This window comes from Schistocerca serialis, chromosome 8 (genome assembly GCF_023864345.2).
Source record: "Schistocerca serialis cubense isolate TAMUIC-IGC-003099 chromosome 8, iqSchSeri2.2, whole genome shotgun sequence".
Classification (NCBI taxonomy): Eukaryota; Metazoa; Arthropoda; class Insecta; order Orthoptera; family Acrididae; genus Schistocerca; species Schistocerca serialis.
In genome coordinates this window covers 293,591,766-293,880,123 of record NC_064645.1, presented here as the reverse complement: position 1 = coordinate 293,880,123, position 288,358 = coordinate 293,591,766, and the positions used below count along the sequence as shown (strand labels likewise).

The window sequence follows — 288,358 nt, the reverse complement described above, 5'->3', positions numbered from 1 at the left end:
GGGGGAAGGGGGGAAGGGGGGGAGGGTTCGAGGTCCTGTACCAACTACTTTTTGCGATTTTCATAAAAGCGGTCAGGAGAATGCCGGAATAGCGGAATAGTTCCTTCGAAATGGTCATGGCCGATTCCCTTTCAAGTCATTCTCCAACTGAGGTCGCCACAGCCACCACCTTCGTTTCCAATAAGCAGTTGAGTACTGTATAAATGGATCAATAATTAGGCTTCTTGTCCTAATAACAATAATATGTGTTTAAACTTTGTGTTTACCTACAAAGGGTCCTTTTCCCAACGCAGCAAAGTTACCGAGTATCCTATTTCGTTGAACTGAACAGTAATTGGTTTATTAATAACTTGAATACACAGTATTGATATTCCACAATAATATTATTGTGCAGCATTAATTTAGTACATTAAAGTTATTACTATGTTCCTCCAAGAGCCGACGGAATACGAAGGTTATCCAGAAAGTAAGTTCCGATCGGTCGCGCAATAGAAACCATAGTGAAAAACCAGAAACGTTTTATTTGCAACAATAAGGTACACCTTCCACATATTCTCTACATAGTTCCTGATCCAACTTTCCAATATCCTCGTCATAGAAAGAAGCTGCCTGTGCTTTCGGCCAGTTATCTACACTGGTCTGCAGCTCGTTGTTTGTGGAAATATTTTGTCTTCATAGCCAGCGGCTCTTGTGAGCAGAGATGAGACTCAGGGGGACCCAGTTACGGACTGTATTATGGGTGATCAAACACGTCTCATCGGAAACGCTGCAGGAGCGTCTTCATTGTCCCTGCAGTGTGCGGCCGAGAATTGGCGCGAAGAAGGAACTGCTCGACAGTTGTGTTATGTGGGCTACATGGCACAGGCGAAATCTCTAACGAGGCCCTCATACTTGGCTGGGGACGCTATTCCCTACGCATCTTTACGTGCTCACTGTTCACTCAAAACTGAAAAGAGCGAAGCGACACGATCGACGAGCATACTAGAGACACTGCCCAACACATCTGTGCAAAGCTTTACCGGATTTTCCCAGTGGTCTCCATTTAGCGACCAATCGGAACTTACTTTCTGGACAACCCGCGTGTTTCTTAATATTAAAAAGTAATTGCTTTCTTGAAGGGTCTCTGTATGAGCCTCTTCGTGATTTTGCGGTACCACGCAGCTTCATTTATTTGCCTCTGGCTCCTCAATTGTTGGTGCAAATGGTCCATTACCCTAAATGAAAAGAAGAAAAGGGAAAAGACTGAGCAGCTGAGTGTGTTTCTGGTGGCCACAGTATACTATCCATATTTCGTTTTAACATTTCACTAGGTTATTGGTACTTGTCGGAGCCCCCAAACGCATGTTTGACACATTTGAGTGCCATATTTCAAAGTATCTATTATTTCCTCTTGTTGTCTCATCAGTTGAGTGTATGAATGAGAGTGTGCAGGGATTTCAGAGTGTAGATCCATGGGAGTGTAGTAGTCTGCCACTGTGTTAGAACAGCCAACTGTAGGGATTACGTACCGGGTAGCAAAGAGGTTTCTGTTTGCCTTGGACAAACCTTTTGGATAGATTGGCACCACAACAGGGGTTCCTCTGGCCACTTCCGCAGATACGGGAGCGGCTTTGGTTGGAGAGCGATTGCTCGCGGAGTGTTCCGTAGGACGCGAGACGTGTGAGATCTGCTGGGGTTAAGTGGGCCTTTTCGATGAGAAGTTAATATTTTGTTTCGTGTAAGTTTTTCAAAGCTAGTCGCAGGAAATGATTCCTTTCATCGTTCATAGTTTATTATCATGTGTGACAAATTTTACTTGGTAATTCGCGAATGTTAAATGCGATAAAATACAGGGAAGGTGTAGAATATTGTTCAGTTGAACTGTTAATCAAACACGTGGAGCCGTGTTGAGTTTATTGAGATTCAACTCATTTTGTTTAGTATCACTTTCGCGAGAGCACGTATATTGCGTATGATTTCCGTGATTTTATGACTGAATTTTGTGTATTTCATCTCACTTGATAACTTTCTTTGTGCGCGCTTTTGTTTGTGAGGACCACGTGGTCGCGATCTAATGAGAAAGTCTGTAGTGCCAAGGCCACTGTCATCTTCCGCTGTAGAATATCTGAATTAATTGTGATGCTTATTTACGCTTCATTTTTATAGCAATTCACTTTAATAGAAATTTTACTCATTTATCCCGCATGTTAAAATCAAGAGAATAGTCCCTCTTGCTATCCACGTGCGCTGTTTTGAAGGTTTTTAGTTCTTTTCCTTCCTGTTTTCTCTCAAGTGCGTGTGAATGTAAGTGTTCGTGACTAAACCATCCTTTGATCATTCCTTTTCCATAGATCATAGACCCTGCAGGTTACTCTGAAGTAAGGTCCTAGGTTTAATTAATATGCGACATATAGTTTGCAGGCAACAGCAACCATCATATTACTAATTATACATATTCATGTGTGCAATTAAATTTAACGATCCAATAAATGTTCTTTTGCCAGAATTTTTCTTTACGCTCTCACTGTGAAAATTCCACTCCATGCTTCATCAAACTTTGATGTACGTCACATCCTACTGTGTTTCCGTCTGCACGTATTGCTGTAACAATACTTATGAAGTACTACTATCAATTTTATAACATTTGTGTGCTACAGCATGAAATTAGCTACAACTGTTCAGTCTGTAGCATAACCTAGGACCTCATGTTTCATTTGTGCCCTAGCTAGTACAAGAAAATGAATGATCCCTGATACAACAAGCAGTAATCAGTACCGATAATATGTCTATATGAAATCCGTTTCAGTGACTATGTTGTTCAATAACTTAACTGATAAAAAGTTTTGAAGTCCCAGTTAGTAGTGCTTCACCATCAGCAATTAATTGCCTGTGATGATCATTAACTTTTCTGCTTTAATATACAGATAGTAAGTGTTACTGAGAGCCAGTTGTTGCCAAAATGGTTTCATATTTCTTCTCTGTTTTACATGCCATACCACTGGTACATCGTATCATTTTTGCCGTAACAGAATTTCAGTATCGAGTAAAATCATTCCCAGTTGTTAACGTTCTTTATGAACAATGCTAGTACTTCGTAAAACTTTGGCTAATTAGGCTGGGGACCGTTTCCTTTTACGTAATTCCAGTTTACTTTGTAACCAATAGAACCTTGGTTGAAGTCCCATTTCTGCTGTCTTTCACTGCAGTTTTTTCGAGAAATGAAATTTTGTCCGATATGTATCCACTTCACACGATCACCGTCATTCCAAATACCTATCCCAGGAGTAACATTATCGGCGTATTGCTAATTTAGTAAGAGCCAGTAGTAGTATACCGTGGAAAGATTTGAATTTTGTGTCGCCAAGACTTATTTCTTGTAACAGGAACAGCACAATAACTTTGAAAGTGTAATTTGTATATACATTCAAGAACCCGCCGAATAATCGAAGACACTTGGCACATACATGAACAACGCCTCCCGACGTATCCGTCGACGTTACGATGTGACTGGAATGCGTTAAGTCTGCTTTGCGCCGAGCCTTGATTGCATACGTAAGGGAGCAGACGATGTGGAGACACCAGGCGATGGAATTTTATTACATGACACTCCGCGCGCTTTCTGTACGTCTTTTCAAGATCGGAATGCTGCCATATAAGGAGCGCAGGCCCAAATAATTTCGATAACGCGACGCCATCTGGAGGGGGTCGCAGCCCGTGCAAGGGGTTTGAACGAGTCCGTGGAGAATCGCCGTCAATATACCACGTTATCAGAGAAAAATGACGTAGCCGCAGAACCGCAATGCACGAAGTCGTACTGTCTGATAGTCTCTGAATGACATCGCAAAATCAAATTGCCAACGCTTTTGTGGGATAATACAGTCATGTTTACGACGAAGTGTAACACAGCGAGGGACCCTTCCGTGATGTTCCACGGACGCTATCCCTCTGCCTCGACGCGACGGCAGAGCGAGTGTTAACGGGGAAGTCACAGAGGACGACGTACTGAAGATACTCGATAAGAGAGCATTTATCAAGCTGCCAGTACCCGACGGAGAATTAAAGATAACATGACTCCTCGGGACTGCCACGTACCGCGAACTGATGTATCCCAATGTGCTACTTCCACCCGCCTTTATGGAGGGAATGATCGCACCTGTCCACAAACCATCCAGTGAAACCACGATGGCAGACCAAGAGACGAGTGACTCGAGTGCGCCTTCGAGGGTTACTACGCTAACTGCTGATGCCTCAGAAGAGGGCCTGGGACAGACCGAAGAAACTGTCTTAGAGAAATACGCCAGAATCAGTCAGATTCTCGATTCGAGAGTGAAAAATCGTAAGATCAGCCAAGCGGCAATCTTGGTAATCAAAAATGAACTCGCCACTTGGGCCATCGCAAGTGCGAAGCTCGAGGGGCGAGTTGAGGAATTAGAAAAAGAAAATGAACGACTGCGCATGCAGCCGGTGAAAACGTGAGCTGGAGCGGCCTCCCAAGCAACCCTCAAGTCCCAAACAACCAACGAAATTATTGCAAAAGTGTCGCAAACACCGGACGCGGTCCTTTTAAGGCCCCTGCCCTGCCAGGGCATAAAGAAAGTGCACGAAATCTTCACGACTACAGTGATTCCTGCGAAAGACAAAATTAGGATTAACAAAATAAAGGCAACAAAAAACGTGGTCATTGTGGGTGTCGCCATGGAAAAAGACAAAAACAAAATGCTCAGTAATTAAAAATTAAATAATGCAGTAAAGTGTAAGCTGCCTAAGAAGTGGAACCCGCTGGTGGTACTATATGATGTACCAGTTACATTAAGAGAAAATGAAATATACGAAACAATATGTCAACAAAATTTTGACCATATGAATACAGAAACCTTCAAAATTGAGTTCAAGCTGCGCTTCAAGACTGGACCTCGGAAACGGGATGATGTACATCCCGTTGCCGAGGTTCCTGGGAAAATGTGGCGCAAACTTACCACTATGGGCAAAATGTACACTACTGGATATTAAAATTGCTACGCCACGAAGATGACGTGCTACATAAGCGAAATTTAACTGACAGGAAGAAGATGCTGTGATATGCAAATGATTAGCTTATCAGAGCATTCGCACAACGTTGGCGCCGGTGGCGACACCTACAACGTGCTGACATGAGGAAAGTTTCCAACTGATTTCTCATACACAAACAGCAGTTGACTGGCGTTGCCTGGTGAAACATTGTTGTCATGCCTCGTGTAAGGAGGAGAAATGCGTACCAGGAGAAATGCGTACCATCACGTTTCCGACTTTGATAAAGGTTGGATTGTAGCCTACCGCGATTGCGGTTTATGGTATCGCGACATTACTGCTTGCGTTGGTCGAGATGCAATGACTGTTAGCAGAATATGGAATCGGTGGGTTCAGGAGGGTAATACGGAACGCCGTGCTGGATCCCAACGGCCTCCTATCACTAGCAGTCGAGATGACAGGCATCTTATCCGCATGGCTGTAATGGATCGTGCAGCCCTGAGTCAACAGATGGGGACGTTTGCAAGACAACAACCATCTGCACGAACAGTGCGACGAATTTGCAGCAGCATGGACTATCAGCTCGGAGACCATGGCTGCGGTTACCCTTGACGCTGCATCACAGACAGGAGCGCCCGCGATGGTGTACTCAACGACGAACCTGGGTGCACGATTGGCAAAACGTCATTTTTTCGGATGAATCGAGGTTCTGTTTACAGCATCATGATGGTCGCATCCGTGTTTGGCGACATCGCGGTGAACGCACATTGGAAGCGTGTATTCGTCATCGCCAAACTGGCGTATCACCCGGCGTGATGGTATGGGCTGCCATTGGTTACACGTCTCGGTCACCTCTTGCTCACATTGACGGCACTTTGAACAGTGGACGTTACATTTCAGATGTGTTACGACCCGTGGCTCTACCCTTCATTCGATCCCTGCGAAACCCTGCATTTCAGCAGGATAATGCATGACCGCATGTTGCAGGTCCTGTACGAGCCTTTCTGGATACAGAAAATGTTCGACTGCTGCCCTGGCCAGCACATTCTCCAGATCTCTCACCAATTGAAAACGTCTGGTCAATGGTGGCCGAGCAAGTGGCCCGTCACAATACGCCAGTCACTACTCTTGATGAACTGTGGTATCGTGTTGAAGCTGCATGGGCAGGTGTACCTGTACACGCCATCCAAGCTCTGTTTGACTCAATGCCCAGGCGTATCAAGGCCGTTATTACGGCCAGAGGTGGTTGTTCTGGGTACTGATTTCTCAGGATCTATGCACCCAAACTGCGTGAAAATGTAATCACATGTCAGTTCTAGTATAACGTAATTGTCCAATGAATACCCGTTTATCATCTGTATTTCTTCTTGGTGTAGCAATTTTAATGGGCAGTAGTGTATTTGGGCTTTCATGCCATAAATGTGAGAGATTATCCGGTAGTTCCACGATGCCACAATTTTGACGATCTGGATCATATACACAAGCACTGCGAAGGAAAGCCGGCTTGCTCCAGGTGTGGGGCCGAAGATGATGTAAGAAAAACTTTGGTAGAACTGGCGTGTGTGTCCCCTGCACGTGAAGAGGAAAGAAAACCTGCAACACCACTGGAAGGAACTGCCCTACCTACAAGATGTTAGAGCACAGACTTACCGCTAGAATCGACTATGGCTGAGGCTATATCTGAACACAGCAAGCCTAAGAGGAAGTCCCCGAGCAAAAGGAGCAGGGGCGCAATAAGGGCCAGTAGATTCAGAGAATTTTTACAAAATTTCACCGAGTTTCGAATTTGGAAAGTGCAGATCAAGGACGTATGTATTCGAACTGTCCCCTGTGGTCAGGAAGATGCTCCCTGTCCTCTAAGTTGGGGACAGGGGTCGTCAGATCAGGAACGACCGAGAGGGCATTCTGTGGTAGGGAGTCGACCAGTGATGAGGCAGAATGATATCATTTTAAGAGAGCGAGTGGAGGTTAATATCATGAGCAGTACAAGTGGGTCAAAAGACTCACCTTCTCAGAGAAGTTTGGGGATGGACCCTGTAGGGTGTACCCCTAACTTGAAACATGCGATGCAGCTATCGCAGCTGGAGGAGCCGGCCATCCTAGCTACAGCTCTGGGGTATGTGGTGCGTGTCGGCCACGAATATGGCAGAGACGTCACTTTTTCGGTAATGGTGGCTGTGGACAGGATACAGCTCAAGACAATGAATCTCCCCACTGACTTTGGGACCCTGCGAGACTTAGTTAAGAAAGTATTCGAAAGAAGAAACGAAAAGTTCGACCTGGATGTGCTATACAATCAATCTGTCCTAACAAATGGAAGGATAGCATATGACTGGAGAAAAAATCACATATTCCCACATACTTTCCATGACCACTAATCTTAGTATACGACAGATAAACGTGCACAATAGTAAATTGGTAAAGCAAGAACTTCGAAGAATACTTTCTTAACTAAGTCACGCAGGGACCTGAAGTCAGTGGGGAGATCCATTGTCTACATTGGCCGTACTCCCTCTCTGGGCGCATCCCTTTCACAGCGGCAAATTGGCAAGTGATTTGCAGTGAAGCGGAGCCAGAAGCAGCAATTTTATTCATAAATAAGTAGCTGAAAGTCACGGTCCTCTCACAGCTTTCCAATGACCACTGCAACGTCCTGGAACTTCAGTCGCCTGTTGGACTATTATACCTCATCAACATGTATTTTCATTACGGGAGAGAAACTGATGAGTTTTTACATAAAGTAGTTCAAGTGGCCACGGCGTTGCGGGGGCACAGATTCGTTGTGATGGCGAACATAAATGCCAAGTGCCCCCTATGGTTCAGTGGCACTCGGGATGAAAGAGGTGAAAATGCGGAGGAGACAATCATAGCACTGCAACTTATGGTTGCCAACAGACAAGGGGACCCCCTGGTGGAGGGGGCGAGGCTACAAATATTGACGATACAATGGTAACGTCAAACCTTGTGAACAAAGTAAAGGACTGGATTGTCTGGAATAAAATTACCACCAGTGACCATAATTTAATAACGTTTTCATTGTGTGCCACGGCGACATGGGGTGGGAGAAACAGCTGAACTACAACAGGACTAACTGGGACCGGCTTGCGAAGTAGCGTCACATACCGATATTGCCAGAGGGAGATGAAAACGTAGAGGAGTACGCCGAGGAACTGGTGAGAGCCGTTACCAGGGCAGTGAAGGCAGCCGTACTAACCAGGAGGAGAGCCATTGCGGCTTCTCCATCACCATGGTTAGCTGAACTAGAGCAGATGCGTTAGTCTGTCAAAATGTTTTCTGGGAGGAAAAGCAACGTTGGTTGCATTTATATCGAGAAGCGAAAGAACAGTTTCAAAAGGAGCTACAGGCAGACAGGATAAGGAGCTGGGAGAGGTATGTACAAAGCCAACTGGCTACCGATCCTGTGAAAGCTGGTATGGGAGAAAATAAGATCACCATCAGGGATGGGGGCCAGATGACGGAAACTTGGCGGGAGACCGCCAAGGTCCTCCTACAGGTCCTATCCTCTGATGACAACGAAGAGGATGACTCTAGTGAGCAACGCCAAATTAGGATGAAGGTTCAGCAAGAATACGAGAACAACACCTTGGTCTGTACCTTCTCGGGAGAGGAAGTTGCTGCCCAAATTAATACCCTAAAGAGGGACAAAGCTCCTGGTCCAGATGGTATTACGGCGGAAGCGGTGCAATTCCTCGATCCCCAGTTGGTGGCGCCTCTCACTAAGTTGTATAATGAGTGTTTAAGGTTCAAGAAATTCCCCTCGATATGGAAAAAGGCGAATGTGGTGATAATCAAGAAAGGTCCAGACAAAGACCTGAAAGAAGTAAAATCGTATAAGCCCATATGCGTGCTGGACCTGCTGGGGAAACGTTTTGAGAGGATGCTGGCAGACCGACTGACACCACACCATGTGCTGTGCGGGATGAATGACAGACATTTCGGGTCTCAGTCGGGGCGATCGGCGTCTGACGCAATCGCGCGGGTGGCGGAGGTCTGTGTCTCAACCCTGCACAAGTACACACTTGGCATCATGGTGGATGTCAGTGGCACCTTTGACAACCTGTGGTGGCCTTCGCTCTTCTCCTGCCTGTGGGAGAAGGAGTGTCGAAGGCCGCTATATAGCTGTCCTAGGAGCTATTGTGAAGAAAGAGAGGTTTGGCTATCGTCCCCTAGTAGGAAAATCAGTAAAGGGATACCAAAGAGGTGTTCACAGGGCTCAGTCATGGAGCCACTCTTCTGGGATGTTGATGTGGAATCTCTTCTGGACAGCTTGAAGAATAGTAATGACGTGCTAGAGGTCATAGCCTCCTCCTGCTGGTTGGCGGTCGCAGACGCGAAGATTTGGAACCAAAAGTGGAAAGGGCCATGTCAATTTTCACAGCATGGTGCCACAGAGCAAAGATGACAATAGCACCCAAGTCCAATTATCTACTACTAAATGGACAACTCATTAGAAATCTCACAGCCAGAATAGATGGCTCACCAGTTCTTTGGCTCTGCGAGGCCTGGTACTTGAGAGTAGTCATCAATGGGAGGTGGAGGTACGTGACACACATTGATACTGTGACACAGAGGTAGCTTGAAACACTTAACAATCTTATTGAAATCGGCCATAAACATTTCCACCTACCACCAGACCTAATAAAGCTGTACCATAACAGCTTCCTAACTTCCATTGTAGGATATGGTTCAGGAATCTGGGCACACAGGCTCACGATTGTCATTCCTGCAATGGCCACAAGAAGGGTGCAGCGGAATAGGCTTCTGCACTCGGTAGGGGCATATAGAACAACTCCTGGAGGGGGGGGGCACTATTAGCGTTAATGGGGCTCTGTAGATCATAGAACAGACAGCTTGGTATTGGGTAAAGAAAGGAAAAAAAGAGAGAAAATAGTTCAAATAAAGGGAGTCCACATAGAGGATGCAGCCGAAATCAAAAGAAGTGGTGAGGAATTATGGCAGGAGCAGTGGGATGGTGATGAAAGTGGGCTCAGAACGTATGAGTTGCTGCCTAATATCAAGGAGCCCGTGCAGCTCAGGTATTTTAAACCAACCAGAGGACTGCTGCACTTTCTTACTGGACATGGACCATATCCAGCATATCTATGCTGTTTGGGAAGTGGACTACACCATTGTGCGACTGTGGCGCCATACAGGGCACTCTACACCATATGGTGTATGAGTGCGCCCTTTTCGATGATGTTGCATCACAACTAGGGCAACAATTACCAAATCGTCATACGCTCCATCCGCTCAGGCAACAGGATACATTCCATATTCTAAATGAACTATCAAGTGAAATCTCAAGTAAAGTCCTAACGGAATTCCAAAGGAACAACACAAAATTAGAATAGCTAACCAATCTAGACTCCATGCACCCATCCTTTTCCATCAGGGTGTGGACTTGGCTAGCCTCATCATGGCTGCGATCTGCCACGTCTCAGATTAGGGGGAGGTTGCATAACCCACCGATCTTGACAAAGCACCAAACATGACAGTACTAATAAGAATTAGGTTAGATGTAGGTTAAGATAGGATAACTTGTTAGTATAGGGCTGCAGCGAATTCAAGATCTTGGGCCAGCCTGGAACCAGGAGCATGTCCACCAGGATTAGCTCGGTGTGCACAGCCAATAATGTAGGTTTGTACATCATGCTGACAACCTGGAATGCTGCAGGTGGTGTAGTATACAAATAGAAATAGACATCAATGAATTAACTTTGTAGATAATTTACCAAGTCCAAGAAACATGCAGAATCAATAACAATAGCGTAACCTAGAGACTCCCATAGTGGAATAATAACAGCAATATAAACACATCCTGTAGTAAATAATATAGCTGCAGTAATTGTAATTTAAATGTAGAACTAGGATCCACTAGTATAGTTAGGTAGAGGGTTGGTCATTTGTCAGTTGTTAAAAAAAAAAATCTGGGGACACATGGATACAGGCCTTCCAGACACTGACCCTTATTACCTATGACAACAAGACCACACCTACATACTTGCAGCACGTTTCAGACGTATACTGCGCCAAGTGATATCACTCAGCCAAACTCCGCTAGGAGGAGATGATGATGGTGATGATGTTTGGTTTCTGGGGCGCTCAAATGTGTGGTTATCAGCGCCCGTATAGATTCCCATCGTTTGCTCAGTCCAAACTCGCCACTTTCATGAATGATGATGAAATGATGAGGACAACACTAACATCCAGTCATCTCGAGGCAGGTGAATATCCCTGACCCCAGTGGGAATCGAACCCAGGACCCCATGCTCAAGAAGTGAGAACGCAACCGAAAGACCATGAGCTGCAGACGCCTTGGAGGAGATAGCTATATATAAGGTGGGGTGAGGCCGTCGCATTGAACGGAGATTATGTTACAGTATTGGGTTTTCTAACAAAAAGGATAGTGAATCATATGGTGTATTGGAATCGTGATGAAAACCAACCTACTTCCAGAAAAAAAAATTGCATTACTTACTGAACGCCCTCCATATTGTTGAAGGGCTTGCTTTTGATGTGAACTCTAAATATACAACATACTTCAATTTTATCGCATTCAGATTAAACCGATGTCTCAAAAAGCAATAAATAACGAAACAGCATTAGTTCGTTTTTTCCGTATCCTACGTAACGAATTTTACTGTATAAATCACAATATTCTCCTGCATAAGCTGAGGTTTTATGGAGCTGAAGGTATAGCAAACCAATGGCTAGTGTCATATCTAACTAAAAGATTTCAAGAAGTTGTAGTTAATAACTCGACCAGTGAAAGCAGGAGAGATCCTTCTGAGTAGTGAGAAATCACTTATGGGAGTTCCTCAAGGGTCAATCTTAGGTCCACTGTTGTGTCTCATATATGTAACGACCTTCCATCTAACACACAACAAGCAAAATTAGTTCTTTTTGTGCATGACACTAGTATTGTAATCAATCAAACTGAACATAAAGTAACAGAAAAATCATAAATAACGTTCATGAAAGTATTATTGGGTAGTTTTCTGCTAACAGTCTCACTCTCAATTTCCAAAAGACACAATGCATTCAGTTCTGCTTGTCTAGAGCTACTGTACCAGTGATAAATATCATACATCGTGAGGAGTAATAACTAGGGTGGCAACGTCAAGAATTTTAGATGTTCATAGTGATGAGAATATAAACTAGAAAATTTTGCGACTTCTAAAACAACTTAGTTCTAAAGCGATTGCTTCCAAGATGGAGAAGTATGCCACCCTGAATAGAATCCGCCAGGTGGATTAACAATGAGGAATGCGCTGGTCAGCCTGGGTGACTTAGGATAGTGGAGGTGAGCTTTCTTTCCCATCATTTTCTTAGATTAGTACAGATACCCCAGTTGACCTAGCTTTACTGCCAAAATTCAGACTTGACGCCAGTTCCTAGGAAGAGATGGCGGTCAGGTGACTTAGGTTAGTAGAGAGACTCGAAGTGACCTATCTTTTCGCAATGTTTCTTAGGTTAGTAGAGGTGTGATGCTTTATCGTGTTGGAATTTTAGCTTTTCCTCATTTTTGTGGGGGTGGGGAGGGGAGGGGGGTTAGGTTAGTGGAGATAGCCCAATTGACCTTCTTCCTGCCAAAATTGAAACTTCCTGCCAAAATCCGCCATCTTGGATGACGTCACAGCTGCCATCTTGGTTGACGTCTTGTGCTGTTGTCGAGTCTACACGCTGACATCTTGGATGACGTCACCGCCGCTATCTTGGATACATCTGGCAACAATGTGGAATGGGGTAGAACCCCTTTGCTCCAATACTGTTATGGCGATTACTTTTGAAATAATAAAGTCTTTACTTACTTTTTTCATGTGTTTCGTTTTCATTTGGCCACTCCTTATATACAGTGTGTGCAGATGGATTTCGTCACTAATTCCTGGCTATGTAGAGTGGCAGTGTGGTTTGAGGTGCCATGTCACAGATTGGGTGGCCCCTCCCGCCGGAGGTTCGAGTCCTCCCTTGGGCATGGGTGTGTGTGTTGTTCTTAGCATAGGTTCGCTTAAGTAGTGTGTAAGTCTAGGGACCGATGACCTCAGCAGTTTGGTCCCTTAGGAATTCACACACACATAATTACTGGTTGCAGGATTTGGTGTTGGTGATCATAATGCTAAAGCTAAGATGTATTCCAGTGTGTGTCCTACATATTTCTAAGACAGACTGATATGTGGTCTCAACCAGCATCTTCTGGAGAATTACAGTAAATACTGTTGACTTGTGTGAGTGTAAATATGTTCCACGTAATCAGGACTGATAAGTTCTTATAAAGATATGCTCTATACATTTTTAATTTTATTATTTAATCTGAAATTCGATTACATGAACAGTCTCTTTCTCTCTCACTCTCTCTCTCTCTCTCTCTCTCTCTCTCTCTCTCTCTCTCTCTCCCTCTCTCTCCTGCTATTGTTAAGAACACGGAAAATTCTGGTGACAATAAACATACGAATCCAAAGAAGAAAAGTACTACTCTGTATCTCTAGAGGGCCTGACTCTGTTGTTTGGAGATATACAGAAGGAATTATACCTTCCTGATACGTGATACAGCCCACTCTGTGTATCGAGGAGACTTAGGCCATAACATATCGACGTTTTCATATATGTGGTCCTAAGGCTGATGTAGAATTTTGTCTACTGCGATGTAATACTAGCTTATATGTTGTTGATCACGTGAGCATGACGTCTTTTCTGGTTATGATTTTGATTTCTAAAGCTAGAATACGTAAGTGTTATTCATTGAAGAGCCAAAGAAACTGTTACACCTGCCTAATACCGTGTATGGCCCCCGTAAGCACGCAGAAGTGACGCGACACCACACGGCATGGACTCGACTAATGTCTGAAGTATTACTGGAGAGAACTGACACCTTGCAGGCCTGTCCATAAATCCCTAACAATCTGAGGGGGTGGAGATTTCTTCTCAACAGCACGTTGCAAGGCATAACAGATGTACTCAATAATGTTCATGTCTGGGGAGTTTCGTGGCCAGCGGAAGTGTTTAAACACTGAAGAGCGTTCCTGGAGCAATTCTGGTCGTGTGGGGTGTCGCATTGTCCCCCTGGAGTTGCTCAAGTCCGTCGGACTGCACAATGGACATGAATAGATGCCTATGTACATGTCACCTACCAGAATCGTATCTAGACGTATCACAGATCCTATATCACTCCAACTGCACACGCCCTACACTATTAAAGAGCCTCCATCAGCTTAAACAGTCCCCTGCTGTCATGCTGGGTCCATGGATTCATGAGGTTGTCTCCATACCCGTACACGTCCACCCACTCAATACAATTTGAAACGAGACTCGTAGGACCATGCAACATCTGTCCAGTCATCAACAGTCCAGCGTCTGTGTTGACGGGTCCAGGTGAGGCGTAAAGCTTTGTGTTGTGGAGTCATCCAGGGTACACGAGTGGGCCTTCGTCTCCAAAAGGCCATATCGATGATGTTTCGTTGAATGCTTCGCATGCTGACACTTGTTGATGGCCCAGCACTGAAATATGCAACAATTTGCGGAAGAGTTGCACTTCTGTCACGTTGAACGATTCTCTTCTGTCGCCGTTGGTTCCGTTCTTGCAGGATCTTTTTCCGGCGGCAGCGACGTCAGAGATTTGATGTTTTACCGAATTCCTGATATTCACGGTACATTCGTGAAATGTTCATACCTGAAAATTCCCACTCCATCGCTACCTCGGAGATGCTGTGTCCCATTGCTCGTCGCCGACTACAACACCACATTCAAACTCACTTAAATCTTGATAACCTGCCATTGTAGCAGCAGTAACCGATCTAACAACCCCGCCACATGTCTTGTATAGGCGTTGCCGATCGCAGCGCCGTATTCTGCCTGTTTACATTCTTCGTATTTGAATACGCATGCCTATACCAGTTCCTTTGACGCTTCAGTGTATTTTTAGCTGGTTGTGTGCGTGTTGTGGAAGAGTATAGTCTTAGTGGATTATTCGGTAATGGCAGAATGCAATATCATACCTCGATACTCTACTTAAGAAAAGAAAGACAATCATGACCTACAATAATTTATACAACTTTGCAATGTAAGCCAATAGATTCAACATGGAAATCGATTACACAAAATAGTAATACTGACAGCTTTTTGTTACATTATCTAAAAGTGAAATTCTAAGTTACTCTTTCGGATGACTGACATCATTTCCTCTGCTCTGTTACTTCCTATAGAACCAAGACTGAGAAACTTTTTTTATTATGTACTCGCAGCTATGGCTGACATATATATATATATATATATATATATATATATATATATATATATATATATATATATCTCACGTCCCCAGATGTGTTACGGTTCCGCCATGCAGTACTAATTTAGTATGGCGTTGTACGTAAATACGTAGCATTACTTCTCGACCTATAGCTATTCATCACACATTTAACATGTTTAGGATTATTATGGCCGCGTGGCTACAGGCGTCATGTCCACGGATTGCGCGGCCCCCCGCCCTTCCCCCCCCCTTCCCCCCCTTCCCCCCCCCCCTCCCGGGAGTTTGGGTCCTCCCTCGGGCATGAGTGCACGAGTGTGTGTGTTGTTCTTAGCGTGAGTTAGTTTAAGTAGTGTATAAGTTTAGGGACAGATGACCTCAGCCGTTTGGTCCCTTAGCATTTCACATTCACACACATTTGAACATTATTATGATCTTTTACGGAAAAATACTGGAGTTGCTCCTCAGAATGAGGCACTTAACAGGGTGGATTAATAGATACAGACTATAATTATCACGAGAACTAAATTATAGCCATATTAATATCAGTCCAGTGTTTTCATACGTATATTACCAAAACATATTAGTCATGCGTTTGTGCACAAATACATAGTGTTCTTTAATGCTTGTATGAATTCTAGGTCAGTTATATGAGGATCACGTAATCAGGACATCTCTTCCTAAAATTTTTTAGAACATACACTTACACATTCCGTGTGGTACGTTGTATCATTCACAGTAACGGATCCAAAGAGAAAAACGTTTACCTGTATTAATTCTAAATTCTCTTATCTTTCGTTGGGTGCAAATGTCAGTTCCCAATAGTGATTCAAAAAGGTGTGTTGGCCAGTTTGAGTTCACGTAAAACTGCATGTTTATTGTACCTACTGGTAATTAGTCCAGAATCACTTTTTGTTCTTTGGGAAAAATCTTCTACGTAGTAAAGGGTGTGTTACATCCACAAGCAACACAATATTCTCTGCTATCAAGTGTGGCCAGCAATCTTATAAAACCACATTATGAGGTTTGCTTACCGGTCTGAGACCCATACACAAAGTTGGATTATTGTCTTAAACGTACGGTCCCTAAACAAATAACGCAGCAGACTGCTACAAGAGAAAATCATCAGGATTACAGACAACTTCTAAATGGATTGTTGTGTTTATCACGTTGCAAGAGAGTGAAAAAAATGAAATGGCTGGAGAGACAGTATCACAGTTATAGGTAGTCTGCGTAAACCAGATGTGTTAGCCACTGATAAATTGTATACACGGATGGTGTTAACCCATTTAGCATCAGCTAAAGCCTGAATATGATGCACTGAAGCACCGAAAGTGGTAGCCACACAATAAATAACAGTATAAGGATGGCTGTAGGTGTTTCATTTTCTTGCATAAAAAACAAAGATTTAGGAGTATCCTATCTACAGCCTTCTCCTCTCAGCAGCATCAGGCTCTGAACTTGGCAAAGATATTAGCTGATTTATGCTTTCTTATCAGTGACAGTGTCATAGACAGGACACCATCAGAGTTCCAATGATATATGAGAACCAGGAGAGACGTGAATTAGTGGTAAAATCGTAATGTCCAACACTTTACACCTGAAGACATTACTGTGTTGAGTACATGCAGATGTGAAACTTCCTGGCAGATTAAAACTATTTGCTAGACCGAGACATGAAGCCAGGATCTTTGCCTTTCGCGGGAAAGTGCTCTACCGACTAAGCTACCTTAGCATGAAACACGGCCGTTCCTCACAATTTTACTTGTGCCATTACCTCGTTCCCTACATTCCAAATTGTGAGGACGGGCCGTGAGTCGTGCTTAGGTAGCTCAATCGCCCGCAGTCGGGCTTCAGGTGCGATACGGCTCGGACAGTAGCGCGTCGAGCGGAGCTCGGCACGTGTGTTTGTTTACTCGATTGCGCGAGGTACTGCGATCATTGTGATTTAGAGCTCTGTCTAGAAAAATGGTTCAAATGGCTCTGAGCACTATGGGACTTAACATCTATGGTCATCAGTCCCCTAGAACTTAGAACTATTTAAACCTAACTAACCTAAGGACAGCACACAACACCCAGCCATCGCGAGGCAGAGAAAATCTCTGACCCCGCCGGGAATCGAACCCGGGAACCCGGGCGTGGGAAGCGAGAACGCTACCGCACGACCACGAGATGCGGGCTGCTCTGTCTAGATATGGCCTTCTCTTACCACCAAGCGTCGGTGAAACTCAATTTCGACGCATCCTACTCATTTTCAGAGGCTTATGAAATCGAACGGCTTTTAGAAGTTGACATGCAAGTCCATCCCTACGAGCTGATAGGCATCCACCCGTCTATCATATCCGGTACAGTTTACCTCAAGATGAAGAATTAAGAATTAAGAGGCATGTGTCCCACTAGTCCGACATTACACCAACGGCTATTGTTTTCGCCACGCTGACGGTAACGTCAGCACGGTAACCTTGGACCACGTGCGTGTAGGGGTGTGTACGGTACGCATTTTCGAAGTGCCGTTCGAATTCCAGGGAGCGCACATCACTGACACGTTATGGCCATATGGAATGGTCTTAAGCTACACTGAAGAGATGTAGAACACCTTGGAAACGTATCACGTTCTCAATGGCGTCTGACAGGTACGCATCGAACTATGCAAACGCTTGTCGTCGTATTTGTTCATCGGCGGAGGGCGAGCCATCATTATGTATGACAGACAACCGAGGACATGTTCCGGCTGTGGATAGGAGGGTCACGTCCGATCAGACTGCCTACAGCACCACCTCGTCCAGGTGCCACGTCCGGAACCAGTACAGAAGGTGGTGATGACAGTGTTACCACCTACGAATGTGGAAGTAGTCGACCAGCATGCTTAGACCCCGCGCCCAAGCTGAGCCTCACGCAGGAATGAGCTTAACTGCCACACGAAGAAACGCCCTTGAGGGAAGCGACGCCCTCCACCACCACAACCATCGTCGAACCAGGGCATCGCTCCCTGGACGTCGGCCTCACGGCCGAAGGTGCTGACCCCACCCCTTCGACAGAGATGGGCACACGGTCCTGAAAACAATGGTCACTGAAACACTATCAGAAACGCCGCCTCTCGGCGGATGAAAACCAGTGGTGTGGAGACAGGGAGCAAGCTGCTGACACCGCCTCTGTCTCGTCTTTGCCAACAGACTTTACGAGTACCACCCTAAGGCAGGTATCTGATGCTGCAGACAGGACGGCAGCCTCACCTGCCCCAGACGAACCCATGACCAACGCTCCTCCTTCTAGAAGTCTACCCAGAGCTGCGATTCGACGTTTACAGATACACAGTCTACAAGCAATGGAGCACTTTGCCCACGACGACGTGCCATCACCGACCCCTTCCCCATTCAGTGATTGGGCTGCTGAAATGTGAAGGTGCAAAATGCACCAGATGCTCTTGATGCTCCTCCACCCCATGGGGGTTGCATCCCACATGAGGGGAGTCTGACACCCGCAGAAGGTCTGCGTTAAATGCCCGGCACATAGCTGGGTAGCCCCGTTACCCCCGAGTGGCCGTCACTTGCACCTACCTACTCCATACTTTAAGATGTTCCAATAATACTGTGTGGGTAGTCAATGTCAACGGCATACACACTTTCATCGAAATACGCGTGTTCCGTGACATGCTCCAGGTGGTGAATCTGGATACCACCCTCCTTCTAGGAGTCCACCCAGTGCTTTCATTCGAAATTTGCGGGCACATGGCCTACAGCATTCCATCTAGCGATAGTGCCTGTGGAACCTCCATTCTCTTATGCAGTGGCATCGAGGCGTTTATGTCATGTATCTGCTATCTGCATGAGACATGGCCATTATGTGAGGGCAATCAGTATAGCCAATGTCGACGCACCCTCCCACTGCAGTTAATGGACCACCTTTTATTCCGACAAAATTGCTCTGCTCCTGCGAGGGAATATGGATCACTACTTCATAGGCGGCGATTTTAATAGCATCCTGGATCACGTGGACTAAACGCTACGCTACTCTACCTGCATGGCACTACAGGCTCTCATGCGGCTTCTTGCACTCGAAGACACGTGGGTCTCCTTCAGGTGACCGCCGTGGCTGTACATACTTCACCGACCACTCCGCCAGCCGCCTTGACCGGATATTCGTCTCCTGAGACATGAGAAGGGACGCGGAACTGTAGTCGACAGTCACACACCCGCGACAACTCACACGCAAACTGTGGTCTATGGACGCTGAACATTTCCTGTCTGTACGAGGACGCATGTCAGCGGGAGATCGCTGCTACGTGGAACCACTGCCTCCAGAGTCTGCATGTATATCCTTCCACGTTACATCTGTGGCTCGACCGTGCCAAGCCGGCCCTCCAGTGGACACTAGGTGCGATACAGCGTGCTGGTGCCAGACGACGTCGGATTTTAGGTACACAGCGCTGAGGGACAGAGCTGCCGTCAAGAGACCGTCAGATCACGGTTAATCGTCTCAAAGCTCGCCTAATCAGTCTCACAGCGGAACAGCTTGATGGAGCCTGAATCTGGGCGAAGGCACAGGTTACCATCCCCGCCGATATGGCGTCCATATATCACGTCATCCGAGAGAGACCCCACTGCAAGCGCCACCTTATAACATCAGTAGAGACGGCAGCAGATGGATGCATCGACAGGCAGTGTGGCAACACTGCAGCATTCATCCAGCGTTACAGGACATTTTCTGCACTGTACGCCCGCGAGTATGAAGGCATCCTGTGCGATTTGCCTTTCCTCAGGCTAGCGGCTCAGGACGACGCCCTGTTAGCTCTCATAACCGAAGAATTGACAGCAGCCTTGGTACTGGGTGCCGCAAACAAATCACCAGGATCGGACAGCTTACCTAACGAGTTCTACTGCGCCTTCTACCAACTGATGGGCGCTCAGTGGATTCAAATGTTTCAAGACCTCCTCCGCGATGATTTTACTATCCCCACTGATTTCCTCGAAGGCATCATGAGTCCAGTTCAAAAACAAAGCGGTTCACACTGTTGTCACGACTATGTCCTCTTACACTCCTAAACGTGGATTACAAACTTTTCGCCCTTATCTTTTGCACAGGTCTTCAATCAGACACATGACCCATCTGGACCAAACATGTTTAGGCGGTGACAACAACATCCACATGGCACTTGGCTCCTACTGCGATGTCACGTTGCCGGCGATTTTGATCACACCTTTGATAGTATCGATCACGGTTCCCTTCCCACCGTCCTTGAACGATGGGCCGCTATCTGGCGTCAGCAGGGACAATCTTACGTTTAACCCATGGGGCGTGCCCCCAGATTATGGTCAACGGCCGCCGACCTGACCACATCACTCTTGGACGGTCGGTGCGACAGGGATGCCCTTTATCTGGATTCTTATTCACGGAGGCCCTCGGGCCCGCGCTGCAGGGCCTTGACAACGACTGGGAGGCATCTGCATTGGAGTTGTGACCTCCCAATGTGGTGCCTTCGCTGATGTTGTGGTGCTCTTGGCGCGATCGGGTGACGGAATCCAAGTGACGCTGCAGTGATTTCATAGCTGTGGTGCAGTTCAAAAAAATGGTTAAAATGGCTCTGAGCACTATGGGACTTAACATCTGAGGTCATCAGTCCGCTAGAACTTAGAACTACTTAAACCTAACTAACCTAAGAACATCACACACATCCACGCGCGAGGCAGGATTCGAACCTGCGACCGTAGAGGTCGCGCGGTTCCAGACTGAAGCGCCTAGAACCGCTCGACCACTCCGGCCGGCTGTGGTGCAGTGTCAGGCAGCATTGTCAACATACGCAAGACGACTTACAAGGATGTCGGAAGAGGCATTCTGTGCCCGCTGGCGATCCCCTTCCAGAAGTTTCCCACACTCATCGCACTGGGACTGGAGTTCTCCAGTACAATTCTATGAACTACGACGGCCACATATCGCCGGCTACTGTAACGGACCCATGCGCTGCTCCGTAACAGCAAATTCCGCACATGAGTATGATTCTCTGCACACGTTACGTCAATACTTAATGTAGCGTCCTAACGTAATTATTTTGCCCACGTTCTTCCCTTATAGGTAACCATGGCCCGTAGTTTCCAGGTGTCGTACGGACACTTCGCGGCGAGCGCAGTTCGGATATTCAAAGTCCGCTACACTACTTTAACGAGGCCACCGCTGGAGGGAGGACTGGGGTTGACGCATGTCCACAACCACGCACGGGCGCTATATCCATTTGGTGCCGTCAATGGTAACTTGCTTTAAATGTGATTAACTGTTTTGTTAATGCAGATGGGAAGCAGAACCATTCCTGTAATATTTCATTACAGTATTAACTGTACAGGATATCCAACGGAATCTCCTTGATTTCCAAATCCAGTTAAAAAAAATCTATGAGACATGAACCCTTATGGAGCCCAGTGCATGGTGTCATATGCGGGATCTAAATTACCCTTTGTGTTCAAATAAATTTCCTATGGGAATTTCAAAGGGAACCTGCATGTTCATTACTTCCAGCAACAAACATGTCCATAGCCGTAGCCGGCCGCGGTGGTCTAGCGGTTCTAGGCACTCAGTCCGGAACCGCGCGACTGCTACGGTCGCAGGTTCGAATCCTGCCTCGGGCATGGATGTGTGTGATGTTCTTAGGTTAGTTAGGTTTAAGTAGTTCTAAGTTCTAGGGGACTGATGACCACAGATGTTAAGTCCCATAGTGCTCAGAGCCGTTTGAACCATTTAGAACCATAGCCGTAAACATGGCCCAAAGGATCAACCAAATGATCATCACGATCTGTGGACATAGCCCTCTGGATTTCTTATGTTAGTGGTATGTGAAAGACACTGTGTACACCTTGACTATAAATAAGCTTATCTATCTTTGCTGAAGAATAGCCTCCATCACTCCAGACAAGTTTGTGCATATGTATGGGATGGGTTAGCAGACCAGTGGTTGTCAAACTTTGTTGATCAAGATCCTATACTGACAATGTGGGGTGGTACCTCGGGCCACTTATTTACCGTTCTTCTTACTAACTGTAAACCTACATAAATGAGCAGGTTGTGAGTCCTCAAAAGAGTAACCATAGTAAAGGCGCAAGAAGGTGACCATCGGACCCCCACGTACAAATCATTAAAAGTGGGTACCATTCGGAACACTTCATATCGACAGTTCTCTGTTTCACACGCAGACAACCTGACAATCGTATTTTCGTGATTTTTTAAATATTTACGCTATCTGAAGTTCAGCACTCAAATATCAGTCACCAAAAGCAGTTCAATGCGACTTCCAAAAATTCTGGAGGAGATGGACATTGAAGGTTTCCGAGCAACTTTAATTCACTGAAGTTAGATCAGTGTTACATGATGAACCATACTGGACACTCAGCAGCGTTAGAAAATGATAATTGAGTAGTTAATGTATCGGTAGTTCGAAGCTTGCTAAGGACTTCTTTTTCATTTTATTTCTTTTCGTTCAGTTCGAATACCTACAACATTTAAACATAAAATTCCTCAAATATATTCCCATTAAGAAATATATAATCATAGTTTTTTACGAAAAATTCATGTTTTCTTGGTTCTAATCACACTCAAAATTCTAGTTTTCGTTGCAAATGTAAGTTCTTAATTCTGGATTTTTATAAAAGACTGAAAATAAAGATTATTTACACTAATAAATAACATTACAAATTTATGAACAATATTTTATAAAATATCGACAGTTAAAAATTTATATTTGCAATGAAAACTGAAATTTTGCCTGCCGTGTGTATTTAGAAACAAGAAGAAACGTATTTCTCACAAAAATCATGATTAGATTGTGTCAATGAGAATATTTTGATTAATTTCATATTTAGATGTAGGTATTCGAAATGAATGAAAAAGAGAAACGAAAAAATACCTCAGGACGGTTCGAAGCAGTGATTAACTGATTACTCAGTTATCAGTCTCCAACGCTACCGAGTAAGCTATACAGCCCAGTACGAAACATCGACTTAACTGTAATTCACTAAAAATCTTTAAAATGTCGGTTTTCTAGAGAGTTTTTAAAGTTGCATTGACTTGTTTAGCTGGACTGATATTTGAACTCTGAATTTCACATACCATAATTATAAAGCATTTCAAAAATCTGATTCCCAAAATAATAAAGTGAAAAAAGATATTATGAAGGTTCGAACCAGCGATCCATTGATTACTCATTTACGTGCAGCAAAGCTTTCTGCACCTTCAGCGATACCAGAGTTGTGACACTATAGCTGCCTGATGAAGTGTTTTTGTTTTGTCTGTGTGAGCGGGTGATTAATTGATTAGTAAGTAGCTGTAATACAATTAAATGTATTATGCAATTCGAGACACGATCAGAAATATTTACTAACGTTTTCAATGTTTTTCTTCTTCTACTAACTGCGTTGTATTAATTTAATTTCATATTCCTTGTTACGAATATATACCGAAATTAAAGATGACCATCTCTACAGCGCGCATTGACGAATCCATGTCACTTTCACCTGAAATTTATACCACAGCAGCTGATCAGTAGGAGGTACACACGCCCGCGAGTTGTCACCACTGGAAGACAAAGGACGAAACATTCCCGCCACCCTTGTCACATCCTCTAACCATACGATGAACACACTTCTGTTCCTCTGCCTCTGAGGCGAACGGCCACTTTACGCAGCTCGGGGCCGAAATCACCAGCATCAGCTAAAATGAAGCCCATCTCAAAATATTGCTGTCTATGAGTATTTTTGTGTGTCACTGTGCAGCAAAACTACACTCTTAAGAAGCTCTTAATGACAGTTGACGTTTTTGGTTCAAATGGTTCAAATGCTTCTGAGCACTATGGGACTTAACATCTGAGGTCATCAGTCCCCCAGAACTTAGAACTACTTAAACCTAACTAACCTACGGACATCACAAACATCCATGCCCGAGGCAGGATTCGAACCTGCGGACGTTTTTGGATTCGATTATTTGTTGCTAGATGTACATTATTATAACATACGGTTCAGATCCGCGGGCCGCACGAATGTTGGTTCGCGCCTCACGCAGCCCACAATCCGCAATTTGACGAATGCTGGCATAGACATTTTAAGGATTACGGGAGGAGTCTATGTAGAAGTGCAAAATGTTTTTGTAAAACTTTGAGTTACATGATGCTATAAATCATAGTTTTTTTTCAGTTGCAGTGAAAAATCAGGGAGGTTTCATGTTGACAACCTGTATGCGCTTGTCTCAATTCACGTCGATTAGAATCTAGACGTAACGTTGCGAAGCGACATAAAATGGAACGAGCACCTAATGCCAGTTGAAGAGAAGGAAAATGGCCGACTTCGGCTTGTTGGGAGAAATCTAATAAAGTGTAAGCTCGTACAAAACACTTGTGCGAGCCATCATTCAGCACTGCTAGAGTAGTTTGGACCCCAGTCAGGTCGGATTAAAGGAAGGCATTAAAGCAAATCAGATGCGGCAAGCTAGATTTGTTAGCGGTAGGTTCTATCAGTAGGGATGTGTTACGGAGGTGTCCTGCGAGTTTGTACGGGAATGGTTTGTGAAAAGTAGACGACGTTTTCGCGAAACGCTGTTGAGGAAGCTTAGAGGATGAGCACTTGCGACATACTACGGGAAGTGTCTACGATCTCTAACGTTCATTTCGTGTAAGGACGAGGAGTGATGGGGACTGAAACCAGAGGTGCTCAAGGGCATCGGAAGCTAAATACAGACCACGAAGACGCAAGCCTGAACACAGGCGCGTGGCTTGCAGCCAGGTTCCAATGGCATCAGGCTCGCCTAGTTACCCACGCTTCTACGGCTGGCTCGCCGCCAACCCGTGTCGTTCGCTGCGCCCTCGGCTATGAAAACAGAAGTGCTGGCGAGCATGTTATTAGCAGGCTGTAACTGTCTCGCTAGTGGCGCGCCACGAAAGAAATTACGCACACGCTAATTAATTTTAATAGCGTGTTGAGGCTGTTCTACAGTGACAGCTTACTACAAAGTACTCGCAGAGACAGAGTATGAAGGAACATCTGACATGGACATTAAGCGTTTCCGGACACATGTCCACATAACATCTTTTCTTTATTTGCGTGTGAGGAATGTTTCCTGAAAGTTTGGCCGTACCTTTTTGTAACACCCTGTATATGCAGGGCGATCATTAATAGTCTGAGAAATTCGTAATGGTGTTGCAGGGTAGGTTATGCTGTGAAATAACTGTTAAGAAAAAAATTCGACACATTACGCCGTTTCCTATTTAATTAGCACTGATGTTAGCTTATCAGGTTGTTGCGTGAACAAATCCAAGCGGCCTACCAGCGGTGTTGTTGCCAAGAGTGTCCTTTGTTTGGATAACTGGAAAAAGGCACGAGAAACTATTTGGCTGTAGCAAGGATTGAACCCAAAACAAACTGGTCAGCAGAGTGTTACGCTATCACCCAAGTTACAACAACCCACAAGAACTGTATTAGCTAATGTAGTGGACATTGGGAACAGGAGTGAATCCAAAAACGAGCGCATTCTTTAGTTTGTGCATTCTAGCAGCTCCTGACATTTGGTTCCAGGGTACCAAAATCCGGCAACGCCAGTTTTTAAACGATTACATCTAATGTACATTCCCAGGAACATGTGCAATCTCCAAACCTTTCCTATCAAAACAACGTACAGTATTAATTTTTAAAATCGGTTATTGTAAACCGCACTTGCACGCGGTAAAATTTGGTAATCCACAGACATTGTGAATCTGTAAGTTTCCACGTGTTCAAAAGCTCATTACCAGTTAAAATGTGCCTGTTTGAAAAGTGATAAATTTAAGCTATCTGCGAAAAGCTAGGGGAGTAAAATTTACGTTTGGGGGATAGGCCACCTTAAGACAGGTATTTTGAGAATGTTTCCAAATTTAGTATAAATTCTAGATGAACGTACTTAATTTTGAAAATTTAGGACAAAGATTGTTTCGTTATTTTATCTGCAGTTCCAGAATAATAATATTTTCTAATTTTTTCCATGTACGGATATTTCAGTTGCATAAATCATTTTTATGATATTTCATAAAAAGAAGGAAGTTCATATTTAAATGTGGCTTCCACGAGAACAGGACATCTTACTTCAAAGGCTTAAGCAGAAAATGAGACTGTTACGACTCATTAATATTTAAACCTTTCTTGTGAAATACTTTTTGTTTATTTTGTTTTCTTGAAGGGTGGAGAAAAGTTGAGCACAAATACATATACACTATGAGATCAACACCGGACACCTGGCAGAAAGTGACTTACAAGTTCGTGGCGCACTCCATCGCTAATGCTGGATTTCAATATGATGTTGGCCCACCCGTAGCCTTGATGACAGCTTCCACTCTCGCAGGCATACGTTTAATCCGGTGCTGGAAAATTTCTTGGGGCATGGCAGCCCATTCTTCACGGAGTGCTGTACTGAGGAGAGGTATCGATGTCGGTCGGTGAGGCCCGCCACAAAGTCGGCGTTCCAAGACATCCCAAAGGTGTTCTGTAGGATTCAGGTCAGGACTCTGTGCAGGCCAGTCCATTACAGGGATGTTATTGTCGTGTAACCACTCCGCCACAGGCCGTGCATTATGAACAGGTGCTCGATCGTGTTGAAATATACAGTCGCCATACCCGAATTGTTCTTCAACAGTGGGAAGCAAGAAGGTGCTTAAAACATCAATGTAGGCCTGTGCTTTGATAGTGGCATGCAAAACAACAAGGGGTGCAGCCCCGCTCCATGAAAAACACGACCAAACCATAACACCACCGCCTCCGAATTTTATTGTTGGCACTACACATGCTGGCAGATGACGTTCACCGGGAATTCGCCACATCCACACTCGTCTCGCCACACAAAGTTTTTCCACTCTTCAATAGTCCGATGTTTTCCCTCCTTACACCAAGCGAGTGATCGTTTGGCATTTACCGGCGTGATGTGCGGCTTATGAGCAGCCGCTCGACCATGAAATCCAAGTTTTCTCACCTTCCGCCTAACTGTCATAGTACATGCAGTGGATCCTGATGCAGTTTGGAATTCCTGTGTGATGGTCTGGGTAGATGTCTGCCTATTAGACACGTTAGTGACACGTCGGGTTCTGCACGCAGCTGGGACCTCTTTAGTCGTGACGCTTTACGCGCAGACTCCGGCCAGGAAACGTCTGGTTCAGACCTCATCCGAGGACTAGGCAGCAGCGGTGTGCGCACAGGCGTACATAGCGAGCCATCGGCGCCTCACGCGGCCAACACACTTACGCTCCAACGATGGTGAAGTTTGAGGGCAACAGTGACGGTATAGTTCGCGAGGAGTTTAATAACCCTCGTAATTTCATGGTTAAGTCCTACGCGCCCACTGGCGCCGTACAATTGTACAACTTCACTAATATTCCAAGCATGAACCCAATCACTGTTGAAGAGTCACGGACTTGAGCCGGTTCTAATTTATTATGTTAGAGAGCATATTATTTGTTGCTAGATGTACATTATTATAACATACGGTTCAGATCCGCGGGCCGTACGAATGTTGGTTCGCGCCTCACGCAGCCCACAATCCGCAATTTGACGAATGCTGGCATAGACATTTTAAGGATTACGGGAGGAGCCTATGTAGAAGCGCAAAATTTTTTTGTAAGACTTTGAGTTACATGATGCTACAAACCGCAGATATCTACACTCCTGGAAATGGAAAAAAGAACACATTGACACCGGTGTGTCAGACCCACCATACTTGCTCCGGACACTACGAGAGGGCTGTACAAGCAATGATCACACGCACGGCACAGCGGACACACCAGGAACCGCGGTGTTGGCCGTCGAATGGCGCTAGCTGCGCAGCATTTGTGCACCGCCGCCGACAGTGTCAGCCAGTTTTCCGTGGCATACGGAGCTCCATCGCAGTCTTTAACACTGGTAGCATGCCGCGACAGCGTGGACGTGAACCGTATGTGCAGTTGAAGGACTTTGAGCGAGGGCGTATAGTGGGCATGCGGGAGGCCGGGTGGACGTACCGCCGAATTGCTCAACACGTGGGGCGTCAGGTCTCCACAGTACATCGATGTTGTCGCCAGTGGTCGGCGGAAGGTGCACGTGCCCGTCGACCTGGGACCGGACCGCAGCGACGCACGGATGCACGCCAAGACCGTAGGATCCTACGCAGTGCCGTAGGGGACCGCACCGCCACTTCCCAGCAAATTAGGGACACTGTTGCTCCTGGGGTATCGGCGAGGACCATTCGCAACCGTCTCCATGACGCACACCGTTAGGCCGTCTTCCGCTCACGCCCCAACATCGTGCAGCCCGCCTCCAGTGGTGTCGCGACAGGCGTGAATGGAGGGACGAATGGAGACGTGTCGTCTTCAGCGATGAGAGTCGCTTCTGCCTTGGTGCCAATGATGGTCGTATGCGTGTTTGGCGCCGTGCAGGTGAGCGCCACAATCAGGACTACATACGACCGAGGCACACAGGGCCAACACCCGGCATCATGGTGTGGGGAGCGATCTCCTACACTGGCCGTACACCACTGGTGATCGTCGAGGGGACACTGATTAGTGCACGGTACATCCAAACCGTCATCGAACCCATCGTTCTACCATTCCTAGACCGGCAAGGGAACTTGCTGTTCCAACAGGACAATGCACGCCCGCATGTATCCCGTGCCACCCAACGTGCTCTAGAAGGTGTAAGTCAACTACCCTGGCCAGCAAGATCTCCGGATCTGTCCCCCATTGAGCATGTTTGGGACTGGATGAAGCGTCGTCTCACGCGGTCTGCACGTCCAGCACGAACGCTGGTCCAACTGAGGCGCCAGGTGGAAATGGCATGGCATGCCGTTCCACAGGACTACATCCAGCATCTCTACGATCGTCTCCATGGGAGAATAGCAGCCTGCATTGCTGCGAAAGGTGGATATACACTGTACTAGTGCCGACATTGTGCATGCTCTGTTGCCTGTGTCTATGTGCCTGTGGTTCTGTCAGTGTGATCATGTGATGTATCTGACCCCAGGAATGTGTCAATAAAGTTTCCCCTTCCTGGGACAATGAATTCACGGTGTTCTTATTTCAATTTCCAGGAGTGTATATATCATAGTTTTTTTTTCAGTTGCAGTGAAAAATCAGTGAGGTTTCATGTTGACAACCTGTATGCGCTTGTCTCAATTCACGTCGATTAGAATCTAGACGTAACGTTGCGAAGCGACATGAAATGGAACGAGCACCTAATGCCAGTTGAAGAGAAGGAAAATGGGAGAGCTTCCTTTCCTAAACTTTGCGCAAAGTGAGTCGCTTCGATTTTATCTTTTAGTGTTTATTATTATTGTCGTTACATCTGGAGTAACTTTCGCTCAAATAGTTGGCAATGTTTTTAACGAAACCACCTTGTGCTAATAAATTCAGGCATATGTCGTACCTCTGAATTCCATTTCATAGCTAGTCATCCCCGTGCGTGGTTAATGCAGCTGTCTGATTACAACCACCAAGTGGTCCGTTGCTGGGCCGAAAATTAGTGGTTGAACACAGTTTAATTCGCGTGGTTCCTTGGGGGAGAGCGCTATACGGATAACTGACTAGGATTACTTTCTCTCTCTTTTATGGCGAGAGCGAATTTCGTATAAATTGGCTGGAATTTTGGGTATTTATGTAATCGTTTGGGATTCAGCTCAGCTAGTAACGTTCAATTGAAAAAATTGACTTAATGGTAATCATTAAAACTGCTTTTCATTTCAGAATATTTGAGACATACTTGAGACGCGGTTATATAATTTTAGATTAAATTGCTGGCACAAATACTTAACAGCTGAATCTTTCGTACAGTTTTCCTCTTGTTCTGTGTGTTCTGTTCCACATCATGTAAATACAGACGTTGTGTGGGTCTACGAGAAGCAAACGAAATTGGGAAAGTGGCAGACGAAACAAGAGGAGAGGCTAGGGAGGCGAGAAAGGACGAGAAGAGAAATGAATCTAACACTAGAAGAAATGTGGAAAGAAGGGAGGTTGGAAGCTAGAGCAGTCAGTAAAGAAACTAGGTAAAAATCTATAATAATTACCACAGAAACGAAAGAGGCCGGAAAAGTAGCGAAGAAAACAAAAGATGAAGCTACACAGGCTAGAAAATAAGTACAAGTGGCTAAAAGGATGGCTACAGAGATAAAATAAAAGATGCAGAAAGAGACGAATGTTCGCATAGAACAATTTCCAGTATTAGAGCGGGACCTTGTCAAGGTTAACAACAAGCAGGAAGAGCAGGAAATGGCGCTGAACACTATGCGACTTAACATCTGAGGTCATCAGTCCCATAGAACTTAGAACTACTTAAACTTAACTAACCTAAGGACATCACACTCATCTATACCTGAGGCAGGATTCGAACCTGCGACCGTAGCGGTCGCCCGGTTCCAGACTGAAGCGCCTAGAACCGCTCGGTCACACCGGCCGGCAGGAAGTGCAGGAGGAACGTATAGGCAAGACAGAAGAGCGAATAGACACTAGATGAAGCTGCGGAACAGCTAGAGTCGCGTAATCAGGAAAATCAGACAGTTCAAACACAGCTTCGGCTGCAGTAGCAGGAGAACAATGACTTAAGGATGGGTGCACCTGTTCCCAAGCACACAAGATGCTGTTTTGTTTTATACCCCAAACTTGTTTCAACATAGTTGTGGCATCCTCAGTGTTTCTTTTCTTTATTTTCCTGAAATATATACATACAGGTTGTTTTTAGTTAAGGAATATGATATCAGATTTTTTTGTCTTTTAAAATGTATGTGCATTTTACCTCTTTTTCTATTGTGTTGTCCTGCAGCTGCCAACCAAAATCAGCCAGCAGTCTAAATTAGTACTCTATGTCATCTGAAAACATGTCAACCGAAAATACGTTAAAGAATCGTCTGCACTGAGTTTTTTTTATTATCATATCTTTAAGATGGATGTTCTGGTAAAATTCGTGTCATATGTCCGTTTTCGCCCTTACCATTGTAGTATTTTGCTAGTCCTTAACTGTGACATATTTGTTTTGTGTATGAAACGTGTTTCTGTCTAGTTGACCTGTACTTATGGACTTCGATAAAAGTTTTGTTAAACTTAGGTATGGCGATTATTTCGTGTAGCTTGTTATTAGTAGATTATGTTTTGTAATTTGACGCTGTTTACGCAGGTTTCTCCTGCTTGTTTGTAAATACTGCGTCCTTTTAGGTTACTGTGACTTGGAGACAGGTTTCTCTGCACAAATTTACGTCTCCGATGCGATTCCGACAAAATACTACGATGATAACCCCAAATACAGAAATATATGTAAAATTTTATCACAACATACATTTTGAAGATAGGGTAGTAAAAAAATTCGATGCAGACGATTTTGTAACGTCCTCATGTTTGCATATAACATGGTAGGCCTATACCAATTTAGACTTGTGGCTGAGTCTTGTTGGCAGCCATAGGACACACACAACGTAAAACAATAGGTAATGTTCTCATACAATTTTAATGACAAAAAATCTGGTACATCACATTTCTTAACCTAAAAATAACCTGTATGTATGTGTTTCAGGAAAACAATAAAAAAACCAACTATGATGAAACATGTTTGGGTGATAAAACAAAACAGTAATTCATGAATTTGCAAAAAAGTGGACCCATCGTTAAGTCATTGGTATTCTTCTGCAAGCACGGGTCCTGAGTTCAAAACTTCAATATGATAGTAGCAGAAGCCTTAGCTAAAGAGCGCATCCGTTTTACTCGTCGACGATTGGATATTACACCCAAAGATTTATTTTACCTTCATTTAAAGATTTCGTCACGGCTGTCTACAATATCATGGGAGTTGGTCAATTTTTCGTCCTGGGCATTCTCAGACTGGGTGCATCGGAGTGCTGCTGGTAGGCAGTTCTCTAAATTTAAACGTCTTTGACGTCAACCCTTGATATCGGGAAACGAGACTTGTCGACGGACTACGATAAATCTTTCAAGTAAAGAACTGGATGACGTCACGGTTTCGGTATTGGAAAAAGGTTTAAACTTTGCTCCCACCCCTGGAAGTGTTCCCACCACGAAATTAATTTCTTCTGTTGAGCAAGCAGTGTCACATCTTCCGGAAAAACGGGTGAATGAGATCAGACGAGAGATTTCTGACATTTTGCGTCGTGGTGGGTCCCCACAGAATAATATTTCCTCGGCTGAACGGGCAGCTATTCGGTCTATTAGAGAGGACCCTGAATTCTTAATTTTACCAGTAGACAATGGAAACCCTACTATTTTAAGAATGATATTTTCACTCTGCAGCGGAGTGTGCGCTGATATGAAACTTCCTGGCAGATTAAAACTGTGTGCCCGACCGAGACTCGAACTCGGGACCTTTGCCTTTCGCGGGCAAGTGCTCTACCATCTGAGCTACCGAAGCACGACTCGCGACTGCTCCTCACAGCTATACTTCTGCCAGTATCTCGTCTCCTACCTTCCCAACTTTACAGAAGCTCTCCTGCACTTGCCCGCGAAAGGCAAAGGTCGCTAGTTCGAGTCTCGGTCGGGCGCACAGTTTTAATCTGCCAGGAAGTTTCCTACTGTTTTAGTCTCCAAGGATGATTATGTAAATAAGACGTTTGATTTACTTAAGAATCTGTCGTATCGTGCACTACAGAAAGATCCCAGGGATTGCATAAAACGGACGACTTCACTTCTGAAAAAGAGCTCATTACCTGAGGATACTTTTAAAAAACTTTGTCATGGTGGGGCCGTTCCACCTAAATTATACGGATTGCCGAAGGTCCATAAAGATGGTGCCCCGTTACACCCGACTGTTAGTAATTTGGGTGTGTCGACTTACAACTTGGCAAAAATTTAGCATGTGCCCTCAGCCCTGACGTGGGTAAACGCGAATAACATTTCCAATCCCATGGATTTTGTTCAACGTTTAAAGTCGCTTCGTCTTGATGCCTCTGATTTACTTGTCAAAAAAATGGTTGAAATTGCTCGAGCACCATGGGATTTAACATTTGAGGTCATCAGTCCCCTAGAACTTAGAACTACTTAAACCTAAGGAACCTAAGGACATCACACACATCCATGCCCGAGGCAGGATTCGAACCTGCGACCGTAGCGGTCGCGCGGTTCCAGACTTAAGCGCCTAGAACCGCTCGGCCACCCCGACCGGCTTACTTGTCAGTTTCGATGTGGTGTCTCTTTTTACTCGGGTCCCTCATGAAGAGTCATTGATTTTAATTAATGAAAAAAATAGCAACCAAAATGATGCTCTGCCGTCATTTAGTTAACTCCACCAATTTTTTATTCAACGAAAAATATTTTGAACAGACTGACGGTGTGGCTGTGGGGACTCCTTTATCCCTCATAGACGCCAATCTGTTTATGGACGACTTTGAGGATATGGCCCTGAACACATCTTTTTTGAAGCCTACTTGTTTATTTTTATGTATGTTGACGATATGTTTCTTGTTTCGCCACACGTAACAGTTTCTTTGCACTGGTTATTGGACCATTTTTATTGCCTTCATCCGAACATCAAATTCACGATGGAAATTGAAAAGCAGGGAGAATTACCCTTTTTGCATGTAGTGGTTTATAAAAGAGATGAGCCGGCCGCGGTGGCCGAGCGGTTCTAGGCGCTTCAGTCCGGAACCGCGCTGCTGCTACGGTCGCAGGTTCGAATCCTGTCTCGGGCATGGATGCGTGCGATGTCCTTAGGTTAGTCACGTTTAAGTAGTTCTAAGTCTAGGGGACTGATGTCCTAAGATGTTAAGTCTCATAGTGCTCAGAGCCATTTGAACCATTTGAAAAGAGAGGACGGAACTCCAGGACACAGAGTTTATATGATGATGATGATGATGCAGAGAGTTGTAAGGGCACACGACGGCAAGGTCTTCAGCGCCCGGTCAGTAACAGATTGAGACGGGTGTCAAGAAAATACTCAGAACAGTAAGTTAGGAAACTGACACATACTGATAGGTATTTACATACTATCAGGTATCATCCACCGTTTCAACGTACAGGAGACCTGTGGACCTTGGTTAAAAGCGAATATGCCATCTGGGATGCTGAGAATTAGCAAAAAGTCGCAGGTTCATCTTAAGGACGTGTTTAATCATAACGACTGTATGGGCAGAGGGATTCGACGTGCTTTTGAACTTGGACCACTGCCTAAACCAGGTGCAGATAATTTTTGTTCTGCGGCTTTGCTTCCATATGCTGGAAACGTGTCTGCCAAGGTAGGTGGGATTCTGAAAAAAATATAAAATTGGATATGCACTTCTTGGCTCTGTTTAGGACGTATTAGGTTTAAGGAAGCGCGACGTTTACAAAATACCATGTGAGTGAGGTAAAATATACATTGGTCAAACTACTCGTTCCGTCAATAACAAATGTGTTGAACATCATCGCCATACTCGATTACTGCAACCTGACAAATCTACGGTGGCTTACAGAGGGACGTAAGACGCTATACAATCAGACACAAGTGGTTGCCAACACCTCGCGTTACTGGGATTGTGTTTTAGAAGAATCTGTCGAAATCCGACCAACAGATAATATCATTAACCGCGATAATGGATAACCGCTAAGTAAAACAGATACGAAGAAACAACGGCATCTGCATCGTCGGGCTATGAGTAATAATATTTAACGATATATCGTTTTTCGACAGTATTCACCACTGGAGGCGCTGCAACTCTTCTTGGCTAGGGGGCAGCAGCAACGATTAAGCGCTTGCGCGTTACGTTAGCGCATGCACTTTCGTATATTCGCTGCGTATAAAGGTTTCGTCGTTTGAATCAGTTATCGGCGAGAGCGGCGTAGCTCTCCTCACCTGATGATGGTGGCCAGGTGGACCGCGGAAATATTGTGTGGCGATGTCAGTTCGATTTGGTTGAAGGCCCGACAAGAATTTCAAAATGACGGGAAGCTTGAACACTTTTATCGTGTGTCACCAGAAGACTTCGAACACTTACAGTAATAAAGAAACAATATGCTAATGATAGAACTGGAGTATGATCTACTTAGAGAATAGCAACAACTCTGTCTTTTTTGGATTCGTTTACAAGTTTGTTGTAGCTTTTCCAAGTATTCAAGCAAAGCATCTCAGTGATAGTTCCAGCAGCGTACAGGGCTCATAATGACGCACAGAAAAATATAAATTCTTTATTCCATATTTCCAGTATTACTTAGGTGGCCGAGTTATTAACAAATTCCATCAAAAAGGCACATTACTGATGGGGAACACGTGTTGTTCTCCTTGAAGGGACGGCTGAGTTACCTAACGTGGAGGATAGAGAGGTGAACAGTGTCAGAAGTGACTGGTTAGCCAGTGGTTCAGAGTTGTATTGAACAGGAATGTGCTAAAGAATGCCATCAGCATTTTTTATGTATTAATCACTTTATGACGATTCCACAATTCCGGTGGTTCTTGGTAAAGATTTATTAAGTTTTCTTTTCTCTGATGATTCTACCCGAAATTCATTTAGGGACAGAACATCGGTCGGTACAGTCGGTACAGTCGGTACAGTATCGTCTCGTTCTGGCGTGGTATCAAGGAACGCAGAGCGTGCGCGAACCTACGCCTTTTTCTACCTTTTGGTGTACCAACACCACGCGAAATTTGTTCGTTGTTACTGGACAACGCGCAGAGCGGCATGGTTTTCTGTCAACGCCGAATATGCTGTACCGCACCGAGCCTAATTTCTCGGTTTTTCGCGGCGCAGCGCGGTCGACGGAGATTTCATACCTCGTGCTTACAACGGGTTCCGCTCAGACTTAAAACAATTAAGCAACAGTGGGTTATAATTTGTTCCTCTAACTCCGCGATCAGGCCCACAGAAACGCGTCGTGCCATGTGGGCTCCGTTCCATCATGAACCATATGGCGTGATTTGGATGCGGTGCGGTGCAGTATGAGGTCGGCACCCTGCTCTTCCGGATGCTGATGGCTTTCCAGACCTCGGAGACGCTCCTTCTCGTTCCAGTAGCTTGTCAACCGGAATCTCGAGGCTAAGTATACCGCGTTCTACTTCTCCCACCAGGGAAAGGCATCCATCAGTATCGGGAATAGAACCTGGTTTTCCATTTGGCAGTCAGACCGATGACCGTTGTGATGCAGAGGCAGAATTCTAACATATCGATCACTAGTATAGTTCCAAAATAGGAGAATGATATAGTTTAATATTTACATTTGTTGTGTGCGTATTTCACTCTGTGTCACAGGTGTGCACAAGGGGGCATTGAGACTACTGCCACACCGGACGCGTCACGCTAGGCGGCTAGGTACATGAAGAGCCGCATTATGCCAAGCGCTTGGGTGCTTGCTGGCTACACCGGAGCATTTCTTGCAGGTCAATTTCGGTCTCAGAATCATTGATAGGTTGATTATTTTTATTCGTCACTTTCAAAGCAGTGTGAAATACGTTGTTTTTGAGTCACCTTCAGTTCTGGCCGCCCCCGGTAGCTGAGTGGTCAGCGCGATAGCATGTTAATCCTAAGGTCCCGTATTCGATTCCCCGCTGGGTCGGAGATTTTCCCTGCTCAGGGACTGGGTGTTGTGTCCTAATCATCATCGTCATTTCATCCCCATCGACGTGCAAGTCGCCGAAGTGGCGTCAAATCGAAAGACTTGCAGCCGGCGAACGGTCTCCCCGACGGGAGGCCCTAGTCACACGACATTTACATCCTGTTCTCTTTGAAACGCCCTAATGCAAATATTTTCCAAAGTCTTCCTTTTAGCACAGAGTAGTACTTGAGCAGCAGCTTCATTACCAGAACTTTCATTATGTCTACGTATTTTTTCCCCCAAAGAAATCATCTCTTATTTTCAGAATCAACTGAAGATGACGCAGATACGGTAGCCCAAAGTTGCTTATTTCTTTCTGCCCATACATTTTCTATTTCTTTGGAAATTTTGCGACCAAGTTTTTTTTTTGAAACTATTAACTTATAATTTTTCTCACAAAATGCGATTTCTTGATCCTAAGTCCAACATTCTGGACGATCATTTGACTTGCCGTCGTACACAATTTCGTTCACTGTATTTTCACAAGTGGGTTCAGTTCAGTGTCCAGGTCTACATTTTCACTTTTATCATCCACGGCAACATCGAAATTACTGAATTTTCACTCGCACAAGGATTATTGGCAGGTTTTAGCTTTTTAGATGCAGGAGAATAAGTAAATAGTTTATTCAACCAATAAGAAAGGAACAGTAAGTGATTAAGCAAGTATGGCGTGTCCCGTTTGTCGGGTCACTCACAGAACAGGAAATTAGACTCACTGGCTGGCGGCCAGAGATTCAATTGTCGAAAACGGTTGCCAGCTGCTTCTAAATGTTAAATGCCTCGCTTCGGGTACCACAGACTGCACTGGCATCGTTCAAATTGCGATTACCAACATGTAATAATGAAATAAATCCGAGTTACACCCTTGAAATGACTCGTAGGCAAACTTTTAAGTTGTTCAGTGTCGTAAAGAGCTTACTTTGGGCACATAAAAGTTTAGCGGCAACCGTCAACTGTCATCGTCACCCCCCCACCCCTCCCTGCCCCCCCCCAGAAAAATGGCACTGAACATGACAGTTACGCATAGTATAAAAAAAAAAGGGTTCAAATGGCTCTGAGCGCTATGCGACTTAACTTCTGAAGTCATCAGTCGCCTAGAACTTAAAACTGATTAAACCTAACTAACTTAAGGACATCACACACATCCATGCCCGAGGCAGGATTCGAACCTGCGACCGAAGCGGTCGCTCGGTTTCAGACTGTAGCGCCTAGAACCGCACGGCCACTCCGGCCGGCCATAGTATACACTTTTCCACTGAGACTATCAGGCAGTACACTTTAAGAGTACACATAAATCACTAAATTCTTTTCTGTGAACTGTTCGTTTGAGTTAAAAGAACGGAGAGCTACTTCACATTATTAAAATACGTAGCTCCACACATCAACTTGAAGGCGTTACGTTAATGCAAGGAATAAAAAAGGTTCTGTAATTGCCTACCACACTCCATATTTCAAAACTGACACTTTTCTTCATTTAGCTGCTCATTTCTAAACTACCCTTGACAGTCCTATTGAAACAATAATGCGTTTAAATGAGAACTTACCTCTAAAGATTAAAGGTTAAGTACAGAAAGGGCTGACTCGTAGTGGAAATAAAGAATATCTGGAATCGCGTGAGGAATTATGATGGGCGGCACCGGTACCAAGAAGTTTCAATCGATACTAAGTTCCTGCTAACGCTCCAGAAAAGAAATAAGTCAGCTATCTAAGTGAATACACAGGTCGTAAGCATCTCTCTTCTTACTTCTGCCGTTAGACAGGTACTCAGCATAAGAAGTACCATTCACTTAGTAAATTAATTACATTTTATAAATAATGTTCAAACAAATATCACAACAGTTAGGAACGAGATTCTTCACTGATCTTCTTTTTGCCATGAATACATGCTGCTCATTTCAAAAAAATAGTTCAAATGGCTCTGAGCACTGTGGGACTTAACTCCTGAGGTCATCAGTCCCCTAGAACTTATAACTACATAAACCTAACTAACCTAAAGACATCACACACATCCATGCCCGAGGCAGGATTCGAACCTGCGACCGTAGCAGTGGCGCGGTTCCAGACTGTAGCGCCTAGACCCGCTCAGCCACAACGGCCGGCTGATGCTCATTTACCAGCAAATATCCACGACCGTGAAAAATATTTTAGCTTAGCAATAAGTACATAGGTAATACATTAATGTAATACGTTTAATGAGATCGGACCTCGTCTCAAACCTTTCAGTCGGCGATTCTCTTTTAATGAAGCTCTGAAACTGGTGCCGTTCACATAAAACACTTTCACTAACAGCGCGTGATTTCTCTTCTCAACAGCTATGTTGTTCATTCATGTTATGGCTTGTCAAATGGCAGATTGGATCTTATAGCGTCATACAAACAGTGTACACTGCCAGATTAGCACCTGGTGCCCAGAATTATAACGAATTTCTTTCCAGGTAACTTGGTTCTGCGTTAACGCATTAACATATCTACTAAATTTGGCTGCTTTACAATAATTATAGCCCACAATGGACCTCCGTCAGTAGCTACAGTTTAGTTATGACCACCCATTATAAATCATCACCCTTGAAGACAAATGATTGTGTCTATTGTAGCAGTGCTTTACCTTTCTGTAAACCTTAGCTTCTCCCAAAACGAAGGCCAGCCGCAGTGGTCTAGCGGTTCTAGGCGCTTCAGTCTGGAGCCGCGCGACCGCTAGTGTCGCAGGTTCCAATCCTGCCTCGGACATGGATGTGTGTGATGTCCTTACGTTACTTAGGTTTAAGTATTTCTAAGTTCTAAGGGACTGATGACCACAGATGTTAAGTCCCACAGTGCTTACAGCCATTTGAACCATTTTGTTTTCACAATGATCACCGATTTCTATCAGTTGCTGTAGGTAATGATGGTGATGAGGTCCCATACTCCAAGAAGCATAGGTGACAATGCGGGAGATCCGCACCGCCGACTAGCCAAGGTCCTAGCGGAGGTGGTTTGCCATTGGCTTCCTCCGACCGTAATGGGGATGAATGATGATGATGAAGACGACACCACAACACCCAGTCATCTCGAGGCAGGAAAATCCATGACCCTGCCGGGAATCGAATCCGGGACCCCGTGCGCGGTAAGCGAGAACGCTACCGCGAGACCACGAGCTCCGGACTGCAGAAGGTAGTGTAATGTTTAATTTCAGTGTTCATATATTAACTAACGAAAAAATGGAACATTCTGTCCTTCTTATTATCACTTGGTCACGCACTGTGTAATCAAATTTGCAACAATAAAGTAAATGTCGAATATAAATATCAACCGTTAGAATACAAAGATTTACATTCACATCGAACATGGAGTGTAGAATCAAATGCATCGGTTCTCAATTATAAAAACAGGCCCACTTGATATTTGTGGGTTACACCGCCGTCTACCACGAATGGGGTGCAATTTGTTGAGCAAATCGTACGTATTTTTGACGCAGAACCTGAACATGCAATAAAATCGAGGGATGCCCATTTGAAAATTCAAAGGTGACCCCGTCCACGCAGGAACGGTGGTTGACAAGCGACCAGCTGCAGCGCAGACAGATGTCTCCTTTACTAATATTAACTTTTCACATAGATATTTTTTCGTACGATGTGTGGTTTTTCAGATAGTTAAACAATAAACATCTTGCATAAGAGCACTAGAGACGAATAGGTAACTATGCTAGTGGCGATACGAGTCACAAGTGGGGAACCCATTGACATACACGACTCTGACAAACAGCAAATTGTTATGGCCAGGTGCCTGGGAACGATCATCTGGGAGACAACGACAGTGCTCGGCTACTTGCGTGTTACTGTCGTGAGCATCCACACGAAGTTGTTCAAGAACGTGAGACCAGGAGTTTTTGACAGGTTTCAGGACGTCCACGCCTCCTCACAAAACGCGGAGATTGCAGGCTTGCCCACCCCGTAAAGCAGGATAGGCAGGCATTGTTGTTTCGGCGACACCGTTAATTATGATTATAGTGAGCACGTAATCATCAAGACTGGACTGTGTACCATGGAAACGTGTCATCTGGTCGGATGAATCACATTTCTTTTTACGCTAGGTCGATGGTCGTATGTGGACACGCCATTATCCCTGTTCGAAACATGCATCATCACACAGAACACACCATGGGAGACTGTATTGTGCTAAGAGCAGTGGCGTAGCGTGGTTGAAAAGGTTGGGGAGACTCTGCAGTGATTATAGGGAGACAAAATGGTGCAATAAACAATAATTTAAACAAATGAAACAATATGCATCAAATAAAACAACAACAACTACTACTACCACTACCACCGCCACTAATAATAATAATAATAACTTGTTCAAGAAACGATGACAAATTTGTAGAGCTCCAGCAGCAAGAGAAGAAGCACTTATACGAGGGCAGTTCAATAAGTAATGCAACACATTTCTTTTCTCGGCCAATTTTGGTTGAAAAAACCGGAAATTTCTTGTGGAATATTTTCAAACATTCCCGCTTCGTCTCGTATAGTTTCATTGACTTCCGACTGGTGGCAGCGCTGTACGGAGCTGTTAAAATGGCGTCTGTAACGGATGTGCGTTGCAAACAACGGGCAGTGATCGAGTTTCTTTTGGCGGAAAACCAGGGCATCTCAGATATTCATAGGCGCTTGCAGAATGTCTACGGTGATCTGGCAGTGGACAAAAGCACGGTGAGTCGTTGGGCAAAGCGTGTGTCATCATCGCCGCAAGGTCAAGCAAGACTGTCTGATCTCCCGCGTGCGGGCCGGCCATGCACAGCTGTGACTCCTGCAATGGCGGAGCGTGCGAACACACTCGTTCGAGATGATCGACGGATCACCATCAAACAACTCAGTGCTCAACTTGACATCTCTGTTGGTAGTGCTGTCACAATTGTTCACCAGTTGGGATATTCAAAGGTTTGTTCCCGCTGGGTCCCTCGTTGTCTAACCGAACACCATAAAGAGCAAAGGAGAACCATCTGTGCGGAATTGCTTGCTCGTCATGTGGCTGAGGGTGACAATTTCTTGTCAAAGATTGTTACAGGCGATGAAACATGGGTTCATCCCTTCGAACCCGAAACAAAACGGCAATCAATGGAGTGGCGCCACACCCACTCCCCTACCAAGAAAAAGTTTAAAGCCATACTCTCAGCCGGTAAAGTCATGGTTACAGTCTTCTGGGACGCTGAAGGGGTTATTCTGTTCGATGTCCTTCCCCATGGTCAAACGATCAACTCTAAAGTGTATTGTGCTACTCTTCAGAAATTGAAGAAACGACTTCAGCGTGTTCGTAGGCACAAAAATCTGAACGAACTTCTCCTTCTTCATGACAACGCAAGACCTCACATAAGTCATCGCACCCGAGAGGAGCTCACAAAACTTCAGTGGACTGTTCTTCCTCATGCACCCTACAGCCCCGATCTCGCACCGTCGGATTTCCATATGTTTGGCCCAATGAAGGACGCAATCCGTGGGAGGCACTACGCGGATGATGAAGAAGTTATTGATGCAGTACGACATTGGCTCCGACATCGACCAGTGGAATGGTACCGTGCAGGCATACAGGCCCTCATTTCAAGGTGGCGGAAGGGCGTAGCATTGAATGGAGATTACGTTGAAAAATAGTGTTGTGTAGCTAAAAGATTGGGGAATAACCTGGTGTATTTCAATGCTGAATAAAACAACCCCTGTTTCAGAAAAAAAATGTGTTGCATTACTTATTGAACTGCCCTCGTATTTTCTTGTGCACAAGTGCAATGCGCCTGTCTTTTCTTTCCACGAATGAGTCTATAACTCGGTCTACAAAGATCTGATCACTGGATAGCTCTCCAAATAGTGTCTTTTCTATTGCTAACGTGCTCAAACACGACAGCCGGATGTTGGACATTGAATTCCTTAAATAATTCTTCACTCGTTTAAGAGTACTCATGCTTCGTTCACTGCTTGCTGTAGTTGCGGGTAGGGTCAAAACCAAACGCAGGAACTTCGTTGTTACTTATAAACGGAGTCTAAATCATTGTTGACGATGTACTTTAAGACGATTCTTGGAGATAGTGTTTTTTCTCGTCAGCGTATATGTTCCACAGTTCATTTTCAAGTTGTTCTTGTTTGAAAAAATGGTGCTGTTCTAATAATTGAAGCAGTTTCAACTTTGGGAATTCTTTTTGATAGTTCGGGAAACACTTTTCGTTCAATAGATCAACAAACTGAGTTTGGGGAAAGTCTTGAAACCTTCTTTCCATATGAACAATTTGCAAATCCAGTATCTCGTAAGTTAGTGTCCTGAGAGATGTCTTTTGACTGTCACAGAATGATAAGTAGCCATTCAAACACAAGCTGCATTTAATGCATTCATCGACGAATGTTTCTGTTCTTAATTGTCGTAAGTTTCTCAAAACAATTCTTATTTCGTCTTGGCAAGCAGTTATACTGACAGATTTTGACTGAAGAACGTTAAAGAGATGATCTACATAAACAAAGCACCCTCGGTTGAAGCAAAGCAAGTAGACAAACGTAGGGTCATCCATCTGTCGTTTCATTCCCACAGCACAGCTCAAAGATTTTGGGTCCCACTGAGAGTCTGTATCATCAAATATATAATTAAAAACACTATATAGCCCTGAGAAATGACTAGATGTTGTTGAAACTGCCCTGGAACGAAAGTTCCACCGAGTGTTCCCCGCATGTGGCAGTTTAAATCCTTTCTCAGTGAACAATACAGTTAGGATGATTTGCTAGAAACCGAATGGAATGCAGTAAGATCACTTACAAACATGTGTACTTGTATGATTTTGAAGGAATGGGCCGGCCGGAGTGGCCGAGCGGTTAAAGGCGCTATAGTCTGGAACCGCACGACCGCTACGGTCGCAGGTTCGAATCCTGCCTCGGGCATGGATGTGTGTGATGTCCTTAGGTTAGTTAGGTTTAAGTAGTTCTAAGTTCTAGGGGACTTATGACCACAGCAGTTGAGTCCCATAGTGCTCAGGGCCATTTGAACCATTTGAAGGAATGTAACAGTACCAAATTCAGTTGGTGTGCGTAACAATGAATAAACAGCGCATAGGGATAGAACTGCTTCACCAGTTGTTGTAGTCCTCTTTCTCTGCCCGCCGTTACTGAAGCGCCATTATATGTTTGACTAACCACTTCTCCTTCCACATTCCATTCTTTGAATACTGCATGAATAAGGTTTGACAAACCTTCAGCAGTTTTATCTCCAGAAACATCGTAATATCCAACGAATCTTTCCTCAATTTTGTCTGCAATACAGTACCTGAATATTATACTCATTTGACTCTTGCATGACACGTCTAATGTTTCATCAGCCTGAATCGAAATGAAATTGCAGTTCTGAATTTGAGATTTTATTTTCTCATTAACTGCCAGAGTTATCATTTCTGTTACATCATTCTGTATATCTGGAGAAGTTCCTTTAAAGGTTGAAGATGATGACAGATGGTCTCGGATTAACTGCTCTCCTTGAGCTAGTAAATCCAACAATTCCAGATAGTTACCTTTGTTGCTGGAGGATTCGTCTTCTCGATGTCCGTGAAAGGCTAGTTCTTGTTTACAAAGAAATACGATTGCCTGAATAAGACGAGCCAATACTCTCCTGCTGGATGCAACTTGTTTGTTGTATTTTATTGCTGTCAGACGAGCGGCTCCAGAAAGGACGTGCTCAATTCTACTTTGCCCAATAACTGAAATGATTTTTTGTTCTGCAGGTGACGTTTTGATATCTGATGAATTTGTGCTTTCCTGTCAAAGTTCTTTATTGTACAAATGCCCTCATTGCATCATTCCTTTTCACCACCAAACAGAAGACATATATAACAATATAATATGTTATTGACTGCATTCGCGGTCAGCCAAGCATACTTTTCGTACCCGGCTGTCTGAAAAGTGCGTTTTTGTTTGGCTTCACTTAAAACTACACTGAGTAAAGGAGTAGGTCGTTTGTCCTTCAATTCTCACTTTTTTTCGTACGTTAATGTAGAAAAAGGCGTTTTTAATAAAAATTATACAAGGCGTTCAGTTGCTGGCTCACTCATGTTGGCGACACAACGAAAATATGCACTAAAATCACACAATAGTGATTATGAACACAAACCGCGCGACTTCACTTCCGCGTTAAAAGCCAGCATAGAAGCGGCAGAGACTAGTCTCGATACCTGCTAGCAAGTGCAGCGCACCGACCTTCGTGGGAGAGGGGAAGTGGAGGGGGCGCAAGTAAGGGAAGGGAGGCAGAGACTGTAGAGCATTCCAGTCTCAGGCAGGCAGATACACCAATACTCAGGGTGCGGCGGCGCGGGCTACAAAGCTGGTGGTCTCAGTAGAAAGTTGTTTATATTTTTGTTATGAAATACTATTGTATCTTTTTTAAGCACGAATACAGGAGAGACTAAGTCTCAAAGTCTCCCCTCACGCTACGCCACTGGCTAAGAGGGAGATTCACCTAGGCTTCCATGGGATTGTATTAATAATCGAATGTGCTACGATAACGCCGCACTACGTGAACATTACTGCGACCCATCTGCATCCCTTCATGCTTGTTGTCATCCCCGGCGCCGTTGGCATTTTCCGTCTTGACATCTCTCTTTGTCGCAAAGGCATAACCGTGGTACAGTGGTTTGAGGAGCGTGATAGTGAACTCCTGTTGACGCCCTGGCTAACAAATTCGCCACAGCTGAACACTACTGAATACATCTGTGGCGCTATCGAATGCCAGCTCCAAGCCGGCAAAGCACCGGGTTTTAATTTAAGGGGCTCCGGAAAGGCTCAAAATCATGAAAAGTTCAATTTTTACTTTTTTGCGTTTTCTGAATCTGCAGACTATTACCTTTTAATAGATATATAATTTATTCAATTCCGAAGACTACAACTATTTTTAAATTTTTTTTGAAATGTGTTCTACATGGGCGTGACCCACTGTGGCGCTGTTAAAGTGCTGTCAAATGGTGTTATTATTAACGTCCGTGTTCATCAGGTACATTTTAGTGATGTGAGATAAAGTATGTGTTGTGGCTAACCTGTGATGGTTCAATACATATCGCTGGTGTGATTGTCGATTGTTTCATGTTTATTTACTCTGTCGTTATCTCGAAAATATTCCTAATTAATTCTGTTTCTTGAGTCTCTGTTTTGTTGAAGTATAATAATGAGTAAAAGTAAAGTTATTAGAAATCCTCTGAAGGCTTTTAAGAAAAGGAGAAATGTTGGAAAGCCAAAGGTATGTGTTATTACTGTAAACAATAAAGACGATAACCAAGTGAGTGAACCTAACCTCTCAAGTACACCTGCCCATAGCAGTCAAAGTGGGAAAGAAAATACTTCACAGAAGAAGCTTGGTTCAATGAGTGAAAACTATGAATGTTTTATGGGCGAATCGGATGTGAATGAAATATTTGATATGTCGGTTCTCAAAGGAATTTTTTCAAACTGTGTAAGATGTATTCATTGTAGTGAAGTTGGTGTGGAACTCTCCATAATAAAGGACTTGCTAGTGAAATACAACTGAAATGTGATAAGTGTTCATACATGACCACCTTTGGAACAGTGTTGCAGTAACTGCAACTGAAGGAAATAGTAGCAAAATCTACGAACACAACAACGAGCGATGCTTGTTTTAGACAAGGAACGCCTTCGGGCTGCTGACAGGGCTGTAAAGAGTCTAGAAATACAAGCAAGAGTAAACAGGAGGAGGAACAAGAGGAAGCTGGAGGAGGAGTCTGCAGAGGATGAAGATAATCCATTCTATGGACCTGGAATGCACTAAAAAGTTAATCCAATCTTTGTCGCTCGATTCCCAAAACTTTTATTTTCTCGTACTAATTACATGTTTTCTAAGGATCTTCCAAACATATTTGTTTCAAACTTTCAGTAAATGTTACACAGTACCTTCTGCATAATTTAACACAGCCTTTTTCCAAAAAACTGTATATTTTTGAATATATAAATAAAAAATTGCAAAAAAATGTTGTGAATTTTCATTACAATTGAAAAAAAAAATCATCTTTAATAACTGAACTAAAATTTTGCAAAATCCCTGTGTTAAGTTGTAGCCCATATTCCAATAAATAATCTGTAAAAAGTTCAACTTCCTACCTCAAATACTTTGTGAGGAAAGATGTAATTTATAAGCGTTATTTTAACATTGCAAGTATAGGGCGTTCCGGAGCCCCTTAAGGGAATTGCGTGACATGTGCACAGACATCTTGTGCCACATACCTCCGGAAGCCTATAAGATCTCTCGAATCCGTGTCACGGAGAATCACTGCTATACTGCGTTCCAAAGGTGGATTAACACGCTATTAAGTAGACGGTCACAAAGCTTTGGCTCATCAGTGTTTATAAATGGCTAGTGAGTGTATGTATTACTGTTGACGGGCGTTACAAATACGTTAATAACTTGCTTGGTATATATTAAAGTGCATCTCCCTTGATGCGATAATTCGGCCACTGCATCATCTAGTACTGAAAGCAGTATGTACTGGTGACATAACTCCACACAAACAGGCCTTGAAAGCCCAATTGTACCGACGAACCACCGTGTCATCCTCAGCCCACAGGCGTCACTGGATGCGGATGTGGAGGGGCATGTAGTCAGCACACCTCTCTCCCGCCAGTTGTAAGTTTTCGAGCCCGGAGCCGCTACTTCTGAACCAAGTAGCTCCTCAATTGGCTTCACGAGGGCTTAGCGAGCCCCGCTTGCCAACAGCGCTTGGCGGATACCGACGGGCGCACACCCAAGTGCTTGTCAAGCCCGACAACGCTTTAACTTCGGTCATCTGACGGGAAGCGGCGTTACCATTGCGGTACGACCGTTGGCTCTGTTACATAGGCTCCTTTGAAATTAAACTGAATATATTCAGAGTCACTACTGTTGTAATCGTTGCCTGACTTTGTTCTGTTAAGCGCACTGTACGGTACTGAAGTAGCTGTATTTATCCTTGCGCAGTCAACTGGTAAATCCATGTTACAGCGTTCGTTGTTTAGCTAACAGCTTGGAGCGTAGCAGAAGTCGATAATCTGTTCCCTCTTTCGGTTGTTGTTGCTGCATCTGGAGGGCGCTCAACATCACGGTCATCAGAGCACGTCCCCTACCTCTTTCGGGAATTCTACTAGCGCTACGACCTGTAGTCTTTGAAATTATGTTCAGCCAGCTTCTCTGGTTACAAATAGCGACTTCCAGAATTTTAAGCCTCCTTAAATCAAGTTCAAATTATATCCAGAGCCATCCTTTCTGATTACAAATGGCGACTTTCAGAATTTTAAGCGTCCTTTAATTACTTTCAAATTTTATTTTGTACTCCCTTCTGTTCGTGAATGTTGCAGAAATTACTAATCTGAAATATAAATTTACTAGAGCAATAACCGGGGATTAGACTTAAATTGGGATTCCAAAAATTTCAAAAATGATGAAATCCTGCGATTTTAACATTCGCAGATATCGCTCTCTTATGGATGTCGTATCGGTTTACGCCTATGACATAAAATGAGACAGCGGTTACATTGTTGTTCTGACTTGGGAAAACTTCACCGTTATAAACATCTCATTTCTTTCCTTTTCATTGTAATCGGTAATGATAACTCACAATGTCCCGTAGTTTTCAGTCACATTTGCACTTTAAAACTCATTTTAACGGTTGCTAGCAGGGGCAGATGTGGACTCTGACCACAATCTATTGGTTATGAACTGTAGATTAAAACTGAAGAAACTGCAAAAAGGTGGGAATTTAAGGAGATGGGACCTGGATAAATTGAAAGAACCAGAGGTTGTACAGAGTTTCAGGGAGAGCATAAGGGAACAACTGACAGGAATGGGGGAAAGAAATACAGTAGAAGAAGAATGGGTGGCTTTGAGGGATGAAATAGTGAAGGCAGCAGTGGATCAAATAGGTAAAAACACGAGGGCTATTAGAAATCCTTGGGTAACAGAAGAAATATTGAATTTAATTGATGAAAGGAGAAAATATAAAAACGCACTAAATGAAGCAGGCAAAAAGGAGAAAGGTGGAAGGAGTATATAGAGGGTCTATACAAGGGCGATGTACCTGAGGACAATATTATGGAAATGGAAGAGGATGTAGATGAAGATGAAATAGGAGATATGATACTGCGTGAAGAGTTTGACAGAGCACTGAAAGACCTGAGTCGATACAAGGCCCCGGGAGTAGACAACATTCCATTAGAACTACTGACGGCCTTGGGAGGGTCAGTCCTGACAAAACTCTACCATCTGGTGAGCAAAATGTATGAGACAGGCGAAATAACCTCAGACTTCAAGAAGAATATAATAATTCCAATCCCAAAGAAAGCAGGTGTTGACAGATGTGAAAATTACCGAACTATCAGTTTATTAAGTAACGGCTGCAGAATACTAACGCGACTTCTTTACAGACGAATGGAAAAACTAGTAGAGGCCGACGTCGGGGAAGATCAGTTTGGATGCTGTAGATATACTGGAACACGTGAGGCAATACTGACCCTACAACTTATCTTAGAAAATAGATTAAGGAAAGGCAACCCTACGTTTCTGGCATTTCTAGACTTAGAGAAAGCTTTTGTCAATGTTGACTGGAATGCTCTCTTTCAAATTCTGAAGGTGGCAGGGTTAAAATACAGGGACCGAAAGACTGCTTACAATTTGTACAGAAACCAGATGGCAGTTATAAGAGTCGAGGGGCATGAAAGGGAAGCAGTGGTTGGGAAGGGAGTGAGACAGGGTTGTAGCCTCTCCCCGATGTTATTCAATTTGTACATTGAGCAAGCAGCAAAGAAAACAAAAGAAAAATTCGGAGTAGGTATTAAAATCCATGGACAAGAAATAAAAACTTTGAGGTTCACCGATGACATTGTAATTCTGTCAGAAACAGCAAAGGACTTGGAAGATCAGTTGAACGGAATGGTTAGTATCTTGAAAGCTGGATGTAGCATGAACATCAACAAAAGCAAAACGAGGATAACGGAATGTAGTCGAATTCAGTCGGATGATGCTGAGGGTATTAGATTAGGAAATGAGGAACTTAAAGTAGTAAAGGAGTTTTGCTATTTGGGGAGCAAAATAACTGATGATGGTCGAAGTAGAGAGGATATAAAATGTAGACTGGCAATGGCAGGGAAAGCGTTTCTGAAGAAGAGAAATTTGTTAACATCGAGTATAGATTTAAGTGTCAGGAAGTCGTTTCTGAAAGTATTTGTATGGAGTGTAGCCATGTATGGAAGTGAAACATGGACGATAAATAGTTTATACAAGAAGAGAATAGAAGCTTTCGAAATGTGGTGGTACAGAAGAATGCTGAAGATTAGATGGGTAGATCACATAACTAATGAGGAGGTGTTAAATAGGATTGGGGAAAAGAGAAGTTTGTGGCACATCTTGACTAGAAGACGGGATCAGTTGGTAGGACATGTTCTGAGGCATCAAGGGATCACCAATTTAGTATTGGAGGGCAGTGTGGAGGGTAAAAATCGTAGAGGGAGACCAAGAGATGAATACACCAAGCAGATTCAGAAGGCTGTAGGTTGCAGTAGGTACTGGGAGATGAAGAAGCTTGCACAGGATAGAGTGGCATGGAGAGCTGCATCAAACCAGTCTCAGGACTGAAGACCACAACAACAACAACAACAACAGCATCGCATGGACCAGCGCAACAAGGTTAAAATTCGGACTATTTCGAACTCCACAGTCGGAGTACTGGTTTGGAAAATGAATAGGCTACAGTTTCAGCTGGTGTGACACAATATTAGCTAAATTCACAACGTTCCAGCACACTGTTTATATTGTTATTTCATTTCCTGACCATAATCTTATCCAATACGTAATTATCTTCGGACGATAATCGCAATCTTCAATACATGAATACGACGCTTTTCTAACACATCCAGCCGACATTTGTAAGTATGGTATAATCAGAAATGGCTCAATCAAAACTCTACAGACATGCTCTTGCAAACTACACTCCTGGAAATTGAAATAAGAACACCGTGAATTCATTGTCCCAGGAAGGGGAAACTTTATTGACACATTCCTGGGGTCAGATACATCACATGATCACACTGACAGAACCACAGGCACATAGACACAGGCAACAGAGCATGCACAATGTCGGCACTAGTTCAGTGTATATCCACCTTTCGCAGCAATGCAGGCTGCTATTCTCCCATGGAGACGATCGTAGAGATGCTGGATGTAGTCCTGTGGAACGGCTTGCCATGCCATTTCCACCTGGCACCTCAGTTGGACCAGCGGTCGTGCTGGACGTGCAGACCGCGTGAGACGACGCTTCATCCAGTCCCAAACATGCTCAATGGGGGACAGATCCGGAGATCTTGCTGGCCAGGGTAGTTGACTTACACCTTCTAGAGCACGTTGGGTGGCACGGGATACATGCGGACGTGCATTGTCCTGTTGGAACAGCAAGTTCCCTTGCCGATCTAGGAATGGTAGAACGATGGGTTCGATGACGGTTTGGATGTACCATGCACTATTCAGTGTCCCCTCGACGATCACCAGTGGTGTACGGCCAGTGTAGGAGATCGCTCCCCACACCATGATGCCGGGTGTTGGCCCTGTGTGCCTCGGTCGTATGCAGTCCTGATTGTGGCGCTCACCTGCACGGCGCCAAACACGCATACGACCATCATTGGCACCAAGGCAGAAGCGACTCTCATCGCTGAAGACGACACGTCTCCATTCGTCCCTCCATTCACGCCTGTCGCGACACCACTGGAGGCGGGCTGCACGATGTTGGGGCGTGAGCGGAAGACGGCCTAACGGTGTGCGGGACCGTAGCCCAGCTTCATGGAGACGGTTGCGAATGGTCCTCGCCGATACCCCAGGAGCAACAGTGTCCCTAATTTGCTGGGAAGTGGCGGTGCGGTCCCCTACGGCACTGCGTAGGATCCTACGGTCTTGGCGTGCATCCGTGCGTCGCTGCGGTCCGGTCCCAGGTCGACGGGCACGTGCACCTTCCGCCGACCACTGGCGACAACATCGATGTACTGTGGAGACCTCACGCCCCACGTGTTGAGCAATTCGGCGGTACGTCCACCCGGCCTCCCGCATGCCCACTATACGCCCTCGCTCAAAGTCCGTCAACTGCACATACGGTTCACGTCCACGCTGTCGCGGCATGCTACCAGTGTTAAAGACTGCGATGGAGCTCCGTACGCCACGGCAAACTGGCTGACACTGACGGCGGCGGTGCACAAATGCTGCGCAGCTAGCGCCATTCGACGGCCAACACCGCGGTTCCTGGTGTGTCCGCTGTGCCGTGCGTGTGATCATTGCTTGTACAGCCCTCTCCCAGTGTCCGGAGCAAGTATGGTGGGTCTGACACACCGGTGTCAATGTGTTCTTTTTTCCATTTCCAGGAGTGTATTTCACGTCTTTTTGTAATGGTAGTACAACTACGAGGACTATTCGGACAGTGAGGAACGATAGGTTGCGAAATGGAAACGACAGTGAAAATCAAAAGTGTTTAATTTGCGCCGCTGAAGGGCTGCTTGGTTTGAGGCGCCATGCACGGATTGCGCGGCCACTCCCGCCGGAGGTTCGAGTCCTCCCTCGGGCATGGGTATGTGTGTTATTCTTAGCATAAGTTAGTTTAAGTAGTATGTAAGTCTAGGAACCGATGACCTCAGCAGTTTGGACCCATAGGATTTCGCACACATTTGAACATTTGTTATATTTTCAATGGTTAGCTACACCTTCCAGTTAGTTCTCTAGACAGTCGCCGCTCAGACATAGACATCTGTCGTAGCGTTGTACCAATTTTTCAATTCCGTCGTTATAGAGCACAGCCGCCAGTGTTTTTCAACAATTTTCTACTCTGGACTACTGCTCGTTGTCTGTGTCAGAATATTGTCTTCATAGCCAGCAGTTCATTTGAGATGAACCTCAGGGATAGCCAATTACGAGCCGTATTGTGGGTGATCAAACACTTTACCAACCAAAATGCTGCAGGAGCATCTTCATTGCCCCCACAGAGTGCGGCCAAGAACTGTCGTGTAGAACGAACTGCATGACAGTTGCGTTATGTGGATTGCATAGCTTCAGGCGAAATCTTTCGCCACGCCGTCATACTTAGCGGGAGACGCTAATTTCTAGCCATCTTTTTGTTCTCACTGTGAGCTCAGAACTGAAAAGAGCGAGATGATGTGATCGACGGGCATACCAGACACAGTGCCCAATGCATCTGTGCAAAGCTTAATCAGATTTTCACTGTATTCTCCATTTCGCGACAGAGCGTTCCTTACTTTCCGAATAACTCTCGTATATTGCTCACTCAATCACAATTTCATATACTTGACATATATCTTCTCTCTATTCTATACCAATGTACTGTACTGTCACATTAATGTGACCACCGCCTATATTCGGCATGAACGTACAATAACCACTCACAGACAGCAGGTGGCATCACTAGCAGAGGAGAGTATATAACGCGTGTCGGGGGGACGCAGGAAACAGTGGAAGCATTTCAGAAACTGGCAAGTTTGTAAACCATTCCTATGCCGCCATAGTTAAAGTACACCGTGCATGGCAAACTGTTTTAGTAGCATGTACACGATCAACTGCTAGCAGTGGTCTGAGGGCGTCCAAAACATAAACAACATGAGCTACAGCTGATCGAAGGTGCTAGTGCTGAAGAACATAATAGGCTAGCATTAGAGATTCAATAGTTTAATGTACACTGCCCTGCGGAACTTAAGGACGAGATAAATAAAGTATCATAACGGAGACCTATTAATTGCTCGCTGGAAATGAATAAACGTGCGGGAGCATTGTCGTGTACAAATAGCTGGACGTCACTCGGCTTTAGGTCAGCGTGACTACTGTGCCAAATGCGAGTGGCCCCTCAGCACGAGACAGTTGAAGCGACGGTTAAAGACAGTGTGTGTGTCAATCGGCGAGCAGTCACGGTGCACTGTGATGGTGTTTTCCATTAAAACATGGCCTGGATGCAACATCTGGATGACGTCACATGAGCAAGAGTCATCAGGAGACTAGAAGAAGGACGAAGTGTGAGGAGTGTAGCTCAGGAATTTGGTGTTACTCACAGCATTGCTTCACGTACATGGGGAGCATTCCGAACCACAGACATTCGTGCCCGAAGGATAGTAGGTAGTCGACCACGATAAACTTCACCGGCAGCTGACTGCTACACTATGCACCATGGAAGAAGAGATCCACGTTAGAAAGCGGATGCAATTGCAACGGCAAGTAACAGGACGCTCCACAGTGGCACGGCGACCTTATCGGGGTGGTCTCTTTGCACGAAGAACAGTACGTTGTGTTCCGTTGACACCCGTACAGAGGCGGCACCGTTTGTCATGGTGGGGAGATCAGGGGCTGAAGCAGAGAGGAGTGTGGTCGCTCGCTCTTCCCCAATGAGAGCAGATACACTCTCAGTAGTGATTCTGGACCTACTCTCGTTATGGCAAGAGGCGGGAACGCATAATGTACCTAGGAACGTTGTCGAAAACGGTCGTTTTGATGGTCCATCGTATGGGAATGCACAATATCGCATGAGCGTACTCTCCTGCAAATCTTTGAACACAGTACACTCAATAGTTGGCATTAGTGTGACAGTATACTTCTTCCCCACGCGCATCTGTTCAGCAGTCCTCTCGGAAATGACTTTACTTTTATGGGAGACCGCGTGGAACAGCGCTGGTCAACGAGCTTTTGGAACGAGAAGATACTCGTATCAGGCGAAGGGACGTAAATCGCATCGAGCTAGTGTGGGACTCGTTGGGAAGATGCATTGCACACATGTAAGTCCACATACACCAATGATCATTCAGCAGTTATTAACCGGCCTGGTAGGTGAATGAAACGCCCTATCACAAGAAGTTCTTAAAAACCTTGTGGCTAGCATTTGAGCATATTGCAAAGGATGTGGCCATCACACACAATACTAACAACCTTGTGCCATCTTTTTTAATATCCAGGGGATCATCATAAATTACGATGACTTCATTGTAATTACCGTCTTTGAATGAAAGTGTCGTTTGTATTAGTCTCATTGCGTATTCCTTTCAATTACTTTCTGTACTATACAGTAGCTGTTCTTTCTACGTATGTATGGTTCACTTTTCATCGAACTATGGTTCTTTGCAATGTTGTCAAAGATGAATTTATTTGTAGTGCTACGAATAAATTCATCTTTGACAACACCCTGTACAAAAACACCTGTGAAGTGTTTATAAAAATGTGTGACCCAATGTACATCCTGAATGAAGCGACATGTACTAAAAAGACGGAGAAAAGAATGTTTGCCGGTACTAAAACGTCGTAAGTTTACACTGTTCATTTTCCACTATTTTGCACATATTTTCCGCATTCGACTTACGAAATTCATAACCTAACATTAAACCTTTTCGTGACAGGAATATGCATTTCACCTCATTCAGGAGAAGAAATAAAACATGTATTAAGACAAATTACACCTGACAATGGATCCACAGGGTGTAGTTAATAAAACACGAAAAAGTTGTGACTGAAGGCGTTGTTTAATTCATACCTCCAAACGTAAATTAGTTACAAATTAGTTCCACTTTATTCTACATGTAAACGTTACTTCAGATATTCATATTTAGGTTATGACATGTTCGATATGCCTGCCATCGTTGGCGATGATGTGGCGCAGACGAATAGCGAAAATATGTATGGCCCACTGAAGTGTCCCAACATCAGTGCTGTCGATAACCTCCTGAATGGCTGTTTTCAGCTAAGCAATGGTTTTGGTGTCATTGTTGTCGCGTTGTCTTTAATATAGCCCCACAAAAAGGAGGCAAATGTGTTCATATCCAGAGAATATGAAGCCCTATAGGGACACTTGCCAGTGCCCTCTAGGTACCCAAGAGCCAGAATACGGTCCCCAAAATGCTCCTCCAGGACATCAAACACTCTCCTGCTTCGATGAGGTCGAACTCCGTCTTGCATGAACCACATCTTGTCGAAATCAGGGTCACTTTGGTTAATAAGGATGAAATCATCCTCCAAAAACTTCACGTACCGTTCGGAAATCACCGAGCCATCAAGGAATGTCGCACCGACTATTCCGTGACTGGGCATTGCATACCACACAGTCACCCGTTGATGATGAAGAGACTTATCGAGCGCGAAATGCGGATTCTCAGTTCCCCAAACTCTCCAGTTTTGCTTATTGACGAACCCATCCACATGAAAGTGGGCTTCGTCGTTAAACCATGCATGCATGTTGCATGGGGGCTTAATTAAATATGATTGAAAATACTTTTTAGTTTTTAGTAGCTGTATGTCCGATTACGCTTTGTCTCGTAATCGGTTGGCCCTGACTAGTATTATTACGCTATCTGACTGCAAAGAACAACAACAAGAATGAAATGAAATTTTTCGTTAACACAATTAATTAATTAAGTCCCCAGCAACTATAAAACCTGCAAAACCCAAGCACAAATGTAATTGTTCTGTGTGTGGGAGTGTGACTCAACGTACACATCTGGCACGGTTCTTCTTCAACAAGTCAAGCATTTTTAAATACCAATTATACTGACGTGATAAAAGAAAATTAGAAATACGATAATTGCGTAAGGAAAGCAGAATTACACTCTAATACAAGAACACACGCCAGATGCTTTGTTGACTGAACCTGTAATGATACATTATTTAGGATACTGAAATTAAAAACAAACGGAGTTAGTTACCTCATTTATATTGATGAAAATCACTCTAATCCTTACATTATATCTCAACCAGAACTCTCCAATATCACATCTCAGCAAGCACTGCCTAATAGCACATCTCAACAAAGACTCTCTGCTACAACATCTCAGCACAGACTACTCCGAGTCCTCCACAGGCACTCACTACTACGAGCTCTCGACAAGCACTGACTTCTACGAGTCCTTAACAGGCACTGACTTCTACGAGTTCGTAACAGGCACTGACTTCTACGAGTTCTTAACAGGCACTGACTTCTACGAGTTCTTAACAGGCACTGACTACTACGAGCTCTCTCCAAGCACTGACTACGAGCTCTCGACAAGCACTGACTACGAGCTCTCGATAAGCACTGACTACTACGAGTTCTTAACAGGCACTGTGGAGGCGGCTTAATAATACTCTTTGGCGCAATCTCTGGCGCAGTGGCTCAGTGTAGCCACCTTTCAATGTGCATACTAATTCCCATCATGCCCCGCGGCCAGCCGTACAGTTTGAACGTCCTAAGGCAAACCGTTCAGACGTTATAACGATTTTATTTCATATACTTCAATAACTGCCACCCTGTAGGTTATGGAAACGGAACCCTATATTTATAGCGTTTGCAAACTCAGAGAAATGTTAACGAGAGTGCTCCGAAATTTTGAAGGTAGCAGGGCTAAAGAAGAAGGAGTGAAACGCTCTTTTGAACTTCAACAGAAAGAGTCGAGGGCCATGAGAGGGAACCCGTGGTTGAGAAGGAAGTTAGACAGGTTTGCAGCCTATACTCGATGTTATTCAATCTTTGCATTGAGGAAGAACTAAAGGAAACCAAAGAAAATTTTGGAGTAGAAATTGAAAGTCCAGGGAGAAGAAATACAAACTTTGAGGTTTGACAGTGACATTGTACTACTATCAGAGACAGCAAAGGACTTGAAAGAGCAGTTGAATGGAATGAAAAGTGTCTTGAAAGGAGGGTATAAGACGAACATCAACAAAACCAAAACAAGGATAATGGAATGTAATCAAATTAAATAAGGTGATGGTGAAGGAATTACATTAGGGAACGAGACACTTGAAGTAGTAAATGAGTTTCGCTATTTGGGCAGGAAAACAACGAATTAGAAAGGATATAAAATGTAGACCGGCAGTTGCAAGAAAAGTGTTCCTGAAGACGAGGAATTTGCTAACGTCGAATACAGATTTAAGTCGCAGAGAATCTTTCCTGACAGTATTTATATGGAGTGTAGCCACGTATGGAAGGGAAACATGAACGATGAACGGTTTAGACAATAACGGAATAGAGGCTTTTGAAATGTGGTGTTATAGAAGAATGCTAAAGATAAGACGGATATATCACGTGGTACAGAACAGAATTGGGGAGAAAAGAAATTTGTAGCACAACCTGAGTAGAAAAAGGGGTAGGTTTATAGGACTGATCAAGGGGTCACCAATTTAGTGCTGGAGAATATTATGGGGGATAAAAATCGTGTAGGGAGACTAAGAGACGAATGCAGTAAGAGCTGAAGAGACTTGAGTAGTTTGGAGAGGTGCAGCAAACCAGTCTTAGGACTGATGGCCACAACAACAATGACGAATTTGAAGTGCATGGATAGACACATGGAAACGAAAATGTAACTCATGAAGTCGGAGACAGAAACGCTGGGAAAATTATCATATTCGATATAGAGACGCCAAAAAGATAACAAGACTCAAAAAATCTTCGTTTGTTTGTCCCTGAAGCTTTACACATGGATTCATGCTTACGAACGCAATATTACAGCAATTCGGGTATTATTTATCATGAATACTAATGTCGGGTTATATCTAAGAGAGATAATGTAACTGTAACCTAAGTCTGTGACTTTTGAGTCGAAACTACAGCGGCACACGATTCTGTGTGTGTCAATATCGTTCTCCTTATTGTACCAACTAAACAAATACTGTTTGAGAAACAAGTATTAGTCGCATAAAAATTAGCGACATGTTGGAGGTAAGTAACAGAGTGAAATCTCTGGTACCGCAGTGAAGTAGGAACGTTGGTGGCAGATTAAAAGGTCCTGGCAAAAACACGGTTTTAACCTCTCACGCAGATTCATTTCAGTGGATGCCTCGAGGAGAGGCGGAGCCTCGCACTCAGGATAATTTACCACGATGCGAAGCGATGTTGCACGTAATACCCTGCTGATTGCTGCTATTAGAGTTCGTTTCTAGCTGTAGCGTATTTTATATAGAGGGCATAACACCGCACTAATACTCGTATAAGAGTCTGCTGGCTAACATGAAATAAAATATAAGTACCTCTTGCAAAAAGACACGAATTTACAAAGACAACACTTTGTATTTGAGTTGTAAACTCTTCGTTCTGCAGCGTTTTACGACAGCTGAATCTTCAGTTGCGGCAATGAAAGCCTTGCATGAAATTGATGCTGTACAGTAACAGTTAAGTTTTAGTAGAAGGTATCTTCTAACATTTTGTTACATTAGCATTTAAACAAAAAATCAAGTAAACAAAGATAAGAAAGAAAGTGAATGAAAACAAAAGGTAAGTTGAGGCCAGTAGGTGGAGAAACTCACTCAACGCACTTATTTCCTCTTTGGAAATAGATGAATGTTTATCTCTCACTTACACAGCATCCATTTTATGATTATTTCCTGGACGGTTCAAGATATCCAAACGAGGTGTTTGGTAAATGACAGTAAGCCGCAGAGATTGTAATTTTCTTTTATGGGTAATCGAACTATCTCCCGAAGCAACTTCAACTGCGCCTAAGTGACCAAAATTGCCCGCCTTCCAGAACCGAATCAGTTCTTTCCTGTTAATGCTGATGACGAGGGACGCACTCAGCCGTCTGCTGAAGCCTCCTAGCAAAATCACGTCATCGGTTTAGCCAGTAGAGTATGGGGGAGGCAGGTCGCGTGTGCGGACCCTGGAGGGTTCTACAGTGCAGAAAGCAATTACTTCTCGCCCTTGTGATCCAGATCTCGACTACAACAGAAGTCTTTGTTGGGAAGCAGAGCCTGTGGCTCTGCACCCCATGATCGACCACCAACAGAACATAACAGCAACCGCCTCCCCTTCCGTTTCCCTTCTTTTCGTTGTTCGTCCTCCTAGATTGACATACTTCTGGTAACTTCCTAACCCAGGTGCACCCCGTGTATCCCATTTATTGAAAGACATTCTCTTTATTTGACCTCCTTTCCTGTTCTGTCATTTAATACCGTAGTTTCCTGTTCTGTCGATTAATATCAAACGTGGGTGCCTGCTCACAGGTTCTGAGGGCTCGACCAAATGCACATTGTCACCAGTAGAGAGATGCAATAACCTTACTATCCCTGAACCTCTAATTTCCATTGAAGAAGGTTACTGATGTCCTGAAATTAGAGATGGGCAAAGTGGTTCATCCTTGGGAACTAGTTCACTGGTGATCGCTCTTTTTTGGGAACCGTTCATTTTTATTTGTTCACCGTTCATTTGTGCTTGGTATATGGTTCTTATGAAGAATTGAAAATTAGTAGCATAGGTGACTGAAGATGGTTCGCGCCAAGCGGGAGCACTAGCCTCCCTCCTGGAGTACAGACTTTTTATTCATTGTACAATTCTCACACACTTCTAATTTTCGTGATTCTGCAAAACATCTCGTTTAGCCAACTGTAACGTTATGTGGCCGATCGCAGTGGAATAATATAAGGTGGCGCACGAAAAACCGGGCCCGAGTACAGACTGTTCGCCAATTAAGAACGATTTCAAAATGTTCAAATGTGTGTGAATTCCTAAGGGACCAAACTGCTGAGATCCTCGGTCCCTAGACTTACACACTACTTAAACTAGCTTAAAGTAACTTATGCTAAGACCAACACACACAGCCATGCCCGAGGGAGGACTCGAACCTACGACGGAGGGGCCGACGCACGATTTGTTGACCGCAACGAGTAGAATATATAAACATGTAATAATTAGCAGTGAAGAAATAACAAATAAGCTTATGCAAACAACTTCGAAACAACAGATGATGAGTGGTAAGCGACAATGAGCAGTCTAGTATTTGGGGCCGATTTTTGGTGCGCCACCCTGTGCCACTGAAATTATATTATAGGAGTTATCATATTCTCTTTACAAAATATGACACCAGACACTCGATTACGAAGCGCGAGCTGCATTCGGTTGTAGGTCGGTCTGCCTTCCATAACAATGAACATGCTCTTTTACCTTGGATCAAAAAAAGACGGAAAATGGCCACTCGTGTGTGCTGTGCCGACGTTCTTTGCTTGTGTAATAACAAAAAATCTTGCCTTTCTTTAAGTATTTCTTCTGCTGTATATCGAAATAGTGAAGTAAGCTGATACGTCGTTTTGTTACCTGAAAAGACTTACGTATTATATACTACGTAATTTTTATGTTGTTTTTGTAATTATAAAGTACACATTAATTATCGGTCGTGGACGCTGAAGAATACGAAAACAACACGAAGTTCAGAAACGAAACTTCCTGGCAGATTAAAACTGTGTGCCCGACCGAGACTCGAACTCGGGACCAGTGAAAATCTCATTCTGGAAACATCCCCCAGGCTGTGGCTAAGCCATGTCTCCGCAATATCCTTTCTTTCAGGAGTGCTAGTTCTGCAAGGTTCGCAGGAGTGCTTCTGTAAAGTTTGGAAGGTAGGAGACGAGGTACTGGCAGAAGTAAAGCTGTGAGTACCGGACGTGAGTCGTGCTTGGGTAGCTCAGTTGGTAGAGCACTTGCCCGCGAAAGGCAAAGGTCCCGAGTTCGAGTCTCGGTCGGGCACACAGTTTTAATCTGCCAGGAAGTTTCATATCAGCGCACACTCCGCTGCAGAGTGAAAATCTCATTCTGGAAACACGAAGTTCAGAGTTCAGAAAATGATTGAAAAAGATCTAGAATGGGCGTGCGAAGCGAACGAAATGAACAACAACAACTAGATACTGAACTAACTATGAGCAGTTGGCAGTGGAACTGCGACGAGTGGCCGCGCGAAGGAGGACGATTCCCTGCGAACGAGACCGAGACCGAGACAGACGGGAACGGGACCGAGGCTGGAACGAGACCGGCCGACGTGCCGTTGTGGGAACCAGACCGACCGTTTCTCTTTCCGGGGACCTATAAGTAGAAAGCTGCGACGGAAGTGAACTACGGAAGACCGTTCCTTAGAATTCGTTCCTCGCTCGTTCCGTTCATCTCGGTGAAGCGTTCCTTTGGACCCCTTAGTTCGCGAACGACCCATCTCTACCTGAAATACGCCTTAGTCGGCCCTGAGGCCACACTATTGAGATTCGGGCATTTGATACTGTCAACTTTGACATACTGCTTGGAGAAATGTGATCGCTGAAATGTTTAGATAATACGCCGGTGTGGGTTGAAAGATGCTTGAAGAACGGAAAGCTATGTTTTGTCTCTAAGACTGAAGACGGTCCTGGAAGCGTGTTCTTTCCGGAGTGGCACAAGCGCCGGCTCTGGACCCAGTATTAGTTTCCTAGTGCGCCAATGACGTCTCGTCGGCTCACTTCTCCTGCAAGGTATCATTTCCATGCCGGTGTAAGTGCCACCACCAAAGACATTGTAACCTCCCCACCGAAATTTTTAAAATGTTATTATTTTAAATGTTAATGCTCATTGAGCTAAGTGTAACCTCCCAGAGAAATTTTTGAAACACAATAATTGAATGTTAACTAGAATACAACCTAATGTAAGCTCCCACCAAATAAATTTAATGACAATAAAAATGAGAATCGCAATCTGACTCAAGGTGTAAGCTGTCACGAAAATAATGAAAAACAATTCAATGCTAATGAGACTTCAGTGACAATGTAAACTCAATTAAACCAAAATATCGGTCTTTGGCCCTGTGCAAAAAAATCATAATTAATTTCTTGCCTCATTGAAACTGCATGTCAAATTTCTGCTCTTATTGTTGGCCACGGCTTGGAGGAACTGCATCGCAAGTAATATATATATATATATATATATATATTTTAATTTAACTGAAACTTTTCTTTAAAGGAAATGGAAGGGAATCGTTCGTTCAATTAAATAGTTCGTTTGATAAAAATATTGCTTTGAAATCAAAATTATTATTGAGGCGATTATTGCACAAATTAGTTACAGTTAATTTACATTATTAGCTGAGCGCATTTAAAAATAATATACCTCATCCTGAATCTTGACCAGAGTGCCATGTCGACGCCCGCCGACTCCTCACACACAACTGCACTGGGCTGCTACTACCGACAGACTGCACTGCTCACAGACTGCCCACTGACTACTGCTCGCAACTGTACTGCACGACTACTACTGACAGAGTACCGCTCGCAACTCTCGCGCGGTCAAGCGCAGACTAGCCACGATAAATGGCTCTCTGGTCAGAGACTCTGCAATGCCTCGCCATCGCCGCCACACAACATACGTGTTTCAACATCAATACTGGCACCGTCCAAACGAATGATATTCTGTCTTCGGTGACGCTTAAACTAAGTGCTAAAAATTACCCAGTAATTTTAGAATTCCAGTAGAAATTGATGAGCTGTGAACAACTGCCTCCTAGTCTTCTCGATAATATTCCAATTTCTTATCGGAAAACAGTAAAGAACCTGGCTGTAGCTTTGGACGGACATCTCAACTGAGAAAAATATTTTGTCGCTACATGCAAGAAGACTTACGCTTCCCTTATGCCCTCAGAAAGCTTCCGAACATTTTCCACGGGATGTATATCGCAAACCTGTTTAATAGTGAGAACACTAGATGGACAGAACTAGCCATGATCGCTTATGTGTTTTACACATGCAACAACCCTCTGTACTACCACCTCAGCGCTTCATACGCCCGTTTAGGTCGCTCGCGGCGACACACGCTACGTGACTGCCATACAATGTGTCAACTTCAGTTATGAAACGTCCCCTTTTGAAAAATTATATACGTGACTAGGCTTAAACTGACACACAATATTTTAAGCGCAACGCAATCTGTCTTTCAAAAATCCCTACAAAAGAATGGCCCTGACTAACATTAACCTATACCTTTCACAAATCACTTACCCCACAAAAATCTTGGTTACTCGAACTACTGCTATACAGCGAGCGCCACTACTGCCAGCTAAATAAAAGATTCAAACTACGGAAGGCACTATCTACTGATAGGCATAGTTAGCAAATGAAAGATTTTAATAGAGAACAAACAATGTATTTACCTTAATAGTCATCAAAAGTCATAATATATATAGCAGTTCATGACATCCAGTCTTACAAATTTCAAAATTCCACCATTTCTCTCCCCACATCCACCACTGCTGGCGGCTCACCTCCAACTGCGCAACGCTATGCGCTGTTAACATCCAGCTGCCCAACACTACAATGGCAGACAACAATGCAAACTAGCCACAGACTGCACACAGCACAGCCAGTGATTTTCATACAGAGCGCTACGTGGCGTTACCAATAAGAAAACCTAAACAGCCTACTTACACAGTGTTTCCCCAAGTCACACGCACCCCAGTACATCGCAACAGAGATTAAGTGCCTGTCATCTTATCGTAATCGAAACACAAGGTTCCATTCATCTAGTATCCAAACTGTGCCTACCCATTCAACAAAAATACAGGATGTGGTAAATAAAAGTGGCCGGACGAGTGGATACGACTAGTCGTGAATTTATGGCAGCATCAACGGGGGAGGAAAAGACCTACAGTTACTTTCAACAGGATAGCATCTGCCCGTGCGGTCGCCCGAACCTTGGAGCGCATTTACACCATCTTCACTCATGACAGTGAAACTTAATAGTTTTTCACTTCAACTGCTGAGTGTCTCTTTGCTTGTCTTTATCCTTTCAACAGTGACCTACAGAACTTGCCCTGACAAAACGGAACTCAAACTTTTCCTGTTCATTAATTACTCACAATATTCAAGGATAACGCGATGTGACTGCTTTAAAATTATAACCTGACTTCAAATAATTCATACAAAAGAATGGCCCTGAATAAGAAGATATCCTAACAGTAACGTATACATTTCATATGTCACTTACCTCACAAAAATGTTCATTACACGAACTACGGTAACGCCGCAAGCACCAATACTGCCAGCTAAATAAAAGATTCAGACTACTGAAGGCTCTATCTACTAATAGGCATGTGGTTAGCAAAGGAAAGATTTTGTTGCAGAGCAAACAATGTATTTACCTTAAGACTGTGACAACCAGTTCAAAAACTATATAATCGACCATGACATCCAGTTCCAAAAATTATATAATCACGAATAATATTCAGTCTCCATGTCGGACAGTTCCAGATCGTCCGCTCGCGCTAATACTGCAAACCTCCAACATTGCTAATTATTAACCTCTAACCTCCATTACTGCTGGCTGTTCACCTGCAACTTCCATCACTGCTGACTATTAACTTCCAACTGCGAGTCCGACCAGCCACAGAGTCTCTTACAGAGTGCGCACAGCGCTGTCAGAGTTATTAATGAAGAGCGCTGCATAGCGCTACCAACATACAAACAAATAAACAGCCTACTTACAATAGTTGTTTGCAGAGGTCAGTAGGGTCGCGGCCCTAGCTGACCTCCCAGGTCACCTGACCTGTCAGTGTGCGATTACTTTGTGTGGGGAACCCTCAAGACTAAGGTATATCGCAACGACTCTCATAGTCTTCAAGAACTGCAGCAGAACATTTCGGATGAGACTGCAGCAATTCCAATTCCAATTTACGCTCCTTCCATGAGACGGGCCAATTTCTTTTCCCCTGTCTTCATTAACTGTGTTTTATCACATCCTTCTTTCTCTTTCTCTCTTAAAGTTCTTCTCTCATTTCTACAGGGTTACGAACGTTATTGAAGACACTGGAGCAATAACCACTTCTATATACACGGGTTGGACAAAAATATGCCAGCATGGCGTCTAATGCATGCTTGAACATAAATGCAGATGCTGGTCAAGACAGCAGGTGGCGCTCTTGTATTTAACCACGAACGGCACAGGCTAAACGTACCTCCTGGCAACAACAAACCCGACACGATTCTTGAGGCAACAGCCAGAACCGACAGACTTACACGTAAGACAGAAAGGAAAAGACTGGACCAAAGAAAAAAAAAAAAAAAAAACAGAAACACTGGCATTCCTGACAGTAGACGGAAAAGATGGAAGGAAAGACCATTCCTCACATTTACAAGCTCGCATACCCACTGAATGCGGACCTGAGCCAACAGAAACAATACTAAGTGGAATAGTGATAATGGTGAGTAAACTCTTCAATTTTACATCGTGCAAATTATGATCCGTATAAGCTACTTTAAAACGAAGTACTAAGCATTAATATACACAAGTTCTAATTATTTTTTACATCGTTATGCTCAGCCATGGAGTGCGACTGAAGCTATTTCGCTGGTGTGTTCGCTGTCTTCTTCTCCTAAAATCTCTTCATCTTCTCACTGTGTTTTTTTTTTTTACGTTCTTCTGCCCACGTTGTCTTGCATGCAACACTTGGTTTAACTTTAAACTGATGCTTGCCAACTAAAAGTTTTGAATGCTGCTCTGTCCTCTATAATTCTGTTTGTAATACCTATGTTCTCTTTCAGTTTCAAGTATCCAGTTGTGCCTAACTTTCAGTCAGAGAGCAAGGTAGAAACTCATTTTGGTCAGCATTTAATCGCTCATTCTGAGGATGTCGTCATAAAATTTCAATCTTCTGTTCCTGAAAGTGACCGAGATTTTCTCCAAATTTGGACATAACTTGTTAGAACTCCGTCTCATCCTAATTACCTCTACACAAACCGAACTAAAAATTTTCCTTACTATTTTCCTTTCTTGTTTTTCTATGCATTTAGTCAACAACCTACCTCCAGTGATTAGTCTCTGAAGCACACAACGTGTCAGGTTTGCCTCTCATGACATAATATTTTAATTTTAATCCACACAGTTCTACAGAGTAAGTCACTAACTGTTGCCACCTAGAATAACTCCGAAAGTATGATAGCAGCTGAAAAGTTTGCGGGACAAATGTAACATGGGACAACGGGGGCCATAATATGACGTTGGTTTTTTTATGCTGGGTGGGGTCGCGTCAGAGATATGAAGGTCATTTTTGTTTTTTTTTAATGGGATGCTGTAGTTTGGTACTTATTTTCTGATAGCGGCTATCGAGACAAATCCAACGATGTGTAACAGTAAGATCTTTCAAGGTCAACGAAGGTAAAAAAAGTGGCATTGAATTCTGCCGATGGGCTCAACTCCAGCATCAGAGGGTTGACACATTTACTAATTTTATTTTATTTACTGACGGCGCTACATTCACGAACCATGGAACTGTTAATTTGCATAACATGCATTATTGGAGAACTGAAGATCCATGTTGTCTGCGGCAGGTTGCACCCAAAAACCGTGGTCGGTGAATGTATGGTGTGGGATTCTGGAGGACAGAACTATAAGCCCCTATTTCATGGAAAGAAATCTTAAGGGTAGGAAGTACACCACGTTCGTGCAAGAAACATTAGATCTGTTATTTGAAGAAATACCTTTAGGAACAAGGAACAGAGTGTGGTATCTACACGATGGGTGTCCGGCACATTTTTCGCTGATGGCTAGAAATGAGTTGCAGAGGCAATTCCCAAATCTTTGGATTGGACACTGAGGAAATGTGTCGTGGCCGGCTCGTTCGCTACGCTTGACGCCTCTGGAATTTTTCTTGTGGGGATTCGTAAAAGACATTGTTTATAAAGATACGCGAGAGAGCCGTGTCAGAGGATGTGCTTCGATAAGTGCCGATATGCCACTCAATCCATGATAACAAGATTGCAACACTGAATTGATACCAATGGTCATCACTTCGAACACCTTCTGTAAATGGACGTTAATGCCACCTTTGTGACCTTCGTTGACCTGCAAAGACCATACTGTTACACATCGTTGGATTCGTCTCAATAGCGGCTACCAGAAAATAAGTACCAAACTATAGCACCCCATTAAAAAAAAACAAAAGTTGACCTTCATATCTCTGAAACGACCCCACCTAGCAACAAAAACCTAACATCATATTATGGCCCCCGTTGTCCCATGTACCTTTTGTCCCACAAACATTTCAGCTCCTGTCATACTTTCGGAGTTATTCTAGGTGGCAATGGTTAGTGAATCACCTTGTATAAGCTTTTTGTAGTTTAATAATGTGTCTCGGTTTGCTTTCTCAATTTAATCCAGAGAGTTGGATGACTGCTGATAGGTATTTAAATTCGGGTACTTGAGACATTTTTCTCAAATTGTGTATATGTGGGTTGCCTATCTACGTATGGAGGAGAACCTACCACGTACTGGGCTTTCTCACAAGAAATTTCCAGCGCGCTTTTAGCTCCTAGTTCACGGCGTTTTTTCGGAGTGTTAATCAACTCTTCTGTGTTGTTTTAAAAGATTGCTTGATCGCCTGCATAAGCCAAACATTATAAATGAATTTTATTTTCACGTAGTCTGTCAGTGGTTATACCTTTTACTTATTTTTCCCATGACCTTATTGCTTTTTCTAGCTGTCGCATCAATGTTTTTGTATGAAACAAGAGTATGTGTTTATTCCAATCTTCTTTTAATGTGTTTCCTCCTTTTCCTTCTCTCTGTCTATTTCCTCCTTCCCGCCCTCTGTCTGTCCATCTCCCCCTATCCCCTCGCCTCTCCTCGTTACCGCCCCTACCTCAATAGGAGACTGTTGTTCTGAACCCCCCTCCCTCCCCCACAGTATTTCTTTCCAGATAGTAAGTAATATATGTACCAAATTTGGCTGAAATCAGTCCAGGGGTTTAGGAGCAGTTTTTCACCTGTGGCTTTGCCCATGTATGTTTACGTAACATATGATGATGATGAGTCCCATACTTCTTTACAGAGCGTAGGGGACGCGACGCGGGAGATCCGCGCCGCCTTACTAGGCAAGGTCCTAGTGGAGGTGGTTTGCCATTGCCTTCCTCCGACCGTAATGGGGATGAATGATGATGATGAAGACGACAACACCCAGTCTTCTCGAGGCAGGAAAAATCCCTGACCCCGCCGGGAACCGAACCCGGGACCCCGTGCTCGGCAAGCGAGAACGCTACCGCGAGACCACGAGCTGCGGACTAACGTAACATATATTCCAAATATATTTAACATATTTCACACGTATTTGTGGATATATTTCACCTGTATCTCAACGAATTCCACCTTGCAGTTTCATTTTCATGCAGCTCCGTGTTTTTGACGTCGTATCTCTTGAACTATGTGTCGCACAATTATCTATTTGTGTGGCTATATTTAGTGGCATACAGAAGTAAAAAAATTAAACGTAATGCATGATGCGGCAATTTCTCACGCATTTCAGTGTTTATGACCACATATCTGTTTAACTTTGTGTCGTACAGCGATTTAATTCTGCTGATATGTCCGTGGTATATGTGAATACTGTCCGCAAAATGTGTCGTGAATTCAGTTACTAGTAAAGAAGTAAAACATCATGTCTCGTGGTAGTTTTACTGCATCAGCTGAGAAAATGTAGTAAACATTAATTTTTTTTTTCCTTTCATCTCATTGTGTTGGCTGTCAGCGAAAAAAAGTTTCGTTAAGGTTTGAAATTATATGTCAAGTTTGTTGTAAGTCAGTAAGTGCGCTCATTCTGAAATATTCGACGAATAAAAGCTAAATATTCGCGCGTCATGGGCTACACGTCTTATCCCCATAGCGATTCTTTCCAGACAGTAAGTGATAAGTGTACTATGTTTGGTTAAGTGTACAATGTTTGGTTGAAATTGGTCCAGCAGTTTAGGAGGCGATGTGGAAAACATACAAACGCATACACACACACATTATATGTATATGCACACTGAAGAGGCAAAGAAACTAGCACACCTGCCTAATACTTTGTAGGACCGCTGCGGGCACGCAGAAGTGCCGCAGCACAACATGACACGGAGTCGACTAATGTGTGAAGTAGTGCTGGAGGGAACCGACACTATGAATCCAACAGGGATGTCCATAAATCCGTAAGAGTATGAGGGGCTGGAGATCTCTTCTGAACAGCACGTTGCAAGGCATCCCAGATATGCTCAATAATGTTCATGTGTGGGGAGTTTGGTGGCCAGTAGAAGTGTTTAAAGCCAGAAGAGTGTTCCTGGAGCCACTCTGTAGCAATTCGGGACGTGTGGGGTGTCGCATTTTCCTGCTGGAACTGCCCAAGTCCATCGGAATGCAGAATAGACATGAATGGATGCAGGTAATAGGATAGGATGCTTATATACGTGTCACCTGTCAGAGTCGTGTATAGACGTATCATGGATCCCATATCGCTCCAACTGCACACACCCCACACTGTTACAGAGCCTCCATAGCTTGAACAGTCCCCTGCTGACATGCGGGATCCATGGATTCATGAGGTTGTCTCCATATCCGTACACGTCCATCCGCTCGATACAATTTGAAACGAGACTCGTCCGAACAAGCAACATGTTTCCAGTCATGAACAGTCCAATGTCGGCACTGAACGTCCCAGGCGAGACGTAAAGTTCTATGTTGTGCAAACATAGGGTACACGAGTGGACTTTCGGCTCCGAAAGGCCATATCGATGACGTTTCGTTCAATGGTTCGCCCTCTGACGTTTGGTGATGGCCCAGCATTGAAATCTGGAGCAATTTTCGGGAGGGTTGTATTTCTGTAGCGTTGGACGTTTCTCTTAAGTCGTCGTTGGTCCCGTTCTTGCAGGATCTTTTTCGGCCGCTGGGATGTCGGAGATTTGAAGTTTTACCGGATCCTGATATTCACGGTACACTCGTGAAATGGTCGTGCGAGAAAATCTTCACTTTTTCGCTACCTCGAAGATGCTGTGTCGCATCGCTCGTGCGCCGACTATAGCACCACGTTCACACTCACTTATATCTTGATAACCTTCCATTGTAGAAGCAGTATCTTATCTAACAACTGTGCCAGACACTTGTTGCCTTATATAGACGTTGCTGACAGCAGCGCTGTATTCTGCCGGTTTACATATCTCTGTATTTGAATGCGCATGCCCATACCAGTTTCATTTGATGATGACAAGGTCCCATACTCCGAGGAGCATAGGGGACGATGCGGGAGACCCGCATTTTGATATGTTTTAGTATACACTACTGGCCATTAAAATTGCAATACCAAGAAGAAATTCAGATGTTAAACGGGTATTCATTGAACAAATATATTATACTAGAACTGACATGTGATTACATTTGCAAGCAATTTGGGTGCATAGATCCTAATAAATCAGTACCCAGAACAACCACCTCTGACCGTAATAACAGCCTTGATACGCCTGCGCATTGAGTCGAACAGAGCTTGGATGACATGTACAGGTACAGCTGCTCGTGCAGCTTCAAACGATACCACAGTTCATCAAGAGTAGTGACTGGCGTATTGTGACGAGCCAGTTGCTCGGCTACCATTGACCAGACGTTTTCAATTGGTGAGAGATCTGGAGAATGTGCTGGCCAAGGCATCAGTCGAACATTTTCTGTATCCAGAAAGACCCGTACAGGACCTGCAACATGCGGTCGTGCATTATTCTGCTGAAATGTAGGATTTCGCAGGGATCGAATGAAGGTTAGAGCCACGGGTCGTAACACATCTGAAATGTAATGTCCATTGTTCAAAGTGCCGTCAGTGCGAACAACAGGTGACCGAGACGTGTAACCAATGGCATCCCATACCATCACGCCGGGTGATACGCCAGTATGGCGATGACGAATACACGCTTCCAATGTGCGTTCACTGCGATGTCGCCAAACACGGATGCGACCATCATGATGCTGTAAACAGAACCTGGATTCATCATAAAAAATGACGTTTTGCCATTCGTGCACCCACGTTCGTCGTTGAGTACACCATCGCAGGCGCTCATGTCTGTGATGCAGCGTCAAGGGTAACCGCAGCCATGGTCTCCTAGCTGATAGTCCATGCTGCTGGAAATGTCGTAGAACTGTTCGTGGAGATGGTTGTCGTCTTGTAAAGTCTCCATCTGTTGACCCAGGGATCGAGACGTGGCTGCACGATCCGTTACAGCCATGTGGATAAGATGCCTGTCTTCTCGACTGCTAGTGATAGGAGGGCGTTGGGATCCAGCACGACGTTCCGTATTACCCTCCTGAACCCACCGATTCCATATTCTGCTGACAGTCATTAGATCTCGACCAACGCGAGCAGCAATGTCGCGATACGATAAACCGCTATCGCGATAGGCTACAATCCGACCTTTATCAAAGTCGGAAATGTGATAGTACGCATGTCTCCTCCTTACACGAGGCATCACAACAACGTTTCACCAGGCAACGCCAGTCAACTGCTGTTTGTGTATGAGAAATCGGTTGGAAACTTTCCTCATGTCGGCACGTTGTAGGTGTCGCCACCGGCGCCAACCTTGTGTGAATTCTCTGAAAAGCAAATCATTTGCATAGCACAGCATCTTCTTCCTGTTTGTTAAATTTCGCGTCTGTAGCACGTCATCCTCGTAGTGTAGCAATTTTAATGGCCAGAAGTGTATTATTATTAAATCCTAAACAAGTGATGTATGTTAGAAGTTTGTGTGACAGCAAATCACATTTGGAGAGGGATCGGTGGTGCAGGAGAGGGAAGAAAAAACATTGACAGCTTTCCTGCCCCCCCCCCCCCCCCTGCGCACGCCCTCCCCCTCGCCACCCATCCCTCTAGAAGAACCTAATTCTGGCTCCATGTATACCCTGACCCTTCAAGAAGTGCATGGTCAGCGTGATGCTTGGGTCAGAATAAGAGGTGTGGGAGGGAGGGAGAGGGGAGGGGGGGGGGGGTAGGCCTTACCTGTCGAACGCCAGGTCCTTGATACCGGCGCGCAGCTGCGCCGCGACGTCGTGCGCCAGCTTACGCGCGCTGTCCGGGTCGTAGCGCTCCGGGTAGCTCATCTCCTCCCCCTCGAGTAGGTCGTGCAGCAGCAAGGACACGCGGTCACTGCTGAACGGCTTTTTCGGGTCCAGAACGTAGCTGTTCTCGTACATGGCCTGTTGGACCACATATCCACTCTAAGTACAGCTAGAGCGCGAGTATATGGCATACGTCTGATGTTGCACGGTATCGCTTCTATTAAAGTTTAAAAAAAATTGTCCAACGAACCGACACGACAGGAACAAAATCTCACTCCATCACTTGGAGTGACGGTCGAGAAGAAACCCTACATCCTCGCACGAACGAAAAAATAGCTGACATCGAAATAAGTGTCCAAGGAATAGAAAAGCAACCGAAATCACTCAACAGAGGAAAGTCCACTGGACCTGACGGGATATCAATTCGATTCTACACAGAGTACGCGAAAGAACTTTCCCCCCTTTTAACAGCCGTGTACCGCAAGTCTCTAGAGGAACGGAAAGTTCCAAATGATTGGAAAAGGGCACAGGTAGTCCTAGTCTTCAAGAAGGGTCGTCGAGCAGATGCGCAAAACTATAGACCTATATCTCTGACGTCGATCTGTTGTAGAATTTTAGAACATGTTTTTTGCTCGCGTATCATGTCGTTTTTGGAAACCCAGAATCTACTCTGTGGGAATCAACATGGATTCCGGAAACAGCGATCGTGTGAGACCCAACTCGCTTTATTTGTTCATTAGACCCAGAAAATATTAGATACAGGCTCCCAGGTAAATGCCATTTTCCTTGACTTCCGGAAGGCGTTCGATACAGTTCCGCACTGTCGCCTGATAAACAAAGTAAGAGCCTACGGAATATCAGACCAGCAGTGTGGCTGGATTGAAGAGTTTTTAGCAAACAGAACACAGCATGTTGTTCTCAATGGAGAGACGTCTACAGACGTTAAAGTAACCTCTGGCGTGCCACAGGGGAGTGTTATGGGACCATTGCTTTTCAAAGTATATATAAATGACCTAGTAGATAGTGTCGGAAGTTCCATGCGGCTTTTTGCGGATGATGCTGTAGTATACAGAGAAGTTGCAGCATTAGAAAATTGCAGCGAAATGCTGGAAGATCTGCAGCGGATAGGCACTTGGTGCAGAGAGTGACAACTGTCCCATATCATAGACAAATGTAATGTATTGCGAATACATAGAAAGAAAGATTCTTTACTGTATGATTATATGATAGCGGAACAAACACTGGTAGCAGTTACTTCTGTAAAATATCTGGGAGTATGCGTAGGGAACGATTTGAAGTGGAATGATCATATAAAATTCATTGTTGGTAAGGCTGGTTGAGTTGTTTTGGGGGAAGAGACCAAACAGCGAGGTCATCGGTCTCATCGGAGTAGGGAAGGGTGGGGAAGGAAGTCGGCCGTGCCCTTTGAAAGGAACCATCCCAGCATTTGCCCGGAGCGATTTAGGGAAATCGCGGAAAACCTAAATCAGGATGGCCGGACGCGGGATTGAACCGTCGTCCTCCCGAATGCGAGTCCAATGTGCTACCACTGCGCCACCTCGCTCGGTCTAGGTACCAGGTTGAGATTCATTGGGAGAGTCCTTAGAAAATGTAGTCCATCAACATAGGAGGTGGCTTAGAAAACACTCGTTCGACCTATACTTGAGTATTGTTCATCAGTGTGGGATCCGTACCAGGTCGGGTTGACAGAGGAGATAGAGAAGATCCAAAGAACACCGGCGCGTTTCGTCACAGGGTTATATGGTAAGCGTTATAGCGTTACGGAGATGTTTAGCAAACTCAAGTGGCAGACTCAGCAAGAGACGCGCTCTGCATCGCGGTGTAGCTCGCTGTCCAGGTTTCGAGAGGGTGCGTTTCTGGATGAGGTATCGAATATATTGCTTCCCCCTACCTATACCTCCCGAGGAGATCACGAATGCAAAATTAGAGAGATTCGAGCGCGCACGGAGGCTTTCTGGCAGTCGTTCTTCCCGCGAACCACACGCGACTCGAACAGGAAAGGGAGGTAATGCAGTGACACGTAAAGTGCCCTCCGCCACACATCGTTGGGTGGCTTGCGGAGTATAAATGTAGATGTAGATTCTTAAAGAAAACTACGAACTCATAGATATGTTCGTAATGTTGGGTACCACGATCTGATTCATCAGTTTTTAAGTAGCCTTAAGTACACCTACAGTCTGATTAAAATTGCTTATAGTTGACGCTTCCCGCCCGACAACTCCATCTGTACTCATCAAGCCGCCTTGTGGTGTGTGTTAGACGGTATTTCTTGTATCACTGTCATCTTCCCATATTTCTTTTCCAGTCACATAAAGTCCGCGAGAACAACGATTGTTACGGGCTACGCAGCGAACTGCCCCAAACGTATTCCCATCCCATGTTGACACTACGACATTACAGTTACGACTGCACTGGGCACAAGATCATCTAGGTTGGACTGAGCGGATGCACCGCGTTTCTTGTCATACCAGGTCAATGATCGTGTGCGAATACATCGTTATCCAGACGATACGTTGCTCTAAACGAGCACCGTGCAGCGTGTAATGGTTCTTTATTTATGTGATCATTACGGCACTCCAACCCCAGTTCTCGATGCCAGTAACATCGTACTACTTTTCTGCGAAGTAACAGACATATTTTTGTGACAATATTCACATTTGGTTTTATTAATGTATAGGTACTCCGATGTATCGATATATTACAGTGATATGGTTCTTGTGTGTATTCATTTTTGTGAGACTGTCATAATCTTTGACTTACTTGTAACCGTTTTGGCGCGAATGCGCACAGAGCGGTCTTTGTTTCACTTTGCAGAAGTTAAGTTGTTATTTCGCTTTGTAAAAGAACAGTCAAGTCTTGTGTTTGGTTAAAGTGGAAATTAAATATATGAAGATGATACAAAACTTTTTTCTTGATGATGTGACAGTTAAGAAGAAGTATATGTGAATTTACAGGAAGTTTTATAAAAATGTGGATCGTGAACACAAAGTCAAAAATTATTTCTACCATACCATTGTTCTGATCTGGGATTGTTTGATCATTAAGAATTTCCTGAAAAACGCATTTTTTCGGTCTTCAAATATTGCTAAAATACAGATCTGGACCTTCTAGCAGTCAAAGTGGAATCACCCTGGAATTAACAAGATGAGCCATAACAACTTCGACGAAACCTACGTGGAAATCCATTCAAGAAGTTAAAAATTATATGGGATATATATTTACATGTACAAAAATCCTCCATCAACACTTGATTAATCATAGGAGCAAGAGCTCTAAAAACAGCAAATTCCATTCCATTATAATATCCAACACAGGTACGTATTTTCGAATGAAAATAATTTGGTGTGGAATGTCACGTTCCTTTTATTCATTAGATACAAACAGCCTGCAGTGTATGAGAATGCAAACACTGCCACGTCATTTTCGAGAAGGCAGCACTTCCTTCACAGATAATTGGAAAGCTGAAGTATTTCCTACTTTCTCTAACTTTATTTTTACACATTTCCCATTTAAATTCATGTTAGTATTTCACACATATACGGTTTAGTCGCTTTGGTATCGCAAAGATTGCTTAATAGAATGCTGAAGTAAAGGAAATTATACAGCCCTTTTTTTTATAATAGTCACAGAACTCAGAACTTGTTACGTAAATTTCTGTTTCCCTCAAACACAAGTCCTGATGAGCAGGGATTTTTTGTAAATGAAGGGTTGCCATGCTAAAGCGACTAAGAGCCAGATTTGCATAAATTGTGTTCCCTACTTCGTTAGGTGGTATGTGAACTGGGCTTTTACATACTCAAACGGCTGTCTCCGGTGATGGCTAATGTCGTGATACGACGACCGGTAGATGGTGTGAGAGACAACACCTATAATTTGTTCACGCTAAATAGCGTAAGTGCAGAATGCATTACACTGGTTGACAGTAATGGACATAGAGATGATACACACCCACTTGCTTCTGACGTTTTGTAGCCTGTCTCTTGTTTGTCTTCATCGGCGGTACAATGGATAATGAAACAATATGAATAATTCAACAAAGGGAAGTAATAGAAAACTGCTAAATCGAAAAGAAAGCCTCAGCAAAGATGAAGAATTTTCTGCCTCGTGATGACTGGGTGTTGTGTGATGTCCTTAGGTTAGTTAGGTTTAAGTAGTTCTAAGATCTAGGGGACTGATGACCATAGATGTGCAGTCCCATAGTGCTCAGAGCCAAAGATGGTGAAGTATTTCGTTCATGATGCTGCAATGAATACCATACCAATAGCTCGCAGTAAGCAATCATTTCAAGTGGTTCAGATGAAACGCAGCCAGTTTCAGCAAAGAGCTGATGTGATCACTAACACTAGCAAGGGTAAAAACCACCATGCTTCGATTAATTCAGGTAATAAAGACATTTGGTGGAACGAGGGGTGAGAAACGATAAAAGCGTTGAAAAAAGGATGTTGAAGTGAATATTTGAAAACGATCACTGGTACAGAGAAGAAAGGAGACCTCTGAAGTATGATGAAATATCTACCTGAGGGGCACAAACAGTTTTACAGTGAACAGCAATAGGACTGAACAGCAAAACATTGGATTTGTTTATAAATAACTTTTCTGCAACCAGTCACGATTTTCTGGTATTCATAATTTTATACGACTCGTTTCGGGAAATGATTCTCATTTTCAAGTGTGTATTTCTTTGTGCTATGCCATTTTTACATAATTTATTTCGGTGTGTGGGAGCCTGTTTGGTTTTGTTGACTTTATTTAGCCCTTTTAGCATGATATCCCTTCAGATGATCTCATTACCAAGTACGAAGATCACGATTTTAGACACTCCAGTTCATTTCTTTTGTGTGTGTGCGGGGGGGGGGGGGGGGGGGGGGGGGCGGGCGAATTACATAGTGCTCATTTCAGTTCACTGAGTCAGCAGAGGAAATATGACATGGCGCGTATTTTGCGATTCGTTTGGTGAAGATACAACACAAATGATATGTGGTTTAATTTAATACATGCACTTTCCAGAATGAGATTTTTCACTCTGCAGCGGAGTGTGCGCTGATATGAAACTTCCTGGCAGATTAAAACTGTGTGCCCGACCGAGACTCGAACTCGGGACGTTTTTTACATGCACTTTGTTGTGGCAGTTGCATGCATTCGCACAAAGTAAGATGAGATATTCAGCTGCAGGAGTGAAAAAAATGCACTGCAATTACTTATTGTTTCTGTGAGTTATTGACAACTGATAATGACTATATTTGCGTTTCTGCTGTCATTTTGAACTTCGTGTTTACGTAGCTTGTTATCTCTCCTACATATTAAGCTCGGTAGTGTTAAACAGACATTAGCTATTTTAGCACTTATTCAACAACAAAACTTTGCGTCAATGCAACACGTAATGTTGCAATAACATGGGTCACTACCCGCCAGTCGGTATTTTAAGATTTCGTTCCATTTTCCTCTTTTTTACTCTTAATTAAGGATATAACATCTCTAACTCAGTTTCACCCGACTTTCCATATATTTCAGCAACTTGGTTCGATTCCTTATATCAACATCTATTTTTTGCCTTACTTAGCATTACTGTTCCAATATTTTGCTCTATGTTCGTAATCCCACTTGTTTGTTGTTTATTGACTGTACACAACGAGTTATGACCGTTTTAGCATTCACGGTGTTTTGTGTTGTCACGACGTCGCAATTTTGCCCGTATTTCGTTTGTTTCAGCGCGGTTATTGATCACTTGCATTTCACTGCGCGTTTATGTTTACCCATAATTGTTGCAGTAAGCGTCAGTTGTTCACATTCCTTTTGTGCAGTACGAGAGGTTTGTCAGTCGCACACACGTTCCCACTGTTATGCAAATGTGTTTGGTTTGTACGCCGGCAGCTGCAATTGGCTGGATCTTTCTCATCGGCCTATTTTCCGCATTGGATAATTTACTGAAGTTGATATGATTTTCAATATTCAGCAGGTTGTTCACTAAGCGTTTTCTTCATATTTGTGTCAACATTCCTATCCTGTAGCTGTCTGTCGTGAACACATTAATTTTTGTCGCTTTCCTTTTTTCTTAATGACAACCGATAAAGCTTCCTAAATTTATGTTCGGAACAAGAGACGCTCATTTTAAAGCGCTAACGTCTGAATCAAATTTCCGCTACAAAGGCGTTAGTGAGGAAGTGAGAAAACAGGTTAGAATATCTGAACACCATGTTGCTCGTCATTGTTCCCTGCTGAATTTCAGACTACTCTGTACTATCCAGCATAGAGAGGTCATGCAGCACGACTGATAAATGCTGCAAGGACTTTTCGAGAATTCGAGTACAATATAAAATCGTTTGGCCACTTGAGAGCATCCGTTCAATTATTTATAAGTTAGTCATGTTCAGAAAAGCTCAAACGAGTACTACGCGAAATGAGGAACAAAAAAGCGAGTGGCACCAAATACCCGCTGATGTGTGGAAAACACTGAAAGATATTGGTGAGATACGGTTTGCAAAACTACTTAACAACACCCTGAAAAGCAAGGATATACCAAACGCCTGGAGAAGGCAACTGAATCTGACGCGGTACCAACTCTATTCTACACAAAGTATCCGAAAGAACTTGCCGTTTTCTAGTAGCAGTGTGCCGTAGGTCTTTGAAGGAAAGAAATTTTCCTGTAATTGGAAAAAAAACACAAGTCGTTCCCGTTTTTAAAAAGGGTCGTCCAACAAACGCACGAAACTGTAAGCATATATCTCTGACTTTGGTCTGTCTTAGCATTTTGGAACAAATTTATGCTAGCGTATTATGACACTTCTCGAGATCGATACTCTCCTCTGTAGCAAGCAACATGGATTCCTAAATCAGCACTCATATGAGACCGAGCTTGTTCCCCTCCTCCACGAAGTCAGACAGAAGTAGATACGGGCGTCCAGCGAGGAACTTCCGTGGCGTTTTCTATACAGTTCTGCTCTGCCGCCTAACCAACAAAATAGGAGCGTATGGAATATAAGATTAACCGTGTGGGTGGACTGAAGGCTTTCTAGCAAACAGAACACAGCCTGTCATTCTCAACGGACGGAACTCTTCAGCCGTGAAAGTTACCTCCAATGGAGTGTTATAGTTCGATTACTTTTCACAATACTTATGTAGGAGTTAGTAGACGTCGAAAGTGCCACGAGGCTTTTCGCAAATGATTCTGTTACACACAGGGCTCTGGCTCTGAGCACTATGGGACTTAACATCTGTGGTCATCAGTCCCCTAGAGCGTAGAACTACTTAAACCTAACCAACCTAAAGGCATCACACACATACAGGCCCGAGGCAGGATTCGAACCTGCGACCGTATCGGTTGCGCGGTTCCAGACTGAAGCGTCTAGAACCGCTCGGCCACACCGGCCGGCGCTACAAAATTGCAACGAAATGCAGGAAGACCGGCAGAGGACTGATGCTTAGTGCAGAGAACGGCATTTGACCCTCAACATAAACAAATGTGACGTATTACGTGTACATAGAAAGAACCATTATTGTATAATCACACGAATGCAAAACAATCACTAGTAGATTTGCCTTACGTAAAATATCTAGGAGTATGCGTACGGACCCGTGGTAAGTGGAACGACCACATAAAAATAATCGCAGAAAGGGCAGTTACCAGACTGAGAGTCATTTGTATGCATAGCTTGCAAAAGGAACTTGAAATTAAAATTGGAGGGATTAGAGTCGGTACAGAGACTTATTGGCAATAGTTCTTCCTGCGAATCACTGGCGACTGAAAGAGGAAAAGGGGGGAAGTAACAGACAGTCGTACGCTAAGTACCCTCCATCACACACAGAGAGTTGGTTGCGGATGATAGATGTAGATGTAGATATAGGAGCAATGACAGTGCAATCTCCAGGGGCACAAAACTTTTATACCGTACTCTTAAAATTTGGAAAAGAGTCCTTGAATAACGCCTCAGCCATCTTATCTTGTCAATAGAAATTTAGTTTGGATTCACAACATAAAAGGAAATACGCAACCAATTGATGCAATAATACTAGTAATGGAAAAACCTGGAGGAAACAAGCAAAATCTCTGGTTGGTCTTTATAGATCTAGAAACGGTTTCTGATCAAGTTTCACGGACATTAAATGGCAAGCACTTCGTACACATCAAGGCCTGCGGTACTATAAACTAATCATTATGGACATTTACAACAATTTCCAAGCTAGTGTCAGAAGTCCTGCAGTCATATCAAAACGCTTTGATGTTAATCCACGTGTGCATCAGAAATCTCCGTCAATCTACAGTCCTTTAACGTCGTCATGAATTATGTAACCACAGAGGAACAGGGGTTGGACAAAAATGCGTGAAAACTGCAAGAAATGCATGCTTGAACATAAATGGAGACGCTAGCCAAGCCTTCAAGTTGCGCTGCTGTGTTTGACCTCGAACGGCACCTGTGAAATGTCCTCAATATGTTGCAAGTATCAGTTGTGGTCAGAACACTGTTCTGTTTAGTTGGGAGTGCATTACGTCGGAGCTAAGTGACTTCGAATGTAGGGAAAGTGTTGGTTCTCGTGTGATGGATGCTGCCATAACGACAGTAGCCGAACTGTTTCACGTTTCAAGAAATATCGTATCGAAGATTTGTAGCGCCTACAGAGAAAGCGGAAAAACATCATTCGCTAAGTCGCAACGTGGACAAAAGTGTGTGCTGAATGATGACAGACGGTCACAGAAGACGACCGTAACGAAAAATAATAGGGACCGGCCACTGTGGCCGAACGGTTCTAGGCTCTTCAGTCTGAAACCGCGTGACCGCTACGGTCGTAGGTTCGAATCCTTCCTCGGGCATGGATGTGTGTGGCGTCCTTAGGTTAGTTAGGTTTAAGTAGTTCTAAGTTCTAGGGGACTGATGACCTCAGATGTTAAGTCCCATAGTGCTCAGAGCCATTTGAACCGTTTGAAACCTTGATGACGTCACACTTCCAAGAGCTGAAATTTTTTATATCTGGGATCGGTAATATCAGAGCAAGAAATAGTTCAAGCAGACATAACACATAGAATACCATCGCATCGAACAAGTGTCTTATCCTGTCAGTGTTTCCAGATACGCAAAAATGCCCATACAAGACAAAGGCAAAATTTATAAAACTGCTGTAAGACCAGCACTATTGTATGGCAGTGAATTCTGGGCGTCAGAAATGAGTGCGAAGCAGAAGCTTCATACAACAGAAATTACAACTAACGGAGGAATAGCGCCGGAAGACAAAGCGCGCAGTGAAATCATAAGGCTCAGATGGCATGGTGACGTGACACGAACACGTGAACATCATCTCGTGAGAATTGCCTTGCCATGGCCAAAAAAGATAAACGGATAAGAAGACCTCAGACGACCTGGTTGACGATTTTCCGCAGTAGTATGAAGAAGCTCAGCATTAGCGAAGATGACGCCTGCTAGCAGGATAGATGCTGCTGCCTGCTGCCGCGCTGAGTAACTGGAAAAGGCGAGGACAAAGATAAGTCTCTTTCACGAAAGGAACGAAAGAAAAGCAAAAATCTTACACTAACGTGCAGACATGCATTCCATGCTCGAAGAGCGCTGTGTAAAAATATCCTGAAATAGGAACAGAGCAGAAAGTCCTGTCAGGACTGTTATACCAAAGCATCAGGTATCTTTTCTAATGGCAGGATTAAGTTATGCTAGTCTTTCTGTTCAATGAGATTTGAGGTAGTTAACGACACATATATCGTGGAAACCCTTGCAGATATAGTCGAACCCGGCGAAACATGGGTGGCGTCTGTACTCCAGACGAGTGGCTAGCCAAGGGCGAGTGTTCCGGGTTTAAATTAGCCCCATATTTGGATCTCCAGGTGAGAGCTATATTAATGTCACAAAATCCTAAATAAAATCAGAGAACCAGTGCTTTCAAATACGCACATATAATTGTCATTCGCCAATGGGAGACGAGACATCGACAGAAATAGAACAGGAATTAGGAAAAATTAACTGGAGCATTGTTGGCTTAAGTAAAGTACGTCGTAAAAGTGAAAACTGCCTTTGACGGAATTTGGGAAATATCTTCTATTACTGTGGTAAACCAAATGGGAAACTAAATGCAATCAGGCTTTTAGGGAACAAAATCATATTAGACAAAATAGCAGTATTAAAATGAACTGCAAGCTTAGTAGCGATTTTGGTCCTCAAAATATCACGAAGTTATAAAATCCAGATAGTTCAAACATATGCACTTACTTCTAGTCATCCCGATGAAGAGATAGATTCCTTCTATGATTGCCTGAAAGGAACCTAAGAAAAAGGGAGAGATTGCTCTTATAAATTTGTAATTTATAATAGAACAGGCCTATGCTAAAGTCTTGTACAACACATTTAAACCTCCATAGCGTGTGTGAATGTAGTTGAAGAAATCAATGAATTTCCCATCGAAATGGGTTAATGAAAGGTAACTGTTTATCTCCAGAACTATTTTCAGTAGTCCTCGACAAAGAAAAGTCTACAGTGGATCGGAGAACAGAGGGAACCCAAATTCAGGGAAAGAGATCAAATAGTCTGAGGTTTGCTGATGATAATGTTCTATCTGCAGATAATATAGAAGAACTTGAAGTACTGTTTAGTGTACTTGCGTTAGTCTGCTCTTAAGTTGGCCTAAAAATAGATTCTGATAGAATCAAGATCATGATGAATGAATGGACAGCCAGGGGAAATATATCTGTTGGAAGTACGCAAGTGAAAAGGGTGCACAGAATATGCCAATCTGGGTCAGCTGCTAAATACGAAAGGAGACCAAAAACTTGGAAGATACTCATCAATTCTGAAGTCTAAGATGTCCGCAGAGCTGCAGAAAACAGTTTTTCACCAATGTATACTGTCAGTATTAACTTATGGCTGAGAGACGTGGACATTGATTGAATTCATTGTTAGTAGACTAACAGCAGCCAGAAGAGGAATGGAAAGATCAATGTTGAGCTACACAAAGAAAGAATGAAAGCAGTTGATATCAAACAGACAGCAAAGGTCAGTGACAAAGTGGAAAGAGTTAATGCTCTTGAAATGACCGTGGGCTGGTCACGTCGTTCGAAGAAAAAATGGCAGGTGGCCAAAACAAATGTTAGAGTCGAATTTACCAAAAAAGGCGAAAGGGAAGACCACCGGAGAGATGGTACAGAGACTTATGAAAGATATTGAAGTGGCAACGGGAAGCTCAAGACCGGCACGAATGGAAGAACCTGCAGAGACCCTATGCTGTCAGCCGACTCAAAAAGGCGACGTCACCAAGTAATCGAAATCACCAAGTGATCAGACTGGCTGATGATTATGTATATACACTCCTGGAAATTGAAATAAGAACACCGTGAATTCATTGTCCCTGGAAGGGGAAACTTTATTGACACATTCCTGGGGTCAGATACATCACATGATCACACTGACAGCCCCACAGGCACATAGACACAGGCAACAGAGCATGCACAATGTCGGCACTAGTACAGTGTATATCCACCTTTCGCAGCAATGCAGGCTGCTATTCTCCCATGGAGACGATCGTAGAGATACTGGATGTAGTCCTGTGGAACGGCTTGCCATGCCATTTCCACCTGGCGCCTCAGTTGGACCAGCGTTCGTGCTGGACGTGCAGACCGCGTGAGACGACGCTTCATCCAGTCCCAAACATGCTCAATGGGGGACGGATCCGGAGATCTTGCTGGCCAGGGTAGTTGACTTACACCTTCTAGAGCACGTTGGGTGGCACGGGATACATGCGGACGTGCATTATCCTGTTGGAACAGCAAGTTCCCTTGCCGGTCTAGGAATGGTAGAACGATGGGTTCGATGACGGTTTGGATGTACCGTGCACTATTCAGTGTCCCCTCGACGATCACCAGTGGTGTACGGCCAGTGTAGGAGATCGCTCCCCACACCATGATGCCGGGTGTTGGCCCTGTGTGCCTCGGTCGTATGCAGTCCTGATTGTGGCGCTCACCTGCATGGCGCCAAACACGCATACGACCATCATTGGCACCAAGGCAGAAGCGACTCTCATCGCTGAAGACGACACGTCTCCATTCGTCCCTCCATTCACGCCTGTCGCGACACCACTGGAGGCGGGCTGCACGATGTTGGGGCGTGAGCGGAAGACGGCCTAACGGTGTGCGGGACCGTAGCCCAGCTTCATGGAGACGGTTGCGAATGGTCCTCGCCGATACCCCAGGAGCAACAGTGTCCCTAATTTGCTGGGAAGTGGCGGTGCGGTCCCCTACGGCACTGCGTAGGATCCTACGGTCTTGGCGTGCATCCGTGCGTCGCTGCGGTCCGGTCCCAGGTCGACGGGCACGTGCACCTTCCGCCGACCACTGGCGACAACATCGATGTACTGTGGAGACCTCACGCCCCACGTGTTGAGCAATTCGGCGGTACGTCCACCCGGCCTCCCGCATGCCCACTATACGCCCTCGCTCAAAGTCCGTCAACTGCACATACGGTTCACGTCCACGCTGTCGCGGCATGCTACCAGTGTTAAAGACTGCGATGGAGCTCCGTATGCCACGGCAAACTGGCTGACACTGACGGCGGCGGTGCACAAATGCTGCGCAGCTAACGGCATTCGACGGCCAACACCGCGGTTCCTGGTGTGTCCGCTGTGCCGTGCGTGTGATCATTGCTTGTACAGCCCTCTCGCAGTGTCCGGAGCAAGTATGGTGGGTCTGACACACCGGTGTCAATGTGTTCTTTTTTCCATTTCCAGGAGTGTATATAGAACAGGACAGTTACTGCAGTTGTGCAGACATTACTCAAAGGACGGACGCACTGAGACATATAGTGAATATTTACTCTTCAAAACTGGTGACGATTAAAGCAAACTCACTCAGTAATACTCTGTAAACATAATGCATCAAAGGAGGGAGAAATGCCACATTATCTGTGATTTATACAACTTGTCACCAGACATATATCCGCTCCAAGATGCGCTGATATGAAGGTTAGACGTTCAACTGACGATGGCATACTACCCGAAACAAGCTTGCAATGAAGAAATACGACTAGCACAAGGTAAATAAAATATTTTGTACGTAACTGGGAAAAATTTATGCATAAATGTGCCGTGAATGTTACAATTCACGATTCTCTGTGGATTATTTGTGGTATATCACAGACTGCTAATAGCACTGTAGTTGAAACATTCACCACTGATCTTGAAGAGACTCGCTGTTATACTTATCGAGCAATCGGATTGTTCACTGTAATGTAATTTTACGGCAACAAAGGGCTCAAGCAGGTACATTAACACTTCGATACGAAAATCTATCAATTTACAAATCTGTACAAGTGTAACTTGAACAAGGTTTTTTGTTGTCTTCATGCTATTCACTGTACTACTTATTTATTTAATATTCTAATTATTATTTGGGTAACAGACGCCAGTAACTGGGTAACTATGGTTGCATGAATCACTGGATCACATAGTGATAAGCGGCACGAGAATCCTTTGCAAAAATACAAAAAATTACTTAAATATTCAGTGTCTGTACTCATAAAATTAGTTTTATGGTAGTTTCCTATCAGTTTTGTCATGCCTACTTCTTTGCCGGTGCCCACTCTTAAAAATGATTTGTATGATACAAGAAAGAAATCATAAACGTTGACATAACCAACATCAACAAATTCCTCAGCGACTGACATTGGGTCCACTGCACATACAAAAATAGCTGCTCTGATATCGTATGTTTGTAGACTTATTACCATACATTAGTTTACCTACTCACTAGGTAGGAAAAAATAGCTCCCTGTACCACCGTCACTAATAGCGTTCAGTCTTCCAAGTAAGATACAACTAGCTTAACAGCAAGCACCATATTGATTAAACCTAAGGAGGTTAATAAAATATTTTTGTTAAACTGAAATAATTTGTTTGTGACGGTCGTTATATATGGTGGGAACAATGAAACATCCCGTAAATAGTATTGCATTCCTTTGTTTGGGGTGAGATCTGTGCCAGTTAGAGGCAACAGGGCAAAGTAAATGTTACATTTGCTACAATTTATATAAAACATTTCAGTTTTTTTAATAACTTGGACATCGAATAAGAGTTCCAATAATATGTAGCTAACAGTTCAACGAGGACTAAAAGTTTATTACAAAATCCTGTGTATACGGCCAGTATCAACAGGTGAAGAACTTGCTGAAAGTCTTAACGAAATTCAGCGAGGAGCCGTAACCACGAGTACGTAATATGAGGTGATTTCGGTTTGCGCGCTGTCAACTTGTAAAACTACTTTCTCGTCGTATGGGCTAAGGTAAATAATGACAAATTGTTCCGCTAATGTAGGTTAAGCATTATCTGAGACTGCTAATGAGACAAAGACATAATGACTGCAGTGCAGAGTTAGTTAATACGCGCTTGATTATAAGGTATGAGTAACGTACATGTTACGACCAAATATCTAATGTTGCAAAAGTGCAAATGAATGGTCGAAGGGTGTCCTGCAAGAACTGCACAGTCAGAAGAACACTGTCCCAGATCCTTCGTGTGTACGGGGGAGTTTAAAGTAGACTGGAGTAGTAGTGAGAATTTGGATCAAGGAGGGAGGCATGCCAGAGTAATCCACGCAGTTGTGCAAACCGCTATAGCAAGGTGGCTTTGTGGCTAGCACACCTGCCTAATCAGTAGGAGGCCCTTGTTCGATTCCTGGCCTTGGTACAAACACACACTTCAGTCTATAAACATGAAATCAAACTCTAATTCTTAGTTACGTCTGGACTCTAGTATATTCACGGTGTAGCGTTTCATTTTGTCATTCTTGTTCATTTCCATTCATATAAATATATACTTATTCTACTACTACAGGCCAACCATCCGGGCGGCCAGTGTATGATGTATGAACAGCTTCTGCATATAGGCATACCTTCATCTTGTCAAAGCCGAGGCTGCTCCTGCGGAAGGAGATGAAGCTGCCAGACCGCTGGAAGGCCCTGGAGGCTGGCCGAACGCGCATCAGGCTCTCCTGTAACAACAAAGAAACCTTTGCTCATTTCCATCACAAGATCATCTATATTGCTGTGCAAAAAGTGAAAAATATCTCGTCACTGTACGTCTCGTTTCCATCACCCACAACATCTTCCAATCAGTCTGTTGCTTAATGTACAGTTGACTACTTATGTGAAGGGAAAAAGAGAAAACCATAAATAAATACTGATAAATGAAAGAGCTGACAAAACCTATATCTACATCTACGTGATTACTCTGCTATTCACAATAAAGTGCCTGGCAGAGGGTTCAATGAACCACCTTCAAGCTTTCTCTCTGCCGTACCACTCTCGAACGGCGCGCGGGAAAAATAAGCACTTAAATTTTTCTGTACGAGCTGTGATTTCCCTTATTTTATCGTGGTGATCATTTTTCCCTATGTAAGTGAGTGCCAACGGAATGTTTTCGCAATCGGAGGAGAAAATTGGTGATTGAAATTTCATGAGAATATCCCGTCGTAACGAAAAACGCCTTTGTTTTAATGATAGCCACTCCAATTCACGTATCATGTCTGTGGCACTATCTCCCCTACTTCGCAGTAATGCAAAACGACCTGTCCTTCTTTGTACTTTCGATGTCATCCGTCAGTCCAATCTGATGCGGATCCCACACCACACAGCAATACTCCACAATAGGGCAGACAAGTGTGGTGTAAGCACACCTGTTGAACCTTCTAAGTGTTCTGCCAATGAATCGCAGTCTTTGGTTGGCTCTGCCCACAACATTACTTATGTGATCGTTCCACGATGTGGAAAATACGAGGGTTGCCCAGAAAGTAACTGTGGTGTGCGTACTGTAAGACCTTCGGTACACACACCATCAGATTATTTGACTTGTCGCTCTAACGAAGTAGGCGAGTGTCAGCAGTATGTCTCGTGGTCTTATCGTGGCGTGTTTATTTTCTGCCATTAGGTCAGACGATAGAAATTACACTTGCACGCTTAGAGTAGCAGATTGACGGTGACCAACTTTAAACAGAACTTGATTAATTTTCACACACATTTATTAAAATAATAACAAGCATAAAAATTACTTAACTTGGTTCTGGATGCTATTTACAATTGACAATCTGAAGTTCCTTTGGTATTGGTATGTTAATCTTATTCTCACATATATCTCTGATACTTGACAAAAGTGTCTATACATTTATCTTCGTGGCTATGTACAGGAATATGGTAACCTTATTAGGTGCAGACTGGAACTTGACTATAGACTGGTACAGACTAATGCAGACTGGTACAGACTAGTGCAGGCAAATGCAGACTGACTAATCGGAGGTCTGTGCACTCCTTATAATACCTCGCGCGTTCATGTATCACTGCGCGAGTGTGATCCGCGAGGAGAAAAGGTTCTACGTTAGCAGCAATCTCATTGGCTGCGTTACATATTAATACGCGGATCGGCGGAAGCAGAATTTGGTCCGTCTCTATGGCAGCGCCATCTCGTAGTGCGGAGACGGACGAGCGCTGCACCTGCGCTTTTGTGCTTAGCGGGGCGCGCTCTGGTGGGAAAGTTGTGTACGCACTGACTACGCGGAACTATGTACACAACAGTAATGTACCGCATTTTTTCTCAGCTGAAAACAATGCTAGAAGTGCGAAACGTTACGTATGCATTATTTGAAGTCTCCTGAGTGAGCGCGCCAAGTTTCCGCCACTTCCAATAGACAGCGTAGCTGCAGGACAGTTTCAAAATGGCGTCTGTAGGTGATGTAAGTTACAAGAAACTTTCCATCATTGAATTTCTCACTGCAGAGAAGGAAACTGTGAAGAATATTCACAAACGCCTGTGCAAAGTCTATGGAGCATTTGCTGTCAACAGAAGTAATTAGTCGCTGAGCGCGTAGGGAAACGATCATCAGAAGGAGGTTCGGCGGAGCTCCACCATTTGCAGCGATCGGGTCGCACCTGACATGTTGCAGCTAGCTGATGATATCATTCGCGAGGACAGACGCATTACGACTCGGCAGTTAGCAGACAATTTGAGGACGAGGAGGAGGTGATTCACACAGTGAAGCACTGGCTCTGCCACCAGGACAAGGATTTGTACCGACAGGTCATCCTCGCCCTTGTTTCGCGCTGGAGGAGGGCCTCAGAGCGGGATGGAGATTACATGGAAAAATAAGGTGTGTAGATAAAACACCATTCTTTCGTGAGTGCAATTCTCGTTATGTTCAATAGAGATTTGTTGAAGAAAAAATGCGGTACATTACTTTCTGGGTGACCCTCGTACAACACAGTGTAATTCCATAATCCATCCACAATAACTGTTACAACTAAACCATATAACACAGCCGAATTTGAAACTTATGTCTAAAGAACAGGAAGTTTTGAAAATTCTGTTTTTACTAGTATGAGTACTGCTCACAACTACAAAGGGAGAGTGCTTTAAATATATCCTTGGAAGTAAATACGTATTAAGATATGAGCTATTTTCATTTGTGCTGAAAACAGTAAGTACTCAGTACTCATTAATGCACGCTGCCTTCCTGTTCATTGCTCATTTGTTGTATTTTGTCTGGGAAGATGCAAATCCTTGAGCGATCGATGTGTGGGCAGCAATCGTAGCTGAATGACTTTTAGGGCTATATATTTCTCCAAGAAGTTAATAGGTGCATACTGTTTCTCGTCGATTTCTAACTTCACTAGTGGAGAACATTTCGCATGAAGGAAGAAAATAGACATGGATTATGCACGATGAGGCAACACCTCTTTTACATCTTGTATGACAGTACTGCGTACGAGGGCTGCTCAGTTAAGAACGATCATAGTTGTTTTGACAACGTACTTTTACTCATACCCATAAATTTGTTGGTCCTTCTCAAACCAGTCTCCTTTGGATGCGATGCAGTTGTCCCAGCATTTCTGCCAGCCTGCAAAGACATGCTGGAACACATTTTTTGAAAGGTTCTTCAGAATCTCCTCTGCAATCTTAACTACTGCTTCTGGTGATAAGAAATACGAAAGTAATCCCAAAGTAAGGTCTCCTATGTTTTTATAAGTGCATAGACCTCTTTGTTTCTACAATGGTTTACATCTTTTTACGGCTTGAACATTCAGCCATTTTTCGACATAATCACCATTTCTGTCGATGCATTTTTGTAGACGCTGTGACAGTTTTTGTATGCCCATGTCATACAAGCTCGCTGCCATGCTGTTCAGAAAGTTATGAACCTCTTCTTTCACCTCGTCGTCGGAGCTGAATTGCTTTCCGGCCAAATGTTCATTTAACCCAGGGAACCGGTGATAGTCACTGGGCGCCAAATCAGGACTATAGGGTGGGTGGGTGATTATGTTCCACTGAAACTGTTGCAGGAGAGCAACGGTTTGCCGAGCGATGTGTGGGCGACCGTCTTCATGGAGAATGTGTACGCCCTTGCTCAACATTCCTCTTCTCCAGTTCTGAATTGACCGTTTGAGTTTTTTTTAGAGTCTCACAGTACCTGGCAGTGTTAACTGTGGTCCCAGCGATTCTGCTCCGACGACGATGTGAAAGAAGAGGTTCATAACTTTCTGAACAGCATGGCGGTGAGCTGGTATGACATGGGCATACAAAAACTGCCACAGCGCCTACAAAAATGCATCTACAGAAACGGTTATTATGTCGAAAAATAGCTAGATGTTCAAGCTGTAAACCACTGTAGAAATAAACAGGTCTATGTATTTATAAAAAAAATAGGAGACCTTACTTTTGGGATTAGCCTCGTACCATGTTTCTTCAGGATAGGAAACAGAAGAAAGTCACACACAGATAAACCCGGACAATAAAGAGGGTGAGATATGCACTTCATATTGATTTTTGGAAGCTATTCAGTAACAACATTTGCAATATGCAACTGTACATGCATCCAGCCTGTTTTAGGGATATGTTGTCTTTTGGCACTGATATTGACGTGCAAGGTTTCTAGGGCATCCCTGCAAGTATTTTCCAGTTACTGATGTGTGTGCAGATACAACATGATGATAAAGCATTCCAGGAGCATCACCTGCACGCGAATGTCCTTTTGTACGGGAATCAGCAGTCTTGGAACCCAACGCTCACAAGCACGTCTCATGGGTGTGGCTGACAACCAATGAAATTTTCAGTATTACAGAAACTGTTCGTTAGGTTAACCCCGTCGATCCTCTCTCATAGTGACAGCAGTGGTCTTGATGTTTACTTTCATATGAGTGGTAACAGTAGCGCCGGTTCACCCTCATTTGGAACTGATTGTCTGTCCTCTTCAAACAACTGGAACCAGCTTCGAGCAGTTCTGTAGGTCTCCTGCAGCTTTTCAGAGCCCTCAGATGAAGAGCTCTTGTCAGGAAATCAGAATTTCAAAGCCGCATGTTGTCCATCACGCGTCACTTCCTTTGTTGCCGTAGGCGATACTGAGCATGTCTCAGCTTGTCCATCTCTCACATGCGAGAACCAGGAGTGCCACCACTAAAACTTGCACAGCGTGTTGTTTACACATTGAGCTAGCAGAATATCGTATGATTAAAGTGTAGTGCGAGAAATTATGGCTGTAAAAGAATTATGATCATTCTTTATCGAAGAGCCCTTGTACGAACGTGTAATCAGCGATGCATCGGTCGGGGAAGTCGAATATTAGTAAAGCCTGACATTGTAAGGGAGGAGACGGCGATCTCAGTACATTTTATTAAATACAAAATTTTAAAGTAAAAATGATTTAATGCGAAGATCGAAGTTTTCCTATGACAAAGTACGATACTTAGTTTCGGTCCGTATTCGCAACCACTGTCAGATAGTTCAAAATGTAAAAAGGGGTGAATAAGCGTTGGAAAGCATCATTAGCTGTAGTCGTGCAATGACATGTGTTCGTAATATCAAAACAATAACAGTACGTAGTTTAAAAACGTCACCATTAGTGATCCAGCTTTTACTCATGTAACTGGACATTTTTCTGCATTACCTTCATCCTGCGAGATTACGGTCTAGAACCTGGCTTGCTCGCAGTGATATTTTTAAACTACGTACTGTTACTCTTTTGGTATTTACGAATGCTGGTGGCAATACTGGTTCCTGTCAGATCACCGAAGGTAAGCGCTGTCAGGCTGGGCTAGCACTTGAATGGGTGACCATCCGGCCTGCCGAGCGCTGTTGGCAAGTGGGGTGCACTCAGCCCTTGTGAGGCAAAACTGAGGAGCTGCTTGACTGGGAAGTAGGGGATCCGGTCTCGTAAACTGACATACGGCCGGGAGAGCGGTGTGCTGACCACATGCCTCTTCATATCCACATCCGGTGACGCCTATGCGCTGAGGATGAGACGGTGGCCGGTAGGTACAGTTGGGCCTTCATTGCCTGTTCGGGAGGAGTTTGGTTTCTTTATTTACGAATGCATGTTATTACATGACTACAGTTAATGATGCTTTCCAATGCCTATCCACCGTCTTTTCACATTTTGACCGATCCGTAGATAGTTGCAGATAGCAACCGAAACCAGTTATCGTACTTAAATTGTGATAGGAAAATTGCGATCTAACATTTTCTGTATCCAGAAAGGCCCGTACAGGACCTGCAACATGCGGTCGTGCATTATCCTGCTGAAATGCAGGGTTTCGCAGGGATCGAATGAAGGCTAACATCCGACCTTTATCAAAGTCGCAAACGTGATGGTACGCATTTCTCCTCCTTACACGAGGCATCACAACGACTTTTCACCAGGCAACGCCGGTCAACTGCTGTTTGTGTATGAGAAATCGGTTGGAAACTTTCCTCATGTCAGCACGTTGTAGGTGTCGCCACCGGCGCCAACTTTGTGTGAATGCTCTGAAAAAGCTAATCATTTGCATATCACAGCATCTTCTTCCTGTCGGTTAAATTTCGCGTCTGTAGCACGTCATCTTCGTGTTGTAGCAATTTTAATGGTCAGTAGTGTAATACAATTTTCAAAAAAAATCTTATCGGTTTACAAGCTGGGTCACACTGAATAAAACACTCGAACTTTCGAGACCTGTCGCTGCTATCGTCATCAGGAATTAAAATCACTGACTGCCGAAGGTGGCACGGTGTTATGCTGATACAGATGCAATGGCAGCAATGGAACCTTCGAGAGAGGGCAGGAGCGACGCACGCGCGGAAGACAAGTTGGGCAACTGCTAACAGCTCAGTCCTGCTGCAGGACCAGGGCCTACGAGAAACAGGGGTCACCGCAAAGGACTTGTGACGTCACACTAGGCGGTCTGTCCGCCACACGGCTCCATGCAGGGCCTACGGGAAATCAATACGTAACTGGAAAGGTACCCACTTAAGGTCTTAACTCTGTCGTGTGCTGTCGAGAGCTAACATGCATTCAAACGTGCTGTCAAGAACCACTGAATTCGTCTGAAGTAGTCACTCGCTCCCCACCGGAGACCCCGCTCCCGGTCGGAGACGACTTCTCTCACTCGTAACACCTGCAGTACGCGCCATGGCCTGCCTTTCTCGTGTACCTCGCGAAGGACGAGTGCCTTCAAATGGCACGTGGGGCTGGCGCCACGTTCGCAGCCGCTTCTCCCGCGTCCCTAGAAGCGTCGAGCCTCCGTATTCGCTTTCACTCAATGTCCAAAGCCCTCTCCGGGCCCTACTAAATCTATATCCCTGAGATCTGTTAGAATTGTCGCCGTTTATTCTAATTTCGGACGCTTATTTTATAATAGAAACTACAGGAGGTACGGTAATTTTGGGAGATGCTCGATTTCATTGTGACCTTCATACCATCTTATCTCCCACCTTTCATCCCAAACGCATTCTGAGACACGCATTTTCCTGTGGTTGCCAAAGCTGTTACAAGCTGTCACTTGAACGTTAATTGGAGTTTGCTAGCACCATTGTTTCCAGTAGAGTGGCCGAATCATGACGTTTAGGTTTTTACATACCGATGAAGACGAGGTCGTTAGAGACAGAGCATGAGCTCGATTTAGGGAAGAGTGGGGATGGAAAATGTTTTAGGCGATTTAGGGTATCATAGGGCAACCTAAATCTGGGTGACTGGACGGGGATTTGATGCCCCGTCCTCCTGAAAGTGAGTCCACCGACTCACCACTGTGCCACCTCTTTCGGTGAATTTCTTTGAGTCCAATCGGATTGCTTCATGGAAATGATCTGTTATGGCAGAGTTGTGACTTTTGACATTATCTCCCATTTTAGACCGTGACTAGAAATACTTATTTAAAAACTATTTAGTAATACAACGGGGTAGAGAGTTGGTCATGATCCGTCAATTGCCTGTAGAGCAATCTAGTCACGTACGTCTCAAAGATCTGAACTAAAGCACGGCCATATTTCGCGATTGCGAGATTACAGTAATAAGGCATCAGTAATTTCACAGTTATGTGAAACTGGTAGTTCAAAGTTCACACAGTTGGTCTCATAGCAAGATGTGATACTTAGATATGCAAGAGTTGGTAAAAAACTTTCTGCCTTAACACTTAGAAAACAAAATTGACTTACGTTGCAGTGTGAAAGGTAACGCTGGTGGCGATTATTTAAATGACTGAAAGTGTTAGGATAATTTTAGTGGTCTAACAACACTTATTTTTTCTTTTAACCCTAAGTACGAGGATAACACAATCTGAATTTATCTGACGCTGAGGAGATTTTGATTGACTAAATCTACTGTAGTCTCTATATATAGGTGCAGCTGAAAGCAAGTGGCGATTGAGATCTGTACTCCCTGCCAATGCCGGAGCGGCAGTACGTTACCCTGTTTGCTTCGTGTGGCGATGTAACTTGCAGCTGACGAGATGTGTGCGGCGGAGGTGAGACGTTGACGCTGCACCTGTGCATCGATTGCGGCCACGAAAGAAATGCAAAAATCTCACGGTCTAGCGATCAGGCAGATGGATCGCAATTTACTCTCTACCAGAGCCTTGAAATCACTGTAGATTTCAGTCTGTGGCACACCATTCATTGGCCATACCAAGGACCAATTTGGCTCACTTATCTGACAGAGAGCACAAGGATACCAAACGTCAAGACTGGTAAACAAAAAAGAGTAAGTGTGCCCTCGGCAAACGAGCAGTCCGAGACGTTTGAAGTCACACTGTCGGTATAGTAAGAACTTCACCACAGACTCTGCAGTCTGAACTACTCGCAAGTGAAGTCAGTCTTAGGACAGGTCCCAAGTACCAACCACACATGCCAGAGTATCGACGAGAGCTCTCTTACCAGACCAAAGTCTCACACCCGACTGCCTTGCATCTCTTCAGAAAAAAAAACCGTTTTCTCTCAAAGTGCACGAAGGACACCACCTTCACCCCATCTTGAGCCAGTCATAGGGCTCTAGAGGCGCTAAAGCTCCCCTTTCACACGACAGCACAAACTCATGTCGAACCAGGGAAAGAGTTAGGAAACCGGCGACTCTGGAAAAAAAAATAAACCGCTGATTACTGGCTTTTTTAAGCTTTTGCAGAGGGGGAAGATGATTTTATCTGCAGTCATGTCACTTCCCACAGCAAGAAGCGAACAGATGCAATCTTAAAGATCTTTATCTAAACCGCCTGTGCCTTGGAGATTGTTAGTCTTAGCTATGAGATGTAGTAAAGATTCTCTCTCTAAACGTTTCTCACACGCTGGAGTTTCTTACACAACCGAGGTGGCCAATGGAAGTGGTTCACAGACCTATTTGCAGTATCGGCAAACACGAAAACTTATGAATTTTTATTAAGCGTGTCTCTGCACACAATGCCTGGTTTATGATTCCAATGTGCAGACGTGGCCCTTCAGACCATTTCCCCAGCCCAGGCTTCAGCTGGTGCCACAGCAGGTAGCTCAGCATTGTTCGCTGGAGACCTGTTTTGGCAAGGGGCTACCCTGTCTGCCCAGTATGGTGGTGGACCTGTCCGGCAAGAATTGGTAAGGGGTGGGCTCACCGCCAATTGCTTTCAACTCCCAACATGCCGTTTCTATGACCTAAGAACCATAAAAATACCTCATGATTCTAGCACTCTACAAGGCTCCATCAACATCTGCTCAGCCTGTTAACTTTCTAGTTTCGTTCAAGGTGCGACAGGTTGTAATGGAATCTTTAATAATTTTCCATATTCGAAAAATACACTCCTGGAAATTGAAATAAGAACACCGTGAATTCATTGTCCGAGGAAGGGGAAACTTTATTGACACATTCCTGGGGTCAGATACATCACATGATCACACTGACAGCCCCACAGGCACATAGACACAGGCAACAGAGCATGCACAATGTCGGCACTAGTACAGTGTATATCCACCTTTCGCAGCAATGCAGGCTGCTATTCTCCCATGGAGACGATCGTAGAGATGCTGGATGTAGTCCTGTGGAACGGCTTGCCATGCCATTTCCACCTGGCGCCTCAGTTGGACCAGCGTTCGTGCTGGACGTGCAGATCGCGTGAGACGACGCTTCATCCAGTCCCAAACATGCTCAATGGGGGACAGATCCGGAGATCTTGCTGGCCAGGGTAGTTGACTTACACCTTCTAGAGCACGTTGGGTGGCACGGGATACATGCGGACGTGCATTGTCCTGTTGGAACAGCAAGTTCCCTTGCCGGTCTAGGAATGGTAGAACGATGGGTTCGATGACGGTTTGGATGTACCGTGCACTATTCAGTGTCCCCTCGACGATCACCAGTGGTGTACGGCCAGTGTAGGAGATCGCTCCCCACACCATGATGCCGGGTGTTGGCCCTGTGTGCCTCGGTCGTATGCAGTCCTGATTGTGGCGCTCACCTGCACGGCGCCAAACAGGCATACGACCATCATTGGCATCAAGGCAGAAGCGACTCTCATCGCTGAAGACGACACGTCTCCATTCGTCCCTCCATTCACGCCTGTCGTGACACCACTGGAGGCGGGCTGCACGATGTTGGGGCGTGAGCGGAAGACGGCCTAACGGTGTGCGGGACCGTAGCCCAGCTTCATGGAGACGGTTGCGAATGGTCCTCGCCGATACCCCAGGAGCAACAGTGTCCCTAATTTGCTGGGAAGTGGCGGTGCGGTCCCCTACGGCACTGCGTAGGATCCTACGGTCTTGGCGTGCATCCGTGCGTCGCTGCGGTCCGGTCCCAGGTCGACGGGCACGTGCACCTTCCGCCGACCACTGGCGACAACATCGATGTACTGTGGAGACCTCACGCCCCACGTGTTGAGCAATTCGGCGGTACGTCCACCCGGCCTCCCGCATGCCCACTATACGCCCTCGCTCAAAGTCCGTCAACTGCACATACGGTTCACGTCCACGCTGTCGCGGCATGCTACCAGTGTTAAAGACTGCGATGGAGCTCCGTATGCCACGGCAAACTGGCTGACACTGACGGCGGCGGTGCACAAATGCTGCGCAGCTAGCGCCATTCGACGGCTAACACCGCGGTTCCTGGTGTGTCCGCTGTGCCGTGCGTGTGATCATTGCTTGTACAGCCCTCTCGCAGTGTCCGGAGCAAGTATGGTGGGTCTGACACACCGGTGTCAATGTGTTCTTTTTTCCATTTCCAGGAGTGTAGTTAGAGAGCAACTTGTCCTCTCTCAAGTGTTACATTTATAAATGGGGTAAAAAATCGACATATCGGATTATGAAGCGAATTTTGTGATTGTTATTAGAAATTAGGCATTAGATATCATCAAAAATATATATTACCATATTTTGCATGTCAGAGAACAAGTGTTGCAGTAAATTGAAATAATTCAGCTGTGTCTGTTATGGACATACACATATGAGTCTCCTAATACAAGAACGATTAGAGAAAAATGTAATTAGAAATTAGATATAGGTTTAACTTAATCTTATGTAAACTATTAATAATACATAACTTGAATCTGATCAGTGATATATTATACTGCGGTTTACCCCATCGGCCCAATCAGCCCAAAAAATTCCGAGATTGGATTAATAAAAAGCTAGAGAAAAGTTAAGCCTGTGGTTTTAATGCCTCAGATGTTCTACATAATCTGCCCCAATTGAGTGCTTCAGCTTTCCTTGGGATGTTGCTCAACTCGCGAATCATACTGACATGACTGTTGGTTATGTCGTCAAATTGTTGACTCTTCTTGCGAATTTCTGCATTTTGTCGCTTTGTGGTAGGCTCATACTGATAACGCCAAGCCTCGTCATCAGTGATAATTTTTTTTTCCAGAAAATAATTGTTTGCGCTTTGCACTTCAGTCGTATCAAGCTTCCACACGTCGTTGGTTTTAATTGGGGTTCAAGGTTTGCGGTTTACAGTTTGCAAAAACTTTTTTCTTCTTCAGAACATTCCGGTGTATGTCTTAAATAGTTAATTTTGAGATTGCGATCTGTGACACAATAATGGTGACACTAGGCCGCACGTTGTAAGGTGCCTCTTACGTGAGGAAGACATTTTTACCTGTTTTAATAAATTGTTGTCTCTTTATTGATGTAGTCCGTAGCCGGCCATGAGTCGGAGAGCATTTCCCACGCTGGCTGGCTAGGTGACGAAGCGACCATATGTCGCGCGTAGTGGGATGGGGCTCGGCGGTGGACCTTAGCAACAAGAGTCAGCCTGGGAAATATACATGACGGGAAGTACCGCCATCTTGGCGCCAATGTTACCGATTTTGTTTATTTATGTTTAATAATCAAAGTCATTTATGACAATATGAATACTAGGAGGAGCCTCTGGATGTTTAAAACTATTTATCATAATTTTGCCTCCTTAAAATTCACACCCGTTCATTAACACATGCATATCTTAGTAAGTACGAACTTGATCGGAAATCCACGAACGGTGACGAAACTAGTACGAGATACGGACTGCGCGCCAAAGTCGTCAGTCGGCGTTAAGAGCTCTTCCTGTCTTGTTCGATGGCAGCCATGCTCTCGGTTACGAGTAGTTAGTGACGCGAGTGTTTCATTATTGATCCAATAGGAACAAAAGTGATATTACGGCATTCTGAATGTTTATTTCGAGTAAGTAGATACCCCAATGTTGATCGACAGCAATTTCAGATAATTAGCTTCCACCGACAGACACATCCAATGCGCCAATGAAGAATCTGCACGGGACGACATTTACGAGAGCTGCACCGCGCACAGGTAGGAGGAAATCCGACGACACGCCCCACCAAGGAGGATCAAGGAAGGTCCTACTTACACTCGCAACTCCGGGTGGAAATGCTGACCAGTCATACTGTAAGTCACATATACCACCCTCTACGGACTCGCGGCTAAGCTGAGTAATAACAGTATCAGTTTAGAAGCGAGGGGATCTTGCAACGCTCAGGACTTAACATTGATTGCTCACAACTGACTGACGAAATGCACTCATGTTGTTCACAGTTGTTACTTCAAACTGCCACCGAAATTACTGAGCTGACGTCTCGGAACTTTCTGCAACGACGGTGTACGTAACAACAATAGCTGCATTATGAAACTAAGGGCGGCCCATACTTTTCTTTTTTTTATATAGTACGAGTAGTTATCACGGTTGCCGTACCACTAGATGGCAGACCTTACCTGTTATCACAAATAATAACATGAAAAACACCTGAAGAAACTTGTGGATTCTCTTTCTCACCGTAGTGCGATGTTAGAAACAACAGACCGACCCAGGACGAAATTTTCACTCCGCAGCGAAATTTGACCTGTTTTGAAGTTTCCAGACTTACTGTATTTAGTCCGAGACTCGAATCTTGCTTGGTATGTAGACAGGGTAAAGGCAGAATTAAAAGAGAGAGGGTATGTCGTCAGTTGGGTGTGGATAGCTCAGGCAGTAATAGCGTTACCGGGGAAAGGCAGGGTACCAGATTCGGAGGAAAGAATGAGGATTAAAGTTTAAAGGCCCATCGACAGCGAGGTCATTAGGGATAGTCCGCATTCGAGTCCCTGTCCAGTGCACGTATTTTATCAGCTACCAAGTTTCAACAAAGAATTCTTTCGGGAATTAAAGTCGAATTGCTTTAGGCTCATCTTCCATGTTCAATATGTAGTTCTTATCCTGTCCACAGGGCAGCACTTTGTATGATTACCTTTACTGTTTTTTCACAATACTCCATGCAAATATTGTTTTCCTAGGCAGTGGCTGGTGGTTTTCAGTTTGCTGATCTGTCAGGTTTCTTCGGTGTGATTGATTAATGCTATGCTTCTGAGTTACTGAGCCGAACTTCGTATTCCACATAATGTTTCCGCCAACAACCAAATCGTCATCTTCAGGGTCGCTTGCCGAAACGCCTTGAAAAATGAATCAACAACTCGGCTGCACACCCGAAAGAACTCCTTTAGTGTTCAGCTGTCGTCTTCCGATAGGATAACGTCATATTTCACGTATGTTATACGTCTGCTTCGTCAACAAATCAGGTTTTACTGAAGACCGATTGAGAACAAATGAGTAACAGAATATAAATGACACTGACTTTCTTGAAATGAACAGAAAGAAAAACTTCTGGAGATGGATACCTTTTGGTCATCAAATTACTCTGGAGGTCTGATGAATACCCAAAACACTGCTGCTGGAGGACGCTAAGTTTTCGCACTGAAAAGTACTCGAACACGAACCACTGTCTTGGCGCACGCACACGCCACCACTTCTCTCAGGGAAGGCAGAACAAGCGATCGAACGGAGAATAGCTACTACAGCGCTGCACTATGGAAACAGACATGTCTGTGTGCAAACCAAACGTCAGCAACAGGTAGCAACAAATTCCAAATGAACGCCCAGATAACGGCAAACTATCGCAAGTTTGTCGTAATTAATTGCACCAGAGAACATGTATTACCCGACCACGATATTGCTGCACTTGGCTTCGCGCGGCCGTTATCGCAAATACACAGTGACGTCACAGTAAACAAGTGCATTGGCGATTAAGGGAAACGCATCACATTGTCAACGATTCCAACAGTGGTGCGTATACTATCAAGTGGTTCAGTGCGTCCTGGTGAAACGTTATGATAAAAACGCACGATAAGGCGATTGCAGCGCCCTCACTCTCAGCTGTAATAATGTTGCAGTCAACTAACGGCGTACATCAACGACCTGGGACAAGTGAGGAAAAGTCAGCCCGCGGCGGTCAAAACACGTGCCGCTGATGTTTACGCACGTGATCTGGCACCGGTGGACGTATCACTGCGCGTTCTGCGTAAAGGTCTTGCCGAATGTCGAAGTAATTATTTCGATTGATCCATCGATACATACGGCGGGATTACAAGACTATCAAACTCAGAAATAAGTAGTCGAGAGCGCAGATTAATTTCTAAATTTATCTAGTCTGCTGTGATGAAATGTTAATATTTGGTTTACGAAGAGATGTAGATTTCAGTAAATAATGTTATTAACTAGACTACACTGAACTACGCTAACTTTCGATTCATTGAGACAATTGAAATAGGTCCTTTTGAATGCTCCCAAAATGGTGCCAAGTTCATTATACATAGATATAAAGTTTAGGCGTCATTATATAATTACACTATGTTAATATAAATTATCTACACTTCTGGCCATTAAAATTGCTACACTACGAAGATGACGTGCTACAGACGCGAAATTCAACTGACAGGAAGAAGATGTGGTGATATGCAAATGATTAGCTTTTCAGAGCATTCACACAAGGTTGGCGCTGGTGGAGACACCTACAGCGTGCTGACATGAGGAAAGTTTCCAACTGATTTCTCACACACAAACAGCAGTTGACCGGCGTTGCCTGGTGAAACGTTATTGTGATGCCTCGTGTAAGGAGGAGAAATGCGTACCATCACGTTTCCGACTTTGATAAAAGTCGGATTGTAGCCTATCGCGATTGCGGTTTATCGTATCGCGACGTTGCTGCTCGCGTTGGTCGAGATCCAATGACTGTTAGCAGAATATGGAATCGGTGGGTTCAGGAGGGTAATACGGAACGCCGTGCTGGATCCCAACGGCCTCGCATCACTAGCAGTCGAGATGGCAGGCATATTATCCGCATGGCTGTAACGGATCGTGCAGCCACGTCTCGATCCCTGAGTCAACACATGGAGACGTTTGCAAGACAACAACCATCTGCACGAACAGTTCGACGACGTTTGCAGCAGCATGGACTATCAGCTAGGAGACCATGGCTGCGGTTACCCTCGACGTTGCATCACAGACAGGAGCACCTGCGATGGTGTAAGCCTACTCAACGACGAACCTGGGTGCACGAATGGCAAAACGTCATTTTTTCGGATGAATCCAGGTTCTGTTTACAGCATCATGATGGTCGCATCCGTGTTTGGCGACATCGCGGTGAACGCACGTTGGAACCGTGTATTCGTCATCACCATACTGGCGTATCACCCGGCGTGATGGTATGGTGTGCCATTGGTTACACGTCCCGGTCACCTTTTGTTCGCATTGACAGCACTTTGAACAGTGGACGTTACATTTCAGATGTGTTACGACCCGTGGCTCTACCCTTCATTCGATCCCTGCGAAACCCTACATTTCAGCAGGATAATGCACGACCGCATGTGCAGGTCCTGTACGGGCCTTTCTGGATACAGAAAATGTTCGACTGCAGCCCTGGCCAGCACATTCTCCAGATCTCGCACTAATTGAAAACGTCTGGTCAATGGTGGCCGAGCAACTGGTTCGTCACAATACGCCAGTCACTACTCTTGATAAATTGTGGTATCGTGTTGAAGTTGCATGGGCAGCTGTACCTGTACACACCATCCAAGCTCTGTGTGACTCAATGCCCAGGCGTATCAAGGCCGTTATTACGGCCAGAGGTGGTTGTTCTGGGTACTGATTTGTCAGGATCTATGCAGCCAAACTGCGTCAAAATGTAATAACATGTCAGTTCTAGTATAATATATTTGTCCAATGAATAGCCGTTTATCATCTGCATTTCTTCTTGGCGTAGCAGTTTTAGTGGTCAGTGATGTGTATTTGGTTGGTAGATTAACTAATTGGTTTAAATGGCTCTGAGCACTATGGGACTTAACATCTATGGTCATCAGTCCCCTAGAACTTAGAACTACCTAAACCTAACTAACCTATGGACATCACACACATCCATGCCCGAGGCAGGATTCGAACCTGCGACCGTAGCAGTCGCGCGATTCCGGACTGAGCGCCTTAACCGCGAGATCACCGCGGCCGGCGATTAACTAATTGGGCCGGCCGAGGTGGCCGAGCGATTCTAGGCGCTACAGTCTGGAACCGCGCAGGCTCGAGTCCTGCCTCGGGCATGGATGTGTGTGATGTCCTTAGGTTTGTTAGGTTTAAATAGTTCTAAGTTCTATGGGACTGATGACCTCAGAAGTTAAGTCCCACAGTGCTCAGAGCTATTTGAACCATTTTTGATTAACTTATTTTAGGTACAATACACTGATGGAAGAAAAACCGCAGCACCAAGAAGGAGCAGTGCTACATAAATGAAAGTTGGTAAGTGTGTTTCCACATCTGAAGGATGATATCTGTTCAAATTTCAGGCCACTCGCGTAAGTTAGGGTTAGTAGCGCCACTATGAGGATGGAAATCAAGTTTGCTGTAAATACACGACGTAACGGTCGTGAGCGTTAGTTGACTTTGAGGTTGGTCGTGCTGAGCCGATCTTAGTCAAGAATGCATTTAAGGTGACAAAGATGCTATTATCGACACGTCACTGAATCTGAACGAGGTCGTATAATAGAGTTACGAGAAGCTCGATGTTCCTTCAGCGATACTGCAGAAAGTCTTAGCAGCAACGTAATCACTGTATGTTATTGCTGACAGCTGTGGTCACAGGAATTTACGGTCCCAAGGAGACTGGGCTCCGGACGGCCAAGATGCACGACCGAGAGGGAAGATCGTCGAGTTTGTCGTATGGCTCTGGCGCATCATACAGCATATGCAACAGCAATCTGAACAGCACTTGGCACCACAGTGACACAACGAACTGTTAAAAATCGGCTACTTGAAGGACGGCTCCGAGCCAGACCCCTTACAGCGTGCATTCCACTGACCCCAACCCAACACCGTTTGCCACTTCAGTGGCATCAAGCGACAACTCTTTCGAGGGTGGCGTGGAGGTCTGTTGTGTTTTCTGATGAAAGTCTGTTCTGCTTCGTTGCCAGTGATGGCTGTATGTTTTTTAGAAGGAAGCCAGTTGTGGCCCTGCAACCGACTTGTCTGCGTGCTAGACACACTTAGCCTATACCTGGAGTCATTGTCTGAGGTGCGATTTCGTATGACAGTGGAAGCACTCTCGTGGTTATCCCACACACCTTGACTACAATTCTGTACGTCCATCTGGTGCTTTGAACTGTTGTGCTGCCATTCATAAACAGCATTCCAGGGGGTGTTTTCCAACAGGATAACGTTCGCCCACATACCGCTGTTGTAATCGAAATTGCTCTACGAAGTGTCGACCTATTGCCTTGGCCTGGTCGTTCACCAGATCTGTCTCCAATCGGACACATGTAGGCTATAACTGAACGACAACTCTAATGTCATCCACAACTAGCGTTAACCGTCCTTGTATTGGCTAAGTGGAACAGGCATGTAGCTCCATTCCAAAACCGACTCCAGCACCTGTGCAACACATGCTTGCATTCAACGTTCTGGCGGCTACACCGACTATTAAAGTTGTAAGTAGGCTGTTTAGGTTCTTATACTGGCAACGCCACCGCCACCTAGCGCTCTATATGAAAATCACTGGCTGTGCTGTGTGCAGTCTGTGGCTGGGTGGCATTGTTGGAATTTGCTATTGTAGTGTTGGGCAGTTGGCTCTTAACAGCGCGTAGCGTTGCGCAGTTGGAGGTGAGCCGCCAGCAGTGGTGGATGTGGGGAGTGAGATGGCGGAGTTTTGAGAGCGGATGATCTGGACAGAGACAGTAAATTTGTAATATTGAATATCATGTACTGATATAGATATTATGACTTTTGAACACTATTAAGGTAAATACATTGTTTGTTCTCCATCAAAATCTTTCATTTGCTAACTATGCCTATCAATATTTAGTGCCTTCAGTAGTTTGAATCTTTTATTTAGCTCGCAGTAGTGGCGCTCGCTGTATTGCAGTAGTTTGAGTAACGAAGATTTTTGTGAGGTAAGTGATTTGTGAAAGGTATAGGTTATTGTTAGTCAGGGCCATCCTTTTGTAGGGATTATTAAAAGTCAGATTGCGTTGCGTTAAAAATATTGTGTGTCAGTTTAGTGTTGATCAGAATAGGGAAAGAGCGAAATGTCTGAGTACGTTCAGTTCTGCTCAGCTGTTTGAAAATCAAATGACGTAAGAGGTCTATCAGCACAGTAATTCATAAATTTTTCTAAGGGGACGTTTCAATGTACCGCCATTTCGCTTCTGCAATGGCTTACCTCGTGCTTACATTAACCTGTGACCTTGCAGTGTTAATTACTTAAATATGTTCCCTAGACAAACGTATTCCTCAAATTTCATTACTCTGCATTTGTTGTTTTTTTATCTTGCAATGTTTTTCCCATCAGTGTATTTCACTTTCTAGACGGCTCTAAATATCAGAGTCAAAAAAATCACATCGTCTAACAAAGTCGAGCATAATAGACAAGTAATCATTGGCACGTGTAAGCGCTTAATAAAGAGAGTTAATCCGATCACATTCGGGAATTTCTGCACATGTCGGCCAACCTTGAAACAGGCATTATGCCGCTGTAGACCTGCTCGAGAGAGCAATATCCACGCACCGCCGCGGTAATGGCGCCTCATTCCTCATTACAGCAGCCTAAGCAGGAAACCTCGCGAGAAAATTGGAATCGATAGCGGAGATGGGTTCGGTCTTCGTGCTACAGAGGCAGGCGTTGCTGGAATACAAACTCTGAACACGAAGTGCAACTTATCTTGAACGGAAATTAGTCTCTGATCTGGCTGACAACTTGAGATAGAGCAGGCAGTGTTACGAGGGGCGTTGAATAAGTACTGCAACACATTTTTTTTTCTGAAAGAAAGTTAGTTTTATTCATGATTCCAATACACCATATTATTTCCCACTCAAAAATGGTGCAAATGGCTCTGAGCACTATGGGACTCAACTGCTGTGGTCATCAGTCCCCTAGAACTTAGAACTACTTAAAACTAAATAACCTAAGGACATCACACACACCCATGCCCGAGGCAGGATTCGAACCTGCGACCGCAGCAGCAGCGCGGCTCCGGACTGAGCGCCTAGAACCGCACGGCCACCGCGTCGGCTATTTCCCATTGGGCTGGCAACAAAAATCTATTTTTCAACGTAATCTCCATTCAATGTGACGACCTTACGCCACCTTACTGGCAGGGCCTGTATGCTCGCACGGTACCACCCTACTGGTCAATGTCGGAGCCACCGTCTTGCTGCATCAATAACCTCCCCATCATCCACATAATGCTTTCCGCAGAGTGCATCGGTTATTGGGCCAAACAGATGGAAGGCAAAAGGTGCAGGGTCTGGGCTGTAGGGCAGATGAGGAACAACGCCGCAATGAAGTTTTTTGAGCTTCTCTCTGTTGTGCAGCTTGTGTTAGGCCTTGCGTTGTCGTGGTGGAGATGCTGGTTTGCATCCATCAGTCACCTCGAATGTGAGTGTCCGCACATTGCAAAATTACAGGAGTCACAGCTGGGTGCAGCCGGCGACATGCGGGAGATCGCTTACGTCTGCGCGACCTTGTTGCAATGATGGCAGGCACCTCTCCTGACAACTCACCGTGCTTTTATTCACCGCCTGTCAATGTCTGCGTTGTTCTGGTCTTCCAGCAAAAGAAACTAAATGGCATCTGTCTGCTAGGAACGCATCTCTGCTGCAGACGCCATTTTGATGGCTACATATAGCGCCGCCAGCTGTCGGAACTTTCTGAAGCTGTAGGGGCACTATAGGAGCTGGAGCGGGAATATTCCACGATATCGCACAAACGAATTCCACATTTTTTGTTTCAACTGAAACTGGCAGAGGAAAATAAAAGTGTTGCATTATTTATTGAACGCCTTTCGCACCAGTGGTTATGGAGATTCGTTTTCAGCTGTATTAAAACTAGTATTTTATCCATCCTCAGCAATAGCAGTTGTATGTAACGAAATACACTACTGACCATTAAAATTGCTACACCAAGAACAAATGCAGATGATAAACGGGTATTCATTGGACAAATATATTATACTAGAACTGACATGTGATTACATTTTCACGCAATTTGGGTGCATAGATCCTGAGAAATCAGTACCCAGAACAACCACCTCTGGCCGTTATAACGGCCTTGATACGCCTGGGCATTGAGTCAAACAGAGCTTGGGTGGCGTGTACAGGTACAGCTGCCCATGCAGCTTCAACACGATACCACAATTCATCAAGAGTAGTGACTGGCGTATTGTGACGAGCCAGTTGCTCGGCCACCATTGACCAGACGTTTTCAGTTGGTGAGAGATCTGGAGAATGTGCTGGCCAAGGCAGCAGTCGAACATTTTCTGTATCCAGAAACGCCCGTACAGGACCTGCAACATGCGGTTGTGCATTATCCTGCTGAAATGTAGGGTTTCGCAGGGATCGAATGAAGGGTAGAGCCACGGGTCGTAACACATCTCGAATGTAACGTCCACTGTTCAAAGTGCCGTCAGGGCGAACAAGAGGTGACCGAAACGTGTAACCAATGGCACCCCATACCATCACTCCGGGCGATGACGAATACACGCTTCCAATGTGCGTTCACCGCGATGTCGCCAAACACGATGCGACCATCATGATGCTGTAAACAGAACCTGGATTCATCCGAAAACATACGTTTTGCCATTCGTGCACCCAGGTTCGTCGTTGAGTACACCATCGCAGGCGCTCCTGTCTGTGATGCAGCGTCAAGAGTAACTGCAGCCATGGTCTCCGAGCTGATAGTCCATGCTGCAGCAAACGTCGTCGAACTGTTCGTGCAGATGGTTGTTGTCTTGCAAACGTCCCCATCTGTTGACTCAGGGATCGAGACGTGGCTGCACGATTCGTTACAGGCATGCGGATAAGATGCCTGTCATCTCTTCTGTTAGCGATACGAGGCCGTTGGGATCCAGCACGGCGTCCAGCATTACGCTCCTGAACCCACCAATTCCATATTCTCCTAACAGTCATTGGATCCGGACCAACGCGAGCAGCAATATCGCGATGTGATAAACCGCAATCGCGATAGGCTATAATCCGACCTATATCAAAGTCGGCAACGTGATGGTATGCATTTCTCCTCCTTACACGAGGCATCGCAAGAACGTTTCACCAGGCAACGGCGGTCAGCTGCTGTTTGTGTCTGAGAACTCGGTTGGAAACTCTTCGCATGTCAGCACGTTGAAGGTGTCACCACCGGCGCCAACCTTTTGTGACTGCTCTGAAAAGCTAATCATTTGTATATCACAGCATGTTCTTCCTGTTGGTTAAATTTCGCGTCTGTAGCACGTCATCTTCGTGTTGTAGCAATTTTAATGGCCAGTAGTGTAATAAGCAACCGGCTGCACAGTTTGAGCTATTCTTCAGAAGGTTACACCCATCACATTATTTTCGATTATCAACAATATGAGGCATATGCATAATGCCGTGGTTAAGTAGTTCTTAGTGTTTCTACAAAAATAGTATAAAGAAGCGAAACAACAAGTTCTGAAGAAGGGAAGTAAGTGCCCGAAACCTGTAAAGAAATTAAATTTTTTTCATGCAAGTGGTTGCTTATTATTTCGTTACGTGTAATAAAATTTCTAGACATATTAAAACTGGAAGGACATCCTGGTAGATAAAGTAGCGCAAGACATGGATGGATGACTCCGTTGGTTGAATTTATCTGCTAAAGACAAAGGTCTGATGTCCAACACTGATCAGGCTCAAAGATTTTTATCTTTATAGGACGTTTCCGTTTAGTCGTAAATATTGAATAGCTATACTTGACGTATTTTGAAAGGAGCTTATAAAAGGAATACACATAACTAGAATTGCGATATTCATATTTACGTTATAGGTGTCCCGTTGTCTTTCGCCTTACTGCTTTACCTTCTGTGGGGAATACTTCCGAAATGAGTCACCTACAATTTAGCTAAGCGAGTCTTTAGCTGTAGCTACAGTTGCGCTCTACCACAACTACAGTTCGTAGTTTTGGTACAGTACGCAAAATCACATAGTAAATGCAAGTACTAGCGGTAGTACTGATAGCTTTGATAGGGAAAGAAACACAAATGAATATGTAAGATAGCAACTGGGAGACAACGACTTCTGTTTGTTTCTTGTTTGTTGCTTTGTTTGTTTTGCACATAATTGGAACGCACATCATCGAGTGTGAGTCCACTGTGTATATTTTATGCCTACAGAATGTAAACTGCATTTTATAAGTAATAGAAATTAGTTGATCGCATGACTTCGGCGTTTTTTATGTAAGCACAGTTTAGATGCACAAAAATAAAATAAAAACTATTCTTATTTTGTACTCAGTAGAAAGTTCTTCATCATAATCAAAGGCAAGAGTTCCCAGTTATTGCTGATAAATCCTAAAGTTGTTTATGAATAACAGAAACATGTTTTATATGCGTTCGTCGACGTATTGAAGCGATGTTTGATATATTTTTGTTTTACGGTTTTTTTATTTTGTCCCTTTTGAGAGATTTGCGTTTGTTTTTTTGTCACTGTGTAGTTAATCTGTACGGCTATCTTCATATTTACGACACCATCCTTCTGTTTCACGTTACAAAGCAACAGTTTTCAAATAAAAGCTGAATAAAGCGTTGACTATTTCTATTTTGCAATAAATACTGTTTATTTTTACTTGATAGACATGAGGATAACTAAGGAGAAGAAAAATGTTCCATGGGTGACCCGGCTCTTTATATAGCCTCACTAAGTTTGTAGACAGATCACCGCATCCGATGTTAAGGGAATCTATCGCATACATAAAGAAAGCAGTTGTTATGAGGTAACGCCCCGTAAGTACGCAACACACCTATTGGACAGGTAACATGGGTATGACATTAACTGACCATAGCTAATAGGAAAGCTTCCGTAGTCGGCGCTTACTTATGATCGTCCACGGTAGCCTGCAGTAGTTTTACAACTCCGCATCTAATGGCTGACCAGGGAATATTTATAGCCGCTCTCGCTAGCTGTGTTGTGACGGGAGCCTGTCCCTTGTCTCGTAGATGACTGTGGGTGTTCATTGTTGTGCCATAGCATATGGAAACCCACCCAGTGCTACGGCAGACTGCTGTATTGCAGAGTGATGTACAAGAATTATTTTAGTACCCAGCGGCAGCATATCGCTGGCAGCTCATCTGCACGCCCTTCGTCTGACTACGAAGTTTGACCTACGGTTGTTTCCACGACATCTGAGTAATTTTGTACAAGGGATTCGTAGTCTTCAGTGACTTGTGTAGCGGAGATGTGTTCCAAGCAGAGAACTGTCACTGAGTTTCTTTTGGCGGAAAACCAGACCATCTCGGATATTCATAGGCGCTTGCAGAATGTGTACGGAGACCCGACAGTGAGCAAAAGCACGGTGAGTCGTCGCGCAAGGAGTCTGTCGTCATCGCCATAACGTTGCGCAAATCCGTCCGAACTACTGCGTGCAGTGTTGCCAACTTACGGGGTTTTCCCGCCCAAATTTAGGTGGAAGATAGGTGGAAAGGGTTTTTTGTAGGGGATTCATTTTTATGGGGGGATTTTTGGGGGGACTCTCAGAGAAAGACAGAAACTGCGCGCGAAAGACAGCAGTTGAGATCATGGAGACTAGAGCAAAGGAGTGTGCACAGTGGTGCTTCAGCATTAGACACAGACTCCGTACCTCTTGTGATGGCGCTGCGGTCGGCAACATCTAAGACGTATATATATGTAGACGTGGCTTTGATGGGAATCGTTTACTCTAGTCTCCAAGGCAACATGAAAGAGCTTCATACCGCGCAAGCGCTGAACGGTATTGTACTGCTATTGGTCGATGTTGCGCATCTTCGCGCCGCTCGCGGTAGAACACAGAACTATCGAAAGAACTGATTTCCAGTACACTGGTACTACGTAATCTCCTATTCTGTGCACACTCCTTCACTCTATTCTCCATGGTTGGGATTCTAACGTGGCCAGGTACCCGATGGCCTGTGTAGCAACGTATTCTACTCGTTGAGATTACAAAGTAAGTTATAATTGTCTTTCTAAGGAACCGCGAAATGAACAAGAACATCAATGAATAACGATTGGTGCTTATAGTCATTCTAGAATGCCAAAAGAAAACAGGAAACGATATCAACAAAAATATGTGAAATGCTAGGAGCTTGATCCAGAACTCAAAGATCTGTAGCCAAGCTTTCTTTTTGTAATTGATATAAAAATTGTTCATAATTTATCGCATTCTAGTCGAAATATTATATTCTCCGTATCATACTCTGTCCGAGAAAAAGAATAACCGAATGTGATCACGGAAAACCTAAACTGAAAAGTAAAATGAGGTTAGGAAGATAGCCTAATTTCCGCAGTCAGATTGATTCCATCGGTCATTGTTTTGCAGCAATACGTAATGAATAGTCATGTAATTGTTGATTCTTTCGATAAATAGTTATTATCCAAGAATTTCTTCAAAGCTTCCAGACCAGGGGACCAGCCAAGATTTGCGCAACATTTTCTTAAAAAAGGTAAAATAGGTTAAGTATGTCAGTTGTCAGTGTGTTTCAGTTCAGTTCGTTGAATGTCTTTGAACAGGAACTTGATTTGGCAGTGATTGATCATTACTTCCAGGTGTTGCACATTAATTTTGCTCAGTTTACATGTACTTGCTTGATTGCTTGTTTTTCTACATGAGTTCGTTAATCTGTCTAGGTTACGAGTGAATCATGAGGATATTTCTATCGGCACGGCATATTGAATATTTTCATGCTTGCACTCGTGACGTTTGATATGGAGGTGGTCTGAAAACATTTTTATCATTCCCGAAAAATTTTTGTTTCATGTTAAATTTGAAGACTTCGTACTGTGCGTTATTTTTTCCCATTATCATTATTGTTTTAACTTTCAGATTTTTTAACCTCGAGGTTAGTTAAGAAACAGCATTATTAAGTTTTTCAAATAATGAATCAAACATCCTTACATAAAATGTCTATTTTGATATCAGTTAACATTATCACAACGCTTAAGACTTAGTCGAAAAATTTCGCCAGTGTCTGTTTATCGTAATAGGGTATTTAGATTATAAGTTACATTGGATAAAATACAACTGTGTAAATTAAATAATCATTTCTTCCTACTCTAATGTTTTTTATTAATAGTTCAATGTTTCTACGATGGTAACTCCAAAAGTAAGATCTCCTATTTTTATATAAGTACAGAACTCTGTTTGTGTGGCAGTTGGTCACATTGTTATGAAGAGTGCTTCACGCGCTGTGCGTAAACATGCGCACGCCGCGCTGAGGCGCTCAGTCTTGGCTTGGCAGCCGTTGAGAATGGAGCTACCATGGATGTTACCGCCAAGTTTGAATTGCGCACAGTTATTCGGTTTTTGAACGCAAAGGGCACTGCGCCGATTGAAATCCATCACCAGTTGACGGAAGTGTATGGTGAGTCGTGCATGGATGTCAAAAATGTTCGGAAGTGGTGTAGAGAGTTTGCAGCTGGTCGGACCGAAATTCACAACGAACAAAGGAGAGGGAGACCGTCAGTTTCTGAGGAGACGGTGTTGAAGGTTGAGCAAAGCATACGTGAAGATTGGCGGATCACCCTGGATGATCTCTGCACATTGGTTCCTGAGGTTTCCCGAAGCACCGAACACAGAATTTTAACGGAAACATTGAACTACCGGAAGGTGTGCGCAAGATGGATGTCACGCATGCTGACTGAGGATCACATGCGGCAACGAGTTGATGCTTCCCGCTCATTTCTTCACCGCCTTGCAGCCGAACAGGACAACTTTCTGGACTCAATTGTCACGGGTGACGAAACCTGGGCGTACCACTTTACACCCGAGACAAAGCAACAGTCACGCCAGTGGCGGCATCCTTCTTCACCAAAGCCCCGGAAATTCAAACAAACACAGTCTGCCGGCAAAGTGATGACAACCGTTTTTTGGGATCGGAAAGGGATATTGTTGGTCGACTTTATGCCCACTGGGACCACACAATTAACGCTGACAGGTACTGTGAGACTCTGAAAAAACTCAAACGGGCAATTCAGAACCGGAGACGAGAAATGTTTAGCAAGGGCGTACACATTCTTCATGACAACGCTCGCCCACACATCGCTCGGCAAACCGTTGCTCTCCTGCAACAGTTTCAGTGGAACATAATCACCCACTCACCCTACAGTCCTGATTTGGCGCCCAGTGACTATCACCTGTTCCCTAGGTTAAAAGAACATTTGGCCGGAAAGCGATTCAGCTCCGACGACGAGGTGAAAGAAGTGGTTCATAACTTTCTGAACAGCATGGCGGCGAGCTGGTATGACATGGACATACAAAAACTGCCACACCGTCTACAAAAATGCATTGACTGAAATGGTGATTATGTCGAAAAATAGCTAAATGTTCAAGTTGTAAACTGATGTAAACCATTGCTGAAATAAACAAGACTATGTAATGAAACTTCCTGGAAGATTAAAACTGTGTGCCGGTCCGAGACTCAAACTCGTGGGCAAGTGTTCTACCACCTGAGCTACCCAAGCACGACTCATGCCCCGTCCTCACAGCTTTACTTCTGCTAGTACCTCGTCTTCTACTTTCCAAACTTCACAGAAAATCTTTTGTGAACTTTGGGTAGCTCAGATGGTAGAGCACTTGCCTGCGAAAGGCAAAGGTCCCGAGTTCGAGTCTCGGTCCGGCACACGGTTTAAATCTGCTAGGAAGTTTCATTTCAGCTCACACTCCGCTGCAGAGTGAAAATCTCATTCGGGAGGTCTATGTACTTATAAGAAAATAGGAGACCTTACTTTTGGGCTTACCCTCGTGTCAAACACAGATGCCTATTCGGAATTTTAGAAGGTTCTAACGAAAATTTAGAGGGATTTCGAATTGATCCTTGTGGTAACGTTTTTTAGGAGTTGGGAACACTGACGTTGTGACTGCTGCAGTGTTGGACTGTGTAGACACTATCATTCGAGGTGATTGATTGTGATCCATCCAACACCTCGTTTCACAACAGAACCTCTTTGTTGGTAGTGCTGACACAATCGTCCACCAGTTGGGGTACTCAAAGGTGTGTGCCCGCTGAGTTTCTCAGCACGTAGCCGCACGGTTTAAGGCGACTTGTCACGGTTCGCGAGGCTCTCCCCGTCGGAGGTTTGAATACTCCCTCGGGCATGGATGTGTGTGTTGTCATTAGTGTAAGTTAGATCAAGTAGTATGTAAGCCTAGGGACCGATGACCTTACCACAAATTTCCAAAAATTTCCTTCCCACCTAACAGAGGACCATAAAGAGCAACGATGGACTATCTGTGCCGAATTGCTTCGCGCGTTGCTAGGCTGATTGTGACACGTTTTCGACGAACATCGTCAAAGGTGATGATATATGGATTCATCATTTCAAACTGGAAGCAAAACGGTAATCCATGAAGTGGCGCCACACCATCTTTCCACCCAAGAACAGGTTCAGAGCCGGGAAAGTCATGACGATAGTCTTCTGGGTCTCTGAAGGGGCTAATCTGTTTGATTTCCTCCCTCACGGTGCAACAATCAACTCTGAATTATATTGTGCTACCCACAGGAAACCGAAGAAACGACTTCCGCATGTTCGTCACCACAAAAATTCAAACGAACTTCTTCCTCTCTATGACAAAGCACGGCCTCACACAAGTCAGTGCAGCCTAGAGCAGCTCGCAAAACTTCGTTGGGCTGTTCTTCCTCATCCATCCTACATCGTGTATCTCGCACATTCTGACTGCCGTCTGTTGGATCCAATGAAGAACGCACTACGCGGGAAGGAGTACGTGGATGACGAGGAGCTTATTAACGCAACAAGACGTTGGCTCCGACGTCGAACGGTAGAGTGATACTACTTAGGTATACAGGCCCTCCCAGTAAAGTGGAGAAAGGCCGTCGCATTGAACGGAGATTATGTTGAAAAATAGGGTTTTTTAGCCACAAGAGTGGGGAATAATACGGTGTACTGGAATCCTGAATAACACCAACCTGTATTCAGAAAAACAAGTGTTGCCAGATTTGCTCAACAAACTAAACTTTTATCCAATACATGAAATGTATTCGCAATTGTGAATAAGAACAACTATCACCTGTAGAATGGAATGACGACAATGCCGGACTGGGACTCGAACCCGTATTTTCCAATTATCCATTGTTGTTGTTCATGTTGTCTTCAGTCCTGAGACTGGTTTGATGCAGCTCTCCATGCTACTCTATCCTGTGCAAGCTTCTTCATCTCCCAGTACTTACTGCAATCTACATCCTTCTGAATCTGCTTAGTGTATTCATCTCTTGGTCTCCCTCTACGATTTTTACCCTCCGCGCTGCCCTCCAATGCTAAATTTTTGATCCCTTGATGCCTCAGAACATGTCCTACCAACCGATCCATTCTTCTTGTCAAGTTGTGCCACAAACTCCTCTTCTCCCCAAATCTAGTCAATACCTCCTCATTAGCTATGTGATCTACCCATCTAATCTTCAGCATTCTTCTGTAGCACCACATTTCGAAAGCTTCTATTCTCTTCTTGTCCAAACTATTTATCGTCCATGTTTCACTTCCATACATGGCTACACTCCATACAAATACTTTCAGAAACAACTTCCTGACACTTAAATCAATACTCGATGTCAACAAATTTCTGTTCTTCAGAAACGCTTTCCTTTCCAGTGCCAGTATACACTTTATATCCTCTCTACTTCGACCATCATCAGTTATTTTGCTCCCCAAATAGCAAAACTCCTTTCCTACTTTAAGTGTCTCATTTCCTAATCTAATTCCCTCAGCATCACCTGACTTAATTCGACTACATTCCGTTATCCTTGTTTTGCTTTTGTTGATGTTCATCTTATACCCTCCTTTCAAGACACTGTCCATTCCGTTCAACTGCTCTACCAAGTCCTTTGCTGTCTCTGACAGAATTACAATGTCATCGGCGATCCTCAACGTTTTTATTTCTTCTCCATGGATTTTAATACCTACTCCGAACTTTTCTTTTGTTTCCTTTATTGCTTACTCAATATACAGATTGAATAACATCGGGGACAGGCTACAACCCTGTCTCACGCCCTTCCCAACCATTGCTTCCCTTTCATGCCCCTCGATTCTTGTAACTGCCATCTGGTTTCTGTACAAATTGTAAATAGCCTTTCGCTCCCTGTATTTTACCCCTGTCACCTTTAGAATTTGAAAGAGAGTATTCCAGTCAACATCGTCAAAAGCTTTTTCTAAGTCTACAAATGCTAGAAATGTAGGTCTGCCTTTCCTTAATCTATTTTCTAAGATAATTCGTAGGGTCAGTATTGCCTCACGTGTTCCAACATTTCTGCGGAATCCAAACTGATCTTCGCCGAGGTCGGCTTCTACTAGTTTTTCCATTCCTCTGTAAAGAATTCGCGTTAGTATTTTGCAGCTGTGACTTATTAAACTGATAGTTCGGTAATTTTCACATCTGTCAACACCTGCTTTCTTTGGGATTGGAATTATTATATTCTTCTTGAAGTCTGAGGGTATTTCGCCTGTCTCATACATCTTGCTCACCAGATGGTAGAGTTTTGTCAGGACTGGCTCTCCCAAGGCCGTCAGTAGTTCCAATGGAATGTTGTCTACTCCCGGGGCCTTGTTTCGACTCAGGTCTTTCAGTGCTCTGTCAAAGTCTTCACGAAGTATCGTATCTCCCATTTCATCTTCATCTACATCCTCTTACATTTCCATAATATTGTCCTCAAGTACATCGCCCTTGGATAGACCCTCTATATACTCCTTCCATCTTTCTGCTTTCCCTTCTTTGCTTAGAACTGGGTTTCCATCTGAGCTCTTGGTGTTCATACAAGCGGCTCTCTTTTCTCCAAAGGTCTCTTTAATTTTCCTGTAGGCAGTATCTACCTAACCCCTACTGAGATAAGCCTTTACATCCTTACATTTGTCCTCTAGCCATCCCTGATTAGCCATTTTGCACTTCCTGTCGATCTCATTTTTGAGACGTTTGTATTCCCTTTTGCCTGCTTCATTTACTGGATTTTTATATTTTCTCCTTTCATAAATTAAATTCAATATTTCTTCTGTTACCCAAGGATTTCTACTAGTCCTCGTCTTTTTACCTACTTGATCCTCAGCTGCCTTCACTACTTCATCCCTCAGAGCTACCCATTCTTCTTGTACTGTATTTCTTTCCCTCATTCCTCTCAATTGTTCCCTTATGCTGTCCCTGAAACTTTGTACAACCTCTGGTTTAGTCAGTTTATCCAGGCCCCATCTCCTTAAATTCCCACCTTTTTGCAGTTTCCTCAGTTTTAATCTACAGTTCATAACCAATAAATCGTGGTCAGAGTCCACATCTGCCCCTGGAAATGTCTTACAATTTAAAACCTGGTTCCTAAATCTCTGTCTTACCATCATATAATCTATCTGATACCTTCTAGTATCTCCAGGATTCTTCCATGTATACAACCTTCTTTTATGATTCTTGAACTAAGTATTAGCTATGATTAAGTTATGCTCTGTGCAAAATTCTACCAGACGGCTTCCTCTTTCATTTCTCTCCCCCAATCCATATTTACCCACTATGTTTATTTCTCTCCCTTTTCCTATTCTCGAATTCCAGTCACCCATGACTATTAAATTTTCGTCTCCCTTCACTACCTGAGTAATTTCCTATATCTCATCATAAATTTCATCAATTTCAATTTTCATCAATTATCCATTATTTATATGTAATGGATGTCTGAATACAAGTGGTAGACTCACGGCTGACGACATGTGAAAGTTTGGGCTGGCAGTGAGTCGTGCACGGATAGGCAAATGATAAGGTGACCATACGCAATAAGCGGGAAATCCGCGTTGGAGCCCCGGTGCGGCCCAAATTTTCATTGTTGTCATTCCATTCTACAGCTGATAGTCGAATACATTTAATGTATTTCATAACGGCTGTAGTCGCCGCAGTGCTTGTTCATTTGGATATGCATGCATGTTCGAAGGAATTTTGCTTCGTAATCAGATTAACACAGGCACTACGGTATCGTGTAAACCTTTATCTGTCATTTCCAAAAGGTTCCACATCAATAGCAATGCCCCAAGATAACAAGTGGATAACAGTAACGGCCTTGCTGTGCTGGTACTGCGAACGGCTGAAAGCAATGGGGAACTACAGCAGTAATTTTTCCCGAGGGCATGCAGCTTTACTGTATGGTTAAATGATGATGGCGTCCTATTGGGTAAAATATTCCGGACGTAAAATAGTCCCCCATTCGGATCTCCGGGCGGGGACTACTCAAGAGGACGTCGTTATCAGGAGAAAGAAAACTGGCATTCTACGGATCGGAGCGTGGAATGTCAGATCCCTTAATCGGGCAGGTAGGCTAGAAAATTTAAAAAGGGAAATGGATAGGTTAAAGTTAGATACAGTGGGAATTAGCGAAGTTTGGTGGCAGGAGGAACAAAACTTCTGGTCAGGTGACTACAGGGTTATAAATACAAAATCAAATAGGGGTAATGCAGGAGTAGGTTTAATAATGAATAAAAAAATAGGAGTGCGGGTAAGCTACTGCAAACAGCATAGTGAACGCATTATAGTGGCCAAGATAGACACGAAGCCCATGCCTCCTACAGTAGTAAAAGTTTATATGCCAACTAGCTCTGCAGATGACGAAGAAATTGAAGATATGTATGATGAGATAAAAGAAATTATCCAGGTAGTGAAGGGAGACGAAAATTTAATAGTCATGGGTGACTGGAATTCGACAGTAGGAAAAGGGAGAGAAGGATACATAGTAGGTGAATATGGCTTGGGGCTAAGAAATGAAAAACAGAGTGTAGCCATGTATGGAAGTGAAACATGGACAATAAATAGTTTGGACAAGAAGAGGATAGAAGCTTTCGAAATGTGGTGCTACAGAAGAATGTTGAAGATTAGGTGGGTAGATCACGTAACTAATGAGGAGGTATTGAATAGGATTGGGGAGAAGAGAAGTTTGTGGCACAACTTGACTAGAAGAAGGGATCGGTTGGTAGGACATGTCCTGAGGCATCAAGGGATCACAAATTTAGCATTGGAGGGCAGCGTGGAGGGTAAAAATCGTAGAGGGAGACCAAGAGATGAATACACTAAACAGATTCAGAAGGATGTAGGTTGCATTAGGTACTGGGAGATGAAGGAGCTTGCGCAGGATAGATTAGCATGGAGAGCTGCATCAAACCAGTCTCAGGACTGAAGACCACAGCAACAACAACAACAGTATACATAACAATTTCCTCCTAGATCATGAACTTTGTCAGTTCCACGAGAGGAACCCATATTGAAAAATGGTTCAAATGGCTCTGAGCACTATGGGACTTAACATCTGTGGTCATCAGTCCCCTCGAACTTAGAACTACTTAAACCTAACTAACCTAAGGACATCACACACATCCATGCCCGAGGCAGGATTCGAACCTGCGACCGCGGCTCCAGACTGAAGCGCCTAGAACCGCAAGGCCACACCGGCCGGCGAACCCGTATTGAGCCAGACTTCCTAATCTGTTATCAAAGGTGGAAAGAGGTTTGTAGGAAGGTGATAGGTGGTGCAAATGACTTAAAGCTGAAAGAACGTATAAACAAGAAACAGAAAAGCAGATACAGTATCTCAATCACTCACAGACAAAACGCGGAGGTAGGTCTCTAAATGACCCACAGAAACCAGCAAATATGTAAGCAGGATCAACGTTTATTATTTAGTAGGATTAGTTGCCTGCATCATTCGTTTATGTTTACACTGTAATTTATAGAATTAAGAGATCCTAAGATCTGCTTCAGGGGGTAGTCAGACAGGGCCAAATTTTCATTTTAGCATTTACTATTGTCTGTTGCGCACATTCATTTTACACCCACCTGGAGTAGCATCTTGGATGTTTTGTGGTAATAGGAAATGCAGATGACAGTAATTAATGTGTTTAGAATCTTTTTCAGAAACAGGAGTAAAACTAAAAACAGAAATTCAGGTATTGAAAATGTCAGTCAATGTGTGTTTGTGTGCGTGTGTGTGTGTGTGTGTGTGTGTGTGTGTGTGTGTGTGTGTGTGTGTAGAGACACTGTATAAAACAGTCAGCTTCCATTGATAGACCGAAATGGTGAGTCCGAGGAAGGATTTTCCTTGGGCACTGAATGTAAATACGTAAGGAAAGGGTAGGTCCAAGTTAGATTAGTTAGTGAAGTATAATGTATGTATAGATATTCTTATGTTTGAAATGTTAGTGTGTGAATTAGATGTGTATCGGAAAGTTTTTCTTTTGATTTGTAGTATAGGGATATATGCTAAAGGAATTTGTGAGTTGCAGGAAACTGAAGGGAAAGCAATGACAAAACGAAATGTAGAGAATAATAAAAGATGATGCCAAAAAGATATGAACAGTCTCAAAGGAGGAAATGATGGACAACTGATAAAAAGAACTATCGTATGAAGAGAGAGTCGAATTCCAGTGAAAGAACACAGTTTGTATTTACTGCAGTTTATTTGATTTGTAAATAAAAACCTCCTTTTCTTCCTTTTCGTCTTGTCCGTATTGTTGTGATGCATTATCAACCTTCTTTCACTAATTACAGACCGTTTTCGACCAAATATGTATAATTAGTGGCAGAAGACTGATACTGCATCACAACAATAAGGACAAACAAGATGAAAAGCGGGAAGAAAAAAGTTCGGAACGTAAAAACATGCATATGTTTCGTAAACACAGCTGTTGCGCAACCTCCAGCATTTGACCAGATGAGAGGAAACGCAGATACCAACCAAGAACGCAAAGAACTGTAAATAATCACTGATTTATATAAGAAACGAGAAGTGAACCGTTTTATAATCTACTATTAACAAATATCAAAACAAAACTGTATCACTCTAGATCCCACGGACAACGCCTTGAAGTGAAAAAGGCGAAACGCGTCTTGGAGAAATAAAACAGTGTGCAGCAAGAAGAGGCGGTTTTATTTATAAAAAAAAGAAAAAAACAAATATTTCTGTGCTTGCTGCGGAGGATGGCTAATACTGCAGTTAGTTTTATTTTTACTGCGACGATAGTTTCTTGTTCAGTATTTTGTTTATCCGCAAAGTTCTTCGTTGCAAAGAATAACGAGCTGTATTTACCCACAGGTGGGTTAGTTGAAAGTAAACGAAGTCTGGGCGCTCCTCAGAGTAATTAATGTAACGTGAGTGTATGATTTGATTGTGTGATGTGTAGTTGGGAGAATAGTATGAGCAAGTTATGATAACACATGCATGCTGTAGTGTATAGATGGTTTAGGGGTAACGAAAATACAACTGCAGGGACAAAATGGTTCAAATGGCTCTGAGCACTATGGGACTTAACATCTGAGGTCATCAGTCCCCTAGAACTTAGAACTACTTAAACCTAACTAACCTAAGGACATCACACACATCCATGCCCGAGGCAGGATTCGAACCTGCGACCGTAGCGGTCGCGCGGTTCCAGACTGAAGCGCCTAGAACCACTCGGCCACACCGGCTGACACTGCAGGAACATGTTGTTGTTGTGGTCTTCAGTCCTGAGACTGTTTGATGCAGCTCTCCATGCTACTCTATCCTGTGCAAGCTTCTTCATCTCCCAGTACCTACTGGAGCCTACATCCTTCTGAATCTGCTTAGTGTAGTCATCTCTTGGTCTCTCTCTACGATTTTTACCCTCCACACTGCCATCCAGTACCAAATTGGTGATTCCTTGATGTCTCAGAAATGTCCTACCAACCGATCTCTTCTTCTAGTCAAGTTGTGCCACAAGCTCCTCTTCTCCCCAATTCTATTCAATACTTCCTCATTAGTTATGTGATCTACCCATCTAATCTTCAGCATTCTTCTGTAGCGCCACATTTCGAAAGCTTCTATTCTCTTCTTGTCTAAACTATTTATCGTCCATGTTTCACTTCCATACATGGCTACACTCCATACAAATACTTTTAGAAACGACTTCTTGACACTTAAATCAATACTCGATGTTAACAAATTTCTCTTCTTCAGAAACGCTTTCCTTGCCATTGCCAGTCTACATTTTATATCCTCTCTACTTCGAGCATCATCAGTTATTTTGCTCCCCAACATGTGTGTTATACATGGAATTCGAGTGGCTCATATGTGCTGATATTACATGTAACTTCTATCTAAAATAACTAATGGATATATTCCAACTCACTATACAATATATATATAAGGATTTGTTATTATTGCTGTGGCTTTGTTTACTATGTAAATAAGTGATGATTTCTGTTAATCAGAATGCATGTGTAATTATGATTTTTTTATGTAGAAGATGGGCACGGGGAGGGAACGAAGCCGTCGGGGGAGGTAGAGTGATTTTTTTCTCGCCTGCTACGAGAGAACCCAAAGTGGGCCTGGAGCAACCTCGCTGTGAGCCGTCGGCGTCCGTGAACGCTATGGGTGGTCCAGCTGGGAGCCGGTAACTCAACGGGTCGAGCCTCCTCGCTCTCCGCATCTGACGTCACACTCTCGCTAAAGGGAGGGCGGGTACCCGCTCCCATTTGTGACGGAAACCAATGACCATCGCCAGCAGCCGTGCCATAGATAGAAGCGTGGCCCCTGACGATGTAATGCGAGGAGGTCGATTCGGAAATCCTTGGGTATTTTAAGATCTATGACGCGTGGCAGGTTGCAGTGCTGTTGTCTTTGGACACTCGTAAAGACGAGCGACAACCTATTTAGTCAGTACAGTATATAATTAAGGGCCCGAATTGTGCACTCGCACGACTCAGGCCGATGCGACGCACCTCATTTTGTATATAATCGAAAAACAAGAATGGTGAAAATGAGAGCTTATGAGCTCTTCGCAGGACGAAAGTCGTACATGCTATGTCATAAAAAGAGGCAGTGCATGAATTCTGATACCAATTAAGGGGCAACGTTAACCTGATGACGAGAAGAATACATCTTTCCAGTGCCTGGCATGGGCATTACTGAGCAGATGACACAGCGGCAGACCTGTCACATGTGCGCGTTGACTTACGCACATTCCGACATAATACTGTCACTTGGTGGGTGGCAAACAAGACATTCGGGTCGTGGAGACGCCTTGAGGTACTGTAAGGTAACGGGGGATAATATGGCCATACAGCAGCTTTGCTGGCAACGAAAATATCAGCTGCGGAAAAACCGATGGGATGTGAAAAGCACAAAGACAGTTCAATACGTTTATAGACTCATCTTCCCTGATAAAGAAAAGGCAGCATTCAGCAGTTTCGGATGGTTTAAATTATTGGTTACATAACTGCATATAATTACTGTACATGACTTTGCACTTTAGTAAAAAATGTAGGGTGTCCTTGTACTGTGAGTCCTTGGATTTCCTGGATACCTAATCATTGAAATACGAGGTGCATTCAAGTTCTAAGGCCTCCGATTTTTTTTCTAATTAACTACTCACCCGAAATCGATGAAACTGGCGTTACTTCTCGATGTAATCGCCCTGCAGACGTACACATTTTTCACAACGCTGACGCCATGATTCCATGGCAGCGGCGAAGGCTTCTTTAGGAGTCTGTTTTGACCACTGGAAAATCGGAGAGGCAATAGCAGCACGGCTGGTGAATGTGCGGCCACGGAGAGTGTCTTTCATTGTTGGAAAAAGCCAAAAGTCACTAGGAGCCAGGTCAGGTGAGTAGGGAGCATGAGGAATCACTTCAAAGTTGTTATCACGAAGAAACTGTTTCGTAACGTTAGCTCGATGTGCGGGTGCGTTGTCTTGGTGAAACAGCACACGCGCAGCCCTTCCCGGACGTTTTTGTTGCAGTGCAGGAAGGAATTTGTTCTTCAAAACATTTTCGTAGGATACACCTGTTACCGTAGTGCTCTTTGGATCGCAATGGGTAAGGATTACGCCCTCGCTGTCCCAGAACATGGACACCATCATTTTTTCAGCACTGGCGGTTACCCGAATTTTTTTTGGTGTCGGTGAATCTGTGTGCTTCCATTGAGCTGACTGGCGCATTGTTTCTGGATTGAAAAATGGCATCCACGTCTCATCCATTGTCACAACCGACGAAAAGAAAGTCCCATTCATGCTGTTGTTGCGCGTCAACATTGCTTGGCAACATGCCACACGGGCAGCCATGTGGTCATCCGTCAGCATTCGTGGCACCCACCTGGATGACACTTTTCGCATTTTCAGGTCGTCATGCAGGATTGTGTGCACAGAACCCACAGAAATGCCAACTCTGGAGGGGGTCTGTTCAATAGTCATTCGGCGATCCACCAAAACAATTCTCTCCACTGTCTCGATCATGTCATCAGACCGGCTTGTGCGAGCCCAAGGTTGTTTCGGTTTGTTGTCACACGATGTTCTGCCTTCATTAAACTGTCGCAGCCACGAACGCACTTTCGACACATCCATAACTCCATCACCACATGTCTCCTTCAACTGTCGATGAATTCTAATAGGTTTCACACCACGCAAATTCAGAAAACGAATGACTGCACGCTGTTCAAGTAAGGAAATCGTCGCCATTTTAAGTATTTAAAACAGTTCTCATTCTCGCCGCCGACGGTAAAATTCCATCTGCCGTATGGTGCTGCCATCTCTGGGACGTATTGACAGTGAACACGGCCTTATTTTAAAATAATGCGCATGTTTCTATCTCTTTCCAGTCCGGAGAAAAAAATCAGATGCCTTAGAACTTGAATGCACCTCGTAGAAACCATGTGAAAACGAGCTCTTCCAAGTAGTTGGTAATTTAAATTTAAAGCACAGAAGCAAAAATAATATGTTGGGCTGGTGTACTTCAATCAAAACGTTTCATAGTAGAATTAAGTTATAAAGATGTTTAGAACAACTGCAAAGTAAGTCATTATGTTATTATGAAGACACCATTCGGTTTCGCTCTTTGAAGTGCCAGACAAGTATTTGTATGTCTCATATTTCGTGGAAAGACGTCATTAAATGGAGAGGCGTGAAACTGCCAAAACATGGAGTTATTCCTAATCATGTAAATCTGATAGCGTGTCACAAATTAGTTCTGATTTTAATTGTCCGTCCTTAAGAATAAAATTATGTATTAAATGCAGAGTGAAAATAGTGTAATGCAGAATGGACATGAAAATACTTGTTTTGTGTTTTGATGAGCGTTAGTAGTTCCTTTGCATAGTGTTTTTTTTATTGAAACGAATTATAAAATTATGTGGTGATAAATGTGTGTAAAATTATTAATATATTTAGGTTTAAGTATTTAAATCTTGTAAAAATTGTAAACGAATTGTGGCCACGTTTAGGAATTATTTTGCTTAATGTAGTGTCACGTGACCCGACTCAGGACTGGGGATATGGGAGGGAAAATGTGGTCTTTTGGTCGTAATGGTAAGTTCGGAGCGGCAAAGTGCGGCGAGTGTAAGCATGGACGCCAGCGTATGTGAAAGAACAATGTGAAAGTGTGTAGGTGCGAGACAATAAAACGTGTACGAGTTGCACCGATTATTATTTATCCAGATCGGTTTGTGAACTTTAATATGCATGGCCACAAAGTTAGAAGTGGTTTTTTTTTTTTTTTTTTTAGGTAAATAACTTTCAATCTGAACTTGTATAGTCTATCTAATTTTGCGCAAGGTTATGGTATAGACAATTGTGCATTCATTTCACTGCTGATCAACGGGTAGCCAATATTTGACTCAGGATTAGGGGTGAAAATGCAACCGTTCACTACGAACTCCCTCTGCAGATGAGCCACGTGTAAAACAGGTAGGGAATGAGCCCGAGTACAGTTGCAGTACGACGTGAGAGGCCGAGCTGGTCGTTGTCATCATGAATCGACGGTCCGTCTACACTGGGATGCAGCCATAAGACCCTCCCAGGTTTTCCTCCAAGTGGCTGCCCTCCAGTTGCCCTGTGCCGCGCCCCCGTCGTCGAATGTAAGGGAACAGTGACGTGTGGAAGTTCAAATTAGTACAATATAGGTTTCGCGCATCCGTCTACAGTGATCACTTACAAAGTCAGTGCTTCTGCTTCGCCTCGTAAGGACGAGTATACGTGTAATTATTATTTTCTTATCTTTTGTATGACTTTTCTAAGTGTGTATTCCGTAAATTTCTTTTGCTTAATAGCTCCATTTCATAAGGTGACCCACAAACACCCCTTGCTGGGTTATTCCCTCTTTTAATTGAACTAAGGTGATATCATTTGTATATTTGCACTCAATGTTATGCACAATTTGTTACTATTGTTTTTGTTGAACACTATTAATCATGAGCAATTTTTAGAACTAAATTTGCACTGAAAAGCTAGTTTCAGTACATCGTTTCTTTTTGGAATTGTCGTTTGGTGAGAGAGATCTGTAAGATTCCTCTAATATCCTTTACTTTTTGTTAATTGTTCATTGGCATTTGCTATTTGTTTGTAAGTGGCAAAAGTGACTCAACAATCCATGTACTAATTATTTGCAAATATCATCAGCTTGCAGGTATTACCACCCTCTCGGAGAGGACGGTATGCCATTGTTATTTTATGTAAAATGTAAAATAAATGATGATTTGGGTCCGCACTCCTCATTTCCTTCCCAATCCAACTTGACACAAAGCAACGAAGAGGTAAATTATTAAAAAGAACATGGGAAGACGCTGACGTATTTCTCACTAAATGCGCTTTGATTGAGACATATGCCTGCTCTCACCAAAAGGCAGTTAAGATACGTTTGCAGTGCTTAAAAGTTAGGTAAGATTAATTACCACCTGTTATTTAGGTGTGAATAGAGTAGAAACAATTGCTGTTACCATCGTAATTAGATGCTTTTGTTTATTCTAATCAGGCAGTTTAATGCTCCTATCAACATCTCACGAAACAAGTAAGTCGGTTCTAATTGAAGTAATAGTTTTCGTTCGTAAACTAATGTCCTTGTGGCCGAAATTTCACAAGCAGCCCTTGCAGCAAGATGGCTCTATAGGTCTATTGTGGGCACTACAGTCGCAAGTGAAGTATTCAACAGAGCCGCTGCCCGGCGCATCACTTTTCACGCTCGACAGGGGTCCGTCACGGAGTGTTCTGCGTAGTACACACCGCGGAGGTTAATTAATTAATTGCTGAGACATGTACCTCACTGGCTCACCGGCTGCAGCCCACCAAGCCAGTCAAGAAACTAATGACCATTCTACGCCCTCATACAACGTACCGCCGGCAGGGGAAAGTTCGACAACTTTCTGACTGAAGCGGAAGTTACACCCCCAGCAAACGTACTGGTACCAAGGGTGTATAGCAAAACCGTGAGAGGAGTTAAGACATTTTCGGAATATATTCAGGATGGTATGGGAAGAAACGAGCATTCGCACATATCTCATAGGCTAACGCATAAACTAGAGCTCTCATTGCTCACCAATATGTGACGTAATTCGTTCTGACGCTCGTAAAATGAGAGGAGGGGAGTCTTGTGGATAATTTTCTCTTTTTACAAGACATGGTTGCCTGACACGAGTTGTGAAAGCAATTATGTTTCGTGGACCGAAGAATTGGGGAAGTGAACAGTAAGGAGTAGATCCTGTTTTGGAGAGTGGTTGAGTATGGTCAGTGTTGTTCTAGAGAGAGGAACAAGAAACATTCTGCTTAAGAGAGCGGTGAAACAGTTGGTGATTGGCCGAGATCCGAGAGTGTTCTCGCCGCTGTGCTAGGAAGTTAATCGAGTTTAATACAGCGAAGTTTAGGAACGTTGTGATCAAGTTAGAACTGTCCCACATTTAAGTTATTTCTCGCTTCGGGCTTACCATTTTGTTACAGTGATTTTTAAGTGACCATTGACTTGCTTGTTAACTGTTCCTGTGCCTGTGTTAATTGTAGTGCACGTGCCGTCTTGTTAATGCCATGGAGTATAAGTGTACTCAATCGCAATCTTTGGAAATAACACTTCTTTTACTCCATGTTCTCCAGTACCTTTTGGACCAACATTATCTGTATTAATTGAGACGGAAACAGAAACTTTATTGTCTCTAATGTCGTGTATGAATGATGACGTTTGCCATGTTCAGTTTTGTCCATATATACAGATACTTATAACATAAACGTGTGTAATTCGAATTCTTTTGAATATCATTTCAGTAATTAGTTGATCCTACGTCATTTCAGTACAGATTAATCAAAGTGCCTGCCATACATATACGTGCATGACGTCGCTTTTCTATGACGATAAAGTGGTGCTTATTTTCTTCTACAATTACAGATAGCTTTCCATCGGCGAACAGGCCATTGGAAATATTACTTGATTTTTGTTTTAATTATTGATACTCAAGCGTCTGGCGACATTTGGATTGAATAATTAGAAAATCAAATAGCTCGCATGGTTCCTTCCGACGTATCAACAGTCAGGTTTCACATAATTCAGCCTGTCGAGATAGGTACTTCTCCATGTTGTATAGATAGGTCACGTTTAGATCACCATGCCGGGATTTTAACTACGTATTAATAATGCATGGGTAACAACAGAAACAAGAGATCTAAGAACAACACGGTAAATGAATAATGATCAACATTGTAAAACTTACGAAATATACTGATTTAGTAACATACGAGTATTAGTCCGTTTCACATTGTAATACAACCCTAGAAGAATTAACAGATTAGTAACATACGAGTATTAGTCCGTTTCACATTATAATATAACCCTAGAAGAATTAACAGATCAAAATTACCTGTCTGCTCCAAGAGAAGATTTAATTCTGATCTCGACTATGATGTATCAGAATTACATAATTATATAACATTATCTGGATGATTAGTGATCAAGACTACCTACTACTCACGGTGCACATGTAGTTGTGCTTGTATGCTACCTCTGGTACTTACTCGAGCTGATGCTAGCGACTGCCTGCTTGAAGTCCGCAAACCCTGCAAAAAAAGAAGAGAGTTTCACTATTTTAGTTTATCGCAGTATTTTGAGGGATAAGTATCGAAAGCCAATTATCACGCGACTGTTTCTTCGGAAACACTCCCGTAACGTATGTAAAATTAAAATACGGAGGCTCTTTCGATCGGAATAATTATTCGACACCGAGGAAACCCTTATTAATAACAATGCTTTGTAATAGATAATTCCATTATGATGAAGATGGCGTTCAGTCTTTTAGGCTTGCCTATCTTAGCAAACTACCCATATTTAAAAATGCCTTCATAAATTACCAGTAGGGCCATGATAAGATTTCTAAGTGGTGCGTGGCAGCTCGCTTTAAATGTTCAGAATTGTAAAACTGTGTATTTCACAAATCATAGTATTTCATGACTGCAATATCAGTGTATCACAAACGGAATGAATCTAAGACACTACCATCACATATAGTTAGGCAACATTGTTTAGTTTTTCTGATATTATTTTTTATTTGCTGGAGAGGAAAGCATTGCATTTTTTCCGCTGGGTCGGTGTGCTCCTGCTGTGGCCTCCGGTTCCTGTTAGTGAGCAAAACATAATGTATCTTCTTACAAGAGGCGAGCCTCCCCTGAGAGATGGACAACTTTCGTGTAAGTGGGGCTGCATCTTGCTCCCCGCTTTCGTGTGCAGAGCCGGCACCTGTCCTCACTGATGGCAGATTACGTCGTACCTCCTTGTCATATCCATAAAATAACTGAACACGACAGTTTCGCCGTTTCTGCAAGAACATCAAAGGACGAGACGCTACGGTTTCACCTGACCAGCATGAAAAGGTCGGTTGTTCCAAAAGTAATTGTGTATCTAATCGAATATGAGGCCCTGGTCACCGTGCTTCGTTCGAAGAGTCTGACCAATCAAGGAGACACTGCTCCACGCTGGAACCAATCTCGTTTTTGTTAACGCGCATTTTGTATGCCACGAGTGGGAAGTTTCTGCTGTGTTCCACTGTTTCTTCGTCAAATAAGCTATATTTTAGTCCATTACATTGACAACAGCATTGAGTCATCCCTCTCTAACATTCTGCGTGGTTTCTGTTTGTTCTATGTCGTGTCTCCCTACCACTTTCGCGCAACGACGCTCTGAGCGTGTTTTTTTTAGGGAATTGACTAGTTTGAACCTGGGACCTGTTGCTGGTAAGGAGACGCCAGACCACACATGACATGTAGAGTTCAGAAGAGTTCAGTGAGATTAGCGATGATATAATCAAACACTTAATGATTTCAGCGTCAGCTCCACTGCACTCCCTGTAAAAGAATGTTAATACTAACTAAATTTAGCGGAATGGATTCAAGGCTTTCCTATTTTTAGTTAGCTGGTAAAATAACGTCGAAAAAGATGTTAAGTTTACCATTGGAATTTTTATCCTACTCACAAAACATTGTTTATAAATTGCACTATTGGTAAAAGGAAATATTTTAATACAGGATGATAAAAACCAACTGCGTTCAACAAAAATGTGAACGAATATTCCCTGAGTGGGTTTCCAAGTTCTACAATGGATCGAAGGATGACCTATGCCATATCACATATATAATCTAGATTTAAATTAAGTTTCACAGAAGAGAAAACTATCAAAATGGTATACAGTGACCCTCAATTATCTTTAATTACTTATCTAACTTGTCGTAAATTACAGTGGCTGATGTGGCTTCTCAATAATTATACAACAGAAAAATCATTGCACTTCAGATTTTAACTTACGTAGCAAACGTGAATACCATGAGCTTTAATTGACGATCGACACTAGTATTACGTAAAAAGGGAATGTAACAGATGAGACTTCTGCAGTTCTGAGTGAAGCCTTATGAGCTCTTACGCGGCATCGCGTGCGTTCATTACCTTGTCGGTCGTTAGGGAGCGTCAGGGGCGGCTGGCGGCGCAGGTCCACACACCTCGCCATCTCGGAAGCAACTCTCTCAAACTTATCCTTACTACTGTTTACCGAAGTTGGTTTAAGAAAAAGGTATCTGGCTGTGTTTCCAACTGACCAATCAGCGTCTCAATGTTAACCTTAAGCTCCACCTACAAAAATTCTGTCTATCCAATGAGAAACGTTATACTTTTTGTGGTGGGGCAATGTTTTTAATGTTTGCTACGTAACACAGATGCATATAGCTCACGCTAAAACTTGCAGCTGGGATGGCCCTTTTACTGTTATCGTAAGATCTATACTGTTCTTCTGGAGGGCTCTATCCAGTAACATGGGCTGGGGGGTGGTCTTGGCGGCCGGCTGGAGATGTGGGTGTCCGTCCCTTATCATAGGGCCTTCTCGCTTACACGACTCTGCTCTCGGCTTCTGTTCTCGTTTCTCCCCTCGGAACTGCGTCTGTTTCACGGTGGGAAGGTATGACCTGCATTTAGGCGTTCTTGTGTTAGTCTGTGGTATTCCATTTGCTCACTCGTTGATCGTATTACTTTGTTTAATTTAATGTCAGGATTTATTCGGAGCTATGTGACATATTGCCGGATTTGCTACCATGTCAGGGTTTTCATGGAAGGTGTCGGATTTGCCTGACACTTTACACCTCCATGTGGAGTTGACAACAAGAACTAAGATTTGAGGCTCTTCATTTCATGTCTGTCGTCTGGTGCTGTTAGGCGGACATTTTGCTGATTCTGGAGACATGTGTCGCAGTCCACCGTAGCGCAATCCATATTTTGACCAGCTTGCTATTTACTTCTTCTGGTATGCAACTTGAGTTGCCAATTTGACTTTTTATTTGTGATTTTCTCTCATTAACGTTGAATCCGCCAGCTACCGAGATAAGGCTGTCTTGTTGCGTTTTCTCCATGCAGTCTTCCATATAATTTGGTACCTCTGCACAGTGCTAGGGTCATTTTGTGTGAATTTAATCGAGTTTTTAGAGCACTTTCCCCTCTATCAACTTCTTGTGAACTGTGCCCGTCAATAAGCACAAATAAAGAAAACTGTTATAGGCAGCCTTGACTTAAATTTCAAGATCCTTTAATTATCCTACAGCTTTTCTAAGTTAGGTGGCCCCCTAATAACGAATATAGCCTGCTGTACAGCTAAGTTTGTTGTTCTCGTTGTGACGGTGTTATTCTTGCGTACAGTGGCCAAACTCACTGATATGTTAGTTATTATTCAGTGGAGGTAACGAACATTGCACTCGCTCGTATTGAGTGATTACAGATTTGTTTATTGACTAGAGATGGCCGTATCAGTCTCCGTTACGATTATAGCTTTGCTCTATGTTGTTCCGTGGTAATTTAGGTAACAAAGTTTCAGAACTCACACGTGATAAGCAACAACGTTTTTATAGCAACATCTTATCATAATGCAGGGCAAAGGCACACTTCCAACAAAATTAGCGTCGAACATACATACAACTTACAAGTCAAAACATAAAAATAGCTAGTGTAAAGTTTGTAGGGATATGAATGGAATTGTCAGATAGCCTCAGTTTTAGGGAAAACAAATGCCAGACGTAGGTTCATTCATTCCGCACTCCATAGCCAGTAATTTGGAGGACACTAGATATCGAGAGCTTAGTCGTAAAACACTTATGAGCTAATCTCTCCCTCCCCCCCCCCCAACCCCTACCATCTCCCAATCCTCTAGAAGTCTTAGGAAGCTATCCTGCAGGGTAATTTCGTCTTTTCAAACTGGCTGGCACCTGCTTTGTGTGAATCGCGGTTACTGTCACGGCCTTCTGAGATCAAATTCCTAGTTTCTGTTAAGAAATTGTTAGGGTTGCCATCTTTCTGGCACAGAAAGAAAACGATGTAGTCAACATAACTTAATGAACAAAACATAGAACGATAAATATAATGCTACCTAGCTTATGCCTTGGGAAGCAACTGGCTAATCTCCTTGCCCCACACTCTTGCGACGCAATTTCTTGTGGCGAATACTACCCCACCCGGCAGACCGGAACAAGAACAACATGGGTGATGGGCGGAGGTATGCGGTGACAGATATGCTGTCCGCATACACAGTCACATCCAAAAGTCTTTGATCCAGATGCGTGGATATTCTAGTTCAGTAAAGGACTTAAAACCATTCGGTGCGCCTCAACTCTGATGATTCGCTTGCGCCTGGACTGAATTCCTGCTTGCTGAAGTCTGCACTCGGATTTCAAACATTACTAAAAATTAAGAGCTGGAAACATTTCAGTTTCAGTCACATTTAACACATAAGCTGTGTTCAAAGTGGAACAAAACATTTTCGTTCTTTATTTATGTTACGATGCGAGTCGGCAGCCTTTGTGTTCCGAGGTGCCAAATGTTATGTCCTCGTCGCTAACGATAAATTGGCGGAAGATGGCCAAAGGGATCTGTCGCCATGGTAATCTGGACTTTGGACAGGAAGCAAAAGATTAGTTCTACAAGTGCACTTTAAATAAAGAAAGACGATCGCTTACTTATGTATGTACAGAGCACCTGACGATGGCAATTTGCCGAAATGGGCTCATCGTGAATGATATAAAACTTAAACAATTTACATAACAGTGTGGCTAGCTATTATTCCTAATAACCACGTCATTAAAAGATATATTTTGCACTGCGGGCCCCCAAAAACAAAAGTTAAATAAATAAAATTTACTCAACTTGGGCGAAACAGGTGCTACACTGCTGACAACGTGTGGCTGCCGTGGCTAGCTATAAGCAGAGGCCCGGCACGGGCGTGCACCTAAAGTACACGGAATGTCTGCCGGTGGAACTACCAACAACTCAGACCCTCGTTCGGCACCTACTAATGACACGGAAGTACTCTCAACCAGAAGACTGGTGTCCAGGTGTCCATTGCTTATAAAACCGTTCTGACGTTCTTCATTTGTCGGCGGCCTGGAGGTTCTTCATTGGTGGCGATGTTCAAAGTTCCTTCGCGGACACGGAGGAATCTTCGAGGCGTCGGTTCCGGCAGTATCGATAGGCTTCGATACTACCATTTCTGTTTAAGGACTTTTGGTGGGCAAAACTCTTTTCCCCTCTTATTAACACGGGACCGAGGGACCTCCTAATTTGCATTTCGTATAATAACGACGAAGAGTCCTGTCATGACGACATTTTGTTACAAGATAGCCAGCCGTGTTCACGTTTTGTTCCGCAACTATAACTCTCTCTCGTTATTTTGTGTTACGTTCGCGGAACATTTCCGTGACATTGGGAAGTCAGATGATGTCCTGATACAGGTTGTCACATGTCGCATGCTGCTAAATGTCAGTCACATACTTCCTTTTACCATATGTACGTCAATTGCAATCATTGACGAAAACTGTACAACAATATTGATATCGTCCTTTAACTTTTATCCAAGAAGTGATTATTATTTTGAATATCCGAAGATCTGCCAAAGTACATTATTATACGCACAGATGTCTAGCCATTGGATGGGGCTCCGACCTCCGCCAATCAGAGGACATCTTTTATGAGTTGACGAGGAAAATGAAGGTAAAAAAGCTCTCCAATTTCAGGCACGTGCTTACTGCTGAGGGTTTCCGGCTTCTCATCCTTGTACGACTCTTCTATATTACAAAAATTACCGAGAATATTGGTCGGGTAGTCTCTTCAACGAAGTTCGAGCGTATGACTGGCGTCACCACTTTCTCAGTGAACTCGTATGACCTGGCGCCAAACCCAGTATTTTTTATGTGCCTCCGCTACTGGTTCATGGTGGCGGTTACTCTTCCAAGCTGGCGATTCTACGACTGGCTTAAAGTATAAAATATTTCGCATCCCACCACCTCCTCGCAAGAACGCTGTCATCATCCGATATCACATTAGGCAAAAATAATATCAGTGATTAAACAGGAATATAAAAAGAGCAGTACTTTCAATAATAAATAAGCTAGCGTCTCGAAACACGATGTTTTTTTCGAGTGTGTGTGCCGTGTGTATGTGTGTGTGTGTGTGTGTGTGTGTGTGTGTGTGTGTGTGTGTGTGTTGTTGGGTGGGTGGGTGTGGTTGGTGTGGTTACGCATGTTTGTTCGTAATCTCAAACATTTTTCGTAACTGTCGAATCTTTAGTGAACTTGATTAATAAGTAATACCAAATTTTTGCCTTCAGCTCACGTGAATGAGTTCCAACAAAGCGAATACACTTGATTTTAAGAATAATTTTTTAATATAATACGCAAATGTCAAATGGAAATGCAGCAAGTACAGTATCAATAGAAGAGTGGCGTAACCATTCACTAATTTAAAGCCCGTTCCTATTCTTTCGACGTTTTCGGAAGATTTTCCCTATCGTCATGTGGAAGTTTCGGATAATAGTTGCTTTCTGTGGGACACTTTTGTTTTGGTTACCGAAGATTCATTCCTATTAATATTTTTAATTATGTAAATCTTCACGGTAAATGATAACAGCCAAACAGTAGCAGGATAAAGATTTATTGAAATCCTTGACCACAGTTTCGGTATATATGAATACACCTTCATCAGACGCAAAAATACACCTGAACAGTATGACACATTTCCTTAGCAAAAAACTTAGCACCATAACAGAAAAAGAAAAAACACTTACAGCTTTAAGTAACCGTAAAATTACCAAAGTATTACAAGCACAAAAACTTTTAGTCACTTACTAAAATCACATCCTGCAGTGGAGACACAATCATGCCAAAGTCGTCGTCAGTAGTTAAAATATTGTAAGACGTGGTCTCCTGACCTTCATTGCTTACATATTCCGCCCTCACAACCATGCTCCGTACATCAAGACGCTTCATTCGAACCCAAACTCGGTAAGATAAAGTCAATGTTGTATGAATTCATGTAAACGATATGCAATTGACAAGTGAGCACACCATGGTTGAAATACTCGAGGCTGGCGTGCACACATACATTCCAGACACGACGGTCACAGAGGCTTTTAGTTCAGGAGAGAGGCCACACAATGGAACGCCAGGCCCTTCAGAGGAGGACCCAGCCCATGTCGGCCAGCGACCGCCCATAGCGGACAGCATGGGCTCGAGTGAAAAGGGGAACGACCCCGTGTTCGGCTTAAAAGCAAATTCCGCTACATTGTGTGGGAGCGGCCAGCCTACACATTCTTTACACATAGCATGCAGTTTCAGAGATTTTCACAGGGAGACAGCAAACGCCAAACACCAATGTTACAGGTTTCCGCGTTGGTCGCCTTAAACGAAACGTCATTCTCCTGTTTTAGAAGAGCAATGCTGATTGGCAGACGATATTTCTGAGGCCTTGAGCTGAAGGAATAATGGAAGAGACCAAAAGATATACCCCTTCACGTCTGGTGTGGAGAGGGGCCGTTCTGTTGTTGCTCTTGGAGCAAGAACACGTAACGAGAGCGTGCGCGCTCGTACATCTACTCGAAAGAGCGAGGAACAAGTCTCTCCTCAGTACTTCACTGGGAGAGCACCTCTGTCAAGAGCGAATGAAAGGGCGACTCTATATTGAGTCCTTGCGATTAAGCATTGTTCACTGTGTTGGCCGACACACTTATTGTGCGGTACGAACGGACAGAGTTGTAGTTAAAACCTGTGAGCGAATTTTGAGTGGCATTGCAGTGGACTGGTTATCTGACCGGTGTACCACGCCAATAGTTAGACTAGGGGCGAATAGGAATCCTCGACTTCATCAAGGCATAGGGAGAGTTTGATTGGCGAAGGTCAATCCAGATAGAACGAGAGTTATCTAATTTGTCAGCAGCGAGCGGCGCAGACAGCAGTCATCGCAACGTACGGTATTATGTGCTACAGCTATTGCGAGCCCCATATTTCCTCCATAACAGTACACTTCACTGCATTTCACACAGGACAGCCTCGACCATACCTAACAACATTCTAAAGGATAATTATTCAAGTTGAGTAGGCGCACCTCTCAGCCATTCTGCCAAGGCAACAAGCATCTTAAACTTTGTATAGAAATTTCATTAGCGAATCCTATCCTTGGAAGGTAACTTCACATTCCGAAAAGAACCAGGATATAACTTGTTCAGTTCATAACTAAAAGTGTTATTGTGATTTCTCAGAATTTTTCCAAAATAAATAATAACTTTCGTTAGTTTCACGTTTTTTACACTAACTAGCACTACTCCAGTACCCAAGTATCCCACTAGTTACGTAAGAAATTTTGTGAATTTTTGTGTCATTTCCTTACAGCGGACAACTCCAGAAGATATTTCTTGCTGAAAGGTTTTCAGGCATTTCTCTTTAGAACGTTAGGAGCGTCTGTCTGACTTCTGTATTAGTGTGGGGGTGGAAATTGCACCTTGCAGAAGCCACAGGGTAAAGGCTACATCTCAGATTAATCCACTGCACAGAATAACAGATCAACCCCCGTTCGCTCACAATATCACCTGTATTTGTACAGCATAATTATGCAGAGAAGGTCAATGCGAACATGGCATATAATCAGTACTTGGCCTGTGAACTAGCATGAAGAGGGTGTTGAAGCTCTAGGGCAGACAGTTTCACTAAGAGAGGGCACCTGTAGTATGCGCGAGACAATCACGCACATTAAAACCCAGGGATACATACTCACACCCATCAAAATTTTAAGAGTTGTGCTAATTCAAACCCTCTGTCTTAATAAATAAAACATATCAGAACCATTTAAGACACCTACATACAATAGAAAATATGAAACCAATGTGCCTGTGTCCTAGTGTCAAGCGGATGAAGCTTGCGTTAAGGAACACACCTAACGAGAGGGGGCACTAGTGTTTTTTGCTAATGAAGGTGTCTTCCTGTTCAGGTGTATTTTTGCTTCTGATGAAGGTATATTTAGATGTATCGAAACTGTGGTCAAGGATTTCAATAAATCTTTGTCCTGCAACTATTTCACTGTTATCATTTACCGTGAAGATTTTCAACAGTTGCTGCTTCAGCCATGTTTAAAATTTTGTTGTTGTAGTTTCCAAAGAGATGTACAAAATACTAAAAAGGAAACTATGTGCTGCACAGAGAAGCTGTTAGATGAGAAGGATGTGACTGTCACCCTTTTTTTAAGTCGGCAAGAAGAGAAGAGTCACTGGTGGTTCTTGATGAAGAGCTGACGCGAACATTTTTATCGCTCTTCCTACTGTAACAGTTTTGTTGATTATAACGGATTTTGGGTTGGTATAAATAACGTGAAGTGAATTAGAGTGCCTGTCTATTTATTTGACAAACAGTTCATCTCATCGCATCGAAATATGAGTTTCATTCATTAGGCGACGCACAGCAGCTGTATTCGAGACGAAAATCACAGCAAAAGGAAAACTTACAGTTTCCCACTGACAAGAAAATACAACTAAGAACATTTACTGTTTAATTTCCTAAAAAGTTTATTTCAGATATGTTCGATGATATCTGTTCAGCAGCCGCCTGAAAAGCATTTCATTAACTTCCATTCATGACTTCACAATTAAACTCAGAAAACATTACCAATTCAAAAACTCTAATTCATTATCCACCCAGTATTAAAATATAGAATATAACACACCGGTGACTGGACAGAGACAGGATCACGCAATCTCCGGATCCCAAGTAAAACTTTCTTTAATTGTAACAGTGAATGCTGAAATACTACTCGTATTCTTTGTTCCATATATTCGATAATGAGGGCACTATGAGAAAAGAAGAATGTTGCCAGTAAAAACGGAATGAAGTTACGGAAACTGAAGAAAGTTTTCTCCAGAAACAATTGAACTTTACCGATCATCAGAAGAAATACGTCAACCAAAGGTAGGATCCAGAATATTCTACTGATCATAGCACACAATAACAATTTCGCCACAATATCCTTTTCCTTAAACTACTTAAAATCCTTTTGCAGGGAACAAGATTTAGGGTAGGGTTGATTTTTCATTGCAATAGAAAAGATTTTCGTACACATAACAGTGACATAATGAAAAGCCATCTTATCACGAACGTATATCACGAGTGAAATTTTCCACAACTATTGAGTTTCTATTATATTTCAATAACTCAATTTCAGTATGCACCTTTTATCGTCAGTAAACATGGAATCAAGTGACAATGAGAAAATTAATACTAACGATAGTGATCTCGAAAATGCCGAATCAGTCTGATGTATTAGATAATGAAAATGACGATCCATCGCAACTGGTTGGCAATGTCACAGTCGAAAACAATATACAACTGAACTCAACTCAAATGCATGGGCAGAATGTTAGACCAAATGATGGCACATGGCAAACAGTCAATGATGCTGATTCAAAATCCTCAATAGGAAATGTCTCCTTTAAATGACATGGACAAAAATACACATGATGACACACGGCAAACAGTCGATGATGTTGATTCAAAATCCTCAATAGGAAATGTCTCCTCTAAATGACATAGACAAAAATAATGCAACAGAAGTAGGAAATTTTCCGAGTTCGATATTGAGTGAATGGAACGAACACGCACACACCCAGGCTATAAACACATTAGACAATCATCATTCGCAGGTATCAACTATGGAACAATACTTATAGATATTAATACAAATAAGTACTTTGTTATGTACACATATGAGTACAAAAATCACATATGTGTCCACTGGTTTCGGCAATTTAGAGCAGAGTCTCTGTGCCTTAGACCAAAAAGTCATGACACAGTTGACAGATGCAACCAATAAACTAGATACGAAATTTACTAATACGTACAATCAGCTAGACAAAAACTTTCTAATATGAGTGAATATCAAAGTCAAAGAGCACGTCCAGTTGAGGAACACACAACCGTGCATGGTAGTCCACAAAACGCACATGAAGACTTATTTAGCTCAAGAGGTAACAACAATTCAAACACATGTCTATGAAATGGAGTGTGCATGAAAAAATTTACCGTATGATGTACAAAAACTCACACAAGGCGTAGGATTTCTGACTTTAGGACAAACGTTTTTGAAGACCGAGTACGAACGTAGCACTAAGGATGTGAAAAGACTAAACGAGAGAGCTGACCCCGGCGCCTTTGACACGATTCTACCCTAGCTGAAAAGTGCGTCCAGGGACAAAAAACTTATGTTGGCGCAGTTGAGAAATCATAAACGAAAGAGAATACAAAATTTTCGCCAAAATGGGTAGTGACACGAAAGCAATAGAATGTAAGATTTGTTCTGAACTTATCAGTGAAAGAGGTAGTTTGAACGAGCAGTCTTCTGCAGTTAATCAGACCAAAAAGCAGTACTAGACAGCAGTCACGCGGACATGGTTTCACCAAAGTTAGATTATGACAAAAGTGAAGCAGAACAGTTTGCAAAAATCAAACATACCTGGCAGTGTCACCTCATGCAGCGTTGCCGCCTCTTAAAAGGAGCAGGACGGCGTCGCAATCTGATGACTGGCCTATTGTCAGTTATAACAAATGAGTGTCTTATGAAGCACAGACAATTACCAATCTTCTCCCAAGAAAACAAGCGCCGTTTTAATTGTGAGACCTTTTAGGAATGTTTTGACCTCGGCACTGGTCCGCAATGCAAAAGATTCAGTTCGTTGTTGGTTCTATACAAGGTGATGGGCGCTTGTGGGCACCCGATGGAACAGATCATTGTCGAACGTATGAAGAATATGAACAGACTTTCCTAGAGAAATACTGGTCGCAGGGAATTCAGGAAAGATTGCGAATTGAAGTTTGTAACCCACAACCATTTAACGTAAAACTAGTCGGACTGACCCGGTATTTCCAAAGATACGTGAACAAGACGAGATACTGGAGCAATCCGATATCACATGTCGACGTTTTGAGAATATTAAAGAGTCGTTTGCCGAATAAAATTCATGAGAAACCGGTAACTGTGCCAACATATGAGATAGAATAGATTATCATGGTCGTCGATTCGATTGGCCTCAGTTTTTAACCCACAACCATTTAACGTAAAACTAGTCGGACTGCCCCGGTATTTTCAAAGATACATGAGCAAGACGAGATACTGGAGCAATCCAATATTACATGTCGATGTTTTGAGAATATTAAAGAGTCGTTTGCCGAATAAAATTCATGAGAAACCGGTAACTGTGCCAACATATGAGATAGAATAGATTATCATGGTCGTGGATTCGATTGGCCTCAGTTTTTAACCCACAACCATTTAACGTAAAACAGTCGGACTGCCCCGGTATTTTCAAAGATACATGAGCAAGACGAGATACTGGAGCAATCCAATATTACATGTCGATGTTTTGAGAATATTAAAGAGTCGTTCGCCGAATAAAATTCATGAGAAACCGGCAACTGTACCAACATATGAGATAGAATACATTCTTATGGTCGTGGATTCGACTGGCCTCATTTATGAGAGCAGCCAAGACACAAATGGGTGCTTAGAGCCATTTCAACCTTTTTTTGTGTAACAGAAACCAATCAGATCCACCGAAAAATGAAGGATTTTCTATTCGTGGTAACGGTAATAGCAGCAAAAGCAACGACAGTGACAGCAGAAATGAGTATGGCAATGCGCAGTGTGGTCGGCATCCATACGAGCCGCCGCAGGGATACAATGGCAATGGAGAATTCGGAAAACGTCAACGTAACGGTTTCCAGGAGAGAAATAATAGAAATTAAAATTCAGAGTACAGTGGCTCAGCATCAAGAAATAACCGTAATGGTTGGAATAATTGGCGCGTTCCTGGCGATAATAGACAACAAGAGTATAGGAACAGCAACGAACAGCCGGCCGCGGTGGTCTCGCGGTTCTAGGCGCGCAGTCTGGAACCGTGCGACTGCTACGGTCGCAGGTTCGAATCCTGCCTCGGGCATGGATGTGTGTGATGTCCTTAGGTTAGTTAGGTTTAAGTAGTTCTAAGTTCTAGGGGACTGATGACCACAGCAGTTGAGTCCCATAGTTCTCAGAGCCATTTGAACCATTTGAACAGCAACGAACACCCACGCATAAATAACAATTATGAAAACAACGTCTAAGGGAGCGGCATGAAAATCAGCGAGACGCCGCTCCCAATTATGCTCAGAATAGAACATGGAAACATACCAGTGACGTAGTAAAAATTGTAGGAGTGACTCGCGGGAGCAGCAGCACACCGCCTCGTCAGACGGTAAACGGCGATCGGTCGGCCAAGAGCCTCCGCCGCCGACCGAAAATGGGTGTGTGGGCATGACGCTAAAAAATTATTATTTCTTAAGGTACGACAAACAAATTTTATCTGTGAGATGATCTACACTCCTGGAAATTGAAATAAGAACACCGTGAATTCATTGTCCCAGGAAGGGGAAACTTTATTGACACATTCCTGGGGTCAGATACATCACATGATCACACTGACAGAACCACAGGCACATAGACACAGGCAACAGAGCATGCACAATGTCGGCACTAGTACAGTGTATATCCACCTTTCGCAGCAATGCAGGCTGCTATTCTCCCATGGAGACGATCGTAGAGATGCTGGATGTAGTCCTGTGGAACGGCTTGCCATGCCATTTGCACCTGGCGCCTCAGTTGGACGTGCAGACCGCGTGAGACGACGCTTCATCCAGTCCCAAACATGCTCAATGGGGGACAGATCCGGAGATCTTGCTGGCCAGGGTAGTTGACTTACACCTTCTAGAGCACGTTGGGTGGCACGGGATACATGCGGACGTGCATTGTCCTGTTGGAACAGCAAGTTCCCTTGCCGGTCTAGGAATGGTAGAACGATGGGTTCGATGACGGTTTGGATGTACCGTGCACTATTCAGTGTCCCCTCGACGATCACCAGTGGTGTACGGCCAGTGTAGGAGATCGCTCCCCACACCATGATGCCGGGTGTTGGCCCTGTGTGCCTCGGTCGTATGCAGTTCTGATTGTGGCGCTCACCTGCACGGCGCCAAACACGCATACGACCATCATTGGCACCAAGGCAGAAGCGACTCTCATCGCTGAAGACGACACGTCTCCATTCGTCCCTCGATTCACGCCTGTCGCGACACCACTGGAGGCGGGCTGCACGATGTTGGGGCGTGAGCGGAAGACGGCCTAACGGTGTGCGGGACCGTAGCCCAGCTTCATGGAGACAGTTGCGAATGGTCCTCGCCGATACCCCAGGAGCAACAGTGTCCCTAATTTGCTGGGAAGTGGCGGTGCGGTCCCCTACGGCACTGCGTAGGATCCTACGGTCTTGGCGTGCATCCGTGCGTCGCTGCGGTCCGGTCCCAGGTCGACGGGCACGTGCACCTTCCGCCGACCACTGGCGACAACATCGATGTACTGTGGAGACCTCACGCCCCACGTGTTGAGCAATTCGGCGGTACGTCCACCCGGCCTCCCGCATGCCCACTATACGCCCTCGCTCAAAGTCCGTCAACTGCACATACGGTTCACGTCCACGCTGTCGCGGCATGCTACCAGTGTTAAAGACTGCGATGGAGCTCCGTATGCCACGGCAAACTGGCTGACACTGACGGCGGTGGTGCACAAATGCTGCGCAGCTAGCGCCATTCGACGGCCAACACCACGGTTCCTGGTGTGTCCGCTGTGCCGTGCGTGTGATCATTGTTTGTACAGCCCTCTCGCAGTGTCCGGAGCAAGTATGGTGGGTCTGACACACCGGTGTCAATGTGTTCTTTTTTCCATTTCCAGGAGTGTATATACAGATAAGACAAATAATATAAAAGGAAAAAACGCTGAAGTACAGGCGATGGTCAATGCCAAAATAGGAACAATAGATGTACATGTGTTACTACACACAGGAGTGGCTAAGAATCTTGCTTCGTACAGTTTGTTCAATACAATAAAAAGAAAACTAAACTCATCTACTTTACCTGTGAAGAACTGCCATATTTGAACAGCTATAGGAAATAAGTCAAATTACAAATCTATATTTGAATAAATTTGAATAATTTTCGCTGGAACTACAGTTCCTTGTACATTCCTAGTGGTAGAAACGCATATAGTTAACTATCTCCTAGGAATGAATTTTTTGAGGCAATATCACCTGAAAATTGATCTAGCCAATGACAAATGTTATCTTCACTCAGGCAATAAGGTAATTTCGGTTGATTTAATGAAAACAAAGTCTTGTGTGAATAATCAGTTAGCAGATAAAGTGAGTATCCACCTGATGTATCCAGAAGTCTTATGGAAATGAGCAATGTAATGAACAGATCACAGAGAAAACGACAGTTTTACACAGCATTCAGTGCAACGTTGAAGAAACAGGTAGTGTATCAGCCATACAGAAACAAGAGCTAGGTACATCATTGTCATGGTATTTGCATGGTTTCAGAAAGATTAAAATTGCTTATGAGAATACATTTAAAAGGGTCATAGTGGAAAATCTCGTTGTACCCATATAGCTGACAATATAAAGCATTTATCTGTAATGGTACAAGTTATCAATTTCGGGTTTTACCATTCGGACTTACAGTAAATTCAGAAGTTTTTATTGCAGCTTTGCATAAGGTGCTAGGTCCCAAATTATTGAGTTACGTATTGCTACAGCTGAATGGGATGAGCATTTGGTCATATTAAGAAGTATGTCAGACAAATTTTCCACTTACAAAGTCACATTTAACTTAAGGAAATCATAATGTGGCAGAAAAGAGATTACATTCTTAGGTCACTTTATTACACCAAGAGACATTCGGCCTGATCCACACGAGCTAGACGCCATCAGACACTTTCCTATCCCACAAATTAAAAGCAGTTAGAAACATTCATATTCATGAGCTTCGTCTAACTCTTCCCTAAATATGTGTCTCACTAGCTAGTAAATAGTGATGCACTGCTCAATCCTTTGAGTAAAAACCGCACATGACTATGGACAGAAAATTGTCAGAAGGACTTTGACACCATATGACATGCTTCGGTAAACTCTGACATATTAGTACACCATGATATGACACAAGAATTTTGCCTCAGTACCTATGAATCCTTCCAGGGCCTGGGGGACAATATTGTTTCTGATTAACCATGATAATGAAAATCAAAACGTAAAATATAAACAGCTTTGCTTGTCGCGCACTGATGGAATGTGAAAGAGCTTATTCTGTAAACGAGATTGAAGAACTCGCGGTAGAATCGGCATCCCGAAGATTTCTGTGCTTCCTAAGGGGAAATCACACCAAAGTATATTCTGATCATCAAGCACTTTCATTCTTACTGAAATGTAAGCTATTGTACAAAAGATTAGCCAGACAATGTCTTTTCCTCCAAGAGATCGATTTTAAAGTAATTTATATCAAAGATGAATAGAATATTTTGGCATATGCCCCGTTTAGATTTTCACAAGGATTAAATGAATATGCAGAAATTACAGAATGAACATCATACTTTAGGATTCCACTCATGTTCGATAGTACATAGAGGTCCTATTACGTGAAAATGTTTAAAAATATGAGTCAGCTCCACGAGGAAGATACTCGATGGAACAAGGTAAGGCAACACCTAACAAGTACTGACGATGCGTACTGCAGAATACGTTATAAGTTACATAATGGACTTTTGTTTTATCGTCTACCGCCCCCGTCTGGTAACTGAGATGTTTGTTTACTCAAAGTATATGTAGACAGTTTTATAATGTACACAAATTACTCGTGGAATTACTCGCGGGGCCACTATCGTGTAGTCAGGTGTGCTCATCAGATAATGTCAAATTGCTATTTCCCTAACATTAGACATAGAGTACAAAAGGTCATCAAGAAATGTTTAATCTGTCATAAGACCAAAAACTTAAACACATCACTATTCAATAAATTGCATCCTATTCTACCAGTAAAGTCCCATGACCTACTATCAGTCGATGCCGCAGAACCTTTTCTTACGGCAGGAGGAGTGAAATGTGTAATAGCCCTGTATGATGTGTTTTCTAAATATCTGCAGATATATGCCACTAAAGCTCTAATGGCAAGCCCTGTAATCAAGCGGATCGTGGAAAAATATTTTGTGAGAAAGGGTAAAACAAAAGCTGATCTGACTGATAGTGCAACTAACTTTGAGAGGTGGCATGAGCCCTCTCTCATATTTCTATCTTAGTCTGAGTAATTCGATCTTCCTCTCTAATTGCATGCGGTAAAAAGTCGCTATTCCTTGACACACGTACTTCCCACGCAGCGTCTCTCGTCACTCGGGTGGTCCGGTGACAGGTGGGCACTGCTGATCTTGAAAGGGTTAAGCTGACGGGTGTGAGGGAGTCGAGTGAATGCTTTCCAGACGCCGACATTGTCATCATAGCGGCGGAGACACGCCCGCAGGGGCCTGAAGGAGTGGCTGGGCTAGAGCTTCCGTTACTTCGCAGAAACTTAGCGAAAACACTTTCTGGCGGGCTACCAGCGAGGCGTGGGAATGACTTATATACCCAGGCAGTTTTGGCACGCAAATTCCCGCATTTTCTGCAAAATCGTAACTGTGATTGGCTTGCTCAGGGCATAGCTCCATGACGTAGCAAAATCGGCGCAGAAATTGGCGCCAAGAGTCTCCATTGGTGGAATGGTAGTGCTTCGGCAATAGAGTGGAATTTTCCGCCGGTTTTCGAGTTGCTGATTGGAACGTTTAACCACGGCCACTGTCGTGGGGGTGGGAATGTTCTGTGTTTGGCTTGTACGGGTGTTCTTGAGAGAGTCGGCTATCGCCTTTTGGTCGGAGTAGGTTACAAGACTGAGATCTCGCTGCTCTGGACAGCCTGCCTTCCGTTGGCTGTCTAATATATTTTTATTTAATTGTAACTGTTTGACGAAGTTGCTGAACTTTTGACTTCAACATAACTTTCCGAGTACAGTTGGCAATTGAGCAGTCTTCATACAAGCGGCCTATGTTGTCTGTCTTGAGCAGTTTTGGCTAAAGTTGACTGTATCGGAGTTACTGTGTGACTTCGCTTGTTAAAATCAATCACTGTACCGTCAGTGATTGTGTGGCGAGCCTTCTTCGTCTCCCTCAGAGGCGCATTTGTATTGCTAGGAAGTCTTTAGTCTGGAACAACCAGACCAGGATAATTTGTTTCGGGCTATACTCGTGACATTATCATCACCACGACGGGATGTCGAAGCAACCAGCCATCGCCTCCAGTACGCCAGATCGTGTTCTTGCAGTTAAGAAGACAGTTTGGTAATGTATGTCCACAGCACCGGCAGGTAGGGATTTTCCTAGGTGATAATCAGAGCTCAGCAGAGCGCGCCTGTTCGTCTTTTTCTAACTTTGTTCTGTCTTGGGTGTTCATTGTCTGAGTTCTCAATACTGTAGCAGCAATTAATGTTGGGTTGGCTGTGTGTTTCTTTTAAGATATGAGTTGCAAGGAATTGGCTCCACATACCACTTCGTCATAAATGTCACAATCTAGTTTAGGGGCAACTTCACCTTCACAGCATTTATTTGAGTATCCAATTTGAGCCAATTTGATGTATTGTAAATGTTTCATGTGTTTTGTTTATTATTTTGATTTTAGTCATAATAAATCATGTTGTTATTTTGGACAGAACTTTCATTCTGTTAATCGGTAGAGCAACCCTTTCATTTCTCACTACGTTAATGAAACTTTCCTTTATTTAACTTATTTATCAAATTAAATTATTGCAGGTGCCAAACTCTTTTCTACTCCTCTTGCAGGGTCGATTACAGTCAGTTCACGTTTCTTTTTAATCCATGTGCAACAGCAAAAGTCGGAGTTAGATTAAGGGGGCTTAGAGCATCATTTATATATGAAGATTCTGGAAGAATTTAGTGTTAAATACACTGATAGCCCCGGCACCTCGCAACTTCACAACTGCAAAGTGGAAAGAGTTTTTCAAGTCACGTAATATAAAACATGTTTGCGTATCCAAATTTCATTTCGAAGCCAGCCAAATAGGATGGATATATCATGAGTTTAACAGGTTGATCAGAACGTATACACCACACAGACACACTACGTGGACTGAATTTGTGACACCCTTCCCGCAAGTAGTAAGCAATTTGCTACACTTATCAACACGTTTTACACGAATCGAATTAGTGTACGAGATATATAAAATAGACGACTGTGTTAAAGCCTTACCTAAATTTTCTGAGAAAGATATGTCGTTAGAAGAAAGGGTTAGAAAAGCCTGAACAATGTTGTGAGCATAGGCACTAGCAAGAAAAAAAAAACAGTATGATAAAAGAATAGGTTGTATAACTATTTTTCATGTTCGACAGATGTTATTGCACACATATCTTCGATCTAGCAAACATAAAACGGTTAACAAGAATGGCAGTCGTTGTACACAGGACCATACATTATATACAGAATACCACACCTGGAATGCTATTTGTTTAGCAACAAAATCAGGGAAAATACGTAGATTATAAAACAACAATCTATAATAGCTATAGAAATTAGGGGATTCTGTCTGATAGCAAAAACTGAAAACACATCTAGGATGTGACACAATATACATTTTCGCTTAACTACACGCAAAATATAAATATCACATTTGAAATAAATTGGAGTATCTCATAATGAATCTTAAACTATATATGACGGTAGTATCTGTTCCCGAAAGAACAGTTACCGTGGATGACCATGCAGCTTTGCTAGAAATGAAATGATAATTAAATGGACACCCTAGCTGCAAACAGGCGTTGATGTACTTCATTGGGGACATGTTGAAAATGTGTGCCCCGACCGGGACTCGAACCCGGGATCTCATGCTTATATGGCAGACGCTCTATCCATATGAGCCACCGCGGGTACAGAGGATAGTGCGTCTGCAGGGACTTATCGCTTGATAAGGGATGATGGGCAAACATCTATTAGGCGCACTACGAATGTAGTGGTGTGGACATGTTGGGAATGTGGAAGTCCCTGCAGACGCACTATCCTCTGTGCCCGCGGTGGCTCAGATGGATAGAGCGTCTGCCATGTATGTAGGAGATCCTGGGTTCGAGTCCGGGTGGGGGCACACATTTTCAACATGTCCCCAACGCCTGTTTGCAGCTAGGGTGTCCATCGATGTACTGTGGAGACCTCACGCCCCACGTGTTGAGCAATTCGGCGGTACATCCACCCGGCCTCCCGCATGCCCACTATACGCCCTCGCTCAAAGTCCGTCAACTGCACATACGGTTCACGTCCACGCTGTCGCGGCATGCTACCAGTGTTAAAGACTGCGATGGAGCTCCGTATGCCACGGCAAACTGGCTGACACTGACGGCGGCGGTGCAAAAATGCTGCGCAGCTAGCGCCATTCGACGGCCAACACCGCGGTTCCTGGTGTGTCCTCTGTGCCTTGCGTGTGATCATTGCTTGTACAGCCCTCTCGCAGTGTCCGGAGCAAGTATGGTGGGTCTGACACACCGGTGTCAATGTGTTCTTTTTTCCATTTCCAGGAGTGTAGATATAAACCAAGGTAAGTACGAAGTTTCTTTGAAATCTATTACGAAAATTTTCTTATACTATTCAGAGCGAAATGAAAATATACAAACTGTGTGCTAAATATATTTTTACAGACGGTAAATCTGTGGCTTGGTCCTAAAAGGGCCAATGTCAAGAATCTTAGTTTTAAGTTATAAGCTTCTGAATATTTCCTGTCGTTTTCTGACAAGTATCAACAATACATTTGGGGCTATTTGTTACTATCATTATAGTAAATCAACTTAACAAAAGCTTACTTTTAAATAATAAATTTCTAGAATTTTCGACTTCAGAATTAAAGGACTTAACAGGACATTGGCCCTTTTTGACATCATGAACTCTCTTAAATTGTTTGACATTGGCCCTTCTGGACATCAGGGTCAGGTACACTGAATAACTAGAAACATGTAATTTTGAGATAAATATTTTCTTGTACTAATTAATTAAATCTCTTTATTCATTCCTCAAGAATTTAATAACTGACAGCAACTGTTACATGTTCCAAAACTCACATTTTACCACCGTACATCATGAAAACACTGTTTGGTCTCGTAGTCAAATAGGTCAAATGGCTCTGAGCACTATCAGACTTAAAATCTGAGGTCATCAGTTCCCTAGAACTTAGAACTACTTAAACCTAACTGACCTAAGGACATCACACACATCCATGCCCGAGGCAGGATTCGAACCTGCGACCGTAGCAGCAGCGCGGTTCCGGACTGAAGCGCCTAGAACCGCTCGGCCACCGCGGTCGGCTCTCGTAATTAGGGGTGAAACTGTTTATTCACATTTCTAAATATCAGACAAATAATGTTCCTACAATATGGTTGATACTGTAAAAGGGGAGATAAAAAATATAGCACTCGTTTCCGTCATCTTTACCATCCTCGTCCTCCCTTCGTAAGATTTCTGTTTATCTCTTTCATCTGACTGTGTATTGGCTCTCAGGTGATTGCTGAACAGCATGTAGAATGGATGACTGCTCATATTGATGTACGGAAGGAGATTCCTTAAGTCCTTTAATTTCTTTTCTGAAACAGGTATGATGGCATCAGAAATAGGTGCAAGATTTGGCATAGACAAGCGTCGAGTTTTCTTTCTGTTCAGATCTATCATCTTGAATGGTTCTCCTGAGGAGTAACTGTGTAGGAGACAATTCCTGGCATACCGGTACCTGAGTGATACTTCATCCATTTAATCTTGTTCCAAAGAATAGGCTTCCCTTCTGTATTAATTTTCTTGTGCAGATAATAACTTCTCATAAAGTCTTTAAAGTTGTAGAAGTCCTTTTGTTCCAACTCTGTTGCGGTTACTGGTGGCTTTCGGGGAATCATGCGCATTAATTTGGCCCAGTCTCTTGGCAGGTCTACTTCAACAGTTGTTTTTTTCTTTGTCTTCTGAATGCCTGCATGAATTGAGTCAGCTCCCAACTGAGTATGTCCAACTTCAAGAAACTTGTGGTTGATTTCCGAACGTCTTCCCTAAATCATGAATTCTCTCACTACTCTCAGAAACATGATGGCAATAAAAATATTTGTTTTGTCCGATACACGAATCGCTGTACAGGTGTACGTCAACAATTTCGTCCATCAAATAATCGCATAGACAAGAAGTTATTTCTTGGCCACCTCTTTCTGCCACTGTTTCATTCCGAATGTAACATACTGGAGAACATTCTTTGTGTCTCTTTACATAGATGGTCGAGTCGAAGGTCCAAAGTTGTCTTTTGTAAAATGTCACACCACAGCGTAGGAAAGGAGTGGGCAGACATTTCTGCAAATCAAAGGCCAGGGTTACTACATTAGAATTCTGCTCAGCTTTCTTTTTATCACTGTCTTGCTGATCGCAAGCAGCCTAGGCCAAATCCAAATGTTGCTGTCGTTCCACTTCAACCTTACAACTTTCAGCATTGTCGGTACAATTCTTGAGTAATATGACTTATTTGTCACATTTTGCACAAGTGTCAATCTTTAGTTTGTGGAACCTAAGACTGAAACAGGTCACAAAAACTCTTCGCTAACACGCTTCATTCCTGGCTTCAGACCTTCGGTTTCGTAAAATTCTTGATTTAGCCGGTACATTGCTGAAATACTCAAGACTGGAGATAAATATTTTTTAGAAGAATGAGATCGAGAACAATTGCTTTCGTAGGAAGGAAACATGTTAATGTATTCCTTTATTAAATCAATGTCGTCAGATGAATCTTTCGGATGATTAGAATATTTCCCACGTCCATCTTCAGAACACACACCTTATTCAGAAACCCGTCTTTTCTCCACAATTATTCTTACCTTCTTTTGTGTTAAATAAAATGTACTAAGGAACAAATTCTGACATGCTTCTATCTTAGTCTGCAAGAAGGACTGTAGAGAAAGGAGAAAGTACTTCCCGAAATATTTTCGCCTGCTTGCAGTTCCTTCAGATTTGTTCTTTAATCGCTCCCCATGTTTCTTTCCCTCAGACACATGATTAGCTATGAACTGATTTTGAGCTTCTGGGGACAATCTGTAATATTCCATGAACATTTTCTCTCTCTCATCGTCATTTACTTTTCCTCCGCAATTTTCCTGCACTTGCACGATGACTGCAGAACTTTAGCGGGTATAATTTTTCCGTTCGACGTCACATATTCCTTTCCCGCAGTTTTCAATTCTTTCCTCCTATTTTTCTCCCACAATTTTTTGTTTCGCTTTCTTTTTCTGGATCAATCCTGTGGATCGCATTTCTTCCTCCCCCTTCCACTGCACTTGGTTGTTTCATTGCCAGGCTGCTGTTGAATTAGATCAATTTCTTCAATCCTTGAAGATCTTTTAAGAGTCTTTCGTACAGCTACAGTCCCTCCGTTATTGCTTTCATCACTACTTTCGCCACCACTTGGAACATATTCATCAGAATCTTGAAATACATCTTCATCACGTCTGCCAATAATGATGAACATGAATTTCCTTCTGTACTGGTAGTGGGATAATCTTAAAGAAAATAAAAATGAAATAAATTTAATAGGTGGTTAATAATATTTTAAATCGGCATTAAGTAGAGATACCAGTCAATTTATGGTTTTGTGTTGGAAAAAATACATATAACTGCTCCTGATACCAGTTTATTTTAGTAAACTTACCTTCAAGGCAAAGTGACGACTTCAGCGGTGATATTTCAAGTGCAGTTTTTTCCTCAAGCTCTTCTTTATCGCCTCTGTGAAACATGACGTTTGTGCCCACCAAGAATGTCTAGTCTCCTCACTAACAATGCGCCGAATGGTTATGGGAATTGTTAAAGGAACAACTCTTATTATTGTTTATTCCTGCCAGATTTAAGTCCAATGTCACAGCACTGTTTCAATTGTTGAAATCATCAGTCAGCAAAAAAGGCCAATGTCGACATTGGCCTTTCTTACAACAAATGTAAAATAAGGGGTAGGGCCAATGTCAAGATTGACCCTTTTATGTTGACTGGAAACTTCATAAAACACTTTGGGGCTTACATCTTTAAACCCCAGTATCTATCATCCTATGTAGCTTAGACATTGGCCGTTTTAACATCATGAAGAGTACGTGACACTATATGGAATACATGAATAAAACCAGTTTTGACGAATATTGACATTGCCACTTTCAGAACGAAGCCACAGAAACATAAACGACAAGAATACAGTCTGGCAGCCTGCACTTGGCGCAGCAGTAGGGGAGAAATTAGCTGATTTGCGGATGGTAAACATTTCACCCCCCCGCCTCTCCATTTCCCACCCTTGACGTAGTCCGCAGTTGCCATATTCGCGCAATACCCAACGCACTAACGCGCTGCTTAACAAACAATAACTGAACGTAAGAGAAACAGCGAGTCGTTAATTTGTGAATATGACAAAATAAGACTTGATTACGCAAAAGCAATACTGCCAATAAGCCGCATTTAATAAACGCCGACGCATACGTAACATCAAATTACAGATATTCGAATAAGTGAAGTGGCAAATTTTTCATGTTACGTATACATCTGGTTATAGGAACAAAGACTACACCTGATAACCGTGTCGCTAGCCAGGGTATTAACCATAAGAATAAACGTGTATAACGAGCACTATTACTCCACACTTTGTATTTTTTACACGGATTTTGCTAGTATGAAATATCTGAAATGTCCATTTTGTCACGTCATTCTGTGAAAACTTCACCATCAACGTCACACATACGACCGTATGTAGACGTGGGACTGTGTAAGAGAAGAAAGATATATCAGAGGAAGAAGCTATATACAAAAGAAATTAATTATAGGGAAAGAACAATTGTCACGCGCGAGGAAAGAACTTTTTACGGAAAGGTACGATTGAACAAAAGTAATAAATGTTAGCGCATGAGCTACGAAGACAAACAGTCTAATGAATATAGTGACTGTACTAAAATTAAGTGCAATTTATATTACACTATCTACAGCTGCTTTCAGTAAGAAAGAACTAAGCAATTTATACAAAACTACAACCGATTAAGCTATGACAGTCCTTTACACTATTCTATTGAAAACTACCTCTACATTAAAGTGAACACGAAAAACTAATGTAGTGGAAGGAATTTAAAAAGAAGAAAAGATTAAATTCGGGACACGCGATAAAAATAGCAAACATTTCCCATAACTAGCAATATACTCTGACAGGTATGAAGAAGAAATATCACTAGCAAAAATATTAAATGTACCGAGCTGTACTTCATGTGTGCGTATGTGTGAATGAACACGCTAACCGACCCACAGGCAGTTACGCATAATTTAGAGGTTAGGCAGTATTAAGAATTTTGTAGGAAATGATGCAAAGTAGCACATCCCGCTTAGCGAATGGATTGAATTTCAGGTTGAAGGTACCAAATAAAAGCTCCCCCGCCCCCTTGATTTTAGTTTATAAGTTATGTATAATTGAGATTATGTGTGAATTCATGGGAAGAAGGATAAGTAGGTACATTTATATTCAGTACGTTGAAACAGCTAAACACTAGTGTAGCTCTGCCAGCTGAAGAGTAATAACGAGCACAGTGGACCTCACATTAACTCACTTAGTAAATGAATCGACTTCATTTACTTCCGGTACCATGGACGTGGAAGAATTATGGGCAAATTTTAAACACATTGTAAATCACGCAGTGGGTTACTGACGGAAAAGACCCACCGTGACTTAACAGCGCAATTCGGAGAATGCTCAGGAAGCAAAGGCAGTTGCACTCGCGGTACAAGAAAGATCGGGAGAATGAGGACAGAAAAAAGTTAGTAGAGATTCGTGCTGCTGTAAAAAGAGCGATGCGCGAAGCACACAACCACTACCACCGTCATACCTTAGCAAAAGATGTTGCTGAAAACCCAAGGAAATTCTGGTCTTACGTAAAATCGGTAAGCGGGTCGAAGGCTTCCATCCAGTCATTCACTGATCAGTCTGGCCAGCCAACGGAAAACAGCAAAACTGAAGCTGAAATTTTAAATTTAGCGTTTGAGAAATCTTTCACGCAGGAGGATCGTACAAACATACCGTCGTTTTAGTCTCGTACAGATTCCCGTATGGAGGACATAGTGATAGACATCCCTGGGGTTGTGAAGCAGCTGAATGGGTTGAAAATAAATAAATCGCCAGGTCCTGATGGGATTCCAATTCGGTTTTACAGAGAGTACTCTACAGCATTGGCTCCTTGCTTGGCTCGCATTTATCGCGAATCTCTTGCCCAACGTCCCGAGCGACTGGAAAAAAACGCAGGAGACGCCTGTATTTAAGAAAAGTAGAAGGACGGATCCTCAAAATTACATAGCAATATCCTTAACATCGGTTTGTTGCAGGATTCTCGAACATATTCTCAGTTCGAATATAATGAATTTTCTTGAGACAGAGAAGTTGCTGTCCATGCATCAGCACGGCTTTAGAAAGCATCGCTCCTGCGAAACGAAACTCGCCCTTTTTTTCACATGATATCTTGCGAACCATGGATATGGTACCAGACGTATTCCATATTCCTTGACTTCCGGAAAGCGTTTGACTCGGTGCCCCACTGCAGACTCCTAACTAAGGTACGAGAATAAGGGATTGGTTCCCAAGTATGTGAGTGGATCGAAGACTTCTTAAGTAATAGAACCTAGTACGTTGTCCTCGATGGTGAGTGTTCATCGGAGGTGAGGGTATCATCTGGAGTGCCCCAGGGAAGTGTGGTAGGTCCGCTGTTGTTTTGTATATACATAAATGATCTTTTGGATAGGGTGGATAGCAATGTGTGGCTGTTTGCTGATGATGCTGTGGTGTACGGGAGGTGTCGTTGTTGAGTGACTGTAGGAGGATACAAGATGACTTGGACAGGATTTGTGATTGGTGTAAAGAATGACAGCTAACTCTAAATATAGGTAAATGTAAATTAAAAAGAATCCTGTAATGTTTGAATACTCCATTAGTAGTGTAGCGCTTGACACAGTCACGTCGATTAAATATTTGGGTGTAACACTGCAGAGCGATATGAAGCGGGACAAGCATGTAATGGCAGTTGTTGGGAAGGCGGATAGTCGTCTTCGATTCATTGGTAGACCTTTGGGAAGATGTGGCTCACCTGTAAAGGAGACCACTTATAAAACACTAATACGAACTATTCTTGAGTACTGCTCGACCGTTTGGGATCCCTATCAGGCTGGATTGAGGGAGGACATAGAAGCAATTCAAAGGCGGGCTGCTAGATTTGTTACTGGTAGGTTTGATCATCACGCGAGTTTTACGGAAATGCTTCAGGAACTCGGGTGGGAGTCTCTAGAGGAAAAGAGGCATTCTTTTCGTGAATCGCTACTGAGGAAATTTAGAGAACCAGCATTTGAGACTGACTGCAGTACAATTTTACTTCCGCCAACTTACATTTCGCGGGAAGACCACAAAGATAAGATAAGAGAGATTAGGGCTCGTACAGAGGCATATAGGCAGTCACTTTTCCCTCGTTCTGTTTGGGAGTGGAACAGGGAGAGAAGACGCTAGTCGTGGTACGAGGTACCCTCCGCCACGCACCGTATGGTGGATTGTGGAGTATGTATGTAGATGTAGATGTATTAATGCCTGCGTGTTAAGCGATTACGTAAACTAGTGTAGAATACAGGTATTGGCAACAGGTCCAACTTCCTGCCCGCTCCCCATCGCACAGTGGGTTGGGTTGGGAGACAAAGCATGGTCCGACACTCTGCCACGATGCTTAGTAAGTAATGGGTGTGCTGGCTTTGCTCGGCGACAAGATTGCCATCAAAGTATTTTACAATAAAGCCTTTTAATCTAAATTCTGATAGGTACGCTGCAGAGACGTATAGCACTGAAAAATCGAGATGATTCCATAATTTTTGTGTAAATTTCAGGTGTTTTGAAGTATTTTAGATACCATGCTTTGTCCACGTGGAAAACTGTTAGGCTCTCAGTCGACTGTGCATGTCAGGTATTGAGGTTCTGGTTTCGGAATTAGATAAGCGATCATGTATTAATTAAGTTGGAACTGAAGTGAAACAGTGTAAATTTATTTTTCTAATAATCACTGAGGCCATGTCACCAAGTGTTGATAAACTAAATGATTGTTCATTTCATAAAGTGGTGAGTACACAGCTCCAGCATTGCTGAATGAGATGACCACACCGAGTGTTAATTTAAACGAATTGAACCGTGGCTGTGTGTAAGATATTTTTCTGATGATCAGTGGGGTCATCAGCCATCACATGTTACTAGACTAGCTGGTAGTTCATTTCAGAGATTGTAAGTACACAAACTCTGAATTGGTAAATGCAATGAACGGGCTGTGCTCTAATTTATCTTTTGGGGATGTTGTAGCAGGTTTAGAGAACTGGAAGATAGTTTGGTTAGCCCCATTTTGCGCCCTTTTTGCACGTATGTTTGAATATAATAAAGAGGTAGTGTTGAATGAAATGAAAACCAGAATATATGGTCGGTTCTCGGGCATAAATGTGATTTATATTTTTGTACCATTGTATGTGGGGCTTACTAGTTCATGGTGCGCGCCAGTGCATTCCATGCCGTTCTTCCGTAATGTGCAACATGTTCCACTCGGCGGTTCTACATGTTTTCTTAAATACTGAATTAATTGTTTCATGTTTCCTCAAAATAATTCGTGTGTATGATTTTGTTTCGTGGTACCTATGCGATCCACTAAACTCCACCAAACCTAAGTGTTGTCCTTATTGTTCTTTTCTATTGCGTATGTGATGTTGATTACAATATCATGCCACAATGCTAGTGTGGTAAGCCAAAGACAAGAGTGTTAAGCTATTAGGCATGTTGTAATACTTCAGGATTAGTTTTTGTGTTAAACTAATGTTATATTTAATCCGTCTTTAACTGAGTTACATTACCCAAGCGTCCACGTCTTTCCCTTGTCCCCATGAACTAATAACACCCGTTTAGAAAGAACAGCGCTGATTCGAGCTCTAACAAAACGAAAAGCTGCTCGTTAACTTAAGGGAAATTTTTCAGTATTTACGACGTTCTCTTCCATGTGAATGTGTTTGCCTGTCTTGTTTTATATTCAGATTTAAGTCGTTATGCATTTGCGCCAAGGAAATTCGTGATTAACATTTTAAATGGCTAATTCATGCCAAGTAATACACCATGCATTATTAGATAGCACACAAGCTCCCGAAGAACGCGTGTGTGAGTCATATTAAAGTGTAATAAGAGGACATATTAAACCAAGTCTCCCTGATATTAATGTCCCATGCGACAAATAAAAGATCAAGAGCGGGAGTCTCTCAAACGATCGGTGGTATGCTAATCGTTTAAAGGAAACCGGAGGCCACTGAAAATTGTCTCAGTTTCATGAAGTAATTTAATAATATCTGAATAAAAATGACGAAATTGGTATAATTTAACAACATGATTTACTCTTTTGAATACACAGAAGGAGCGTTTTCTGCACTGTGCGCGTCCATCAATCACGCAGTCAGAACACACCAAAGTCGTTTGTTGTTTGTCTAATTTTTAACTATCGAAAATATTTAATGATCTCTAACATTAAAACTCAATAGAGCTGTCTAATCGATCGATAAAGGAAAAAAAGTGCAGAGATCTTCCTGACACGAAAGTACACTCATTGACTTGTATCCCTCCATCCATACAAATCCGCTGCCCCCCCACCCAGTGGCTATGGATTTTAGTGAAACAAACGATACCTACTTCATCAATGAAGTACATAACTGAAACTATTGACGACACAGGAAAATAACTGCCCTCCTCCTCCCTACAGAAAACGTTATTTTATTATTTTGACAGAATTATGAAACATCGGAGGTATTCCCGTTATGAGGGACTCCTTGTATATGCTGTATAAATGCTATATACACACGCTTGATAGACTGTTTACGTGACTATCTGTTTACAGTAAAACACAGCGTAACTAGCACTAAATTATTACTTTTTATTTAGGACTCGTTTCAGAGGCTTTGGTTCTCATCCAGTGGCAGTTCCCACTATTTAGTTCACGCGCATTGGGCCTTGGAAACTTCGTTGTGTACTTTCCCCACGAGAACTGCAGTTAATTTGTTATTTGTTTATGTATTTATTTTACCTGGCAAGATTAGGATCTGCGGGTCCTCTCTTTCCTTAACCAGAACTCCTTAAGAGAGTCATCATTACATGTTGTATGGTACTTGAGCAGTACAATAATATTGGCAATATGGATATTAATGAATGTACTGAATTTAAGAAATGTTAGTATTATTACGAGTAACGTTAAGCAGTTTCTTCATTATGGTCTTGTCCAATATGAGACATGACATTTAAGAGATATTTGTGGATACAGTACAGAAGAAAACAATGTGTAGAAGAAATCGAAATACAACATCTTTGGAAAAGGAGTTTATGATCTTGAAAGATTTCGTCAAGAACCAGAGTACGCTTTGGAAAGTCAGGAACAAGAAGGACAAACAATGCTTACGTACCCTAACTTCAACAACGGTAATGGGCTGTTTACACAATACTTCTGTACATTAAAGAAGGTGTTCGAAGTGGCGTCTACCACATTCAATTCACACTTAACATTTTTCTGGCGCACTCTACAAAGTATACCAGGCATTGCATGAACCTCGTTGTAAGTATCCTGGCCAGAAGGGTTTGTTCATCAGGAAAAAGCTTCTCACTCGCCCTACAAAAAATTAAAAAAAGATCAGGAGGACTCAGATTAGGGTAGGGAGGTGGCCATGCAATTCGACCCACCCTTCTCATCCAACAGTCTGGGTTATGTTGCACTGCGTACTTGCAGGGAAAAGTGAGTAGGTGCTCCATCTATATGCATCCACATCTGACGACGCATGTTAAATGGTACATTCTCCAACTGTTCTGGAAGACTTGTTCGATGAAGACCTTGTATCTCGCTGCGGTCGCAGGTTCGAATCCTGCCTCGGGCATGGATGTGTGTGATGTCCTTAGGTTAGTTAGGTTTAATTAGTTCTAAGTTCTAGGGGACTGATGACCACAGCAGCTAAGTCCCATAGTGCTCAGAGCCATTTGAACCTTTCTTTTTTTTTTTTTTTTTTTTTTTTTTTTTTTTTTTTTTTTTTTTTTTTTTTTTTTTTTTGCAAACCGTGGCTGGTGATGGAGTTCGAATGGGATGAAAGGATAGTACCATGCACAGATGTAGCTCTTACAGCAATTAAAGACTTCATGTCTGGTGAACTGTGCCACATGTGTGAATAGCACATTTACATAGAGCACTCAACTCATTCTCATTGTGCTGAACAGTCATTTCACAAAACCGAAATCTTCGTCGCAAATTATCCACTCCCAAACCATGAATTCGCTGGTGATGATAGGAGATGAACTTCTTGTTATAGAGGACACACCTCACACTACATTGAAACATACCCATAGTATGAGCGATTACACACTTGCTTGTTCATGGTTGTTCTTGCGTTCACTGATGAGCTAAAACATTATGACCATCGCTTAACAGCTTGTTTGTCTGTCTTTGGGATGAAATATGCTTATCAGGGATCCGACAGTTTCTTGGTAGGTTTGTGGAGGTATGCGACATTAGACGTTTACACAAGCACGTGTGTAATAATAGCTCATGCCATGGGTATGTTCTGATATTGAGAAGGCTGTTTATACATACAGTGAAAATGTCCTTAATTCATTAGACAACAAATTACAAGTAACTGACATATTCTGCGACCTGTCAAAGGCTTTTGGTTGTGTGAACCACAGCATTTTCTTAAGTAAATTAAAATATTATCACATCACTGGTAGTGCTGCAAAGTGGTTTCAGTCATATTTTACTAATAGAAAACAAAGGGTGTCATTATGTAACAGGCAATCAGACATCATCTGACTGGGAAGAAATTACATGTGGTGTTCCCAAGGTTCCATACTAGGTCCCCTACTTTTTCTTGTGTGTATTAATGACCTGTCATCTGTTACATTACCAGATGCCAAGTCTGTCTTATTTGCAGATGATACAAACATTGCAATAAATAGTAAATCAAATATAAATTTAGAAAGGGCAGCTAATCAAATTTTTGCTGAGATCAATAAGCGGTTCATAGCCAATTCACTGTCATTAAACTTTGAGAAGACCCATTATATGCAGTTCAGAACTTACAAGAGATTTCCTTCTAGTGTGTGTATAAAATATGATGACATGGAAATAGAAGAAGTTGAGAGTGTAAAATGCTTGGGATTATAACTTGAAAATAAGTTCAGCTGGGAGCAACATACTAACGAGCTGCTAAAGCGCCTAAACAAGTCTGTGTTTGCAATGCGAATGATGTCAGACATAGGAGATATAAATATAAAAAAACTGGCATATTTTGCTTATTTTCATTCCATTATGCCATATGGTATGATATTTTGGGATAACTCCACAAACTGAGAAAAATTTTTTAGAGTACAGAAGCGTATGATAAGAGTAATGTGTAGTGTAAATCGAAGAACATCATGTCGAAACCTATTCAAAGAATTGGGCATACTAACCACAGCTTCTCAGTATATTTATTCCTTAATGAAGTTTGTTGTAAATAATACATCTCTTTTTCCAACTAACTGCTTAGTACACAGTGTCAATACTAGGAATAAGAACAATATACATAAAGATTTAAAATCACTTACACTAGCCCAGAAAGGAGTCCAGTATTCAGCAATACACATTTTCAATAAGTTACCAGCAACCATTAAGAGTTTTGTTTCAGACAAGGCACAATTTAAACATAATTTAAAAGAATTTTTGGTGACCAACTCCTTCTATTCCATCCATGAATTTCTCAACAAGTGCAGTAGACCATTTTAATCAAAATTTATTACACTTTAATTTTTGACAATACTTGGTTGTAACGGCCAAGTAACTTCCTACTGTGTGAGTGACGAATGTATCGAAAGCAGATGTAAGCCTTAAGCCTGTAAATAGTGGAAGTTTAATTTTAAATCTTGTACATAATTTGACTGTTCTTAACTGAGGATCATCGAAATGAATAGTTTACTTTAATTTTTGACAGTACTTGGTTGTAATAGCCAAGTAACTAGCTACTGTGTGAATGATGGATTTAATGAAAGCAGATGCAAGTATTAAACCTGTAAATATTAGAAGTTTAATTTTAATTCATGTACATAATTTTACTGTTTATTGACTGAGGATCATTAAAATGAATGAAACTCGAGTTTTTCTAATTACATTTTTATAATGTATTTATCTGACATGTTCCACACCCAGGAGGATCCTCTCTTTGTGGGTCTATGGAATGAATAATTAATGTAATCTAAGCACAGGTTATGTAATTCTCGTAAATAACGGGCCGCTGGTTTTCGTACGTAGTGATAGCGCCCGGTAGCGAACCAGACAGGTTCCATAGGATTTACATCAGGCAAATTTGGTCGCCGAAACGTCAACGTGAGTTCACTATAATGCTCCTCAAACTACTGTAACACACTTCTGGCTCCGATTCACGGACAGTTACACTGCTGGAAGATGACATCGCGATCGAGGAAGACATCAAGCATGAAGGGATGCACGTGGTTCGCGCCCGTCAGCGTGTCTTAGATTATTACCAAAGGCCCCATGCAGGCGCAGGAGAATGTCTCCCATAGTACAACACTGCTCCCACCAGCCTGCGTCCGTGGCGCGCTGCACTTTTCGAGTCGCCGTTCACCTCGACGACGGCGTTCATGGAGAAGACCAGCGACCTAGTGTAGCAAAAATGTGATTCACCCAAAGAGCCGACACGTTTCCATAGATTGACGGTCGGATCCGGATGGTCTCGTGCTCACTGCAGTCGTAATTGACGATGTCGTTGGATCAACATGTGAACACGTAGGTTTGGTCTGCTGTGGAGCATCACGTTCAACACTGTACGATGAACACTGTCTTTCGAAACATTTGTGCGTGTACCTGCATTGTGCTCTTTCGGCAGAGATGCCACACGTAACCATCTATCGTACTTTACATAGCAGACAAGTCTCCGAACCCCACGTTCTGTGAAGAGTCGTGGACGTCCAACCACTTAGCGCCTGGTGGTAGTTTCATTGTACTTCTACCTCTTTCCATAGATGCCTACGTCAGTAGCACGTGCATATTCGACCAGCTTCGGCGTTTTCGAGCTACTCGTTCGTAGGCTAGCAGACCAGAACTGTGTTGCGCTTAATAAAAAATTCCTCCATTGAAGAGAGTGTACAGAAAGGTCTCTGCAATTCGGTTGCGCTACCACCGAGGCTTTATGGATTGCCCAAAATTCATAAAGAAAATGTGCCGTTAAGACAGATACTAAGTGCCATTGGTTCGCCCACCTACTCGTTAGCCAAGTTTTTGACTACGCTGTTAAAACCACATGTGGGCCGTTCGGACTCGTATATAAAGAATTCGACACATTTCATCAGCAGATTGAATGGCATAGTGGTCCAGCCGGAGGACATATTGGTCAGCTTCGATGTGGTATCGCTGTTTACCATGGTTCCACTTAATGATGTATTGGAACAGCTGGATCGAATTTTTCCTGCCGATATTTCAGAACTGTTTAAGTGTTGTTTGACGACCACATACTTCAAGTGGAATGAACAGTTTTATGAGCAAACGGATGGCGTGGCTATGGGAAGCCCCCTAAGTTCCGTAATTGCAAACTTCTTTATGGAGAAATTCGAAGAACAGGCCTTAGGTACTGCCAGCAAAAAACCAAATGTATGGTTCCGATACGTGGATGACACGTTTGTGCTGAGGAGACATGGTAAGGAGGAACTAAGCCGGTTCCACGAACATCTGAACAGTATAAACTCGAGAATTCAGTTTACAATGGAGGAGGAGGTAGACGGCAAGTTACATTTCCTCGATGTGCTTGTTTTTAGAAACGAAAATGGTAGTTTGGGCCACTGAGTATACCGCAAACCCACGCACACGGACCGTTATTTGCACCGGGATTCGAACCACCACCCACAACAGAAGCGGGGTGTTATCAAGACGTTAGCGGACAGAGCTAGAAATATTTGTGAACCTGAGTTGCTCGAGGCTGAGATGGAACATCTCCACAATACACTAATGAAGAACGGATATTCGTCCGCCGAAATAAAACGTGCGTCGAGGCAGCCACGCAGAAATCATACTGACGTACAGGCTACTGCAAAATCTAAGGTTTTCCTGCCGTTTGTTAAAAATGTAACGGAAAGAATAGGGAGGATCTTGACGAAGCGGAATATTACCGTAATTTACAAGCCCACCAGGAAGATACAGGAATACCTTAAGCCTGCCAAGGACGCTCGCAAACCACTGGAAAAAGCTGGAGTGTATAGGATCCCATGCAGCTGTGATGATGTTTATGTGGGTACCACTAAAAGAACTGTTTCTAAACGTTTGGAAGAGCAAAGGGAAATTGCAGAAGAGGAGAAACGGAACGATCAGCTGTTGCGGAGCATGCTTTCCAGCCAGGGAACCACAATATTCGTTTCGAGGAGACGCAAGTACTAGCGGCCACAAGCGGGTATTACGAAAGGCTCTACAGGGAGGCAATCGAAATCTCTAAACACCCAAATAATTTCAACCGTAAGGAGGAGCGTGTGAAATTAAACGACGTATGGATGCCGGTGTTAAAGAAGATGTGTACCACCCGCCCACTACTGGGTGATGGCAACGGCGATCGACGGCGACGAACAGCGGCCAATTGCACTGACGTTTTCAAAACACGTGACGTCACGCCGCGGCGTGGGAGCGCGCGGACACGGAATTTAGCGGCAGTCAGTAGCGAGCCAGTGGGTGTGTTGGACCTTCCATTGAGCTACGGACCCCCTTGAAGATGTCTCCCGCAGTCGGAGACGAAACATTGGGAATCGACACACAATTCATTAACCGACCACGGCATAACAGCCCGGATAATTATAATGGACACAGTCTGTTCTTTGTCAAAGTCGCGTATCTCAATGGAGTTTCCTATTTGCAGACCATATCTTCGCTAGGGTGATCCCTCGCTCATGTGTGCTGCGCTTACAAGCTTTTGTTACCGAATCACGTGTCCGTAGCGCCACCAGGCGCCATCCAACGTCCCCGTGGGCCGTAGTTATAATGTTTTGGCTGATCAGTGTATGCGTAAGTACTTACTCTTCCATGGCGACTGATCGAGTACTCCGTGGGCGGCCCGCGTAATGTACTGGATGTAAAGACGCTGTTTCTCTGTGACGGCAGTGAACGGTATGTAACTTTCAAGGCTGTGGATATTGAGCGCTGTACAGACGTTGAGCTTCGCGTGCATTGCCAGTGGCTCTACCATACATGAAATGCTCGTCTATAAGTTCTGTAAAGGTGAACCGCTCCATTTCGCAAGTAATTTACGTATCACAAACACAGCAGTTATCTTTGGTAATTCCGCAGTGTACATTGGCAATCCACAGCAGTACTGCAATGCAAATAACCCGATTGTCTCAGAGCGCACGAATGGAAAGGAGATGTATGCACACAGCAACCAGTACACAAGAGCTTTATGACATGAGAACAGAATGAACATGCTCGAGTGACAGGCAAATTTAAATAAACAGAAACAGTGCGTCATCTTTACCGAACTTATGGCTGGTGTGCATTGACTGTCGTTGCTTATGAGATTTCAAAGCTTTCTCTGATTCACGACTGCTTCCAAGACTACAAACTGCTGTTCCAGGGATGTTTTCTTTTACTCCTCTATTAGCTTCTTCAGTTTGTGGGAAATCTTTTGAATCACCCTGTATCTAGAATAATGAATAGATTACATTTAAAAACTGACAGTTTTTTTACCATTGACTAATTTCCTCGTTACGTTCTGGTCGAGAACGAGAAATAAAATGATAAGATTAGCCGATGAGATGGAAGGAAGAGAACATATACAGAAAAGGATGAAAAAAGCGTAGCAAGTTACACCGTGACTGAGGTACTCGTTCACAATTGGACAGAAGGGAAAAAGCTACGCCGATAACAGATGCAGGTTTTGATCTGCTCTTGAATGAAAAGTCGTTGCGGGATAAGACGCAGGTTGGGTATTTTGAAACGTACTGATACGGCAGAAATAAAGGAATATTTAGTTTTATGTACAGGTACAGCCAAGATGGCGAACTTAATAGATCTGGTATTGCAATATTAAATGGCGACAGGTACCTGAAGTGTGGGGAGAGCTACTGATGACAACAGTGGCTAAGAAACCGATGAAATAAACAGGGCGGTGTGTAAACCACATCGCCCATCCGGCCGCATCTAGCATGAATGTAGAAAAGACTGATGTCATCAATGTTATACACATGTCTTACACGAGAGCTAATAGCTAGTTCGAGCCACCTGGATTTGTGTGTGTGTGTGTGTGTGTGTGTGTGTGTGTGTCTAATGAACCACATCACGTTAGTAAAGATTTGGCAGGACTAATTTAAGTCTAATTTGGGGTCGAATACTTTTCTACATTTTTGGACTCCATATTCGTTGGAAATGGACGGTCATATACTCATGTCTTGGTCACTATATTATTTTTATGAGTGCTCCCGATTATGAATTTCGCTTTAACAGCATTATCAGATCAGATCTGTGGTGTAATGAAGTAATATTAGATAGATGGACCAAATTTTTATGAGAACAATTTGTAGCATAATTGTGGTGACGCTTAAGTTGATTACATACGTCATGGATACATTCTATCTTCTCAGAGTTAAACATCTTGCTCAGCATCAAAAGCATGCAGCCCACTCCAAAAGGAAGCATTTCGACTACCAGGTCGCTGAAGGGAACGGCACATACCGAATACAGTTTCCTACGTAAATTTTAATGTCAAATAACTATTCCTTAAATAAGCTAATTACAGTCAAGAAAATAACATTTCAAAATCATTTTGCACTGTGTGTTATTGTGCCTCAAAAGATATGATGACGCTAATTTTTTTCAATATAACCTCTTAAAAAACCAAAACATGTTTATTACATGTGCAGAGTAATATACGAATGCAGCATTGCCGCAAAACTATAGCTACCGGTGTTACATGTGTAGTGGAGAAAGGAACTTTATTTTGAGGCCAGGATAGGAAAGAAAACGTTTTATACGGCATCCAAGACAAAGGATCATATAAAAACAGTGATGACAGCAATAACATTAGTGACTGTAAAAACACTGATGACAATATTGACAGTAATAACGGTAATGGCAGTGAACAAGACTGACAGTGACAGTACATATGTGACACGCCTGTATGTGTTATATAAGGCTTAACACTCATGTGTGAAACTAATATGCATGAAATGTAACATTCTTGTGTGAATTTTGTGCACAGTGAAACCAAAATTAAATATGTAATCTTAACTAATATGCTTAGTTATTTGGCGAAAAAAACATCAAGAACATCAACAGTAATGTGGGATGTGACGTGTGCGATACCGGAATGGCTATGCACAACATCCAGCGTGATCTGCAAGACTACCACTATATTTAAATGCATCTAAAATAAATCATGAAAAAATGTTCCTAATGTGAAAATGGTAGCAAGATGCGAAGGTCTCGTCAATTAGCACTTTAAGGGTCGCTCAGTGTCAAAATCGTGTAAGAGCAAAAGCCCAAACAGTATGGAATTACTTCCACTTAGCTAAAAGCTCGCTTGGAATACCATATTACGCCAAAGTTACAAAACACCATTAATCAGAAAACCACAGTATCGGCAACCGCGTTTCTGACATTCTGCGTGGTGTCTGTTCGTTCTATATCGTGTCTCCCTACCACTTTCGCGCAACGACGCTCTGAGCGTGTTTTTTTTAGGGAATTGACTAGTTTGAACCTGGGACCTGTTGCTGGTAAGGAGACGCCAGACCACACATGACATGTAGAGTTCAGAAGAGTTCAGTGAGACTAGCGATGATATAACCAAATACTTAATGATTTCAGCGTCAGCTCCACTGCACTCCCTGTAAAAGAATCTCAATACTAACTAAATTTAGTGGAAGGGGTTCAAGGCTTTCCTATTTCTTACTTAGCTGGTAAAATAACGTCGAAAAAGCAGTTAAGTTTACCACTGGAAATTTTATTCTACTCACAAAACATTGTTTATAAATTGCACTATTGATAAAAGGAAATATTTTAATACAGGATGACAAAAACCAACTGCGTTCAACAAAAATGTGAACGAATATTCCCTGAGTGGGTTTCCAAGTTCTACAATGGATCGAAGGATGACCTATGCCATATCACATCTATAATCTAGGTTTAAATTAAGTTTTACAAGAGAGAAAACTGTCAAAATGGTCTACAGTGACTCTCAATTATCTTTAATTACTTATCTAACTTGTCGTAAATTACAGTGGCTGATGTGGCTTCTCAATAATTATATAACAGAAAAATCATTGCACTTCAGATTTTAACTTACGTAGCAAACGTGAATACCATGAGCTTTAATTGACGATCAACACTAGTATTACGCAAAAAGGGGGTGTAACAGATGAGACTTCTGCAGTTCTGAGTGAAGCTTTATGCGCTGTTATGCGGCATCGCGTGTGTTCATTACCTTGTCGTTGGTTAGGCAGTGTCAGGGGGCGGCGGGCGGCGAAGCTCCATATAGCTCGCCGTCTCGGAAGCAACTCTCTCCTAACTTCTCCTTACTACAATTTATCGAAGTTGGTTTAAAGAAAACTATCTGGCTGTGTTTTCATCTGACCAATCAGGGTCTCAATGTTAACCTTAAGCTCCGCCTACAAAAATTCTGTCTATCCAATGAGAAACGTTATACTTTTCGTGGTGGGGCAATGTTTTTAACGTTTGCAACGTAACAGAGACGCGAAAAAGTCTCACGCTAAAACTTGCAGCTGGTGTGGCTCTTTTAGTGTTATTGTAAGATCTATACTGTCCTTCTGGAGGGCTCTATCCTTTAACATGGGCTGGGGGGTGGTCCTGGCGGTTGGCTGGCGACGTGGGTGTCCGTCCCTTATCGTAGGGCCCTCTAGCTTAACACGGTTCTGCTCTTGGCTGCTGTTCTCGTTTCTCCCCTCGGAACTGCCTCTGTCTCACGGTGGGAAGGTATGACATGCATTTAGGCATTCTTGTGTTAGTCTGTGGTATTCCATTTGCTCACTCGTTACTCGTATTTCTTTGGTTATTTTTATGTCACGATTTATTCGAAGCTGTGTGATATACTGCTGGATTTGCTTATCATGTCAGGGTTTTCAGGGAAGGTGTTGGATTTGCCTGACACCTCACAAAGTGCCTGTGGGTCTAAACTGCTGAGATCATCGGTCCGTAGGCTTACACACTACTTAACTTTAGCGTACGCTAAAGACAACACACACACCCATGTCCGAGGGTGGACTCGAACCTCCGACAGGGGGAGCCGCGTGAACCGTTGTAAGGCGCCTTAGACAGCGCGGCTATCCCACGCGGCACACCAATGTAGGAAAGTAATTTTCTTGCTACGTGTTTTAATACGCTGCCCTCTGTGTATTAGCAGGGCAGCGACGTAGGTACATGATTTCTTCTTTTTTATTTTTTACTTTCTGATCGAGCAAATGTCCATTCTGCGAAGGCGCAGACATTATCAGATATGAGTTGTGGCCAATTATCTGTAGAGGATTGACGCTACTTGTAATTAGCTCGGTGCCAATTTGTGGAAACATAACATGATTAATTATTACTGCGGTTCTAACCCGTTTAGCACATAAACGTAGCGTATATAACTGCACGTTGACAACCGACGATTTTTAGTCTTCATAGGAAGAATAAAGAAAAGTAAACAAAGGTTTCTCTATCATTTAACAGTCACCACTTATCCCCTCAGATTTTCATGTTCGCAGAATACGCTACCGGACAGTGACGAGGTTGTGGAGGAAAACAAATTGTTCTCGTATCTCGTAATTTGAACAGTCATGTGAAAGGAAATTTAAATCTAACGTAATACTCATTTATTGAGTCACAAACCTTATTTTCAACGAGATACGAGAAGTTAGTGCTTCCCAATTTCGATGCTTATCCACAATTATGCCGACACCTCCTACTGTGTCACGCTCAAACGAAGTGCTCAAAGAGAAAAGTACCAAACGCAGATGTACAGGACTGCGCACATGCAGCATCAGTGTTTTTCTAAGAGTGATGCACCTGAACTAACCATCCGGCTGGTCCCGGCGGAGGTTCGAGTCCTCCCTCGGGCATGGGTGTGTGTGTTTGTCCTTAGGATAATTTACGTTAAGTAGTGTGTAAGCTTAGGGGCTGACGACCTTAACAGTTAAGTCCCATAAATTTTCACTCACATTTGAACATTTTTGAACCATCCGGATCTGTCATCTTATAATGAAGTAAAGCTTCCTAAGAGAGCAGTAATCCTTTTTTTTTCTAAAAAAAAAAAAAAGAAGGCTTCCTAATGTAGTGACTGGCACGTTGCGTTTTTATTGATGTTACAAAACGACCGTCAAGGAAACATTCTACCAAACGTGTGTTTGTGTAATATTTACAAATATCCAAGCAAAAGTTCTAACTGAATAGTCTGAAAAAAATTCTGCTGTCTGACAAGGGGTCACTGTAGCTGAGAAGGTTACGGGCTAGATAAGGTTTACCAGATGTACAAGGTGTCCCTCGGAGCGCTATTTCATAAATCGCTCAACGTTAGAAAACAGATGTTTTCTGTGAGGGAGAGGAGAGTAATTATTTTTGTGTCTTGCGCTTCTTTGTCTACCGCTATACTGATTAGGCTATCTTTCGTTTCAGTACACTGGATTCCATTAGGATGTTTGTGCACTACGACCACACAACAAGCAACGCAAACAAGGGAAACTCCAGCATTGGTCGTACAAATTTGAATAACAGTAAAATACGATATAAATTTGAATAATATTAAAGAAACGGTTTCAAGTTTATTCGACCAGTGCTGGAGTTTCCCTTGTCTGCCAATTTTGTTTCAGTGGAGTCACTGTGATATCATCACCAATGGAGGGTTGGGGCGATGTTAGGCAGTGAGCCTAGCTTCTAGTCAGTAGCGTCGCTGAACATTTTTTTGCTGTTTCTATCAGGCAGCTCTGTTGAGGTTTATCTATTAGGAATCAAAAAATAATTTCGATCGTTAAAGAATTAGAGAAGCAAGAAACAACTTACTTCTGTTCTGACTGGGTGGTAGAGAAAGCACCATCACTGTATTCAAAAAAATAAATCATACTGTTGAGCACACAGATGATGCGGTTTTTTCTGTTCATATATCTTTAAATTACAACCTGATTTTGTACAATTTTCAGCGGCTGCCGGTTGCCGTTGAAGGATTAACGTCTCACCGCTAGTAATAATGAGTGAAGTGTTTACATACGAGTTTGCAATATGTTAAACCAGGTACTTTTTTCAACAGAACTATTCTTAAGTAATGACATATTTCGTTAAAATTAATGCGAAAAGAAATTTGTTGCTTCAGCTTTGCATTTCGTCTCACAGTGACATATTTCACTGACAGTTTCTCTCAGGGCGACATCAGAATGAAATATATGATTTTTTACGTAATTTAATTGTAGCGACCAGACGGTAAGCCACACTGATGACGGATAACAATGTAAGGAAATCGAATGGTGCAGTACACTGGTAAAAATGTGAGCGTGGTTGAATATTTTCTCTTTACCTGTTTCAATCTATCACCCAAATCTTTTTTGTAATTGGGGATGCATCAAGTCAATGAGTAGATTTGTTTGGTGTCGTTGTTTGACGTCGGGTGACCGGTCAACACCGTACACTTCGTACAAAAAAATATTACGTAAGGTAATGAAAATGGTCAGTAGAAATTTCTGAAAGGTTCTAGCTTCCGTTAACGAAACAGTCAATGAAAGAACACGAATAGCGTTTGGTTGTTCACCGCCAAACAATTCGCCTGCAACTTCTCATATTTTGCGCTGAAAAATACATCCAAAATACAAAGTTATTTCTATGACAAGGATACGGGCTAGCGACAACGTTTAAAATAATTAACAGGACTAAACACGGTAAATAATATAATTATTAAGCCAACAGTTACAGACATAGTACACTTACATGTTGTTAGTACAACCTGAGAATAGAAGACAAAATAAGGAGGTAGGAAGAAGACAAGCGAAGTGAAATTCATCACTTGTTTTCGGAGACATAGACTCCCATCTTACGTAGTCTAGTACTTTCGTTAAACACAAACGTCCACCATGGTCACAAAAGTGCGATCTGGTTCTTTAACAAATAGCACTCCAGGAAAATATGTCACCGAACATATTCAAGACCAACTGACTTTTCTTTATACATAATCATTTTGAACATGTGTTAAACAAAAAAATAAAAGGTAACACTTCATTCCTAGATTGGAACTGTGTCTGACCAGAACTCGAAATCTGTGCCAGAATGGCACTATATAATTAAAATTTTGAATCAACTCCTTTCTTGTGCCTAAACAGGTGAGTTGGTAACAGCATTTTCCCCATAACATAGTATCCAGGTTCGATTCCCGGTCTCGTACACATTGATGTGGGTCCCTTTACGCTATCTTCACAATGGAGTGGAAGTGAAACTGCACATTTCGCAGAGTCTGGTTAATACTGTGACAGATTTGTTTGTAGTGTTTAACAAACATTTTATGCCTTTTTTTCTTTTCCCACTCTTTGATATGCCATTAAATGAAGGGCAGTGGCCTTAAAAATATAACGTGCTTGCATTGGTATCTCTGCATACAAAGCAGTTATGGCTATAAACACCAAATTAATCTCTCCTCTTCACAGAGTCTCTTGCGACAACCATTTTACGATATTAATAACAGTTCCTAAAACGTTAGAAATAAATGTGTTACGCAGAATGCTTAGTGTGTTAGGCACGGACTCTTTAAACTGTTACAGATACAAAGAAACCGAGGGTCTAAAAGTTAAATGTTTACAGTGACGTCGCTACAAAAATAACAAAGTGAAAAAAGACGTCGAGTGAACACAAACACGAGAACGCACACAAAATAAAAGAGTACTGCAGAAACCAACAAACCTGCCGCAACATCCAGCGGCAGCCGAAAGCCCGGAAAGAAAAACAGCGCGCCTCTTTTATGGGGAACAATGTAAACAACAGGTCGCCCACCGCTCTGTCTTCTAAACCAAACTCAAGGCTGAACGATTTACGTGCTCTCGCCTAGACTGTTCGTCTATTCTGTTGGGGTGAATACTGAACAAGGGCCACTAGGACTTGAGCACTGAAGGTTTAGTGCAAACTCAGTTATATATATAGATAATTAATCTACAGATTTTGATGAGTGAGTTTGCGAATGTCAAAATATGTGACATAAATGGGCGTATATTTTTGACTGCGTTGACTTAGAAGCTTACATTTTTGCATCTCCAAGGGACTGTAGACCTTAGTAGTGGACATGAATTTCAACTTGATACCTCTAGCCATTCCTGAAAAAGAAAAAAGTGTCCTATCCTAGTACAGACACAAAGACAGACAACAAATGACAAAAAATGTTTTATTCGTGTGATATAATTACAAATTAATCGCTTTCGGATTTTTTCCCTTGGTTATAGCCGGCCGAAGTGGCCGTGCGGTTAAAGGCGCTGCAGTCTGGAACCGCAAGAGCGCTACGGTCGCAGGTTCGAATCCTGCCTTGCTTATACTTTGAAACCTTGCTTCTTGCCAAATTTCATGATTCTAGGTCAACGGCAAGTACGCTATAAGTTTAGATGAGTGAGTTTGCAACTATTAAAATATGTGGCGTAAATGTCCGTATCTTGTTACTGCATTGACTTAGGAACTGACAGTTTTTACATGCCAAGGGATCGCAGAACTTAGTATTTGGCATAAATTTCAACCTCATAGCTCTAACTGTTCTTGAGAAAAAGGGGTCTTAGCAGACGGACAGATAGGCAGGCGGTTAACAAAGTGGTTTTATAATAGTTACGTTTTTACTTATTGACGTACGGAACCGTATTAGAAAAGGACAACTAATAATCCGATGCTTGTGGAGTTTGAGTTTGGCAAAGAAGCCAGAGTCCAGTAACACTGAGAAACTCGTTTAACTTATCATTGTGCCAGTAAATCTGCATCACTCCATCAGATATTTATTCCAACAGCACAGCAAATTTGTACTAACTGAAAAAGAAACATTTGAAATAGTTCTTGGGCAACTTAAAAAATGTCGAAATGTCTTTTATAGTAATAGCGCGTTTCGCTGAAAAAGATGCAATCGTGTTTGTCTCTGCTTTTTTTTTTTTTCTAATGGGCAAGTTTCTCACCTTCTTAGTAGTTGTCTGATACGTAGAATAATCAAGCATTCTTTAATATTAGGAATACGCACACAGTTACAGCACCTATCAAACATTACAGTTATGCTATGTCAGTGACCCGCCATGGTATTGCACAGTTAAAACTAACTACTTGCGGGTGGATGACTTATCGGAGGGAGCGGTAATAAATTAAATACCCAAACCTTCCTTGAGTGTACATTTACTCAAGAGTCTTAGCTGAAGTAAACTGCATTGATCCTGGCTTGAGATGCTACTCATACGTAATGGTACGAAAAATCAGCTGAATAAAAAACCTGAAAGTGCATGTAAAATTTAAACTTTCGCGGCCGGAAATTTCACAATCAATAAAATGTTCCAGGCTATTATGCCGTGATCGAATGGATTTCACCTTAAAACCAACGTTTCGTCCCCATCTGTGAGTGATATTTTCAAGCGGCATGGTAGCTTTTTTGAATGTCTAATTCATACCGTACTGACTGCACGTTACACATGGATGGCTAACCACTTAGCAAGAAAGTAGGAGTGGATTCATTCAGACATGTTACAAAATTTTTAATGCACTGGCTAGAGTTTCCACTGTCAGCTGGGTTGGTGGATAGGTCTCCAACTAAGCTGAGAGTTGAACACAACTGCTGTTTCATCCTGAATACACAGGTCGCCCTTTCGTAAGGAAATGACTACGTGCAGTGTACGATCAAACAGTTTCCGCGAAAGTCTGACCACGATGATACATAAGATACAACAATAACCGGCGTATGGCATCTCAGTTTAGATTTTAAGAAATTGTATATTCAGTTTTTCCGGCATTTTTGTCGCGAGATGTTCCCCAATTGCATTAATATCTAAAATGTATCGTTTGTTTCGCCGTCTTAGTTTCTTATTTATTTTTGTGGTATGGCTAGTTTCGTTAAAAGTTACTCATCTTCAGAGCCAAAAATAAAACACAGCAAAATAGTATATATCTAATTTACATTACTTCACGACATGCTCCTTACGCAACCACAAAGGTTAATGCTTATCTGTAATACTTTTTTACTTATTACACAGTAATGGAAACTAAATACTTTTCTTTTTACTCTGTTTTAATTTATATCTGAATATGATTAACTTTGGTCGAAAGTGACGTCGTAAAAATAAAACTGCGATTTAGACAGTAAAATAAACGATACGCTTTACGATCTGTAAATTTCCTTGGGGAAATGTGAGACTGTTTCTCTGAGAATGTCACTAATGAACCACACACCGCAATATCACGTCACTCCATAACGAAGCTACCTAATCTGTTAGAAAAGTTTTCCATGTGTCGGAATTCTTCCCAGACTGGTGTGCAAAGAAAAATTTGGCGATGTTGAAGTCATCAAATACCGAGAATTTCATACCGTGACTCGATTTACTGTATTAAATTTCGTGTCGCAGCTCTACAATTAGCAAAGCGCTGAAATACACTACACAGCTAACCGATCTGTCTCCGGTTCACTACACAATGCGGCTTACACGGCACAACAGCGCAAACAACGGGTGATTGTACTACGTACTACGTGTGTGACGTAACCATAATACGTGGTAGGTTGCATAGCGTAAACATGGCATGTACCTGTGCATTGTTTGGAAGCAAATCACGTTACGGTCCAGTTGTATTGCGTATACGTTCACGTTGTGCACATGAATTTTGCAGAATTAAAGTTCCTTTCAATACCCATACCTCCCCAACGAAGCATTTGCGGACTTACGTTCATATAACTTTTTTTGTTCAGAATTACTTATACTATCATTGTTTAAAATATTGACTTTTCCTCCCCAAACACCAAACACCCTGTATGCTGCTGTGAGACGAATACAATGGAAGACATTATTTTAAATTGATTCTTTTTTGTGATAGTCAGCAACAGGCTACTCGAATCGTGGATTATAAATAAAATCTTATTATGCTTCCAGTCGTCTCAGAAGAGTGGAAATATCGTGTTTGACAGACCACCAGATTTTTTTTTTCAAATAAATTATATGTCCTACTCTTTAATCAGAAACTGGAGGCGAGTAATAAAAATATTGAACCAGTTTGAGAAGTACAATAAGCTTATTGATGGTTTTATTTCAGAAAAAATCTTATTCTCCAGAACGCAGGTTAAAATGAATGGTTGTTTATGAACGGCTTCTGATTGGCACCGCTATCTCAACGAAATAGCTTTCATTTAGTGCCATAAATATACAAAACTCCTGAGTAGAACAGACTACTTTCAGACCGCAGATGAATGTATAACTCTTTTGCAAATCAAGCTCTTTACGGTTAAAGACCAGGGCGGATGTGGATATTCTCAATAACAATTATTTTGTGGATAAAAGCCCACACCGATGCCTACATCCCCAGGTATATCTGCAGACATCCGCAATAATAATTACCTCATTGTTAAAAGGTTAAAGGATTATGCCAGTACTACGATCTTTCCCTATTTGGATTACATATGATCATCATCATAAACTAAAGGCTATGCCTTGTCGATTTAGCCACGTCCCTCTCATCCTCTTCAATTCTTCATACGATTTTATCCCCATATCTTCTTTGATGTTATTAAAATACGTTGCCCTTGGTCTGCCTCTTGGTTTTTTACCTAAAACTTTTCCTTCAAATACATTCTTTAGGGACTGGTTGTGTCTCATTATGTGCCCTATCATTTTTGGTTTTCTTTTTCCTATATAATTTAGCAGCGTCCTGTTCTCATTCACTTCTCTTAAGACCTGTTCATTACTTTTTCTATCTACCCAGCTTGCTTTCGTCATTCTTCTCCATATCTACATTTCCATTGCTTCCAGTCTCTTTTTCTCTGCCTTTCCCAGAGTCCACGCTTCACATCCAGACAAAAGTTTTGGCAAACTTTTTCCTACTTTCTAGGCTTACATGATTGTCTGTTAGTAAATTCCTTTTATTTTTGAAAGCTTGCTTTGCCAAGGCTATTCTTCTCTTTATATCTGTGATACATTTATTGTCGTCAGTGATTGTGCTTCCCAAATAACAGAAGTTCTCAACCTGTTCTAGAACATCATCCTCTAGTTTAATATTAACTTTACAATTTTCTTTTGTCTTCCCCACTACCATAGTTTTTGTTTTCTTCTTAATTTTTTTAGATTAAATTCTCTTAGGATTTTGGCGGATTTTGGTAAATTTTAGCAACATAAACTCCATTTCCTGTACTGATTCAGCAAGTACTACTATATCATCTGCAAAACGGATACAGTGTATTCGTTCCCCGTTAATATTAATTCTTTTGGTTATTCTTTTCAATTTTTCAATCGCTTTTTCCAGTAAATAAGTTGAACTAATATGGTGATAATCGGGATACTTGCCTTACTCCCCTCCTTATGACTGACATTATAATTGTTTTAAGTCACTCTTATCACTCGTTCTGAAAGGAGTGCTATAGTGTCGACCGGAATTCTCACTGTCCTAGAGAGGGGAGAAGCGATATTGACACCTGAGAGAGCTGAAGATGGAGACACCCCTTTTTTCCTCCTTTACTTCACAAGTACACGAACATCCTACTTTCGTCTTCCAGAAGCTAAGTTACGACATAAACAATGATCGGTATAAAATAAGTGAGTTTCTCAACATTTCTCTTAGACTACAACACATATTGCAACTCCTATTAGATTTAGAAGTGTAGCACAGTGATGTTATGTCACATTGTAGTGAGTTAACGTACATTTGGTAAAGGAACAACATTAAAAATTTTCCAGAATGAGATTTTCACTCTGCAGCGGAGTGTGCGCTGATATGAAACTTCCTGGCAGACTAAAACTGCGTGCCCGACCGAGACTCGAACTCGGGACCTTTGCCTTTCGCGGGCAAGTGCTCTACCAACTGAGCTACCGGAGCACGACTCACGGCCGGTACTCACAGCTTTACTTCTGCCAGTACCTCGTCTTCTACCTTCCAAACTTACAGAAGCTCTCCTGCGAACCTTGCAGAACTAGCACTCCTGAAAGGAAGGATATTGCGGAGACATGGCTTAGCCACAGCCTGGGGGATGTTTCCAGAATGAGATTTTCACTCTGCAGCGGAGTGTGCGCTGATATGAAACTTCCTGGCAGATTAAAACTGTGTGCCCGACCGGGACTCGAACTCGGGACCTTTGCCTGGTAGAGCACTTGCCCGCGAAAGGCAAAGGTCCCGAGTTCGAGTCTCGGTCGGGCACAAAGTTTTAATCTGCCAGGAAGTTTCAACATTAAAAATGTTTGACATTATGCAATATGTGATGACAATTTGTGACGACTTCATTATACGAGTACTTTCCAGTGTAGTAGAAGTGTTCCGCAGAGAAATTCACAAAACCGGTATCATTAACAACGGCAGGAAGCCATAACTTATGGACCATATTAAAAATATGACAGGCCATGCTATATTAAAATGTGGTTAACACTGGTCTCTAAAAGGTTCGAATTCGGCAAACGAAAACTCAAGACAGCTACAAGCCTTTCGTCAGAGCTCCGGCGCACCGAACAACTTAAAATGATTCATCAGTTTTGTAATTTCTGCGTATGCAGTGACAGAGTTGCGGATGCAGATGTGGATAGGGGACTTGCTGATTCAGATTGTATTTCTCCTGTCCGTGCGCATCTCTCGAAATGGTCCTCATTGAGTCATCGGGATTACATACACAATTCTATGTGCAAAATTACATTTATTTTCCAGAATTTGCTCTCACCTCAGTCCAAAAACTTCCGTGAGAGAATTAAAATAACATAGAAATAAGAGGAGATGGTTGTTTCAGTGCTTCATGTGTTTTACATAGTCTCTCCTACTTGAGTACAGTGCAGAGAACGTTCATACAATCATGTGGAACTGTCAGAAAACTCCTTTGATATGTTGTTCAACTAGTGTGTCATATTGGCTTGAATGTCTGTTATGACGTCAAAGTGTTCCAGCATTGCACAAGCTCTCCAGCTGTACTGGAATAGCACCTCAGATCGAACGAAATGGGGGATTCTGCCTGAAACCCAGGCATAGGTGCTTCAGTCAAATCAAACTATACGGTTCCAGAGACATTTTCAAGTTTGAGACTTTCGAGTTTAGAGGGAAATACCACGTGGGATGAGGTGCGAATGGGAATTTGGACTGAGGAGGTAGGCGTGCTAGTGTAAGTAGTGTGCCATGGTGGCGTAATGGTTAGCTTATCTGCCTATTTACCTGGAGACTCAGGTTCGCATCTTGGCTTTGGTACAAATTTTCATTTATCACTTCAGTCTCCATATACACATCATAGATGTCTGAGACTTGAAAAGGTCTATGGGACCGTGTATTTTCATTTGAATGCTTATCTGTTGTTTACAGGTGTTAGTTCAAACTGCTATCCTATTTACTACGCCTACCTTATTTATGCGGCAGAAATAAAATCACTGTCGGAACTTTTTGGACAGATGATATATATTCTCTAGTCCAACACAGTACCCACTAATCGGTCCATACCCGTTACACACATTTTTACCTACACATCTTCTGGTAATGATCGCACAGCTCGTCCTTGCCATCACCCAATTTAAACTGAATTTCTCTGACCGTCCAAACCAGATACGTCGTGATCTCTAAACGTACTGTGTAATTGCATGCTCTACCCTTCTGCACACAACCGCGTCTCTTACCACACCGCCATATTATTAGTGTTACAAGCAACGGAAGCATAACCGCAGCCAGCATGAGATGCAGGGGTCGAATTATGATGACGTGGCTTAGCCGCGTAGCTGCAATGTTTACTCCTGAATGGAAACATACACCTTTTCAATAAACACGAACGTTACATGTTATTTGGTGTTTCCTGATGGTTCATATCGCTTTAATACTTCGGATTCTTGCAAGTTATTTCAGTACTCTGTGCAACTACGCAATGACGTGGCGTATCTACAGATCGAATTATCTGAAAGTCATCACCTCCGCCGAAGCGGAACCAACGTAATATAGCTTTAAACCTCCATTTGCAATTTAATTCTCTTCGTCCGATGTCCTCCTACGGTATTATAAATTGCTTTCGAAAACTAATCTAGTCCCCAATAAAACCAACAAATGAGAATTTTAATACTCAGAGCATTTGATCATCTGCTCGTGCATCCCATTCCCATGACTTAAGCATTTAATTCAGTCTGCGTAATCTCCGCCACAAGGAACTCTTTTCATTCTAATCCTTGCACGGAAATGACTTCAGGTGCTGTGACTTCTGTGATGGTTGCCACATTGAAGATTCCAACTTTTCTGAACTTCGCTTTTCTCAACTGTGTACTGCCTTTCCAGAATTATTTTCCAGGTGGTCTCTCTCATTGCAGGTACTTTCTGCAAGCTCCCACACTGGTAAACGTCATATTGTGAAAAATATCTTCAGCGCCAAATTATGTTGTCAAGTAAGCACAAAATCTTTGTTAACAGAAACGGAATACCTAGTAGGAGATTACAACACTAATCTAGATCTGAATGTCAGCACCAAAAAGAGGCATTTTATGATTGTCACACGACATCCTGATTCGTTTACAAATGCAAATCTGCGATTCAGTGACAGCTTAATATAAAGAGTAGAAATATTGAAGTACATCTGGCATGTGGCTCTGTGAAGTATAGAGATCAGATATGGAGATAAAATGTCGCTTAGAGAATTCCCGTAAAGCTTTCATGAAATTCAACAAAATTCTCACAGATATAGACCTAGAGCTTAACCCTAGAGTTCGAATAGTGAGATGCTGTATCTGAATTAGACTTCTAATTGGTTCTGAATGGTGGACACTAAATATTCCAACAGTGAAGAAGGTCGATGCGTTTGAAATGTGTCATATATACTCAAGTGATTCACGTGAAACAGTTATCGACGTGATTTCGGTCGCAACACGGGATGTGAATGGTACTTGGAGCTAGACGCATGGGTTCAAATAAAATGGCTCTGAGCACTATGAGACTTAACATCTGAGGTCATCAGTCCCCTATAACTTAGAACTACTTAAACCTAACTAACCGAAGGACATCACACACATCGATGCCCGAGGCAGGATTCGAACCTGCGTCTATAGCGGTCGCGCGGTTCCAGACTGTAGCGCCTACACGCATGGGACATTGCATTTCGAAAATTGCTTGGCAGTTCAATATTCCGAGATCCACAGTGTCAAGAGTATGCCGAGAATACTAAATTTCGGGCATTACCTCTCACCATGGACAACGTAGTGGCCGATGACAGCCACTTAACGACCGAGAGCAGCGGCGCTTGCATTGAGTTGCCAATGCTAAAAGAAAAGCAACACTGCGTGAAATAGCCACAGAAACCAATGTGGGACGTATGACGAACGCATCTGTAAGGACAATGGAGGTGAAATTTTGCGTTAATAGCCTATGGTAGCAAACGACCGACACGAATGCCTTTGCTACCAGCACATCATCAGTAGCGCTTCTGCTGGGCTCGTGATCATCTCGGTTGGACCCTTGACGACTGGAAAACCGTGGCCTGGTCAGATGAGTAGGTAACAGAAGGGTTGGAGAGTGTCGCAGATCCCAAGAAGCCACGGACCCAAGTTGTCAACAACGCACAGTGCAAGCTGATGGTAGCTTCATAATGGTGTAGTCTGTGTTTACATGGAGTGGACTGGGTCCTCCGATCCAAATGGATCGTTCATTGATGGGAAATTGGTGTGTTCGACTACCGTTTGCAGCCCTTCATGGACTTCATGTTCCCAAACAATGATGTCCTGTCATCAGGCCACAATTGTTCGCTATTAGTTAGAAGAACATAGTGGACAATTAAAACGAATGATTTGGCTACCCTGCTCGTCCGAAATGAGTCCCACTGAACATTTATGGGACATAGTAGAGAGGTCAGTTCGTGGACAACACCCTGCACCAGCAACACTTTCACAATTGTGAATGGCTACAGAGGCAGCAGTACTCAATATTTCTCCAGGGGATTTCCAGCGACCTGTTCTGTACATGCCACGCCGAGTTGCTGCACTACTACAGGCAAAAGGAGGTCCGACATGATATTAGGAGTATCATATGATTTTTGTCACCTCAGAATATATGCATATAAAATAGATAGGAGAAGGGAAGATCTGGTGCAAAAGAAGAAAAAGGGATACAAGAATATCTTCGTTGAATAATGTAAATCAGTGGATAGGAGAAAGTAGAACAACTACTACATACTGCGGTTTGTAGAACAAATATGCATCTCGTGGTTGCCAGCATCCATTAATGGATAGGCAGAAAAAGAAGAATTAAATTTATTAGCAACTGCGTACTGTTTCTGACATTAGTGCATTAGGTATGAAGATATTACCTGTTGGTGACGTATACCTAATGCAGCTAATGTTAGAAGTATTCCGCAATTGCAAATAAATTTCATAAATTTAGCCGCAAGGACATCATCAATGTCTGTTTCTTCAGGGATTGTTCAAAGTAAATATTACAAGCACTGACAGGCAAAATGACAGTCGTAATGCTAGCGTTGAATACGTTTGTCTCCTTGGAACCCTGTGGCGGGAATCTAAGTAAAGTTGCGAACAATGGCGTCGTAGACAGTATGACATATGGAAGTTTGGCTCGGTCATGGGGGTGTGCTTGAACAGCTGAGGTGGTTAAGAGGTTAGCAGTGGTTAGCATCGAGCGCCCGCTTTCAAACGCAACGAAGTCTGACGTAGACTGTTATTGCACATAGTGATCTCAACGCCTTCTTTGGAGGTAGAATCCCAGTAGGCGGATGCATGGGATGTGCTTTTCTTTCAATCAGGAGTAAAGATTTGTTTGTTTATGAACCTGTGTTCTGCAGCAGCAAGATTAGTCGAAATAACTATTCTTGATGTGGCGTCAGTGCTCTGTCCACAGTTCTCAAACCGCATATATGGAATGATCAATGTAGCTGCTATCGCTTTCACAAGGAATTTTCTAAATTTCAGGAAGACTGGGAAGAGGAGGTCCCCAGGGGGGGGGGGGGGGGTTCGAATTTATGAAATAATCAGTACACTGATGTAGGTTAACGAACCGGGTGTTACATCCTACAGTTGTTCACCCTCGTGGACCCTTGTTTGCAAGTAATGGACGAAAGGAAAATCCAGAATTTTGCGTTATATTCGAGACCCCTAAGAAGGATAATATTAGGCAGAGCAGTGTTGTGGCACAGTGGTTGAGGTACGTTTGTTACTTACTTACTGACTGTGGGTTCGAATCTCATCAGGTGCCTTAAAATTTTTTATTTTAAAATCTTCATCACAATTTCTTTCATCATTATTTTTATTCAGTTAACTGGTTTACATGTAATTTTTAAAAAATTATTATCCTTTGTCATGTCATTTTAATCAATGTATAAACAATTCCAATTGCTCTTGTTTAATGTTGGAAAAAGAATGATTTGAATCTTTTTGCGTGTGTTTCTAATTATTTTTGTTTATCTACCATAATGCTTAAAACTTTGAAAATCGATTAAAAAATAAAAGACGAAATAATCTTTTTACACTAGCTGTGAAATCGTGTAAAAAATGTAGTTTTCGTTACAAGACGCCCGTTATTTTTTCAGTGTTAATTGTCATACAAACACTTAAAACAGAAATTCTTCTTGCACTATGTACAAAAAAAGACGCATGAAGATTTAAACGAAAGAAGGGATTATAAATAATACGAAATCCAACCAACACGCGGAATGGAAATAATAAATGCAACAACATGGACGAAAAAACAAAATGACAAAGAAATTAAATACGTAAAAGTTAATAAATAAAAATAAGTAAAATCACATGCACAAAGATTCCAAGTGAAAAAAGAATGATTGGAAGACTAAAGAGGAGCCAATGACATAGTGAATATGATAATTAAAATGAAATGATGAAGGATGGGAAATGGAAAAAAAGTACATTGAAAGTAATTTAGGAATGAAAATGATGATGAAAGTATTGAAAGTCTCTTCGGGTTTGCTGCCGGATCCTAAAATCAACTTGACTCGATATTTCGGCGATCCAACTGTTCGCCATCTTCAGGAAAATGCTGCTTATACTGATGAGTCCCGCTGAGAACTGACGCCAGGTTGCAAATCGACGTCCTATATAGGCCACCGTTCAGTACACGGCGCATGCGCCGTCCAACACAGTTTCTGCCTTCCAAAACATGGATGTGGCGCCGCCCTTAGTGAAACACTGCTGGCAACGATATATTGCAATCAAGGCCGCACCGAAGAACGTTCAGTTTTGATGCGAGATAATACAGGATTCCACGTTTTGCTAAGAGGAAACCCATTGTCTCTGTTGATTAAATTATCAGTCAACCTAATTTCAATCGCCTCTTTATACACACTGTTCCAAAAGCCGGAAATGTTGGCAACCACAACAGTTTCCTCAAATTTCATTTTGTGTCCCTCATTTAGGCAGTGTTCTGCTACCGCCGATTTTTCCGGCTGTTGTAGTCAGCAGTGTTTCACTAAGGGCGACGCCACCTCCATGTTTTGGAAGGCACAAACTGCGATGGGCGGCGCATGCGCCGTGTACTGAACGGTGGCCTATATAGGACGTCGATTTGCAACCTGGCGTCAGTTCTCAGCGGGACTCATCAGCATAAGCAGCATTTTCCTGAAGATGGCGAACAGTTGGATCGCCGAAATATCGAGTCAAGTTGGTTTTAGGATCCGGCAGCAAACCCGAAGGGACTTTCAAGACTTATTACGCCGGGAAAGCCTACGTAATCAAATGATGAAAGTACTTTCAGTAAAGAACTGAAATTAAAAAAGTTTGAAGCACCTGACATTTGTACGTCAGAAATGTTCGTTAACCATTACACCACAACCCTGACTGCTCTGTTTTCTTGTATCTTTTTAATCATACGAAACTGAGAATTTTTCTTTCGTCGATTACTTGTAAATAGCGGCTAACCAGGGTAAATGACTGAAAAGCTGTGATACTTGGGACCTTAACCTCCAAAACCGTACCCACAGTTTCAAGAATTCGATCCTTGTGAGACCAAGGCTGTCTTTTCTGGTCATATTATTTCTTTAGTTTTCTTATCAATGGCATATCTTCTCTTTCATTCAAAAATTTTACGAGGTCTTGAACGCAAATAAGTTTCTTGTCCACACACTCGTGTTTGGTCTACATACAAGGTGTTCAGAAACAATCCGAAAAGCCCGTAATGGTGTTGCAGGGTAGGCTGCACTGAGAAATAATTTTTAAGAAAAAATTCGATACGTTGCGCCGTTTCCCAGTTAATTGGCACTGACTTTAGCCAGAGACACCGTTGCGCGGGCAGATTCAAACGGCCCGCCAGATACAATTGAGGCGCTGATATAAAAAAAGGGACTTATAATTTTTCGGGTATATGAGTTATTGCTGACGTTGTTATTTTCACACAATGCCGCATCTGTTGGTTCTAAAACGGGACTTGTTCAGTGATTTTTTCCCTGTCTAAACCAGTGTTAAATTTTTTTCTGTGCAGAAAGAGGACTTGTCACAGAGACAAGTCACCATATTACATGAAAGAGCTTGAGACGCGGTGGCAACGCTGTAGCGGAACGCAGTAAGAAAATATCCGAGTGCACTGTACAGTCAAAATGCGTCTCCGTTTCACCCAGTAGCAATGGAATGGTGAAATATGAATTTCCTCTGGTTAAGATTGGGATAATCCCTCATTTTCTGGAAGTGCCGAGAGCATACATGTACCTCATTCCTCTGAAACCTCGGAAATTATGGGATGTCGCACGCATCATTGATATTATTCCTTTGCAGTTTCAGGAGTATTTTGATAAAGTTCTAAAAAATGTGCCTTTAATAAAGTAAATGTTAGAGTGGAAGAGAATGAATCTAGAAGTGAAGTTTGGGACAGAGATCAAGAGTGACAAATTGATGGACATATGTGTCCGTCATACTAAACAGGATTGCTTAGCAAGTAAACAACGTGGAATTAACTCCCCATGTTACAAGTCAAGGCACTAAAAAGGATATTGTATTCCACTGTTTTGTCTGTTTTTATATGTATTGTTTAATTATGAATGTTTGTAAATAACAGGAATGTGTGTAAACATGTTGGAATACTTAATATTTTGCGTGAAAATTCTTTTAGTCAGACGATATTTATAATAAAATGAGTGTGGTTTAGATCAAGAAAGGGATATGTCAGTCATTTTCTCTCATCATTTTCCATTATTTGCCTTTATTCTATGACTACAAATTTTGTTGTAAGATTGTATTCTTCCTGATGAGCACGTGGGAATTAACTATAAGATTTGGGAATAATACTATTCAAGATTACAGTTTTTTTCACTATATCTCAACACTACTGTTGAGTGACATGTCCCTCTTCTGATTTCAACGCCTCAGTTAGTGTCAGCTATTCTCACAGCGTAGATAATAGCGTGCGAGAATGCTCAACCTTTGGCTAGGGTGCGCTCCTTTCTACCGTCCCATGTCCTGTTTTTGTATTGCTCTCTTCTCTGGTCGTAGGAAACCAAACGAAGTACACTTCTGGCGACACCGCCTCTGCCGGACCACGTGAACTTGAGCGTGGAACGCCTGATTGTCTAGTACTGAGTAATTCGGAAACGATGCGAAGTATCGAATTTTTTTCTTAACAGTTATCCCTCAGCACAACCTACCCTGCAACACCATTACAAGCTCTGCAGACTGTTTCTGAACATTCTTTATACTTTTTCCACTTTTCAGAAGGAGCTGGTAAAGACAGATTTCAACTCTTTCATTGGCAAAAGTAGTTTTCAATAACATCATTACCGTCAGCATTAATTTAATTTGCGGCATTCCACATTTCTTTTACCTTTACACATATTTCAACTGACAAAAGTCACCAATGTTTAAAACTAGAAAAAGAAGACTAGAAAGTTGAGAAGAAAACGTTACTTATTAATGTGAGTAAATTTAAGTGATAGTCGGCTGATTTTGACACTGAATAGGCTTCATTATCTTTAATTTATAATGCTGTGGCTAATTTCGTGCTGTATTAATTCTCTTGACTGCTGAGACGCAAGTGTCAAAAACGCTCTAATAGTTTGTTCTGAGATCATGACATACTTTTGAATAAAAACGCAAAAAACTAAATAATCCACTAAAGTTATTACTGCTGTTTCTAGCAATGCAGCTTGAAGAACCATATGTGTAGTATCATGCAAGAAACGTCATCTTAGCGTATAGTATGACACGTGCACAGAAATCTAGAACCAGAAACAAAACAGGCCTCATTATTAACTCTTTGCGTGGCAAACAGCTTAAATAATTGTATCCGTTTTATAGTTAATTGTTTTCTGCTTTAGAAGTTGCTTAATTCCTTTCATCACTTGTTACGTCGTTAAGAATTCAGTGTGTTTTCCAGCAGAGGTAATTAATATACAAACGGACAATGACAAAAGGGAAAGCAACTCGTCTTTGTGCTCTGGTGTGGATATCGACATGGCACTCGCTCATCGATACCTCTGACAGTGAAAGTTCACAATTCTTCAGTCACACACAACTGTAAATTTGTATTAGCATCAACAGAAGGAGGAAATAATACGACTTAAATTAATAAGTGTCTCTTGAGAAGGAGTTTCGCTTCATTCGTTAATAATCTCCCAGAAAATGGTCCAGTATCTATCCACTGTTGTAATATCTGATGTTTCCCTGGGATGACTGATGGACGTTGCGTTTCCCGTCGTTCTGCCGTGTTATCAATTTGATTTTTAATTTTTATTTATCCTCCGTACTTATAACCAGTGTCCTAGAAGCTACAACACACAATTTTCACAGTTGTAATTATTACTATTATTATTATTATTATTATTATTATTATTATTACAACAATAGACACAGCAGATTAGGTCAATATGCAGGATTTTGCATTTTATCAGTAGCGATGCGCCGGTGCATAATTCAAACAGATACTAGTGAAGCTGCTTTTTATAGTTCGCACTTGAGTATTATATCAGTGACAAAGGTTGTCAAGTGCCGACCCAGATCTATTGGCACGACTTATAGTGTGCCGAGAACCACTGGGACCACTTTCATTGGTTCGCTGTGCTTCGATTTTCAAGTTCTCGTATCTGAGCTCATTTTCAACTTCTTTCTCGTCCATTGTACTATCACCGGACGTGGCAATGTTAGTGAGATTTTCTCCACAATCATGACATCTGGTGTACCCTGTTATTATCATTACCATTATTATTATCGTTATTATTATTATTACTATCATTATTATTACTATCCATAGTGAATTAGAGATTTTTTCCTGATTTTGGAAATAGTTTAATGTATGACCCCAAAACTAAACATGACTACACATTATCTAGCTAAAAAGACGATTTAAATGCCAAGAAAGTTGTCTAGACACGGAAGAAAGAAGGAGGGGGAGACAAACTAAAAGGCTCTACACACGAATTGAACTAAACACATGGGAAGCCAATCGCTTCGTAGATCGCACATGAACGGCCAAATCGTGCTGCTCGATCGCTCATTAAATGGAAATCCTTGGCCATGTCACGCATGACGTGCGATTCGCACATGCAGTATAGCTGCGTGGCCGGTTAGCAGACAGTAAGGCTGCCAATCATTTCTCTAGTCATTAAGAGCAGTTGTGTAGTTTTGCGTCGTTTCGCTTTGCCGACATTGATTGAGAACTTCGCGTTAGAATTTATAGCTATTGAGAGAGGCTGAGACCATGGGTATCATTTTCATTAATAAGTAATACAAAATAAACCTCTAGTTTTTCAGTAATTAGCGTTTTGAAGCTTATGCTGTAGAAATAGAAATGATGGAAAGCACAAAGTAATGGCAACGATACATTGGGCGCCATGTAATGATTTTGAGCTACTTTTGAAAAGATTACGCACGTTATCAAAGTTTTTAACTTATAAACAGAATTACGTACCGTAATGTTAAGTGGGAATTTTAATTTAAAAGTTCAGGGGGAGTCTGTTTATGTAGCTAGGCTCAAGCCCCTTGCCATTTCATATAATCTAACTCTCCCCCATACAATTGATAACAAGAGTTACGGCAATATACAGTGCTGCTATTGACAACATTTCTATACTCACATCGAGGTTGCAAAACAAATTGTGTAAATACTTGAAGTTAAAGTTAAAGGCTAATGAATGAGAAAAGAATTGAGTACTAATAAACCAAAAAGGAAATGTATTAGCACACTGAAAAGATGTACACAGACCACTTTGGGTCAGTAAAACATTCTCTACTGTTCCCATGAAAAGCTGTTCAAAACAAGTTTAATAAATTAAATTCCTCGTTTTCTTTAATTTATTTTTTGAAATTATTCGAGAGGATATGGAGATCAACTGCGACTGCTGGTGACCGTAGCAGTACATTTTTCATAGCGGAACTTCACCACTCACTGGCGTCTGTAATACTGACTGAAATTTTTGTGGGGCCGTTAAGTTAGTTGTCACACCTGGAGGGCGAATACTGAAAATGAAGGGCGCTGACGATATGAATTCGATAGAAGTTGTCACATGAAGTGCTTCTTCTATTTCAAAGACGAAGACTTGTGTCTCTTCTTCCCGGGAACCATTCACAACTGGACAAGAAAAGGGGAAAGAGCCCAGAGATACACAACGCACCGTCCGTCACACAGCATTAGGGATCCTGCAAAGCATAAGCTGTAGATGGAGACACTGTCCATTTAAACCGTTATGCATAGACGCACTTTATAGTCAGCTGTCACTTCAGAAGGACACAACAGGTAGGAATCGCGATCATGAATAACCACTCGTAACAACAGTACAAATGTAAAATGTAGTCATTTGAGAAATTCAGCAAAACGAATATGTAGTTCTCAAGGACACCGTAGGACGTAACTTACATATCTCTGAAGGACGTGAACACAGCTCTGTACTTAAAGTTATGGTTACAAGATAATCTTAGAATTCCTAAGAGATTGTACAGCTGCATCTACTCGTATACTCATACAACAGTACCCCACAAGATGGCTTGCAGTGCGTGGCGCGGGAGGTGGCGGTGGTGGTGGGGGGGGGGGGGGGAGAGGGCTGTTTACTTCTGGTGTTACAACCTTTTGCCACAGCCCCCTCCCCTCGACTGTCCGTAAAGAACGACTGTGCATAAAGAACCACACGAGCTCCAATTTCTCATATTTTCTCGTCTTGATAATTTCGCGAGATGTAAGAGGGAAATTTGAAAAGTAAGTTACACGTTAGTCTGGGGTTCAAGTAAATGTATTGAATGCTGCAGTACACGACAAATAACTCTATTTTTCGACATAGTCATCAAGACTCTGTAAACAACGGTCGGAGCCTTCTACAGAATGTTCTGTTGGAATACGACAGAAATCCATTGGACATGTTCAAAGAAAGTTTGTGATTTGTGCGTTGTGTGCGGCGTTGCATTGTCGTGGAGAAGAATAGTGTCTTTTCTCAATTTTCGACGCCTCTTGCGCTTTGTGGCAATGTAGAACAGTCAAGGAAGGAAAACTAAAAGGAAAAAATTCGTGTAGTCCCAGTTTTCTTACAGCCAGGGAATTCCATGAACAAGTTACAAAATATCCTGACCGGTGAGACGTGACAGCAGTGTCGTATACATATGGGGGGCGCGCCGTTGCAGGGCCTCCCGCATTGCCACCCGCGCCGTCCCCACCAGTCAGCCCGCACGCTATTCGTTCGTTTCTTTCGTCAGTCGACTCGACTGAATCGTGTTATCGGTTAGTTGTACTTTCCTATGTAGCATGCGCGTCCGCGTCATCGTACACTCCTGGAAATGGAAAAAAGAACACATTGACACCGGTGTGTCAGACCCACCATACTTGCTCCGGACACTGCGAGAGGGCTGTACAAGCAATGATCACACGCACGGCACAGCGGACACACCAGGAACCGCGGTGTTGGCCGTCGAATGGCGCTAGCTGCGCAGCATTTGTGCACCGCCGCCGTCAGTGTCAGCCAGTTTGCCGTGGCATACGGAGCTCCATCGCAGTCTTTAACACTGGTAGCATGCCGCGACAGCGTGGACGTGAACCGTATGTGCAGTTGACGGACTTTGAGCGAGGGCGTATAGTGGGCATGCGGGAGGCCGGGTGGACGTACCGCCGAATTGCTCAACACGTGGGGCGTGAGGTCTCCACAGTACATCGATGTTGTCGCCAGTGGTCGGCGGAAGGTGCACGTGCCCGTCGACCTGGGACCGGACCGCAGCGACGCACGGATGCACGCCAAGACCGTAGGATCCTACGCAGTGCCGTAGGGGACTGCACCGCCACTTCCCAGCAAATTAGGGACACTGTTGCTCCTGGGGTATCGGCGAGGACCATTCGCAACCGTCTCCATGAAGCTGGGCTACGGTCCCGCACACCGTTAGGCCGTCTTCCGCTCACGCCCCAACATCGTGCAGCCCGCCTCCAGTGGTGTCGCGACAGGCGTGAATGGAGGGACGAATGGAGACGTGTCGTCTTCAGCGATGAGAGTCGCTTCTGCCTTGGTGCCAATGATGGTCGTATGCGTGTTTGGCGCCGTGCAGGTGAGCGCCACAATCAGGACTGCATACGACCGAGGCACACAGGGCCAACACCCGGCATCATGGTGTGGGGAGCGATCTCCTACACTGGCCGTACACCACTGGTGATCGTCGAGGGGACACTGAATAGTGCACGGTACATCCAAACCGTCATCGAACCCATCGTTCTACCATTCCAGGCACACAGGGCCAACACCCGGCATCATGGTGTGGGGAGCGATCTCCTACACTGGCCGTGCACCACTGGTGATCGTCGAGGGGACACTGAATAGTGCACGGTACATCCAAACCGTCATCGAACCCATCGTTCTACCATTCCTAGACCGGCAAGGGAACTTGCTGTTCGAACAGGACAATGCACGTCCGCATGTATCCCGTGCCACCCAACGTGCTCTAGAAGGTGTAAGTCAACTGCCTGGCCAGCAAGATCTCCGGATCTGTCCCCCACTGAGCATGTTTGGGACTGGATGAAGCGTCGTCTCATGCGGTCTGCACGTCCAGCACGTATGCTGGTCCAACTGAGGCGCCAGGTGGAAATGGCATGGCAAGCCGTTCCACAGGACTACATCCAGCATCTCTACGATCGTCTCCATGGGAGAATAGCAGCCTGCATTGCTGCGAAAGGTGGATATACACTGTACTAGTGCCGACATTGTGCATGCTCTGTTGCCTGTGTCTATGTGCCTGTGGTTCTGTCAGTGTGATCATGTGATGTATCTGACCCCAGGAATGTGTCACTACAGTTTCCCCTTCCTGGGACAATGAATTCACGGTGTTCTTATTTCAATTTCCAGGAGTGTATTTTATACGCTTCTGCCAGGCACATAGATAGCTAACACTTACCTACGAGAAAAGTCGCGGCCATTCTAGTGATATCGATACGTTATTCTGTCTGGCATTTGTTCGACAAAAGTAGCGAATATTCTACTGGTTTCCTGTGTAGAGAACCTTCGATACGTAGCGTTATAGATACTGACTATTCGCCGAATATGAAGCTACTTTATACAACCAGAAGCGGAAATATTAAGACTGAAGAATTTTATTCCAACACTGGGCCATGACATGAGAGAACGATTTGCTGAAGAAAATATTTATCATCTAAAACTTAACATACTTTTGCACTCACAACTACTAAAACATGACGCTAATGATCTGGTACATAAACTGAATCAGTGCTTAACTGAACTCCCGTTCTCTGAAGAAGAATCACTCTGTGATTAAAAAGAGACTAATGGGAGAGATTCAATACAAGCAAACGAGCATAAACGTCCTTAATGATCGTGATTCTGTTATGCAAGCGTTGTCTATTTGTCCTAGATCTGACTGTCCTACATTGCACACGCTGTACAAAATATTTCCTTGTCTATCTGTGTATATTGTTACAATAGGAAGAAGATTTTCAACATCACGGCGTGCAAAGACATGGCTGAGGTCGACAATGAAGGAGGATCGACTTAACGGCTTAGCTCTGTTGAACACTCACCCTGACATTGATTGTCCTGTTGACAATGTAATTTGCCAGGAAGAATAGGCGCATGGAATTCATAATTTAAGGAAGTGAACCACAACTGTAACTTTTTTATATCATGAGATGGTACTGTCTTGAGTATAATCGTTTAAATAAAACTTTCTTAATTTTTGCATGTGACTTGACTATTTTTTTTACGGTAAAATTAAAGGTAGTTCAATATATCTTTAGCGCCCCCTCTTGAGGCTTTTCTGTGTCCACCACTGTGTGACAGTGGAGGGTGGACGGGGTAGGGAGCGTTTAAAAGCTACTTTTTTATGTTTTTCGTGAATAACCCGAAAACTGCAGCCTCTGGAGCAAATGTTTCAAGCTGCAAAATAAAACAAAACTATGTTTCCTACAAAAATGCACTCTTCACTTCTTCTCTAGGACTGAAGTTTCCGCCTTTCGGGAATGAAAAAATAGCAGATTATTAAGAAACATATTTTAAGAGATAAAGTTACTATTAAGAACAAGTATTGAATGGGTGCACCACATCTAAGCGAAGCAGAACCGTATTGGTGGATAAACTAACTGTGTTCCGGTGGCTGGTGACGGGCTATGGGAGCGGGGGTGGGGGGTGGGGGACTGCGGCAGGAGGAAGGTTTTTGGGAGAGTGGGGAAAGAGCGGACCCGTGAGGGCAGACAGATCGCACTTCCACCCTTCGTAGGTCTGAACACACAGCAGGGGATCCTCTCTCTCTCTCTCTCTCTCTCTCTCTCTCTATCTCTCTACACCACTACGTTACAAGAACAGGCTGTTTCACAAAGACAGACCGACTCTCCTGCAGAGCAATCCATGAATCAGTGGTGACTCTCTGAGCAGACATGCCTGGTGCAGAGTATATTTTCCATAAAGCGCCTTAACACTGGATAGCATACGGATATCAGTTACTAACAATACTAACACGAGAAGCGCATGTGGACAATACCCACATTAATCACTTCACACTGTTCTACGAACCAATTCCTTGTTAACCTGTACGGCAGTTGTAGTGTTCTTTCGGGAAAGGCAACCTCCCTCACCACAAGCGCTGCTCGCTTTTCAGTTCAGACATACTATATCTTCCAATCATTTCCAGTTCTCATACATGAATAGACAAAATAATTTCAATGGGCTCATGTTTTCACAGTGCAGTTGTTTTCAGTAGTAATTAGTTCCAGTTCTTAAGTGAGCTATCAAGTAACGAAGCTCAACAGCTGGAAGTCTCAGCTGTCTACCACACTGAAGGACCTGGCGCAAGTGTAACGTATTGTCATTATGTATTCGACAATGTCAGTTTCATTGTCTCCTCTTTATAAATTGCTCGAATATTTCTCACAGCGTAAGTGGTATCAAATGCATCACACCAGCCTCAGGCGGGCCCAAATGTTGCCAAGGATGTTTCGTCTACACTGCAGAAGTTTCACTGGTAACCGTTTACACGGCCTCCATACAGTCCCAGTCTGTCCCCAGCCGATTTCGATACTTTTGGGAACATTCGTGGCCCTCCATTTGTTTCGGCCGAAGAGATGAACGTCTAGGTACAACCACGGTGCCATAGACAACCGCAAACATCTTTCCATGAACACGTTGACCGTTTTGTCTCACAGTGAGATAAATGTATTAACAGATACGGCGATGGCTTTTGAAATATCAAGCAATTTACCTTTTACCCATGTGTCTCCTTTTCATTTGATTATCCCCTATGTGTTGTTCATGGCACTCGACCCTACTACTATACAAAATTATACCAAATTTTTCCTCTATTCGACCTTTCTTGGTCTTTGTTGACCTGAGTCTTTGTGTATACTTGACAGGGATCGAGCAACCCAGCGTGAGGACAATTTCCGAGATTGCAGACGATCTCAACTGATGAAATGAGCGCCAGTTGTTGAGATGCACATCAGCTAAGAAACTCTCGCAACAGTTATTCTGCAACTGCTGTGAACCAGTTCCTCCAGTCATCCCTATCAGCATTACACAGGTCCGTGCGGCCTTGGTCAAATTATTGACACCATTCCGTTGTGGCTGGACAGAACACTGTATTTGGTCCACACATTGCCACAGTATAGCGAATCAGTATGCAGTTTAGACGTTTTCCCACAAGAATCGCGTTGCCCCGCGTACTTCAGGTTTGGAGTATATGTCCAGTTATCGCGCCGCTGCACTTTCACACTGTGATGTATTTGTTATTCGTACCAGAACACAATTATGTCTACAGAAAACCTGGAACATGTACTTTCTTCTGACAACGCACCACTCTCGTTGCGGAAGAGTCTTAGCGAAGGATGACGTGTGAAACATACTTTTTGAAGTCCCCACGTTTATGAGAGGACGCAATACATCGCACCACTCTTCTTCGACTGTACGCTCAAGAAATTTCAGCAGAAAACCTCGCTGTGGTACACAGCGCGCCTCTTGCAGTGGCTGCTGCTGTAGTTTGTTGGGCTTCTCCATAAAGCTCTTGAACTTACTTAACGATTCCTGGACAAAACATAACAAATCTTTCTTAGATATTTTCTTTCTCTTCTACAAATCCAACGCGGTAGTAGTACATTTCCTTAGGGTTCTTCCGATTAATCTCAGCTTAACAATGAAAAACAATCTCAGCTTAGTATCAGATTTTCCTACAATTTCTTTTATGTAGTCATTCCACCTTACATTACTCCATAACTTAAAATCATTGAATGAGTCAAGTGTATAGTCAAGTGTTCTATTAAGTGTCAACTATCCTGTAGAAAATGTATTTACTAATAAATTGGCTTTAGTTTATAATACGTGAACAGACATAGTTCAGAAATGAGATGTTTATTGGGAATTTTAATGAAATTTTGTCAATGACAAATTAACACATTACAATGCCATATATTGCCTAATTTGTTCACACTTATTTTAGACCACTGGCCACATATAATGAAACACAAATATTAGGGAATGAACAATTCCAAATGAGGTGTCTTTTAGTCTGTAAAGGTTGCTCCTTGCATTACCAAACCATAAATACTACATACATTCTTCTGTTGTTACAACTGATATGAAAACCTACATTAAGTCAAACATCTCAATTAAAATAATAATGATGTGATCAAAAATCTGTGCTTCTGTCTACATGTCACTGTGTCAATAAAATGTACATGTAGTACGTTGACATGTAGTATGTTGAGTATGCAGAACTATAACAGTTAATAATTTTATTAGTTGTCACCAAAGCCATCACACAAAATTAATCTTACAAGGCTATCTGTCTCCCTTACATAAATAAGATATTTCATCGCACAGTATCATACATTGTGTATCTGATATACTGACATGATTTTATACTTTACTGTATACACATTATGTCAGGCTGTTTGTGTGCTGAATGCACAAGGGAAGTTACCATGTAATACCTGTAATAATCATGTGCAATGAACTAATGGCAATGTTCTAGTAAATATGGCTGTTGAGTCCTAATAGAAATACTACTGACCACTACTGAATAGTGTAACTAATGCTAAATTATTCTAGGAACTATACATAAGCTGACCTTGCTAGTACCGTTACTCATTACATTCACATGTATTATACACAGAATAGTGTTCTGAGTTATCTTCTCCAAACATAGTTTATACTGTGATGGTAATAATAGCCATATAAATAACAGAAAACATATGTAGAGGTGCTGCAGACTCATTTATTAGATATGGTGCCCTCACTAAAATAACAATGAAAAACAACACTATATATAACTTAAATTTCTAATCTATGACTATGACACTTACAGAATACACAAATGTATGCACAGTGCACAACATGTGTGGTAGCCTAGCCACTATATCTCACTAGTCAATGTGTCTATAAACTGTGCATTACAATTAATTTGTTCCAGTAAACATGTGTCAAAAACCAATGAAAGTTAGGTGTTGGAGATACCACTCCCAGTAGTAAACTGATTTGTTACTTATACCTGAAGATTTAAATTTTAAAATGTACATTTATATTACAGTTATTGCTTCTCTTCCGAAATGATCAGTATTTGGGAATACATTAGTGCTAGATTATTTATATGATAACACCTTAGTACATATGTATAGAAACCTTGAGCATATGCTAAATATGTCTTTTAATATATGTACTAAATATGATATCTTTTAATATAACAGATTATAATATCATAATAAAAGTCCCTAACATTTACCATATCATATACTGATTACACAATTTTTGTCAAGATTTATATGGGACATATGGATAAGAGTTTTTACAGTCTAAATTGTTTTTATATTTTGTGATATACTGTTTTCATAAGTTACTTAATCTGTATAATTTAATTATTGATTTATAATGTTATAATGATATGTTTTCCACTCTCAGAGAATGTACATGTAAAGCGTAATATAATATGGAGGTGAAGTAGCTAATATATATTATTATTTGCTTTTATGGCGTCATTGGACCACTTTAGTCAATCATTTCCTGGTCCTCTTCTTCACTAAGTGCATGTTTCGTTCTTTCTTAACTATCCAGTATCTTTTCATTCATTCTGATCTTTCCTATCTTTTCTCATCTGTAAATATTCATGTCACTGTGTATTGTTTGTCTACTTTTGGCTTAAATCTTATTTTCTTGTCTTTCAGTTTCTTGAGATTTTCTGTCTTGTTTTGCTGATCATCCAAGGTTATATCTAGTTCTCCCATATCCTCTTTAATTTCCTTGATCCATCCTAATTGTTGCTTCAGATTCCACAGTTTATGCATAATTTTTCTTCCTAATCCAGTTTCTGGTGTCCTCATTACGTGGCCAAAGACAGAAATCCTCTTTTTACATATAGTATCTGTGATGGGCTCCATCCCTGTACACTACTTCATTTGGCACTATCTGCCATTGCCCTTCCTTCTGGTATTTTTTATTTATGCGTGTTCTAGCTATTCTTCTCTCTACTTTTAGTATTTTGTCGACTCTGTTTCTCTGAGTGACTTTAAAAAGAGTCTCGCTTGTGTATGTTACCTCTGGCTGAACCACCATCTTGTGTTTTAATTTTGTTTGACATGATAGACATTTCTGATTGTATACAGACCATGTTAGTTTTTGAGTTTTTATCATTTTATTGGCTCTTTCTTGCCAAGAAGTTTTTCATCCAAGTTGTGTGTTATAATCTCTCCAAGATACTTAAATTCCTTCACTATTCTAATTTTTCTGTTGTCTACTGTTACGTGATCTATTGCTAGTGGGTCTGCTACCATCATCTCGGTGTTTTTGAAAGATATCAGGAGTTATAATTTCTGCACTATATTGTGCAGGTTCATTATTGGATTTTTAGCTTCTTGTACATTATTAGCTAGTAATGCCAAGTCAGCTGTGAATCCCAAAAACTTAAGGTGGATCATCTTTCTTGGTTCCTATTGTTATGTTTCTAAGCTTTTCTTTGTTCCATTATCACATCAAGTATTCAAGAGCACGGTTGAAGAGCAGTGGTGATAGACCATCTCCTTGTCTTAACCCTGTTTTAATCGTAAATGTCTCAGATAGTTCTCCTCTGAATTTTACTTTGGACTTGATGTTTGTAAGGGTTAATTTTATCAGTTTTATTAATTTGGGTTGAAGTCCAAAATTTTTTAATATGTCCAGCATAGCATGCAATCATAAGTTTTTTGAAGTCTATGAGAAATATGACTAGTTGCTTCTGTCTCCTTTTCTAGGCATCCATTATTAATTTTAATGTGATGGTCTGTTCTGGGCAGCTTCTCCAGAGTCTAAATCCTCCTTGCTATTCTCCTAGCTCTTTTTCAAGTTGATCTTTACAGCTATTGTAGAGAATTCTTGCCAATATTTTATATGTGCAAACCAATAGTGAAATCTCTCTGTAGCTGTCCAGAATTGATTTTTCTACTTTTCTGTGCATTGGGTGTATAATAGCTGTAGTCCAATGTTCTGGTAGCTCTTCTCTAACCCAGATTTTAACTATGCATTGATGTAGTGATATATTCATGGGTTCTGCTGCACGTTTCCAGAGTTCTGCAAATGTTTGATCTTCTCCACTTACTTCTTAGTTGTTGAGTTCACTCAAAGCTTTGTAGACTTCCTGAATTGTCGGTGGTTTTATATTTTCTACTGGAGTTTTTATTGCAGTTTCTTTGTTTATTTCAAGAACCTCAGGAGGATCCTCACAATTTAGTAGTTTGTCAAATGTTTTTGCTAAAATTTCTGAATTTCTTTTATCACTATAGGCCATCTTATTGTTTTTATCGTTTAGCATTAGTGTTGGGGATCATATCTTTGGAGTTGTCTGCTAATATATATATAAAGTAATACTAATTACCTTATACATTAACAGTTCTAGATACCCTGTATGATCTATAAGTGAGTGTAGAGACCTAATTCAGTTTTGAACTTGATGATGTCATACTATATGCAAGGCATATTATGACTAAATGTTAATATAGCTAATATGATATGTATGTTCTTCTTTTATCCTACTAGTGTTTATATGGCTACATTTTCACTTGGCATTAGGTAAACATAGATTTCAAAATTATAGGCATGTGGTATTCACCACATTTTTTAATTTTAAAGGTAAGTTTTTAATGGTTTTAATGGATACCATATTTTGTTACACTTTTATTCTTGTTTCTTAGTAAAAAATATTGTATTGGTTGTGTATTGAACCCATATTCTACTAGAAGATGACTGTTTAAAATGACAATAGTTGCAGAGTAATAAAATACAAACTTTTAATGGCTTGGTGTGATTAATTTACCAGAACATGTCTTTCATACAAGCTGTACTGCACAGCTTTAAGTAGATTACAAACGATGTTTCAAAGTGTAATAATAGTTCTTATCTTTCCTCACTCACTTGTGTGTAGGTTCTTCATCTCCAACAAAATAATGTTCAGTGATATTGACTGAATTAGCAACCTCTAAACATCATCCAAAATGTAATGAGAAGAGGGGTGAACTTAAAACTCACTCAAGTAGTTTGAATATTTGACTTGTTAATGTTTTAGTCTTTTTTAGTGTCTGCATACTATCTACAGACAATGGAGGTACATAGTAGCTCCCTACTGGTTATACATTACTGATTTCATTAATAATTTGGTCTTTTAGTTGTGTGGTTATGTCTGCAAAAGTTATATTGAGATTTATGGAATTATTAAATATTGGTAGGAGAGTACTTAATTCAGTTGTCCAATATACATAAAACAATGGTGAAAACTATTGTTTTATGTAATATGTAATTTATTTATTATTTACCAACAAATGAGTATTAAATGTTGTCTAATAGATGCCAAGGCATTTACAGAAATTTATACAAGATGGGAAAAGATTCCAAAAGTTCAATTTTTGATTCAGCTGATTACTTGAGTCCAAAAACATGTGATACTTCAAAAAATAAATTTGATGGTAAGTACAGAAACCATAAAAATTTGATAAATATTCAGTCAATTTTTTTCTTAAGATAGAGTACTGCTACATCTTATAAGTAAGCATAATTAATTAGTGTGTCCAAAGTGCGTCTTTGGTCCCAAACAAGATAGCTTTCGTCTCATTAGTTCGCAATATTACTGGTAAGACATGACAACTGGACTACAGAACTGTTGACTCGATGTTGCACAAGGCTGCACGCTATACAGTTTAAGAACTTTATAGTTTAAGACTTTGATATTCCACCCTCACTGAGCGCAGACTTTTTTTTTTGTATTTGGGATGAAGTACTGGTGTATTGTTACACCTGCAGTATAATATCCCTGTATTCTTCATGCCATGATACAACGGCTCTAGCAAGTAAATCCCAATAAAATCTCAGCAAGCCATAAAGTGTTAAATGCAAATTTGTTGTTGAGACATTTACTGTTGAGATTAAGATACGTAAAAGTGGAGAGGATCTTCTTATTGGACTTGGGGACAGGTGTCAGGCAGTTTACTGCAGCTGTCTTCGTATTATGATGGGTGTCGGGACTGTTCCTTTCCATAACTCACTAAAATCTGTACAAGGAAGTGACAAAGAAAAGGTCTGGTACTCTATTTCGCCAATTTTTGGCAAAAACTCTCATTTACAAGATAGCAGAACAATGACGAAACTGCTGACATTTTCCGTGAACAGCCTGACAACCGAACAATTTAGAGCATTTAATACACTCCTGGAAATGGAAAAAAGAACACATTGACACCGGTGTGTCAGACCCACCATACTTGCTCCGGACACTGCGAGAGGGCTGTACAAGCAATGATCACACGCACGGCGCAGCGGACACACCAGGAACCGCGGTGTTGGCCGTCGAATGGCGCTAGCTGCGCAGCATTTTTGCACCGCCGCCGTCAGTGTCAGCCAGTTTGCCGTGGCATACGGAGCTCCATCGCAGTCTTTAACACTGGTAGCATGCCGCGACAGCGTGGACGTGAACCGTATGTGCAGTTGACGGACTTTGAGCGAGGGCGTATAGTGGGCATGCGGGAGGCCGGGTGGACGTACCGCCGAATTGCTCAACACGTGGGTCTTGAGGTCTCCACACTACATCGATGTTGTCGCCAGTGGTCGGCGGAAGGTGCACGTGCCCGTCGACCTGGGACCGGACCGCAGCGACGCACGGATGCACGCCAAGACCGTAGGATCCTACGCAGTGCCGTAGGGGACCGCACCGCCACTTCCCAGCAAATTAGGGACACTGTTGCTCCTGGGGTATCGGCGAGGACCATTCGCAACCGTCTCCATGAAGCTGGGCTACGGTCCCGCACACCGTTAGGCCGTCTTCCGCTCACGCCCCAACATCGTGCAGCCCGCCTCCAGTGGTGTCGCGACAGGCGTGAATGGAGGGACGAATGGAGACGTGTCGTCTTCAGCGATGAGAGTCGCTTCTGCCTTGGTGCCAATGATGGTCGTATGCGTGTTTGGCGCCGTGCAGGTGAGCGCCACAATCAGGACTGCATACGACCGAGGCACACAGAGCCAACACCCGGCATCGTGGTGTGGGGAGCGATCTCCTACACTGGCCGTACACCACTGGTGATCGTCGAGGGGACACTGAATAGTGCACGGTACATCCAAACCGTCATCGAACCCATCGTTCTACCATTCCTAGACCGGCAAGGGAACTTGTTGTTCCAACAGGACAATGCACGTCCGCATGTATCCCGTGCCACCCAACGTGCTCTAGAAGGTGTAAGTCAACTATCCTGGCCTGCAAGATCTCCGGATCTGTCCCCCATTGAGCATGTTTGGGACTGGATGAAGCGTCGTCTCACGCGGTCTGCACGTCCAGCACGAACGCTGGTCCAACTGAGGCGCCAGGTGGAAATGGCATGGCAAGCCGTTCCACAGGACTACATTCAGCATCTCTACGATCGTCTCCATGGGAGAATAGCAGCCTGCATTGCTGTGAAAGGTGGATATACCCTGTACTAGTGCCGACATTGTGCATGCTCTGTTGCCTGTGTCTATGTGCCTGTGGTTCTGTCAGTGTGATCATGTGATGTATCTGACCCCAGGAATGTGTCAATAAAGTTTCCCCTTCCTGGGACAATGAATTCACGGTGTTCTTATTTCAATTTCCAGGAGTGTAATAAAGTCACTGTGTTACTCATTGTTCTTGACTGAGTAGAATCAGAGACAATTATTTCTAGAAAAATGCGGGAGTTTTTAAAATAATGAAATGTGTACAACAGATTCCAGGAGACGGCCATTTCCTTGAGGGCGCCAATAGGTAACATTTATGATCGCATTATGTAACTAGTGCCTAAATCAGCATAACTCACCCAAATAAAAACGCAATGACTTAAACAAAGCGCTAACTATTAAAAATGTTAGATTTTCTGAACCCCACTCAGCTACATCAGAGGTCCATGAACCTTACAAGGTTTGGTTAAGAGAGAAGATAGAGAAGTTCCAAAGAAGAGCAGTGCGCGTTTCATCTCCTATTCATTTACGAGATGTAGTCTAAAGCTTTAATTACAGGGTCAAAAAATAAGGTTAATTTTGTATTTGTTTTCCAATACATGTCTGCAGTCCTTGGACAGTACCGTAAGAGGGCACTAGAAGAGTCAAAATAAATTATGCAACCCAATGGTCAAGTTGAGTATCACGTTCGTTAATCACATTTGAATGGCACATTAAAATATACAGCAATACTGCACCTTCATATGGCTTAGGGGTTACGCGTCGCAGACACTTCGAGTGTGATTAAAAGGTCTAACCAACGAAAACACGAAGTGGCAGACCATCACCCGTGAGCTGCCGGGAATCGCTAGAGAAGTTGAGGCCCGGTGCTCTCAGAATCGAGGCGGTAGTGCAAAATGTGAAAATGAGCCATCGATTTTTCGGCATCTTGTTAGAAATTTCGACCATTGAAAGGGTCCTGTAGCCACCTTTCATTAGTCTGGTAGCCCATTTTCACTAGTATTTCTCTTTCCTTCCTTGTTTCTCTTTTATCATAATTATCATAGTGGTGTGATTGAATGAATGTGGTTGTGTGTCACGTTGCTGGACGGTGGCGTAGTCTGCTGCAGAAAGTCTGCGATAGCCGTACAGAGTCAGCAGGAGTTGTACAGATAGCCAACTCTCGTAGTGGTCAAGTAGGCAAAGAGGTTTTCGCTACTTGTGAGAAATCCACCTGCGTTAGGTTGGTGGCGGAAATAGCATCTTTGGGTTTTCCGGGCCACGCGGAGCGTGGAAGAGGCTGGAGAAGAAGCGGGAGGCAGTCTGCCGCCGGTACGGGAAGCGTCCACAGCTGTGCTCCAGTCGAAGAAGGGTGAGTTAGACTGACCGCCTGGCGCGTTGTTACTTGGCGAGGGGAGAGCTGTTAGCTTTTGGTCTCGCTTTTCAACTCTGAAAGATTGCTTTGCCTTGTCGCAGCAAGGAATGCAAAACTTTGGCTGATGTTTCATTTAGTAAATTTCTATAGCAGACTTGGATCCACCGGAAGAGCGCCACACAAAGGTGGCGATAAGAAGTGAGCACTCGCTTCTGTATGAATGTCTGTTTGCCTTCAGCTGTGCCTGCATAAGCTTTCATTTTTCTAAATATTAATAGCTTTGCCTTCTCGTAAATTTTCCTTGCTTTATGTATCTTTCGTCCGTGGGGAGCCGACCACGTGGTTGAACATTAAAGTTTTGTTGGGCTACTGTCATCACTAACTGTCCGGTCTCATGCTTGTTTTAAAGAACTTTAACCGTTCATGATTGTGTGGTGCGATATTGTTGCAACTTGGACATGATACCTACGAAGTGCATCTCCACAAACCACGTGGGCACGCGGGTGTACTGCGAAACGTGTACTGCTTTACGAGTTATTGCGATCAGGCAACAGCAGTGGTATGAATGATTCACACCAATGATTTTAGGAGTAGATTATAATGGTGAATGTATCGATGCTTTTCTTTAACGTCTTAGGAATAAATGATTTTATCCACAATTTTCTCTTGTGTTCCGAGGTTACGTTTTTGCACCTAAGCCACTCACCTCATAGCTTTCCCATTAGCACATCCAACGCGTTTCCTTACACACAGGTCCAGTGATTAGTTTCCTTTTTTATTTTAAAACAAGTGCTTTAGATTAAGTCTTATTTTCAGGTGTGTTCTGGGAGCTGATCTTATGCAGTGTTCATGCATTTTCTATTTTATTTTAAATGTTTGATTGTCGTGAACAGTGCACGGGCAATACTATTAATTACATTGTATTCGCTATGAGCGACATCACAACGTATGCACTTTTGTGAGTTTTTGGTCTGTGATCAAATTAATTTATTTCCCGACTCGACCAAACCTTCGATTAGTTGTATGGTTAGAGTCGGTGGCGACCCTAATCTTCTCACGTTAACTTCCCAAGCAATAAGTATTTACATTCCCAATAATAACGTAATAACCCGTAGCAACAGGTTAGTTACACCGTGTCAAACGTTGGTGACCACTGGGCTCACTGACAGAAAACGCCCAATCAAAATCCAACCGAACCAAGGTATCAGTGGAAATGCAGCAACTGTGTTGGGCCAATACAGATGACTCTTTAGATGGCTAATCACCATGACAGTTTCTGGGTGCATGACTAACACCAGACAAAGGACCAAAGCAAACAGTGGATTCACAATTGCTGGCAAAGGCGGAGACCCAATCCATGTTCTTGCAGTTCAGGTGTAGGCGTAACATACTATATGAAATTTGTGAAGCAATGTGACTGATCATTAACAGTCCAAACTTTACAGAAGCTCTCCTGCGAACCTTGCATAACTAGCACTAGCACTAGCATTGCGAAGGCATGGCTTAGCCACAGCCAGGGGGATGTTTCTAGAATGAAATTTTCACTCTATAGCGGAGAGTGCGCTGATATGAAACTTCCTGGCAGATTAAAAGTGTGTGCCAGACCGAGACTCGAACTCGGGACCTTTGCCTTTCGCGGGCAAGTGCTCTACCAACTGAGCCACCCAAGCACGATTCACGCCCCCTCCTCACAGCTTTACTTCTGCCAGTACCTAAAGCTGTGAGGACGGGGCGTGAATCGTGCTTGGGTGGCTCAGTTGGTAGAGCACTTGCCCGCGAAAGGCAAAGGTCCCGAGTTCGAGTCTCGGTCTGGCACACATTTTTAATCTGCCAGGAAGTTTCATATCAGCGCACACTCCGCTGTAGAGTGAAAATTTCATTCTAGAAACATCCCCCAGGCTGTGGCTAAGCCATGTCTCCGCAATATCCTTTCTTTCAGGAGTGTTAGTTCTGCAAGGTTCGCAGGAGAGCTTCTGTAAAGTTTGGAAGGTAGGAGACGAGGTACCGGCAGAAGTACAGTGTGAGGACGGGGCGTGAATCGTGCTTGGGTGGCTCAGTTGGTAGAGCACTTGCCCGCGAAAGGCAAAGTGAGTGAAAATTTCATTCTAGAGACATCCCCCCGGCTGTGGCTAAGCCATGTCTCCGCAATATCCTTTCTTTCAGGAGTGCTAGTTCTGCAAGGTTCGCAGGAGAGCTTCTGTAAAGTTTGGAAGGTAGGAGACGAGGTACTGGCAGAAGTAAAGTGTGAGGACGGGGCGTGAATCGTGCTTGGGTGGCTCAGTTGGTAGAGCACTTGCCCGCGAAAGGCTAAGGTCCCGAGTTCGAGTCTCGGTCCGGCACACAGTTTTAATCTGAAAGGAAGTTTAACATTAGTAGTTCTCGAATAGTTTGGTATACACTGTGTAATCATTTATCACTCACGGCCTGCACCCCGTTTCACTGTCACCATCAGCAGAAGGAAGCAATGCGTTAGTTAGCTGCCCACTCCCTGCTATCGGAGGCTTAACCGAGATGCAGCTAACAGACGGTGTGGCCACGCTGTGTAGCCACATGGAAAAAGTTAAACAGCAAACAGTTTTAATGAGAGTGTAGTGTCCTCGTACCCAGTATGACCTTAAGAGTGTTTTTAGAGTGTTGAGAGTGTGTTTAGCGTATCTTTGTGCTGCCACATCGCTGCACACTGCTCGCTGCCATGGCAAGGCGATAATGAAACAAGCCCACTGGGTCTTATCGGTGCATTTAATCTGCACCATCGCTCCTCATCCCACTGCTCGCTAAGATCCTCACCAGGCAATGATGTCAAGCTTCTCTGTGTTTCGCTCTGCGACGATCGTCGTTTGTCTTAACCTGTGATTGGCTGTTCCAAGGACGCTGCGGAAGTGCCGTGTTTGACTTTAGATTGTGTGGTTTCTCGCGCACCATACATCTTCTTCTACATTTCCACTACATCCACATTCTGATAATGGCTGAAGTGCATGGCAGAGGATACTCCCCACTCTACCTCATATTAAGGTTAATTCCCCTTCCATTTGCGTACTTAGTCCAGGAAAAAAGACTTTTTAAAAGTCTGTAAGCATACTGTAATTACTGTAATCTAGGCTTTACAACCATTGTAGGAGAGATATGGCGTAGGCTGCTGTTTATTCGTAGATCCCGCACTTGATACAGGTACTTGTAACTGAGTTGAGTAGTCTAACGAAAGATAGTTTTTGTTTACGTTAAGCATCTGCCAGCAAATGTTTTTCGGCATTTCGATAATGCTGTCTTGTGGACCAAAGAAACATGCGACTACTGGTGCTGTCCTTATTATTATTCTTATTCTTCTTCTTATTATTATTTACGTTCAGTATCCCCTGACGATACTATTTCGTATGGATGTCACACACTTAAGCAATATTCTAAGATGGTATTTTTTAACCAAAATCCTATGTAGACTGACTGCAGTTTCATAGTATCCTGCCAATTAAACCACAATACACAGACGTTAATGTTTGTTGTGAGCTTATAAGATAATTTCACGAAACAGAATTACAAGTGATGATTTTAAACAGGCATTTTTTCATCTCTTTGTGCGCAAAGCTATCTGGGCCTCTTGGCATTCCAATCATCAAATCTTCTTCATAACGGATAACATCACGTAAAATAATTTTTGAAAATTAATTCCTCTGTATCATCTAATTTTCGTTATCTTTTCTTCGAGAGAATTGCACACGAAAATCTGTGAGTGGGAGAGATAGTACATGAAAAGACGTATATGAAAACTGACGAAACATTATCTTCATATATTTAACTATTCCGAGCGAATAATTTTTCAAATAACCTGGAAAATTTTTTGCGACATTCGTAACTGTCCGAATAAGTGCTCTGGGTAACTTTTTAGCTGTTAACACATCTGCAATGGGGATGGTCTGCATTCAAAGTGTGGATCTATATCTATTCTTCTTTCCCCTTTTTAATAACCACATTTTTGGCGTGAGGAACCACTGTTTTCGTCGTGAGACGATGCCGAGGATATTGTTTTGTTTCCCAAGTTGCAAGTAATCCACTCGACTCGCGATGTGAACAGATGCATGGTAACAGATCCTGGCGAGAAGCAATAGGAGAGCGCAACCAGTGACTGGCAACAGCGGGGCTGCAGCATGAACGTACACTGTGGGGGAAGCGTGTCTAATGTCTAATGTGCCATTTAATTCTGCACCGAGAAATGTTTACTTTTCGGTCATTTCAGCGATTACTTAAAAGATGGATTTATCAAAGGCCACATCACCCTCCTCCTAGTTTTTTTTTGAAGAACACCGTTTCTTTCAGCAGTAGAGATATAACAGTCCGCTGAAACATTTGGAGTCTGATGGAACTACTGTTTGCAGCAGTACAGATGTGAAATTCTTGCAGACTTGGAACGTTGTGGGCATGCACAGAAAAAATGGGAGCAAAGTTACAATAACCCAAGTTGGACATGAAGGGAGAGAAAGTGTTAAATGGCAAGCCATTGACAGAACGTGTACATCTCACAGTCAGAGAGAGAAATTTTCTCCAGAGGTTTTATGGCTTTGCTATACAGAGAAAAGCTATACGGTCAGTTTTCTTTTCTCTTCTCAACAGTCATTAATATATAGTGCACACTGTGATCGAAAGATTTCGAAACCAGATACATGTTTTACGAGGTACTTATCAAAGTTGCAGCTTTCATTCACAAACAGTGATGACAGTCTTTAAACTTGCCATTCAGGATCTAAGTAACAAGATACATGTAGCAAAATATCTCCATAGTGGCACGTTAACAAGGACAAAATTTTTAGTCACATAATTTTAGGGACCAGTAGGAAAATCCGTTTTCGTAGGAAAAAGTAGCCTAAAATTTGAAGAACTGGATTTTGTAGGATGTTTCAGTGGCGCCGTAACAAGCAGGCGAATAGAGTTAAGGAAGGATTTGCGATAGAATGTGGAGAGACCTGCACTCATCACTGTCGACAAGAATGCGTTGCCGCTGTAGAGACTTACTCTTCACATATAAAAGAAACAGCATGTATGGAGAGAGCAGTTGAAAGAAAGGAATAGCAGTACTTTAGAATGAATAACGCCAAGATGCTGGACTGTTGCGAAGCTATATGAGCTACCTGAACTCTAGTACGCGGTTTTCTCAGGTTACCTATAATTTAAATTTTCAGTGTTTTTCGGCAGGCCTACGCGATGCTGTGGAACTACCTGCGACAGACAGCTAGCAGTTTTGATGCTAATTTATCTACCGACATACTGCGACAGAGCGGAACAGTTTACTTTAATATTTCAAAAAGTGGCAAATAAGTTGAAAAATATTCAAACATGTCACGCATTTTTGTTGATTTTCATGAGTAGGAACAACAAATAAAATGTAAATACTGCGCTTATTTTACAGTCCAATTATGTTTTCTTTATTTTGTGTAAGTTTCTGAGTGGGGACTGTAACTATTTTCTGTGAAGTGAACCGAGTATTGTTGCAGTAGCATAAATTAATAATTCTGCTCAAAATTATCAGCATGCTGAGTCAGAACATTTGAGCTACACCATGTTTAATTATTTCTACGCCACCCTAATATTCACGCAAAGTATTTGCGCTTGAGTTGAAAAGAACCGAACAAAAGTTGCCTTTTGTGAATCTTTCGTAACTAGCAAGCTACACTACCCTTTACCCTGATACCAGAAGATGATAGCAATAGTGACTGCTTTCACCCTCACCGGTCTCTGGCCACCTAGTACTGAAATGCGGGAGCCCGCCGTCACGGACATCTTGCTGCGAGATTTCCGCTGCGGCTCCTTTTCCGTTGATGGTGTCTCTCCCACTCCGGCTTCCTGAAAAGGGAATTGATGCACCGTTCAAAAACGAGGGTGCCACAGCCACTGTCCATAACTTAAGACGATCGTACACATATATACCGGTTAAAAAGTTTGTAGTATTCTTAACGTACTGAACACCACAATGCAAAAGTTAAGGACGACAGTAACTTTCGCATGATGTGTCACTACGAAGTAACATAGAACGATGGAACTTGGACCATACTTACAAGGAAACCTCCCCATCGCACCCCCCTCAGATTTAGTTATAAGTTGGCACAATGGATAGGCCTTCAAAACCTGAACACAGATCAATTGAGAAAACACGAAGAAGTTGTGTGGAACTATGAAAAAAAAAAAAATAATCAAAATACACAAACTGAGTAGTCTATGCGCAAGACAGGCAACATCAAGGAGTGAGTTCAGGAGCGCCGTGGTCCCGTGGTTAGCGTGAGCAGCTGCGGAACGAGAGGTCCTTGATTCAAGTCTTCCCTCGAGTGAAAAGTTAACTTTCTTTATTTTCGCAAAGTTATGATCTGTCCGTTCGTTCATTGGCGTCTCTGTTCACTGTAATAAGTTTAATGTCTGTGTTTTGCGACCGCACCGCAAAACCGTGCGATTAAGAGACGAAAGGACGTGCCTCTCCAATGGGAACCGAAAACATTTGATCGCAAGGTCATAGGTCAACCGATTCTTCCACAGGAAAGCACGTCTGATATACTCTATACGACACTGGTGACGGCATGCGCGTCACATGACAGGAATATGTTGTCGACCTACCTAACCTGTACACTTGGCGAATGGGTAAAATATTCTTCTACCTTGCCCGATTTTGGTTTTCTTGTGGATGTGATAATCACTCCCAAGAAAGTGATGAAAACATAAGAGTTTGTCACATAAACTGCAACAAATGAATGCAACAGTTTCACTGTCGCACAGTTTTCCCTGTGCTCTGTCAAAACATATGTTTTTAACGTTTTCAAAAAAATGGTTCAAAAGGCTCTGAGCACTATGGGACTTAACTTCTTAGGTCATCAGTTCCCTAGAACTTAGAACTACTTAAACCTAACTAACCTAAGGACTTCACACACATCCATGCCCGAGGCAGGATTCGAACCTGCGACCGTAGCGGCCACGCGGTTGCAGACTGAAGCGCCTAGAACCGCACGGCCACACCGGCTTGCTTTAACGTTTTCAAATTTTTCCGTGTGTAGACCGTCAAATCCTGCATATGTCCAGGCAAATCTGAACATGTCCTGGAATTTTGGAGAGCGAAGTTGATTATGTGTGAGTGCCTGAACTTTGATAATTGACACACGATCACGTAAACAATACTGCTCTGTGTACGTGTGCAGCTTCGCATAATAACTGTCTGAAAATAAAAAATTAAACTTTTCAATCGAGGGAAGACCTGAATCAAGAACCTCTCATTCCGTAGCTGCTCACGCTAACCACGGGACCACGGCGCTCCTGAGCTCAGATCGTCCTTGATGTTGCTTGTCTTTCGCATGGACTACTCAGTTTGTATATTTTGCTTATTTTTTTCACAGTTCCACACAACTTCTTCCTGTTTTCTCGAGTGACCTGTGTTCAGTTTTTCAAGGCCTATCCACTGTGCCAACATATAACTAAATCTGAGGAGGGTGCGATGGGGAGGTTCCCTTGTTAGACAGAACTCCTACAGTATAGGATCGAAGGTAACTGAAACAAATACGCAACGAGACGAACAGAAATTACTGTTTTATTCAGAGACAATTATTCCACTGAAGTGACTGCAACTTATGATGATGCCCTGGACACTACAGAAGGCGGGGAATGGTTAGAATAGCGTTTGTTGTCACCACGGACAATGACGCGCTCTGCAACGTGCTCCCACGCTATGATTGGTACGGAGTTCTTGTGATCGGGAATTCCAGTCCTCCACTAGCGATTAAAAACCCACTGGACGGTCGTTGGCGAATGTGGCCGTGTGCTATAATACGTCTCCAGAGCTCACTCACACGTGGTCTGTGAAATAAAAGTCAGGGGGATGGTGGAGCAGGGGGGGGGGGGGAGTGAGTGGGGGGGGGGGGGTCGGCAGCAAGCCAGTCCATTCGCCGAATATTTTGTCGTCCAACACCTCCTCCACCTGCACTATTCGATGTGATTCTATGCACACTGTCATCCAGAAGAAAGATCTCAGGAGTGAATATAGTCCTGAAAAGAAGCACACGGGGATGAAGTACAATGACGAAATAACGTTGACCAGTAAGTATAGTAGGATTGGAGATTAATACAGCCATGGAACACTATTTGTCTCCCCACAGCATAGCACATGGACCACCAAAACGATCATATTCGACAATGCTAGATTTATCCTCATATCGCGAGAGGTGCGAACATGTAATGCTCCCAGGGACACTGTTGAACATGATCGGTTGGGTTCCCCAGGTGTTATGGTGTAAGACGTCGTGGTCTCCTGACCTTCATTGCTTAAGAAAATGGTTCAAATGGCTCTGAGCACTATGGGACTTAACATCTACGATCATCAGTCCCCTAGAACTTAGAACTACTTAAACCTAACTAACCTAAGGACGTCACACACATCCATGCCCGAGGCAGGATTCGAACCGGCGACCGTAGCAGTCGCGCGGCTCCGGACTGAGCGCCTAGAACCGCTAGACCACCGCGGCCGGCCTTTCATTGCTTACATATTCCGCCCGCACAATCATATTCCGCACATCAAGACGCTTCATTCGAACCCAAACTAGATAAGATAAAGTCAACGTTGTATGAATTCATGTAAACGATATGCAAATAACAAGTAAGCGCACCGTGGTTGAAATACTCGAGGCTGGCGTACACACATACATTCCTGACACGACGGTCACGAGCTTTTAGTTCGAGAGAAGCAACCGCACGACAGGAGGCCGGTCCCAACCCATCTACGTCGGCCGGTGACCGCCCGTAGAGCAGACAGGGTTTGCCCGAGTGAAAGGACGACCCCGAGGTCCGCTTAAAAGCAAATTCCGCTACATTGTGTGGGAGCGGCCCGCCTACGCATTCTTTACACATAGCACGCAGTTTCAGAGATTTTCACAGGAAGACACCAAACGCCAAACGCCGATACTACAGATTTCCGGACTGGTCGCCTTAAACGAAACGTCATTCTCCCATTTTAGAAGAGCAATGCTGATTGGCAGACGATATTTCTGACGCCTTTAGCTGAAGGAATAATGGAAGAGACCGAAAGATATACCCCTTCACGTCTGGCGTGGAGAGGGGCCGTTGCGTTGTCACTCTTGGAGCGAGAACACGTAACGAGAGCGTGTGCCCTCGTACGTGTACTCAAAGAGCGAGGAACAAGTCTCTCCTCAGTACTTCACTGGGAGAGCACCTCTGTTGAGAGAGAATCGAAGTGCGAATCTATATTGAGTCCTGGCGATTAAGCATTGTTCACTGTGTTGGCCGCGACACTTATTGTGCGGTGTGAACGGACAGAGTTATAGTTAAACGCCTGCGAGCGAATTTTGAGTGGCATCATGGTGGACTGGTTATCTGACCGGTGTACCACGCCAATAGTTAGACTAGGGGCGAATAGGAGTCTTTGACTTCATCAAGGCGTAGGGAGAGTTTGATTGGCGAAGGTCAATCCAGATAGAACAAGAGTTATTTTATTTATCAGCAGCGAGCGGCGCAGACAGCAGTCATCGCAGCTTACTGGATTGTGCGCTACAGCTGTTGCGAGCCCCATATTTCCTCTACAACAGTACACTTCACTGCATTTCACACGCGACAGCCTCGACAGTATCTAGCAACATTCTAATGGATAATTATTGAAGTTGAGTAGGCACGGCTCTCAGCCATTCTGCCAAGTCAATAACAATCTTAAACTTTGTATAGAACTTTCATTAGCGAATCCTTTCCTTAAGAGGTAACTTCACATTTTGAAATGAACCCGGAAATAACGTGTTAAGTTCATAACTAAAAGTGCCATTGTGATTTTTCAGAATTTTTGCAAAATAAATAATAACTTTCGTTAGTTTCATGTTTGTCCTACACTAACTAGCACTACTCCAGTATCCAAGTATCCCACTAGTTACGTAAGAAATTTTGTGAATTTTTGTGTCATTTCCTTACAGCAGACGACTCCGGAAGATATTTATTGCTGAAAGTTTTTCAGGCATTTCTCTTTAGAACGTTAGGAGCGTCTGCCTGACTTCTGTAGTAGTGTGGGGGTGGAAATTGCATATTGCAGGAGTCACAGGGTAAAGGGTACATCTCAGATTAATCCGTTGCGCAGAATGACAGATTAGCAACCCCATATGCTCACATTGGTACGGCGAGGCATGAGTTGTAAGTGTTTACTAACATAATCTTACAATACGATACACTCACCGGCCACCGTTATTGTGATACTTTACTCCTTCCCCATGTGCGTCTTTTAAGGGGTGCATTCGGCCATCACTTCACTTTAAGGATGACAACGAGCGACCGCATCGAACAGCACAGGTGGAGTGGAATGGATATCCCTCGAATGGACTGGCCAGCTCGTTCCACCGACACAAATCCCATCGACCGCGTCTGGGATGCGTCAGTGAGAAGTATTCTGGCATGTTCACATGCACCAAGACCATCTAGCAGTTGTCAAACGCTCTGGTGGAGTACTGGAAAGCCCTGTCACAAGAACTTCGTGTCAACCATGTGGTCAGCAAAGATGCGCGCTGCAGAACGTGCAACGCAGTCCGTGATGATCATACACAGTGTAATGTCCAGGGCGCCATCATAAATAGTGGTAAGTGTAATTATTGTCTTTGAATGAAAGTGCCGTTTCTGTTCATCTAATATGTACTATACTGTAGGAGTTGTTTCTATCTATAGTCCACGTTTCATTAAGCTAATGTTATTTGGGTGTAACATGTCATGTGAAAGCTACTTTCGTCCTTCAGTTTTATCCATTACTGAGTAACAGAACGATCTTATGCATTATTGAAGTTATAGAATCTGTAACTCTGTAATGAATATGAACAAGGAAAGCTGTAACAATTCACTTTGCGAAATATTTAATCCCTTTTACTATATTTCCATCCTTTTCAGATTCATCTTTATTTCCATGCACTGTTGCTCGGTAGTGACTCTATGCCAAGAAGGTAAATATAAAGTTTTAACGTACCGCCGTGAATGATAGTTATATACCAAGTTGTGCCAAAAAGGACTATTTTACTTACTCGGCCGTGCGGTTCTAGGCGCTACAGTCTGGAACCGAGTGACCACTACGGTCGCAGGTTCGAATCCTGCCTCGGGCATAGACGTGTGTGATGTCCTTAGGTTAGTTAGGTTTAATTAGTTCTACGTTCTAGGCGACTGATGACCTCAGAAGTTAAGACGCATAGTGCTCAGAGCCATTTGAACTATTTTTTACTTACTCTAGTAGTATGGGTGGCACTGTAGTTAGGATGCACAAAGCAGTTTCCCTTTTAATAATAATAATAATAAAAAAATGCGTCAAATAGCTCTGAGCACTATGGGACTTAACATCTGAGGTCATCAGTCCCCTAGAACTTAGAACTACTAAAACCTAACTACCCTAAAGACATCACACACATCCATGCCCGAGGCAGGATTCGAACCTGCGGCCGTCGCGATCGCGCGGTTCCAGACTGAAGCGCTAGAACCACTCGGCCACACCGGCCGGCTCCATTTTAATATCTATTGGCTACAAATTAAACACTTTTCGCCATAAATGTGAACGCTGATTGTCACTATAGATATGGCAGCATCCAGTATGGGCCATACAACTAATATTTATGAGAAAGATCTTCACTCAAAGATATAACATACTTTGCTCAGAAATAATTCTTTGAATCTTGTGCACATAACACAATAAATGTGTGGGTACAGAATGAGATTTTCACTCTGCAGCGGAGTGTGCACTGATATGAAACTTCCTTGCAGATTAAAAGTGTATGGCGGACCGAGACTCGAACTTGGGACCTTTGCCTTTCGCGGGCAAGTGCTCTACCAACTGAGCTACCCAAGCACGACTCACGCCCTGTCCTCACAGTTTCATATCAGCCCACACTCCGCTGCAGAGTAAAAATCTCATTCTGGAAACATTCACCAGGCTGTGAGTAAGCCATGTCTCCACAATATCCTTTCTTTCAGGTGTGCTAGTTTTGCAAGGTTCGCAGGAGAGCTTCTGTAAAGTTTAGAAGGTAGGGCACGAGGTACTGGCAGAAGTAAAGCTGCGAGGAGGGGGCGTGAGTCGTGCTTGGGTAGCTCAGATGGTAGAGCACTTGCCCGCCAAAGGCAAAGGTCCCGAGTTCGAGTCTCGGTCCAGCACACAGTTTTAATCTGCCAGGGAGTTTCAATGTGTGAATAAATTCACCGATCTAAGTTGGTTTTAACATGAGGTATGAAAACTAATGTTACAGTAATTACATGTTCAGAAAAATTGCATGTATACACTGATGAGTCAAAACTTTATGACCACCTGCTTAATAGCTTGTTTGTCCCTCTCTGGAATGAAATATATCGCTGATTCTGCGTATCAGGAATCCATCAGTTTGTTGCTGGGCTTATGGAGGTATGTGGTATTACATGTCTACAAACAGGTCATGTAATTCACGTAAGTACACGGTGCCGGCGCTCCATAGCGACCTAGACAGGTTCCATAGGATTTACATCAGGCAAATTTGATCGTCGAGACATGAACTTGAGTTCACTATAACGTTCCTCAAATCACTGTAGCAAGTTTCTGGCTCATAGATACGGCCACCCCATTACAGTCGGAGGAAGGTAATGGCAAACCACCTCCACTAGGACCTTGCCTAGTACGTTGGTGCGGGTCTCCTGCATTGTTCCCCTACACGCTGTCACGGATTATAGGACTTCATCATCGTCACATATATATGTACACATGCTGACGGCTGCGAGCTACTTGCTTCCCTTCATGCTTAGTGTCTTCCCCAATGGCGATATCATATATATATATCCTTGTGTGTGTGTATCGGGCAACGTGCTGGCGTTTTTTTTCTTGGAGTCACTGGATTATGATAAACACAGATTTGGGTTATTTCAGCTACCATGATAGTATTTATGAGAGCATTAAATTTAATGCTCGACTTTTATGTAATTATTTTAGCATAACTGTGATGCCATCGGCTTTGTTTTTAAATTAACACTAGAGTAATTAGTTATTTGGCTACATAGCACAAGAATTATTCTCTGATAGGTCACTGAATGGCGTTACAAATGTAAGTCAATAAATCTTGTAGTTCACTAGCGAAAATTTGTTTCCCATTTCACTCTGGTCTCTGAGAGAAGGTAGCCTGGTGTTATATATGTGTTGTTAAGATTTCAATTTGTTCAACAAGGTCAGTTCTGACGCTTTTGGTAGCAAAACGAAGTATCTGAAGGTTCTCTTCTATGCAATTTACAGAATGTCTGTGTTATGCAAGACATGTGGCAAAGTTGGGTTTGTTCAGGTTGTGTGGCTGAAGTGGATCCATGTGCTCTTTGAATCTTGTCATGGAGCTTTTACGACTTTGTTCACTATAGAAGCTTGCATACGAGTTATAACTGATTTGCTACACATCGTCTTCTTATATTACTGTCCATCCCCACAAATGAGTGGTCAGTGTGGCAGAACGCCTTGCAAGGGGCCCTCATTCGATTCTAGAACGGATTGAAGATTTTTTTCCGTTTGGGGACTTGGTGTTGTGTTCCCTTCATCATTATTTCATCCTCACCGGCACGTCAGTCTTTGAAATAGCGTCACTAAAAAGATTTGCGTCAGACGGTGGGGCTCCCGGCAAATGAAGCTCCCGGCTCAGACGCACCTATTATCGTTGTCCCATATTATTGCGTTGTAATTTGGGTGCTTTCGATGATCATTCATGTACTTTTCGAATCTTTTTATCAAGTTTCTACCAGTTTGTCAAACGCTGAAACTTGGACATGAGTTACCAGTGGGCTGGTTACACTTGAGTTTTCAAATTGTTGCACAATAATTTGTGTATTGTGGTTGATTGTATTCTGTATGTTATTGCTGGTCCAAATGCTTATTCTTATAATCTTAAAGCGATTGACTGCTTAGTAAGAGACCTTCCATAGGAAAGGCAGGGTTACAAATGAGGTTTCCTACTTCCTGGGTACCCAATTGTTCACCAATCGTTTGGTTACATTTTGTTGTACGAATTAGTTTATTAGTTATCAAATAGTTGTATCCATTATTGGGCGCAGTAGAGTCATTGGGATGCTAAGTTCACTATTAATCATAGCTCTGAAGAATGCCTTCTGATGCTGCCTAGGTGACGTAAAGAATTATGGTTGGGAATGTAGGTAGTTGTTGACTTCTTGAAAATTTGAATATTATGCTTTTAAGCTTTCCATTTGAGGATTTTAAGCAATGATAGTTAATTCCATCTGATGTTTAATTTTACACAGTGAATTCACTGTGTAAGATCTTTGTAATGTACATCATTTGTACAGCCGATGCTTGATGCAGACGGATTAATAGCGAAACTCTGTATAGTGGAGGGTGATGAAACTGTGGCCAATATTTTCTTAAAACGGAAGCTGCGATGTGGATACTAAATGAAATGCCTCCCCTCATGTTTCACTAAATAAAAGAATACCGTTTTAGAAACAGTTCGCCATGTAATATCACTCATGGAGGTATTTTAGTTTTTTTATCGATCTCTTTCTTATCACACTACAGAATAAAGATGTAACCTCCACGTTCTCCATCTGAAGATGAGCCTTACAAGGATCGAAAAGCAGGTCATGGGAATCAACAAGTATTTCAAAACGGATTCTAGAATGATTCTGCTGCCTCAATCACGTACGTCGCGGAAAAAATAAAGAAATATTATCGAGTCAACATACTGACTTTTTATTCCACACGCCACTCGTGAGATCAAAATGGCCCCCCTGAACGAAAAAATTAATAGCCTCTGGTAGCTGTCGTATACATAGTTTTACTTTGTTTAGTGGGGACCATTTACAAAAGACGATGCGTGAAAGAGAATTGGATGAGATCTAATGAAAATATGATTCTATCTGTCACAGTTTCAAAACATCATGGCAGTTTTCGTAAATATCAGCGAACAAAAACTACAAGGAGTCACACTTTTTGAAACAATGTTTCAGATCGTCCTAATTAGTTTTGGGCCTACGCCTACAGTCAGACGGTAGTATGTATTTCTCGCACAAATTTCACGGGTTTTATCTTATAACATAACAAGATTTTTACAATGTGCAGTCTCCATACATATTACTTACTTAGGGAATGGTCTTACTTTACGTTATTACACTACATAAATCTGTTTCATTGATATATGAAACGCTGAACGATACGCTGGGCTAGATGGCAGACACACTTGTTTACATATTTTATACAGGATGTTCCAAAATAATGTACACACTCTTTGAAACAATATCTCTTTAAGTAAAGGAGACAGAAATACAATTCTTACGGGTAATAATATAGAAGGCGTTGAAAAACATAACAATGCTTTATTTGTTTCAGGATTGTCAACAAACATGGCGTTATCGTATGAACAACGAAAATGGGTGGTAAAGTGTTACTGGAAAACATGTAAGCGCTGTACGCCGACATTGGAGAGTTGAAATTGTAACACCACCACCGACAAGAGTAACAATTACAAGAATCAGAGATAAGTTTCAAGACGAAGGAACGGTGAACGATATGAAGAAGGGACATAGCGGATGAAAGAGAAGTTCAACAGACAATGAGAGTGTTGATGCAGTAATCCAGGCATACACACGATCCCCGAAGAAATCTGTGAGCCAATGCTCTCGACAGACTGGGATTTGCAGAAGCAGTGTTCATAGAATTCTGCGGTCTCAGAACTTTAAGCCTTACATTCCAAAACTTCCCCATGCTCTTAACGAGGATGATCCTGATAGGCGAAGCGAATTTTGTGAGTGGTTCGTTAACAGATGTGAAGAAGAGTAACGTTTTCAAGATCGAATTGTTTGGTCAGATGAAGTTACGTTTAAACTTGATGGAACAATTAATTGCCTTAATTGCGTGTAATGGGCCAGGGAGAATCTATACGTAACTGAGCAAAGGCATGTTGCCCTACCAGGAGTAACAATCTGGTGTGGTCTGTCTTCTAGAGTGTTAATCTGGCCGTACGTCTTTGACGACACTGTCACGGGCGACTCGTACTTGGAAATGTTGGATATGATAACTCCTGGTCTTAGCGTTGTGTTTGTAAATGAAGAAAATTGCTTTCAACAGGATGGGGCGCCACCTTATTTTCTCCTGGATGTGAGGGCATTTCTTAATCGTACACTCGCTGCCAGATGGGTAGGACGACGGAGTGGAGTATTCCGCTCGATCTCCAGATTTAACTCCTCTAGACTTCTTTATGTGGGGTACTCTCAAGAACACAGTTTACGCTGCGAGACCACACAGACTGGATGATCTTAGAGAGCAAATTGAGAAAGCTTGTGATGCTATTCCTTTGGAAACAATAAAGTTGGCATATCGCTCAGTCGTGCGTCGTTTTCGACGGTGTATTGCGATGGACAGATACTAGTTTGAACATTTACCACCTTAAGTCGGACCATGAAGCACCTAACGTCACTAAAATTGTATTTCTAACTACTTTCATTAAAGATATGTTCAGTTTCAAAGAGTGTATACATTGTTTTGGGACACCATGTATTTAATCGAATGTCATGTTAACCTGCGATTTGGTTGGCTGTACCAAAGGACAAGCAAGGGAAAACCTGCGATGTCTGTTGTTGAAAAGATTCTTATTCCTGGCCTAAATCCTGATGAACCATTAGTTTTAAATTTTTAAAAAGTTGAAATTAAGTTTACACTGAACATTATTAATGAAGTGTCAGAACATACTGTAACACACAACTGATTATTACTAAAGTGACAACGAAAGATTGTAATAAGTAAACAAATAAGTAGCAACAGCAACAACGAGCTTTCATGGAAGTCAGGACTTGAAAACATAATTTTATGATGCCTGTATAGCTGTAATAGTAATATAGTTCATATAAAACAAAGTAATAACTCATAGCAGCATAACTGGTTATACAAAAATTATCATGTCCTTGAAAGAGCAATTTTTTGGGATCTACTATCAGTTTAAGTATTTGTCTAGAATGCAGCCTTGTGAGGTAGTGAATCTTGTATAGTACGCAGTTTAGACAAAAAGAGAATACAAGCTTTTGCAATGTGGTGCTACAGAGGAATGCTGAAAATTAGACAGTTTGATATAATAGAAATATGAAGGAACAGAAGTGGTCTGGGGTGAAAAGAAATTTATATCACAACTTGACTAAAAGATGGAACAGTTGATAGAACACACCTTGAAGTGTCAAGGAATTGTCAATTTGGTAATGGAAGGAAATGCAGGGGGATAAACACTGTAGAGAGAGACCAAGGCTTGATTACAATAATTAGATACAAATGCATGTGTAGTGCAGTGGTTATGCAGTGGTGCACATGCTTGCACAGGATAGACTAGCATGGAGAGTTTCAGCAAACCAGTTTTCAAATAGAAAACCTCAACAACAGGCAGACTACGTGAGTAGATCTGTATGTGCTTTGAAGGTATACAGGATGTGAAGTTGAATGCACAGTCCTGCTACCTCTGACAGCTGTAATGGCTCTAATGAGGCTGTTCATCAAGTCAAACTGAGTTTGGCTGACATTTAGAGTTACATCATTCCATGCTGCTCCCTCTATGATGGAGTTTATCAGTCATAGTGGCTGGCAACTGGCTGTTTTCAGTGAGAGAGAAATCTGGAGAACGTTGTGACAAAGCAACAACTGGGCACACTGTCTATCAGTGTAGATGAAGAAAGGATGGGTGGCACTGCGTTATCTTGGTGAATGATAAGGTAACAGAAACATCGAGGATAGTCCTTAACACATCAGAAATGTAGTGCTACATGTCCAAGTTACCAAGTACGTGAACCAGAGGTGATTGCATTGTTTACCATCAGGTCAATTGCAGGGTCCACTTGACAGTGATGTATGAAAACTGGAAAAGTTCAGTCTCACTGTAGCTTCCATTGTGATGCCACATGCGGAACTGGGTCTTAGAACTGACAGCCCGTGATGCTCCAGATGTCGTTGCACTGTCTGTGTAGATACTTGTCTGACTTAGGATATGTGTCATGAATGTACGACTCAGTGCAGTTGAGTGAATAACATGTCTGTCTCCGAAGCGTGACTTGAATGGGGCTGGTGATATCCTACAAGATGCTGAATATGCCCTTGCTGAATCCATCGATTCCATTTCTGCATGACAGTCGTAGGATCCCGACCACTGTGAGCAGAAATATTGTGGAATGATAAAACATAACCTTAAGAAGGCACAATCCTCCTACTATCTAACTGTGACATGCGCTGGTAGGCGTTTCTCCTTCAACAGTGGTCGCCATGCTCACTGTGGTAGTGCCACAGAGTTTGTTGCACTGTCTGAGTGGATATTTCATTAAGTAACTACAAGCCCATGTCCTTAACCATACTAATTATCGTATAAATTCTACTGCCTGCTTGCATTTTCTAAAATCGGAGGAGTGGTACTAGTATCAGAACTGCAGATTTGACATTTGATGCCCAGCATCTGGTGAGGCCATAGCAAGTAAGACATAGAATCTTCTGATTATGGTTGGATTAACAAAAGTAATAATAGCAATAATAAACACTTTTTGTTACTGTAATCTCATATCTATTTTAAACTTAGCAATTTTTGATTATAATATGGGTAATGGAAGGAAATCTTCAGACTTAAATGTTACTTCAGATATACCAAGAAAAACTGTTGTATATTACATTACCTTACATTACATACACAGGGTGAGTCACTAACTATTGCCGCCTAGAAGAACTCCGAAAGTATGACAGTAGCTGAAGAGTTTGTGGGACAGATATTGCAGGGAACAACGGGGGCCATAATATGATGTTGGTTTTTTGTTGTTAGGTGGGGTCGCGTCAGAGATATGAAGGACAACTTTTTTTTTAAGTGGTGTGCAATAGTTTGCACATAAGTCTCTACCAAGAATTGACTGGTACGGATTGAATTGAGCCGATGGGCTCAACTTCAGTTTCAGTGGGATGACACATTTATTAATTTGATTTTATTTACTGAAGAGGCTACATTCACAAACCATGGAAATGTTAATTTTCATACCACCCATTATTGGGCAACTGAAAATCCATGTTGGCTGTGGCAAGATGCACACCAGAACCATGGTCGGTGAATGTATGGTGTGGGATTCTGAAGGACAGAATTATAGGTCCCTATTTCATTGAAGGAAACCTTAATGGTAGGAAGTACACTACATTCCTGCAAGAAACATTAGGTCTGTTATTGGAAGAAATACCTTTAGGAGTAAGGAACAGAATGTGGTATCAAGACAATGGGTGTCCGGCATATTTTTCGCTGATGCCTAGAAATGAGTTGCAGAGACAACTCCCAAATAATTGGATTGGACACGGAGGAGATGTGTCGTGGGGCCCGCTCGTTCGCCAGACTTGACACCTCTGGATTTTTTCTTGTGGGAATTCGTTAAAAACATTGTTTATAAAGATGTTCGAACTACACTTGAATATATGGAAGAGAGAATTGTCAGAGCAATTGTTTTGATAAGTGCCAATGTAATAAGGAATACCACTTTGTCCATGATAAGAAGATTGCAGCACTGCATTGATACCAGTGGTCATCACAATGAACACCTTCTGTAAATGGTTGACCTTCAAAGACCTTACTGTTATACATCATTGGATTCGTCTCCAATTAAAAAAAAAAGTTGACCTTCATATCGCTGACACGACCCCACCTAACAACAAAAAACCAACGTCATATTATGGCCCCCATTGTCTCATGCAAGTTTTGTCCCAGAAACGTTTCAGCTCCTATCATACTGTCAGTTATTCTAGTTGGCAATAGTTAGTGGCTCACCCCGTATAAATCTCGTAGTGGATAACGTTAGAAGCTCCATGAAGTTCGTGGATGACTCTGTTGTGTACACAGAAGTTCCAACGACAGAACATTGTAGTAAAATGCAGGAATATCCGTAGAGGATCGGCACCTGATGCAGGGATTGGCTGTTGATCCCCAACAGTAACAAACGTAACATACTGTTCATGAACAGACAGAAAGAACCATTATTGTGTAATTACACAATATTACAGAACAGTCACTGGAAGCAGTCGTACCCATTATAGGTCTTAGGATATGCATATGGAGGGAATAGAGAAGATCCAAAGAAGAGCAGCATGTTTTGTCAAAAGTTCATTTAGTAGCCAAGAAAGATCACGATGATGCTCACGCAACTCAAGTCACAGACCTTACAACAGAGGCTTTGTGCATCATTGTGTGGTTTGCTGTTAAAATATGCAGAGGTTACATTCTCAGGAGAGTCACCCATTGTACTGCTTGTTCCCACTAATATCTTGCGGGAAGTTTAGATAATTCATAGATACTGGAGTTCATGCATAGACTGTCCAACAACTGTTCTTACCAGAGACCACCCACAACTGATGCTGGAAAAGGTGAAGGGAAGTGGTGCTCAGAGAACCCCCTGTCAAACACTTTAAGATTACTTGTGGAGTATACCTCTAGATGCAGATGTAAAATGATAATTTTCTTATAATTTACTGAGCTGTTCTATTAATTTGTTATAATACAAAATAATTGTGATATATAGAGAATAAAATTTTTCCCTTTTCCTTTGCATAATTATAAACAAAAGTCTTTTTCCTTCTGTCCTTCATAATGCAGGTAACAGCTGGTCATTAATCATTCAGATTTTTTAAATGCTACCAAATTAAAAACTTTAACAATGTCAGCTGCTACTGTGAACATACCTCCTGGATTACTTGTAAGAGCAAGATGAATGAAACTAAATGTCAAAGGATAAATGATTTAATATATACAAAATACTGTCATACATAAGTAGAAATATGCAAAATAATTATCCAATTTATAAATATTTTTTTTGGATAAACTGATTTTAACCAATGTTTAAACTCAATTTCAACACAGTATGTGCTAAAATATATTTGAATGAAGATGTTGACTCAGTATTCTGATGAATATATACAGTGTTTTAGGAGGAACAGTAAGTAGTTTAAGCACAGAAATGAAGTCCTGAGTAAAAAAATTATTTCTGAAGATCAAATTTTTAGTCAAAACAGCAGTCATATGCGTCTGAATATTTTTAATGAAATCTCAATATCCTACACTTCCTATAAAAAGTAATGTAACCACTTTGTTTAATATTAACTAATATTTAAGATTATACTTATTATTAAATTTTATTCAGAAAATTTCTGTATACAGGCTGGTGACAATAGTGTCTTGTCACTTGTAAAGCTTGTCATTAATGTAAAACGAGAGTCACAACATAAAAAGAGGTACTAAAATTACCACATACACGATATGACCTATTTCAGCACTTCATGGCTCTTGCTACTATGATTCTCATTAAGCACATCCGTGGAGCTCAGGTTCATATAAAACTATTTCAGCACTTCATGGTTCTCACTATTATGATTTTCATCTAGCACATCTGTGGAGTTCAGGTTCATATAAAAGTACATATACATCTCCAGTTACAAAGTATTACTACTACATACATAATGTAGATACTAAATTATGTTGTTAACTATAGATAACAATTAAGCAGCACTGAGTAACAAAATTATGCTTTGGGACCTCATGGAAATGAATATCTGAGAAATTAGTGAGTCAATTTTTTGTGTAGGTTCTTATGTTCAGTGCAAGGTTACAGGTACAGATAAGTCCAGTTCATCATAAGATCAACAGATGTCAGGAGCATGCATACATAAATCAGTCTCAAAATGGATGATGGTGTGCATTAGGCCTCAGCACGTGAATTCGAATAAAACACTCAGTATAGCAATTTTCCTATTTTTATTCGTTACAGAGATACAGCTATTGGAATGTAACCCAGGCTGATACTCTCCGAAGGTGCTAAGCAAAGACAAATGGTTAAATTCAAAGCTGATTTTCATAAATTCCATCTCTGAATTCTGTGCACTTTTTAAATATCTCGAGAACACCATGTGTAGCTCTTATAAGGTCGTCTTAGTGTTCTTTTATGTGGACATCGCTGTTCATAACCAAACTATCAGTTTGTCATTTTCATCTACTTTTCCTTCGTACATTTCACCTTTCAACCACCGTCAAAAGGCAAAAATCTAAATGTATAATGTCCACAGACCATGGTGGCCAAGAAAAGTGACTATTTCTGCTGATTTGTCTTCCAGCAAATATGTCACCTGACACCTAGAAGATGCAAGGGTCCCATCATGCTGGAAGAATACACAGGGGCTTGAAGTTAGAGTAAGCTTGACCAACTGATGGAATGTAGTTTTCAAAAAGGTTAGACAATGATGCCCTTTGAAACAATGTGGTAACACAACAGATCTGATGAACGTATTGCATATCAAACTAAATCACATATTTACAGAGAATCGTTCTTAAAAATGTGTCTCCACAGAAGCATATGGGATTTAATCAGACCACTGATGTCACTTATGGTTGTTATTGATACTGTCACAAGTGAAGTGAATCTTAAGTAAACAGTATTAACAGAATCAGTCAGCTATTTGCAACAAGCCATCTAGCTTCACCTTCTTCTCAAAGGTGTTGAATCAGCTGCATACAATAAGAATAGTGACTGTGTGAATGTAACTTCCCTCATATTCTTGTAAATGAAACACTAACACATATAGAAATCCTTCATGTACTTAGAGGAGGACTATGTTCTACCTACTGAATAAGGTCTTCTATTTGATCCACATTGCTCATTGGCATTTTAACATGAGATATGACTGTTGGGCATTACACCAATCTCACACAGTTTAGCGAGAACATGAGAAAAACTCTTCAGTTGGCTACCCTGCAGTTGTGAAATCATCTACCAACTTCTCTACAAGTAGCAGCAACAGCCTTTTCATTACAGAACATGAACACAATTACAGATGGATTGGCAAGGATTTCTGAGTCACAGCTGAAACATTCAGTCATGGGTGGCTTCACATACAGAAATTCAAAACAAAAAAATGTAGTTGGCAACCACCTTCATAGCAACTGGAATACCCACATGCAATTTGAAAACTTATATGTATAAGTGGCTGAATCTCTATAACCAATAAAAACAGATTAAATGTTGTCTGGAAAGTTTTCCTCAACTATCACCTTCTAAAGCATTTACTGTTTTTGCTGAAACACGCTGCACACATGAATGCTGCATATTACAATAGAATAAATATAAAACAGGGCTAAAAGTTTACTTTGCACATTCTTGCATCCTAACATAACACTAAATAATGAGTACTTTATGAAAAATTAAAAAATATTCATAATAAAAATTTCAAAACCTGAACGAAAAATTCATTAAAAACAAAAACATCAAAACACATATAAAAATTAGTAAAGTTACTTATTTTCAAAAATGTTCAAAACATCTAGTTGAGGGCAATTTCATCTCAAATCATACACCACTTGTCGACTTATAATTATGAATTCCTCTGGAAAAATATATGTTAGATGTTTAGATCATATGTGTCAAGAAAGAAGGTATTTTCATTTTATATTGGTTTTTGTAAATGGTGTAGTCCTTTGAAAAATGTAAATTTTGTAAATAACTCTTAAAATAGTAGAGAAGTAAAAACATATAACTAACAAACCAAAAGTGCTAGAGACGCATCAGATGTTTAGCTTCAAAGTTCCCTCTTTAAATGTTCAAATACATACACTAATGCACTTTCTTTTAACTTACAAATTTAAGACAAGAATACAAAAATTTTATTTTACTGTTTAAGTTTTTTTAAATTTGGAATGTCACAAAATAATAACTTACTTGTTATATTACCAGATCAACTAATACAATTATAAATAATATCTTCTACTCTCCAGCTAACTGTATTCTGTTAATACTTATTACTAAAAACTTAAAAAATCGTATTTTATAATTTGTTATGAGGTATTTGCTCGAAACCATTCATCACAAAATTTATGAAAATTTCACAATATGCTGTTTGGTTAATGTGTTAGTAGTTACTGCAATCAAAGTGGGCAGTATTTTTCTGTGTAAAGTATTAGAAATTTTTCTACACCCTGCATATTTTGCATCATTGAATTTATAATGTAAAATGTCCATGTAGCTTATAGCGAAAATGGTGAAAAAGTCAAAAAGGCTAAAAGATGTGTGGCTAGATCAATAAGAGAAGCATATCACCTAATGAAGAAGGAGAGACCAGATTTAAAAACTAGTCTCATAAAATTCTACACCTTATAACCAAAATGAGTAAAATGCCATGTATATGCATTTACTGCACTAATTTGTAACTTATTTGTTTCACCACCAGTAGTGTTACAGGAAAAAAGTACGCAGAGATCTGCCTAATTCTTTTGTGTACATCAAGAGCCACAAGATAAATGCTGTTTGGAGGAGTTTTCATTGTGCCCTGGTGCTGAAGAGATGACCTCTACACCTTCAGGATACTGACAGTGATGTAACCTATGCATTGTGGGATAGAGGAGAGTTAGTGAAGAAAACAGTGGAGCTAGGGAAGTTTGTTACAGAGTTTAGGCTTTGGATTATGAAAGGAGTAGCTCATCACTGTATCAGCAGGATTAAGAGATAAGCTTTATCAAAAGTAAAATCAGCCACATTCCAGAATACTGACACATTAGTTCTTCATTTCGTCTTTGCTCAGAACTGGTCTGTTGCTATGCAGAACTAAGTTAAAATTTACCACTGGCACAAATTGCAAGTGTCAATGTTCACATGTGTTGCTCACTCCTTTGTAACATCACATTGTTTTGCTATTGTTAGTGATGATCTTATTCACAACAGTGCACATGCATGGTATGATGTCATCACAATAACTGATGACATAGTACCTAGAGGCCTTACAGTTCTCAAATATGTATGTGGCTGATGGTGGTGGACCTCATTTTAAAAATCGCTTTCAGCTTTATGAGGTTGGGAAACACTGTGAGGGATTAAGACAAAATTGATATTTTCAGCAACAGGTCATGGATAAACTGCATGTGATAGGGTATGAGATCTCTGTAAACATCTTGCAAGAAGATTTAATCTCCAGCATGAAGCCATTGACACTATAAGAGATGCTACTGGATTTGTACAGACCATAACAAAATTACTACAAACCATGAAAATCATACTTTTGAATGAAAGTACATTAGGTGAATTCCGCTTAAAAAAGGGACAAGAGTGGTCTGTTATGAAGCCAGTGGAAGGAATTCAGTAAAGTCACTACTGGCTTGCATCCCAGAGTGGCATATACATTGTAAGAACAGTTCATCATGAAATGCAGGCTAATACTGTGTGTGAAACACAGAGAGCTCAGTATACTTTAGAAGACTCTGTTCTCAGCAGCTTCATTTATTATGTGTATGACGATCAGCAGCTGGTGGGACAAATAATTAGCATCTCTCATGAGCTGCAAGATTAGCTGTTTCCTTTATGACACCACATGATCTGTCAAATTCTTTCAAATGGCCATCATTAACAGATCAATGTGCAGTTCCCATTTTCCAAGTACTACTACTGTTCGATCATCTTGTCCATCTGCAAATTCAGCTTGGTTATACATTTCCAATTAGGAGCAGATGAAAAAAAAAGACAGATGATCTTTTCTCAGCAGTGCAGTGTTGATTGTTACAGTGTAGGCAATTTTAATTCATGGAATGTTATAAAGAACATAAAATCATGATAAAATACAATAAAACTTTGTGATTAATATCAGAAACAGAAAAATGTATAGACGAAGCTATTTTCTGTACCTAATTTTTTAATAAAATGTTTGAAGAAAACTAAGACTTACAATGCTATGAAATAATGGTTCTGACTAAGACATACCAGTTTTGCATTACATTTACTCAACATCAGCAATTAATTTAAATTTTAAAGTGTTCAGAAAATTTTGACCTTGAAAGTAGCTATGTCTAACATACGAATTTCCGAAATTTTGCTCTGCACAATACTGCCCACTCTGATTGCACTTTCCACAACTTCAATGACCAACAAATATATCATGCAAATTTTAGAATATTCGGAGTGATGATTATAGAGAAAATAATTTATACAGAATCAAAAATTTTCAGATTCACTCATTTTTATGTAGAAATATTTTGATAGTTTAAGAATTTCAGGCATTTTGCCACAGCTGACCGTTATCAGTCTTTCTTCTTTATCATTTCTCAAGACATTTAACATCCTGTGACAATTCATAATTTCAAAATCTAATTTTGAATTTCGCTAAAAGTGACAAATTTTCGTAGTTTATTATTCTAAATTAAAGATGAATAAAAGCTCAGAAGTGCATAAACCATGTGTGATAATATTGTAAATGAGGTTTTTGGTAAAAATAATTCCAGATTTCTACCAATAGTAGTTTTTTATTACAATTTCTTTGATGTTCCCATTTGTTAGGACATTTACATAAATTCCCTCATGTAGAGAGGTCTATGATGTTTCAACAAATCATCAGAAAGTCAAAATATTTTAGGTTTTGGGAGGTGTCTTGTGGTAATTCAACATTTATTTGCGTTAGAAAAACTTTGAAATAATGATGTGAGATATTCACCCTTGCCATGTGTTAACTGAGATGAAATTGCCCTGCATGAAAGCATAAAAGAAGAATTAGAAACTACAAATGTGTGAATATTTCACATATTGTTTTCAAAGAATAGTAGAAAAGAGCTAAAAAATTTAAAAAAATGTGATATTGTACCTATTTAATAATTAGAAATGTGTGATGAATCTTAAAACTCTAAAATATAAAATCCTGAATAACCCTGAACAAATATTTAGGATATATATATATATATATATATATATATATATATATATATATATATATGTGTGTGTGTGTGTGTGTGTGTGTGTGTGTTCTAATGGCATCCTAATTCCTTAGATTGATTTCAACCAGACTTATTATACACAACACTGTCTCATCTGAAGTACTGTGGGGATAAGCTTCACCTAGCTCTCATTGCAATGGGGGTTTATGAAAGGAGATGAACAGAGATGAGGAGATGAACAAAGAGAGGGGGAAGCATGAGATGGGAAATGATATGGGGAAAAGGAGGTGGACAGAGAGATAGGGAGGAGGAGATAGGAAGAGAGAAGGGAAGAAGAAATGGACAGAGAGAAAGATAGAGGAAATGGACAGAAAGAGGGAAGAGGAAAATGGATAGAGAGAGGGAAAGAGGATATGGGCAGAAAGAGGGGGGAGGAGATGGACCTATGGCAATGGAGGAGGAAAAAGACAGATTGAGTGGGGAAGAGGAGACTGTGCAAACAAAATATGTGGCACACATGTGCATGGTCGAATCCATAGGTAAGAAGCTTGTAGGAATAAAATAATGAAACAAAAATTAGTTATTATTCTGTCGCAATTTAGTTTCAGACACAGACATCCTGTTCCTCTTATCCTTCAATCCCTTACATCTATGTAGACAGATTTATTATTTAACATCTGTAACACATACTTATTCACATTTTTAACTTACCTATTGGCTACATTAATTTTGCATCTGTACTGTAAATTTCATGTAAACTTTTTCCATAAGTTGTTTCAGCTATTTCCAAATCGGTAGCCCTATGCTTGCCATTTATCTCAAACTAAGGCAATTTAGAGACCCTTAGTCAGTTATCTAACCTTGTGAGAAACTGATCAATTTATACAGAAGAAAGTAATAGAGCAGAAGAATTTGTCAATAAGTAATGATGCACTGAATTTCTTGTGTAATATTTCAGATGCTAAAGATGTAGTGCGCAGAAAAATATCAAAACTAATTAAAACTACGTTAAATTTCTTAAAAGTAATACTGTACCTTTTATTGAAGTAAAACGTGATAAATCTTTGACTTTAGCATCTAAAGTTTTCAAAAAGTTAGAAATAACTGGAAATGTTGAAGTGAAAGCCTGTAAAGCGTTATAATCTCTAAGAGATGCAACTTCACCTCAATACAAAGGATGAAACACGATTTTTGAAGTGCAATATGTGAATACAATGCTGTATCTGTCCACATCAGATAATAAATGCGTGATGTACCACATTGACTACACAATATTTTTGTTTCATAGATGTTGTGGGTGTTTGGAAAGTAAAATACCTGAATGAAACAGCTCTTCAGTGAATCCTTGTGCAATACAGGATGGGACATACTACATATCTCATTACAGTATGCGTATTATATATATTTTCTGGAGGTGTCCTCTGGTACACTTTAACTTTAGTGGTCAGAAACGTCAGCGGTGGATTATAATGAGAGATACCAAACACTTGAGGCATTTAGCGATGATGATTTACAATTCCAGTGTGGATCGTAAGTATTAGAGATCTTGACTGTGTATTTTGTTCGTTTTGGGCAAAAAATATGTATTTGCTACTGTTTGAGTTTGTAGAACTTACAACTTCTCAATTACCCATACAATAGATAGTTGTAGTATAGGTCATGCAGATTGCAGTGACTTCTTGTCGTTTCTGTAACTTTACATCTGGTTTTTGCACTATTGACTTCTCATGACCTACTGATGACTACTTTATCGCCTTCTTCCTCCATGCCCTAAAGGATTTGCTTTATTTTCCAACAGAAGATTCTACAACTCTGAGGATAAAGTTTGTAGTACTCTGCCATAACGAGTTACAAGCCTGAATGCACTTTGAAGTGTTTTTAAAGCCCAACGTTCATAAAAACGACATCACATCACAGGATAGCGTTTTCTTTCATTCCAGTGTACTAGAGTGACCAAGCTCAACTAAGAGTACTCACTACGTGTTACAAAAATCTGTGTTTCTAGCGCTTCTGCCAAAATCATTGAAAAGCATTTATAGTGTTGATATTGGTTACATATAAAACAAAATAAGTAAAGTAAAGTGGGGACAGTTGTGATGATGATGCTGTTGGGGACTACTGTGATGATTAAGTTGGATTTAGTGTGACAAATAGACCAAACAACAATGCCCTTTCTAGATATCAACAAACACATCTAGTAGTGTCATGGGTTTGCTGCCACATGGGAAATTGTTGGGACGATTTTTCATGAACACATACTAGTTGTGAGAACAAATGGTTTCAGATTGATGTGCCCTCTGGGGAAAACAGGGACTGCAGTGTTGGACAAAGAGGTGGATCACGGTCATATGCTATGGACGATAACTTTCGTGGCAAAAACATGAAGACCAGTATCAGAATGAAAGAGGCCATGTTTTCTGAGTTTGAAAGTGAGTGCCTAGGGTGCTGCAGTGCGATAGATTTGGCGTTGTGGATGAAAATTGGTGGATTGCCTTTATTACATGCAGTTAAAACAAAAACAAAATCATGAAGATTCACCACCTACTCCTTGCAGTGTCTCACTAATTTCCTTTGCTTTGTTTGCCATTACCTCTACCAATTACTCTTAACATTTGTTTGTACATAGTCAATACCTTGATTTTCTCACTTAACACTCTTCTTCTCATCTTCCTTCCTCCTCTAGATCAGTTTATTTTCATTGATTCTTTTTTCTTATTTTTAAATAGTGAAGTAGTGAAATACAGTTTTGGATTAGCTACTTATAAAAGGAGTAATTTTTTTAATGTGCTGTGAATTGTAGCAATAATAATAATAACTATGTAACACATGCTGTCCTTATATTTAGGGAGCAGTGCATGTGTAAAAACACAATCTAATAAAAATAAATAAATTCAAACTAATATTATAAATGTGATGGTAACTCTGTTTCTTACGTTTTCAAGACTAACATGCTGAACTGATATCGATGGAGATAGCTTGAACTATGAAGAAGGACATAGGCTACTTGAGAAAGCTACTGTACAAGACACTTACTGATTTGAACAATTTTACATGAATTAGGGGAAAATATTTACTCTTTGATGAAGCTCTTGGCTCATTAACTTTCGATCTTTTTCATTTGTGAAGATGATTTCACTGGTTGATGCATGTTATGTGATACCATTCAAAATAATGAATACAAAGCTTTTACTATCTTCATCATGATTAATCCATACTTGGACACTATCTGTTGTATAATGTACACACTGTATAATGCATAGTTACTCCAATAGCAGAATGCATACGTGCACACCCCTACCGATACCCCTCTGCTGCACCACTCGGCAGTGGTGCTGTACATACCAACACATCATGCACTGGGACAGCTTGGGAAGGGGGAGATTATGGGTCCTGTCATGAGCTGTGCTTACCTGAACAGGCAGACATGTGAGGACAGCTGATGTTATTACAAATACTGTAACTTAATTAGCATCACATATCCCAGCAAAACTATTTATATGCAAGTAAAGCTATGGGTAACAGCTGCTAAACATAAACTAGTAGTTTTCTTCAGAATGCCTGGATATGATGGTGGCAGGTGTTATTGCTGGTAGGTATAGAAGTAACTCACCACTTTGCTGGGTTTAACAGCTGCCTCTGCTTTGCTGGGAGTCGGTGCAGCCTCTACTTTGCTGGGAGTCGGCGCAGCTTCTACTTTGCTGGGAGTCGGCGCAGCTTCTACTTTGCTGGGAGTCGGTGCAGCTTCTGCTTTGCTAGGTGTTGGTGCAGCCTCTACTCTACTAGGTTTCCGTCCTGTTTCTGCTTCCGCTTTGCTTGGAGATGGTGCTACTGCCTGACTAGCAGATGGTTGTACCACAGCTTTACTAGCAGACGGTGGTACTGCCGCTTGGCTAGCAGAGGGTGGCACAGCTGCTTTGCTAGCAGATGGCGGTACCGCAGCCTGGCTAGCAGATGGTGGTGGTGCCATTTTGCTGGGAGATGGTGCAGCTTCGCCCTGTGGGGGCGCTTCTGGTGCTGCTCCTTCCTCGTCTGCCATAGTTCTGTTCAAACAAGAATAACACTCATCCTAGTTGATCTCAGTTATTAATTGAATTCCTGGCTTTGCCCATTTACAACTTAATCTTAGTATTATGTTAGATGAAACGAGATACGAATATTAGTTAAGAAAAACAAAAAGAAATTATATATAATGTAAATGCAAACTCAGTTCATTTAAATGTTTCACATGTATCAATACATGCCAATAATTTTTTAATGAAATCACCAAAAATTAATTGTAATAGTGTACTGCTGTTGTAATGCAAAGATTGATGGCAAATAACAAAACTTTACTTGTTATGAGTATAGAGTGTAGCAGGGCTAACACGTGATTAAATTTGTAGATGATTTAGGGATTCACAGACTGCTTAACTAAAGAGTGTTTGGATGACAAGTATGCACGTTCCCAATTGTCACAATATGAGGGTACTTAATGCACACAGAAATGCTGTCCAAAATGATCGTTTTGGAGATTCAGGTTTTATGATGTGGGGAAACATGATGCTGCATGGGTGTTCTGACCTACAAATCTTTGAACATGGCACACTCACTGGTCAATGTCATTGTGTTTCTCTACTCTCTCCTCATATGCATCTTTTCAGTGGTAGATTCGCTCCTGGCTTGTTTTCTAAGGATAGTCAGTGCACAATCGAATCGAACAGCTCAGGTGTCGGATCTTGAGGATATTCGGCGAATGTACTAGCCCATCCTTTCCTTCGATTTTAATCCCATCGAGCACATGTGAAATGCGTTGGAGAGATCTGTTGCAGCATATCGACATGCACCATCGACCATACAGCAGCCGCCAACTGCGCTGCTAGAGGAATGGTATGCCCTAACACAAGAATCCCCAACAATCTTGTGCCCAGCAACGGAGCAGGTTATGTAGTGTGCAGTTCCGATCTTGGTTAACGCGCACCCTATGGAGAATCCTGTACTGGCTTTTTTCATGTCCAAGCAACCATCATGAATCGTTGTGGCTGAAGTGTAATTGTTCTCGTTGAACAAAGGTGTCAATTCTTTTCGTCTGACTGCGTATTTCTTTCAGTTACCTCCTGTATTAAAGTGTAGCAGTTCTGTCTATGTACAATTCAAGTTTCATTGAAGTATGTTACTTGGCAGCGATACATCATGTCAAGGTTACTTTCGCCCTTAAGCTTTGTGCACCGGTGTACACTGATGAGCCAAAACATTACGACTGCTTGCTTCATAGCTTGTTTGTCCATCTTTGAAACGAAATATATTACTGATTATGGGGATCAGTGTTCCGACAGTTTGGTAACAGGTTTGTAGAGGTATGTGGCATTACATGTCTTGGCACAGGTCATGTAATTCGCGCAAATAACGGGCCGCTGATTTTCGTATGCTATTACGCGCTCGATAGCAGCCCAGATGGGTTCCGCAGGATTTACATCAGGTGAATTTGGTCACCGAGAATTCAATGTGAGATCACTATAATGCTTCTCAAACTACTATAGCAAGGTCCTGGCTCACTAGAAGCATGAAGGGATATAGGTGGTTCACAACTGTCAGCGTGTCTTCGATTACTACCGCAGATCCTATGGAAGCGCAGGAGAATGTCTCCCATAGCGTAATAATGCTCCCACCAGCCTGCGACCGAGGCGCGCTGCAGGTTTCGAGCCATCGTTCACCTCAATGTCGGCGTTTCTAGAGACGACCATCGATCTAATGCAGCAAAAATGTGATTCACCCGAGAGACAACACCTTTCCGCTGATCGGCTGTATAATTTCGATAGTCTTTTGCCCACTGAAATCATAGCTGACGACGTCGCTGGGTCAACATGTGAACACGTACGGATGGTCTGCTCTGGAGCTCCATGTTCAACACTGTATGATAAACGATGTGCTTCGAAACACTTGTGCGTGCACCAGCATTGTGCTCTTTCAGAAGAGAAGTCACAGATCACCGTCTACGAGTATCATACTTAACAGAGCAGACAAGCCTCCAAATCCCAAGTTCTGTGAGGAGCCGTGGACGTCCAGCCATTTAGCGCCTAGTGGTAGTTTCGCCGTCCTCTTGCATCTTTCCGTAGATGCTCACAACTGTATCACGTGAACATTCGATCAGTTTCATCGTTTTTTAGAAACTCGTTCACAGGCTCTGCGTAATAATAATCTGCCCTTCGTCAAAGTCACTTATCTGAATGGATTTCCCCATTTGCAGCCCATACCTTCGCTAGCATGATCCCCCGCCCGTGTCTACTCCGCTTATAAACTTTTGTTACGGCATCACGTGCCCACATTGCCACCAGGCGGCATCCAACGTCGCGGTGTACAGTGGTCATAGTGTTTCGGCTGTTTAAGGTATATTGTGATGATGCAGCTGAAATGCTTAAATACATGAAGACTGCAAGTGAATACCGGACATCATTCTACCGCTCGCTAGTGTGAAAGCAACACTTTGCGAGGTGCCGGGGCTAGCAGTGTATTTAACACTAAATTCTTCTAGAATCTTCATATGTAAATGATGCTCTAAGCTCCCCCCCCCCCCCCCCTATTCTAACTACGACTTTTGCTGTTGCACATGGATTAAGAAGAAACGCGAACTGACTGTAATCGACCCTGCAAGTGGAGTAGAAAAGAGTTTGGCACCTGCAATAATTTAATTTGGTAGACACTAATTAAATAAAGGAAAATTTCAGTAACGCAGTGAGAAATAAAAGGGTTGTTCTACCGATTAACAGAATGAAACTTGTGTTCAAAATAACAATTTGATTTATTATGACTAAACTCAAAATCATAAACAAAACACATGAAACATTTACAATACATCAGATTGGATCAAATTGGATACTCAAATAAATGCTGTGAAGGTGAAGTTGTCCATAAATTAGATTATGACATCTATGACGAAGTGGTATGTGGAGCCAATCCCTTGCAACTCAAATCTTAAGAGAAACGCCCAGCCAACCCAACATTAATTGCTGCTACAGTAGTGAGAACTCAGACAATGAACACCCAAGACAGAACCACATAAGAAAAGACGGGAACAGGCGCGCTCTGCTGAGCTCTGATTATCACAGTGCAAATTCCCTAATCTGCCGATGTTGCGGACATACATTACCAAGCTGTCTTCTTAACTGCATGGACACAATATGGCATACCGGAAGCGATAGCTGGTTCTTCCACGTCCCGTCGTGGTGATGATAATATCGCGAGTATAGCCAGAAACAAATTATCCTGGTCTGGTTGTTCCAGACTAAAGACTTCCTATCAATACAATTGCGCCTCTGAGGGAGACGAAGAAGGCCCGCCACACAATCACTGACAGTACAGTGATTGATTTTAACGAACGAAGTCACACAGTAACTCCGATACAGTCAACTTTAGCCAAAACTGCTCAAGACAGACAACATAGGCCGCCTGTACGCAAAACAGTCAACTGCCAACTGTACTCGGGAAGTTACGCTGAAGTCGAAACTTCAGCTACTTCGTCAAACAGTTACAATTAAATAAAAGTATATTAGACAGCCAACGGAAAGCAGGCTGTCCAGAGCAGCTAGAGCTCAGTCTTGTAACCTACTCCGACCGAAAGGTGAGAGCCAACTCTCTCAAGAGCACCTGTACATGCCGAACACAGAACATTCCCGCCTTCACGACAGTGGCCATGGTTAAACATTCCAATCAGCAACTCGAAAACCGGCGGAAAATTCCACTCTATTGTCGAAGCACTACTAGTCCACCAGTGGAGATTCTTGGCGCCAATTTCTGCGCCGATTTTGCTACGTCACGGAGCTATGCCCTGAGCAAGCCAATCACAGTTACGAATTTGCAGAAAACGCGGGAATTTGCCCGCCAAGACTGCCTGGGAACACAAGTCATTCCCACGCCTCGCTGGTAGCCTGCCAGAAAGTGTTTTCACTAAGTTTCTGCGAAGTAACGGAATCTCTAGCCCAGACGCCCCTTCTGCTCCCTGGCCCCTCTGGGCCGCTCTTATGACAATGTCGACGTCTGGAAAGCATCCGCTCGACTCCCTCACACCTGTTGGCTTAACCCTTTCGAGGTCAGTGGTGTCCGCCTGTCACCGGACCACACGGGTGACGAGAGACGCTGTGTGGGAAGTCCGCGTATGAAGGAATAGCAACTTTTCACCGCATGCAATTAGAGAGGAAAATCGAATTACTCGAAGTAAGATAGAAATATGAGAGGGGGCTCCTGCCACCTCCCAACTTTCTTTCTAAGTAATTATTTCCACAGAATATTATTCCATAGCGCATTATAATATGCAGAATATCTCAGGAGGTTCATTCATTTATTTACAAGTCTAGAAATTATACAAAGAGTAAAAATATCTGAATTGACTGAGTTCAAGTTTTCATCTATGTGAACAATTTAGAGCATTTCACCCAATTTACTGACTGGTGTTCATATGCTACGTCAGTTGTTAGTATGACTTTATTTGTTATACAGAAGTGAATACACTGCGTTCTCTCCAAATTTAGGTAGAGTCCATTTTCAGAGGACCACTTAATAATTCTTTGGAAAAGATCATTAACAATGCCTCATGCTGCTTTCTCTCTAACAAATTTATTATTGCACTAGTATCATCTGCAAAAAGTAACAATTCTGCTTGTTGAATGTTAAGTGGAAGGTCATTCACGTACATAAGGAATAGGACTGGACACAAAATTGAATCCTTTGTGACACCTTTTGTGAGTTCTTACCAGCCACTTAAATTTTACTTAGATTTTCTACACTTCCAACATTGTTTGAAGAACAAGAGCTGAAGAACAACATGCAGCTATTGCGGCGGGCCTATGAAGCGATTAATGGACCTGTTGCAAGATCCCAGCGGGACATACTTCAGATATCGAATGAAAATTATCAATAGAAGGTTCATGTATTAGCCAACAGTTGGTACAGGCATTGAAAAAATAAATATGTTGTTGTCAACCTCGTTCCTCCGACCAAACACCGCACTTACCACTGTGAAAATATTTCTCACACTCATCATATCACCAAGAAACGTTCCACAGATATTCATGTACTCATCTGATGTGTTCTTAGGCTCATAGTAGATCACGTATTTTCAGACTTAATTTGCATCGCCTACTCCATCAAAAATTACATTGAGGGCGCTACAAAACATTTTGCCATAGAAGGAAGACAGTAGATCATACTCACAATTTACATTCGCATCCTTTATCAATTTCTGCAGCAGAACAATGAATGCATCACCAAACCACCATTCCACCCAACGGAAACGTCGAATGAACAGCATGAAGTTGAAAACTTACATGTGAAAAATCTTAATTGATACATCTAGCTAATAGGCAGTAACGTCTTTCCTAAGCACTTTAGATCTACACTAAACGATAGCAGGAGATTGTCTAGTTTTCTGAACGGATGACGTCATCACACACTGTTCGACTTACTCCTATGATGTCCTTGTTTCCAGACCGACTATGGAATATGGTTCCATACCTATGAACACCAACTCAGGTCCCCAGAACTATCAGGCGTCACCAATGCAACAGACTACTCGCAGGTGGTGTCACAGGCCATCAAATAGTTTGTCATCCGAACCAGTGTACACACGCAGGAGAGAGAAATGGAAGCACTAGCGTGAGAAATGACACTGGAACACCACCATATAGCCTCCAAGTCAGGGTCAGCCTTCAGCCTCCATACATATCACCAAAAAGATCTAATGTCCTAAGGTCCCAGGGAACAAAATGCTATTGTCTGAAATTTCCAAGAGGTTCCCACCTCTGTGGACTCTATGGCTTCCCTGAACGCCTTATGTCTGGTCAGTATGGAACTTCTAGCTGGGCTCATAATTGTGGCTGTGGCCTCACTCTATGGGCTAGTTATGGGATGGAAGGGGGAAAATGTTCAAATGTGTGTGAAATCTTATGGGACTTAACTGCTAAGGTCATCAGTCCCTGAGCATACACACTACTTAACCTAAATTATCCTAAGGACAAACACACACCCATGCCCAAGGGAGGACTCGAACCTCCGCCAGGACCTGCCTGGAAGGGGGAGGGAACATCTGTCTTCAATCTGCATCAGATATTAGTGTTGTCTGATAATGATTCACTGGACTATGTCCAGGTCCACCATTTCAAGTTAGTTCATCAGGCCCATCACAGTGCCACCAGTAGCGGTTTACTTGCTCTGTGCCAGTGATCACCAACCCAGGAAAGAGTCACTATAGCTATTAAGCAATCACTCACATGTATTTTTTATGTGGTAGTTATTCTCAGTTGTGTATCACTTAAAATTTAGCTTGGGCTCGGACATAACGTATTAAATCGCTTTTGGATTTGGTGTTAGACATATTTTCAGATTCTTCTCGGACAGAAGAATTCCAGAGTAATTCCCATCTATCAAATGCCATATTTGACAGCTTGTTAAAGTTACCAAGCTATCAACAGATGCTGTCAATCTTAAAACGAATCAAACAACTCAAAAATAGAGCACAGTAATTGCTGATTAATAAAACCCCATCAGCTTATTAACTTACAATAAATTTCTGCTGCACCAGCCATAACGATTTGCTAAGGACATACCTGGAAATACTGTCTGTAGCTCCGAAAGCGTTGTCAGTGCAGGATTTTCTGCTCGAACTGACCTCTCGATTACGTCCTATAAATGTTAGGAATTTTTCAGAATGTTATTTAAACCAATCATAAATAATCGTGGCAGGTGACATGGCGTATTGTCATGAAGTCCATCAATGACTGCAAACAGTCTCCGAGTAGCCGAACATAACTACTTCCAGTCAATGATCAGTTCAGTTCGACCAGAGGACCCAGTACATTCCATGTAAACACAGCTCACTCCATTATAGAGCAGCCACCAGCTTGCACAGTGCCTTGTTGACAGCCTGGACCCATGGCTTCATGGGGGACTGCGTCACACTCGAAATCTACCATCAGCTCTTACCAATTGGTTCAAATGGCTCTGAGCGCTATGGGACTTAACTTCTGAGGTCATCAGTCCCCTAGAACTTAGAACTACTTAAACCTAACTAACCTAAGGACACCACACACGTCCATGCCCGAGGCAGGATTCGAACCTGCGACCATAGCGGTCGCGCAGCTCCAGACTGTAGCGCCTAGAACCGATCGGCCACTCCGGCCGGCTTACCAATTGGAATCGGGACTCATCTGACCAGATCATTGTTTTCGTGTCGTCTAGAGCCCACCCGATATGGTCAAGAGCACACGAGAGGTGCTATAGGCGGTGTCCTGCTGTTATCAAACGCACTCGTGTCGCTCGTCTGCGTCTGTAGTTCGTTAATGGCAAAATTCGGCTCACTGCCCTAATGGATGCATCGTCGTACACGCCAGATAGATTTCTATGGCTATTTCACCCATTGACGATTGTTGTTAGCCTGACAACGCTAAGCAAATGTCACTGCACTCGGTCGTTAAGTGAAGGCCACTGCGCTATCAGTGGTAAGAGGTAATGTCTGAAATTTGGTATTTTCGGCACACTCTTGACACTGTGGATCTCGAGATAGTGAATTTCCTAACGATTTACGAGATGGAGTATCCCGTGCGTCTAGCTCCAGTGACCATTCCGCGTTCAAAGTTTGTTGATTCCCGTCGTGCGGCAGTAATCATGTCGGAGACCTTCTCACGTGAATCACCTGGGTACAAATGGTAGCTCCGCCAATACAGTGCCCTTTTACACCTTGTGTACACAATACTACCGCCATCTATATATGTGCTTATCGCTGTCCCACGACTTTAGTCACCTCCTTGTATTACAGTAACGTTAGTGATTAAAATGATTTAATTTCTTGACAACAGATTCACAACGCTGTCGGCCCATGAGAAATAAAAAATGAGCTATAACAATTTCAAAAGAAAATACAGCCACTGGTAAGAATTCAAAGAATAAATCAAGAAAGCTGCACAGACAGCAGCAATATGAGTTAAGACTGCAAGGAAGGAATGGTTTAAGAAAGGCTTGGTCTAACTACTGTGCTAAAGCATTAAAACAAAGGTGTAAGAAACGGGCAAATGAACAAAATGTGAAAAAACACCATCACAAAGTAAATGAAACATTAAAACTACTACTTAAAACCAAAATGCCATTTGTAAAATTGCAGTGCTCCAAAGAGGCTTCTATGACACATTTGGAAATAAACCCAGGCTATATTACCAAACTTCTGTTTCCAAGATAGACACAATAAATGACAACTAAATAACCATGAGAACTGTGGAAAACAGCAATTTGATTTTATGAACACTTTGTAAGTAGGCTGTTTAGGTTTTTATGTTGGTAACGCCACGTAGCGCTCTGTATGAAAATCACTGAATGTGCTGTGTGCAGTCTGTGGCTGGTTGGCGTTGTTGAAATATTCGCTATTGTAGTGTTGGGCAGTTGGATGTGAACAGCGCGTACGTTGCGCAGTTTGAGGTGAGCTGCCAGCAGTGGTGGATGTGGGGAGAGAGATGGCGGAGTTTTGAGAGAAGATGATCTGGACGTGTGTCCATCAGAAAGAGTAAATTTGTATGACTGGAAGTCATGAACTGATATATATAATGACTTTTGAACACTATTAAGGCAAATATATTGTTTGTTCTCTATCAAAATCTTTCATTTGCTAAGTATGCCTATTCTAGTACCTTCCGCCGCAGAAGTCGAACACGCGGCAGAACAAATGGACGTGGTCAGCCCAGAGGGCTCCGCCTCTGCGGCGGCTATTCCGCTCAACGGCTCTCGCGCAGCGAGGGCGCCACCGCTAAGCCACGTGCAGACAGCGTCCAATAGCCGCTCCCTCCGGTTTCGTATATAGTGACCCGCTCGGCCCTAGTCCAACCCCTCCCTCCCTTCTTCCAGTCTCCCTCATCTCCTTGTGCCTGGCAGATCCTCCATTTTGATCATCGTCAGTGTGCCACATCAGTGTTGTGTTTAGTGCTGTTCCTCCTGTGCGTCGAGAGGTGTGATTTTAATTGTGTACTGCCTTGAAGTTCGCCATCAGTGTTTGTTATGTGCTACACCATCCGTCGATACCTTTTATGCTCCAGTCATACTGTGCCTTGTGTTCTTTTAATTGTCGCAGTGTGTGGCTTTTTGTGTGTGCTACTTTTAAACAGTTTTAACAGTTTTTTGATCTCCATTTTACGGTCAGCCCGTTTTTTGTCTATTGCCTTCCATGATGTTCCCCCTTTTTTATATCTATGTTCACCATATTCTCTCCTTTGTTCTTTTTAAATATCTTCTATTGTTTGTTCTATGTCTTTCGGCTGAAGAGCAGCGCATATGCTGCTGCCAGCCTGCCCCGATGGGGAATTTAAATACAATAAAGAAAAAAAAACCTAGTCCAGCAGTCTGGTACTCGCTCTGGATTTCGTTTCTATCTCGGCGGTACTGCGTTCTGGTCGTTGCTCGTTGTTGACATTTGCCTGGCTCTGGTTCCGAGTGGATTTACGTTTAGTGTTTGGTGTTGTGGTTTCCACAAGCCTCCATTGTTTATCTCTTCCTTGTTGTGTCGCTCATAGTCGGTCGTGGTCAGTTGTTGTCAGTTGTCGTTGGTTTGTCAGCCGACTCGTCCTGTGTTTACCCGGTGGTGCGAGCTCCACCGCCGGCGGCTTCCCCGCCTGGCGGCTCTGATCCACAGCCCAAGGCGTTCCCGCTGTTGGTTGTGGTTACTACACGTACTACAGATCTTGCCCTCTGTAGATACAGAGACTAACCTGGGCAAGTGGCATCCCACATTGTTTGTTCTTTATCAAAATCTTTCATTTGCTAACTATGCCTATCAGTAGTTAGTGCCTTCAGTAGTTAGAATCTTTTATTTATCTGAAAGGATTGGCGCTCGCTGTATTGCAGTAGTTCGAGTAATGAAGATTTTTGTGAGGTAAGTGATTCATGAAAGGTATAGGTTATTATTAGTCAGGGGCCTTCTTTTGTAGGGATTTTTGAAAGTCAGATTGCGTTGCGCTAAAAATATTGTGTGTCAGTTTAGTGTTGATCAGAATAAGTAAAGGGCGAAATATCTGAGTACGTTCAGTTCTGCTTAGCTCTCTGAAAACCAAATAACGTAAGAGGTTTATCAGCACAGCCATTCATAAATTTTTCCAAGGGGAGGTTTCAACTTCAACAGTCCAGTTTCGAGATGAAAATTATAAACTGAAGAGAATTTCTGCCAAACAGAGGGTAGAAAAACGGCGAAAAAGCATAAATAAGAACATTCGTAATAAGAGCTACACCTCTGGTAACAAAGTTACTATTATTAGTGACAAAAAGATCGCAAAGGAAATGATTGCTCCCATTGAAATGACAACCGAAATTTCCAATTAAATAATTATGAAATTGGTCAAGTCAGTCGTATGCTGCTAAAAGTTGTAAAAACAGAATTGAGAAAGCGACACAGTAGTAATCATAAAGCTTAAGTTGGTCAGTTAACTGTCAGGTCCTTAAATAAAAAGGTTAATGAAGGGACAGCCGTTGTCACTAGAGCAGATACGGGGAATTCTGTAGTGATGTTATAGGAGGAGCAGTACACTGCGAATACGAGAACGTTATTTGCCGAAAATGACATCACTGGTATTCCAAACTACTTAATAGCAGATTTACAAGCTGTATTAAAAAACATTATCAGAAACACAATCTTCCTGCTAACGGACGTCAAAAAAAGATGTCATAGACAAATCTAACTGCGCCTAAATTAAGTTCACAGCTGAAGAATCGTAAAGGTTCAGCATGATTCGTTCATTAGTGAACTGTAGAAGCAGACCAGCCTACAAGGTAATTGGGCTTACATCTATGAGAACAACTATGCGGTAAGTGATAGTATGGCTCTGATCGATGGAATCAAGGAGAAACAGGTCACTAATTGTTCCGTTTGGTTTCACTGGATGTTAAGTAACTCTACTCCAGTGTTCCTGTTAATGAAGTGATAGGGATTATGAGAATAAATTTGATAGAGTACAGTAAAATTTCAAAACAAGAGCCCATCTAATCCACTGAACTTTTACATATGATTACAAATTTTAAATATTTCACTTTTAATGGTTTAGTCATGGGGTTCAGCATTTCCCGGACTATGCGTAACATTTTTTCAGTGAAATTGAAGACAGAGCTTTAAATTCTAACCAAGACGTTATAGGTAAAATTGCTTCTCAAAAATTTTACTTACACGATATACTTGGTTGCTTGTTGATAGTGCAGATGAAGATATTGAAGAAATACTAAACAAGTTCAACAAAACCCGTTTACAATTCCTCGATTTGACCATTAAGAAGTAGAGAAACAAACACGTATTTACCGTTCACAGAAAACCAACAACGGATGCTGTGATTGCTTATGGTTTACGCCATTCACAGGCTTATAAGAAGCAGCATTCTGTTTCCTGCACAAGACAGACAGTATGCCAATGAGCAGGAAGGATAAAGAGACGGAATTAAACGTCATTAAGAAGACAGCGGTTAACAAGGGTTACAAAGTAGATATTTTTAATACGTTTGCGAAGAAAAGAAGGAATAACCTTAATGAATGTAAAATTAAACTAATCGCGGTGTCATAGTGTGGGACCGTCACGCAAAAGGTCGCGAACATTTTTAACCATACTGTGTTAAAGTGGCGTCTCAGACAAATGATCTAGTAAGGTAGGACTTGAAGCGCGATATGGGTAAAAAGATAAATAAGTTCGAAAGATAGGGAGTTTATATAATTAAATGCACAGTCTCTGAAGCAAAATTTGTTGTACAGACAGGAAGAACATTTTTCGATTAGGTACAAGGAACATAAATATGCAGTTAGATGAAGCAATACGACAAATCAGCTGCTGTGAATCGTATACGTATCTCCTTAAGGCAGTAGCAGAAGTCTTAGAAATTTGGGACATAGAAAAGAAAGGAAGGAAACACTCGACTTGCTACAGGAATTGGAGCTCGCTGTTCGTAAAAGGAATACAGCAATATTCTGAACGCACAAGTAAAAGACAACTAAATGAGAATTATTAGCGACTTTGTACAATTTTTTTAGGGCAGATACGTGATTATAAATTTGTAATACCTCTTTGAGGAACCGCAAGAGACTGACGATCGTCAGCTTAGGAAATGAGGAAAAGCACACCACCAACTGAATAGTATTATATTTGAGCCAGTAGCTTCAGTTACTTAGTACCACCGCGGACGTGTCAGTTCACAACCACCCTCGACCTCTGCAGAAGCGTCAACGTGACATGCGGTGTGAGGTGAGGGGTAGGACGGTCACTGACAGGTGTCGACGATTTTAATGTAACACGACGATCCAAAGTCCAATGTGTTTTTTCTATTTTATCTTGTGAACACCGAATTTATTATTGTCGGTAGATTTTTAGTGCTTTAAATTCATGAGCAAAGTTTGTCACCTGATGAGGAGAGCATTGTCTCTCGGAACGTGCTGTAGAGCTACGTGTAGGCCAGAAATACGGTTGAATGTTACCAATTGTTACCGTAAAAACTTAACAACGGTTACCTCACGTCCGTTATGGATAATACACTACTGGCCATTAAAATTGCTACACCAAGAAGAAATGCAGATGATAAACGGATATTCATTGGACAAATATATTATATTAGAACTGACATGTGATTACATGAAGCTTCAACACGATAACACAGTTCATCAAGAGTACTGACTGGCGTATTGTGACGAGCCAGTTGCTCCGCCATCATTGACCAGACGTTTTCAGATGGTGAGAGATCTGGAGAATGTGCTGGCCAGGACAGCAGTCGAACATTTTCTGTATCCAGAAAGGCCCGTACAGGACCTGCAACATGCGGTCGTGCGTTATCCTGCTGAAATGTAGGGTTTCGCAGGGATCGAATGAAGGGTAGAGCGCCGGCCGGAGTGGCCAAGCGGTTAAAGGCGCTACAGTCTGGAACCGCGCGACTGCTGCGGTCGCAGGTTCGAATCCTGCCTCGGGCATGTATGTGTGTGATGTCTTTAGGTTTAAGTAGTTCTAAGTTCTAGGGGACTGATGACCTTAGAAGTTAAGTCCCATAGTGCTCAGAGACATTTGAGCCATTTTTGAAGGGTAGAGCCACGGGTCGTAACACATCTGAAATGTAACGTCCACAGTTCTAAGTGCCGTCAATGCGAACCAGAGGTGACCGAGACGCATAACCAATGGCACCCCATACCATCATGCCAGGTGATGCGCCAGTATGGCAATGACGAATACACGCTTCCAATGTGCGTTCACCGCGATGTCGCCAAACACGGATGCGGCCATCATGATGCTGTAAACAGAACCTTGATTCATTCGAAAAAATGAAGTTTTGCCATTCGTACACCCAGGTTCGTCGTTGCGTACACCATAGCAGGCGCTCCTGTCTGTGATGCAGCGTCAAGGGTAACCACAGCCGTGGTCTCCGAGCTGATAGTACATGCTGCAAGCGCCGTCGAACTGTTCGTGCAGATGGTTGTTGTCTTGCAAACGTCCCCATCTGTTGACTCAGGGATCGAGATGTGGCTGCACGATCCGTTACAGCCATGCGGATAAGATGCCTGTCACATCGAATGCCAGTGATACGAGGCCGTTGGGATCCAGCACGGCGTTCCATATTACCCTCCTGAACACACCGATTCCATATTCTGCTAACAGTCATTGGATCTCGACCAACGCGAGCAGCAATGTCGCGATACGATAAACCGCAATCGCGACAGGCTACAATCCGACCTTTATCAAAGCCGGAAACGTGATGGTACGCATTTCTCATCCTTACACGAGGCATCACAACAACGTTTCACCAGGCAACGCCGGTCAACTGCTGATTGCGTATGAGAAATCGGTTGTAAACTTTCCTCATGTCAGCACGTTGTAGGTGTCGCCACCGGTGCCAACCTTGTGTGAATGCTCTGAAAAGCTAATCATTTGCATATCACAGCATCTTCTTCCTGTCGGTTAAATTTCACGTCTGTAGCACGTCATCTTCGTGGTGTAGCAATTTTAATGGCCAGTAGTGTATTTTACAGTGAATCACGGGTAAATGTATTCGACACACCAGAGGAAGTTTATCAGAAAAATTTTCAAATACCTCACGAAAATCAACAACAGCCTGGATCAAATAGATTGGAACCAATTAACAGAAATCAGTTTCAGTATGTAAAAAATCAAGTTCATTTGAGAGCATGCCAAAGCAGAGGAAAAAACGGAATATGTATGAATGGAAGACGGGAAACATTAATACATAAATGACAAACATAAAATGAGACTATCGAAGGAACGAAAACAGCAAATGGACTGAAACTAGTATATGGTTCCTTAGCTGGCCATGACGAGGGGAAAAAGTTGGAACTGTTCTGCTGCTCTGCAGTTTAATATTAACATTAACCTAATAAAGAACGCACCATGAAATTGTAACGTAAAACGTCACCAACATCTGATACCTCACAGTTTTGTTTCACCCGCGGGAGAGCGTCACTGAGATGTTGAAAGAACTGAACTGACAGACTCTTAAAGACCGACGGAAACTATCTCGAGGATGTTTGCTAACAAAGTTTCAAGAACCGGCTTTAAATTATGACGCTAGGAATATACTAAAGCCCAATACATATCGCCCCCATAGGAATCGTGAGGATGAGATTAGATTAATTACAGGAAGCACAAAGGCATTTAAACAATCTTTTTTCCAGCACTCCATGCGTGAATGGAAAGGGAAAAGTTCTGACAATTGTTACAGTGGGACATATTCTCTGCCAAGCACTTCACAGTGGTTCGCAGAGTATAGATGTAGATGGAGATGCGCAGTAACTGCGTTCAATTAGCCCAAGAATAAAGCAGTTGACATTGGTGTCAGTAGCACTTGGTGATGTCTTTAGCGTTGAAATAAAAATTTTATCTGTAACAGATAAGTGCTGCAGATTTTAAATGAACATTTTTAACTGTCCCAATATACACAGTAACAGATTTTATAGGCAATTTGTTTCATATAGAAAACAAGACAGAGAGTGGGGGTATTGTGGAGGTAGCGGGACTACGTGTCTTGTTTGACCAGTAATGTAACGAACATCCGAGTTGAAGATTACGTAACTTACGTAACTAACAAGGCGACTAAAGTGTCATACCTTTGGCCATATTTTGAACTGTGAATGAAACAGACAGCTTTGATTTAGAGATTTTTGTGCATCGTAAAACAAAATAACTCCAATTATTAGTACGGCGCTCAGTCACAGATTAATAAAAACAACCATATCTGAAGGAAAACGAATCGAGTATCGTAAAAAAGGCTGTGCACATGTACTGGACACGACAGTAAGCAGCACAATGTAGAAAATGTATTTACTGCTACGGTCGCAGGTTCGAATCCTGACTCGGGCATGGATGTGTGTGATGTCCTTAGGTTAGTTAGGTTTAAGTAGTTCTAAGTTCTAGGGGACTGATAACCTCAGGCGTTAAGTCCCATAGTGCTCAGAGCCATTTGAACCATTTAGAAAACTTATTCATCTATCACGATGCAATTAAAGGTAGTAGCACAAAACAAATTTTATCTGTATAGGTCAAGTAAGAGATCAGAAGTAAATCGGAAAGGTTATCTAGAAGAACTGTTTATCGGAAGAAAAACGAATCGAGTGTACTAGAAACGCTCTGCAGCAGAAATACAAACGACGATATAAAACAAAATATAAAAATAAGACGTATTTAACACAAAGAAACCGAAGCCAGTGTTGCAAAATAAACCATAGATCTGTAGATCAAGAGCGGACAACAGCTGCAGTGGAGACAACGGTGTACAGTAACCAGCGAAAACATAACAATGAATAAAGCCATAGAATAATACAATTCAAAATGCTCACCAAGAACTGAAGTGATTACCATTACTCCACTTGTGAAACCGTTGGGAAATATTGCAAATTCCTCTTGAGCCGCTTCGGTAACTACGTCTCATAAATTCTATCGGAAGACGAAGAAAGTTAAAGTCTTCAGAATTTCGGAGATGGTATTAAGTTTTATATCGCCTGAAGCTCAACGAAACTACATTTTTATGTGGATCTGAGACTCCCGCCAATTTCTTCTGTCCTTTTAACCAGTAGATGATACATCAAGTCTATCTGAACTATAAGTTACAGAACAAAATCAGAACAGAACGGAACACAATACACATTTAATCTACAAAAGTTTTGACGAAGTCTATGCATTTTCCGTGGCTGGGTAACAATTAAAATTATATAACACTACTGACATCTAAAGTGCAATTTTAGACGTGCACTCCATACAATCCGTCATGGTTATCACCATCAAAATATATTGGGATCAAATTTTAAAGCAAACTAAATTACACAGTGTGGCGTGAATAAATATATAATTACCAGGATTCAATAGCAGTTGAAGTTTAGGCTGAACTCTAGTTGTTATGTAGCAGCTGACGCAAAGCGATTAGAGAAACACTGACGTTTCCAGTCAATGTCTGTTTATTATTTTTGAACTCTTTGGTTCCAGGAACACCCAGTCAAAGATTATGTGTATGGTACCGTGCAATTTACTCTCTGAAGCGATATGATGTCCTTACTATCACAGTCTTAGCAGTCGTGACACACTGTCTAGTATTTGTTACTCCGATAGCAGCGCTCCAAGCGGTCAGCGAGTGACACTTGTGAGTACGACATCGGATGAGTGCGAGTATTATCTGTTATACTGATGTGTAACATAGCTTTTGCAATAGGAAGCATATGTAACGCCATCAAAATCGATAGCAACTAAAAATGACATCACATTTTCATTCATTAGTTTCCTAAGAACCCTAGAAAATATGAATCGATAGATTACAGGGCAGTTTAATCAGATAGTCTTGTAACTTACGGATACTTAATGAAGAGCAATCAATGAATTGCTAGTAAACACCGGAAGACCTGACTTTCTGCAAAAATGTTCGCTACACAGCCAAATCAGTGAAAGTGGAACATACGAGACCAGTGTGGAATTAATACCAACGTTATTTATAGTGCTCAATAAGTCACCAAATCTATATCTGAAGGGAAAACCGTACAGATGTCATAACAAAATTTCAAAAAGTAACAAATCCATTTCGCAACAGGGAAAAAAACCAGTTCCATAATTGTTGCTACATCTGTGTCACAAACGGCAAGAATCTTCAATATATTCGCTTCTGAAGCAAAAGTAATTATATTTACAAAAATATTCGTGTATTGGAAAGTCGGATGAAGTGTAAGAATGGGAGAATCATTAGACTCCATAAAAAACTTTTTACGTGGCAAGAATAGTACCTGTCATAATAAGAAGAGACAACAACAGGAATATATGCTTCTCGTGTATCAAATAAGTATTTATATTCTTTTGCTGTCGGTGGAGTACGCTGTAGTTCTGCACATATTCGATAGTAGACAATTTCTTAATGAATAAGTTGTAGCTTACGTCACTGAATCAGTGAAATTCGGCTGTTTTTACATTTATTTCACGATAATTCACGTTTCTTGGTGATTTAGTAATGTATGAAACGCAAAAGGATAACAAATATTTTTTAATTAAGTAGAAAAATAAATAAGATACACATTATCCTTACGAAACATATCACTGTCTGCTTTCTCACCACTTGGAGCGCTAGTGTAGCTCCATGTGTAAAACGGTAACAACTTTCACACCAGAGTGTCGAGACTGTGTTATTACTGTAGATCGTCTGCGACACTTAGTGTGTAACAGACAGAACATGAATGATGAGCTATCTGTAGACTAATAACTCAAGAAGTAGCCTGGTACAACACTCCTCTTTTCTTTCATCGGGTTATCTATTCAACGACACACTTAAATTTTTGTTACTGATTTTCCGCTCAGTCGTCCACCAGTCTCGATTAGGAAACTACTCTCATACAAACAATCGGTAAGTCACTATGTTTATTCAGTTGCAACGTAAGTGAAACTACAACGAGGTCATGCCGTTTCCAATCACTACTCAAGTCCCGAGCAGAGAGAATCAGCAGTCCGTTGTCATATGGATGGTTTCTTCGATTCTTCAGTCTATTCCCGTCTGTTTGAGACAATTCATATGTTGTAAGGATGAAGCAAAATTAATTCTGATATTAATGTCCTTGTATGTTCAGCGTAACACAAATTTTGTAGACGAGAGTTTGGAACAGGTGCTTGTATCTCTCTCTCTCTCTCTCTCTCTCTCTCTCTCTCTCTCTCTCTCTCTCTCTCACTCACACACACACACACACACACACACATACACACACACACACACACACACACACACACACACACACACACACACACACACCACTTCAAGCAAAGTGATATGCTTTTATTTATTTTATCCCGTTGGGGGATAATTTACTCGAAGACAGATGGACAGATGCGTGTGCTTTATTGAGAGGAAATTGGTATTAGTAGTAGTATTAGTATGGGGTACTGAACTGAATGCTAGGAAAGTACATTGTGACTGCTCTCATTTCCATCACATGTACATTTTTAAACAGTGTTATTGTAAATGTGCATCTTACGGCTGTTAATTAAAACCTCCTGCTTTAAACTTCTGATCTGTAAGTTGGGCGTTGCCAGGCCTGTTGTTTAGAGTTTAACTACTCGCCGATATTATCGTCAGACACCGAACACTCCTAGGCTAACTCGTCTGGAGTAGGATCGGAGTGGAAATTACCCATGGTCTCCCGAGCTGCTATTCCAGCGTTCTTCCAAAGTATTTCAAGAAAACCTGGATCAGGACTAGCAAATGGGTATATGAACACGACAATTCCTGATTATGAAGCTACTGGCTTGAGCACTGTGTTATCTTGCCGGGTCTCCACCGCTGGAATCCTGACAAGAAGATATGGGACCTTCGGGATTGTACAGTTGCAGAGGGAAAACACGATGCAGCAATTATTGGCTTTAACTACGGTAAAGGATGAACCCTAAATTACCGACAAACATTCGGAGGTTGTCCAGGAATATCTTCTGAGTGTTTTGATTCGAGAGACCCGTCCTCTCTGGTGGCTCGACACACAGAAATAGCATTTAGTTTCATTTCTAACCCAATTTATCTTTGTACCACACTGACAGTTCGCGACAGAAGTGCAGACGTCGACAAGACTTTGAAAACAAATTCGTTCCATTCACTCAAGTCACTGTTGACAACAGTAACGCCTTTTTCATTGTTCACCCTGATGTTTGCACTCTGTACTGCTCAGTTGTTGCAGCATCCACAGCAGTTCACGTGATGTAAGAATTTTTGTTTGTTTTGGTAAGTATAGCTCAGTGTCGGATAGACCATCAGAGACAGAGCACCTCGTGTTACTGCTGCTAATAAGGCGAGTATACTGTTCGTTTGTTATATATTTTTACGAGCTTCCAACAGGAGCTGTAACCTGTGTAGTTACTAGATTGTATTTGTAATTTCTTGTGTGTTCGAGTGCTTACAAGGCACAAGCTTTTATTTTAATAACAGTGTGGAGTACGCTACCGCCGTAGTTATCGATCCTTGTATTGTATAGGCTTTTGTTTGTTTTGGTTAGTGCAGCTCAGTGTCGTTTGGACTGTCAGTGAGAGAGCACTTAGAATTCCTGCTGCCAATAAGCCAAGTACATCGTTATTTGTTACATATTTTTACGAGCTTCAAACAGAAGTGACTGCAGTAATGGATAGGAACTGTGATTGCTGTCTACAGATGCGAGCTGAGTTAGCGACCCTTTGCTCACAACTCCAGGCTGCGTTGGTTTCGGGTTCCCGGTTTCGATTCCCGGCGGGGTCAGGGATTTTCTCTGCCTCGTGATGACTGGGTGTTGTGTGATGTCCTTAGGTTAGTTAGGTTTAAGTAGTTCTAAGTTCTAGGGGACTGACGACTATAGATTTTAAGTCCCATAGTGCTCAGAGCCATTTGAACCATTTTTTTTTTTTTGCGTTGGCTTCTGTCACACAGCTTGAGGCTGCTGCGAAGGGGCAGCACTGTGGCGGGTCAGGCATTTTACTTAAAACTGACTTTGGTAAAACATTTGATAACAAATCAAAATTTTCCAAGTAATGAAATTAAAAACTTTACCGTTAATAGCCAAACCATTTTACTTAAAACACACTTTGATAAAGCGTTTAATAACAAAATTAAAACTTTCCAAGTAATGAAACAAAAAACCACCAATTTGCATAAAATTTCGCTACCGAACATGTAGGGTGCCAACTTCTTTTAAACTTTGGCACAACAAGATATTAAATTACAAGGGATCGCTAACAGGGAGGCAGAACTAGCACTTTCAAAGAATGCCCAGTAGATTAAAACAATCAAAGTAAAGATACAGTCATTCACCTTTTACAATAACTAACAATTTTAAAGCCACGTAATTTTAAAAACCCACCACTGAAAGGCAAACTTAACCTTTTTAAACAATGGCCAAAAACAATCAGAGTAAAATACAACAATTTAACATTTTACAATAACTAACAACTTTAATACCATGTCCTGCCGTCAAAATGTCCTGGGATAGAAATAATTAACCGACAGGGTGTAAGGGCGGCCACAATTGTCTCCCGAAGGGTGCGCAGGCTAGAAGCGGACTAACAGACCCACAGCGCCTCACATTCAACAATCACCTGCACCTCACGCGAGGCCAGGGGAAGAGGAGGAATCAAATCAAGAACCATAATCCCTGCCCAAAAATACACTTCCCCCCCAGGCAGTACTAACAAGAAGCCAAAATATCACTGCCTATAATTACACCGGCGACAGGGACAGGAAATCCGAACGCAGGAGGCCACAAGGCAGAAAAAATGTAATCTAAAAGAATAATCACCGCCCAAAAATACACTTCCTACCGGGCAGTACTAATAAGAAGCGGAAAGGATCACTGTCTATAAATACACCGGCGACAGGGACAGTAAACCCGAACGCAGGAGGTCACAAGGCAGAAAAAACGCTGGTTGCACAAACCAAAACTCTTCAATTAACATCTAAACCGTTAACCAACTGAACTTGCAGTTTATCAGAGAAACAGCAGGTGAACTCCGATGCAAAGGCTCCTCACACCCGACCATGTACACGTCGCCAGCGTAGCCAACTGGGAACAGTCACGCAGCCACGCGCTCTGTCACCGGAGCCCTCGTCTTCTCTGCACCCACGGCGGCGAAATACCACTCCTCCGGTTAGGCAAGTTACTAGTCCATCATTCCCGCCTCCAGACGGGAAATTTAAAGACAGCCGCTGCCGCTCCCACCAAGTAGTGACTCGGAACCACAGCCGTGGCCCCCGGGTGCTCACAGCAAGAGCTTACAGCCTTGTCCCGTCAACTCGTCCCACTCGTCTCGCACCGCCAGGATAGACCACGCGGTTTCTCGGAACAACAGCTAACTCTCCACCGCCACGCCACGCCGCGGTCTAATCGTACGACATTCTCTAATTCCCGATTTTAAAACCCGACCGACCGACTCGTCACCGCTAGGCAACCAACCGGCCATCCCCCCAAAGATCTTATTCCCTTACACAAGGCTAACAGGAAGCAACGACTCGAAGATGGATAAGACCAGACACGCCGCCAGAGGGGAATCTCAAGAGAATCGTACGCAGCATAACGATAAATATGAAAGAATCAACTAACGATGGAATGGAAGGCTTCAGAACAATCTTTACCGCGCGATATATGTTGAGAGCCGACACACGGCTCACTTCCGAGATTAAGGCAGAGCTCACCATCTGCAGCATCGTCAATAGAACCGACTGCGGTCCTTTGATGCAGAGCCGAGTGGAGGGTCTGAATAAGAGCCTCAGGCGGTTCTGTGAGCGTGTAGGTTGCAGATTCCTTGACTTGCGCCATCGAGTGGCGGGTTTCTGGGTTCCGCTTAATAGGTCAGGAGTCTACTACACACAGCAAAAGGCTACACGGGTAGCGGGGCTTTGTGGAAGGGACTGGGCGGTTTTTTAGGTTAGAGGGTCTCAGGGAACCACAGAAAGGGCGTCTGTCTAAAAGAGGACAGTTAAAACACAGTATGTTAGTTGTAGAAACGATCGGAATTGTAGTTGTAAATTGTCGTAGCTGTGTTGGAAAAGAACCAGAGCTCCAAGCCCTAATAGAAAGCACTGAAGCTGAAATAGTTATAGGTACAGAAATCTGGCTAAAGCCGGAAATAAGTTCAGCCGAGAAGTTTTGTACAATCTACGAGTGTTCACAAAGAATAGATTAATTACAGTTGGTGGTGGAGTATTTATTGCTGTCTGAAGTAGTTTGCCTTTTAGTGAAATTGAAGTAGTTAGTTCCTGCGAAATAGTATGTGTAGAGGTTATACTTGACATTCGGACTAAACTATTAATTGGATCGTTTTATCGACAACCCGACTCAGAAGATATATTTGCTGAACAGTTCAAAGAAACCTTAAGTGTCATATCAAATAGGTAGCCCAATCATGCAGTTATAGTCGATGGTGACTTTAATCTACCGTCAATATGCTGGAAAAATTATACGTTTAAAGCCGGCGGCAGGCGTGTAACGTCATCCGAAATTGTACTGAATGCTTTCTCAGAAAATTATTTTGAGCAATTACTTCATGAGCCCACTCGAAGCGTAAATGGTGGCGAAAACATACTTGACCTCTTAGAACAAATAATCCTGGACAAATACTGAGTATTGTGACGAATACAGGGATTAGCGACAGCAAGGCAATTGCTGCTAGGCTGAATACCGTAACACCTACAACCATCAAAAAGAAACTCAAAGTATATCTATTTAAAAAAAACTCATAAAAATGCTCTTAAAGCCGTTTTAAGAGACAGTCTTCGCTCCTTTCGATCTGTTCATGTAAGTATAGAAAAGTTGTGGAATGATTTCAAAGAGATAGTATCGACAGCAATTGAGAGATTTATACCACTTAAATTAATAAGTGCTGGTACTGCTCCCCCATGGTATACCAAATGGGTCACATCGCTGTTGTAGAAGCAGCGAAAAAAGCACGCCAAATTTAAAAGAAAGCAAAATCCCCAAGACTGGCAAAGTTTTTCAGGACTTCGAAATATAGCGCGTACTTCAGTGCGAGATGCTTTTAATAATTTCCATAACGAAACTCTGTCCCGAAATCTGGCAGAAAACCCAAAGAGATTCTGGTCATACATAATGCATACCAGTGGGATGACGCAATCAATATCTTCACTGCGCGATAATACCGGTGAAGTCACTGATGACAGTGCCACTAAAGCAGAGTTGTTAAACACGGTTTTCCGAAACTCCTTCACCAAAGAAGACGAAGTAAATTTTCCTGAATTCCAATAAAGAACAACTGCCAAGATGAGAAACATGGAAGCAGATATCCTCGGTGTCGTAAAGCAGCTTAAATCACTTAGTAAAAGCAAGGCTTCCGATCCAGATTGTATACCAGTCAGGTACCTCTCAGAGTATGCTGATACAATAGCTCCATATTTAGCAATTACGAGTATATACAACCGTTCGCTCACAGGAAGATCCGTATCGAAACACTGGAAAATTGCTCAAGTCACACCAATACCCAGAAAGGGAAGTAGGAGTAATCCGTTGAATTACAGGGCCATATCTCTAACGTCGATTTTCAGTAGGGTTTTGGAACATATACTGTATTCGAACATTACGAAGTACCTCGAAGAAAACGATTTATTGACACGTAGTCAGCACGGGTTTAGAAAATATCATTCTTGCGAAACACAACTAGTAACGAGTGCTACTACAGGGGATGTCGAATTGATTCCATATTTTTAGATTTCCAGAAGGCTTTCGACACGGTTCCTCACAAGCGTCTTCTAACCAAACAGCGTGCCTGTGGAATATCGCCACAGTTGTGCGACTGGATTCGTGATTTCCTGTCACGAAGGTCACACAGAAGTAATATCCGGCGTTCCCCAAGGAAGTGTTATAGGCCCTCTGTTGTTACTGATCTATATTAACGGTATAGGAGACAATCTTAGTAGCCGTCTTAGATTTTTTGCAGATGATGCTGTCATTTACAGTCTTGTAAATTCATCAAATGACCAAAACGAATTGCAAAATGATTTAGATTGGAAATTGGAAATTTGTGGTAAGATCTTATGGCACCAAAATGCTGAGGTCATCGGTCCCTAAGCTTACACACTACTTAATTTAACTTAAACTAACTTACGCTAAGGACAACACACATGTCCATGCCCGAGGGAGGGCTCGAAACTCCGATGGGGGAAGCAGCGCGGACCGTGACAAGACGCCTGAGACCACGCGGCTACCCCGCGCGGCATGATTTAGATATCTGTATGGTGCGAAAAGTGGCAATTGACCCTGAATAAAGAAAAGTGTGACGTTATTCACAGGAGTACTAAAAGAAATCCGCTAAATTTCGATTACGTGATAAGTTACACAAATCTGAAGGCTGTAAATTCAACTAAATACTTAGGGACTAAAATTACAAATAACCTAAATTGGAACGAACACATAGATAATGTTGTGGGTAGAACAAACCAAAGACTGCTATTCATTGGCAGAACACTTAGAAAGTGCAACAGGTCTACTAAAGAGACTGCTTACACCACGCTTGTCCGCCCTATTCTGGAGTATTGCAGTGCCGTGTGGGATCCGTATCAGGTGGGACTGACGGATGACATCGAAAAAGTACAAAGAAGGGTGGCTCGTTTTGTATTATCACGAGATGGGGAAGATAGTGCCACAGACATGATACGTGAATTGGAGTGGAAATCATTAAAACAAAGGCATTTTTCGTTGCGACGGGATCTCATGAAATTTTAATCACCAGAACGCCCCCGTTAGCTGAGTGGTCAGCGCGGCAAAATGCCACGCCAAGGGGCCCCGGTTCGATTCCCGGCTGGGGTAGTAGATTTTTCCGCTCAGGGACTGGGTATTGTGTTGCCCTCATCATCGTTTCATCCCCATCTCCGACGCGCAAGTCGCCCCTATGTGGTGTCGAATGCAATAAGTACTTGCCCTCGGCGGCCGAACTTCCCCGAATGGGGGATTCCCGGCCCACAATACCGTAACCTCATTTGCAGTTTTTCAATCACCAGTTTTCTCCTCCAATTGCGAATACATTCTGTTGGCACCCACCTACATAGGGAGAAATTGTCATCACGATAAAATAAGAGAAATCAGGGCTCGCACAGAAAAATTCAAGTGCTCGTTTTTCCCGCGCGCCGTTCGGATGTGGAACGGTAGAGACACAGCTTGAAGGTGGTTCATTGAACCCTCTGTCGGGCAATTTATTGTGAATAGCAGTATAATCACGTAGATGTAGATATGGATGGAGAAAATTAGAAATTTATTCGGAAATAAGTGTTTGGCTTAGTGATAGGTAGAGTTGATATAAGAGTATATCAGTGACTAGCTGCTAGCTACTCTTGTATAGCTGGTGTCATCAAGTCTCAGTGTCCTGTGTTCTCTCTCTCTCTCTTTATTTCTCTCTCCCCTTCCTCCCCCCCCCCCCCCCCCCCCGCCTCCCTCTCTCTCTCTCTCCCTCTCATCCTGTCTCGTCTAGACCTTCATACTAAAAAGTCATGCGAGACTGGAGCACTAAAAGCTAAGTTTGAGTATTACCAACGCAGAATTATCTGTGAGCGTACAGTAAAAGGTGCGTAATTCGAGGTGATTGAAACTGCGTAGAGCTTGAATTTGGGAAAACCTGAATTACACGAAGAGCGGCAATTTTAGAGACCAGTTATTTGAAACAGATTTAGAACTTGATGTTCAAAATATTACTACAGTAAACAAAATTACTTCGTCAGTTAAATTATTACTTGGTTTCTTTTAAAAGCAAGGTTCTAGTAAAAACTCGAACGTCTACTGTGAACACATACGTGTTAGATAAACTGCTGTACAACTGATACTACCGTACTTATTTTCTTTTCGGGAAAAGAGTTAATAGATTTTTGTTTTTGTAAAAACGTGTTTTTAGCAGCGTAGTCTCGCCATCTTCATAGAAGCATAACGTCAGCTGGCCTCACCATATTCCGTTGCTCCATGGAGCGCAGTGTTAATTTTATCTACTGACCTCGGCCGTTGATCACACCCATTCCCTGTGTATTTTAGATTTTATCCATGATATTATTTTCTTTTTTAACATAGTAGTCATTCGCCGTCCACCTTGGATTAAATGGAGGTTCGGACTGCCGAGGCTCGACTTAACCGAGATTTTACTGTACATGTATTAAGAAAGATGGCAATATCTATTTAATAATAAATAAAATAAAAGTACTTACTAATTTTAATTACTGTGTCAGAGCTATTACTTAGGAAAATACACATAAACATCATTATATACGTGTGCTTTAGCGATTTCGGAGTCTTAATTGACGTGTTATTAACGTTTTTTTTCCGAAGAGGAGGACACTATGTATGCTTTTCAAGAGGATGTGAATTTATAGCAGAGAGGTTGCTTGGGGCGGAAAATAGGGAGTAAAATTTGTATGTTTCCTGCTAATTCTGCTATCACTCGGGCGAGTCAAGTTATTTTTGTTATGGACCTCACAATCTTCTGTGTGATACAGAAATTCATTTCATTATCATTTTTACGATGATTTTATCTGAACTGGCCTAAGTCAGAGCTAGCTCACAATCTTCCTTAGTTTATACTTACTAAGCCGTGTCGGCTCGTATCGATCAATCGATCGCTAGACCGCGGTAGCGGGGCACGATCTTTGGTGGTTCTCCGCTCGAGGAGCTTTGACCGACACGAAGGAGGACAGTTAGAATTTGCAGACCGAACTGGAAGGAGGAATTGCGGGGCACGGGGCCTGTTTACCTCCGCTGTCTGGAGTCCGCAGCTCGTGGTCTAGTGGCTAGCGTTGCTGCACGCGGTCCCGGGTTCGATTCCCGGCCGGGTTGGGGATTTTCTCTGCCTGGGGACTGGGTGTTTGTGTTGTCCTCATCATTTCATTTTCATATCGCAATTCGTGACAGTGGCTAGATTGGACTGTGTAAAAATTGGACTGCGTAAAAACTGGGAATTTGTATGGGTGCTGATGACCGTGCAGTTGAGAGCCCCACGAACCAAACTTCATCATAATTCTCTTTCTGGAGCCGACAGTAAACGGCTTTTGCAGAACACAGACCTCATCCCGCGAAGGCGGGGTTTTGGGTTGGCTGTGCTGACGATAGGACTCTGGAAATTTGCCTGTGCCGAGCGTGTGGAGATTTTGAATGTCACTTCGCTACTGATTCATTTTTCTGTGGCCTCTGCGCTTTGTTTTGTTATAGTAGTGGTGCTGCGATTAGTTTCTGCTTACCAGAAGGTCTGCTGTGTTTGCTGTTTATGGGCGTTCGCTCCGAAAAAAACGTTATTTTACCTCAATGGAAGCACTCTTTTTCATTATAGACGTTAGTCGCAACTGTTTGTGAAATGCATGGAAGTTGCGTGGTCTGTGTTACAGAGCTGGTGGAATTACGTAATCAGAACTGACTGCGTAAATTGGTCATATTTCCAGTGGCTTACCGTGGACCATGTTGAGCGCTGAACTGTGTGTTATTCTTGCTTTTAAATGCAGCGATATCTAACTTAATCATAGTGCATTTCCACTATAATCATTTTAGTTAGGCATTTACAAAACATTTTAGTGGGTCGAGTCTAATTTAATCAGAGTGCCTCTTAATTGTAATAATTTTAGTTAAGTATTTGTAAAACATTTTGTTGGAGTTGTTAGTTGACCTGCCCTGACATTTTCTACGGTAAATTCTGCTAAAATAAGAGTGTACTTTCCCAAAGTAGTTGTTATGGGCAGCCTGGTAAGCCGCGTTTGATATCTGAGATTCGGTTGCTTAGCTATTTGAAATAGTGGCTAGTGTCTTATTGCAAAGGAAGTGAGCGAGTTAGAATTTTCTTCCATTTCAAAATAGTGTTTAATGACTGCTCCTGCTGTGAAATTAGTATAAGTAACTGTCTGCCAGTTAATTTTGGGGGCACATAAGCTTAATTGCTTTTCTTATTTCTGTAATAAGAGTTCTACCCAGTGGGTAAGTGCTTTGTTGCTTATCACCATATTCGTTGATTGGACATAAACTTATTTTTTATTTACGTTTGGCTCTTATATGGTAATAAAATGAAATATGTGCCACTCTTTGTAAAGCAGTGCACTGTTACTAGATTTCTAAGGTTAGTTCTTAGTCTGTTGCAGTTCACGTTGTACAGGGCCTGCCCCCTCCACCAGCACACGCGTGGGTGGCGAGATCACACTGCCCACCATGTCCGTCGGGTTTTGCCGCCTGTCGGTGAGGCTGAATTGTATCTATGAAACTCCTCCTGCTTCTGAACGTGTCACCAACGGACGCGATGCATCAATAGGATAGCTACTGTTATTGTAACCAAGTCACCTGCAATCACTGAAGATTTCATATTCAAAAGGCCATTGAAAGATTTTGTAAATGTGAGGTTTCGATTATTAACATGCAGCTTGGCTAACATCAGATACCACTTAATGGTAGACAGATTGCTTAGTCTCATGTTTAAAAGATCTCTTGCTGATGTCAGCTGCTAATCTAATTTCTACATTAATATTCGACAAGTTGGATAACTTCTCACTTGTTTTTAAAGGCTATTTTACTGACGTCACAAGCTTGCTGACTTTTATTTAAATGAAAGATAGCCGGCCGGAGTGGCCGACCGGTTCTAGGCGCTGCAGTCTGGAACCGCGCGACCGCTACGGTCGCAGTTTCGAATTCTGCTTCGGGCATGGATGGTGTGGTGTCCTTAGGTTAGTTAGGTTTAAGTAGTTCTAAATTCTAGGGGACTGATGACCTCAGATGTTAAGTCCCATAGTGCTCAGAGCCATTTTTGAAATGAAAGATTATGCATGTTTTCAACTGTGAACACTGCTTTCTTCCCTTCCGACCTAGCCCTACTACTCAGCAGCGTATTAAGTTGCTTTACGATGTCTACACCCAGTTCAGTGGTAGCATAGTGTGGTTTTATGTGGAGGGGTGGCCAATTACGTAAATATTGTAGCACTGTTCATAGTTGGGATTTTAATTGGTTGTGTTTTTGTGTATACTGCTTTGTCGGAGAAGAGAAACTAATGCTAAGTTGTGTTTAAAAAAAATGGTTCAAATGGCTCTAAGCACCATGAGACTTAACATCTGAGGTCATCAGTCCCCTAGACATAGAACTACTTAAACCTAACTAGCCTAAGGAAATCACACACATCCATGCCCGAGGCAGGATTCGAACCTGCCACCGTAGCAGTAGCGCGGTTCCGGACTGAAGCGCCTAGAACCGCTCGGTCACAGCGGCAGGATTGTGTTTCAGTGTAGCAGCCCTGGTGTAATGGAACTGAAAGGTTGCCTACGTTTGGCCTGTCTTAAAGAGTAAAAACTTATCTACGAACTCCATATTCATGGAGAATCCGGCGAAGGCAGCGCCGCTGACCTGGTCGCACACTTGCATACTGCTGTCCGCTGCATCTGACCGCTGAAAACATCGCCGAACTAGATCACGCTTTACCTGTCTGTTCGGCGGTCCCCAGAGGCGTGCGGGAGAATATAGAGTTTCCCGAGGAGAGTCATTCCATTCGTACCCAGGCATTCTGCGTTCAGACACGACTTAATCATTAGATTAAAAGATTGCACGATTTGAAGCAACTCGAGTGCACGCTTAAACAAAGAGTTGACAGTGACCATTTGCTGACTCAAGCCATGCAGTTGCAAATTAGGCCTATTACGTTGGGTTGGAGTGACATAGGGGGTACTAAAGAAAAGGGTAGTGCTACGCGAAATAATGCTAATGAATCAAGTCCTGGCACTGTGGGTGAAGCACATCCTCAGGTACTGATGGAATCCTTTACTAGGTTGCTGAATCCATGCAGACGCGGGTCTTGGGTTCGATCCTGGGGTGTGAGGTCACAGTTTGTCACAGTATCTCAGTCCCCCCTTCCCCCTTATCCAAATTTAACTTACATCATCCCATCACGATAATAATAACAATAATAATAATAATAATAATATAAATTATAATCATAATAATAAAATATATAAAATGTTTTACTGTAATAATGATTATAAGAACAATTTGTTTACCTCAGTGGTTTAGTATACTGCTTCAACAATACTTTGAAGAAATTGCGATTCAGAGAAGTACAGCATTTGAAAGGCATTCGTCGTAAAATTTAAGAACTGCCTGTGTTGGGCAGTTAATTTAAGAACTTCGAGAAGCGTTGAATAAGTAATGCAACACATATTTTTTTCTAAAAGCAGGGCGGTTTTATTCGGGATTCCAACACACCGTATTATTGCCCATTCTTTTGGCCACAGAACCCTATTTTTCAACATAGTTGCCGTTCAATGCGACGACCAACGCCACCTTACTGGGAGGGGCTGTACGCCTGTATCGTACGCCACTACTGATCGACGTCGGAAGCAACGTCGTGATACGTGAATAACCTACCCATCATCCACGTAATGCTTCCTGCGGAGTGCATCTTTCTTAGGGCCAAACAAATGGAAGTCGTAAAGTGCGAGATCAGGGCTGTAGAGTGTCAGGAAGAACAGTCCAAAGAAGTATTGTGACCTTCTCTCGGGTGCGCAGAACTGTATGAAGCCTTGTATTGTCGTGGAGAAGGAGACGACCAACACGCTGAAGTTGTTTTTTCAATTTACTGATGGTAGCAAATACACTTCCGAGGTACACTACTGGCCATTAAAATTGCCAAGAAGAAATGCAGATCATAAACGGGTATTCATTGGACAGATATATTATACTAGAACTTACATGTGATTACATTTTCACGCAATTTGAGTGCATAGATCGTGAGAAATCAGTACCCAGAACAACCATCTCTGGCCGTAATAACGGCCTTGATACGCCTGGGCATTGAGTCAAACAGAGCTTGGATGGCGTGTACAGGTACAGCTACCCACGCAGCTTCAACACGCTACCACAGTTCATCAAGACTGGTGACTGGCGTATTGTGACGAGCCAGTTGCTCGGCCACCATTGACCAAACGTTTTCAACTGGTGAGAGATCTGGAGAATGTGCTGGCCAGGACAGCAGTCGAACATTTTCTGTATCCAGAAAGGCCCGTACAGGACCTGCAACATGCAGTCGTGCATAATCCTGCTGAAATGTAGGGTTTCGCAGGGATCGAATGTAGGGTAGAGCCACGGGTCGTAACACATCTGAAATATAACGTCCACTGTTCAAAGTGCCGTCAGTCCGAACAAGAGGTGACCGAGACGTGTAAGCAATGGCACCCCATACCATCACGCCGGGTGATACGCCAGTATGGCGATGATGAATACACGCTTCCAATGTGCGTTCACCGCTATGTCGCCAAACACGGATGCGACCATCATGATACTGTAAACAGAACCTGAATTCATCCGAAAAAAAGACGTTTTGCTATTCGTGCACCCAGGTTCGTCGTTGAGTACACCATCGCAGGCGCTCCTGTCTGTGATGCAGCGTCGAGGGTAACCGCAGTCATGGTCTCCGAGCTGATAGTCCATGCTGCTGCAAACGTCGTCGAACTTTTCGTGCAGATGGTTGTTGTCTTGCAAACGTCCCCATCTGTTGACTCAGAGATCGACACGTGGCTGCATGATCCGTTACACCCATGCGGGTAAGATGCCTGTCATCTCGGCTACTAGTGATACGAGGCCGTTGGGATCCAGCACGACGTTCCGTATTTCCCTGCTGAACCCACTGATTCCATATTCTGCTAACAGTCATTGGATCTCGCCCAACGCGAGCAGCAATGTCGCGATACGAGAAATCGCAATCGTGATAGGCTACAATCCGACCTTTATCAAAGTCGGAAACGTGATGGTACGCATTTCTCCTCATTACACGAGGCATCACAACAACGTTTCACCAGGCAACGCCGGTCAACTGCTGTTTGTGTATGAGAAATCGGTTGGAAACTTTCCTCATGTCAGCACATTGTAGGTGTCGCCACCGGCGCCAATCTTGTGTGAATGCTCTGAAAAGCTAATCATTTGCATATCACAGCATCTTCTTCCTGTCGGTTACTTTTCGCGTCTGTAGCACGTCATCTTCGTCGTGTAGCAATTTTAATGGCCAGTAGTGTAAATGTAAACGTCGTGTGACTAGGTCCTCCAATCGGGTAGACCGTTCGCCGGGTGCAAGTATTTCTATTTGTCACCACTTCGGCGACTGGCGCGTCGATGGGGATGAAATGATGATGATTGGGACAACACAACACCCAGTCCCTGAGCGGAGAAAATCACCGACCCAACCGAGAATCGAACCTGAGTCCTTAGGATTGACATTCTGTCACGCTGACCACTCAGCTACAGGGGGCGGACACTTGCGAGTTGATCGTTGCACAATGAGCGAGGACATCAAACAGAATAACCCATTCAGAATCCTAAAAGGCCGTCGCCGTGAATTTACCGGCTGAGGGAGCGGCTTTGAACTTTTTCTTTAGAGGAGAGGTGATGTGGCACCAGCCCATGGATTGCTGTTTTGTTTCCGGTGAGAAGTGATGAAATCATGTTTCATCGCCTGTGACGATGTTCGACTAACAGTTGTCACGATCAGCCTTCTAACGCGCAAGCAATTCCGCACAGATTGTCCTTTGTTACTCTTGCAGGGTAGTGTCATAGGCCCTCTGCTGTTCCTGATTTACATAAATGATCTAGGTGATAATCTGAGCAGCCCCCTTAGATTGTTTGCAGATAACGCTGTAATTTACTGTCTAGTAAAATCATCAGATGATCAATTCCTATTACAAAATGATCTAGAGAGAATTTCTGTATGGTGCAGAAAGTGGCAACTGGCACTAAACCGAAAGTGCGAGGTCATCCATATGGGTACAAAAAGAAATCCGATAAATTTTGGGTATACGATAAATCACACAAATCTAAGGGCTGTCAATTCGACTAAATACCTAGCAATTACAATTACGAGCAACTTAAACTGGAAAGACCACATAGATAATATTGTGGGGAAGGCGAAACAAAGACTGCGCTTTGTTGGCAGAACACTTAGAAGATGCGACAAACCCACTAAAGAGACAGCCTACATTACACTTGTCCGTCCTCTGCTGGAATATTGCTGCGCGGTGTGGTATCCTTACCAGATAGGATTGACGGAGGACGTTGAAAAAGTGCAAAGAAGGGCAGAGCTCTAACGGAAATATTTAGGTGTTCCTTTTTTCCACGCGCCATTCGAGAGTGGAATGGTAGAAAAGTAGTATGAAAATGGTTCGATGAACCCTCTGCGAGGTACTTAAGTGTGAATTGCAGAGTAACAATGTAGATGTAGATGTAGATGTTTTTATGGTCTCCTGTTGGGTGGCGAGGAACCCAGCTTTGAGTACCTTACGTGGACGAGTGTGTCAGCACTGCCAACAGAGATGTCCAATAGTGCAGCGAGGTGTTTGCTTGTGATTCGTCGGTCACCTCGAACGAGAGTGCCTGCACGTTCCAACATTGCAGGAGTCACAGTTGTGTGTGGACGGCTGGAGCGCGGGAGATCGGATTGCGTTGAGCGACATTGCGATGTTGACAGACGCTTCGCCCAACGACACAATGTGCGTTTTTTTTTTACTGCCAGGTCACCGTAGACATTCTGCAAACTCCTATGAATATCTGGGATGTTCTGGGTTTTCGCCAAGAATCTCAAATGGCAGGTTTCTTCTTGGGACGCACCTACGTTAGAGACGGCATTTTGAAGGATACATACAGCGTCGCCATACATCGAAACTTCATGAAACTATAGGGGCTGAAGCGGGAATATTCCTCAGTTTTCCGCAGCAAATTAAGCATTTTTTTAACCGAAATTGGCAGAGAAAAAATGTGTTGCATTACTTATTGAACGCCCGTCCCGTAATAGCAACATTCTTTCACTACTTCGACATCACAATTTACAGTAGTGTAAATGAAGTGTGCATTAACCATTAGCATTACGGTTGTGAACACAGCTCTGCAGACGATAGGTATGTGAAGGTGTAAATGAGGAGCATGCTTTTTCTTTTCATCGTTTCCACTTACAGAACGTGACTCCTTGTGTTATTTTTTCATAGTGGGAGTAAGTGTGTGGTTTCCTCTTAATTGTTCTATTATTTATTAATTAATAATTACATTTTTATAACCATACTGCCTGTTTAAAAGTTTTCCTGGTAGGCCGACCAATCTTTTTTGTAGCGAAGAATAAGCTTCAGGTCCCTTTTTGCTTAATTACCACTGGTAAGCGAGGATAACTATACTAAACCTCTCCCACAGCAGCACACGTCGTCCGCCTTGTTGGGCAGCACAACGTAAAATCTATTAATCTATTACAAAATACTTACGCTTACAGGGGCAGTAGCAAGGGGGGGGGGGCTACAGAGGCTATAGCCAGATTCAATAATTTTTTTAAAATTATGTGCCAATATAGGTTGCAATGTATTTCAAACACATTTTAACAAAAGAATAAGAGCGGCAAATAGCTTACTATCTAACTCAAGAAATATCACTTAACTTAAAATGGGCGTATTATTATTTATTAATATACATTGGATGTATATTACTGTACGAGTACCACTTCCAATAATCAACAAAGCTAAGTATGCCGGGCATGCATACCGACACTTAAATTGCTGACCCGAGACAAAAACTTCGAAATTGCCAGACATCTGGGTCAAATCGTAGTATTTTTCCGGGCATACACATTCTGCAGACACGTTTTTGCGCTGAACTACAAAACAGTTACCAGAAACTACTGTATGCAACACCAAATTTCACCAGCTTGTCCGTGGATGACCCCAACTCTCCTTTTGTTAAGCGATATTCAATTCCCCAACCCCCCCCCCCCCCTCCCACCCCCCCCCCCCACCCGCTCCCCGCTGACCGACTTCTAGAATCCTAGAATCGCACCTGTACGCTTATATGTAAATTAAAGGGATCACTGCTATCAGCTGCAGCGGTACATTACGTGGAATCAGGGGCGCAGGGGCGACGAGCGAAAATGTGTACTGGACCGGGATTCGAACCCGTGATCTCCTGCTTACTAGGCAGATGCGCTTATCACTGCGCCATCCGGGACACGGCGTTATCGTAACTGCACGGACTATTTCGACACGCCTCACGGCCGAGTGCCTCCTATCCGCTGTCCCTGTCCATTGACTCCATGTTCGCTACTCTGAGATTCCCACAGCAAACTGGACGTATCTGTGCATACGCAATGAAAAAGCTGGATCCATTGTCCAGGTAGGCGCATCAGTTATATGATTGCGTTGTGTCTGTTCTTTCGGACACGTCCGAATTTCCCTGTAGACAACAACACGCCTCGGAGATTTTTGTAGAATCTTCTTCAGGGTAGAGATAAATCGATCTGCGATGTCGTATTCATTCCTTATGGACTCACAAACCCTGCGAAGGGCGTGGAGCAAGCATATTATACGCTTCATCTTAGGGAACAAATGTTTCAAAAGTTTAACAACTGAAACCACGTATGGAGCCTGATCCAGAACCACCAGAAGAGCTTTTTGAAACTCGATACCAATAGGTCATAGTTTTTGGCAAAAGTTCATGACTGACTGCATTACTGTGCTAGTCTTACTGCAGCTCGTACGTCTTTAACAACATGGGATTAAATTTCTCCCCTGGTAAGGAAAAAACTAAACAGTTTAAAACGTATCGTTCCATGAAGTCTATGGTTTCATTCAGAATAATTACCACATCCCAGACATACGCTCTCTCCTTGATTCCTTGCCTGGTTTCTTCATAAACAGGCGCCACGTAGCTTTTACTTGAAGTATTCTCATCGAGCACTGACACCTACATCTACATCTACATCTATACTCCGCGAGCCACCTTACGGTGTGTGGCGGAGGGTACTTATTGTACCACTATCTGATCCCCCCTTCCCTGTTCCATTCACGAATTGTGCGTGGGAAGAACGACTGCTTGTAAGTCTCCGTATTTGCTCTAATTTCTCGGATCTTTTCGTTGTGATCATTACGCGAGATATATGTGGGCGGTAGTAATATGTTGCCCATCTCTTCCCGGAATGTGCTCCCTCGTAATTTCGATAATAAACCTCTCCGTATTGCGTAACGCCTTTCTTGAAGTGTCCGCCACTGGAGCTTGTTCAGCATCTCCGTAACGCTCTCGCGCTGACTAAATGTCCCCATGACGAATCGCGCTGCTTTTCGCTGGATCATGTCTATCTCTTCTATTAATCCAACCTGGTAAGGGTCCCATACTGATGAGCAATACTCAAGAATCGGACGAACAAGCGTTTTGTAAGCTACTTCTTTCGTCGATGAGTCACATTTTCTTAGAATTCTTCCTATGAATCTCAACCTGGCGCCTGCTTTTCCCGCTATTTGTTTTATGTGATCATTCCACTTCAGATCGCTCCGGATAGTAACTCCTAAGTATTTTACGGTCGTTACCGCTTCCAATGATTTACCACCTATGGCATAATCGTACTGGAATGGATTTCTGCCCCTATGTATGCGCATTATATTACATTTATCTACGTTTAGGGAAAGCTGCCAGCTGTCGCACCACGCATTAATCCTCTGCAGGTCCTCCTGGAGTACGTACGAGTCTTCTGATGTTGCTACTTTCTTGTAGACAACCGTGTCATCTGCAAATAGCCTCACGGAGCTACCGATGTTGTCAACTAAGTCATTTATGTATATTGTAAACAATAAAGGTCCTATCACGCTTCCCTGCGGTACTCCCGAAATTACCTCTGCATCTGCAGATTTTGAACCGTTAAGAATGACATGTTGTGTTCTTTCTTCTAGGAAATCCTGAATCCAATCACAAACCTGGTCCGATATTCCGTAAGCTCGTATTTTTTTCACTAAACGTAAGTGCGGAACCGTATCAAATGCCTTCCTGAAGTCCAGGAATACGGCATCAATCTGCTCGCCAGTGTCTACGGCACTGTGAATTTCTTGGGCAAATAGGGCGAGCTGAGTTTCACATGATCTCTGTTTGCGGAATCCATGTTGGTTATGATGAAGGAGATTTGTATTATCTAAGAACGTCGTAATACGAGAACACAAAACATGTTCCATTATTCTACAACAGATTGACGTAAGCGAAATAGGCCTATAATTATTCGCATCTGATTTATGACCCTTCTTGAAAATGGGAACGACCTGCGCTTTCTTCCAGTCGCTAGGTACTTTACGTTCTTCCAGCGATCTACGATAAATTGCTGATAGAAAGGGGGCAAGTTCTTTAGCATAATCACTGTAGAATCTTAAGGGTATCTCGTCTGGTCCGGATGCTTTTCCGCTACTAAGTGATAGCAGTTGTTTTTCAATTCCGATATCGTTTATTTCAATATTTTCCATTTTGGCGTCCGTGCGACGGCTGAAGTCAGGGACCGTGTTACGATTTTCCGCAGTGAAACAGTTTCGGAACACTGAATTCAGTATTTCTGCCTTTCTTCGGTCGTCCTCTGTTTCGGTGCCATCGTGGTCAACGAGTGACTGAATAGGGGATTTAGATCCGCTTACCGATTTTACATATGACCAAAACTTTTTAGGGTTCTTGTTTAGATTGTTTGCCAATGTTTTATGTTCGAATTCGTTGAATGCTTCTCTCATTGCTCTCTTTACGCTCTTTTTCGCTTCGTTCAGCTTTTCCTTATCAGCTATGATTCGACTACTCTTAAACCTATGATGAAGCTTTCTTTGTTTCCGTAGTACCTTTCGTACATGATTGTTATACCACGGTGGATCTTTCCCCTCGCTTTGGACCTTAGTCGGTACGAACTTATCTAAGGCGTACTGGACGATGTTTCTGAATTTTTTCCATTTTTGTTCCACATCCTCTTCCTCAGAAATGAACGTTTGATGGTGGTCACTCAGATATTCTGCGATTTGTGCCCTATCACTCTTGTTAAGCAAATATATTTTCCTTCCTTTCTTGGCATTTCTTATTACACTTGTAGTCATTGATGCAACCACTGACTTATGATCACTGATACCCTCTTCTACATTCACGGAGTCGAAAAGTTCCGGTCTATTTGTTGCTATGAGGTCTAAAACGTTAGCTTCACGAGTTGGTTCTCTAACTATCTGCTCGAAGTAATTCTCGGACAAGGCAGTCAGGATAATGTCACAAGAGTCTCTGTCCCTGGCTCCAGTTCTGATTGTGTGACTATCCCATTCTATACCTGGTAGATTGAAGTCTCCCCCTATTACAATAGTATGATCACGAAACTTCTTCACGACGTTCTGCAGGTTCTCTCTGAGGCGCTCAACTACTACGGTTGCTGATGCAGGTGGTCTATAGAAGCATCCGACTATCATATCTGACCCGCCTTTGATACTTAACTTAATCCAGATTATTTCACATTCGCATTCGCTAATAACTTCACTGGATATTATTGAATTCTTTACTGCTATAAATACTCCTCCACCATTGGCGTTTATCCTATCCTTGCGGTATATATTCCATTCTGTGTCTAGGATTTCGTTACTGTTCACTTCCGGTTTTAACCAACTTTCCGTTCCTAATACTATATGCGCACTATTTCCTTCAATAAGAGATACTAATTCAGGAACCTTGCCCTGGATACTCCTGCAGTTTACCAATATTACGTTGACTTTTCCTGTTTTTGGTCTCTGAGGACGGACGTTCTTTATCAACGATGATAATGTCCTCTCTGGTAAGCCGTCAGGTATTTTATCGTTTCGCCCAAGGGGGGGTCCCTCTAACCTATGTGTATTTTTGAAGAAATCTGTTGAAGGCCGGATAGTTGACCTTACCGTGTGGAATTCCTGCTTTTGTAAGAGCTGCGCACAAATCATTGTTGAGTCCCTCCAAATTTTGGCTTTTTAAAGAATACTGTTCACACGCATTTCGTAAAACAAAATGGCGTGATTTGTTCGTTTGAAGAGTCTTGTTTTATTGATGCTTACAAGGGGACCATACGAACTTATCGTCGTCGATCTGATTCATATTGACAGGGTGTATAGGGCACGGCTAAGACTTCAGCGTATATAAACAGGAAGACGCAACGCTCCACCGTTTTCGAGGAAATCGAGTTTCACAATTTTAGACGTGCTTATACAGGGTGTTACAAAAAGGTACGGCCAAACTTTCAGGAAACATTCCTCACATACAAATAAGATGTTATGTGGACATGTGTCCGGAAACGCTTAGTTTCCATGTTACAGCTCATTTTAGTTTCGTCAGTATGTACTGTACTTCCTCGATTCGCCGCCAGTTGGCCCAATTGAAGGAAGGTAATGTTGACTTCGGTGCTTGTGTTGACATGCGACTCATTGCTCTACAGTACTAGCATCGAGCACATCAGTACGTAGCATCAACAGGTTAGTGTTCATCACGAACGTGGTTTTGCAGTCAGTGCAATGTTTACAAATGCGGAGTTGGCAGATGCCCATTTGATGTATGGATTAGCACGGGGCAATAGCCGTGGCGCGGTACGTTTGTATCGAGACAGATTTCCAGAACGAAGGTGTCCCGACAGGAAGACGTTCGAAGCAATTGATCGGCGTCTTAGGGAGCAGGGAACATTCCAGCCTATCTCGCGACTGGGGAAGACCTAGACGACGAGGACAGCTGCAATGGACGAGGCAATTCTTCGTGCAGTTGACGATAACCCTAATGTCAGCGTCAGAGAAGTTGCTGCTGTACAAGGTAACGTTGACCACGTCACTGTATGGAGAGTGCTACGGGAGGACCAGTTGTTTCCGTACCATGTACAGCGTGTGCAGGCACTATCAGCACCTGATTGGCCTCCACGGGTACACTTCTGCGAGTGGTTCATCCAACAATGTGTCAATCCTCATTTCAGTGCAAATGTTCTCTTTACGGATGAGCCTTCATTTCAACGTGATCAAATTGTAAATTTTCACAGTCAACATGTGTGGGCTGACGAGAATCCGCACGCAATTGTGCAATCACGTCCACAACACAGATTTTCTGTGAACGTTTGGGCAGGCATTGTTGGTGATGTCTTGATTGGGCCCTATGTTCTTCCACCTACGCTCAATGGAGCACATTATCATGATTTCATACGGGATACTCTACCTGTGCTGCTAGAACATGTGCTTTTACAAGTACGACACAACATGTGGTTCATGCACGATGGAGCTCCTGCACATTTCAGTCGAAGTGTTCGTACGCTTCTCAACAACAGATTCGGTGACCGATGGATTGGTAGAGGCGGACCAATGCCATGGACTCCACGCTCTCCTGACCTCAACCCTCTTGACTTTCATTTATGGGGGCATTTGAAAGCTCTTGTCTACGCAACCCCGGTACCAAATGTAGAGACTCTTCGTGCTCGTATTGTGGACGGCTGTGATACAATACGCCATTCTCCAGGACTGCATCAGCGCATCAGGGATTCCATCCGACGAAGGGTGGATGCATGTATCCTCGCTAACGGAGGACATTTTGAACATTTCCTGTAACAAAGTGTTTGAAGTCACGCTGGTACGTTCTGTTGCTGTGTGTTTCCATTCCATTATTAAAGTGATTTGAAGAGAAGTAATAAAATGAGATCTAACATGGAAAGTAAGCGTTTCCGGACACATGTCCACATAACATATTTTCTTTCTTTGTGTGTGAGGAATGTTTCCTGAAAGTTTGGCCGTACCTTTTTGTAACACCCTGTATACTATGTGAGAAAGATAGTTCCCTAGTAATCCGCCTCGAGAGAGTAAGCACTTGATTTCATAGGGTATAGATGCTGGCTTCAGTCCCGCTGCCCGAACTGTTTTTTTTTTTTTTTTTTTTTTTTTTTGTCATCTATGTGTACTAGTGTTCGGTATTACGCTATGGTATATGTCGTACGCCTCGAAACTGTGTGGCGACTGACAACCGTTTCTGAATGTAAACCACGTCTTTATTGTAACAGACAAACTGAGAAAATCATGAACATAAAAAAATTCGGCGTTCGTTACATGTGCTGTGTACAGCAATAATTGTTGTTTTCCATGTTTCTGCGACCAATATCATCCTGATTCGGACAGTTTGGCGGGTGATACGGTGGTCAGAAACAGTCAGAAAAGCTTGCAGTTGGGGAGGATGTGCTGAGAAATAGCTGTTAAGAAAAAATTCTGTACGTAGGGCCGTTTCTGAGTTAATTAGCGTTGAAGTTAGCCAATGAGGCCGTTGCGGGCACAAATACAAGCGACCAACCATATATAACAAGCGTCATTTGTCCTCATAACGTAGATGATGGCGCACGAGACTGCTCCTCGTTCGGCTCGGCTTCGCTCCTTTCTACTGTCCCATGTCCATTTATTGTATGGCTCTCTTTCTCGGTTTTTAGGTAACCAAACGGAGAACGCATTTGGCTACACAGTCTGCGGCAGACCGCTTGAATGTGCGTGCAAAATGGCCTGTAAAGATTCATTATTAAAAATAAAATGAATATTGTAGTTTGAAAGTTCTAGTGTATTCCTTATCTTCAGTTTCCTTAAGAAAAGTACCGGCGGTGAGATTCGATCCAGACACCTCGGGCTTATGGAAATAAGTGCTAATTCGCTTTTATAAATTTTTCCCTGCCTTGAATATCAGCGTCCCTACAAATTATATAGGCACACCTATTGTTTCAAACTCGATTTTCTGAAAAACTGTTCAGAGTTGCGTCTTTTTGTTTACATATGTTGAAGTTTTAGCCATGCACTACACGTCCAGTCAATAGGCTACAAATCGATGAGGGGAAGTTCATACGATCCCAGTCTCAGAGCTGGAAATGTGTCGTCAGATGCGATACTGCTTGTGTTTCTCATTTAACAAAATTCCTGAATCGCCTATAGTATACAGCATAACAGTTTTATCAGTCTGTGTGGACTCATGTTTGAATTACATAAAAAAAATCGGGCACTGGATATCTTAGGTATGGAAAATCTAGTAATACTCGACTTCAGTAACAAAATTACACTCACGAACAGCAAGCTACTGATTCTGGCGAGATAAAAAGGACAGAATGAAAACACATTCATTGTCTTTTGCATTATTGCAGGCTATTTGTAGCGGCAAAGGAGAGGAAGAGAATTTTTCATATACACAATTATTTTCCACTGCTCCAGATGTGCTTTCAGTCCCATGTTTACTAAAAGAAGTGGGCTTACCATTCACACGTTCACTGCAAGCTGAGAGGACGTTAACTTTGATTCCAAACCATATACAAATGGAATCAAACTCGCGGCTCATTTCCCTTAAAAATAATACAATGTGCTTCGGAAGATTATTAAAAAGCTACAGTAAAAAAAGAGAGGGAAGAGGGGATTATAGACATGCTTGGAACGGAAAAGCGATAAAGGTCCCAAAAAAGAGAAAAATAAGCACGAAAAATATCTTCGCAACTAAAACCAAAATTTACCCTAAAAACAGGTCGCTCTTAAAAATGCCAATCCTGGTTATAACTATGTGAAGATTTATTATTTTACGTTATTTATTAATAATTAAATCTTCGTGCAGTAGATACAAATAACAAGTCCTGGGTCAACAGCCGAACCAAAAATGTAGAAAAATATTTGTAATTACGGGAGTAGACAAAGCTCTGTACTGCTCGCTCGCACCTTGATACAAAAGAAAGTACATTACCAAAATTAGAAATAAAAGAAGTGTTGGGAGATAGATCAACACCAGCGATTTGATATGGTCATAGATAAGGATCATACAATAGAAATGAAGTAATAAAGAAAAATTACATAAATTTACTCAACTTCCTGCGGTTTGCACATTCTGTCTTAATGACTCGAAACGTGTCAGCAGGTATTGTCAGGTAGTAGTGCCTTTCTCTGGCTGGAGTATTTTTCACAGGCATTCAGGACACACAAGCCTATTCAAGTGCGCAAGGAACTGGGAAGCATTCTGTATTAACAGAGATTGCAGTTTTATAGGATTTATTGGCATTTTAGAGACAATTAGTTTTCATAGTATTTTATTTTACGAAAGTTAGATGAGAAACTTGGAAATAGATATATGAAATATACACTGGTGTGCAAAACTTAAGGCCGAAAGTGACTGAAGTTTGATGTGTCACTGCCAAATAACACAACTCGATGAAACTTGGACCATACATAGAAAGAATTCTTGTAGTGTAACACAGAAATCTACAATGAGGAAATTACACTTTTATTCAAAGGAAATAATTACACTGAAGTTATGTGTTGACTTCCTCAATTTTCTCATTGAGATACAGTTGACACCCTGTATTCCAGCTTTCAACAAATTGAAATGTATAGCCTCGCATCAATAAGACTTTCCAGTTCCACTAATTCCACGTTGACTGGCTTGATTTTCTGTCAATATATAGATGCAAGTGCTTTGCAACCACTGAGGGAGTGTGTGACACATGGACAAATTTCTCCATATTCAACATTATACTGATAAGTTACATTTTGGTACCCTGTCTTTCACACAGAATCTTATTGCTGTTTCATCTGCATTGACTCTCATTCAGTTTCCTAGTTTTATCTATAACCAGAAAGCCATACTGCAAGTTATTCCAACGATCGTTTCATATGAGAATGATTTCATTTAATGTCATGTTGGTTCCTATGTGGACTTTGTAAATATACTTTAAATTCAGATTGTGCATTTTGAAAGTTATAAGATTTGCATTAACACAGACCAACTGGTTTGGGATCCTTGAGTATGACTGGCTCAAATAAAATATATTGATCTGAGTATGGGGACCAAACTAGATATATCTGGCGATCTCATTCTGACTTTCTACTGCAACATCATCAAGTATGAATACACTGTCAGGCTTTAGTTTTTCCGGTGGTGCAATATCACTGCTTTTGCTGAATGTGTGGTATGTTATTCCCTCAATGCTGTGCAAAGTATCCTGCTATAGCTGCTATTTTGGCTGAAACAAGGTTTCTGAAAAAAATATATACGTTCTCTAAATGAATTTCCTCAGGAGTGTTAACAGTGTTAGAACCAGATTAGAATTCCTGCAACCTGAAGACCCAATAACCAAAGCACTTGTATTATCAGAGAGTAACAATCAGTCCATATTATTCTTCCAGTTTTCAGCATCAACTCTGCAGGACCAGTCATCTACAACAAAACCTATTAGGTTTTGCACACTGACTCCTGGTGGTGATTGCTGGTTTACATTGGGATTCAGGGGGTTTTGTAAACTCATATATGGCTGGGTATATAAACAAACTTAAATAACATCGTATTTTTCTCCCCACATCTGGTAATGTTGAATCATATGCTTCCACATCTATCGAAGCACTGCATGTGTCATAGAATGGAGCTATGCTTTCTTCCAAAGCGTGGAGAGCTTGACATGCTGCTGTGTACTAAACTGTTATTGAGATAGTGTACAACTTATACATACTTTGAAACTACTGGTGACAATGGGAATCAAGTGCCTTTGCTATCACCGTCATATATTCATGCATAAATGCCAGTAAGCGATAGTCTTTGCTGTGACACGCTATGGATGGAGGCAGAAAATTAGAAAAAGAAGAAGAAGAAGAGGGAGTATAAACTATTAATGCCTTCATTAACAGTTACAGTAAAGCTAAGTTTGACACAACATACTGGGTCATATTATGATGACTCGAATGAAATCAAAGACCGATTACGACTTCTTGTAACATCAGCTGCTGCACGGAATGTAGATCGCACAAAAGAAATAATATCAACTATATCTGACCTTCAAGAAGGAAGCTTCATAGAGTCATTATGGAGACAGTTGTTCATGAGTTTCAGAGGTTCGCACAAAGAACATTTGAGCTCAGACATGTGATAATATAAGGAATGGATAATTTACGGCAGGCCGGTCTTGCAGCTATGAGAGAATATTCCCGATTGAATAAGGGTTTCAAATACATAACAATGGTGATAGATACATATTCCAAATACAGTTGGACTCTACCTGCGAACTTAAAGACAGGAAAATGATTTCAGAGGTTTTTGAACGATTGTTCCTACCTGAATGAATCAGAGTCCCAGCAACCTTCAGATCAGCCATGTAGGTGAATTTTACAAAAGACATTTCAAAAGTGTAATTGAATGATATGAGATAAATCACTATTCATCATTCTCCTATTTGAAAGCTAGTATTGTAGAACAGTTGAACAGGACAATCAAAAACAGGATACGGAAGCAATATACTCTTCAGGGGACATATAAATGACCAAACATCCTACCACAAAACACTGAAGAGTATAATCGCACTACTCACTTCATATTAAGAATAATTCTATTGACGTCCATGAGCCAATCATTTAATATGCGACCAGAGGTACATACTTCGTGTGAAAAATGAGAATTCTTCCTAATCATCACCGTGACATTTACGTTGCATGTGAGTATAGCTAATCTTGGCTCCTTGGCTGTCTGGGCCTAGGGTAGCAGACAGGTCTACACTGGCTGCCACTGATATCGCAGTCATGTGAGCAAGGCTTGGTAAACTGATGGGGAAAATATTCGCTGGACGCACTGCAGCCCATGCATGACATCGAATATGATACATTGCACACCAGGACTGCAATATAACAACTTAAGCTTGATAGTGCTGTTGCAAAGCAGCAGAAAAAAATACTAATCTTCTGAACTGCAGTGTGATAGTGAACAGCCACTGACTCACTTGCACCTATGCACACAGCAAACAGATTGCCTAAGGATAAAAGTTCTCATTTCGTATTGACTGAAATAAGTGGCCCTCGCCTATGGAAAGGTACACTTCAGCATGGACAGTCATTCTGGTTTAACTGTTAACAGGTCACTTATCTTCATTCTGCTAATGAGTAGACTGGTCACAGCAATTCTTTCGTGCTTTTCAGTAGCTGTCCCAATACTCATTCCCTACTGAGTAGAGCTGCTGGAGCAAATCTCTGGCTCTTCTCAATAGTAACCATCCCACAATGCCAGCATTCCTTTCATCTCCTATTATTGCCATTGCTGACGACGACTGTGCCGCTAATAAGTGGTTCAGACTGGTCTCTGATGATTCTGACGATATGTGGAGATAATTTGTGTTCGTATTTTTTCCCTGTGTGTACGTATTTCTTTTTATAGTTGCTTCTGTTCCTTTTTATTTCGTTGCAGGTGGGAGCAAGCTGTCGCCCCTAATGACCCGCAGCACTATCGAGGATCTGGTGTGGCAATTTGTCATTTTAGAGGATGGTAGTTGGATAAAACCCGATTCACGTGAATGTAAGTACCAGTTTCTCTCTACCTCCCTCTCCCTCTTTCTTATGTAGTGTATAATAAAGCTGTTATGTACTGTTAGGTTTCTTGTTTCTGTCTGTTGTAGAATTCTTCAACGAGACCGAGGCCATGTGGTGGATCTGGTGCCACAGCCAAGTAATGAAGAATACCGAGTGGATGTTTGGACATAGCCTTTGACCCTATTCTCCAGCATTAGCTCAAGGGGATGACGGCGGTCAATGAAAAGAGACTACATGAGCAATAGCTCTGTTCTTCTTCTTCTACAGTACCCAACATATAGCTGCATGCATTGATTACTAACGTGACGCATTCTTATTTTTTTCTAAGTGCACTCGATGACATGAGTCAGAGGAGTGTGAATCCCGAAGCAGAGCTGGACTGAATATTGCTGGAGACAGTGGCCAATAGGATCCTATAGACTGTTCTGGGTGTGGGGAATTTTGAGCTTGTGTAGAAATACTGTAGACACCTCTATATATTATTATTTTTTAACTACAGGTGATAGTTAATTTTGTGCCTCTTTCTGTCTGTGTAGGTGATATGGAGGAGATATTGGATAGCAGACGTACAACTGCAGCAGCTAACCCAATGATGATTGTACATCCATGGCTGAATATGTTGCAGCAGCCTGGCATGTCATCAGTAATGTACCAGCAGCCTGGTCAGTCGCCTATTATGATGCACCAGCAGCCCAGCCTGCTGCCCACGATGATACAGCTCTTCATGCTATCTGTGCTGGTGTAGTAGCAGCCTGGTACATCAAACATGATGATGATGATGATGTACCTGCAGTCAGCTGTGCAGCAGCAGCCCAGTCCACTGCCTATGCTGATGACTGTGTACAAGCCATGCAGAGGCAACCTGATGCACTGCCCATGATCATCGCGATCCACGGTCGCTTGCGGCTAGAGACACAAATATCCCTGAACATTCATATTGTACAGACACATATAAAACGTCTGATGTCTTTGGGCATTACAATTTTCAGGGAATCCCATTTCCCATAAAACTCTAGGACACTCCAAATTCGAGAATCAGAACCCCGATTATACGATTCTCATTTACACCATGGATGCTGATAAGCTAGAAAATGAAGACAACCATGAGCACACTGTGCACAACAAAGTCAAGTCAAGCATGAAGTAGCTGGACTCCTCTACTTTTCCAAATTAGCTGGTAAGCATCCCAAATATGCAGACCTGTTGCTATTTTCAGAAGGCAATGGCAACACTATGTGTGGAGCAAAAGAAAGTCCTGCATACTTTCTGCCCAAATATCTAAACATCAGGGTGTTTGGCATTTTTGCAGACATGTCACAGCTCGTTTACCACGAGTGAATATCTACAAAGGCACCTCATTAACTGTTCAAACCAGGAAATGCTACCCAATATAAAAAGTTCTTAAAATTTAGGAATGCTCACCACCATGAGCATTATGCCTTCCTCATTTACGCCAACTTCGTGTACCTCCTAGTTCCTGTAGTGTATTGTGAAGGTGACCCCCCTGCCTCTCATACCACCTTCACAGAACAGCGTGCAACATATACAGCTGCATATCAAGTTGTATTCTCATATGACTAGTCACAACAAATTCTAATCATACATTGGGGACAATTCTATGAGATGGTTCCCTGCTAAGCTCAAAAAATTTCTATGGGAAGTTGATGTGATTTTTCGCAACTATATCCCTGTGACCAAATGGAAGGTGAATGTCATACCCATGAGCTGCCATTGGATGGAGAGATGGAACTGCACATAGAGACCAATGACATATCATGGGGAAGTCCTGCAGTATAGCACATAATGCATGTAACTTGAAGTACTAAGTGCCACTGCACATACTCATCTTTTTCCACAATGTGAGCAGGTTTACTGCCAACTTTCTCGTTTAGTACTTTGGTGATTTTGGGTTGAAGGATAATAAGGAAAGCGCTATGCCTGACATTACTGAGAAGTACTTTTCGCTTTCAAAGGCAACCACACCAAGAATAACGCTCCACCTCCTGGGCTCAGTCCGTTTCGTGCATGAATATCTTCAGGAACTTGCTGAAATGGGGCATCAAGAGGATGTGCATCTCACCAGAACTGTATATTCCGAAGATATGAAGTTTCAGCTTGTGATGAAGAAGGGGGTCTTTTCAGACAAATACCTGTATTCGATGGAGAGGCTTCATAAAACCACACTGCCCATCGTAACCGCATCCTCCAGTAAACTAACAGGCATTGCCATAGCAGATGTGAAGTATGAGCACTTGGTGAATTTCTGGCAGGAGTTGGGTACACCTAATTTAGGGGAATATGCTAGATTATATTATATGAAAACAAGTGTACATATACATACATTTTCAACAAATTCAGAAGTGTATGCTTGGGCACATACTACCTGGATCCTGCCTTATATTTCACTACACCAGGGCTCTTGTGGAACGCAGTGTTAATGAAGATGCATGTCAGCATCAAACTGCTGACCGATGTTGACATGCTGCTCCTCTTTGAACGGGGGATCTGTAGTGGACTTTGCCAATGTGTGTTCGGGTACACCAAGACGAATACCTCATGAATGAGTGAGGAGTTCACGCCATCTGACGATTAGGTTAATCCTGTACCTGCATGTAAACAACCTCTATGGGCGTGCCATGCAACGAAGTCTATTATTTTGAGGGTTTGGATAGCTGCCTGAGGAGTAAATCGTCAGTTTGGACGAAAGATCAAAGATGTGGCTGACAGTGGTTGGGAGGAATACGTTTTGGAGGTAGTGTGGAATATCCCAACCATTTGCATGTTAAGTACAGGGACTTGCCACTATGTCTGGAGCATCTAGTCCTGCAAATTAGTTCCATCTCAAAGCTGTTATCAACACAAGGGAACAAACAACGTTATACTATCCTCTGCAGAAACCTCCAGCAATGTCTCAGGCGGGGACGGAATGTGTTAGCACCACCCACAGAATCTCCTTCTAGCAGCATTGCTGGGTGAAGGAGTATATTAATTTTAACATCAAACAGGGGCGTCTTGTAACACGTGATTTTGAAAAAGACTTTTATAAGTTAATGAATAATTTAGGTCTCAGAAAAACCATGGCAAATGTTTGAGAATACTGCAAAATTCATTTACTTTACCAGAGGAATGGGAATTATGACACAAGAGATTACTTTGCCAGATACAATTTTAAATCAGTCAAGAAGCAGTAGTCACTGTCGAGATGACCAAGATTTCAGTGCAGTTTACGAAACCAGCAAATTTGAGATGTGTGTTCTGGTCCTCCCCAAACTCCACATGTACTGCTGTCACTATGAGTTTCTGAAGCCAGACTTTGTTGACGTCAAGTTACCTTATATGAATGCAAACAGTCTTATCCACTGGGTAAAAGCCATGCTGTCAGTATGAAGTAATTAGGTACAATTGTGAAAGATTTGACACTTCTGGATACAAGGCCAATAGAAGAAACAAAGATGAAACGAATAGGTCATAGATTGTGAAGTTTGTGGGACTGATATCTAAGATGCAGATGTGAAGTATAGATATAGGTGCCACGCAGAGGCAGGCTACATATGCCCATCATACAGCCTCAAAGGCTCTCATTATGGAAGGCCTCATCGAGGGTGCTAGTGCAGCTCCACATACGGAGCACCACGTAATCTATTGATCATAAGGCCAAGAGGCACTGCAGCACACAGCTGAAAGTAGGGCTAGCCTGTCATAATGGCAAATGATTGATCTGTGGGAATAGGATTGGCACCCTACAGTTTTCACACTATTCACTGGAGTAATTGAGAGTGTGGCTGTGTATTTATTTGTTTGTAAGTAGTGGATGTATGTGTGAGTGTGTGTGGAATAGCTGGATGAACTGCTTGTCATGTCTGTGCATGTGCGTCCACACATGTGTATCTGTGCATGAGGCTTTTTTCGTCATCTGGTGTTTCTATTCCCTGTTTTGTCTCTTATAAATTACCAACAAAAAAACAAATGATTAGAACTTGTTAGTTGGATTGTAAATACTTTATATAGAATGATCACAAAAAATTGGAAATTTGTGATAAGTTCCTATTGGACCAAACTGCTGAGGTCCTCGTTCCCTTGGCTTACACACACTACTGAGTCTAACTTAAACTAACTTACGCTGAGCACAACACACACGCTCATGCCCGAGGGAGGACTCGAACCTCTGATGGGGGGAGACATGTGGTGCCTCAGACCGCACGAATGATTAGAAAGAAAATGTAAGAACGATATACAGAATGATGAAAAGAAAATGTAAATATTGTATAAAAGAGAAACAGGTATATATAGAAACAAAATGGGAAATGTATTATTTATATTCCTCTTCTCTACAGTAGCTTTAGTGAGAATTGTGTCTCCTTACCTGATACTATTAATTTTATAGAAAAATGCGTATAGAAGCAATCTTTTTAATTACAAGAAAATTAATTTATCATTAGATGACCTAGTAAATATTTCTAAATAAGCCATAAATTAAGAAATTATTATTGTTAATAAATATACAAAAAATCTGTCAACAAAAAGAAAAAAATTAGTCAACGAACCATAAGTTGTTTATATCAGTGTTATTTTTTTGAAAAGAACATGACACTACAGAGTACAATCGACTAGGCTCATTTAACTGAACTACAGAGAGAAGAAATTGTTGATAATCCAGAAATTAATTTGCTATTGTTCAGAACAAAATTGAACCTCTCTGTCATGATGCCCAGATCCTGAATGAAGAAGCCTACATACAACTCAACCAGTTATAAGGGATGGTAAGGGGGAGGAGGGGAGGCTATAAGCTTGTTGCGTTTCCCACTGTTTGACTGTGCTCAGATCGGCTGAGAGAAATGGGGAGATGGTAGGTGTTTCCCAAAAATTTTAAATCATGTGACTAGTATTGGGTTACATCGTGAATTCAAATGTAAATAGTACACTTGGCTAATGTGTGCATGATCCCCCATTGGTAAACTTGATAAAGTCCTGGTGATTCCCTATTCCCTGGAGGGGGGCTGTGGAGGAAAGTGGGGGTGACTTTGAATATACGAGGAAGTTGCCCAAATTGTAACCTGACATCAAATGTGTAACCTCACACTGTAAGTGATAACATCCTTATGTGGACTCATATGCCCATGGCAATTCCACTCAAGTCATCATTGTTGTAGCTTCTGTACATATAGTATCTACATTGTTGTTGTTGTTGTGGTCTTCAGTCCTGAGACTGGTTTGATGCAGCTCTCCATGCTAGTATCTACATAAGTCACATATTATTTTGCCTGTGTTTTCCACAGTCATTTGTCACCTTTCAGTGGCTGAACACGGCAAAGGATGGTTTATGAAAATAGTTCGTGACCAAATAAATATAATTTTACAGAGCATCAGGTTGTTTTCTTATGGTCACTGTCCAGTCACATTAATGTGACCACCTGTCAAAAACCTGAATAACCTCTTTCTGCAGTGCAGACGACTGCAAAGCGAGCAGGAAGAGAGACAGTGAGATTCTAGAAGGTACTGCAGGGATGTGGGGCCATGCTAATTCCACAGCTGCACCTAGCTGCACTATGCCTCTTGGTTGAGAATCGACATTGCATACAGCTCAATGCAGGTGGTCCCACAGATTCGTTACTAGTTTAAATCTGGCGAGTTTGGTTGCCTGGGGGGTATCGTAAACTCATCCTGGTGCTCTTTAAACTACACACGCACACAGCAAGCTGTGTGACACCTTGCATTGTCCTGCTGGTAGATGCCATTGTGCTGAGGAAAAACTTATTGGTGTGCATATGGTCCCTAAGGATAGATGCAAGCTTGTGTTCATCCATTGTGCTTTTCAGAATTATAGGATCATCCAGGGAATGTCCTAGATCATAACACTCCCACCCCAGCCTGAACCTTTACGACAATTGTTGCAGGATGTTTGCTTTCAAATGTTTCACACTGTGCATGCCAACAGCCATCTGTCTGATGGGGGATGAAATGTGATTCGTCTGAAAAGGCCACCTGTCATCGTTCAGTGGACGTCCAGCTACGCTATTGACGTTCAAATTCCAGCCTTCATCGCTGATAAACAGCAATCCACTGGTTGCATGAATCGGGCACTTGCTGTGGAGGTCCACATACGGCAATGTTCGTTCAACGGTCGTTGATGAGACACTTTTGATAGCCCCCATTCATCAGAATGTCAGTTGCTCAACAGCTGCACTTCTGTCCGCCTACACACATCTCTACAGCCGCCTTTCACCTCTGCCATCTAAGGCCCATGGTGCACCACAGTTTTCTCGGCTCCAGTTTTAGATAATGCCATTTTGCCATGCACGGCATCATTTAACCATGGCAGAAGGTAAACAATTTACAAACGTAACAGTATGGGAAATGCTTCCACCCTTAGGCCGAAAGCCAATTATCATGCCCTTTTGGAGATCAAATAAATAGCTCCGCATCCGCATTATGACAATGACAGCACTGTTTTCTGCGTGCCCCCGAAACGCCATTTATGTCCGCGCTGCTAGTGCTGCCACCTGCTATCTGTCAGTGGTTACTACACTCTGACTTCGAACGTAGGCCGTAGTTACAGTGTTGAGACTGGACCGTGTGATGTTGTTATCACATTCTGCCAAACAGACGGAAAATTCGGTTAATATTGTGTTAAACCTTATTATACTGAGAACAAGGTGACATGGTCATAACATTCCCTATGTGATCAAAAGTATCCGGACACCCCCAAAAACATGTTTTTCATATTAGGTGCATTGCGCTGCCACCTAATGCCAGGTATTCCATATCAGCGACCTCAGTAGTCATCAGACATCGTGAGAGAGCAGAAAGCGGCGCTCCCCGGAACTGACGGAATTCGAACGTGGTCATGTGATTCGGTGTCACTTGTGTAATATATCTGTACGTGATATTTCCACACTCTTAAACATCCCTAGGTCCACTGTTTCCGATGTGATAGTGAAGTGGAAACGTGAAGCGACACGTAGAGCTCAAAAGCGTACAGGCCGACCTCGTCTGTTGACTGACAGAGACCGCCGACAGTTGAAGAGGATCGTAATTTGTAATAGCCAGACATCTATCCAGACGACCACACAGGAATTCCAAAATACACCAAGTTCTGTGACAGTTAGGCGGGAGGTGAGAAAACTTGGATTTCACGGTCGAGCGGCTGCTCGTAAGTCACATATCACGCCAATAAATGGCAAACGACGCCACGCTTGGTGTAAGGAGCGTAAACATTGGACGATTGAACAGTGGGAAAACGTTGTGTGGAGTGACGAATCACGGTACACAATATGGCGATCCGATGGCAGGATGTGGGTATAACGAATGCCCGGTGAATGTCATCTGCCAGCGTGTGTAGTGACACAAGTAAAATTCGGAGGCGGTGGTGTTATGGTGTGGTCGTGTTTTTTAAGGAGGGGGCTTGCGCCCCTTTTTGTTTTGCATGGCACTATCACAGCACAGGCCTACATTGATGTTTTAAGCACCTTCTTGCTTCCCACTGTTGAAGAGTAATTCGGGGATTCAGCACAATCGAGCACCTGTTCATAATGCACGGCCTGTGGCGGAGTGGTTACACGACAATAACATATCTGTAACGGTCTGGCCAGCACAGAGCCCTGACGTGAATCCTATATAACACCTTGTTTTGGAATGCCAATTTCGTGCCAGGCCTCACTGACCGACATCGATACCTCTTCTCAGTGGAGCACTCCGTGAAGAATGGGCTACCATTCCCCAAGAAACCTTCAAGCACCTGACTGAACGTATGCCTGCGAGAGTGGAAGCTGTCATCAAGGCTAAGTGTGGGCCAACACCATATTGAAGTCCAGCATTACCGATGGAGGGCGCCACGAACTTGTCAGTTATTTTCAGCCAGGTGTCCGGATACTTTTGACCACATAGTGCATGTGTACAGCAGAAGAATATTTAAGCTAAAACTGCTGCACACAAATGAG

General features: G+C 42.5%; 1 protein-coding gene and 1 non-coding gene across 2 annotated transcripts; both read right to left on the bottom strand.

The window, feature by feature from the left end:
• Positions 1 to 72,266: 72,266 nt before the first annotated feature.
• LOC126416973 (skin secretory protein xP2-like) lies at positions 72,267 to 234,432 on the bottom strand. Its single transcript, XM_050084855.1, has 4 exons — positions 234,007 to 234,432; positions 209,455 to 209,568; positions 87,223 to 87,321; positions 72,267 to 72,467 (listed from the first exon to the last, which is right to left on the bottom strand). Exons 1-4 carry the CDS (start codon positions 234,430 to 234,432, stop codon positions 72,267 to 72,269), a joined length of 840 nt encoding a protein of 279 aa, XP_049940812.1.
• Trnas-cga (transfer RNA serine (anticodon CGA)) lies at positions 177,870 to 177,946 on the bottom strand. Its single transcript has one exon. It is a non-coding gene; the product is annotated as a tRNA-Ser (tRNA).
• Positions 234,433 to 288,358: the final 53,926 nt, after the last annotated feature.

Bases quoted from the DNA above. Each gene is read 5' to 3' on its own strand.
- LOC126416973 (XM_050084855.1), bottom strand. From the start codon at position 234,432: ATGGCAGACGAGGAAGGAGCAGCACCAGAAGCGCCCCCACAGGGCGAA. The intron at 209,569-234,006 runs GTGAGTTACTTC...TTCCCTTTTCAG, and splicing joins CTGTTAAACCCAGCAAAGTG to GAAGCCGGAGTGGGAGAGAC. The intron at 87,322-209,454 runs GTGAGGGTGAAA...TTGTTGTTACAG, and splicing joins TACTAGGTGGCCAGAGACCG to GAGAGCCTGATGCGCGTTCG.